Source organism: Aptenodytes patagonicus, chromosome 3, assembly GCF_965638725.1.
Source record: "Aptenodytes patagonicus chromosome 3, bAptPat1.pri.cur, whole genome shotgun sequence".
NCBI classification, from domain to species: Eukaryota; Metazoa; Chordata; class Aves; order Sphenisciformes; family Spheniscidae; genus Aptenodytes; species Aptenodytes patagonicus.
Genome location: NC_134951.1, coordinates 72,914,686 through 73,203,043, shown reverse-complemented (window position 1 = coordinate 73,203,043; position 288,358 = coordinate 72,914,686). Strand labels below are relative to the sequence as shown.

The 288,358-nt window shown below is 42.0% G+C and overlaps 3 protein-coding genes across 8 annotated transcripts; 1 reads left to right on the top strand and 2 right to left on the bottom strand.

Annotated features, from left to right (window-relative positions):
- Positions 1–13,596: 13,596 nt before the first annotated feature.
- On the top strand, positions 13,597–39,579 carry OPRM1 (opioid receptor mu 1). Of its 3 annotated transcripts, none has more exons than XM_076333826.1 (4): positions 13,597–13,946; positions 29,000–29,352; positions 30,287–30,807; positions 37,114–39,579. In XM_076333826.1, the coding sequence occupies exons 1-4, from the start codon at positions 13,597–13,599 to the stop codon at positions 37,150–37,152; spliced, it is 1,263 nt and encodes a 420-aa protein (XP_076189941.1). In that variant the 3' UTR covers positions 37,153–39,579. The 3 variants fall into 3 exon arrangements, with proteins under 3 accessions (XP_076189941.1, XP_076189943.1, XP_076189942.1); XM_076333828.1 differs by lacking the exon at positions 13,597–13,946 and adding an exon at positions 15,228–15,279; XM_076333827.1 differs by lacking the exon at positions 13,597–13,946 and adding an exon at positions 15,957–15,987.
- A 21,814-nt stretch (positions 39,580–61,393) lies between these two features.
- On the bottom strand, positions 61,394–121,583 carry IPCEF1 (interaction protein for cytohesin exchange factors 1). Of its 3 annotated transcripts, none has more exons than XM_076333823.1 (11): positions 121,537–121,583; positions 105,345–105,395; positions 99,258–99,294; positions 98,413–98,582; positions 89,754–89,827; positions 88,056–88,127; positions 85,011–85,072; positions 81,206–81,294; positions 75,424–75,793; positions 66,082–66,272; positions 61,394–62,539 (listed from the first exon to the last, which is right to left on the bottom strand). In XM_076333823.1, the coding sequence occupies exons 2-11, from the start codon at positions 105,366–105,368 to the stop codon at positions 62,339–62,341; spliced, it is 1,290 nt and encodes a 429-aa protein (XP_076189938.1). In that variant the 5' UTR covers positions 105,369–105,395; positions 121,537–121,583; the 3' UTR covers positions 61,394–62,338. The 3 variants fall into 3 exon arrangements, with proteins under 3 accessions (XP_076189938.1, XP_076189939.1, XP_076189940.1); XM_076333824.1 differs by lacking the exon at positions 121,537–121,583 and adding an exon at positions 110,018–110,060; XM_076333825.1 differs by lacking the exons at positions 99,258–99,294; positions 105,345–105,395; positions 121,537–121,583 and adding an exon at positions 99,064–99,221.
- A 34,601-nt stretch (positions 121,584–156,184) lies between these two features.
- Positions 156,185–218,574, bottom strand: CNKSR3 (CNKSR family member 3). Of its 2 annotated transcripts, none has more exons than XM_076333821.1 (13): positions 218,428–218,574; positions 185,644–185,807; positions 178,034–178,236; positions 176,561–176,648; positions 173,697–173,738; positions 171,693–171,812; positions 169,842–169,901; positions 166,986–167,054; positions 166,091–166,237; positions 164,216–164,340; positions 159,852–160,060; positions 159,285–159,374; positions 156,185–157,757 (listed from the first exon to the last, which is right to left on the bottom strand). In XM_076333821.1, the coding sequence occupies exons 1-13, from the start codon at positions 218,477–218,479 to the stop codon at positions 157,459–157,461; spliced, it is 1,668 nt and encodes a 555-aa protein (XP_076189936.1). In that variant the 5' UTR covers positions 218,480–218,574; the 3' UTR covers positions 156,185–157,458. The 2 variants fall into 2 exon arrangements, with proteins under 2 accessions (XP_076189936.1, XP_076189937.1); XM_076333822.1 differs by lacking the exon at positions 218,428–218,574 and adding an exon at positions 183,905–184,047 and having other exon boundaries at positions 185,644–185,715.
- Between the last annotated feature and the right edge of the window lie 69,784 nt (positions 218,575–288,358).

Genomic DNA, 288,358 nt, shown 5'->3' with positions numbered 1-288,358 from the left:
TCCAAAATGAGGTTCAGCCACCCTCACTATTTGCAGGGGTTTCTATGGCTGCATCTGATGTGTACAAGAAGCCAGAGTTTGACATTAGACTCTTTATGGAATTCAAGCTTTTCCAGCATGTCAGTTCCTTTTCTGTTGTTTATATCTTTAGTCTTTAGCCCTGCTTCTGCCTTCTGGTCTACATCTGTTAAGCGCAAGCTTTAAAGTGTAGCGCTCAGTTACAGAAAACAGGCAGTCTTCCAGACCAGTTCTGAAAGAAGCAAGGCACGCTGCCCGCAGCAAGAGCACACACAAATGTTTCAAGGAGTATTTTCAGTATTCATTGCCATAGCAGACAAATCGAGCAGGAAACAACAATTACTGTCATGAGCTGGCAAACAGAGTGCCTTCTTTTACACTAATTGATACTTACTGGGAAGACAAAGGAGAGATTAATTCACCTTACAATATCAGTTACTGTGGAAAGGTTTGAAAAGAAAAGCCCATGGCCTGTAGGTAATTGCTCCCGTTGAGTTTGTTACTGGTGCCTTTTGCAAGAACTGTTGTGAGGACACCGCTTTCATGATTTATTTATTTACATATATATGAGTTATATGAGCTTCTAAAATTATCTCCCATAAATTACTGTAGATATGGTGGTGAAGTGTGCTTCCTCTGCATGTCGAAAAATAGAGAGATAAAGGCTGTGAGGAGGAGCACTGAATTTTTATTTTGGCTCATTCCAGTGGTGTCTCAGCTCTGTCTTACGCTTTCATGAAGGAGCAAGCAGGGTATTTGAAGGGCATATCAACGGCTTTCTCCCTTTATCCCCATTTAATATATTTTATTCAACTTGGCCTGAAAAAAAAAAAGAAAATAATAGCAAAAAAAATTCCTGAAATATAACATTTACTCTTTGTTAAGAAACTTCACATTTCTTAGAAAATATTTTTCTAGGATTTAAGGCCCATAAGCTGAGCCAAAAAATTCATCTCTTCTCTGCTTCTCTTCATAGTAATTTACAGTCTATCTAATTTCATTTTTTATTAGCCCTTTGAAATCTTCCACCAACTTCATACAGTATACATGGTTCCCCAGTGCAACACTCTGAAACACTGTTATTCCTTCAGATTTTCTGAATGGCAGAAGCTTCTTCTAGGAAGTTTATTTTTATGTTTTACATTAACAGCAATCATATTTCTGTTGATATCAAAATAAAAAGCTGGTGGGTGTGAATAAATATATAAAGATCATTTGGTATTACCACTGGCTTCTTATATTAGAAGCTATCTGAGTGCAAAGTATCACTGTAGAGTTTAAAAATCAATAATTATCTGAAAACCACAAGTAGTATCTCCCCACAAAACCCTGGAAAACATGTTCTTAACTTTTGCAGTGATGCTAAGAAAAAGAGATCGTAACTCCTTGATTAAGATTTAAATTTAAAATACTGTCTTTAGGACTTACTCGAATTCAAAAAGACTGCTTTAGAGGCAAGACTCACACATACATAAAACTCTGAAACACCGACTTAACTATCACAGCATTGACCACTGTGTCCTTAGCTGACCAGCTGGTCTAGCTGTCAAATCAAGAACATGGAGTCCAGGGTTCTCTGTTCCCTGTGCACCAAACAAGCAGATTTAGGCACTTCTGAATGAGATTCACCAAACTCTGCCTGCCAAGGATGTCACCCCCTATGTTAGCTGACATGGTATGGCGAGGACAAAGGTGAGTCTGACATCCTGCCCTTCTCGGTGCCCCAGAAATAACAAAAGGTATCGCCCTCCACTTACTTGATCCTTCTCCCAACCCCTGCCAGGAAAAGGACAGTTTTGTCTTTGAATATAAAGCTGAAAGGGATTGATTTTAGACAACAGTTAGTAATTCAGAATGATGACAGGCATGGGTTCAAATCCTTCCTTTACCCTGTCAAAACCTCTGGAAAGCAGTCTGCTGTTCCTGTAGAAGTTGTCTGATCAATAGCAGAAAATTCAAGATTCAGTGGATGAAGAAGAGGAAAGCAAGCACATAAATCTATAATCTAATAATTAGATCATAGAGAAAGACCTTCTTTTCCCCCTAAAAAGAAATTTATCTGTATCACTTAATACAAAATACATAAACAATCTTTGCAGCGGGACCAGAAATCTCCCAAAAGCACATACCCTTACCAAAATAATCCTTGCTCTCCTTTTGTGGAGGCTGAAGTTCATCTAAGCATAAGCAAGAAGTTTCTGAGCAACTTTAAAGGTGTCTATGGATCTCAGATTTCTCCACAATTAAGGAACAACTGACAGGTTCATAATGTTGAACCTCAGAGCCTAAACTATGCTAACATCCCGCTGACCAAGATCCTCTTGATATTTGATATTTTTGTCCATGACAGGATGTTATTTGAGTTCATTTAAGGCAAATTACAACTCCTAAATAAACTGTATTGAAACTAAGGGAGTATCTAAAGGGACTGAAGACAAGAAAGAGTGAACTCACTGACCTAAACAAAGCTCACTAAAGACATTCGGAGGTCCTTCCAGAAGAACACAGAAAATTAAACTTCCATTGAATGCTCATAAAAACCAACATATCCCTTTATGGGAAACATTACCAGGATGACGCATTAGGATGCTGAACACCTAATATTTAAATCTAACTAACCCTTAAAGTATATCTCAGCTGCAAATGAAGGAAAAGAATACATCTCTGATTCAGGCAAGCTGCTGACACTGCACTGTCATCCGTCAGCTTCAGTTGCACACTTTTTTCAGCACTTCCATCTTGTCTCAGTGTATTCACCCCTTGTGAGCAAACAGTAGCAAAAAGGCAATAAAGTACGAACATCATAACACAAAGAAGCAGCAATCCTTTTTCATGCAGCATGATTCGTGCAATACATATAACACCAGGATGTCACTATCAAAAAGGGAAAGAAAATTTGCCAAAGCCTTGCCAGTCATTGGATTTTAAGTTGTCTCCTTGAAATTTAACAAAATATTGCTCTTACAACTTAAGGAGGCAACAGTTCCTGCCATCAAGAAAAACCCAAACAACCTTTGATAACCAGTGGGAACTTGCAGATTTAATTTTAACATGACACACTCAGCTCTTGTGGTTAAGCTGTTTTCACTAGGGGGCTTTTTAAAGTAACTCAGCATATATTTTTTCCTTAAGTTACATAAACTTGCTTGGAATAACAGATACTCTAATCTTGGCCAACACAGGGAGGAGTAATTCCCCAAGTCAAGCCCTTTCTGAGAAGTGAGACATTGAAAATTCTCTATGAAAAGATGTATGAATAACCATGACTGAAGTCACTGCTGCTTACTGCTTGTGCTTTTTGGACTTTCCCCCCTCCTTTTGATAAAAAGAACAACTTCACTGTTGCGTGCCAAAAGACAAGGCTGAGAATCTGACTAAATCTGACTAAAAGAGTTGTCAACAAAGATAAATATGCTTAGTGGTACAGGGACCTGCCCCAGGGGTAAGGTAATCAGCTGTTTAAATCAAATCCTGTCTCCTCCTCTCTCTCCATCTTTCCAGTAGCTAGGTTCCAAACATTTTCAATTTTCCAACCTTAGAAGCTTACAGCTGGCTTTCCTGAGGGCTGAGGATCATGATTTTGCCTTGAGAGCAAGCTGCCATATGTGCTTTACCTAAACTTCAAAAACTTGAGATTCATAACCCAATATCGAGATTGTCATTAGGTAAGACAATTATTCAGACTTGGCATCCTATTTTCTTTCTTTAAGCTGTGAAATTTTAGAAAGGCAGGAAGGTGCAGCTCATATTATACTTTTATTAGCTCGCTACAGTTTTGTTCCCTGCACCACAGCAGCCAGGGGAGACCTGGAGCATACCAGACATGAGTGACTGCATGGCTCTAGGGATGATACAACCATGGGACCCCCTTTGAGGATCAAGAACTGCTAGGAAGAGATGGGATCCACCTGCAGTGGGGCAAAGGCCCACAGGCTGGCCAGCCTGTGAAGGAGAGCTTTGAACTAGGAATGATGCGGAGGGAGCGGATGACCAACAATCGAGTGAGGAAGTGGTGGACTGGGGTGACAAGCAAAGTGAGCAGGATGATGTTGAAACAGGCTGCCCAGGGAAGTGGTGGAGTCCCCATCCCTGGAGGTATTTAAAAGACAAGTAGATGAGGCACTTAGGGACATGGTTTAGTGGGTGGTGGTGTTGGGTCAACGGTTGGACTCGATGATCTTAGAGGTCTTTTCCAACCTCAATGATTCTATGATTCTATGATTCTATGTGAACAGGAGATAATTAACAAAACGGGGCAGAAGGGGGCCCAACCCAAGGGTATGCACACAAACAAGCAAGTGCCTACATGGCAGCCTGGTGGAGGAAATTCTAACACCTCTTCTGGAAAACCCACATGACTGGATGCCTCTCTGAAGTGCCTGTACACTAACGCACGTGGCATGGGGAGGACACTGGAGGAATTAGAGGTCTGTGTGCTGTTGCAGGGTTATGATCTCACTGGGATCACAGGGAAAAGGTGGTATAGCTCACATGACTGGAGAGCTGCAATGGATGGCTACAGGCTCTTTAGGAAGGACAGGCTGGGACAGCAAGGAGGGGAGAGAGCAGCAGGAATGCAGAGCTCTGCCTAGGGATGGATGAGGAGCCAGCAGAGAGCTTATGGTTCAGGATTAGTGGACAAACTAATGTCTTAATTGGGCAGAAGACCTGGTGACAAAGGACAAAGAAAAGACCAAGATACTCAGTGCCTTCTTCCCTCAGTTTTTACAGATAAAACTGCCCTTCAGCAATCCCAGGCCTGAGCCCCATGAGAAAGTCTGAAACAAGGAAGACTTACCCTTGGTGGAGGAGGATCAAGTTAGGGAACATTTAAACAAACTGGACATACACAAGTCCATGGGCCCTGACGGGATGCACCCATGAGTGCTGAGGGAGCTGGCTGGTGTCACTGTGAGGTCATTCTTGATTAGCTTTGAAAGATCGTGGTGATCAAGGGAGATTCCGGAGGACTGGAAGAAAGCAAACATTACTCCTGTCTTCAGGAAGGGCAAGAAGGAGGATCTGGGTCATAACAGGCTGGTCAGTCTCAGCTCAGTCCCTGGGAAGGTGATGGAGCAAATCTTTCTGGAAACCTGGACACCTCAAGGACAAGACGGTGATCAGGAGTAGTCAGCATAGATTGTTACAAAGGGAAAGTCATGCCTGACCAACCTGATAGCCTTCTACAGTGAACTGGCTAGCCTGGTAGATGAGAGGATAGTAGTGGATTTTGTTTATCTTCTCTCTAGCAAGGTTTTCAGCATTGTCTCCCATAACATCCTCACAAACTAATGAAGTACGGACTAGATAAGCAGACAGTGAGGTGGATTGAAAACTGGCTGAATGGCTGGTTTCAAAGGCTTGTGACCAGCAACACAAAGTCCAGCTAGAGACCAGTCAGTCATTAGTAGCATACCCCAGGGGCCAATACTGGGGCCAGTGCTGGTTAACATCTTCATTAATGACCTGGACAATGGGGCAGAGTGCACTCTCAAGAAGTTTGCAGATGATACAAAACTGGGAGGAGTGGCTGATACACTAGAGGGTTGTGCTGCCATTTGGAGGGAGCTCAACAGGCTGGAGAAATGGGCCAGCTGGAATCTCATGAAGTTCAGCAAAGGGAAATGCCAAGTCCTGCCCCTGGGGAGGAATAAGCCCTTTCACCAGTACGGGCTGGGGGCTGGGTGGCTGGAAAGCCAACCTTGGCAGAGAAGGCCCTGGGGGTCCTGGCAAACAGCAAGTTGACCATGAGCCTGCAGTGTATCCTCACAGCAAAGAAGTCCAACAGCCTCCTGGACTGCATTAGGAAAAGCATTGCCAGCAGGTTGAGAGAGGTGATCCTTCCCTTCTGCTCGGCATGAGTGAGGCACATCTGGGTCCAGTTCTGTGCTCCCCAGTACAAGAGAGACATGGACATACTGGAGATAGTCAAGCAAAGGGCCACAAAGATGACTACAGGACTGGAGCATCTGACATATGAGGAACAGCTGAGAGAGCTGGGACTGTTCAGCCTGGAGAAGAGAAGGCTCAGGAGGACCTTTATCAACGTGTACAAGTACCTGATGGGGCAGTGTAAAGAGGATGGAGCCAGCAATGGGCGCAAACTGAAATACAGGAAATTCTATTTAAACATAAGAAAAAACTTCATTACTCTGTGTATGTGGTTGAACACTGGAAGAGGTTGCCAATACAGGTTGTGGAGTCTCCATCCCTGGAGATATTCAAAACCTGATAGGACAGCCCTGAGCAACCTGCTGTAGATGACCCTGCTCTGAGTGGGCTGTTGGACTAGATGATCTCCAGAGGGGCCTCCTCACCTCAGCCATTCTGTGATATCTGTGATCTAGGACACTGGCACCATCCTGAGCATTTGCACAAGTACTGAGAGACAGGTTAGCTTTTTTTCTTTGCAATAGACCCCCATCTTCTCCCTTGTAAGGCAGCTAAAGAACAGAATTGATGAAGACGTGGAGAACCAGGTGAACGTGCACACTATGACTGATGATACATTCAGGTCTGAATCACTGGTGCAACGAGGTTCATGATGTGTGAGAATGACCCTATAAACACACAATGTGGAGATCAAACTGTGCTTGGACAGCTGCTGTTGACCAAGGTATGCATTATCTTTGACATTTTTAATTTTTATATGTAAGAATAATTAGGAATAAAACAATCAATATATTTAAAACTTCCCATTATTTCAAATTAAGAGTATACATATGGGAACATGAATGATGGCAATTATATCAGTAGAGTTACAGTGGACAGAAGATTTCCCCATGGTAGATCAAATGTACCTCTTTCTTACCACTTCTTGTAAGTGCTGCAGAGGAAATGAGAAACGAGAAAGGATTTGAAAGGGAACAGGACATGAGTTTGAAGGATGGAATAAATAATGCAGTCCTAAAAAAGATTCATAAAGGATGCCCAGGAAAAGGTTTCGGAAATGTAAGCAGGTAGAGGCAATGAAATGTCAGGCAACAAGATCCCAGAGTTGGGTTTATGGAAAGAATCATAAACTCACACTTCACACAGGAGCAAATTGAGACTATTTCATTTGAAAATAAGTAGATCTTGTCAGATTTAAAATTCTGTAGCTTTTAACTGTTTCTAAAATTAACCAAAACACACATTTGAAAATTCTCAAAAATGTAATCAACATTTTCCCTCTCCTTTTAATTCTGAAATTAATTTATTTCTCAAAATAAAATCACATGGAGAAATCAAAAAGCTAGGCATCACCATGCCCACTCTGTAGCAATTTCATTAGTGTTCTTCTACTCCAATCAATCAAATTCATCTCTTTATTCTGCAACACTGTATTATTTAATTTCATTAAACAGATAATGGGTGTCAGTTGCTTTGTGTCACATAATGCTCTATTTTCAGTGCTACTAAAATGGCATTAAACTGTGATTTAGAAGTGATATTTGTTACAGGACAATTTATGATTGCTCCTCAGGGTCTTCTGTTTACTTCAAAATGTCTTGTGGAACCTGTGAGGCCCACAACAAGTAGTTTACTAGTGCATTCTGAGGATTTCCTAAAAGTATATGATTTTTTTTAAATCGCCTATTTGAATCTCCTCCCTTCCGCAAAAGCCAATTGTATTGCCACAGACACATTTTTCCCTACATTACCATCTGCAACTGGGCAGAGGAGTCAGTCTCTTTGCAGACAGTATTTCTCCAACAGGTGCATCCTTTGCATATGTCTCATGCTGTCTTTCTGGCATATCAGAGAAATCAGTATTTAGTAGTGAGATTGCCAAAGATGTCTCTTAAGTTATGTGATATGTGTCTGGACACATGCAAGGAGCACAGAGAGACAGCAGCAGGTGGGGGAACCTAAATAATGCTCTGCCCTGGCTACTCCAGGGGCCACCACAGGAGCCATCCGCCCATCAAAGACCCATCTCCCCACACAGGAAGAAGCACCGGGGCACAAGGGCAGGTGGGGGACCCCCAGTAATGCCATCAGAGAAATGAGATCCCTCCCTAGACTGTCCCTGGGCTGTTGCAGGGGAGCCTCAGCCCCATGGGCCAGACATGACACCCAGCACCATGGGTAAGCCAGAAAGGGGAACAGGATGAGGCCGTTGGTGCCGTTTGTGCTTCTGTGAGCGCCAAGTATGTGCCTGTGCTGGTCTGTGTGGCCAGCCGTGTGTATATATCTACGTATGGGTTCTATACAGGTGTTTGTGTGCATGACTATTGGGAATATAAACCCCGCCTTGCTACTGGTTGGACCTGAGGGCACAGAGCTGCAGCAGCCTCCCCTCTGTTGAGCTACTGGATTTGGAAAGCCTAACCAATAACCATGAACTAAACTTGCAAAGACAAAATATTCAAGAGTTAGAAAATGTAAGATTGTATGAACGTAAGTGTTCCCCTTACTATAGTGTTTACTTATATCACATACGAACTTCCTCTAGACCCTTATGTCATTCAGTGCAGTGGTAGTTTTTCAGAACACCTTTCATTCTTCGCATTCAATATGTAGCTCCAACTCAGCAAATGCAAAATCATTAGTTTCTTCAAGGATAGTTCTGTTAATACAGTCCTTAACAAACCCTAATGAACCTGCCTAGTAGCCTTGCCAGATTAGGAAGCGCGAGTCCGTATCCCCAAACCATGATGCCCTTCAGACTTGTTATACAAACACAAAAGCTATCACTCATAACTACATTTATTAAACTTCGAAGATACATTTTATTTTTCACAAGTGCAGAAGAACTCAGAGATCCTGGAACCTAAAGTACTTATTTTCAACTAATGGATTTAGTATTTGCCACCCCGCAGATCACCCTTATCTGCAGAGTCACTGTCACAACTTAGCAAGGAGACACAGGTGACCTGGGTCACTAATACAGAAGTAATGCAAATGACTGAGACTGCTTCTTCAATGTGAAGAAGGAAAAAGCTGAACACAGAAACTTCTACTTTCCACAAAGATAATTGACTGGAGACCAGCCTCGTACATGCGTTATTAATACATTATTATTACCCATATGTTAGAACACAAGGCAAAAATGTTAGTATCAAATTTGTTAAAGCATGCAACTAATTTTAGGGACCCAAACTGTAGCAAGCACGTCACATATTCCTAGCACCCCAGAATTCACAGCAGCCCTCCAGGCCATTTGGCTGTTGGCACTGGTGTCCCTCACTTCCAAAAATCAGTCCTCACATGGCTACTATAGAGCACAAACTAGTCATCTCTAAACATACCGCTTTAAATGATGTGCACACAGATTTTATGCCAGAAATCAGGACAACTCTCATTTCCCCAAGTCAGCACCTGGTTCCCTCACAGCTAAACACCTGTAAAAGCGAAGGAAAAGCTCTGCTGCGTCAGGCCAGTGATCTACCTTGCATCTAGCCTCTCTGACGCTGGCTTGTACTAGACACCTGAACTGACTTGGTTTTGTCTTTGACTCCATTAGCACCTGTCCATCTCCCTTTTAGTAAGGCACACCACAGTCCTACCCAAGTCTCTCAGGTCCTGGATCTTTCCTTCACTACTATGTCCCTCCTACCAACCGCTCCGTACCCTGGCCTCTGCATTTCTTCTTATTAGCTACCACCTCTTCTTCGGCTGGCTAGCTCTTGGGCTCCTGCTGCCAAAATCCACGCAACTATTTTCATTGTCTGTGAAAATTAGGAGCAGAATTTTCAAAAGAACATAGGCCAATGCTAAACATTTTTACAAATCCTGAAGTTATATGAAAAAAGTGTTGAAATCGACGATTCTAGATTATGTGTATTTGTCATCATCTGAATTCTGTAGCCTAAATCTAAGTTCCAGGATTATGTAGCATCATTATATAAAAACCATACTTAAAATCCCTATACGTTGAACAATGGAGGTTTTATTTACTTTAGGGAAGAAAGACAAGTTTTGGATAAACCATTGCACTGAAACTAAGGAGACAGAGACATGCTGATCTCAATTAGTGTGAGTTTGGGTAAATTACTTAACAAAGAAACAAGACATACAGAAATTATCTGAGCTACATGAGATAAAATATCAGCCAGTGTGTCCACAGTCAGCCCTTCTGGCCACTGAAATATTAATATTAATTAACAGACTTGCCTGTAAATTCTTAAATAGCATTTTCCATGCCACACATTTCTTACATTGCATAGTGAGTTGGGCTCTGCCCAAACCCCAGCCAAACCTGAGACCAGGTCATACAGTCTGCTAGTATCGTATATGTGATTTAAAATAGCTGTTACCAAAACATTATCGCTGTATCACCTTGAGGATGTCCTTGAGGGGAGAAAGGAGGATGTGGCTTTGGAGGACTTCAGAACTGGTTGAAGGCTATGATGCAAATGGCTCTGGGATTACTGAGATAGTGCCCTCCTTCCTCTCTTTTGCGTAATTTCTCCTGCTCCTCACTCTGCTCAGATACATGGACGCAGCACAGGCTCTTAGGTAACACACTGCGAGGAGGGGGAACACTTCCACCAGCAAGGCTGAAGGAGAGCACAGCCTGCTTCCAGACCCCTTCTTGCCCTGCTTCTGGAAGAAACAGGTCACACCACCACACGACTAGTATACGGGCCATCTTTACAAAGTGCCAAGCCACAACAACCCATCTCTCAGCTCTGTTTCTTAACTAGACTGTAAGCAAGGCACACGGTTTCCATTTCGTTTAGGAGTCACGGAGAGACTGTGGAAGTGAATGCGCTATCTGAAATTCTGTGTTTGCTGGGGAGAGAGAGAGAGAGAGAGAACTGCATCAGAGTGACCTCACCGACCAGTACTCCTAGGACAGTCTTTGACAAACTATTTTCATCCTAAAATTCTCTGCAACTCTTGAGTATTTCTCAAGTCTTCAGTCCATCCATTGCTAATTACAGCCCCGGAAACTTTCCTATTGCTAGTGCTTTGGCAGAAAAGAGACAAACAAAAATCTGATTTGAGATGGAGGTTGTGATTCTGACCCCAACCTGATGTTGAGGCATCTTTTTAAAATGTACATGCCTCAAAGCTATGTATTTCCCTTTTCTACATGCACTACACTACTACCCACAAGAAGGAATTACTGGTCTGCAACTTCACAAACATCTTTTCAGCAGAATCTTGACTAAACGGTCCTTCATTATCTGAAATTATTTGAAGAAAGGGTCTCACGCATTATTATACTTCAAGTGTCCTTCATCATCTGAAAGCATTATTGTAAAGATTTGTTTCATATTGCTTATGTCCCTGAGAAATAACGTTTGTAATAACTTCGCAGAGAGGTGCATTTAACTATCATTCCCCTACCTTGAAATTTTGCTTAATGAGGCCTATCTTAAACAGGTTCAACTCCCAGGGCTTTTTGCCAGTCCTCTCTGCAGCCCGAGTTTTCATCTGCAACTGCCGAAAGATTGATTTAACTGGGCATAATAATTATTCTGTCTTTAATAATAAAGACTTGTGTATAACACTAGATTTACCTGGGCATCTATTTTTAAGGCTTTTTTAAGACACTCATTTTAATACACCAATGGCCCTTCTGACAGGGAGGATGATACAAACCTGGCTATGACACAAGATACAGAGTGGATCTTCTAGCAGCCTTGATTTTTGTTCCCCATCTTCCCCATCCCTTCCACAGCCAGGCACAGGTGTATTCAAAGGACTAAATACTAATTGTGTCCAGGCTTACATTAAACTCTTCTGATGGCTTTGGTGGAGCAAAGGGCAAGCACAGAGAGAGGCTCCTACACGCTATGCACATACCCAGAGATAAAAGTCTTTGACAATGGCCCAGTTTTAAAGCCTTGTTCCTCCCGCTCTATGACTAAACATGCTATACTTCAGAAGGGGATAAAGAGGCAGTGACTTTGACCATGTGAAATCTCTGAGTTCTTGCTTTCATTTCCCCTTGTCCACAATTTTTTCCAGCAACGATATAACTCCTATTCTAAAGCTCTTTTTCTGAATATGATGCTAAATGGCTCTCTCCTGTCAATAAAGGATGCTGAAAACACTCTCTCTGGACATGAAGTAATACATGCTATCCACAAAAAGTGCCCATTAACAGCTTACTTGATCTTCTTCCTCCATTCCACTATACGCCTGATGAGACTTGAGAGTGCATAGCTTGAAAAAAGGAATACCAATTACCCAGATCTTTGTCCCTCTCAAAGTCCAGTGACACCCCTTTCCCTTTCCCTCTTCTTCCTCCCCACTGCTAATGATCAGAGATACTTTGGAAGAGTGTGTGGTCTACCTCTGCTACTGCTCCCTGCCGCAATCGGTACTGGCTCCCACTGCTTGTGGCACAGAAACACAGGAACTCCTCAGATTAAAACGCCTGGGGTTTTGCATCTTTCCATCAGGGTGCAACTTGCTGCTTCTTTTCCACTTCTGCCATTACCACTCTTGAAATAGCGGGAGGTGCTCTGCACATGGCGAGCAGACACACTAAGCGTGTGTCCATGATGAGGCAGCAGGAGCAGTCACTGCCATTCTGTCTCCTTCCTGCTCACTAGGAGGTATTTTTTCTGCCTTACTAAGGATCCCCTCTGATTTCATTGATGAGACAGTAAAAGAGCTAGGTCCTGGTAATTAATGATCAGCCATCCAGCAGGCAGTCCTGGAGATGCATCTCTGTGCTCATCTGGAACAAGCTGATCACGGAAATGTGCTGATGCAAATAAGCAGTGTGCGAGTCAAGCACCCGGTACAATGCATGTACAGCACAGAGAACGGTTTTGAGGTCTTCTTTATCTGTGTTACCGCATCCGATAACAATCGCACCAATGTCTAGGGGAGAGCATCCTTGGAGCTCTGGAACACAAAGTCCTCTGAAAATCCTGAGGATCCGTGAGATCCGAGTCATTTCCAAAGCGCAATTCTGTTCACAGTCACCCCTCCCAGCGTGGTGCCGTACAGTTCACCACATTTTATTACTAAGCTCAGCTACCTCTTCCCCAAGCTCTATAATCATAGAGTGCATCGTTTTGTCAAGATCGCTGGCTCATTGCGTTAATGGGTCGCGCACTGATCTCCTCCCTGCTCCGGTCCTTAGCCCGGGAAGTCAGTCTCTCCCGGTACTCTCTCTCTGGTGTTTGCCACCGATGCCTGCGGCGCTCGGGAACCGAACGCTTTGAGCAGCCCTTCGCTTTCAAGTGCCACCAGCAGGGAAGGGGAAACCTGCTGGCGCGCCCCCCCCGCTCCCCCCGGCCTTCCAGCGGCGCGACGGGGCGGGCAGGCCCCGCTCTGCCCCAGGTGCGCCCCGGCGGGGGCTCCGCTCACCGCGGGAGGCGGCCGCGCCGGGGGGCTGCGCGTGCCCCGCCGGCCCGGGAGGGAGCGGAGGGGGGAAGCCCCGCCTCCCCGCCGCCTTCTGCCGCTCCTGCCGCCACAGGCCCCTCCTCCCCTGCCCGCCCCGCCCGCCGCACACATGTGCCCGCACCCAGCGGCGGGCCGCGCCGTCGGGGCGGGCGGGCGCCGCCGCCTCCCCGGCACCGCGCACCGCGACAGCAGCGCACCGCACCAGCACCGCGCCGTGCCGCGCCGCGCCGGGCATCCTTCGGGCGCGGAGAGCCGGTGGCCGCGCTGACGCCGCTGCGCGCCATGGCCGTCGCCTACCTGCTGGGCAACGGCTCCGCGCCGCTCCTCGCCGGCGCCCTGGAGGTCCCCTTCGCCGCCAACGCCTCCGCCGCCTGCCGCCCCGCCGCGCCGCCCTGCGCGGCCGCGCCGCCGGGCGCCTGGGGCAACGCCTCGGCGGCGGCGGCGGCGGCGGCGGGCTGGAACCGCTCCGAGCCCTGCGGCGGCGCCAACGGCAGCGCGGGCGGTGGCGGGCCCTGCGCGCCCGCCGGCGGCGGCCCCTCCGTGGTTACGGCCATCGCCATCATGGCCCTCTACTCCGTGGTCTGCGTCGTGGGGCTCTTCGGCAACTTCTTGGTCATGTATGTCATCGTCAGGTGAGTGCCGCCCCGCCCTGCCCTGCCCTGCCCCGCAGCCCCCGGCCGCTGCCGTCGGGGCGGACGCCCGGCCGCGGGGAGCCGGGCTGCGGGCCGGCGTCCCGACGGGGGATGCTGCGGTCCCTCTCCGGCAGGCAGCGCGCAAAGGGCCGCACTGGGAGGTGCGGAGGGGCTCCTGCCCCCGCGGGGAAGGGAAGGAGACTTTTGAGAAAGAGCCGGCGCGGGTGATCGGTGAAGAGAAACTTGCGGTGGGGCCGTGAGGACCGGCCGGGCTGGGCGGTCCGTCAGAAACCGCTGCGGGTCCGGGGATGCTCTACGGGCCCTCCGTGCTGCGGCACCTCTGCGAGCTGCTCTGGCCAACGAGGCCTGAATCCCGCACCTGTCCGCTGAGGAGGGAGGATTGAAAGGGACTTTAGGCACTGCCTGTGAGCGTGTGCGGTACAGGGTCGCACACGGACAGCCGGCACACATCCACGCGTCTTTCCCCCCACCTCTCCCAAACGCACAAGCAAAATGTAAATGGCATTGCGGCTAAACGCTTCTCTCTGCCCGGGTTTATAGATGCTCTGCCTCAAGTCTTGATATATATGTTTATATTCAAATACATTTATATATGTATATATACATACATGCGTATACACGTGTATAAATACGCCAGGATCGCGGCCGCTATCCGTAATCCCGGGTTCCCAGCTGTGCTGCAGCACTTCGCAACTTTCTCGCCCGCAAGCCCACCCGGGCTTTTAGAGGTCACTCACAAGTGTGTCTTTCACGCACGAGAAATCCCGTGCCCGTAAATCGGCGGGAAGTGGGTGAGAGCGAGATTAAACGGGCTCCTTTGCCCGCCTGGGAGCGGGGCCGGCGGCTTCCGTGGGGGAACACTGCCACCTCCCGGGAGCGGCGGGGCGGGACGGGACGGGATGGGAGCGGGGCGGAGCGGTGGGACGCGACAGGACGGGGCTGACCAAGATCCTCTTCCTTCGTGGCTGCTCGCCGTTTCCATATCAAGCATCCGCTGAGCCCTGCAGAGCCCAGCGGGTGCTGCTGCGGGGGGCGCCGCTGGGGCGCGCTCCCTCCCTGCCCGGGCAGCCCCAGCACTTCCAGTTTCCCCGGGTCTAGAAAGCGTTCCTTTTCCCTTCGAACACTGTGTTTTCCAAGGAGTCGGGGTAGCAGCCGTCGGGCATGGGTGCCGTGGCCGCAGGGAGCTGGCAGGCGGGAGGTGAGGCTGGCGCCCAGCATCGCTTGCAGGCCAGTGGCACCGGGCTGGCTTCGTGGTGGGTGCAGCGCTGACAGCGCTCGCTGTAAGAAGCCGGGGGTGAGGATAGCGGTCAAGGTAGGGTGCTGCGGCACGGCGGAGGTTGATTCCTTTGGCGTGTGTTGGGGATGTCACTGCAAAGCCTGTGCAGCTCATAGACCCAGTGGGAACACAAGTAATGGGCATCCATGGCTCAAACTGTAGTAGTTCAGAAGCCCAGTGGTTTTAACTGTACTTTAGAGGCTGCATTTTAAATGCACAGAGCTGGGGAGCTTCTCTTCTGCCCTGTGGTTTTGGCCGGTCTGAGACTCAAGCTATCTATGTGAAGATACAGCTGCAGAAAGGCTTCTGAACAGGAGCATGACTGCGATCGGCTGAGCAGTGTTGAATGCATTCCTCTGGGAGAAAAAGCAGATGCACAATGTAACAGAGCCAGGATTGCTGTCAGCAGAGATATATGCCACAGGTTGTCCCTGGAATTATATATTTATACCGGGCATAACCTGTACTAGGTTCATATTTCTTACATTAATTAATTGAATTACACTTGCACCGCAAAGCCAAATTGAATGAGGCACTTGCATTTAGATTTCTATCTAAAGAGAGCAGCTTTCCCTGAGATTACAGCTTAAAAACAAAAGCCAGAAGCAATAGGAGAAAGCAAAAATATATTTTCATTTTACAGAGGAAAACACAAATAAATTAAATGGCTTCACCAAAACCATCCAGGAATTCTATGACAAAGGCAGGACCGAACCCACGTCTCCTGTGCAAGAACAGCTTTTGGTATGACAGAGTTCCTTCCCAATTAATATCATGCAACTGTTTACCAATTTGGGATGAAAAAGAGTTTACATGTCAATGGTTGAATAGGATCTGTGGTTTAAGCAACATAAAAATGCATTTCCTTTCTGTGCTTCTCTATAGGATTAATATATCTGGACAGCAATAGGGAACTTTTTGATTTATTTCCTGTTGCAAGCTGTACTAACATGACAGTATTCCCAATCATATAATATGCATATGTGAAATAGTGAGCATATGTGCTCACATTCATGTATCCTTGGATCCAGCTACAGATAGGAAGCAAACCTTTCACTGGACTGAATTTGGCATCATATAAAGCTCCCCTTCTTTGTCTACCCTTCACGCTACACCTGCTCAGGAAGAACAAAACATTGAAGTTTGTATTAATTTTGAGAAGAATTGAGGCTACTAGAAATAAGATGTTAAAGTGATATTGGTACCTAGCTTGCCTTGAAAACACTAGGAGTTGGGAGGTAGGTGCTTAGATATTTGAATCTCTGTCCCTACTCACCTTTCAGAGTCCAGCCCCAGTGAAAGCAACAGTGACTTCATATTCAGTGTGCTGCATGCTAATATCTCATGCTCGGCTTCTTTAGAAATTTTTTTTTAATAATTATTACATTATCCTTATAAACATTATTATTCTTACAACTTTTCTGCATGAAGCAGATCCATGGGTTTGCAGCCAGAGCCGTGCAAGTGCTTGCCTGATGTGGAACTGTCACTATCAGTCCACAATGCCACCCTGTTATCCCAGCTAGGGCAAACAGGGGTCAGAAAGCAGACATGTCCAACAAGGAGTTAGAAATGTATTGTCATTATCAGTATGAAAATCAGGCTTTTCATGCAAAGCGGGTCCATGGATTTCCAATTTATATACATGTTACTTTACCATTAATGCATTCTCATCCAACCTCCTCATTCTCCCAGATGGTTCCTGTTCAGCTGAATACTTTCATCCTTGAATTAATATTTATGTGTTATATCTGTAGTGTGTGAGGCTAAACCCCATGTTACTAACACTGAGCTGTTTCCTTTGTCAAGTACAAAAAAACACCTTCTGAGTGACAGCAGTAATAGTCAGGTTTTACTGCCAGTCATTAATTTCCTGTAATCTGAAAAAATCTGTAGATAATTTTTATCATCTATTTTCCTCATGTGCTTTGTATAGGTGTAAATTACTAATATGAACACAGTGTTGTTATGGCTATGTCAACAGCAAATGCTACTTCTAGCTGCTGCAGAGTACAACAAGACAGTGTACAATTAGTACCATGTGGTATTGAATTAATTTACACAGTAATCTATAGGCTTTTCCAGCTTTCTCAAGTCGGTGGGATATTAGTCACGCATTAGAGTGGGAAGAAGAATATGCCCTGTGATTAAGGCAATATGCTAGAAAGCTGTAATAGTTCATAGATGAAAATCTTTAGCATCGCTGGTCTGGAAGAGAGGAACAGCTCTCGGAGGCCCCAGTCCTCCACGATGCCAAGCGCCCTGTAATTCCACCAATAGCCACTAAAGTCACTCAAGTCAAGAGTGATTCCTTAATTGCTTTGCTCTTAATTTTGTTACATGTCATAAACAAAGGGGCCTCAGGTTCTCCATGATCCTTCACAGAAGGAAGGAAATGTCTTGTTCCATTAGAGTAAATGATTATTCCACTTAAAAAAAAAAAAAAAAAACAAACAACAAAACCAGGGAAAGAAGTCCTCTCTGAAACAAAGACATTTCTTTCTACATTTCTCAAAACAGCCTCTTAATAGCGTTTTGAAAAAAAAAGAGCTGTGACTGAAACTGGGAAGACTATGCAGTACTGAAAGCTCTGGTTACTTCAGCTCAGCTCACTCACACTTCAGGAAAACTGTTTTACTAAGTAGAACAGAATTTGGGTGAAATTTCAATGGTAGAAAGAATTGATGTCACCAGAGGAATATTGCCACACATGTGCACAGAAAGGGAAAAGTAAGGGGTTTGGAAAGAGGTCATAACGTATGAAGTGGAGAGATTCTGTTTAGAGAAATAAACTGAAAATGATCACAAACTTCAAAGTGGCTGAGGCAAAGCAAGTTTTTAAAAAAAATGGGTTCTTCTTTGCAAGGTGACATGGAGTTATGGATGCAGTGTGAAAGAAGGCCTACAGCATCTCTTGTAGCAGCATAGATCAGGGAACTTAGAAACCAAGGAATGCATAAAATTCATTCTTTTCTTTCCCGTCCACAGCCGTGTGAACTTCTCTGCATTTGGATGGCATTGCATGTGCAAATGTGTGTCCTGCCTGTTACGCTGTCTGCAAAGAAAAGGTCCACCCCATTGCTAAGAGCTGTTGACTAAAGCCACAGCAGCCTTAACCAGTCATGTCGGTTACGAATTGATACTGCTCACCAGCACAAGTCAGAGAAGATCTGGGGACAGAACTGAGGGAGTCAGGTTGGGCGGGAACAGCACAGAAGCTGAATTAAATGAACAGCATAGTGAGGGGGTGACCCTCAGCATCCTGCATTACAGGAAGGCAGGTGTCCCTGTTTGCACGCCGTTTGTGATAGAAGTTTACCAACCTCTGCTAGCGGGTAAGTGTTTGACTAGCAAGCGGCTCCCCTCCCTCCCGCAAGCTCAAGGGAAGCAGGCAGATGAAACGGCATGTATACCTTTATATTCTCTTTTTTTAAAAATTATATTGATACGAATATGGTCAAAATTTAGCTGAAAATACATTAGCCTGCAACCTGAGGATAACCCCCATCTCCCTGAGGGACCAGGGGCAACTGCGGGATGAATGAGAGCTCTGCAGCCTCACACTTGTCTCCTGACCCTGTGCCACCTTGTGCCTGGCCCCGATCCCAGCGAGCTCTCACCCGCGGGACAGCATGCCTGCCCCAGGAGGGCAGACCCCCCTCCTCTGCTAACGGCTACCACCGGGCACTTCTGGGCAGAAAACATCTCCTCTCGCTCAATTTCTCTTGAAAAAGTTCTTTTGATCTGGCTATATTTTTCCTAGAGTATCATTTTGGTAATGACTCCCACGAAAAATAATGTTAAACGCTTCCTAATTACTTTTTTTTTTAATTTCCTTATAAAAATAAGTCAAATTGTACCAACTTTTCATGGCTTCAGTAAAATTAGAAAATATTGTAAGCACATATTGTTTATATTATGTAATTATTAGCAAGCTAATGACTAATGAGCTAATTAGCTAACATAATCCTGAAGTACTGCTTTATTTCACCTTCCAGTATTTTTTCAAATCATCAGGCATAGCTTTTGCTGAACACTGTTGATAAGCTTTTATAATTTTGCTAGATCAAAAGGTGACGTATTTACAAAAATCTCAAACATAACATGATGTAAGCTCAAATGTCTCAGAATCATAGTCTAGCTTACTAACCTCTCCTCCCACCATAGCCAGCAGCTGGTGTTCAGTCAAAGAGTGGAAGAAATAGGGGCATCACTGTGTGCAAATCCTTCTAACAGTCCGTTAAGCTGCAGAGAGACTTTCTGAGCTGCAGTTTGCATCAGCATTTATTCAGTAGCTTTTTGTGGACATTTCTACCATGCAGCAGTCCCAAAAAAATCAGAATCAAAAATAAGGTTGGAAATAAAAGGTCACAAATGTTACCACTTCTAAACAAAGCTGCTTTGAAACAAATATTCTCTACAGTAAAATTTCAGAATTCTGAAACTTTGTAAAAATTCTAAGTTGGTTATTTTTAAGCTTAGGATGTTGTAGAGATCCTGATTAATGGACATTTTCAAAAAATGATTTATTTTCATTACGATTCCAAGTGAAAACAAGTTTTCAATCCTTGATGATTCTCTTCAAAATACAAATCCACTCATTATAACTAGATTTTTTAAAAACCTGGAAGCAACTATTTTCTGAATTGCTGTGGTTAGGCTGATCTCAAACAAAGTTCTTTTTACAACCATCTGTGCTTTCTTTGGTTTATACGATGAAGGTTGGGTTTATGGTATTATAAGTGGGGATGCTATCATTATCTTTCAAAGTCCCTGCTCTCTTTTGGAAGTTGGCTTTTAATGGTGTTCACTAGCAAGGAGTTCCACAGCTTAGCCCAGCTGTGTTAAGAAGCATTCTCATTCATCCATTTAATGTTAAACACTTCTAATTTTTTTTTATGTTTCCCTTTGAATGTACATGATGAAAAAAGGTAGGGATGACAGACCATAGCTAATCAAATAACTGTGAAAGACATGAAATAGCAATTTTTTCCACCTTCTTAATGAGAAGTGTTCAATTATCAGCTATAAGATCTTGTATCTCAGATCAGGAATAAAACTTCAAAACAAAAATGTTTGTGTAAAACGGAGCATCTCCTCTTCACTGTGTTGCACAGAGCAATCCCAGCTGGGAGAGGTCTCTTTCTTAAGGGGGAACAGGGAGCAGCAGTTAGGGTATCTTCTCCTGTTTTCCCCTTGCACAGTGCTAACCTCCAGCCCTGGGATGTGCTGTCTCTGTTGAAAAATCATCCAAGAAGCCAGTTACCCAAATCCTTCTCATAACGTGATGGTCTCAGCACCTGCCTCAGAGCCCCAGTTTCAGACACAATCTCATCCTTGTCACATGGAGACTAAATCCATGATTCCTGGTACTTTGATCTGCTCTTCTCAAAACACATGATCATGCTCCTTCTTTCTGTCACACCTGCCTCCACCATCGCCTGCTTTCCCCTTTCCCCCGTCACAGGCAAGTCTTCCTCCGTGTTTACTCTCTCTCCAGTCCCTTTGTCTCACCTCTGTCGCCTCTTTCTAGATCACACTCGACAGCTTCACTAGAAGATCCCAATCTCTTGTATGCGAGAGACCATACCTTGTATACTTGGCATTACTTTGATCTGTACAGTCTATGGCATTGCCTCAAGCCTGTGCTACCTCCTCTGACCAGGGGGGATTTACCACTGCTGTTCCCCATCACACCTTTGAGGATCTCACATCTACTAGCCGTAAAACTGTCTTCAAAGGCTTCCCTGCCAGCTTCCCTGCTGAGCAGGGGATGTTCCATGTACAGTCCTCACCTGAGGTGATCAGCCTACAAATCAGGAGGAGGGAACCAACACCTGGAAACCAGAGAAAATAACTGTTAACTTGTCCCCCCTAGAATAATGTCACCACAGTTATCATAGATGTAGTCAGTGCTTTTACTCTGTCACACTAGCCTGAAGGCAGAGGGGAGAAAGTTAAGTTGAAGACACCAACAGTTTTCCTTTCCACGTCTTCCTAGCAAAGCAAAAACTTCAGCAATAAGCACCCGCTGCTGGATAATGGCAATATGTTGGAGTTAGCCTTTTTAGCACCATCGATTTATTTCGGCGAGATGTGTTACACAGTAACTGCGAAAGCAGCAACCTTTGCTGGAGACCCATATATGCCTCAGCACTAGGCAAACAGAGACTCAGCTAAAGGTGGTTTAACAATCAGGCCAGATTAAGTCCTGGAATAAGTGGCAGATAATTTTTCCTCCACTTAACTAGGCTGGAAGGGAGGGAAGTGTACCAGCAGATGACTGTTTGGGCACTGGAGCATACATATTACTGTTATTCGTTTTTTATCATTAAGTAGCTTTTTATGGTGTCTGGGAAGAGAAAAAGAAATGAGGGTAATAGGAGTTGTAAGACATTGCAACATCTTAAATGTTTGTGTGGCAGGTTGATATGAATATATCTATAAAAACCTGTTCTTGGCTGGTTCCCCTCCCCTTTTTGGAAAAAGAGAAGAATGCATCACGTCTGCTTTATTTTGTATGGATTTCTGCCACGATATTTTGCATATACATGTAATTTAAAAAGGCATGAAAATAATAAGAGAGAAATAATAAAATAGTTACCTGTTATGACTACTGTGGAGTTTGTGTGTTCTGTCCGAAGTAATCTCCTTGCTCGTTAATCCTCTCAGTCAGACATCAAGGGAAAGGACCAGCCTTCCTCCCCAAAATAGCTGTTTTTCCCAAAGAAAGAAGCTTGTTTTATTTTCTCTGGGGAGGGACTAAACTCACTGATTCAAATTAAATAACAGAAAGAGGACCTCTGTATGATGCCTTTCAGTAGCAAAAATGCAGGAAGAGCCATAAAGAAAGCAACAAGTGAATTTTAGCCCAAAGCCAAACACAGTATTGTAATTAATTGAAAACAGGATGAGTCAGATGCCCTCCCAACTCTCTTGGTGCCACATCACTCCCAAAAAGACCGGCACCAGGGTCAGAAGAAAGTTGACTCTGCCTAAAAGGCTTTCGTTTAGCTCTCCCTCTCCCAAAGCTGAGGTCTGAGAGAAGTCACTAATTGGTTCTGGGTGCAGGAGAAACGGCCCTGAGCCGATGCTCCTCCACGAGAAACGGTGTGCTCTGCTTACTTCTCCTGCCTGGGTCCTGTAAGCAAATATGGGTGGATCTGCACATGCCTTGACGCTGCCCCGATGCAAGGAAAGGACAAGCTGGGAAGTCAACGATGCTAGCCAGATAACCCGAGGGAAGTAAACTTCGGTGAAATTCTGGCTTAATTTCATTTGTGCTATGGAAGAGAATAAAGTGAAAGAGGAACTTGGCAGTAGGAAAACAAAGTATTAGGGAGAAAAGAGGTAGCAGCTGAAGCAACTACAGTCCAGCAGTTATCTGCCCTATGTTCAGATCCACATTCAGCACATACATTCAAACTCCTTCAGAAAATGGACATCCCCTTGCTGGTGTGTGAGGGAGGGAGGGGAAGGCTGCTCCAGCATAATGTATGTGAAGGCCTTGCTGTGTTCCCGACTAAGTATGCCATATAACGAGGCCTTGCGATTTTAGATCTAATACATTCCCTTACTATGTCATGCCTTGACACCTGAAGTGATGCTTGATATTCATATGTTTTTTCATTTCTCTAATTAAACCTCCATCACCGGTCACAACAGTGACCGTGTAGCACCGTGTTGGGAGTCAGGATGCTAGGGTTTAGCAGGAAGAAACAACCACTGCCTCTGTCTTTCTTAAAGGCAGTGAAATCTTCCTCCCTTCCCCAGTTCAGCTTTTACCCCCAAACTCAGGATCAGTGCAGGAAGTAAGCGAATGTGCTGCAAATTGCACAATTTCATTGTAACTATGTGTGAACATTTTCTGCTATAATGTTGCATCTGCTGGAGGGTTGGGGTTTTTTTCGATTTGCTGTTTGTTTGTTTTCCCTGAGGGCTTATTATTTTTAAATTACATCCTTGTATATGATCTCTTCAGAAGAACATAAATCAAAAGGACAACTAGATTGTTAACCACAGTATGGCACCTGCAATCTGGATGGCCTGACCGCCTAATAACGTGTAAGGGTTGTACACAAATTTGTAGTGCTTGTACCCAGAGCTTGAATTTAACGACTTACGGCATAAGCATTCTAAAGTACCCATGAATATAAAAATCAAAGACTAAGTCTTCAAGCTGATTAAAGCATATGCTCCCAGACAGGTAGGTTAGGCTCATCCAGAATATATATGACTTCAAAACTTTAATAGGTAACAGTCTGCCACAGCACATGTCACAACTATGGCTGAGATACAGTACGAGTCTTTCACTCTATAGAGACCCACTACCATGCAAAGAAAGAAAAAGGACAATAAGATAGGATGGCCATCAGTTAAGTCCATCATTTGAGACCCTTTACCTCAAAGGTACTTTTCAGAATATGGTCTAGCTGAGAGACTTCATTTCAGTGTCAAACACACTAATTGGACTGGCAGACAGAAGAAATATTTGAGGGTTTTTCCAGACCGTTCTGAATATGACATGACCTTTGTCAAAGCTTTAAGGTCTCAACGAAAATTGAAAGTACCTGATATCTCAGGAAAGCATGCAAAAAATCCCTCATTCCTGCTGTTTTTGAGTTGCATATACAAGATGCACCAGAACAGCCATCGAAATAAATGTTCATTTAAATTGGTTCAACTAGGCATACTTCACATGTTTTAATCTTCCCACCCAAGGAGACCTCAACTAATCTAATGTATGCACATAATGATTCCTCATTTGTTTAACAAGTCATTTATGCAAGAAGAACATGAATTTGAAACACTAACCTAATCTCCTTCAGCATCAACAAGAGTTATGTCAGGTTGTCTGTACGCAAGACCTGATCGCTGGCTGTTGTTTCTTTCAGCAGCCAAACTATTTTCATGAACGACTGCTTTCTGCAATGAATCTCCTGTAATTAAGCCAGTTTTTCATATGTTTTGCATTGAACTTAAACACAGATCAGTTGAAGAAGTCTTTGTCTCCAAATTAGCATTCTGTGGACAAAAGCTTGCATGCCTTTGTGTTGCTGAAGGTAGTTATTACCAATCTATCATTGGCCAGCCCATTTCCTAAGTGCAAAAGACTGTTTCTGCTTTTCTCCTCAGTGTTGTTCTTCAGATAGGAGCAGTTTTCAAATTAATTTGTAATGGTATGTATTACTGTATTCATTGGGCTAAACGTGGTCCCCCTCTCTGGCTTCTTTGCACCAGCCTAGTGGTACAAGGATGCCATAAAACTGACCTGGTACAGAAGGGCTGAAGGGTCTGAGGGAGGGTATATTTCAACAATCCACATGGATGCAAACAGCTTGTCCAAGAAGTGGTAGGGACGAGACTCAGGTGGCAGTATACCGACTGTGTCTATTAGGCTTAGATAAAGTGTGATGCGAACTAAAAATTTCTTTTTTTTTTTTAAGAAAAGATATGGTCTTCATGTTATTTGTTTACTTTTGAGCCATGGAGGCTTACAAGAAAAGACTCTTCAAAAATTTTTGGAGGTGATAAGGTGGAGACTAAACCATTGGAGTGGGCAGGCCAGAAGCAGAGCTGTGACATGTGTCTTGCAGAGAGAGAGGCACAAGAGTGCTCACATCTCTCTTGTCGCATGACTGTGAGGTGGAACGGAAGGTGCTCGTGGCTCCTGCTCAAGATGCTGTTACACTTTGTGCAATGGAGCTGGGGGTCTCTCTAGGTTAGTTTGGTGAACCTTTTATTTGGTTTGCAAACTACAAGTGGCCCATGGGCTGCCAGTTGAAGAGGTCGTTTCAAGACTTTCTATTTGTCCTCGAATGCTAAGAACTTAGTGACTATCTGAGCAGGATTCTCATGCTTTCCTCTATTGCTTTTTCTTATTCCAAGCAAATCCCAGTTGAGTGGACCTCTACAACTCAGATCTTCAAACTTCAAGTATATTTTAAAGCTTTGCTGGATTGAAGATAAAGGCAAGGCTGAGTTTTCCCTACAGAATTAGACAGACATAAAGTATATTCTTACTGTTGTAAAGCTCATCTATTGTTTACTACTACCAACAAAAAAATGGTTCATAAATGTAGATATTTTATGATACAAAACCTGCACTGAGGAGATAGAAAAGGCATACTAGTGGGTATCAGTATTATAATGAGCATAATTAATTTGAATATGTATCAAGAGCAGTATCGAGCTAAATATTCACCAAAAAATTGAATCATCATGTTGATCTATTAGTCTTTCATTGCAGAGTTGTAAAAGTAAAAGTAATGTTACCCAAAGCCAACTTCTGTCTTCATTTGCAATCTTGGTCATTGTCATGCAAAATTTAGTATACTTAGTGTTTCAGATGCTGAAATTTCAATGTAATCTAAATACCAGCGTTCAGATTTTCATGAGTTTGCATTTAAGACTCTTTCTTTACACTTCTGTTCATTTTTAGATTCTCTAGTGGCCTTGAATGAAAGTGTGAAAACAGTGTCTGTTAAAAGATTGCATTTATAAACACAATACTTTTGGTATTGTAAGTCATACAGATATCCTGTGACTTTAATTACATATAAAATACAGTCCCTCCGAAGTATAGAAATCTCATCACGGACACATCTATGTCTGGATGATGGAAATGTTTGTGCTGCTTGTTCAAATAGGTAGACTGATACCTTAGCAAAAAATATAATAACAGCTAAAATCAAGGCTTTGAAGAGCTCCATTTTGAGGGACTGTTATTTTTCATGCTGTTAAAATTACTTTTAATCAATTGCTTCAGTATTTATTTGTTCATACCAAAAAAATAATCCTAGGTACACTGATAATCTACTTATTTGGAAAAATACATGTTTAACAAAATGTACCTCTCAGAAATAAGCCCTTTATAAAATCTTGAAATTTTCAGTACAGAGAAACACCCAAATCCCATAGAATTCACTGAAAAGAATATTATGAATTTCAATAGGCTTTTGTTGATTAGGCAATTGTGGAGGTTAATACTTTCTATCACCACAAAAGCTCTGCTTCCTTTCTTTGTAAGAACAGCGTGATTAGAAATATAAAGATTACAGAGTACATCAAGCAAAATCCTTCATTAATAGCCTATAGAGCCCATTAAAAAAAATAAGTCCAAGAACTTTTCAGCTTAAACTGGCAATGAAAGCAAGATAGCAAAACTGAAAAGTGTGTAGCATTTAAGTGGGATAAGGCCCATGCCAGTCCCAGAGAAGAAACTTTATTCCATTTTTTTCAGAGCTTTTCCCTGCCCATCCTCTGGCATGCTAACCTGAGAGTCACCTACATATTGGGTGATGTATTTATTTTTTTGCTGTATCAAACATTCCCTTTGAATCATAAAAATGGCTTTAGTTACTGATAAAAAAAAATTATCATTATCATCTGATGATGTGCTCTCCAGACAGAACTTTGCCAGAATCATGTGTGATGGCAGCAGCACTGAGCAGCATACCTAAGCATGCTTTCTTGTCCAGCCATAAGATGGGGCAAACACCTCAGGGATGAGTAGGGATCAGCAGCCTGGGTGAGGGCACAGGATCCTCATCACCTTTCCTTGTCTGTGCAGAATTGAGAGCCACTGCTCCTCTGCTGCTGTTGCTGCCTGAGCGGATCAGACTGGAGCAAGCTGGATATGTCTGCTCACAACGCAATCAAACCTCCAGGCTACCTCTCTGGACACAACCTTAGCTAGTCCTGGATCTGTTGTCAGACCTGTGGAGAAGACATTCATTTTTGATAAACAACAGGGGACATGGCAAAAAGAGGGCTTAGTACAACATTTTCATTCTGCATAATAGCAAACTCAATATAAAAATGTTGCTATTTTCATTCTGCTCTGCAAGATTCTCCAGTAAATCACCCACAAAATATTTCCTCCTCCCTCCAAACTGTTTTTAGAGCTGCAGCTTATTGTGTACCTCTCCCACACTGCAATCCTGTACATTTTTTTTCAAAATAATTCCCAGCAGAGAGAGGCATGGAGGCTTGCAGCACCTACCTCTTCCTAAGTTAGCGTTACAATCTTGTTGGATAAATGGAGTGCTCCTGTAAGAAAAGTTTTTAGGGTACTTTCAGAATATAGGTTTTTTTTAAAACTTGGAAGTATCATACTTAGATCATACTTTCTCAAGACAGCAGTCAAGAAAGAGCTTGGATCTACTTGAAAATCTTTTTTTAAAAAAACGCTCTAAATTGAAATTAGGCTTGTCAGTGGCTCCTCATGCACAGTGCTGGAAAATAAGAGAACAAAGCCGTTACAAACTTCTTCAGATGTTCATCGTAAAAGCTATCTAGATGCATTCAGCAAGAAGTCTGCATTTCTCTAGACCCTACCAAAAAAGTTCCAAATGCCTGTTCCCTAAACAGCCCTGTCGTTGGGTTTTTTTGCAGCTAATTCATGCTCTGAAGAGATCAAAGTCAGAGAGAAAAAAACCCATGAAATACTGTATTTTACACTTTGTCTTCCCTGGCAGGTTGCCTGAAAGATCTTTTCAAACGGGCTATTCCTCTTGCAAATCACTCTATAAATTGTAAAATATTTGCTAAAACACTGTACTTGTTACTTTGCAGAAATAGAAGGAAGTTTTATCAAAAAAGCAAGCCATCTGACCCCCCAAAAGCCAAGCAGCCACAGTGCCCAGCAACCTCGGCAGCAATCAGGACAGCAGGGCAGCATGACCAGGAACATTACTTAACAGTCATTGTACCACTGCAAAAGTATAGCATCCTCATGAAAAGTGGATCTCAAGTGCTGCTCAGCTGACACAACAGACTTGAAACAGTGAAGGGCTCTTAAAAAATTTGATGAAACTAAGGAGGAATTTGGACTCTACCTTTAGCAATGCAAATACAAATTAAAACATAAAAAGCTCCCCCTGCTCAGCTGTGATTGAAGTATGACATATTAAAAATTCAGGAAGTGGTTTTTGGGTTGTTAGCAGCACAGACTTAGGAAGAAGGGCGTGCAATGGAGGTTGAAGACGCTCCTGCCGAAATAGGCACTGTGGAGCAGAGCGAGCATTCCTACCTCAAGCAACAGGGCTGCAGCATCCACACAGGGTGGTGGTTCTATTGATACGTTCAATGTATATGGTTAATAGCATCTGTCTTCTTGTTTGATTGAAAGAACATCTGTCCAACTTATACTGGACATTGAGATTAGTAAAGCAATGTAGTAACCATCATTACAAATTATTTTAGAATTCTATAATTATAAACAAACAAGAAAGTCTAAAAGCCTGAACTTTTAGACACAGTGGATTTGATAATTATACTAATCTTTTAGGTACTCATTCCCTAAGAAATTATGTCATTACTACTCCATAACCTACAAATGATTTCTCTGTTTCTACAGACCACAGTTCTGATACTCAACATGACATCAGCAGATACAGAAAATCTATCCATTTAGTACAGAGTCTGATATGTACAAATACAATTTTTTTCAGCTTCTCAATTCTTTAGCATCTATAATATTGTTTCTTCTATGCGTATCCTTTCTCTCTCCACAAGTTAAATTAATCTTTTCTTTTCTTTTTTACACCCTTTAGCTAATGCCTCACTGAACTGCAAACATTATTGTAGATAAACCATAGCAAGGTCATTTGGTTAAAAGCAGAAAAGATGATCTTTGACAGTATCTAGCACATTATTTCACAGAATTTTCATATAGATGGTGCACCGGACTCAATTTTGTTTAACATTGTCGTCAGTTGTGGTCATTCACATGCTTTGCTGATTTTTTTTCTAGGTACACGAAAATGAAGACTGCCACCAATATCTATATTTTCAATCTTGCATTGGCAGATGCCCTAGCAACAAGTACTCTGCCATTCCAGAGTGTGAATTACTTGATGGGAACATGGCCATTTGGTACCATCCTTTGTAAAATTGTTATATCCATAGACTACTACAACATGTTCACCAGTATCTTTACACTCTGCACCATGAGTGTGGATCGCTATGTAGCTGTTTGCCATCCAGTTAAGGCCCTTGATTTCCGTACTCCCAGAAATGCCAAAATTGTCAATGTCTGCAATTGGATTCTTTCTTCTGCCATTGGCCTGCCAGTTATGTTCATGGCAACTACTAAATACAGGCATGGTAAGTAAGTCTGGCTTTCATTCCTAAATTGAGTATTTCAATGTTTAAACTCCTTTCTGCCTTGTTTCACTTTATTGTAGAGGTGTTGAATTAACTTCTGACCTCCAACCTGTATAAAGCAGGTGTCAGTGCAAATGGACCCCTTCAACAATTTTGCATCTGGCTGTAGTTGGCTGGACACAGAACTGCACATGATCTGTCGTTTACAACAGGCAGCTCCAGCTCCTTTTGTGGGTCCGTGTGAGTCTCGCTGCCCCACACAGTTACTGCAGTGTTTGGAAAAGCATCTGTGCCTGCCTGCCTTCTGCTGCGGGGTGGTTATGCACTGTCCTACAGCACAGAAGCCTGTGTTTTACCCAGGATATTCCCGCTGAAGTTGGCAGTCATAGATATGTTGCACCTAGTCTGGCAGGATACAGAGCAGAGAGCACATTCTGGATCACTGGTGCTCAAAGACCTCCTATGAAGTGACAGCATCTCAGCATAAATCCAAACCCTCCATAGTGCACAGTTACTAAGTGTCATGTCGTTCTCTTCCCCATTGCTCTGAAATGCCCAAAGTCTCAGCAGATACGGTGGTTAAACCATCTTTCTTTTCATCAGGTTTTATACTGAAAGTGAAAATGATACAAAGTTTAAGCATTTATGACAATTCAACTTTTTTTCGTGTCCAATATATGTGCAATTCCAAGCAATAAAATGCAACAGAGAACACGTTACTTCTTGTTTTTCTAACTCCCACTTCATACCTGTTTTGCAGCACTGTGTCCTATCAATGTTTGTGCCAATGACAGGTCACAGATTGCTTCGTTTTACCTGTTTACTTAGTAAATCTTCATATATTTGCCTATGATATTTAACAAAAAAGGTTTAAAGAAAAGCAGATGAAAAACTGACCCGCTTGTACTTCTCTGCTGTTTTCCTTTTTCTCCAGGCTCTATTGACTGCACACTTACGTTCTCCCACCCTGCGTGGTACTGGGAGAACCTCCTGAAAATCTGTGTGTTCATCTTTGCCTTCATCATGCCAGTCCTGATCATTACCGTATGCTATGGGCTGATGATTTTACGCCTGAAGAGCGTTCGCATGTTATCTGGCTCCAAAGAGAAGGACAGGAACCTGCGGAGAATCACGAGGATGGTTCTTGTAGTGGTGGCGGTGTTTATTGTCTGCTGGACTCCCATCCACATTTATGTCATCATTAAAGCCCTGGTCAACATCCCAGAAACTACTTTCCAGACTGTCTCTTGGCACTTCTGTATTGCTCTAGGGTATACAAATAGCTGCCTTAATCCGGTCCTTTATGCATTTCTAGATGAGAATTTCAAAAGGTGTTTCAGAGAGTTCTGCATCCCCACTTCCTCAACCATTGAGCAGCAAAACTCCACCCGAGTCCGACAAAACACTCGTGACCATGCTTCCACTGCCAACACTGTGGACAGGACTAACCATCAGGTATGACTAGCAGTGGAGATGTCATCTCTGGATCCAGGCCTCCCGCTTGGAGATGACATGTATTCGGAAGTTACAGTTTATACTGATTTGTAGATATTTGAAGGTCTAAAGACTTTCAGGGTTATATTTGAAACTGGTGTATGCATACACAGAGACCCCAGTCCTGCACGGTGCTAGTTGTTCTCTCCGCTAGTTGATGCTCAGAAGCTGAGGGCTTTCAGAGGTACCTTGCATGACGGGGTCCAGTGTGCATGCATATACAAAGCACACAAAACAGGGTTTCATTTGCAGGATGTTTATGACAGGTGGCTCTTTTAGAACCCGTTGGAGATTAATCACAGATTTCTCTATTCATACTCCTTGTCTGCTGATGGAGACAGGAGTGGGACAGAATATAGATCTCCCTTCTTCTCCCATTGCAGCAATGAATAAAATAGAGAATAAACTGTGCTTGTACACTTTTGATTGATGTACAAAGAAGGCCTACCTGGCCTTGTTTGTCCTCGAAGACATGCAAGAATTAGACAAAGGCTTGTCTACATGCAGTTCTTATATCAGATAATTATCTGCGTTGGCTAAGGTGGGCTTTGAGATAGATAGATAGGTAGGTAGGTAGATAGATAGATAGATAGATAGATAGATAGATAGATAGATAGATAAAAATATACACACATGTTAAGGACTATTGTGCCATTTTGCCATTTAAGGTATACTGAGAATATACCTTTTCCATGTAGAAAAAGCCTTTGAGAAGTAGGGATTTCATGGCACAGCAGATACCAAGAGAAATAGATTTTTTTTTTTTTTAATTCAGGCTATTTTTGCTTAGCTTTTCCAAAGAAGCTCTTTTGTTACATGTTCAACATCCATGTTCCTGTGATTAGTCCTGAGAATTTCCAAGCCCCGTCCCTCAGTGAACATCAAGCAAAACATGAAAGCAAATCTTAACATTCTTGAAAGTAACTCAAGCGCATCACAAGCACTAGAAAAAGTTTGAGTCGTCTCTGTAGTTCATTAAAAAGAAGAACAAAAGGCACAAGTCTAGTTCATTCCTTGCCATATCACCTTTCAGCAATATACTTAGCTTGATCCTGCACCAGTTTCTCACTGCTGCCACTTCAGCCGCAAGCTAGCTGCCTCCTTGAGGTGCAGAAGTCAATGGCTTCTTGTGAAAGCAGTTGCATACCTGCCACTCAGCTGCTGCCAGAAAGCCCAAATTAGAACATTACCATCTCCAAACAAACAAAATAGGAATTGCACCAGAAAAGAGGAGGGAGCAGGCTAAAGGGAGAAGGGCTAAAGGGAGAACCTTTATTAAGCATCTGCAGTTGGTGTTGTCGTTCACCAGCATCTGATACATACATGCCAAACTGTGGCCTGTGAAATCAGTTAGCGCCTGCTCAGTCTTACGCACACTTTGGTGGTGGAGCAGAACTGCCAAACTCGGCATAAGCGCATACACATATGTATGTATGTATGTACATACGTGTAGTATTTACTAGGTGTAGCGAAAATTTATTAGGCAGATTCAACTGTTAATAATGCATTTGTAACCCTCAGTGGAGTCAATATTTTGTGCATGTGTTTGACAACAGGATTGTATCTATATCTAGTACAATTCCAACTTTTTACAGTGCAGTGTGTATGCACACATTTTCTATATTTAGTTACATATCTTTATAGTATTTTTAGGAGACCTGTAGCCTTCTAAACTTCTACCCTTAGCAAAGATTAGTATGGTACTGCCCAGAGGCTGAGTGAAATAAAGTCTATTTCCCTGGGCACTGAGCAAACACAATAGATGATCCTTTCCACAAAGAGCTTTCAACCTACAGCAACAAGGGAGAGAGCCAGCTGAGGCAGGGGTGGACCAAGCAAGTGAAGTGAGCTTTATAGTGGCAATAAGGAGGAAGCTAGTCTCATAGTTTGGTTCTTTGTTGGCTGGGTGGGTTTTTTTTTTTCCATTCAGGGAATAGTGATGAAATTAGTTAAGAGATAAAGCACATGTAAAGAGAAGTGAAGAGGAAGATGCTGAAGGGAAAGGGAGGTGAGAGGAAGAGTGCAGAGGAGAAAGGGGAACATCAGGAATGAGGTCCGAGTGAGGCAGTAAGGAAGGAAACTGAAGCAAAGAGCCAATATGCATGGAACAAAAAAGGTGCATGCAGAGCTGTAAGAAATTGTTTGACTACCCAGCTTTGACTACTTTGGTAGCTCTTCCTAGCAACTAGCCATCAGTTTTCCCCAGGGCCAGGGAGAAGACAACACTTGGAAGCTCATGTCCTCATAGATGGGTGGATAGGTCTCTTTGCGTGGTCTGGTATTTGAAAGAACTTGAAGCGGCCATAAATTGGCCCAGTTTCTCTTCCCTCACCTCCACCCCTGCAGTCCTTGCTTTGGCAGCTGCTGCTGCTGCCACTGGCTTATTTCTGCCAGATGTGCTTGCTGGATGCTGACCTGAGCCTTCTCACTGCTGCGCTCCCTGGAGTACAGCACACCAGCTATCGGGTGCAGTCTTTCTCACTCTCCACAATGTCTATAGAATACATTCATGCCAAGCCATGTTCAAACCTGAATATTAAACTTAATTTCTTTTTTTTCTCCAGCAAACATTTCTGTAAGAGACAACATTTTTGTTGTCTGCTACTCTCAGAATGACAGACAAGGTTGTAGGACTAATCTACACTAAAAAGGCTCTCTGGGATAGTACTTACAAGTGTAACATCTAATAGGTTTTTTATTATTACTATTTTTTAAACAGAGAAAGCCCTAGGGTGAATGCAGCTTTTGCTCTCAGAAAAGAAAAAAAGAAAGGAAAAAAAAAAAAAAGAAAAAAACCCCAAACAAACCACTGTTTGCTCAAACAGTGAGCTTTTGTTAATTCTATTGGCAGGGCATTCTTTACACAGGTAAGTGCTTTCTGCACAAGAAAGTCTAGCTAGTATGTCTGTATTGATCTAAGTATACTGACAAGCTCTTTCTTGTATAGACAAGGCCTTGGAGAGCATTTGGTATGAATTCTAATTGCAAGGCTGTATAGTACTCGGCACACTTCACGTCATTTTCAAAGAAACAGGTGTTCTACAAGTTGCTTTTTTGCCAAGTGAGAATTCTTTACTCCTGCTAAAGTTAATGAGAACTGCAAGCACTCGATCGCTCAACAGCTTAGGGCTTCACTTAAAAACAAGCATTCACTGGTGGAAGGAACAACTGTGTTTTCTATCAGTGCAAAAGCAGTAACAGGAAACATCATAAATATTCATATTATTCTGAGTTAAGATACTGGCCTTTGGCCTACTCTATGGCTCTTTGGCATTACCAAAAAGATCTAGATTAAGGGTTTGGTTATTGTTTTATCAGCATTTACAAAAAGTGGAAGAGCAGAACAAGTTCAAAACTCCTCCAGAAATGCAGCTTCTTTCAAATGCGCAGAGTAGCATCCGATCCATAACACTGACGGTGTGAGCATTTATAGAAATTGTACCTGCTCAGTGGAGCAACATAGTTCTGAGGAAGAAAAGACAGTAGCTGATCAGGCATGCAAAACCTGAAAGAGTTGTAAGACCGAGATGTTTCACGTCTGTGGGGGATGTATCCTGTGTTACACTCAACTAACTCCTGTGGCAAAATGCATAGGTTACATTTGTTCCAAAGTGAGCTTAAAGGCTTGGCTCACTTTAATTTTCAGGGAGGCATATGCAATCTTATAAGTGCATTTGCATGAAGAGTTAAAACGAGAGGAGGAGTGATGGAGTCCTGGAAAAATTGCTTGCAAAGCAAAACTGCTTACTTTTTGAACTTTTCTCTGTATGACCCAATATTGGTAGGGAATGGTAATAAAGGACCAAATACCAGCTTTTGCAAATGGCTGAGGTTTTTTGATGTCATTGACATTAACTTGATTCATAACAAAGACCTTGACAAGTATTTTGAAATAGCTTTTACTTCAGATGCACAGAGATTCTCTATATTAATTTATCTCTGAGATTTAAAGAAGTTTGAATATTTTTTAAAATTTAAAATTAATTGATAATTATTTTTTCCTGAAAACTGTGTTTTCCAAATACCTTTTATTTTTGTTAATATCTATCTGTTAATAACAAAAAAATCCTAAATGCTTAGGAAAATGGATTATTAATAATTCTAGAAATCTGAGAAATTTAATTTGTTTCAGTGAGTTAGTTTCTTTGTGACCCATTTAAGTTTTTATAGCAGCCTCACCTGAATGTATCCAAGCAACTAAGTAAATTATGTATAGGCACATTTTCAGGACTATTTAGTCATCCTGTGTAACTATTTTTTGTATTTTTAGCTTCTGGTGCTTTCTCCTTAACCACTGAAGTGTCTAAATGCCTTAATGGAAGCTGCAAAGCCTCCTCATATGCTGAAAATGAGGCCTCAGATATGTTCAGTAACCAGAAGCTCTGGTACTTGTGCTCAGCCCTAAAAGCTTTGCCCTTATTGCTTGGATTGGCAGCCACGTGTAGAAATAAAAAGGATATTGGAGTAAAAAAACCCTATTTTTAAGTTGAAACAAGAAAAAATTGAAAGCTAGTTTCACTTTGATTAAATAAATGAAGAAAGTACTTTCTTACATTTTAATTTTCCCAGTGCTATATGACAGATTGCAAAAAAATATGGGGAATGCTGGTGAGTCCTATGCAGAAACATGACAAAAGCTGGGCAGATTCTGTAACTCCAAACCTTGGCAGATTCACATCTACCTGTATTAATAGAGAATGGCCTTTCTGTGTATTTTTAGAAAATGGACATATCTCCTTTATAAGTAATACTGTATTTCAATAATAATTACAAAGTACCAATTTCTTATAAAGCCCATTTCTGGCAAGATAATGACATCTATGAAAAGCTTGTCTAAATTCAATAGATCCTTAAAACTGGGCTTTCTTTCATAGCTGAGTTGCACTGACATGGGCCCTTTGTGAATCTTCTCGGTAGCAGAGAAAACAGCATGTGTTTGCCAGACTATTTCATGAAAGCAAAGAACAACAAACTATGCTATGAGGACCAGAACTAATTAGATGGCTTCTAAGGTTGCCTGTGTTTGTGGCATTCCTTAAACTCTGAATTAGAATAAACGGAGAACAAAACATTTCAATTTTTTCCTTAATAAATTAGAAAAAGTTCATTGGTAAAAAAATACAAAAGAAATGCTTCTATTTTATCTAATCCGTAAAGATAAGTGAATATGCACTTCAAAATTCATTTCGGGATCTAGACTTCTCCAAAAGACAGGGACATTCACATTTAGGATCAGGTCAGTTTCTGGCCAAAAGGAGCTGAGGAGAAATGCTCGCAATACAGAATAAAGAAAATCCCTAAATATAGTATGTTAAATTGAACAAGCATTTGAGTTATGTTTTCGCCTTGAAGAAATTTATCTCCAAATCAGAAGTCCTAACAGCCTCCACTCTGCTGAACGTGCTTGGAAAGTGACCCAGTTAGAAAATGCACTTTCCTTCTCCCTGCCCCAATATCCTTACCCATGTCCCATTACTTTTAGAGGAGCACGCTCCCTCTCTTGTCTCCATCAGGCTTCATCTGTGACTCTACTTTCCATACCATAAACCCTTTATTCACAGTGTCTCGCACCCTGTTTTCAACAGGTTCTAGTGCTGCAGGACATTTGCTGGGCAGTAAAAAGGGTTGCAGACTTTCAGGATGTGCTGTGCAGTAAGCAGATTTTCTTGATGAAAACATCTGTAGTGCTATCGTGCCTGTATGCAAACAGGACTCAACATGGATACTGTGGACACACAGGGCTGAGAGGTTGTTGGGTTTGTTGATGTAAATCCATCTCACACAGAATTTAAACTAGACTTTAACTGCAAATCCAAAATTTAACCAATGTACTGATGTGAGCACAGAATGTATTATCTAAAATACTAACTCCCCTACAACTGCTACAAAAAGAATACAAGGAGGGAGCGAAATCCCTCCATACTCGTGAAATTCTTAGAGAGTTCCTCTCTAGAAAGAGAACAACTGGCTTGGTATGAAATATATTCTAATTCAAATTTCAGACCTACTAATGTTTCTTTGTCTTTGAGGGTCAGACATGAAACTTTTCTGTGATCATTTCCTCTGCCTTTGTCGCTTCATGGCAAAGGCACAGTCTTGCCTTACCCTCTGGGCTACCTGTTTAGCTTTATCCAGCAGGACAGTAGCTGCAAATGAGAAGTAAATTCCTCTTGAAAAAGAAAACACACATGCAAACACACACACAAACTTGTGGGTGGGAAGAAATCAAGTAATTGTTCATTGTATTTGCAATTTCTTTCCTTTCAGTTGGAACTTCAAGAAGCTGAAACCACTCCACTGCCGTGACAGGGTCTCCTGCTGCATAGCTCTCAAAGCAATTGCACACCAGTGCCACAGTGTGTCTGGGCAGTATGCTATGGGAATGTGTAGGATACACTTTCCCTCAAAAAATACCACAGAGGAAAGTGCCTGCTTTTCCAGTCTGTCCAAAATTGCTTCTGCAGCACTTCTACATTGCGCGTAACAGAAGCATGAAACTTAACAGCAAGCAGAGCCAAGAGATACGGGGGCTTGCCAGGCTCCAGTGTTCAAAACAGGCATGTTTACCAGGAATACATACATTAGTCTAAAACAAAGCTACTGTACCTGTAGCGATCTGACATGCTCTCGACAAGTTACAGTGCTGTTAAACAGCTTGGAAACAACAATTCAAAGGCCAGACAGCTATAGTTTGAAAAATGAAGGTGAGCTTTTAACAATGGGAAATACTGGGAAATGAAGTTGTAATACTGTTGGGTACTTGATTTACTCTTAAAATTTATTTGTAGAGGTGTTTTCTGTGCAGGTTATTTGTGTGCTGAAGTCTCACAAGATCATCTAGAACAACACATTTGCAGTTCAAGAGGTCTTCTCTTACAAGGATTGCATGTTCCACAATTGCAAAGGGAAAATATTTCTTTCAGTGCCCACTTAACAAAAAAACCCAAAACTCCAAGCTTCACCTTCTGCTTCTGTTTCTCACATAAAAAATAGACCTTAAAATCAAGGCCATGAGCTATCATTTCTTCTAAAAGAGATGAGAAAATGAAAGTATTCCATGTTGTTCTTGATTGTCAAACGATCCCCAAAGCAGCATAGACTCTATTAACATAAATTCCTATGTGAATAGAAATCTACCTATAAGCTTGTCAGAGCTAGCACAGGCTGATGATGACTTCTCTTTCAAGTAGTTTCTCAAATTTCAGCTGCCCTGTCAGCATAATTTTGAATTTGTAAGTCATTGACAGTCCCTATGTGAAGTGCTTGGAGCAGGTAATGCATTAGATCTTTTTTTTTTTTTTTTTAAAAAGTTAAAAAAAAAAAGTTACGTTTTGCTAGACATCTATTTTTTCTTAATCAAACCCATAATATGTTTGCTTTTCTAACTAACGTAATACAGTCTGCATCTCCATTTTGTATTAGCTGCTAAAACACATTAAGATTTATGAAAGAAACATTGTACTGAAGTAAATGCCACCTTAGCTGTTTTCTAGTATGAACATTAGAAATATCCATGTAGATAATTTGTGGTGCAATGGTATTTTCTAGCCATTGTTTGTTACTTGCTTTGTAAATAAATCATCAGTAGTTAACCAGGGGAAAATGTACTTTGATGAATTTAAGTGTATTCTAAAACACAACTCTGTGGAATAGGGGGTTTCTTTTCTTTTTATTTCTGCAACCAAAATGTATTTCTTGTTTTCATTGTTAAAATCTATGTGACAATATGCTTTTAATGTGAAATTGTTTGGTTTTGCCATGGACTGCGTAATAAAGGTTGAAGGCCAAATCCTTGCAAGTTGTAAATGAAAGTAATAGTTGAATTTCATCACTGTGTTGCAGCTAAATATGTAGCCCTATATATCAGCAGAATGTGAAACTAGATCTAGCAGAAGTGCCTTAATTTTTTTTTTCCCCTTTCTGTTGAAAATTCCACTGTGCTGTCATAGGGATTTAATTTTGTGTTCGTTTAGCAGGATCTCCTCATAGTCATCATTAAAGTTTAAACCAGAATTGTCACCATTCTAAGAGGTTTTGCACCTAATTTTTTTAAACAGCATAGGATAGGCACTTGGAAGAATTTGTCATATTGTTTTGCACCACACAGCAGTATTATTTAGCTAACAAGAACATAGAATACACCAGAAATGCAAACGGCTTAACATCATACAACATCATTGCTATCTATCATCTGATGGATTCTGAGTAGTCTGCCATGCTCACATACAACAACCTCACAAAACTGAAATACATTGAATGGCTATTTGAAAAGTCTTAACTGATAGATCAGAAATATGTTTAATTAAACTTAAAATCATAGTTTCATGACTAGTCAAAAGTTCACCAGCTTTCACAGAATTTACATAATGAATTGAAACCATTATTTCTTCTGTACTTCAAATGGAATGAAGCTCACAGGCAAAATACTATGACTTGCCAACAGACAGCTTAACATTTTTAAAGATATTTTCGATTTCTACAGTCCAATAATTAATTGAGCAATGTGACTGTAAACATTTTTAACAGTAGTAATGTTGTTGTAGCCTTGATGGTCTAAGGATATGAGGAAGCAAATTTTATTAGTAGAGCATTAGCAAAAATAAGTAAAATGTCTTGTTTTTTTCCAGAAGGCTTGAATATTCATTGGTAGTGCTTTGCAGTAAGTAGCATATTATTACACAACTTCTGTATCTGCATTGTAAACCTTTAATAAAAATGTTTGTGTTTCTTGTATATTTGCAACATACTGTGTTCAAATACACGTTGATTAACATGCTACGCCGTATATTAATAGCTTAGCTTTAAAATGCCATGCAATCAACCGATACCAACACAACTGCCTTGAAGGTTCTCAGATTAATTACCTGACTGCTTTAAAGAATATGTTGTATTTTAATTTTAAAAAGGGGAAATCCCAATAGTTCATTATTTTAAAAAAATATATTAAAAAGCATATGGGCAGCATTCGGTTTTGATCCAAACCACACGCGTCCCTCCTGTGCTGAGAACTCGCTGCAGGGGCTCAGCTCCAGGAGTTCAGCTCCAGGATCCAGCCAGCGCGGGAGCCTGTCTCTGGCAACAGAAAGACAGGGTGAGCAGAGGGAAACTTTTCCTTTCCAGCTTCTGGCAGAGGGAGGCTTCCCAGGCTCTTTCCTATTAAATTAAACAGCCTGGGCACATGCCCAGGCACTGGAATAAGTTTGCCTGTACCGCTAAACCCGGAGGCAGGGTAGAGCCTGGCGCTACTGCCTGGCTCCCTGCTGACCTGCATGCTCCTATACAATTTTGGAGGCTAATAGAATTTACTAGCTTAAATGCAAGCTCTTTTGTCCCAGTGGGTCTCAGTGTCCTGACAATGTTACCGGGCACATTTTCTCTATTGTTGTGGAAGTACTCATAATTTTTAAAAGACTTTGGTGAATTTTTCTTTATGGAGCGTCTGGACAAATTTCTCAATCTATAAATTGATAGAGGTTGTTACCTAAAAAGTCCTCTAGCAAGGAGTCCCATGCTTGAGTTTGCTGAAATATTCTTGTTTTGTTGATTTTAGAAGTTTTGCCAGCTATTTTATTTGGGCATAACTATTTCTTATATCTGGGGGGAAAAAAAGGAAATAATGGCTATTCTGTATGACATTTGAGCAAGATGATATGAATATGGCTATTCAGTAAGGAATAATCGTGACTATTTTTATTCTCTTCTTCATGCCAGTCACTATTTTACAGATTTTATTGTATAACTCCTCAGTTGTTTCTTTCCTCTCATGCTCATTGCCATTTTGAACACTCTTGAGCACTGCATGGATGTTTTCAGGGGGTTACCCACAATGACTCTTAAGATCTTTTGCCTGATTAGTAGCAACTGATTTACTATCCACTGTTACGCATATGTGGTTGGGATTTTTTTTTCTCTGCACACACATATTATTTTGTATGTATCAACTTTGCATGCCATCCATCATTTGACCCCCAGTCACCCAATACCATGAGCTCTTTGTCACATCTGGCCTAGCTTTGACTATTTTAAATAACTGTGTATTTTTATAAACACTGTTACTTCACCGCATGCCCCTCTTACACGAAACCTATGACAAAATGAGACAGCAACTTTCTGGGACATCACTGGAAACCTCCCTTCCACTTACTATTTATTCCTAATGTTTGTTTCTTGCCTTTCATTCAGGTATTAATTCATGAAGGACTTTTTTTTCCTTTATATCTTTAGACTTTCGTTTCTTTAAAACCTTTTGGTGACGTACAGCATCCAACAGGTTTTTCAGAACTGATGCACACTGTATCTCAGCCGGATCACTTTTTTCCACATGCTCATGAGCTCCTCCTATGACCTCTGAAATGCTGAGTCAGTTCTTCTTCATTCTGTCATACTTGCCACCTGTCTATCCATTCTGCTCTTCCACCTACCTGGCTTACTGAAAAATCAGAATTAGCTGTCAGTAGTTCCCCTTTCCTCAGGTTTTTCTTTTTTTAATATGCAGTTCCCAACTGCCATGTATTATTTTAGTTCTAAATTCAGTTTTAAAGTGCATAATACAACACAGTTAGTAGGTCACCAATTTCATACCTGAGTTCTTTTAGAACCTGTGCTGGTTTTGGCTGGGGTAGCGTCAATTTTCTTCATAGTAGCTAGTATGGGGCTGTGTTTTGGATTTGTGCTGAAAACAGTGTTGATAACACGGGGATGTTTTGGTTACTGCTGAGCAGCGCTTACACAGAGTCAAGGTCTTTTCTGCCTCTCACCCCACCCCACCAGCGAGGAGGCTGGGGGTGCACAAGAAGTTGGGAGGGGGCACAGCTGGGACAGCTGACCCCAACTGACCACAGGGATATTCCACACCATATGACATCATGCTCAGCATATAACGCTGGGGGAAGAAGGAGGAAGGGGGGGATGTTCGGAGTGATGGCGTTTGTCTTCCCAAGTAACCGTTACGTGTGATGGAGCCCTGCTTTCCTGGAGATGGCTGAACACCTGCCTGCCGGTGGGAAGCAGTGAATGAATTCCTTGCTTTGCTTTGCTTTGCTTGTGTGCACAGCTTTTGCTTTACCTATTAAACTGTCTTTATCTCAACCCACGAGTTTTCTCACTTTTACCTTTCCAATTCTCTCCCCCATCCCACTGCAGTTGCCGGCTGGGGTTAAACCACGACAGAACCCTTGAGTGAATAACATCTGGCCCTCACTATTTGATCCTATTGGAAAACCTGGTTTACTCTAAGCCACTTCAGCTGACACTTCGTTCAGAGATGCCTCTTCAGGCTTCTCCTCTATGGAGGATGCAACATTGAAACTCTCCTAAGTTCCTCTGTAATGAACTCTCATGTGAAGAATTGACACATCTTTTCATTTTCGACCATGTCTTTTATTTCCTAGTTAGTTACTGGACCCTTGTCAGCCTTCCAGTTTGTCATGCTATGTTTACTCTAGGTCTGAATATTTTTTCATATTACCAACATATAACAGGAGTAGTCAAAGAAGCTAAGTCCATAGCTAACTAACTGACCTATGATCACTGTCAGAGTCACACACTGCATCATTTGGAGAAATATCACAAAAAACAGAGGAGTAACTTACTATATCCAGAGATCCCTTCAAAGCACCTTTTCTGTGATTCTGTGATTGCATAGTACAGCACACAGGACCTCAGTGAATTTTTGGATATAGAAGAAAGGAAATAAATGCTCTATATTAGTGGCCTTGCTTTACGTCCATTCTGCACCCACATTTCTCTGTGAATAAGAGTGAGATTCAGCAAGCCAGCAGCTGCCAAACACACTGCTCTCAGCTGTTCCCAGCCTGTGTAAGCCCCTGGAGAAAAAACGTTGTCTCCAAGGAGCACATCAGCTGACATCAGGAACTAGCCTAATGACACAAGGCAAGAGGATCCCACAGAGAGAAAAAAGATGATGCAAAACCACATCAATTCCCAAGTTCCATTTGTTTCATAGACACCACCTGGTCAGAAAGTAACTGAGCATCCAGACATAGTAAACCATGTGTTGGTGTCAAGATAGGATGGGGAGGTAACATGAGAGAAACCACAGTAGGTTCAGTTCCCAAAGACACATTTGTATGTAGTAGGCAGCCGCAATAGGTCAGCCCCCTGGGCCTGAACTGTGATGCCACTTTGGGCGGCACTGACAATTCAGTTTCTCCAGCCTTCAATCTTTCAGTGATTTTGTTGCTTTGGAAGAGATGAAACCCCACTACGTGAGTTTACATCTTCCCTGATGCACTGTCTACCGCCTGGAGAGGAAGCAGTGATAAATTCTGTTTATGATCCAAGGGAAGCTGCACAGACGCTGCACAGCTCCCCAGCAAGACATAGCTGACCTCTGGGATGTAGAGCCAGCTGCAGCCTCCCGAAATCCCACAGTAAAATGACTCATCAGGTTAAGGGCAGGACATAGTGTTTTCTTTGGATGAGGATCTTTGCAACCATTTCATGCTCCTACTCTCTCTCCTTACCTATCTTTACAGTAAGGATCAGCACAATAACTATACACAAACCTGTATTCAGTTTTTAATGTAGCATCAAATTAATTCCACTGCACCAAATTCACCTTTGGCATTAGTTGAAGAAACAGAAGATATTTTTTCTTTGCTGGACAATTCAGTGAAAGTTTTGGAGTGATTTGTAATGTCAGGCTAAATTCCTAAAAATGCTACATTAGTGAGGAATATAAAAATAGTATGGCTAAAGTTGAAAGACAGACATGTATTGTGTATTACTCCAATTAATCACTTCTAATGCAACAGCCTTTTCTAGAATACACTTAAATTTGCATAAATACACAGATTCACAGATTAATGTGCTGATATTGGTTGCAACAAAACAAAACACCTTGAGCTTGAAGAAAGGTGTTTTAAAGCCTGTAAAATTATTGAACGCTCACAGTATTTTTTGCTTCATAACACTTTTTAGATAACATTTTATTTCAGTGTTCTTTTCATCATAAACCTAGAGGAAAAAAGCGACGCTTCTCTTTACACTCTCATTGATATCTCTGCAAAAAGCCCAGCAACAGGCATCAAATACATTAATAGAAACTATGCATTTAAAAGGAACAATCATTTCTAGAAAGGAATAGGGCCGGAAAGAAAAGCATTACACAACGAACAGAAGATTGCTGCTGTGCTGGGGAAGAAGCAGCAGTAGACCCACTGAGCTTACACCAGACAGGAGGTAATATAGCAACTACAAAGCAGAGGCAGTAATGTTAAAGGGAAAGGGGTGGGGGAGTGGGAAGGGGAAACCTTAGCAAAACAGCCTGTGGAGATAACCACCTACGCGACATTTAAAACTTGCCCTGGGTTTTACTCTAGCATAGGTAATCCTGATTTCACTGAATTTTCCTGCATAATAAATTTACTTATACTGTTCTGTTTGTTTTCTTTTTCTCACTCACTTCTAAATTGTATTTTATTGTTGATGTATGTTTGTTCAGGGCCTGTAAGAGGTTTGCTGAAGTTTTGCCGTGGTTACCTAAAATCTACTGCTACTAGTGACCTGTATTATTACCTTTAAACCAAAACACTCTGAGGATTTCTTCAGATGGTGTTTTGCTCATCCCTTATAGACAAATTCACCAATCCAGAGATTTGAAGGCCAAAACCGAATGCTATAATCTTCTGTTCAAACTTTCTACAAAACCATTCTGCTAGTCTTTTACCAAGTCCAAATGATGCCACAGCATGATGTAACATGTTAGGTTTTTTAAGAGAAGTGGGGAGGGAGGGTATTCTTGATTCAATGAGTTTAAAGTACAGAAATCCTATTATATCCTCATGATACTCCTGCCCAAAACATGTATCTGCTACATATATTTTACACAGGGGAGCTACCTGAATTGGCCATTGCTTCACTTCCTACCTATTGCAATGCCTTTTCTGAGAGTTTAAGGACTCCCTGCTATTAGAAGCCACTTTCTTCGGTATTGGGTTTGTATGAGATGCTTCTTAGAGGAATAACTTTGATCTAATGAATTTATTCTCCCAACTTTCCCTTGAGTAAATTGAAGGTAGAGAGGCAGGCTCCTCCAGGGTAGTTCAGAGCATTTATCACTGGGAACCTGATCTGAACCAAGATGAGGTTCAGACTCATTAGGAAAAAACAGACCATCACAAAATCTTTCTACTTTTCCGAATACATTAAATGAAACACTTTGCACTTCTTAATTTTCTTCCTATAAGGCATGGTTTCCAAATTTCCATCCATTGTGTATCACTCACTGCCAACTAGCCTGCTAATACCAGTCTCTGTGTTGGTGTGGAAATGAGAACAGTACCCAAAGTTTCAGACACATGCATGATATTTCAGCAATGCATTCATATACTAGCCATTGTCCTTCCTGAAAAATATATATTGGGGGGCACGTTCATCCAGCGGTTATAGTCTTCAAGGGCTTTATTCACTTTATCAGCATCATACCAGGAGCTCCTACTCATTTAATTGTTTGCTTTTATCTACAAATGTGTCACAGTTACTTTATTTCAGCAATTTTTTTGTTCCCAGATCCATGATTTTGTATCTGCCTGTATTAAGACATACAAGGTTCAAATGCATCTCCCTTACCAAGCTCAATCATCAAAAGGCAAAATAATAATGAGCAAACATAAGTTTGAACATGAAACTGAAGCAAACTCTTCAATCTCCTAAAAACTAACTTGAGAAAATTAAACAGTGATAAAATAAATAAATGGATTTTTTAAAAACTTTATTAGCTATCCACATTCAAATTTAAAACTTCTAGCTGGTGAAGGGTCTAGAGAACAAGTCTTATGAGGAGCGGCTGAGGGAACTGGGGTTGTTTAGCCTGGAGAAAAGGAGGCTGAGGGGAGACCTCGTCGCTCTCTACAACTACCTGAAAGGAGGTTGTAGCGAGGTGGGTGTCAGCCTCTTTTCCCAAGTAACAAGTGATAGGATGAGAGGAAATGGCCTCAAGTTGCACCAGGGGAGGTTTAGATTGGCTCTTAGGAAAAAATTATTCACTGAAAGGGTTGTCAAGCATCGGAACAGGCTGCCCAGGGAAGTGGTTGAGTCACCATCCCTGGAGGTATTTAAAAGACGTGTAGACATGGTGCTTAGGGACATGGTTTAGTGGGAGACTTGGTAGTAGGTGGTCAATGGCTGATGATCTTAAAGGTCTTTTCCAACCTAAACGATTCTATAATTCTACAATTCTACTTCAGCGCAACCAATAGACAGAAACACAGGTGGTGTGACTGCAAATGTGTAATTCTGCTACTACTTTTCCTATTTTTATACAATTAACATGGAGTTTCTCTGCCACCTCTAACGCATGGCTTTCTTAGGAGATAAGAAAAGCTTTCTTACAATTATCCCATATTCAAATTCCAAATGACAGAGATAATGATGGCAATATAAAAAGGCAACTTAAATGCTCTATCAAATACTTTAAAAAAATTAGTCTTGTGTTGCTCTGTAATGAATTGCATTAAGCCAGAGATCATCAGCACAGAGGGAGGTTATTAGTTATTAGCAACACCAATGGGAGGCCTTCTGTTCAGAGTCCATCTAGTGATGATACTCATCTTGTCCATTACCAAGAATTAAAGTCAATGCATGAAATTCTGATCCATCATATGCATCAGATGCTTAGATTTGATATGATGCTTAGATTTGGTCTGATCCTCTCTTGAAAGAAAAAAAACATCTCTTAAACACTGTATAACAACTTCTGTGTTAGTCAGTGTTGTGATGCCTCCATTCTCTGCTTTTATCTAGTTGCATTATGATGCATGGAAGCAATCTTGATTTGTAAATCTTTCAGAGCAAGAGGATTTGGCTGCCCTCGTCATCAGACCCCTAACACATTTGGGTCCACCAGGTTGTATTTATCCTTCTGACTCAACATGCAGGGAACTGGGAAGAATGCTTTCTCCTGATGCTGCATACTAACTGCATTACAAGAGAAAAATAAAATAGATATTTACAGAAAGAGGCTGTGACAGTAAACAGATGTGCAGAAACACCCAAGCAATGCATCATTTACATGTGAACGGTGCATGCTTTGAGCCCTCCTGTTCCCTGTTCTTTTGTCTTCTGATTCTCTGGAACATCAGATGCAACAAAATATTCCAATGAAGGAATACAAAAAAGTAATTAAATTTGAACAGCCTGTATCATCTCTGCACTATTGACTAAACTAAGCAAACATTCAATAAAAGAGGTTGAATATGTACGTTCACAGACTTGTTAAGCAATAAGAGAGAATTTGGATTATCCTGAACTAAATTGCACCTTACTCACAAATATATTGCTTCTTCCAAAAATCCAAAAGAAAACCCTGGTTGTTACAAATCTTAGGGGGGGGGGGAAGGAGAAGAATATGATCCTCTGCCTGGTAAAAGTTCAGCCAAAATATATGAAAGTACAAGTAGTTTTGCCTTCATTCTATTTGCTAAAATGTAATACATGGAAGCACTAATCAGGAGAAAATTTTAAAAAGTTCAAGAGAAACAGCAGATGGACAAATTAGAAACTGGATACCAGTGAAAGGTAAAGTGTTGATCTTATCACCTGGTTTGGAGATTTCAGTATTGACAATCCCTGTATGGTGCATTTTCCAATCAGTTACCAGCCCTGCCACAAGAGTAATCTATTTGACCCTATATGATGCAGATAAAAGTTTGATACAAAGCAAAAAATTGGAAGGAGGCCTTTCAGTTTGGTTGTAGGAAAAGGCTTTCAAGAGAACTCAGCATAATCTTAAAAACCATAGTTCTGAGAAAATCAAATAACTCAGAAGTAAATCACTGCAAAAATTAGTGAATGGTCTTTAGAAAATCACAGTTAATCTTTTTTCATGTTAATTTACCAAAACACTGACCTTGTCTTGAAACCTTTTTTGGTCAAAAAATCCAGTCAATAATAAGTAGCAAGAAGGACAAAGACACGCCCAAGGGACCATGGCTGCAGGCAACCCATGCTCGGGCAGGGACCCACCTGAGGCCACCAAAGTAGTATTTTGACCACTGCAGCTGACACATTTTAGTTGATTTCCAGAGTTTTTCCTCAGTACCTGAATCCTGATGAAAAGTTTGTGTTAATTGGCAAGAATTAGTCAAGACTGTTTTGCCCATGACACAATCTGCCATCAGCACCCTATTTTTTTCTGTTAATTTGGAGACATGGAAGGGCCTGATGTGGATTTCTAAAGTAACCTCCCATTGTTCAAAATGAGAGTCTGATGTCTGTAGCACAGGTAAGCCTCCTCATGCTGCCTTGACTTTAATAATGATAAAGCCAAAAAGACAGGGAGTTCAGCTGTTGAGCCCCACTCTGCAGGGTTCCAGCTGAGCCCACCCCTCCCTTCGTTAGCTGAGTGAATTGGCATAAGCCAGCTCAGCTGTGTGTTTCTTCTGCAAAGGCATCTGCAATTGCACACAGCTGTATTCTGGCATCAGGAGAGGCAAAGTCACACAAGGAGAATTGGGCTCATGGGGTCTAACTCTGCAGTGGACAGTGTCAACTCCAGGATGCAGCACCTCTTGTCAGAGGGGACACTTAAGCAGGAAGTCTCTCCAACTTTCCTCTTCCCTTACACAGAGCCTCCTGAAAGTATAAAGGGAATTGGCTGATGTAACTGACAAGCCACACTCCATGATATTTGAAAAGTCATGGCAGTCAGGTGAAGTCCCTGGTTACTGGAAAAAGGGAAACATTGCACCCATTTTTAAAAAGGGTAGAAAGGAGGACCCTGGGAACTACCAACCTGTCAGCCTCACCTCTGTGCCTGACAAGATCATGGAACGGATCCTCCTGGAAACTATGCTAAGGCACATGGAGGACAGGGAGGTGATTTGCGACAGCCAGCATGGCTTCACCAAGGGCAAGTCCTGCCTGACTAAACTAGTGGCCTTCTATGATGGAGTGACTACATCAGTGGACATGGGAAGGGCTACAGATGTCGTCTATCTGGACCTCTGTAAGGCCTTTGACACAATCCCCCACAACATCCTTCTCTCTAAACTGGAGAGGTATGGATTTGATGGGTGGACTGTTCAGTGGATGAAGAATTAGTTGGATCGTCACATCCAGAGAGTAGTGGTCAACGGCTCAATGTTGATGAGAGATCAGTGATGAGTGGTGTCCCACAGGGGATATTGGGACCGGTACTGTTTAATATCCTCATCAATGACATAGACAGGAGGATTGAGTGCACCCTCAGCAAGTTTGCAGATGACACGTTGACACGCCTGACAGGGACAGGATGAGGGACCTGGACAAGCTCCAGAAGTGGGCCTGTCTGAACCTCATGTGGTTCAACAAGGCCAAGTGCAAGGTCCTGCACCTGGGTCGGGGCAACCCCTGGTATCAATACAGGCTGGGGGATGAAGGGATTGAGAGCAGCCCTGCCAAGAAGGACTTGGGGGTACTGGTGGATGAAAAGCTGGACATGAGCCAGCAATGTGCGCTCACAGCCCAGAAGGCCAACGGTATCCTGGGCTGCATCAAAAGAAGCGTGGCCAGCAGGTCAAGGGAGGTGATTCTGCCCCTCTACTCTGCTCTGGTGAGACCCCACCTGGAGTACTGCGTCCAGCTCTGGAGCCCTCAGCATAAGAAAGACATGGACCTGTTGGAGCAGGTCCAGAGGAGGGCCATGAAAATGATCAGGGGGATGGAACACATCTCCTGTGAAGACAGGCTGAGAGAGTTGGAGTTGTTCAGCCTGGAGAAGAGAAGGCTCTGGGGAGACCTTATTGCAGCCTATCAGTACTTAGAGGGGGGGGGGCGGACGACGACAGACTTTTTAGCAGGGCCTGTTGTGATAGGACAAGGGGGAATGGCTTTAAACTAAAAGAGGGTAGATTTAGACTAGATAGAGGGAAAAAATTTTTTGCAGTGGGGGTGGTGAAGCACTGGAACAGCTTGCCTAGAGAAGTGGTAGATGCCCCATCCCTGGAAACATTCAAGGTCAGGTTGGCCGGGGCTCTGAGCAACCTGATCTAGTTGAAGATGTCCCTGCTCATTGCAGGGGGTTGGACTAGATGACCTTTAAAGGCCCCTTCTGACCCAAACTATTCTATGATACTATATTGCCAGCAGCAACCTGACATATGATTTGTCAGTCCTCAAGATCTGAAAGATTCACCATGTTACCGTTGATTGTCACAGCCTGTATTGGCAATTCTATGGCATCCTCTATTTAATCAGTGGAGTAGCACTGCTGGATTTACAGCCCTCTGCAGTAGACAATTCTCATCATCAAGCTACAAACAGGACAGAGTGACTGAGTAGGAGTGATTTAATCAAAAGCACATATGTTATCTGTGACTAGAAATTGAACTTTAGTCCTTCAGATCTACATCCAACATTGTACACCTTAAGTTATCTTTTCCACCCATATGCATTTCCTCTGCACAACAAAATCACAGGCAGGAAATTTATTATTAGAGTATACCAGGCTCATTCTTCTGAGGTGAAATCAACACATTATATTATACTGCTACTTCTAACTTGCCTGACCACCCAGCGCGCCATGTCATACATCACTTCTTTTCAGGCAGTGTTACCTGTGCTGCCCAAAGAAACACCCAGCATCACTTAGGGAACAGGGTGGGAGGGCCAAACCCAAAGCATGAAATGTCTGTGGAACATAAATAGCAAAAGGGCTGTACTGTTGTCTCCTTTTGTGGTTCTAAAATATCCAAATATATAATTTTTTTTTTCTTATTTTCCACAGCCAAATTTTTCTACAGGGGAGTTCCTAACGGGAAAGTGGAAGTCCAAGTGTAGCCCTTTCATGGTGACCCCACCTATGAACTACCTCCCAGTGGCTCCGTGTGCTCCAGACTCCTTGAGTGGCTGCTGTGCTTCTCTGCCTCTCTGCCTGCACCAGACCCGACCCAGTCCCACCTTCTAGCTCAGTGCATTTAAGAAAAGATCTGCCAGAAACTCTAAAATTCATTCTGATGATGTGAATGTATCAAATGTAACAGTTTTCAGTATATCCACATCTACAGATGAAGCTTTGTCCTCAGAAAGCAGTCAAAGTCCCTTTATTTAGCTGGAAGCAGCTGAGGTCACCTGAAGACACCACTCTCCAAGGCTGTGCAAGTTTGGTTTCACTTGAGCCAGTATCTGCATTCTTTTTGCCAGTCCCCATGTACATTAAAGAGAACAATTATGCAACCTTTTTTCTTACACAGTCAAACTGTGTCTTCCTCTGTCAGAGCTGATCCAGGATTTCTGCCCTCTGCCTCCATTTTGCCGAGGCACAAAACTGCCCTCTAGAATTGAGATAAAAGTTTAGAGGAACATTTATTGTCTTTGAAGCAGTATTCAGTCTCTGTCTACTTAGAGATAACACTCATGTAATCAAGGACTGATGAGCCTGCAGTAGTGGCTAGAAAGAGACACCAAGTTAGATTTAAGGCTATCACAGACAAAAGTGACAATTAGGGCACAGGTAGAACAGGTCTAGGGTGGGCAGAGACTACGAAGCAAATGTCAGCACATGGCCTAACCCTAGCCCAAACGTTAGTTGTCACCCTAATCTAAGCATGCCACCCAACCCCAAATCAAAATTAAAAGAAAGGCAACAGCCTTTGTTAACCATAAAATATCCTCTGAGCTTTATCTGCTACCTAGAAAATAATCTGTACCTTCAGCTTTCACTATACCAAACTGAATGCAACCCTAGAGACAAGTTTCTGTCTACCCTTGGATCTCCTATCTTAAATCGATCCAATTTGTTCATGAAGGACCTAGTAATAAAGATCCTAAATTATTTCTGTCCTGAACCCTGACAGTCTAAGCCTAAATTCAACCGTGAGCATCCCCTTGGCACACACCAGGGCCACAGCTGGAAACAAAGCAAAGATAGGTGCATGATGCGGTGCTCACTTACCTCTGTGACCTCTCTTACACCCAATATTAACTCATACTTTCTCTGACACAAAAGCTAATCTTAACTTTAGACTAATCTTTATCAGCAAAAGCAATTGGACCAACACTGAAATATGAACAAGAACCCTGGCCAGCCTTGGACACAACTGCAGTCCAAGAGCTTTCACAGGACGAGGCCAATAAACCAGGGACTTCAGTCACTGCTATCCCGCACCCTACTGCAGGTCTTCTCAGGCAGAAATAAAAATGCAGAACTAGACCAGGTGATCTAAGCTGGGCCCGGATTCACAAATCAGCATCATGTCAGAGAACAGCTAGCGTGGGTGCTAACATCTAGAGTAAAGGCCTGGCCATGTCGTCTCTCATTCCTCCGGCCCAGCACCTGGGCCTGCCTGGGGTATGGCCCGACCAGGTTGTCCTGCGATCACTCAGAGCAGCCATGCTCTCAAACCAGCCAACGCCTTCCTGCACCTGGACTTTGTTCCCAGGAGTTACTTCACACTCGGATTTTTGTATGAACAGTGCTGTCACACAAACTCTGCCTTCATCATTCCTCTGGGATTGGGACTGGTTTCCTTCCTTTGTTTAATGAGTGAGGTTCCCACATCCCCTTTTCAAGACATATACACCATTTGTGTCACTGCCTCCAAAGTGCGGAGCTTTGTTTGCTGCCTCAGTCATGAGACTTCTGGCTTCTTCCAACCAGTATCAGCACCATAATTCATCCTTTTTTGTGTGTTAGAAAACACAGTTCAGAAACAGCACATAAGACACAAGTCACCCGAATTGCCTCAACTTGTCATCAGCAAGATGAGCAGAATAAATTATTTCACATGAAACAAATGATGCTCATGATGAAATACCACATCAAGCTGGAAAGGTGATGTGTGTATTTTACAGCAGTATGAAATCCTATGTGGGGCTCCTGCTGGCATTTGTAGAGGGAAATTTTCAAATTACATAGGAAAGGACACCACCGCCAGGGTCATCTTCATTGCTGCTGTAATTTATGAACTTAAGTGCTAGCCAAGGTGAACTGAATTTACTGTTTGTAATAAAAATAAGATTTACAAAAACACACCTTAGAAACATACCTTCTACTCCAGCAACAGGGCCACAAGAGCACAGATAGGCCCATAGATTACCAGGACATGGCTGCCATTGCAAGGGCTGAGGACATTGGAGATGCCTCTGAATTTTCAGCTGTCTTCCTGTGCCACACCGTGATGGTGGCTTTTGGGCTTTACCAGACTTGAGCAGATGTTTCATGAGAGACAGAAATATGTCATGGTCCTTAACACCAGCATGAGAGCATTTTCCACAAAACAACCTCAGACCTCTCAAGCCTCGTCTTTTAGGGTGGCCTGCAAAACAGCTTTAACAAGTTACTGGCTGAGATTCATGGATGTTAAATAACCAGATACTAAAAATCATCCCCTCTAAGACATCAGTTGTATGGCAGGTTGTGGGTGTCCACTGATCTCATGCCCCTCATTTTCCCGCAGGCAGTAATTATCCCTTTCCGCCCCAGATTTATCACCTCTCCTTTCCTAGCACCTGCCTTGGCCCCTCAGGCGTTAACTTGCTTTTCCTCACAGAGCACCTTTATCCTCAGACTGTACTTGGTTTCAGTTTACCGCTTCTGTTTCAGGTCTAGAGAGGGCCGGTGTGCCAGACAGCGTCTCCATTTTTCCACCTGCAGCAAATGCCGTCACCTCACTGTAAAACTTGCTCAGATGTAGACTGAGACGGTTAGGCCTACAGCAGTAACACTATTACTTCCCCTCTTACATATAAAGCTGTAATTTTCTCCCTTGCTTGCCGTCTTGCTAACAGCCAGCAGGCTGTGCTAAGGGATCAGTTTTCTCCATCAGAACAGCCTGCTGAGACCCGTTAGCAAGAAGCTGCGTTTTCCCACCGGCAATACATGAAGAACTTGTGTGTCTGCCCGAGACTGACACGGCTCTGCCCAGAAGTGGAAAGAGGAAAGATACACGTTTCCCCATCGAAGTAACAGAGCAGTTTGTCACCATGCACAGTATCCCATGTACTACCAAGGCTTCTGTCAGACAATTTTAAACATCCCCTGGTGACAACTAGGTCATTTCTTGAGCACAGGAAGATAATACAGGAACTTTCCCCCTGACAGTACGTACTTTCTTCCAGCAATAAGAAACAGCCCATGATAATATTAGAAGAATGATGACTGAGCCTTTCCAAAATGTGAAGTGATGAAATAGGGTCAGATACCAGGAATGGCACCTTTGCCCTCTGTGTTGCCAGTGAACATACTGACCCCAAGCTCACTGGGACTGTCTGGAAGCCCGGGTGAAGCCCAGCGGTTTTTTTAAGCAGGCAAAAGACAAATGTCCAAATCATGATGAGCAACTCATTTCTATTCTTATAAAACTTTGGAACCGGTTATATTTTGTACTACCACAGGAGGGTGTAAATCAAAAGCCAGAGCAAAATAAGAGGCGGTCCAAGCCAGCGAGGCGTGGTTTCATAGCTAGCATAAATGGGTGCACATATGGTGTTCCAGCCCCAACCACTGCCTCTCTTATGCCTGCACCAGCATCCCTGCAGCAAGCATGCCAGGAAGGATCCTAAGGAAAAATAGCATTGGTTTTTGTAGAGTTTGGCTTTCAGGCCCAGAAACAAAACGTTTGGCCATGCATGAGGCATGGAAAGCAAGAGCACAGGCTGAGATCACAGTAAACCCTACATGAAAACTGTTCCCCCTCAGGTTGTCTTCACAGCCATGTGTTGCAGGGGGAAAAAAGGGAAATCATCACTTGGTGAAAGTGAAGCTGTAGCTTTGCGGGAAGCTGAGTCAAGCTAATGCTCTGCTCCTGAAAGAAAGATGTCCCCCTCTCCCCTCCCGCTTATGCAGCTCTTCTTCCTTCTGCTTCTGCAATCCAGCTGCCTCCATTGTGAGGGCTCTGGCAGGCACTGAACTTCTTCATAAACAAGTTTTATTCACCATCGCACTAGATGACTATCCAGCTTGCTTTGTCTGTTCCTTGCTGCCTGACTCCGTTGAGCTGACAGAGGCCCCAAATGATGAGCAGATTAGCCTGAGGCAAGCAGTGGGAGCATGTAGGAGACTGGGGGAGCAGAGGGGGACAGGGACATTCTTCCTTCAGGGCAGCTGAGCCCTTAGACAAGCTCATTTCTTAGGAAACACACCTTCACTGTGCTGCTATCTGGCTGACCTGTCCAGCTAAACCGAAACTTTTTTGACAAAGATCCCAATCCTCTTTTAATTGAAACAGGCTGCTCTGTGAGCTAAAAAAAAAAATCCAACAATGTCCCACACCTGACAGAAGATACCATCCTTCCTTAAGAGTGGCTACAGCAACTAATTAAAGAGAATTAACTAATTTAACAACAGTTTCAAAAATTACATTGCCAACTAGTGGAAGGCATTCTTCAGTCAAACCATTCATTTGACTCTTCCTGATTCCAGATTGTTCAACTTAATAGTAATATTAGTCCCAAGGAGAAATTGCTTGTTTAAAGAACCAGCAAACCCTTATTTCATTATACAGCAATAAACTGAAAAATCCGCAGTGAAAAGTAAAAAAAAAAGGCTGAGGAAAATATTCTCTCATTTCAGTGTTTAATTGACAAGTGCAAACATAAGGCTCTCATTCTGCAAGATGTGTGTATCATTCCATTAAAATCAAGTCACATGTGTGGGCAACAAGCAGTAAAAAGGCAGCGCTGAGTTTGCTGAGTGCAAACATTGTGCTTTGAGTTTGAAACCAGTGAAAAAAAAAAAATACTTAGCAGATAAAATACCGAACTGGGATTCCATATACCTTCATGGTGCTGCAGGCCCTGCCCTACCTAACAGATATCCTTGCAAATACTGCTCTATGCAAGGCTTTCCCTGTCTACACAGAGGGTAATGGAATAGACACCCCCATTCCTCCTTTTGGCCAGTCCTCAGCACTGAAAGCTTTGCACAAGAGCACTGCAATAGAATCATAGAATCATTAAGGTTGGAAAAGACCTCTAAGATCATCGAGTCCAACCGTCGACCCAACACCACCATGCCCACTAAACTATGTCCCTAAGTGCCTCATCTACTCGTCTTTTAAATACCTCCAGGGATGGGGACTCAACCACTTCCCTGGGCAGCCTGTTCCAATGTTTAACCACTCTTTCAGTACAGAAATTTTTCCTCACATCCAAGCTAAACCTCCCCTGGCGCAAGTTGAGGCCATTTCCTCTCATCCTATCACTTGTTTCTTGGGAGAAGAGACCGACACCCACCTCGCTACAACCTCCTTTCAGGTAGTTGTAGAGAGCGATGAGGTCTCCCCTCAGCCTCCTTTTCTCCAGGCTAAACCTGGAGTTCCCAGTTCCCTCAGCCTCTCCTCAGAAGACTTGTTCTCCAGACCCTTCACCAGCTTCGTTGCCCTTCTCTGGACACGCTCCAGCACCTCGACATCCTTCTTGTAGTGAGGGGCCCAAAACTGAACACAGTATTCGAGGTGCGGCCTCACCAGTGCCGAGTACAGGGGCACGATCACTTCCCTACTCCTGCTGGCCACACTATTTCTGATACAGGCCAGGATGCCATTGGCCTTCTTGGCCGCCTGGGCACACTGCCGGCTCATGTTCAGCCAGCTGTCGACCAACACCCCCAGGTCCTTTGCCGACAGGCAGCTTTCCAGCCACTCTTCCCCAAGCCTGTAGCGCTGCATGGGGTTGTTGTGGCCGAAGTGCAGGACCTGGCACTTGGCCTTGCTGAACCTCATCCAGTTGGCCTCGGCCCATCGATCCAGCCTGTCCAGGTCCCTCTGCAGAGCCTTCCTACCCTCGAGCAGATCAACACTCCCACCCAACTTGGTGTCGTCTGCAAACTTACTGAGGGTGCACTCAATCCCTTCATCCAGATCATGGATAAAGATATTGAACAAGACCGGGCCCAGTACTGAGCCCTGGGGAACACCGCTCGTGACCGGCCGCCAACTGGATGTAACTCCATTCACCACAACTCTCTGGGCCCGGCCATCCAGCCAGTTTTTGACCCAGTGCAGAGTACACCTGTCTAAGCCATGAGCCGCCAGCTTCTCTAGGAGAAAGCTGTGGGAGACAGTGTCAAAGGCCTTACTGAAGTCCAGGTAGACCACACCCACAGCCTTTCCCTCATCCACTAGGCGGGTCACCTGGTCATAGAAGGAGATCAGGTTGGTCAAGCAGGACCTGCTTGACCACTGCTAGCAGTGCTCTTGTGCAAAGCTTTTAGTGCTGAGGAGTATGCACATATGGCATTTCACCAGGTTAGTTATTTTGCTAAATGTTCATAAATGAAGTGACTTACCTGAATCTTTGCTAGACTAGTGTTAGTTTCTCTTCACATGAGAGTGGGAGACATGTTTTCATATCCTCTTTTCTTTATTTTTAGGTGGGAGAAGGTAAAACTGCCATAAGCAACTTCAAGAGTCAGAATAATTTGGGTAGGTCCTAAGGCATCTAGGACACAGGGAATGTTAGAGTTCACATGGTTCCTAAGCTATGGTAGGATGAAGTAAGCTATTTGCCCTATAGAAATGCCATACACCTACATCCTCAAAATGGACCTCATGTGGGCCAGATGGGGTACATAAGCCTCAGACACTATGGTAGCTACAATGGTTTCCCAAAGAAATGGATTTTCTGCATTAAAGGCAGAGTCTTCTAAAGTCAATCATTTCAAGGTAATACATCAAGGTTGATGAACTATCAATGAATTACATGCATATTTCATTTTTAACTTTCTGCCAGCTTATAAACCACTTCTTTTGCATTTTTACCAGGAGGAGATAAATTAGAAAAATATTCATTTTTCCAGAGAAGACAGGTCTTGGAACTTCTCCCATAGCAAATTTTAAGGAATGTAGTACTCTACTCAACACCTGACAATCTTTTTTCAGTGTTCAAATGCCTAGCTTTTGGCAAGTTTATCTCCCATTACTCTTCTGCACAGAGACAAGAATTTCAGCCTGATCTTAGCTCAGAGCTTCCTGTTCTGTTTTTCCTTTTTTCACCTCAATTTTTGTTTTCACTTCAATTTTTTGGGGTTGACTGTTGGACTCAGTGACCTTAGAGGTCTTTTCCAACCTTAATGATTCTATGATTCTAAGATTCTAATAATGAAGCCAGTTCTTAAAAATGCAAGAATGTGGCAGCTTGAAGCAGACCAAAATGGGATAAATCTTCAAGCCGTCAAGGAAATGCTGACTGACATCTTAAAATGTCTGCTGCCTCGAAATGCCCCACACAAAACAAGAAATACCACTTGGGCTCTACTACAAGAAAACTACTTTGGTTTCCTATTAACAAAGACATGTGTCTCATAAATGAAGTAGGCCCAGGCCCTCGTTGCAATTGGTCATTTTTGTACCGCCAAACAAGCAAAACAACAAAAAAAGCTCAAACCCCTAACTTCAACCACAGTACATGGAGTTCCTCACATAGAAGTATGCTTACATGGACTCCCTTGCTACTTTAAGAGTTAAAAAAATACAAGTTTTTATATTAAATCTGTAATAGACATGTAAGCTTACAGTCTCACACAATAGACGCAGCATGCCCATAATTTTTCCTAGTTAGAAATAATTTTAAATTCTGAAATTCTACATAGTTTTAAATCAAATACCACCTCTTTTCTTCTCCTCCCTCCTTGGCTGTCCCAAAACAGCCTTTTCTCTCAATATGAAGGGTTCCTCCAAAAAGAAAATTATTTGGAAAAAAAAAAAAGGTTGTAGCACATTATTTATTCCTGTTTATTCCTGTTTCAGGTGAAACCCAGTATTGAGTAAATCATCAGAACCAGATGCAGAAACGATTTACAGTCCCCACATGAAAATTATTCCACCTTAGGAATGGAAATGTGATCCCACATCATTCTGGTAGCTCGTGAGATCTACACCACCAAAACAGAGAGATTCAATTTCCAGAAAAGCCACCAGAGACAGGCTACAGAAACAGCTGAAATTAGATATTGTCAGTAGTTACTCCAAAATCTGCATAGCTGGATTTACTGCACCAATACCAAAAGGCTTTACTGGCAAAGGAATAAGTGTGCATGTGCACACATCCATGCACACACACTTTCTCCTGAAAAAGTACATAAAACCAGTCCCATGAGGCAGATGGTTAAAGATTTTTGGACATTCACTAGGGATGCACAGTTTCTCTGCACTACGAGTCAATAGTGCAGGCCTTCCAAATTCAGACCAACAGATAACGTTTACCCTAAGTACCACTGAGTGGAGCACAGAGTTGTCCAAGTTTCTCCTGCCAAGGTGGCTCCCCGCTATATCCAGTAGTTGTAGCTGTTGGCTTGTGAACACTTCTTTCTCCGACTGAGGCTTTCACGTTGCTGTGCAGCCCCTTGTGATGAATCCAGCACCAGGTCAAAACTGTCACATTAATTAGCAATGCTGGAAAATGAATCCTGTTTTACTACAATTTTCACCTCACATTTCCCACACTTTCTATTTGTTTCAGGTCTAAATAGTATCTAAAGAGAATGGAGATAGACTCCCAGCACTGCACTTGCATAAAAGTTATACATTTGTTTTCTTGAACACATAGAAATTTGTTAAAATAACAACTGCATTAAAGTAACCCCCCGTTCAAGAATTTTCTGTTCTTTTCAAAGAGGATGATACAGCCCATCTTCAGCAGGTTTTCAAAAACTCAGTAGCTCAACAATAAGTATCTACTGACCATCTGAAAGAGAGTAATTTAAAAGCTATTTTAGGCTATCTAATCTCATCAAAACCAATAGTAGAGTTTGGGCAGTTCAAGGACATTTGTCTGTCTCTGTATTTGGGAAACCTGTTTTGTATATGCTTATACAAGCACAGTGTGAAAAGAGCCAACACAGCTTGTGCAGGCCACATAGCGCTTTCCTTTGCATAGTGCAAATCTACTTCAGCAAATGGAGTTGACTAGGACTTTGCTCAGAACTGCAAGGCACTGACTAGTCTGGCTCAGTTTGACAGACCACTTAAGCTGATGCTTGTTTTTAAGATCTAAGTGAAGATGCTTTTGAAGAAAAATGTTGTTTACACGCTTTGTTTCATGAGAAACTGAATGGTCTGCATCTGCAAGAGAAAATCTGAAGTGTACATTCAATTTGACCTCCATTATTTATCAATTATTTAGCGCCAAGTAGCTAAAATTGAGATGGACCAAGCAGATTAATCCCTACACTCCTAACTGTCAGTGTGTGCTCGGTGGTTAATTGACATCATGTCAAATTCAGGGGCTATCCCTCTCCCACCTATGTAGCTACTTTGAAGAATTTCATTCGGGAGCGGGAGACTCACAGATGTCCACTGTCCAGAGGGTCTTCTGGGAATGGTGAAAGATAAAAAAATTTTAAAATGGGCTCAATTTTTAGGAAGTGATTACTCTATACCAAATTGCAACAGGTATTGAGCTTGCTTAATTTCTATCAACTTCTAGTTAGAATTAGTGAAGTGATGAAATCACCGCTTATATGACAATTTCCTGAAAACAACAGCTTTTTAACCAACCTGGGTTCTGTGTCTGCTTCCCCATTTAGTCATTGTCACCCACTTGCAGGTCTCAGCTAACATTTGTTCCCCACCAGTATACTAGCTCCAGTTATTAACTCCTGACCCAGTATCAGCCCTTAACCTCACACTCCTAAACCCTTTTATACCTGAGGCAGTGATGCTATCCCAAGCACAGCCCTGCTTCTGCATTCAACCAGCCCCCATTTCCCCTGACCCTCTCCCATTAAAGCCTGTATCAAAGGAGCCTACACTCTTCCTTCTATTTTCCATTTCTTATAGCTTACCATCTGCTCCTCAGTTCTCACAGTCAGCACAGCCTTAACTGCCATTTTTGGATGCACTGGGACATGATTTCATGTCTATTTTAAAAGGAAAGCTGCTGAATGTTAAAAATGCAATATCAACAGTCAGACTTATCACTACACAGATGGAAAAGATTTCACATGTTCCCACTAACACTATTAATTTTTGTTTTCTCAGTCAAGCTATGATAAAAACATATAACATATAAAGACAGGTGAATATAGCTGCATCTGTATAGTGCATTTTGCTTTAAAAGATAAACCGTGTTGAAAACTAATGACAAAATATCTTTATGAAATAGCCAACAGTGCAGATTGCCACAGTTCCTGTAGTGGCATTAATTTCAGAACGGTGGGCTAATTCTTGCTTTTCAAAAGTCAGCAATCTGCAAAGTTGTACACGTGCAGAAGATGGGAAGGCAAAAAACCCAAACCTTGTACTGAGGAGAATGAAGCCAAAAAGTTATGATCCTGCAGCAAAACCTCTTAACACACTTATTTTTCTTTGCCCAAAGGGAAATCCTGAAACTTTCTAGAAAACTTATTTTCCTGCCCTAAGTTGTACAGATTTTCTTCATCTAAAACTCAAAGCTAGAAAGACAGAAGAAAAAGTTACAGCAGATGTCCCAGGGTAGTCTCAGTTGTAGAGTCATTACTGTGATTCATAATGGAAAAAAAAACCAAAGAGGCATTTCAAGTCAACCTGTAAGCATTCTCATCTGGGTAGGTGTGGTCCATGTGTGCCTATCTACATTAGGAAATTCAGCATATATAAATATATAAATAAAACATATGTACAGTACATAGTCACATTCATATAAGCCATAAAATGACATATATTTACAAAAATATTTGCAGCTATGTTTTACACTTTCAGGTCCGCATCAGGAATTTAATTGTTTAGTTTCTGTCTTGTGAACTTGATCACTTTCCTAAGTAGGAATCTGGGATGAACTTGTACCTTATATATTCACAATTGTCAAAAATAAGAAAGAAGAAAATAATCTTCCAAGGAATTCTGCCAAGTCCATAAGAAAAGTTGAAACTTGTTGAAGCATTAGCTGCCTCACTGAAGAGTAAATTACATGTTAGCAAACATTGAGAGACCTCCTCCTCTTCATGTAGAAAGACCGTACCTTGGTCTAGTCCATAAATAAATTTGAAACTCATAAAACATCAGGCAGAGCACAAACTGGGTGCCTGACAGCTGTCTGTACTATAAACTCATGCATAATTACTATTCTAGTTGTCTCAGTTTAAACTGGTAGAGCGGTGAAAGTGAATGAATGTAGAGATGAAAATGCATACATCAGGCTACCTTACAGGGTAAAAAGGTAGACAGTAGACTACATTCTGTTGGCATTGTTGTAGCTTTCTTTAACAGTAAGTTACATGGTTAAAACAACCCCAAGGATCTCACATTTATACAGTTCATATTATACAGTTCTGTGACTTCCAGGAGTTGGACATATTTAATTTGCTTCTCCCAAGATGGAAAAACATTTCTTTGCTGCTTCATAAAATAGTCTTCTTCGGTATGCAGCCCAGGTTCAGGCATTCTTTTTTAATTTGGGGGATTCGCCCTTGTCACATGAAATAAATTTTGCAAAAGGAATTAAAGCTTTGGAGAAAGGGTTGTTTTCCTTTCGAAGAACACTTGGAAAAAACAAACCTCAAAATGCAGCAGTTTAAAGTGCCTGTACGTGAAGACCTGTGGGGAAAAATCGTGCAATGAACCATCGAACCATGGCCTCAGATAGCACTTTCAGCGATAGGCTGTGGAGTCATCTCTTGCTCCTCGCTATTCTCTGTGGACATGTCCTGGACCTCCTGCTGCTGATAGATATCTTGGACCAGCATGATGTTTGTGTTCCTCCACTCTCTGTACTTCATTGCCGTCAATTTTGGGTCCTCTAGCAACTGGTTAATTGTGGCCAGGTCATGTTCCTTACACTAGGAAGAGAACAAGTGGTTATTTCCCACAGAAACTGTCAAGCTCATTGTCCTTAACAAAAACACACTAGGAACATTAGAGAACCCTGTCATGTCACAAGGAGGTGGCCAATTATCCTTCCTCCTGGCAACTTGTTCCCACTTTTAGAATGTAGATCATCAAAGTTAAGCCCACAGCAGTAATTCATCCCAGTTGAAGGCAAGATTATGATTTCACATAGATTTTTCATTTTATAGGATTCTTAGTGAAACTTTGAGAGAGAATTCATGTGAAAATTAGACATTGTTATGCTGTCTCACAACAAGTTAGTACTTGCATGAAACTAGACACAACAACATTTGTTTCTGTAATTCATACCAATTCCAACTTTCTCAAAAAATACTTATTCCCTGGCCACGTTATAAATGTCTCTTCTCTGGGAGCTAGATAGAAAATAATTTTGGATATAATCCGTGCATTGGCAGTAGAGTTTATGGGTGGCTAGAGCACATGTGGCTGCTAATACATCTACCACCAGCTATTACTAACAAATCTGGTCTCTACTTTTAGACAACAGCAGCTCAGACTGTATATTGCAAGCACACTGGTTCAATCATAAGACATGAACAGTCACTGATATAGGGAGACTGGGACCCTTTATGTCACAGAATCACAGAATGGTTGTGGTTGGAAGGGACCTCTGGAGGTCATCTGGTCCAACCCCCTTTCTCAAGCAGAGCCACCTGCGGCAGGCTGCCCTGGATCCTGTCCAGATGGGTTTTGAATGTCTCCAAGGAGAGAGACTCCACAGACTCTCTGAGCAACCTGTGCCAGTGCTTAGTCACCCTCACAGTAAAAGTGTTTCTTGATGTTCAGAGGGAATCTCCTGTGTTTCAGTTTGTGCCCATTGCTTCTGGTCCTGTCACTGGGCACCGCTGAAAAGAGCCTGGCTCTGTCTTCTTTACACCCTCCTTTCAGGTATTTATATTCATTGATGTCCTCACATTTTCTGACACAATGAACCACTTTGCTCTTCCAGCCCTTATTGCCTATCCATGGAGTGGACAGAGAAGCCCCAGTTAGCAGCTACAATTAAGGGAGGCACCATGCTGCACTAACAAACCTTTACTGCTTTTGCCTACCTCCATCCCCCCAGTCTGTATGTTAAAGCAATGGAATAGTTCTCACCATCTTCTGCTGCCACCAGTTTCATCATGCCTGAGGATGCTCTGTGCTAGTGGCTGCCTTGCAAACACCTTGAAAATGCTCCCACACATTCATGACACTTCCTGATAGTAGCAATAGTACGCTCACACATCCATATCCTACTACTACTCTAATGAGCTATCAACTACTCTGTGATGCCTGAGCCACTTTTGAAACACAAAACTTGTTCAACTGTTGGTTTACACAGGTCCTGTCCTCAAGACCTAGTGCCAGCCCTTGTAAGAGGGCTTCTGGCATCGACGCAGAGACATGCGCAGTTAGCCTAAGAGAAGAAGAGGAGATAGGGAAGCAAGAAGGGAGAGAAGAGTATTTCCAGTGGACAAAATTGGTGGCAAAAAAACATGCTGTGGAATTTTTCTGTAGCACCAAATCTATTTCCCACATTCATTAAGCTTGTGATGCATTTGCACACAGCTTCCCTCTCTTCCAAACTGTCCAAAGCATGTTTTGTTAATGATATGCTGTGGCAACAACATTAATCTCTTGTTAAAGATGTGGAGTCAAAAGTCCAAAATTAAAATTGCACTGAATCTTGCAGAAACACCTATCTCAAACTAATAGGGTTTTAATTAAAGCAGAGTAAATATGGATCAGATGCAAAACTTTTCTGATTTTTAAATTTCCAATAGACCATTTCCAATTATCTCATGTCTCATATGTTAAGAAAATTGACTTAAAAGCACATAATTCCACTGATGCAAAGAATATGGCACTTTCCCACTGCAGTCATTTGCCTTTCAGACAGGCTAACTTAAACACGGCTGCGTATAGAACTCTGTCTGTGTCTGTGAGAAAATGTCTGTACTATGTTTGTCTTGTCAATACTCCAACTTCTTAGTTTGAAGAAAGCAAAAAAAGATCAACACATTTTATACGTTATGAACACTCCAAAAATGATTTTTCCATATTAAATACAAGCATTAGACAAGCCTAAGGTTATAAACACTGCTAATCACAACTTATACAATACTCCCGTGCTAAATCAATGCAAAGTTGTCCTCCTTGCTCATATCTGGCAGTAAGGCTTCTAGGCTTCCATTCAGCTCCATACTAATGAAATTGATTATCCCACAAGATACAACTCCATTTTGTACTAACTGGTTCTTACATTTATTAGGGAGGCTCCTATTGGGGAAAACTTTGCAGTTTGTTTCTGTATTTAGTTTCCTGTCACATGAAATAGGCATACTTTTTAAACTAACTTTCTGTTATATGATGGGCTCACTTTATTGCTGATGCAGGTGAATACTGCTGTAGTCAGTATCATGTCACTGAAGACTCTTTGATACTGAGGAGAGACTTCATCAGGTCTCATACAGAGCCTAGAAGCCTTACAACAGGGAGAATGCCTATATTCCCACTTGTCTTTTCAACTGTATCTTCAGGAAGTTTAACACAGGCCGGCGTGCCAAAGCCAAGCCTCTCGTTGCAACTAATAATCAAATCAATGATTGTGCTGATAGAAGTTTGTCATGCATTTTTCCAGTGTACAATGCTGGAAGCCAAATACACGGACTTGAAACAAAATACTCAATTCCTGCTTCTAATGCATACAAAAAGGAACAAGTGAAGCCCCAGGTTTGCATTTATTCTTTCTTCTCCTTACAATCTAAACGTTACGGTTAAGCTTTCTGTTTCCCTCCGTACCATTCAGAAACAGGCTTTGAAATCACATGACACTTGATGCTGGTGAGTAAACAGCCTCATAAATCCCCATATTCCAGACAGATTTACTGGCCCTTTCATGGAACGTCCCCTGAACCCCTCCACCCCTCCAGTTCATGATATGTTTCCAACATAAAAGCAGGATGCTTTTGTTATTAAAAATATTTTAGTTACAGGAGGTCTTTACAATAGGTTTGGCACATCCTGTACATTCTCCAATAATCACATAAGGAAAACTTTTTTTGGCTCAGGGTCCTTTTCATGTCCTTTATCATCAACGTACTTTGTCTGCTCTTCCTTTTTTAAGGCTCCCCTGTTTAGTACATTCAGTCACGCTTGCAAGTTTTCCAGCTAACCAAGAGAAGCTTGCTTTATTAAATTTTCCAAATGGGCTGGAACTTCTGCAAGAAGGGTCCCTTCTGAACTACTGCCTCTGTTTCCAGTTCAAATTTAACAACAAAAGACAGATCAGTATTCAGAATGAAGTAGAAAACAATTTCAAAAACTTAACCAAATTCTCTGGGGCTTTAAGTAAATATGTAATTAGAGTTTGGCTTGCTTTCTATATATATATATGTAAATATGTAATTAGTGTTCTAGGCTTGCTTCTTTTTTCATCCAAACTGTTTCTTTCTCTCATGCTTTTCCTTGTCTTGTTGTGCAACCTCACCTTTAATGTGCTGTTCAGCATTCGAATTTTGTGGAGTTTCTCATTAATGGAGGGGTTTTTGCTGCGTTTGATAAATGACTTCCTAAGCTCCTTCTTTGTTGACAGCCGACGATCACCAATGGGAGACAGGCTTGCTTGTTCTAATGACTTGTAAAGTCGCTCCATCTCATCATCATCACATTTTTCCTGATCTGCAAAGAATAGGATAAACTGGCTATGAGAATGTGAATGTGGCAGCAGATAGCAGAAATGGTAAGTTCAGCCATCAGAAAGGCACTTAGCGAAGTCAAAAAGTAACAGTATTAGAGTTAAAAACCAAGGGCAATTTTTAGTGTAATTTATAGGGTAATAATGCATATGAGAAAGGCATACTACCAAACTCAAATGTTTTTAAGAATCAGGTCGTGATCTAAACAGATACGAGCATGTATTTCCACTGATAGAGTGCTGCTTTAGTGCTCCAGATATATCACAGACTTTGAACAACTGTCAGTAATGCTACATTTGAATGAAAACAACTTTGATAACATCTACACCCATTGACCTTTTCCCTACATGCTGCACACAGTGAATTACATTTCCACCTGGCAACTCACAGGTCAAATTCTGTTTGGTGTACCAATTCATCACCAGGTCTTGGTAATGATTGAAACCAGAGTTTAAAAAATTGAGCAATGAAATGGAACATAGGAACACTTCAGGGGCCCCAAAAGAAGGTCCCTAGAAAACAGATTAAAGCAGAAACCCTTGGGGCACCTGATGTTTAACTCCTGCTATTCACAGATCGCAGCACAGAATTTGTTTGCGGAGCCTCACAACAAAACCTTGATTATCTCCACCTTAATTATTCTGATGGCTCCAAAGCTGCAGCACCATCTTCCATGACAGAGAGGACATGAAAGGAAAAGCTAGCAAACAGCTGAGAATGAAATAGCATAAAATAAGATAAAAATTGAAACAAAGACTTTTTTTTCAGAACAAACCAACTTAAAAATGAACAGTCAGAAACTAAAAATGTACCAGGCATATATAGGGGCATTTTGGCAGAAGGCCATTGTCAGCAACAGACTGTGCAACTCGCTTCTTGGCCCTCAGTCCACACTGCATGCTTTTCTACTTCAGTGTTTGCTAAAGGAAAATCTTAAAGTTATTGGTGTTTTCAGGGTGCTAATGAGTTCCTCAAGATCCACCGGGATAACACCCATTTTTATTTCACTGGGAATGGTGGTGGTGGTTCTTCTCAACTGCCATCCTCCACGTGCCAGTTGAACTGGCTGGGCATTTTTTTCTTTTAATTAAAAGTTAACCATTGACTTTTCTAAATCATCTTCAGTCAGCAAACATTTTCTGAACAAAAAGACTTCTCCAACGTGTCAGCACACTTAGGAGGCTGCTCCTTATCTTTTCCATGTTTTAAAAAGTACAGCATCCTCCTACACCCCTGTTCTTTCTAAATATTTAGGTTACAATAAAGGTTTATGACATGCTACAAATATTTGCCTTCACTGTGTTGCTGGCCTTTTTTTCACTACTTTGTGATTATAAAAAGCCTGCTGTAACTTGACAAGAACTAAATATAGCTTCCAACAGTGGTACAGTGCTGGGAGAGGAAAAGGAGAACGGTTGTATATTTAACAAGCTGCGGGAAATAGAAAAAAATGCAAGTGTAAGGCATAATACACGGCAGTAGTAGTTCCTGAAAACTGTCGGCTCATGCCATGAGACTCGTAATTATAACTAGCTTCCTGCCTGCTTTCTTGGGATGAAGCAGCTGTTTGTTTCAATAGCCAGCTCCTACACAGGACTGGCTCACCTCTACTGTAGACATCACCCATCAGGACTGAGCACAGTATCACTTCGAGGGATAAATTGACCTTTATCAGATATGCAAGAAAGAGTGTATAAAAAGAAAAAAAAATTGCATGGATCTTGTCCAGGAACTTTAAAATATAGTCAAGCCATGGGTGACATGAGGTCTCTGCTCCAGATATTTTTTGAGGTTAACTCATGATGCTCCTCATTGTCCTAAAAGGGTTACAAAGCAGCAAGCATGAGAAAACACCCTCGCTGAACATCCTTCTTCCATTCTAAGTACTCTGATATCTTCTGGGCGCTTGTGGGTGAAGGTAAGGAGGACAGTAATACTCAGCACAGAAAAAGATGGAGCCAAAGTCAGAAAAGCCCAGCAAAAGGCTCCCAGATGATGCACTTGACCAGCAGTGTGCACTCAGCTCCTGCATTCTTTTAAGATTGCAACCTGAAACTCCTCTCCTTTTTCTTATTCTTCCGCCACTCCCACCCCCTTAAAGGATTGATCAGGGTCAGGTAATTTCAGAGGGAAAGGAATGTGCCAGATTCTTCAGATTGGGTGGATAAAGGGAGTGACAGTGAAGCGGCTAAATGGGATTTCTGGAAACAGTTGGAAAGCAAGGGTGAGTGAAACCTACAGGCGGTGTAGAGCCAGGCGTGAGTTATACAGTACTTTTGTCTCCATCTTTGTTTACATTGATGAGCAGTGAACTTCTCCCACAACAGTTAAAAAAAACAAAACAGTATCTTAATTTCGTGCTTTTGTATAGAAGCAGATACTGTTGCTATCAACAAAGAGTATGTCTGCCAATAAACCTCTATAAATTGAGGCCAGGCTGTCTGATACCTATCCGGACTTTCACCTTCGACGTCCTGAGTTCCCCTGAGCCAAGCTCAGAAAACAAAAGCCCATGTTTTGCAGGCTTGAAGCTGCCACTGAACACACTAGATTGATGCTGTAAATCTGAAAGGGGGAGAGGTAATGGAGGAAGGGGAGAGGCATTATTTCTAGCAATCAATTAACAAGACCAATAAAATGATCTGCGATAAGAAAACATATTTCTCCTCACTCAAACAATGGCGCATTACGGTATTTCACAAGCCTCTTAATGTCATGAAAGTAAATGAAGAAAGCAATACCTATAGTTTGCTTTCTTGTTTTCCCCACAAAACATCCAATTAAGGTTGGATAATAGAGATAAAGCAACCCGACTCAAGCCTTAAGCACAGACTGGACTTTTTCTCCAGATTCAGATATTCACAGCACATTTTCCCAGAACGTAGTGTTGCTTAATTCCCTTGCACCTGGAGTCAGAGCACTGACCTGCAGATGAGCAAGTCTCTAACAGAAGCAGAGGCATTCACCAGTTCCATATTTAGGCTTCAGTGACTTGGATCCCTCCTATGAAACCCGGGCTGTCTAGACCATACTACTGAATTGTTACAAAATATTTGCTTTGCATCACAAAGTAAAAATTTATGCTAAAAGCACATAGTACTCAAGCTCAGGCACTGGTGTAAAAATGAACAGACTGTCTGTGTCAGCCTCCCAAAGATAAATGTACCACCTCAACTCTGAGCTTTGTTAACCTCAGGAGGTTTATAACGATGGTTATATTCCACTGGTAAAAATTTTTAATAACATGGACAAGTTGGGCCCCACTAGCACTCCTCTGAAGTGAGTCTTTCCAGCCGAGCCACACAGCTAACATCAGGCACATTCAAAATCACTTCAAAATATAATATTGCAAGTTATCTCTTCCACCAGTACTCTTCAAGCTAAGCACTTTCTGTCTCAGGCATGCAAGTTAGGAAACTGAAATGCTACTACAGTACTTCTTTATCTCGTCCTATTTGAAAGATAAAATACATTCATTTTTCTCTCAGGACCTACCGAAGGATTAGTGGTAAGGAACAAATGGCAACAGTGGAAGGATATTACATATTGTGTGCATTTATGAGCGTGTACATACAGACAGGGGAACATGTGCCTTGTGCACTTTTCCCTTCCCTTGGCAGTATTAACTATAAGCAATTCTGTTGAGTGATGCCACTGGAAGGATCAGTCTTCCTGGACTCCTGCACCATGCCCTTCACGCACAAGCCTCGCAAGCCCGCTAAAGCTTCATAGCACTTCTGGAAAAATCCTGTAGTATTGTATAGCTCTTTTAACTTTGTCAGACTCCACAGTGGGGAAAGGGGAAAAGAACCAGTGCTGACCTGAGGAAAAGAGAAGTCCTGCCCTGAGATATTTTAACATTCAAGAGAAAGAGACCTTCTAGGTTGGGTAGAGGAAAATAAAGTAATATTTCAGGCAAGTCAGAACTTCTGACAAATTCTGTTTCAGGAGAAGTAAAACACAATTTTGTGGCTTGATGCCACTTATCTGGAATTTCCCTCTAACTAACAGGAGATATCATAGACAAGGGCAAGCTGCCAGAGGTTCAACACGCCAGCTCTTCACCTCCTCAATTTTCAGCTTCCACCGTCCTGTCGGCCAGCTTGCCACAGGTGGGAGACATTAAGGTATTGAGACTCCCTACCTTGCAGCAGCAATACGGGAGCCTGCCTGAAATCTCAATTTTAATGCTCTTTAAGCCTACAAAACTGAAATTATCCAGAACTTTTCAAAAAGCAGCTGTGAAAAATCAAGCTGATTTTTTCCCAGTGGTAAAGGTATAGAAATTGGCAATGTTTGGCAGAAAGAGCATTTTGCATTGAAAACCACCTCCAACAGAGCATATCTTACTAACTCTAAGCTGAAATGTAAATACTTGTTCTCCCGTTCTCACAGCTCTCCAACTGTGTATTAATCCCAGAAAAAAATTTGCTTCTTCCTCCTGTCTTTGCTATTCTTACGAGCTTCTTGTGGCTGTGCCAACACCCCTAGTTCTGATTCTGCCAAAACCTTTGATTCCAATGGGACAACATATAGACCCAGGCTGGGGAGAGGAGAGGAAAAAAAATCACAAACCGCTTTTGCCCTTACCTACCTACCTACACACACCACCCCACACCCATCCACTCTCCATAGTGGTAGTAGACTTTTCAATGGGAATATGATGACACCTTGAGGAAATCACATTTTCCGCAGAACTACAGAACAGAAAAGACAGGAAATATTTGAATTAGGAGGGCATAGCTTAGGCAAACTCCTCACTGGAAAATGCAGAACTAAAGGTAGGAAACAGTGGGAGAAAATAACAGGAAAAGTATGTTACCACCAACAGTTAGATGCTCCTGCCTATAACAGTATGGTGGACTCAGCAGCGAGGGATGCCATTTTAACAAACTGTGACTGAACTGGAAACACCACAAATAAGTATCTCTTTTTCAGAGAGTTCAGAAAACTGTAACACCATAGCTTTCACAGTGATTTCTAAAGCCTTTTTGATGAGTAGCAAAATAATCATTCAAACACAGTTGTTTCTCTACACAGTTGTTCTCACCATAGGCATACTTCTTGGCTAGTCTCAGCCACAATCTAGCCATTTTCTGTAACTTTTGCAGAAGGAACAAAGGGGCCAGAGCACACCAGAGGATCTGTTCTGGCTATTACTGGCACAGGCAGACTACAGAGGGGAAGAGGATGTCTGTTCTGAGAAAAGAAGGAATTGACTGCATCCAACTCCTATTTAACCAACTCCTTCCCACAAAACCAATCCAGATAAAATTCACGTGGTGTGTGAAAAGCCTTCCAGGTTTTTCAAAATATCAGCACACACCAGATCTTCTAGCAGCTACTGTGAGCTAAGGTAAAATAAACAAACTAGAAGTGGTACCATAAGAATTCCTTGCCAAGACACATTAACTTCACATGATCATAAAACCCTCAGAAAATGCAGGGAAGAAGGATGTTATTGCTATAGTAGAAGATCCCTAAATAAATACAAACACACATTCCTGTGTTCTTATAGTAACCTCTCAGTTTCTGCAGCTTCTTTTTGTTATCATAGTTTTTGATGATGACAGTGGTGGGTCATAGTCAGATACTTTTTGTTCCAGCGGTTGCCAGAAGAAATACAAAGGATGGAGTCTGGCTGCAGAGTGTGTCTAGCCATCGCAGGCAGGGCAAGGCCAGCTTCTGGATATAGAGCACGTAGTCAGATAGTTGTTTATATTCTCAAGAATTTCTTGTTTACTTTTCAGTGTCTTTGTGTCACAGGCAGCTTTGAATCCTTTGTCACTGTGCTTGTAGCAAGCTGCAACATGGAAGTATTACCTATTCCCACAACGTAAATGGAAACCTAATGCTGATCTCCTTTCAAAAGAGAAAACTGTTAAACTCTCCTTTTTTGTACCTTTGTATTACCCTCTGCTATGTAACCTCTCCCCAGTAATCGGCACTGAGAATTAAGGCTGAGAATGGACATAACACCACTAAGAGTGCCTAGAAAGGTGGTTAAAAATATCATGTGGTACAGCTCCTTGCACCAGACACTTACAGTTGCTTAGCAGATTTCATTAAATAATTTTCATTGAAAAAAAAATCCATGATCATTTAGTTGAATCTGTAGTTTCTCTTAGAGATTCATCCATTTATCTCTGAGAAACTTTTCCTTCATTGTTTAACTCGTCGCTGAAGTTTCTTCAGTGTTTTCGTATTTTCATTATAAGCTCTTCCCACAAAGCCACAGTTACTCTTTCTTCCTTCTAGGCACCAACTTTTCTCACATTGGCCTTTGTTTCTGACTTTTGCAACAAAAGTGCTTGAAAGTTTCAGTTCTTGAAAACTTTCACCTCAGCTCTAGGCTGCCATCAGCTACAACCTTACAAACCCTACATTCCATCATGGGGTTTTACTAAGCAGAATATAGTCACAAAACAGAGTGTGTGACAGGTTTTTTCTACCCTCACAAGGAGAAGGAGAGGGCATGGACACGCATGAAGGCTCTGTGGAGAGTGGGTTCAAAGACCACATAGCTGTTCTGATAACAGCAGGGCTGGCTTTACACACATGGGACATGCACTTTCAGGACAGATGCCGATGCAAGACAGACCTATCTCCTCCTGGATGCAGTATCATTACTCTGAAACATGACGAGCTGTCAGAAATGCAGTATTCAGAAGTGTTGTAAAGCAAATAATATGTACTGCACTGAGGTATGCATTCTTGTTTCGCATTAGATAACAAGGGTGTTCTCACTAGTTGTTGTAAATCATGAAGTTTTGCAGCTAGCTTTTACCCTGCAATTTGAATTCGTCTCACAGTATTTGTGCAAATCCTTATCAACTAGCTGGAGGGGGAAATTCTTGGGGGATAAGCCACAGAACCAGAATTGCATCCTTTTTGATAACTTTCATTTGGAACTGAATTGCTATTTTACATTAATCCTTTTATCCACCTCATTCTCAAACTGAAGTAGCTTAACTAATCTCCTTGCAAATTATTTCATTTATTTTTTCAGCGGCCATTGCAAGGGCAGGGGATGACAGAACCACACGGACCAACACTCTCCATCCCATCCCCATACTATGCAGACTGATAAAGGAAAGAAAAATGCATGTATGGTGTACATCTTACTTGCTCAACAACGGGTTATGATGCAGACAGTAACTAGTGAGGTTATACAGCTTCCATAGTGACCGACTCATTGAAATGATCTATTTCTGGAATTCCATCAGAGATCACCAGTGTGGTTAGACTGGAAGTGTTCTGCAATCAGGGTCAGCCATCACCTAAGCGGTGAGCAATGGAGGAATTCATTTCCCCAGGAATATTTTTGTGAAAATTAAACCACCTTGCAAATGGCAGGAATATACCAAAATGTGCCTTGATTTACATTTTAATCCCATTTTTATTGGTAAGTATTACTGAGTCTATCAAACTGTGCTTTAAATGATTATGAATGTGTCATGCTAATTCTATGACCATCCATAAAAGTACTTGTCACCCTTACATTACAATGGAAAGCATTAACCTACGCATTATTGCGGGATTACTGACAATACTAGAGTAACATATTCTAAGCAAAACTTTAGATTTCTGAAGAGCAATCACTGAATCTTGCTCCAAGGGATCTATAAGACACCATGTCGTATATGGCCTACACTCCAACAATCCACCTGAATGTACCTAATAATGTTTTCCAAAGGCACTACTTGGTCAAATTTAACCCAGGTCAACTTACAAAAGGCAGTGCATTTACTACATCTTTGTGACATTTTAATTAGGGACCCCATTTCTGCCAGCCCCAGCATTTCACTACTTGCAGTGCCAGAGCTTATGGGAATTAGATTCCATGGGAACTCTCCCAAAACATCCACTCTTTTCCACCACATAGAAATACTACCTGCGCTCGCTTTTGGTTTTAATTCGTACTGATCTTCATTGCTATAGAAGTCTCTAGCAGAGCAGCCTAGAAGATGGATAATGAAGCTGAGTGCAAAACACTCTGAAATTAATTTTCACTTTTGTTAAAATCTGTACTTCGCTCAATTTCCCTTTTTTTTGTGTAAAAATCAGAAAAACATATGACAAACTAAAGGGATGCTAACTGCTGATATCTGTAAAACAACCGGGAGACAGACGATGTAACTAATGTGCCTTATACTATCAGTTATGTGATTCAGCTCTCAGTGCCAGTTCACCTACAGAGAAACACCCTAAGTTCCCAATGAGTCCAGTGCTGTTTCTTTCCATTTTTGCATTACCTTCAGCCTAAGCTTTTGGATGCACCTTTGTTTTGCATTGTATTGAGACAACACTGCTCTTTCAGCAAAGTACTCGCTTCAAATCTTTACAAGGATTTTGAATCATGGGTAGAGCCGATGCACAAGAACATCATTCCTTCCTTATGTATTACCTCTCTAGGCAGTGTGCTGAGTATCTTCTCATTTCAGCACATTGTGTGCAAGAAACGCCTCTTATGCTTCAACTGCTTTTAATGCAGAAAGAAGCAGCTTTGCTCAAAAGGCAAGACACATTGCCTCACTATAGTAGGAGAGTTATTAACAGTAACAATGACCAAATTCTGAAACTGTGCCACCTTTTTAATTCAGCAGCACATTTCAGTAGGAGGATACCTTTACAGATACCCATTTGCTTAAATAAAATCCAGTCTTAATGGATTTTCTGATTCAGGTTTGCAGTTACTTCCCCTCGATTACAGTGAAGCTCAATGAAACAAATAGGGCCCATGTTCACCACTTCCTACATATGCCATTTTGCTTAGGGTGTTAGTTCTGTGACACACTTTCTTAACATTTTGATTCAATCCTAACTAATAAAAGACAGCTGTACTGAAATAAAGAAAGCTAATAAAAATATGTCTATGTTAGGATTTTACACAGAGGCTATGATCTTAACGTACAGGTAAAATTTGAGAAAAGCTGTAAAGATACTTACCAATTAGATAGTAGGTTATATACTTAATGCACAATGAACCAAATGTTTGTTATAAATGTTGTGCCACTGGAAAACTCTTCAGTGAAGAACATAAAGGAAGGAAGGGGAAAGGAAGTTGAGGAAACCCCCTGAACTCCCACATTGTCTGGCTCTGCAGACAAAGATCTCCTCTCTCATTAGCTCACCTTTGGCTAGTGATCTTTGTCCTGATGCATCTGGCACAGCTAGACAATGTGTATCCGGAGGTAAAAAAGAGTTTTGGGATCCACCACTGGGTTTGGAAAGCCAGACCTCCTGGCTTCCTGCCGCTTCTCCACAGTCTACTTCTGGCGGCTCATCAGAGTGGATCTGTACGCAGAAAGTTAAAGGCTGATCACCCTCTTCTGTGGCAGAGCTGTTAACTAGGTCAAGCCAGGACTGCCTCTCAGAATAAACCACTTTGGACATCAAGGAAGAAGACGACTCTTGGGAGTTGAAAGTGCTTTCAGGTGAGGAGAGAGAACAAGATGCTTCACTTGACACAGTCGAGGTGAAAGAAGACTTCTGCTGATCCTGCTTTCCAGAAACAAGTGAGAGAGGGAAAGAAAAAAGAAAAATTATTTCCAAGTTATTCCTGTTCCTAGGTTCTACACATTATAGATATGCAGCTGAAATGCTAACTGACCAAAAATTGATGTAATCTGATTAATTATCCATCCAAACAAGCCTGAGGTATGGCAGCCAATCTCCCATAGAGCAGTAACTTCAGAAACTAAGCCACAAGGAAGCCAGAGGTAAAACAGATAAAAGCCTGACAATGCCTAGAAACAAAAGACCAAGGAAAAATACTGTGTTGAATGTAGCCTTCCATGCTAGGTCTCACACTCATGTTCACTCTTTACTTTGTCTTCATTTTATTGGTCTAATCAAGAGTGCAGAAGAGAAACTCTGGATTAGCCATTGAACATGAAGTTGTCTTGAAGCATGCAATAAATCTACCAATGCCATAACCACAGGTAGACAGAAATGGGCCCAAGCACTAAAGTACCTTGACCTTCTCAGCACACAAAGCCATTTTACCTGGTCCATTCAAGGGACTAATCATTCACCAAGGCAAGAAGGCTGACAGGTAATATGATGGCAAGTTAATGGTGGAAAGAAAAAACAGACAGCCATGGGGCAGAGGGCAGGAAAAGGGGAATGGTACAAGATTTGTACTGCTTGTTCACCTGCTAAGATTCATCCTTTAGCACATGAATCTGGAAAGGGACCTAAACTTCACTAGAAACACATCAGAAATCATTAAGACATCCTAGGGCCCTCCATACTGTACTTGTCACCCTGCCTCAACAAGAGCGCATATAACCAGAGAGGTCTCAGAGACCTCTAACAGTCATCATTAGGAGCTAGAAGTTGAATGAAAGAGGGTATGATAGATGCACAATTCCATGTAAAGAAAGGTTGAGAGAAAGAACAAAGTTTTGAAAAGTATTTAGCTTCCCAGACAAGCAAATAGATGCCTAGGTCTTTGTCTAGAGTAGGCATTTACATTGCTTGAGTTGTACTATGATCTGGTCACCAAAAGCAACTCACACAAGAAGAACTAGCACTAGTCGTCTTCTTAGCCACCAAACACATTGAAAAGATGAGCACACAAATATACATACAAATACCCAGAAGAGGATTAATTGACTAATAAATAAAGTAGTGGAAGACAAGGGGAGACAAAGCCTTATAGTGAAGCTTTTAGCAGAAACTATCAGAAATTGTGATGAGATCATCATAATACGAAAGCCAGATTTCTTGTATCTGCTACTGCAGAAATTTACTCCTTCTGCAAATCATCTGCTACTGACCAATGCCAGAATCAGAATACCAGACTTGATGGACCACAATTCTGGCAAGTTTATGTTCTCAATACATGTGTAGAATAGATCTGTGTAAGGATTGAAACAGATGATAACTAAACTGGAAATACTGAAAATTACTGAGAAGGTGTTGCTAGGGAAACCCAGACAGGCAGCAAACACAATAAAGGGACTAGCCTGGAATACTTATTAATAATCTGGTAAAATAGAAATAAGATGTATTCATATAAACCAAACCAAGAGTGACAATTTTCTGGATTATGATATATAAAATTCTGCAATTCAGTGTTGCTGTAATGTATACTACTTCCTTTTTACATTAAAAAAAGCAAAGTAGATTTGCCTTCCTGTGCTTCTGATCTAGCTGTATCATGCAGCTACTAACCAATTCAGAAGATGAGAAGGACCAATATCAGATTGTGGGTCACCATTTGTTTGTAGCACTTTCTTCACTTTTGTAAATTTTCAAAGCCATTCCTCCAAGACGGTCCCAAACACTGTGGGACGAGACTTAATTTATATTCCTATTACAAGAAGTACAACATTGTGTTTCAGGTGCATTTTTGTTTTTGAAAAGGAAACCTTCACAAATGCACCCTAAGCAAAGGACAAGGAGATGCTGTCATAAACTACATGTATGAGTGATAAAAACACCCTTGGGAACACAGGTGACCTGAAGCATTTCATCTAAGAGCTCCTATTGCAAAGGCAAATCGTTGAAGCATTTGTACAGCCAAGCAGAACAACCGAACAGTAAAAGCTCTTGCTGATATGATGTGGATGGTTTAATTTCAATTTTTCAGAGACAGGAAAGGAAGATGTTAGATCTCACCTCTATTTTTCTGGCATTTGTCCATGCAAAAGAAAATGCATTGAAATGAAAACTGTGCCTCATTGAGTAGAATATATTTTTGTTTTCATTTTCATTGTGTGTTAAATAAAAAAATGTGGGTGAGAATAAGGATGACTGCCAGAATGTGTTTCTCTTTCTCTACATATGTGTTGTGTTTTTTTTTTTTTTCTTTGGCATGACAAATGTTTACCTAACTTACTCAAGTGGTTCCTTTGGTTTTGCAATCATCCATATAATAATAAATCTCCATTTAGGGACATTTTAAAAAGCAGGTGTTTGAGCCAGCAGATCATAAGGATTCAGCTGGAAATCAATGAGTCTCTAGGCATTTTTTAGAGAAACATTATCACCACGAAACACCTCAACTGCTCTTTTGGGACTGCTGCAATCTATTGTCTCAACATAGCTGCTGGTTTTTGAACTGTACATCCATTCACATGTGGAGGAGTTAATGCAGACGGTAGTTTAACTTTTGTCCTACAGATGTTAAAATGTACTTGTCCCTCACTTGCTTTTTTCTTTCACAGTACCCAAAAGCACACATAAACATAGAAAGCTCATGTTCACTGTTTCATGCACATGTTCAAGTTTCAAAATGGTTTGAGTCAGCAGAGAACAGAACAGCAAGTGAAAACTTTGTGCTAGAAGTACAGCAAAATGTTTGCTGCCCTAACACATAACAGAGCTTGCACTTGGGTGGCTATTAGTTTCCAGACTAATAGTTTTCAGTCTAGAGTTGATCTCAAGAAGTTTGGAGACCTTTCTGCCTAAGACAACATTGGTTTGATTTTCCAACATGTCCATAGTTCTTAATTCCTATTTTGCAAAATCGCTTTGGCACTCAGGAGGAAGCAGTGCAACTTTAAAAAAAAGATAAAAATAATAAAAAGAAATTAACCCCAGACAATGCCTGTGGTATTCTTGATGCTGGGCTGGGTTTCCATGATGAGTGTCTCTTCCAGTAGCAATCTGAAAAGATTCAAGCAGGCCTTCCAAAAATGGTGTACCCACAGAGTATCAACCCAAATCCATCACATGTTTGGGACCTCATAGCTTCGTTCAAAAACTCCGCAGTGAATGAACAGGCAGCAAGCAATGTTTAACCAGCCTTCCCTGGGACAACCAAGAGCTCCACTCCTAGAATTGACTTCCCAGTGAAAACTGTGCTTTCCCAATCCTTCCAGTGGTTTTCTTGCTCCAGTACTTGTCCAGAAGGGGGAGGGGCATTAAATTGGGTATTTAAAAGTCAACTGACTTGCAGTCAAACACAGCTCCGTTGGTACCTAGCTGCTCCCTACCCACCACACGAGCAATCTGAGCATAGGGCAGACACAGGGAAGCTGGAGCTTATTTCAGTAGCCACTTCTGGGATGAAAAGATGACAACTTTGCTCAGGAGATACTAACCTTTTTCCATGGGGGAAGGGATTTTAAGCTGGGGATGAGGAGAAGGAAAATCAGCTGAGAGAGGTAGAGGCTGAAGGGAAGATAGCCTTTAAGGGAAAGGCTGAGGAAGCAGGACCACTCAGCACATGCACCGTTGCCTGCCTCCCACACGTCCCCTGCTAAAACGTGGAGGCCAGCACTCAAGAAGAGCATATGGGAAGGAGACAACCGGAGATGGTCTCTGCAGCGACAGACTGACAAGCAGCAGGAAGCCAGAAAAACAGAAAACTAAAAACCAGCACCTGTTTAAAACTCATCATCTGGAAAAATGCAGGCATTCATTCAGAGGTGAGCAGACGGAGCAGACATCTACAGCCTCTTAAAGGCAAGCCACTGAGGTATAAAATTCAAGACGCTTCATTATCAGCCCTCGGCCCAGAATAACTCTTGGACACGTATTGCCAAGGTTCCTATTTTCTCCGATATTTATAGCCACTCAGCCACATTTAACTTCCAGTTAATACAGGCAATAAAGAATCATGTTTTACACAGCAGTGAACACCGTGCACCCCCTGCGTGCCAGGTGGATTGCTTTACAGTGATTAACGTTACACAACTGTTTCAGGAGAGGAAGACTGACTTATCTGACTGAAACAGAAGGGGGCAAGTGGGTGACAGTGTGACATACACTCCCAGCTTTATGCGAGCTAACGAAAGACTGCCAGACAGGCAACCCTGTGCATGACATCTCCTTTTATTATTGACTGTGACCACAGAAGCTTCTCCAGCTCATCTATATTTTTCAAATTTTTTCCTGCTTTGCTGCCTCTGCGCCCACCCCAGCTACTGGATGTCATTTCAGCGTGCCATACGGGAACCTGTACCACACCCATGATGCAGCAGACGCTTCCCTTCCATGAGATGCAATGAGATGATTTATATATTACTAAGTATATTACTGCATACCCCTCGATGTTAACTTTCAGCTGGGGAAGGGAAAGGCTTGAACTCAGGATTCCTTATTTCAGCTGCATTACCCTCCCAAACCAGATTACTCATTTCTAAACACAGAATTAAGTAAACCTCGTATCTTAAAGCACATGTAAGGGGATATGAGATCACCGGGAAAAGCAACAATATAGAAACAAGATTAATAGGGCGATAAGTGGCTAATAATTAGGCGAGTCAATTTGATTAGACACATGAGGGTGCATAGTGCTTATTCTAATTTATGAAATGAAGTGAGGCGGGGAGGAATATTCTGGATGAATACAGCAAGAGAGAAAAATAGTATAGATTTTGGGAGGATGCTTATTTTCTTTTTTTATAGTCTATTTTTCAGAGGTAGAGGAAAAGAACCGATTTTACTGCTGTAAGAAGAGGCCTCTTTCCCTTCACTTCTCTTCACTGCCACAAAAGCAGCTTCAAATTCAGCGGTCTTAAGAACAGCTCACTCAAATAAATAAATACAAATCTGTTGGATGATGCCACCGGGGTCACAAAAAGAAAGAAGATTTGAGACTGGTTAAAAAAAAAAATAATAGTATGAAAAACTAGGTTAAGCAGTGTGTTAAAAACCTTGTAAAGAATAGACAGAGCTTGTGTACGAGGTAGAGTGACACTTTCCTTTCTCCAGCAAGATAAATATACCTCCATCTGAGGGAGCTGCTCTTTGCAGCGCGAGGCTCCCAGCAGCGCGGGCTGCAATAACTGCGTTTTCTGCCACGGGGCAGGGGCAGTCAGTGCATCCTCATTTCACAGGTACACAGGGTGAACATTTCCAGTCGCTGTTTTAGGTTATTCCTCAAAGGTCCACCACCTCAAGAAAGTTTTGTTCCAACTGGCTAGCAACTAGAAACAAGCTAATTACTGTAACACTTACCGAGGGAGGAGGTGGCGGTTGGACTGTGTAGGGGGGAGGTGGTGTGTCTGTTATTTCTGGATCATCATGTTCACTTTCACTGTAGCATTCTGAGGCAGACATGGAAAATGAGCAAAAACAAGGTGTTAGACCAACACTCATTTATTCCTCACAGTGCTGTGGTAACCAAAGATCACCAAGTCGGATGTTCTGGGCTGAGGACCACGCTGTAACAAGTCAGTGTCTCCCTACAGTGCAAATTAACCCACTTGTGGTAACGCTACACTACTTCATGGCAACCTTTTTTCTTTCTTTTTTTCCTAAGTCAAAAAATTGCTAATTTGCTATGGCAGGAAACACTAGGTGGCACTGCTCTAGATAGCTTCACAAATAGGTTTGGGGTGGGGATTTTTCCTCCCTTTGCAACCTTTAAAAGGAAGGCTCCCTCATTCGTGGTATAAGTTAGGGAGACCTGTTGCAAGTAGTAGACGCTGTCCCTTAATCTCTGTAACCAGTAATTTTTCCTGGAGCTAGCAACAGGCATTGCTGTTTTGGCTGCAATTTTGGAGAAGACAGATTGCTCGCATGGTGCTTTGGAATCCATAGAGCAGCCTCATGAGAGTCTTCTGTCACCACACGGTAACTCACATAGGCACGCCATGCAGCATGGCAGTACATGTGCAGAGCTAATGCTAAAAGTAAACACAGCACTCTAGGACTATACACGCCACTCATCTTTCTTTTAAATAAAAAGCAAGCTGATAGAGCCTCAGTACCTCTTGACATGTGGCAAAGAGGCAGTCATGTCATTTCTTTCAACTGCCTATGTAGCAGGTAAAAGCATTTTTTCAGATGCTTTTTAAAAGTGGATTAGATGAAGTGATAATCATTGATAAAATGAGACACACAAAAGGGGAGGCAGTAAGTTGCTGGTTCCTATTCTCAGGGCCTGGCTGTAACCACTGGGCAAGATCACTTCCCTCTGCTAAATCTCCCAGCACGCATCAGCCTTTCACATCCAACCTTTATGGGAGGCAAGTGCTTGCATCCTGCCCTGCATCATGTGTGAAGGGTGACAGCGCTCACCGCCACCCAGCTGAGCTGAGGACATGAAAGGTTGCAAAGACATAGTCAGAGCTTAATGAGGACAACATGAGTGTCACAAGAGCAGAGGCTGCCCCTGTGGTCTCCACGGAGCTGGCACTCTGCACTCCCTCTCCCTCCGCCGGCTGCACGCAGCAGCTTGGGCTGGCCAAGAGCAGCTGGGTTTCTCCAGTGGAAGCAACCCCCCAGCTCTCTCCCCAAGCCGGCGAGGGCTGTTTATGTTCTGGGAGTACTTTGTAAGAGCTGGACTTCATGGGTTCACACCACTAGAAAGCAGTCTGTTAGCACGGTCTCTGGGAAATCACCTTATTTAAAAGGTTATCTCATCTTTTAACTAAATTAATACCCGCACACTTTCTTTTTGTGCAGGTCATTTGGGGAGGTTAATAAGCACAGTGTTAGGGGAACAAAGTTTTAAGAGAGAAGAATTTTATACATGAGAGAGAGGTTTCCAAGATGTTAACAAAATGAAACTTAAAGAGATTCATTACTTTTTCTCCCCATACTGTTTGCAGAACTATAGGGGTTTTTTAATAGCATAGATGCTATTCTGTTTACTGGAAATATGTGCTGGCACATCTTAGCATAAAGGACTGAGACTGGCTGCAATAAGGCCTATATCAAATTCTAAGGCTCTGTTAATGCCTTCTTGAATAACTCTTAGTAAAGAGCTTATTGTTTCTACAGCTCCCCTTTTAGGCACACAGAAGAACTGAAAAAGAATCAACAGCTGTTTCTGATACTCTAAATAGGCAAATTGGGTTTGGGGGATGTTAAAATGCATAGGAAGTAGATGAATACACAAGAACTGCCACAACAAGAGCCAAGACCCTCCTGAAAAGTTATGGGGTGTGATACAGAGGGGAGAACCAGGTCAGCAGGAACAGAAGTGACTGTGGGTAATGACAGCATTTTTCTGAAACATAGCAGTGCCTCTGCAAGGGCACGTCCACCCAGGCATGTCAGTGGGGTGCTGAACCCACGCTCAAGGCAGCTGCTGGAGCACCTGTGACAAAACACATGTGGAAAGATGAGGTGGTGTTTGACACCAGAATCAGAGTGCCTTTTTCTGAAGGGGAAATGGGCCACCAGATTTAAAAGCTGAAGAAGTCTTGGCTATGTTATGTTTATTGCAGGGTAATTAGATAACCTGCTGCAGAGGTTATTGAGTGGATTATTTTGTATCTTTCTGTCTTTTTTTTTTAATTAAATTAGTGGGCTTACTCATTTTGAACTGTTTTATAATTCTCAACGCAGCCAACACAACCAATACTGCATTTTTTGAGGCTTTAAAAAAAAATATTTTTCATGTATAGAATTATGAGCATCTTCATCTTCATCATCAAACTCCTCCTTTGTGAAAACATGGACAACATGTTTGGACACTTTCTCCCCAAGTACAATTACCATGCAGTTCTTGCTACACAGCCTAATACTCAATATAGCCCTTTATCCTAATTATCTCAGACTGTTTTGATACAAAATTGGGTTCAAAGAGGACACAGGCATTTTGGAGGAATTTGGGGGTATGGGAATTAATGTTTCCTGATAAGAAATAAAAAGAGGAACCATGAACTGAAAACAAAGAAATTGATGAGACATGCTGAATCTCCAGAAATCGGTGGTATCTATGTTTACCAGCCCCAAAGCTGCTTTTAATGGCAGAGTATAAACGGAGCCAGAGTATAAACAGAGCCAGATCAGACTAATCAATAATGGCATTACATGTCCAAAGCCTGGACATAAACCACAACCTTATTCTGGGAAACAGCAGGAGGGATGCAGAGAGGAACATTTTAGTGCTTAGACAAAATGGTTGCATCACCTAAGTGTTCATACTACTACAAATGCCAGTTTCTTCTTCATAATGCCAGCTCCTTCACAACCTGAGCCGTTCTAAAAAAGGCACTGGGTACCAATACTCTAAAAATGGGGAGTCAGAAACCCAGAAGAAGATACATATTCCTCAGGTCAGAGTTCATCCCCGGTTTGCTAACATAACACTACCCACAGCGCTTCTCGTTCTAAACCAGCTCCCATCACGCGTGTCCTCACCAGCAGCTTTTCCAAGTGCTCTGACAGGTGCCTTGCTTTGTCCTCTACCCAGATTTGTGATTCGAGTGCAAGTATCCTCCCACCAAAAAGCTGTGTTACGTCAGTGTGCAAATTAAACAATAAATAAATTGTTAAGGAACTTTTAAAATTACTCATTCCATAATGAACTCTTGGGCTTGGCTCTGAAGGAAATTGTAGGCTTCAGTACACCACTACCACCCCCACCCCCCTAACATTACTGTTGTTGAAACCCCCAGAAATGGAGGAGACAGTAGGGACAGGTCTACATTGCACAAGATGTTCCCAAGCTAGCGAGCTCCCGGGCCGTAGCACAAATCCTGTAATACACTTTACCAACTCAAAACCCGGAGTAGCACAGCTGTTTCTCTTCACACTTGGTAGGCATAGCAAGCCAGCAAACTGCCAGAAAGTAGTTACACACCTCTCACAAGGTCACTGAGTGTCTCTCAGTGGCACTGTTTCTCACCATTGTTTCTTTTTCTGTGATTAGTCTGTGCTGTGTCAGTGTGGTTTCTCTGAGCTCAGTTGATAGACAGACCCAAGTTGACAATTTAAAAGAAAGAAAAGAGCTGACAAAAATTTGGCCAAGCAAAAACTGTGAAGAACATGATGTAGTTACACACTGAAACGACCGTTAGGAGCATACCTTCCTCATTCTTCCCGTTGGGTGCCTGAGGGTCTACAGCCATCCCCAGCTTGCTTAGCCACCTGTGTTTGAAACAGGGGGAATATAGAGTTAGGGATACTTGCATGCTGTTCGGATAGAGTTTTGCCCCTTTCAGGTGTGTTCTACGTTACTACATCTTTTTTCATTAACCTGAAGACTAAATGTCAAAGTTTCCTTCTATTTCTTAGAGCACCCTCTAGAAAGGCACCAGTCACCTGAATACTAATATTCCCCATGGTGAGCAGGACTAGTTGCCTAGGACATCTTTCCCTGATCCTGAAAAAAGCACTGCTGATGCCCAAGGAGTTGCATTCGTGGAAGCTAAAGGAAAAGTATGTGTGCTATAACACAGTGTCAGTGGCTTAGTCCTGCTGTCGAGGTGTCATCTTTCACCTGAGATGAAGCAAAAGGCACAGGAGCCATAGAAGATGATGCCAGCTGCCCTGGGTCAAAGCTACTGTAGCACAGTCTACGAATCTAAGACATTTAAAACTAGATTTTCTGACCATTATATACTGCTTTCTTTAACCCCTGATGTACTTTTGGTTTTAGTAAGTCTCACTTCCTGTGTTGCTTTAAGATACTAACAGGGTTTTTTCATTTCTCTTCCAGGTGGCTGCATTTTTCTAGTGCTAGAAACAATCCCTGGATATACTTTTTGTATATTGTGTTTGCCTGTAGGTCATTCAGATCTATTAAGGTTTTAAGAAACTAACAACTAAAAAAGCTCAAGCCTTTCAGATTGAAACTCAAGGCCTAAATAGGGAATGTATGAAGGGCAGGAATTAAGATTCATAACTCTGAAAAAACATTGCGTCTGATCTTGATTCTACTGAAGCAATGGGAAAGTTGCTAGTAAGATCAGTGTCAAAGTGACTGGATTTTTAAACTGCAGTATGAACAATAGAACCACATAACAATTCAAGAAAACAAAGTGTCATTTCTGTGAGTGGATTATTGACTTTATTCTAACAGCTAATCATAACAGAATGATTTTTTAAATTAAAAAAATCTAAACAAAAGAAAAGGTTTGCTAAAAAATACAGGACTTCATTAACCACAAGGTCAGACAGATCACTAGTAACATTGTGCAACAGGACAGGTAAATGCATGCAGCTAGCCAGCACACGTTTACTTCTCATGTGTGCGTGACAATGGCAAATACATGCTAAATTAATGAAGAAAATTACTGTATTAATAAATCCACTGTTGATTTCATAGATATATATGCATGAAGAGTTATGAAAGGTCATGATCCATCAAGCATTTATGCACACCGGTAACTCGACACACGCCAATGCCCCAGTGAGTTCAGTGGAACCACTCGCATGCATATGTATTTGTGGAACTGGAGCCAAGAGAACAGATGTCTTTTAGTCTGTTTTGACATATGCGTGAGTATGCGTGTACTTTATGTATTAAATGCATGTATTTTATACTTTGCCAAGGAAAACATCATCAGTTACAACAGTGAGGAATTAGTATTAGTGCAGTATAATGCAAGCTGCTTTAATGCTAGGCTACTGAGCTTTAAGCCAAAATGAAATTTACTCAAGAAGTGGAGTTTGAAGAAAATCATTCTGGGGGCATAAGAACTGGGACACCTGCATGGGCTTCATAGTCTCACTCACATGAGACTAAACATTTCAAAAGTGTCATTAAGACACTGAGAATTTCCAGCTGGGCTCCAAACTGGCTGCTAGCACTCACTAATGTCCTCCATTAGTTCTAATTTTCCTTTTCCTTCTCCCTACATCCTTCCCTCTCTTCTTTCTCAACCAGGGTTACTCTCTCTACAGAAATATTCCTGTCCAGCAGTCCCTCATTCTAAGCCATCCTCAGCTCATCTGCCTCAAGAACTTCTCATTCCGTTCAGGAGCTCCGGTAGGAAACACGGCGATACAGAAACAGATGGTTGTCTCCCCACCAGTATGCTCTGCGCTGCTCCAAGCTGCAAAGGGCAACATGTTCTTTCCATCTATATTTACTTGTACGCATCTATAGAGTACAGATTTATGAATATATATGTACATGCACTACTGCAGTATTGTACATTTCTGTATCTACAGCCCTTTCGGAAGGTCACACACGTTCTCTCAACCTCTATCCTTTTCTGTTGTGGTAAATATGTAATGAGGTCTCCCATTTATAGAGGAAAAGAGCAGTCAATGCCATATGAAGAATCTCAAAAGGTCACCAGCAGAGCCATAATTAAAATCCTGACCTGACTATCATAGGAGCTCTCTTCCCATTTAAATTATACCGCTTTGTAATCCGGCATTTGGCCATTTAATGCAATAGCATTATGAACAGACTGCAATCTGAAGTAAAAAAGACAAAGAAGATACTAGATGTATCTAAATCAGCCAAAACTGGATCAATAGCAAGTAATATCTATTTCTGATAGCTCAGTGGTTTCTAAATGGCAGTTTCATATCCATATTTACTTCTTGCATTAAAAACTGCATGAATGAATTATTGTTCTTATGGACATTTGTGGAAAGAAAATTTCTGATCTGTCATGAGGATCATTTAACTGCAACATAGTTTGGCGGTGAAGTAAATGCTTACTTACATTAAAGAAACAGCCCTTTCTATCCCTTTAACCCTCCTTGTTAACTGACATGCTGCTCTGAAAGCAGACAATATTATATTCTAGTCCTAGATCACTTCTGGGACAAAACTATATTAAGCTTTTCCCTCTCTTTCCTTTCTTCCCTCACTTCTCCCAAGGTGATGAACTTGCTATCAAATCTTTGCACCTCTCTAATGGAAAGGAATTTATACCAGCAAATGTCGGGAAGATTAGTATCAAAATCAGGCTAATAATGTGATTCTGATTTCAACTATCATTAGTGAACAAATCGCAATATTTTCCTTCTATACAATGACTAGAAAACAAAACAGACTCAGTAATTCCCTGAATAACTTTGTCAACAATTGCTTGACAGTGAGAGAATTAACTTTCAAAGGATGTCCTCAGGCATGAGACAGGATGAAACACGGCCAATCGCTCCTACTTACGTGTTCATTTCCAGAACATTTTCTGCCGCAAAATAAAACGTCTTGATCTGTGGGTGGCTGATCTTAATAGCACTTTAAGAAAAGAAAAATAGAAGATATGTGAAGAAAACTAGTTTACATAAGAAAAGAAAAAAATAGCTGAATTAATTATTTAAAATATTTATTCACTCCACTCTATTAATCCAGATCAGCTTATCCATCCATATAGCTCTTTCCTTAAAACTCTAGTCTATTTTTAGCTCATTTCCTAGGCCACACATTATTCAGAGGGTACAAACTACAGGAACTAAAAAGGAAGGAATGAAGAATAAAACAAAGACCTTCATTATGCCTTTACATAAGTCAGTTGCGTGCCCACATCTCAAATACTGTGTGCAGCTTTGCTTCCCCAGCTCAGAAAAGCATAGTAAACCTGGAAAAGGTTCAGAGAAAGCGCCAGGGGTGACCCAAGGTATGGAACAGCTTCCGTGAGTGATTAATCAGGCTAAGACCCCACAGCATGGGAAACTGATAGTTGAGAGAAGGGAGGTATAGTACAATAAAATCACAGGCGGCATGCAGCGGGTGAATAGGGATTGACTCTTCACTGTCTTTTCCAAGACAAGTTTTAGGAGGCACCGAAAAGGCAACTAGGCAACAGGTTTGAAACAAAGAAAATGGAGGTAGTCCCTTGACATGCCCATAGTTAACCTGTTGATCTCAGCCCCAGACTATGCTTTAGTTGAATAGCCATCAGTAAGATTTTTCAGAAGGTTTTTTTTTCCTAAAACATAGTCTCCAACCCTGAGACTGTGTGGCTTCCCTCTTTTGTTCCTCATTAGATGAGTGACTCTGTCCTGTGGAAGCACACACTATTTGACTGGACCCCAGCAGCCCCAGTCAATCCTGACAGTTCTCCTAACTTACCCCATCCCCAATAAGTGATGAGCATGTGTTTTCCTCCCAGTCACTGACAGCCAACAGCTGCAGAAGTGAAGGGCAACATTTTCTCGTGGTCTTGTACTATGTGACTCAACCTTCCCTCTGAGAAAACAAAATGAAGCTCCCCATATTCAAAATAGCTGTCCCCTTTCTTTGGAGGAGTCAAGCCCACAGTTAGTCTCAAAAACACCTACAGCTAATGTCAGCATGAGACCCGAACAGAAGAACGAAGGCTCTCTCTTGAGGGACAGAATAGAAACCACGCTGATCTTCATAACTTTGAACAGCAGCAACACCCCTCCAAACCTTTGAAATGTACTCAGAAGCAGCTGGAAGTCAGTGCTGCATATGGAGTTTGGAGAGAATATTTTGAAATTTGTACCCTGCTAAACAAAGTTGCACCACAGCAGCCTAAAGATTAGTCCCAACTCGGAGGGAAGCAGCATTACTTGCACCACTGTTGACCTCCCCACCTAAGAGAAGGTATCTAAGATAGAATACAACTTACTCATAATCAGTGAAAGAGAAGGAAAAAAAAGAAAAAGCATTTGGCATACTGATCTACTTTTTTATTTGTAGTTTTAACAGAGCGCATCTGGCAGAGAATTTTCAAAAATGTTTTTGCAATATGGTTTTCTTTCAGTAGCTCAATTAATAACTCATTATTTGTACAACACAGAAGAGCTCCCCACAGCTCCATTGTCAGGCACTACTGAGATTCAATTCCTTGCAACATTGTGAAAATCATGCAAAACTGAGGGCAAGAGATAAACTTACTGCTTTTTTTTGCATTCAGTGGCTCGGTCCACACTGAAGTCTGGAAGTCTGATGAATCCTTCTGCTTTTTCAGCCTGCAGTAAAAAAAAAAAAAATTAAAATCACCACATCAACCAATTGGTAAACTACTAGACTCCAATGCTCAACGATATTTAACACACAAGTGCTTGGTTTTGACAGCTTTTTGTAGTGTGAAAATATATGCTCATCACCATGGGGACAGATTAACACCCAATGTTTTGGCTGGTATTTGGGAACAAGAAATATTGCTGTACCAGCTACTCTTTGTGCAAGTCCTGGATGCTAGAAAGCCACCACTCCTGTCTGTGCAAGTGGCAGAGTGTGAGCATGGGATTTGTTGTACACTTCCAAATAGCAAAGCACCTGAAAGAGGAAGGATCCTCAAGTCCTACAATAGTGCTGAGGAAGATTCCCCCCTTCCTCCTCACCTCGAAGCATTTGTATCAGAGCATCCTTATCTAAGATTCATGAGTAAGTCATAAGTCTAGTCCGGAGTCTGAAATTGTCAAGGGCAAAATTTAGGTTTGGATCAAACCAGGGCTAAAAACAGGGGCAAGGTGGAGGAACCCGATTCCTTTGCAGCCATCAGTGATCACACAACTTCTTTTGACAAAGAGACCCGCCACGCTTTGTGCATAGACCCCAGAAAATGAAACTACTGAACCTCAGCTCTAAAACAGAAGCCTCTCAAAAGAGACAGATGACACAAGAGAGAATGAATAAGGGTTATATCATCCATCCAGGTCTGGATGTTACATACAGTCTCAAAGGAGCATTTGTTACGTTATACAGCATGCACGCGTGTTACACAGATGCGTAACAGCACCACATATAATGATCTATGTACATTTGGAAAATACACGTCTACAGCGACGGGGATTCAAAAGTGACCCAAAATGATCCTAAGTAGAGACCGAGGAGCGTCTCCCCTGGGTAACTGTAACATGGACCATTTCGTAGGGTCACCTATATACACCTGTACGTGAGCAAGGCAGAGGCAATACAGGCTGCTCCCACGCCAGGAGGTGAAACAGTGCAAGGGGGTGGTCCCCCGCAGCTGAGCTGTTGTTAAACGCTGCAAACCAGCCTCAGATGGCTTTGGCCACCCAGCTATCACTCCCCCTGAGAAATTTTCAGGCATGGTACAGGAGGTAGCAAAAGCCAGGCAGACATTTACAGTACACTGTTTATATGCAGTCACCCCTTTCTGGACAGGAGAGGGTTTACTGAGCATTGGCATCTCCTTTCCGAGTCAGCTGGACTCTGTGTCAGAGAGTGGCTCCAGCAAAACTGAAGTTACCAGTTAGCCTCAAATCCCAGTTCTTGCTGCCTGCAGCTGAAACGTCTTCCTTTACTACATCTATATACATTCACCCGATCAGCTGCAATAGGACTAGGACTCTTCCTAAAAGGAGCAATAATGTAGACAAAAGTCTGTAGCACATAATGTCAGGAAAAACTGTACTTTCCAAAATACAGAAAGCGTTCATTCCTGAATCACTTTTTTTGCTGCTCCCAGCCCTTATCCCTGGGCACATTAAAATTCTGAAAATGTACACCAAGTTAAAGCAGGTAAAATATACACAATTACAAAGACAGAGGATAAATGAAGATGACTGACAGCATCTCAAGTCACATTATGCATGAATATGAAGATACTATAAAAAGATGTTCATCGAGACAAGTCTTTGAGCTTTAATGCTTAGAAGTATGAATCTCTGAGAACTGAAATATGGATACAGAATGGATTTTTCAGTGAGTGGCTTCCCCACACCTCTGCATATCTCTTCTTTGGTATACAATAAATCATGGCATAACCATCATTCCTGCAGTTTAAATGGATTAAATATTCATATGAGAGGTTTATATTTTGCATCTTCCCCAATAAATGGTTTTGCCTGCTCCAGGACAAAAAAAAAAAAAAAAAAAATCTTGATTTTGCAACGTGACTTCATTTGTACAGAAATGTGCTTATTTGCAGCTGTGGGTTCTTAACTTTCTCTGATTATATTTGTACGTGTCAAACTTGTTTAGAGCCTGGCTTGGGGAGCTTTTGTTTCCATTCCACAAGTTGGAATTTAGTGAGACTAATCTCATTGAGAAAAAATAACAATTAACTAAAGAAAAAAGTAACAAGACTTTTTAAAAGGTGGTTTGTTTTTTTAATGTATATTTCAATCAGTTAGACCTTGAGCTAGTATTTTCATCCCAGATCCGTAGTACACTAAGTATATTAGGGATGAGCAAATGAGAAGGGGTGAGTAAAGGAGGAGCTCTATTCATGGGCTGCATTGCACTAAAGATAGAGGATGTACTATCCTGCGGTTCTGTACCAAAAAGAGTGGTCACTTACTAGAACGAGTGCAGCAAGAACACTGAAATTCCTGTTCGTTTCCCAAGACCAGTCTAAGAACACCAGAGACCAACTTCAAAAAACCAGTTCATGGGGTATCAAAGCCATAATTACACACATTGCTGGATGAGAAACATATGCAATGCCAGTTATTTCTCTGCAGCATCCATCGATAAGCCCGGTTTAAAAAAAAAAATAAAGACCCTGTAAAAAGGAATATACCCAGCTACCTTCTCACTCACACACCAATAAATCCATGGCCTGAGCTAGGTAAACCATCATGTGGGTGAGTGGATGACTAGGGTTTGGGGAGGCGGGGGTTGGCCTTACATGTTATGACTGCAATCACAGCTCAGCCAGTTTCATCTATTGGTGCAGTAGTCATTGGTCTAGACTGCATCCCATAAATTGCTTAGGGTGCTGCACAGACACTCATGAGGAGATTAAGTCCACGCAACGCCATTAGATAAGTCACTGTCTCTGCTGTCAATTCAGTTTTACTTTATACAAATATTTGATCATTCAGATTTTGTATTGGGCTACTGAATTATCAGGATCCTGTGAGCCAGTGTGGGGACACTCACCTGGGGTGCTTCCACCCATGTGGGGATGGAACTTGGACTTGAACCACTGACATATCCAATGAGTATCTAAATTAGAGGAATACTCTCTAAATTGCTAATGGAAATAGGTCTGTAGGCTTTGATTTCAGTAATTTACATTTACCAGTTTTACAACAGAGAAATCTCCAGAGTTCTTATGCAGTATTTGGCATGTTCCAGTTGGTGAAAGATTGTGTTCAATGTAGTCAGGCTTTATATGAATTCTGTCAGTGATTTCACATTTGCTCATTTATGTATGAGTGAAAGGAAGGAGGATAATGCTGTGAATTTTAGGAACCACATGTCTTTTTTTTTTTTTAATGCACTATTGGTACACATCTCAGATGTGCCATCTATGTAACAGAAAACAGGGCTTTGATGGGTATGTAGTTCCATAATTATCAGAAAAAAGGAAGGAAAAAAGGAAAACAAAACATAACAGTAAAACCTTATAAGCATTATTACAGTCAGCAAATAGAATTCCAAATAACCACTAGGAACAAAACATGTGGAAGTCATCTTTTCAGTCATTCGTGGGATAAAAATGACATTTTAAAACATTAGAGTGTATAGAAGTCCTAAATGTTTTCTTTTCTCTGAAATGTTATCTTTAATGTGACTTTAAGCATGCTATTATTTAACTCACACATTTCACTCAAACGTCCTTCAGATTTTATTGCAATGCTGTAAAATAACCCTAGAAAACTCAGATCAAAAGAACCTTGACCTGTTTCCTATTTAATCAGGATGTTTAAAAGAATAAGCTGTTATCTCTCGTGGTTTTTATGCAGGTTAGCCTAACAGATAAATCTGCACTTTTTGCTATGCCCAATTGTAGGAAAATCATTTCAATAATAACAGTCTCTGCAAATGCTTGGGGCAAAAAAGAAAGTAACCACTTTTTCACAGAAAAAGCTTTTCACTCAAAAAAAATTCAAACATTTATGAAACGTAATGCATGAATCCAATGAAAGAGTCTAATGTCCTTTTTAGCTTGCCTCAATACGTTGTCTAAATTTTGTGGCTTTAGGAGATTTAGTAAATCATTTAATAGACCTTTTTCAATATTTAAAGTGAATGTAATGATGCAGAAAGATTTTAAGAAATAGTGCTGTAAATTGAAAATATCTAGTTATTGTGGAACAGCTCCAGTCTGCCATTCAGGGTACTCCTGATGGCTTCATCACAGTGTTTCAGCGCAGTCCCCAGAAGACCCAGGAGCAGTTCAAGTCCTCAAGCCTTTTTAGCCTTTTTTCTCTCTGCCAAGTATACCAGTGAGGCAACGTACAGGACTGTGAAAAATTTGTGTAACATATTGGACCAGAGGTCCCCAAAGCCCTGGGCACAGTCAACCAACATCAATGACTTCTTATCATTCATGTAAGCAGCAACTATAACTCAAAGGTGAAAGGTTTCTGTTTTAAAAGACTGCAATTACACAGCTCCTGACAAAGCTATTGGATTGAGGACCAATTTAAATGCAGTGAACGGGGAAAAAAAACCCAAAGATAAATAGTGACAGTAGATCACAGCCTAAAACCCTTTGATTTTATATTTATATTTCTTTTCAGCTGAATCCCCATGACAACCATCATTAACACATCCTGCAAAACCGTATTTCAACTCTACTTGGAAAACCAGCCGAGCTATCCTAAAGGCCCACAAGACAGAGGCGTTTAGTCCTCTGTCCCTTTCCAGCCAACACTATCCAACATAGTCGCAACAAGCCCAAGGAGCCAGGAGCTTGGAATTATATGTGACGATCTTCTCCCTCTACCCCTCTTCGTATGCAGGAGTAGTGATTCCCTCCAGGATTTCAGTATGGGAACTAAAACTGCTAAAGGGACAGACAGGATGACACACTGTCCTCTTTAAACACTTCTCTTCAAGGCAGCTGCCTGCAGAGAGCAGTACTCGAAAGAGGGAACTAAACGCTAACGAAAAGCAGTTGTCCAAGGAATCTGGTGTTCTTGAATGCACCCAGAAAGTCTGACGGCTCACATTCATTTTCTGACATTTTCTGTGTTTCCATGGCAAAACCAACCCTTCTGTGTTTCTTCCTAGTCCAAACAGCTTCCCCTCCCCAGGATGGGGGTGCATCCATGCTGCAAACAAAAGTTTACCTGCCTCATGTAGTATCCATGTTTTATAGAAAGAGCAAGCGTACGTGGGAAGAGGTTTCAGGGCAGTCTACCCAAGTCTGCTGAGACCACTGGGGCCCTAACTTCACCACTCCCAGTACCTCAGCTAGCTGGTCAAAAGCTAATTTGGATTTGCCTGTGTGGTCTGGTTTGCTTTCAGTGAAGGAGAAGCTTGACTCTCGGGGTGTCTGATCAGCTGTTGCTGACCCTTCTCGACATTTTATTATTTTTTCTTTTGAGCTGTGGCTTTCACAATGTATTTTACATTGAATTGAAGGAGCTACTGTCTGCAAATGTCACCACAAGTGTCCTATATCTCCTCCCCCAATCTGCCTCATGTGCAAGAACCAGAGGGGCTTGAAGGCAAATTAAATCAGAGCGACAGAAACATCCAGAGCTTTGGAGGCGCCTGAAGACAGACTTCACCAAGAACACGATGTCAGCTGAGGTTACCTACCCAAATCCGGGACAACGCACATTCCCGTACAAATCCCACCCACTCCCGATTTTCTCCATCTCCATTAGAAAAAAAAGGTTAGGTCCAGCACCCTGTTGCTATGCTACAGTTGCCAGTGTCTGGTTGACTGTGGTTTCCACACAGCTGCGAACAAAACACGCTCATTTCTCACAGGAATGAAACTGGTTGGGCAGAGCTACAGGCAGCCAGCGTGCCCCGGTTGCTTCGACCTCAGCCCCGCTCCTCCACCACCACCCATCTTTCACTTTAGCCCCGAAGAGGGCCTGTCACAGGAAGCCTCGGGCACATGAGGAGCAGGACTCCTCCTCTTTCAACACAACTATGAACTTAAGATCGTCATCTTGGATGGCCCGTTGGGACCAAGGATTGACTCCACTGAAGGCACTGGAAGTGCAGACAGTATTAAAGCCAAGCCAGGTACAGCAGTAAAAAGAAATATCAAGCAAGCCAGTGAATATGTCGCTGCTACTTCTGCTTTATCAATCTAGAGGTGAAAATATCTGTGAAAACACAACGGGTCTGATTCATCTCAGATATGACTCTGAGCATGGCTCTGGTCTCATCAATTTAAATAAGCAGATCTTAGCAAAGGACACCTCCTCTCCTTCCCACACCCCCTAGTTACTGCCATTCTGCAAACGTTGCCTGAATCTACAATCATGCAGAGGTTGCAGTTTAAGTTGTCCAAAGAAACCTCAGGTTTTTAATGCAAAATAGTGTGCAAAAGTCAGCAGAAATTGAAAGCAAAGAGGTGCTACCAGCTAGCATGTTTACAAGAACTGTGATAGGTGAGAAGTCAGGGCTGACATAAGCCCACAGTATTTTGAAGCCATATGAGCTCTTTAGAATATGTGAAATAAACTGGAATGAGGCTGCCACCTGTTCTTCAGCCTTGTTCATTTTGGGTCATCAGTGACAGCAGGAGAGCAGGCATGAACCAAAAGGATGAATTCACCCAAATGGCAAGTGCTGTCTAGTAGCACTGGGATCAGCACGACCATGGCTTCTCTGGATCACAAGAGGGGAATTTAGCCAGGCCACAACAAGTAAAGGAACTGGACGACTTTCCTCCTCTCCCCCACCACCCTTCTCCGCCCGGAATGCAAAATTTGCCTAGTCTTGCCTCATTTTATTGCCTCCCAACTTCATGTCAGCCAGCCAGCTCGCCTTTCTTAACACTGCTTGGCCAGAAGTATAACTCCAAGCAGTGATTTAGAATAGTCAATGCTAATAAGGGTTTGCAGGGTATTAATGCAACTGATGAGTATACCTGCCAGGCCATATCTTTCAAGCAGAAATATTGCAAGCATTGGAAAAACAAAACCTTTTTTTTTTTTCTTTTCTTTTCTTTCTTTCTTTGTCTCTCATGCATGTATTTGACTTGGTCTTGAAAAGAAGCTAAATCAGACTGCCACAACACCACAAAAAACAACAGCCCAAGACCAGCAGAGTTGTTTTCACTTTTCCCCCAAAAAAGAATAGCTAATACCATCTTTAAATGCCATTTAAGAAAGGTCAAAGTTTTTATTCTGTTAAAAAAACCCCAACATTGTACCCACAACTGAAGGGAGAATGTGAAATACTCTTTACATGAGTAAAGTTTTGTTTAGGATTTTTTTTTTTTTTTTAATGGTTTAAGCTATTTTATTTGTAACTTGAATGAAACAGCAAGATTTTTAATGGGGATTACTGCAACAGAAATAAACAAGTGGAAACAATCCAGATTGCATTTAAATTCTTAAAATGGTCTAAGAATTAATAAGGGTTTCTTTAATCTTTCATCCTTTGCTGGGCCTGGGAGATGTTGATTTCCAGAGCCGGCCATTTGCATTTAGGAAACCTGATGCCCGTCCACAATTCCACACTGAAGCTGCTCAGTTTCAACCTATGTTGTGGCTGGCGTCCCCTAATCCTCTGCACACCCCAATTCTGGGCTCTGTCAGTCCATCATTTGAATGTGATAGGAGCTTTTTTAGAGGTAGCAGTGCAAGAGAGCAAAGTGAAGAGAATAATTATGTCTGAATCTTCCTAGGATGGGCAAGACACCATCTCTGCCCAATCAAGCCGAGCTGTAGCAAACAGCCTGGAGTAAAGTCAGCTGTTCCCTAGGACTCACTGCTGCTTTGCACTCAGCCACAACCTTTCATTAAAAGGGTTACTCTGGATTTCTCACTATGTCTTCCTGCCCACCCACCCTTTTTCATTTTTTAATTCCTAGTTCTTCAGTTGATTACAGGAATTCAGGGCCTGCTGTTCTTCGTCTCAAACTCACACTGTAAATGGAGTAGGCTATTTGGGCTGGATCAGCAGGAAGAGAAATGCTGTCTATACGGGCTGTCCTGAGGACAGCTCATCCTCTGAACAGAAAGCTGGACCTTGAATTCAAAGCACTGTGTCCTCCTGCAGATTTGACTTTTAGCATTGATTCATCAGAGCAGGAAGTTAAAATTCGACAGAACATGAGAACCTTTAATTACAATGCTCTGGATGAGACATCAGCAAGACGAGGAGTAAAAACATCACCAACTGACAGTGGTCATACCTGCAACCCTACCAGTGCAAACTGGGGAAAAAAGAAAGAAAAAAAAGGAGGGGAAAAAAAACCCAAACCAAAAAGCAAACAAATAAACTGATTAATCTCGGCGTGGAAGGGGATGGAGAGAGGAGCAAGAGAGAGACTTCTGAAAATTAAACTAATTAGAAGTGAAGAAGCATTCCTGTTTTGAGTCTTGATAGTGAGTGTCTGCAAACTGCCTAACCCAGGAAAACCTTTCCCAAATTCAAATGCCACCAATGCCTGCAAAGAGCAGCTCTTTAAAGGGCAGAACGGACAGCAAGTTAACATTTCACAAGTACTTACTGAACTAGAAAACACATAGTTTTCTGCATGTTTCACATTTGCATAGACACTTCCCAGATTATAAGAAATGCCAGGGCTGAGAAATAAACCCAGTCTTTTGTACGTCTCCAGGGTGCATTTAAATTGTGAGCCCAGCTCCCTTTCTCTCTGTGCCAGCAGATGCTGCTTGCCCGCCACCCAGAGCTGGATGGACGCTGTACTCACCAGCTGACTGCTGTACCAATACAGCGATGACTCCTTCAGCACACACCAGAACTTTTTCCATTTGTTGCCAATGAAAGCTCCTTTTTCCTTCTTTTTGTAGAGCCATCCTTGGCAATCAGCTTGCCCCAGCTCTTTACACGATATCCTCCGTCGGCTCATTATAAAGAACCCTGTGCCATTAAAAATACAGTGTTCTGCTTATTTAAAAGTGCATTACCAGGAAAGATGTTGCTGCCAATTAAAGATATCAACCTTACTTAGTAACCTCAGCGAGTCGTCCAAGCATATCTTAAAATAGCCTTAGAAGTCGTTCAGTTTTATGATGGCTATGAGAGTAACACACATTCATTTGAAAGGCATTCTGATGTGCAGAAACAAAATAGTAAGCTACAGATAATACAGACACTAATTAATGCTAAGATAACCATACATGAGTTTTTGTAAATTAAAACTACATCCTTTGATCCTTTTAAGAGAAGCATGCATATATTTCCCTTCACACAGCTGCACTGAAAAGAATACATCTATTTAAGTCAGCTAGAGAAAACTATTATGCCAAGTACATGAAAAACGCTAGTGTGTGTGTGTATGGGTATGCGCATGCAGCTCATTCTACCTCACTGATTTCCAGCTTTGATTCAATTAACATACCACAAGGATTTAGTCCAAAGGAACAGCCCGTTGTCATTTTTCTCAGAATCGGTGCAAAAATCAGTGGAGTTAAAAAGCAGCCTTCCACCAGCTGAGTAGCAGTATAAAATCCTCACCCTCCCAAGAATAAGACATACTAAGAAAATAACAAAAGAAGAACCCAGAAGAGAAAAGAGAAAACAATCTCTCATTACCTTGACTTTTCTTTTTTGTCTTCTGACGCAAGGGAACCTGCAAGAAATGCAGGAAGGAAAGAAAAGAGGAAATTTCAGATTGTGTTGCAACATTTGTGTAGAAAGGGGAGGGGGAAGCTAGAGAAGGACGTGGTGGTGATGCTGGTGGTATATGCAGGGTGGAAACGCATAACCCACTCACTGCTGAAGGGACGTTAGTAGCTGAAGCATAAAGCGTGTTAATTAAAATTGATGTATATCTAGTTAAGCAAGAGCAAACGTAACTCTATTATACATGTGTCTATCTACTAGCGCTTCCTGTTTCACACCCACGGGCAGCTTCCACTTTGCTATGTGTTTGCCTGAATTGTATTCTGTGTTCAGAAGTTAAAAAATAGAAGTTAGAACTCCAGCATTTTAATGCTTCGTTACGCTCCACGAGGGAGATTTACAAACGTGGGGAGATTAAAAATACATGCCAGGTGTTTGATTGTCCTTTAGTTCATTCTAAGCAATCCTGAAAAAAAGAAAAAATATTGGATTTTCCACTCCTCTCTTTTTTTTATTTAGTGCAGAGAATGTATTTCCCCCTATGTAAGAGTTTCATAATATTTTTCTTAAAACAAACACACACACACACAAACCTGGCAGATTATTCAAACCATAAAACATAAATATGCCAGAAGTTTGCCATGACATATATGAGAGTTTTAGTCACTGCAAAAATAACACAATTGATTTATATTTACTCATTTGCAGTCTATATATTTCATCCCACACAAACACATAGAAAATGAAACTAAAACAGAAGACCACGGACCAAGAAAGAGGTCATTAGAAAGGTAAAGTCTGGTTTTTGGAGTAAATTCTCCCCAGACAGGCTGGTTGGTTGTGCGATTGTGGACAAAGCACTTGACTTCTCTTTGCCTCAACCTTTCCATCTCGAGCATGGGAACAAAAGCATTCACCTTTTTCTATTTTTAGGAAGGTTTTGAAGCCTCCAGATGACAAATGCTGAATAAGGTGACGTATGATTTAATATGCTTGGCCACAACGTTGCTATGCAAAGCCGGTAGCTACCTGATCCGCTGCAGAGCTACGCTGTGAACATCCCTAATGCAGCCCCTATGCCTAGCCAGCCGGCTTTTCAGGAAAACAAAACCCCATTTCATATCATTCTTGAAGGATTTGATGGCTTTTTCTCACAGGCGAATTAAAGGGGAGTAAAGCTACACCATCTGGAAACAGTAATAGAAGAGACCACTGCCACGAGTATTTACAAGTGCTAGAACTTTCTCTAACCAGTGATCTTTGTAGCATGTATCACAGAGTGCAGAACCGCATACTGCAGTTGTGCACTTATCTGGTGCCTATTTGAGATGACCTGAACAACTCATTTGTGGGAGGCTTCACCAGGAATGAATAATCCCAGACTCCTGCTTAATCATCACGTATTATTTTTTCCTTTTTTTTTCTTTCCTTTTTTTTTCTTTTAAATTCTACCACTGCCTCTCTCTCTCTCAGAATATTCTCCATGACAACAGACAAAGAAAAGCAATGAGAAAACACAGCGGCTCTATTGGAGGCTCCGCTATTTCCCCATCCTATATGGGCCACCTTTTGTGTCTTCATTCCAAAGAAAGCAACGCCCTATTTAGGACACGTGGAAACAATATATGGCCTCAGTGAATCAATGGGTCATGCAGTCACACTAATTACTTTCCTTTAGAGCTACCCAAAGTGATATTAAGAAAAACAAATAGGAATCAGCTCTCCTTGCACAAAAACTATGTAGTGGGGCAACGTCACATCTTTGCCATGATACTACAGTGGGGTCATTTCATCTTTAACCAACATAAAGTTGTACAACAAGAGCAGCAATACTGAGACAGGATGTGGCTCTCCGTAAACAACCGAGGAAGAAGTAGATCTTTCCACTAACCTTACTGATGGCCTAACACAAAATAACATGGTCTATGGCTCATCTGTCAAGAAAGGGTTAATATCCATATTATGTAAATCATCTGTTAGGGTCCACTTTATATACAGACTAAGGAAAACACTGATTACCTAGTAAGAGTTCGGGGTAGCAAAAAGAACTTACAAATGTGCATTTATTATTCAGCAGCAATGATGGTATCCTGCTGCAAGTTGACAGGGGTGATGGATCCCCATCTCTTCATATTTTGTGGGAGGAGTTGGGAAATTAACGGGGGAAGGAAGGGCAGTTTCCCCAGCCACCACTGCGTCTAGTTTGCCTGGATAAAATCAATGATAAATCTGTAATAAAATCATTGCTGAGTGAGATTTCCTGAATTAAGATACATTTCTGGTTTTCTTTCCCAGTATTCCTGAAAGCTGAAGTAAATTTTCAACAGATTGATCCTAAATCTGGAATTCAGCAACTTTTAAATGTTTTTAGTGCTGTTCAGAAGCCCAGCATCATCTTATAAAAAACATCTGTTCTGTTCTGCACAAGAGAAACCTCTAATCCCAGCAATGAAATCCAGTGTTATTCACAAAATTGCCTTCCCAAATTTTGTTGATTTATGAACAAACAAAAGCAACCTCTTTCTCTAAAGCACCAGTGTTTGGAGTCAGACAGATATTTTATGAAATAAACAAACAGTTTTCAGTAAAACTGAAAAAAAATACCTTAAACCAATAGAAAACCTATATTTAAATGAATCTACCACAAAATTCATAAAATGCCTCACCAGCAGGATTTGGATTCAGTTTTCCATGAGAATACAACACATTAGCAAGTCTCCAGTGGCAAACCTTTCCTCAAGAAGTAAATTAAAGTTTCCGCCTCTGAAAACTGGCTTATGAGAGTCAACAATCTTTCATTTCAGTGAACCTGGGTGAACATTGATTAAGAGATGATACTTTCAAGTTTCACTCCTAGTAGGAGACATTAACACCAGTGCAGAACAAAGAGAAAACTGTGGACGGCAGAGTTATTGCCAGTAAAACCAATGGTACCGACCAGGGGCGTAACAGCAGCTTCAGATGTGAATGTACTGTAACTACCAGACATAGTCACTGGAACAACCTGAAACTGAACCAAACGTCATGATTTTACTATGCTTCTGGCAATGGTGGATGTTTCTCTGTAAATCTCAATTTCCTGATGGCAAATTATTTATTTCATTATCACAGGTTCAACTGAAAAACAAGCCAAAGAAATCAGATCTATTTCTAGCTCTTCTTGTTACCAGGGAAAATCTGAGAGCAATAATCCTCAGAAAGCTCTGAAATAAATGCAAAACGTTACAGTTAACTTGCAGCTTTAGGAGGGTCATCATTTTTGTGCAAGGCTGGCAATACAGGGTAGCTTTTAATCTTTTTTGGTAGGTTTTGGTTTACTCATCAGTTTACTGAGACCTGAGGACTGAACAGGATGGGCTAGTGATCCTGCAGGACAATGCAGGCTTCAAGCTTGCTATCCATTACTCCTCCACTTGGCAAATACACCCATGAGCCAGTTGCAAAGGGAGCTGTACAACTGAGCGTTGTTCACAGCCACTTCTGTGCCAGGCAGGCTCCACCGATGACCAAAAACATACGAGAAGTGACAACTTCGGTGAGAGACTTCTGTCAGTTTAGAGATCCTATTTTTCCACAGAATCACAGTATGGTTGAGGTTGGGAGGAACTTCTGGAGGTCATTTAGTCCAACCCTCCCACTCAAGCAAGGCCACCTACAGCCAGTTGTCCAGGACCATGTCCAGACAGCTTTTGAGTATCTCCAAGGATGGAGACCCCACAGCCTCTCTGGACAACCTGTGACAGTGCTCAGTCACCCTCACAATACAAAAGTGTTTCCTGACATTCAGAGGGAACCTCCTGTGTTTCAGTTTGTGCCCATTGCTTCTGGTCCTGTCACTGGGCACCGCTGAAAAAAACCTGGCTCCACCATCTTTGCACCCTGCCTTCAGGTATTTACATGCATTAATAAGATCCCCCTGAGCCTGTTCTCCAAGCTAAACAGTCCCAGCCCACTCAGTCTTTCCTCATATATTAGATGCTCCAGTCCCTTAATCATCCTTGTGGCCCTTCATTGGACTCTCTCCAGTATGTGCCTGTCTCTCTTGTACTGGGGAGCCCAGAACTGGACACAGTGCTCCAGGTGTGGCCTCACCAGCACTGAGTAAAGGGGAAGGATCACCTCTCTTGACCTGCTGGCAATACTTTGTCTAATGCAGCCAAGGATACTATTTGCCTTCGTTGCAGCAAGGGCACGTTGCTGGCTCATGTTCAACTTGATGTCCACCAAGACTCCCAGGTCCTTTTCTGCAAAGCTGCTTTCCAGCTGGGTGGCCCCCAGCATATACTGGTTTCCTCTAGCAGTATCATTTGTGCTCACATGGAATAACAGTAGGGGGTGGAAGTCAGAAGGCTGGACAGGCTTTGGCAGTCCCTCCACAACATCCTGGATCCTGGCCCCTGCCAGGCAGAAAACCTCTCTAGATGGTCGGTCAGGCCTACAGATGGGTGCCTCTGTCACCCACAGCAGGGAATCACCCATTGTGATGACTCACCATTTCTTCCTGGTAGCCTTGCATGGTTTACAGTTAGGTGAACCAGGTCCTTTGCGAGTAGGCACATCTGGCTTCTCTTCAGTTTTGAGGGCAGTCAACCTATTTTGCAGTTACAAGTTCTTAGGTGGGGCAGGAGCCTTCCTCTTGGTACTAGAAGTCATCAACTTCCATCCTTCCCCTTCTCCAGAGGTTTTGCTTACTTTGATAGTGGGGGTAGACACTGCTTGCTTCTCCATTGCAGGTGGGGACTGAGGTTCTTCAAGCTGTTGTGTCTCAGAGCCTGTCTATCTCCCTTTCATTTTCTCTGATGCTGCACAGCCTTTTCACTTCCTCCCCTATCTCCTCCACTTGCCAGCACAGCTCCTCCAAGACAGCGCACCTCCTGCAGGGCTAAGGGCCATCTCTCCTGGCCTCAGAGAGAGGTCCCAGGCACTTCCTGCAGTCTGAGACTTGGAAGGCTGCATCTGCCATCTGAAGCTCAGTCTGTGTGGAAGTCTTTGCCCTAGCAGAGACAGCTGCTCCCATGTCTATTGGGGAAACTGCCCTGTTACCACCATGTCTAAGACTGTTACAGCAGCACAATTTCAACTGAGGCCCCTTTACTTCACTCCTTCTTCACACCCCACTGCACAAACTGCTGGGTCTGTTGGCTGTGCTCTGGGCCTGGCTCTTAGATAGGTCCCTCCTGAGCACCAGTTAAAGGATGCTTGACCCTCCCTAATCAGAGGGAGCTGCATCAAAGGCTCCAGGCACCCTGGGTCGGGGGCAGCTGATCACAATCATTAGAAGCTGCTAGAGCTTCCTTGGGCCCACACCCCTGTGGCTCCCCTTATCTTGTCCTTGCCTGACAGCAAGGATTGGCAAATATATAGCATGGGGGCTACATGTTTCCAGCCTCCATTCCAAATAGGTGGCCTTGAGCAATTGTCTCTGGGAACCAAACTCGGGTGGGCAGCATCCCTCTGGGGAGCTGCCAGGAACAGTCGAGGATCGTCACCCCAGGGGGTGCTTCTGCCTAGAGACTGAGGGGCTTGCAGCCTGCAAACTCCCCAAGAGAAAAAAATGGGGTGAAACAGGTGTATGAGGCTGTTTCAAGGGAAAGAAAAAAAATTGTTCTACAAGTAAAAGCAGGGGCATTGGGCTAATACTGAAGACCAGACTTCATATCTCATGAAGTTCGACCCACAATGCGTGAGTCTGAGAAGGCACCAAAGGCAGCTATGATCAACAGTTCATCTAAGCTTCTCAAGGGTTAGACAGACATGTGGCTAAGAAAATCCTTTGCTAAGTTCATGTATCCTAAGTTACTGCTTTCTCATCTATTGAGGGGTAGGACTTGGAAGTGAGGGCACCCCTGGCATCAGGCCCATACAGATGACTTCATTTCATCCTTAAAGCAGAACTGGGACAGCCTGTGGCAGTCTCACCACTTGGTCTGGCCCATAAGCAAGATCTTGTTTGGATATTGATGTTGTCCACAGTCTTCTATGATTACAAGCACACAACCCCAACATATGACCTCTTCAGCTGATCAGTAGCTCTGGCATAACTTCAATTATACTTACGAGAGTGTTGCCATCAGCTTCCATGAATGGTTTCAAAGCTTAGCGGGAAAGCTGTAAAAAGAGAAAGTTTTGTTTACTTAAGTTCTGTATCATATTTTCATATAACTTAAGTCTTGGCAGTGGAGTAAAAAAATCTGTTAATACACTTTGACCTGCCATTACCCTCCACACTCCACCCACCCCCTCAAAAAAAAAAAGACATTTTCCAAAGATTATGCTATGTTATGTGAACTAATTTTACTGATTTAGAAGTCAACCAGTGATAAGGAACACTAACTCAAAGCCATCCAAGCTTTTCTATGAAATAAACAGAATAAAGCTCATGGATGTGGTTGGAGGGTTGCTTTTTGTTTGTTTGGGTTGGGTTTTGGGGTTGGGTGGGGTTTTTTGTTTGGGTTTTTTTGGTTTGGGTTTTGGGGGTTTTTTTTAGGAAATGCATCGAGAATAAGTAAATAAAATGGGGGGGTGGTGGTGTTCATTTTGGGTTTTACTTCAAAGAAATCTATAGGAATTTGATTTCTGCTTCAGCTGAGTAATTACCTAATTAGAATTCCCAGAAAACACTGGGAATCTGCCGGCTCTCCTGAACAGGATGAGATCTCATACTGGACTACCCCTTTTACAATGAATTGCAATTTTCCATTCTGGAGAGCAAAATCTGTGCAGTTCAACAGTAGACACTAGGGTTTATTTTCCAAAGACACACAAAGTTAGTAAGTTATCCATTTAGGTGATGGTTCAGGTGATTTCATTTGGTATACACAACCAATAGTCAACTCCCTACGTGATTTTCCTTTGGCTGGTAAGATGGACAGATGACAAAAGAATCAGTGCAGTGTACAAGATGAAGGAACTTTTTAGTACCAACTTTTTAGTGCCAGCAAATTTCCTATAAAACTCACCCCTCTGCATATGAAAGAATCATTGAGTGAAATGGGAGGGGATACAAGACTGTTAAAGTGAGCAAGAAAGGATTTCCAGAAATAGAGCCACACTTCAGAAGAATTTCTAATAAGAAATTTTTCCTGTTACTAAAACCAGTAATTTAAGATATGCACCATTCCTCATACATAATATTTGTTTTAGTTTGAAAATAAAATCTTAAAACAGAAAATAAAAACCCACCTACTGGCTTCCAGCAATTTCAAACCAAAAATAGAAAGGCAAACAAATACATATTTTTCTGGCTCCCAACTGTTTCTATTCAAAAATAGAAAGAAGCACTTTCTATAAGTGGCTCAAATTGAAGTAATATCACGATGAGGAGAGATGTTATGGCAAATAATTTCAAGGATGTTTAGAAATCATAGCTAGTATAAACAAGCAGAGGAAACACCTTTAGTTGTACAAGCAAATTAACATCAAGCCTCAAATACCGAGCCAGAAAGCAAGAGAATAACAGACCAAATTATAGTAATTATTGTGACATGTGGCCTTTTTCCTATCATTTCTTCATTTCATGTGTGCTTTGGGTTTGGGGAGGGTGGGTTGTAATTATACAAACTGCACAGATTTGAATCAGTCACGGTACCAGGAGCAAGAGGACAAGTGTTAGTTAACTGGCAAGGAAACATTTCCGCCTGCGTGCTTTGTGCCAAAGGAGTTGAATGGATTTCAGCAGAACCTTCTCAGTGACTTTAACTCAAACTTTTGTTGTTTCCAGAAACTGGATAAGCAATCTTTGAGCCAGCATCCAATTTTCAAAAGCAGCACTGACTTCTGTCTCATTCTAGTTAAGAGTATAATTTATTATTCCCTGTGTAAAGAAAGTTATAAAAAAAAAAAAATCACACATTCACTGCAGAAATAACTCTCATACACATAACCTGAGTTTATTTCTCCTAAGTAAACCCAACCTGAGTGAGATTAGTTGCACTGTGAAATAGCACTAGGATTTTTACGTCCGCTCAAGTGTACTCAACTGTTGCAAAACCAACATTTCAGAAGGGTGTAACCTCTTTATCTCTGCACTACAGTAAAGTAAGTGTTTCCTTTCCATTTTCTGCAGGTGCACTGTGGGAAAGCCATCTATCCTTTCTAAACAGACAGGTGAATTTGGAGAAGGAGCTGGATAAATATGGCCACTCAAGTAGAGCTGGTCTTCCAGCTGAACCTTACTGTATGGTCCAGCATGAATCTGCAGGGGCTGTCTCTGGGAACCATAGCCCCCCACCCCCCAATATTCCCCTCCCACAGGCTGCAGTTAGCATCCCCTGCTGAGCTGTGCCCCTCGCGTGCCCTCTGTGGGATGGTAGGTGGTCACACCACGGCAGCCCAGAAGCATGCCCAGGGCTGGTGGTTTTGCTGGCAGAAGAGCTTCCCAGCCCATGAAAGCTACACCTGAGCTTGGGAGCTTGGCAAGCCAGCGAGAGGTCAGTAGGAGACAACACCTGAGTTCATACCACCAGGAGGGTGTCCCGATTCCTAACTGGGACAGCTGCAGCAGGAGAAGACGTGGCCCAGACCATCTCATTTCATAGCACTCAGGGTGCTATATTACAGACTGGAGACACCCGTGTCAATCCTTGTCCTGACTTAGGTGGACACTGAATTTGAAGCGGAGTCTCACCCCCAAAGGTGTACCCTAAGCACCAAGGTGAGGATGTGGGATTCCAGCCCTTTTCCTAAGCCTCTCCATTTGCAACAAGATAAGATCTAGGAGTAGAAGGAGAGGGAAGCCCTCCAGCCTACAGATTAAGGCACCCACACGGAAAACATGCACCAGGATTGCAGTCTGCTGCGATGGATGTTCAATTCACTAAAATTGTAAAGTGGAACAAACTGAAGAGAGAAAATAAAACAAGGCACAGTGAAACCTCTCCCACTTCAGATGGCTTTATAAAGGAGAAAACAAACTTGAATCTCTCACTTCCTGGAGGATAAAATGTAATGGATCTACTGGATAAAAGCAAAGGGGATGGATTTACATTATCAGTTTGTAAACCATACCTATGTTTCTTTGGCTTTTCTTAGAGGTGCCCGAAACAACTCATTTAATTTCAGTTTGATTGAATACAATATGTCAAAAGTGGTTTCTGCTAAAAGATTCCTAATTCAAGTTTTTGAGGGTTTTTTATTTTGATTCAACAACTGAACTACAATATCATTTTGCATAGCTTTATTAGTCCCACTTCACTCCCGCTTTTTCAAGAAGAGTAATAAACAAGTAGGTACATGAGTAATAGCTGATGCAACAAATGTGGAAACATAGCAAGTGACTTATCAGAAATATCTTGCAATTATTTCCATTTGACTACATCACCTCTTCCGAAATAAGTAGAAATATCTGTTAAAGATCAAAGGCAATGTTAAGGGTGGAAAAAAGGGAAAACAACACTGAGGTTCCAATGATTCTAATCGCAAAAAGCAATCTTAATTCATTAGTAATATTCCTCTTGTGGAAGTCAAAATCCACAAGGCCTGACGCTGTCTCTTACCAGTTACAAGCTACAGTGAGCATGTCGATCTGCAATGATATTGATATAAGCCTGCCAAACATGCCTTCCAGGCATCCCTCAGATGACATCCAGAGTGGGCATATGCCTTCCTGCTTCTGAGCAAAATATTTGAGATATGTAACATGACTCAAACTATTTGTGTTGCAGAAGCACTCAAAATGTGCATAGCTCAGTTCCTGTTCAGATGGCATTGACACAGACTACTCAAAAAAAAATTCCGCTTTACCAAGCACCAAGTCAGGGCTATAAGACAACCTGTAAAATAAGCTTTTTGCCTTCTTTCTATTTACGTTTCTCACACTGGTCAGCAGCTTTAACCTCTCTGCTTGCTTTCTGTTTATTTGGCTGCCTGCAACAATCAGCACTTCAATGGGCAATGAATTGACAGGCGATATGAAACTAGGGATAGTGCTACAAAAATCTCCCTAAAAAAAAAAATCAATGATTACTTAATCACATATCTCACTTACCAGGCATTAGGAATAGCATTGCCCCAAATCATAGCAGCGCTTGAAGCGCTGTCCTGTGTCAAGGAGACAGCCTTATATAATAGTCCTAAATTATCACATTACCTCTAACTGGGGTTCTTGCAACAATGCAGGTGAAAAATAATCACAGTGACTGTAAGCTCATCATTGTCCTTTGGGTTACTAGAGATCAATTTAATCTGGCAGAAACTTACCATTAACTACTAATTAATCAGATCTAGTCAGTTACTTAACTGGTTAATTAGCTATCTCAATCAACTATCTTACTTGTACAAGGAGTTTCTTGATCTGCAGATTTTCTCTCATTTACTGGCTCACCAGAAAAGTCAGATATTAAGCTGGTGCTGTGCCACAGGGCAATGACAAGCAGACATTAAGCCACTTTTCACAAAAGCTCATGGACCATCCCACCCCGGTTAAGTTATGTCCCACCCGCTTTGGTCCCCATGCCTTTATGTTTCCAATTGCAGATGAAACTACAGATTCACCATTAGCATTGGAAACAACCAGTCTATTAAAGCATAATCATAAGTCATAATTTTCAGAGTATACCTTCAGCTTTGACCACAATGGATAAATTTAAGCTTGTTAAATAAAAATTACCCTTTGAAAAGCCAAAAGGGTTCTTATCACAGGCCTAGCAGCAAGAAACTGCGTTTGTCCCATTATAATACCATTGTTTATAACCTTATTTTCAAATGCATTTGAAGTTATTCAAGCCCCTCACCTGCAAGCAATTCAAAAAGACAACTTCTGACTCCGTTTGGGAGAGGGCCAAGAAAAACTGGAACCAAGTTCACTGTTCCCATTGTGGAGACAGAAAGGGTCTGGAGACATTGCCCTGCTTGGATCACGGCCAGGTCCTGTCAGTCCAGCGAGGAAGCCCAAGAGCAACAGGTTGCAGGCGTTGACAGCTCTGAGCAAGCAGTTGCAGGAGCCCACGCTCACCGCCTTCAGGAGGAGAGGGGCTGCAAAGAAAGAAGAGGTTCAGCAGAAGAGAGGTGCTCCAGCTGCCTCTGTGGCCTCACAGGCAAAAATAAGAAATCAAAATGGCATGCTTAGTGAAGTGTGTCTGCCCCAAACGTGAGTTTGCATGCAAACTCCTTATAGTGTCGAGTTGATTCCTAGTGCTGTTATGTTTGAAGGCCAAGGAAGAGTTTGCAGAAACATTAAGTGCAATACTGCGATTACTACTGCCTCCTAGCTGGCTTTTTTGCTGTGGCAGGCAATAAAAGCAGGCAAAGTTAAGCTGGCTGCAGAAACAGATGAAGAGTTAGTGCAGTTAAGAGGTAAGGAAACACTCCAGGTCTAAAGAAGCACTTCCCTGGTGTTCTGTTCTCTTCCAAAGAAGCACAGAAGATGCTTTGCTTCTTTGCTGGAAGATGAAACACAGAGGCAGAAAAAAAAAAGCCCAAAGCCTATAGCCCCTCCTGAGACAACAATCTAAGGGGTTTCCCTTGAAGCAAGTCCCTTGCAAAAGATAGAGATGAGGGGAGAGGGAGCATCGTTCCCTCCTCTATTTTTTCAGATCAGCCGTTCAGCAAACACAGTTTTGAGGGAACACTGCAAGGTCCAGCACCTAAAGAGAGAACGAGGAGGATGTTTCCCCCCCAGCACAAAGGTACAGAACCGCTGCACTAATCATAAACGTGGATCATCACAATTGCAGGAACCTGAGACATCCTCACTGGAAGGCAGTTCTGACAAACATCTGCTCTCCAGGCATTGCAGAAGGTTTTATGCATCCAATGGAAGGTAAAAATTGAAAAAATTAATCACAGCAATAAGCTGCTGCAAAACATTTTGTGAATTCAGAGGACGAGGTTCAGAGGAAAAAAGAAAGAGAAAAGGTATTGTCATAAAAATTAACCAGATTTCCTAAAATAAGACTAATAAAAAATATTTCTGCCAGATAGAGCTGACATGGGGAGGCTGCCTGGCACACCTCAGCTTCTAACTCTGCCCTACGCCATTTCAAGAACAAACTGACTTTGGGGCCCTTTGCCCAGCACAACACAGCGGCATTTTCCTTTTGGAGAATTTTTACTATTTCCCCTATGTTGGCCATTGGGATGAAAACCCACCTTAGATGCATGAGTTCCCTGGGCAAGGACTGGCCTCCCTGCAGCACTGCCGGGCTGCCCGGAGAGGCTTAGCCCCCACCTACACATTGCCAGAGGCATCTCGTGGGCAGCGATAATTTGGTTTAAGGCAGTGAAGCCAAGGTTAGAGCAGAAGCTGACCAGTCCTTCCTATGTTTAACAGCTGCTCTCCAGAGCACTGTGGATGGAGTTTTCTCTTATGTCCAAAAACACAGAGTTAGCTGAGCAATATTTCCCGAGCTGCCACCATGACGAGAGATTAACAAGGAAATTCAGTCCCATTACAACTGCCACAGCTGCAATGTAATACATCAGGATAACAGGAGCACACTTTTGGCTCCCGCATTTGAGAACAAAAGGCCAAAAATAATTGCTACTGTTTGCACTCTCTGAAGCTTAGATGCGAATCCTCTCCTCCTTTCTTCCACCCAGGCAATGTTTATGATATCGACAGCTCTATACAAAAGGCTAGCATTCACACTTCCAAAGAAATGTCAAGAGAAGAGCTTTTAAAGAGTAAAGCAAACTCGTTGTGCTAGTGATTATGAAGATGAAATAAGGAAGAAGTAGCTGGGGGACTTGCTGCTTCTTCCATCAAAGAGTTGCACTCCATGTTCACAAAGTTCATAAGAAACAGAACTCTTGAGAGTCCTGTTTGATTCTTCATTAAAAGATCAGGAACATTGAAGAGTTTATCTTCCTTCCACCCTTCACAGTACACAAAGTACCTGCACTGTTGTTGTGGTTTAACCTCAGTTGACAACTGAGTACCACACAGCTGCTCACCCACTCCTCTCCCCCCCAGTCCCCCGGAGGGATGGGGGAGAGAAATGGAAGAGTAGAAGTGAGAAAAACTCGTGGGTTGAGATAAAAACAGTTTAATAATTGAAATAAAATAATAATAACAGTAATAATAATAATAATAATAATAATAATAATAATAATAATACACAAAGCAAGTGATGCACAGTACAATTGCTCACCACCCGCTGACCGATGCCCAGCCAGTCCCCGAGCAGCGGCCCCCCCGGCCAGCTTTCCCCAGTTTATGTACTGAGCATGACGTCACATGGTATGGAATGTCCCTTGGGCCAGTTTGGGTCAGCTGTCCTGGCTGTGCCCCCTCCCAGCTTCTTGTGCACCTCCAGCCTTCTCAGTCGGTAGAGCATGGGAAGCTGAAAAGTCCTTGGCTAGTGTAAGCACTACCTAGCAACAACTAAAACATCGGTGTGTTATCAACATTGTTCTCATCCTAAATCCAAAACACAGCACTGTACCAGCTACTAGGAAGGAAATTAACTCTATCCCTGCCAAAACCAGGACAACTGTACTCAAACATCACCTCTGCAACAGAGCAATCTCAGTGGGGTGAGGTATAGCAATGGCAAACTGCCCTGGCAGGTTGCACCAGAGGAGGGTGAAACCACTCCTGTGCTACAATGAAGCCTGGTCAGCCATAGAGATTTACATATAGTCTTCTTTTCCCCATGGGTGAAAGGCATTTCCCCAGGAACAAGAGAATGGAGAAAACTGGATTGCTCACATCAGAGCTTTTCTGGAAAAAATGAACCGGCACCCATTCCTCAAATAAACATCCAGGTCCAGGTGCTAGTACATAACATGGAGTTTCTCCTGCCAAGGTCCAGGACAGGCAAGCCAGCAAGCTGGGCAGCCGATTGGGAGCCCAGTGCTGTTCTCAGTACATCTGAGTTAGACCAGATATGGACTGCTGAGAGGCAAAAATTTACCTCTAGGATAAAAGTTCGAAGATATGATGAGAAAGTGCTCTTAGAAACACTTTGTCCTGGAAATCCAGTTTGATCAGCAGCAGCTTTGCTGCTTCTAGACTATTTCAACAATAGATTTGGTTTTCTTTTAATCACATTAACTCTCATTATCTGTTCAAATTGCTACCAGCCATCTTTAACTTATGTTTGCAATGAGCAAGAGAAGAAAGCCTGCTACACCACACAAAAAGAGCATAGTAAGAAATATCTGCTAGAACATAGCCTCCCACCAGCGTGAAAAGGGACTCTTGTCCAAGATGGGTAGCATCACAAGCTGGTTGGCCCTGGGAGCTGAAATAAAACTTAGAAAAAACTATTACTGAAAAAAAAAACCCCAAACAACTATTACTGAAAAAACTATTGCTGCAAAAAATTGCTGCAATACTTTTCTGCAGCGATCAGTGCCTCTAGGCATTCAGGATTTACTATGATTCTTGCTTCTTAAACACTATAGCCTTTGCCAGAACAACTGTACACAGAAATAAATCATTAAAGACCACTATTTGCTACTCCTGCAAATGCAGCTCTGAATACATCAGACACTTGCTTCTTAAATCTTACAGAAATGAACACTTGTCCTTACTCCTTTTCTCTGGGGTTGCCCTCATTGTAGTAAAATCTGAAAGGAAAGCAGTAAACATTTTTCTAAAGAAGAAGGTAATATGGTGAAACTATTTACAGAAAACTAAAAACTGAACTTGTTCTTTCATGGGAACAATTTCCAGGTTTTCTCAGAAGATCTGTATTTTTTTTATGTCATGAGCCATATTTCACCAAACTTTTTCCCTTAAATTCCACCATATTATGGTTCTCCCAACACTTTATACAAAGTCTCTGTCTCTCTCCTTTTTCTTCTAAGAAGAGATTCTCTCTCTTCTCTGTTTTTCTTCTAGACCAGTCCCCAGCTGTTTATATCCTTTTACATTTAGACGAGTGTATTCCAATATGGAGTACCTCCATTTTTTAACTTAATTCTTATACAAATATCTTTCAAGTTTTACATAAGAAAAGTAAACAGACAAAATAACTTTTAGACTTTCCAGTGATAAAAAATATTAATAAAGACAAAATAAAATTAGTATTATCAACTATTTAATAGTGTGCAGCTCACAGTAATTGCAGCCTCAATAGTTACTTTTACTTTTACGATTTTCTTTAAATAAATTATTTTTAATGGTTACTTCAGTTTTCCCTTTCCCGCCATGTGCCATTTTGGCAACAAAAAAAATTAGCAACAAAACCCCCATGGGTAGTAGAAATAATTAACGAGCAGTAAATGCTTGGAGAAAAGCAACCCCACGCTTGGTATTTCCCATTGCAGCAGAGCTATAATTTATACCAGTTGAAGAGTCTGAGGCTAACATAAGGATTTGAAACACCCATAATTTAAATTGTCTCAGTTTAAATCAACTCACTCGAAAACACAACTTTCAACACACGCTTTTTCTGACACAGGGAAGGAATGGTGTATTTGTCTTCCTATCTGATCTCTCAGGCTTTACTCAAGTAAGTGCCATGATGCATCCTGTTTCTGTTGCCAGCCAGGTAGCCTCTCATGCCTTCTGACCAGATATTATAATTCAGCACATCTGTTTTTCAAGCATTGTCAAGCACAACAAGGTTGCAATACTCCTGTCTTGTTAAAGTCATGGAAAAGATTGGAAAGATTGAAAGATCATCGAAAAATTTGGATACAACTCCTCTAGGCACATCACTGGCAGAACACAACTGAATTACTGCCTCATGATGGGTGATGGTGCTTTACAGACACGCGGGCATGACCAGAAACACCTCAGTGAGCACAGAGAGCTCTGAGGGGAACATCTGAATGCAAAAGTCCTACTCAATACCAGTAAGCACTTTGTCTTCCTGGGCAAGAGCTGTTACTGTCCATTCCACCCTCATTTTTTCAGTGATGAAGAAATATCTTGAAGAAAGTCTAAATGTGAACAAGATAAGCATCACACTTCAATGACTTTAACACGCCAATATGACAATCTTGAATCCCATCAACTAATGTGATTTTTATTCACTAAGAAGTTAACACCACAATCATGACCGCAGATTTCTCATCTTCAAGCTGTCATTAGTTCTGCTTTGTACTTCTCTTCCACAGAGAATCTCAGAGAAAATGATGTTTTCATTTAAAAAAAAAAAAAAAATAAAATTGCTCTCCACCCTTTAGGGAGATTTTAAAACAGAAAATAAAATAAACCCAGAGATTTTAAAACAGAAAATATAACAAGCTTTGTTAAAAAACATACAACTTCAAAGGAAAAATCTTGCCTTCTTATCATGAAAAAAATGAAGGGAATTGTTTTTATCTAAAAACACAAACTAGATAAACAGTCTAACAACAAAATGACTAGACAAAAATAATTTTTTTCAGTTGTATCATCTCACATTATTTCCTTTCTTTTATTCATCTTTCCTTTTGCTGAAACCTATAGTCCAACATAGGATGACAAAAACATTAATTGGTATCAAGCCACAATATCATGTCTAAAGTTCATTATGTCCTGATTTTAAAATATTTATTTTTCAAATTCTATTACAGTCTTTAAATTTCAATTTTACAACTTAAATACAGTTGAGCAATAATATAAAATGCTCCCAAATTCCTAAGAAGGTTGGCACAAGAAACCCACTTCTCATGAAGTGGACAGACTTTTGACCATCAGTCTGTGATTTGTTGAGATCAATGAGGAAGAAAAAAAATCCAAGCTACTCCAAACAAGAAAATCAAACTACTCTGGAGGACTCCTTCTCAAAATGTCTGTGTTTGTTGTTGGGGTTTTTTTTCAAATGTCTGCCACTCCAGAGTTTAAGACCCAATTCTTAGCAGAAGAAAGTGAGCTGACCACAAATATTAGGATAAAAGAATGTTGAAATGTTGAATTCAAGGTAACCAAAGCTGAAACTCCACAGGGCTTTGTAAGTCAGGTCAGAAGGTCGAACAGCTGTTCACATTGGACGTCAGTCAAGTTTTCAGCACATTTCATAATACGTCACATGTGCAACCAATATGTTCTTACTGTGTCACTTCATTAAAAGTGAAAGAAGGGGGAAGCAGCAGTGGAGAAAAGATACAAGCTTTAACTGAGCACCCAATGTCCTTGCGCATCTGCAGGCAGCAATATAGGGCCCAAACATAATATAATGTGATATAGTATAAAGCAATATTATGGGCCAAAAGTAAGAGCAAAATAGTTAAGCATGCTGACCAGCTGTCTCTAAAGCTGTCCAAAGGTTTCCATCAGGAGACAAACAGGCTAGAATGCAACTACCATCTGAAAGTAGGTCTCATCAGAAATTATCAAAGTGGAGGAACTGGAGAAAGCCCTACAGACTCTGCAATTAACCAAAACAAGACAAAGATGTCTCCTCTGTGGTTGCAGGAACCCAAGAGTGGGGTTAAGTTGCTGTGATTCACTGTGTTTCTAGGACTGTATCTCCACAACGCATCTTTACTGGAAACACAGTTTATGCCAGGCACAGACAACACATCCAGAAGACAGAAAACTACTGGAGGATCTTGCTTGCCCATGCAATGGCATGTACTGTGTGGCACTTTAGAGTACAGCTTCAATCTTCATCTCAGCAGGAGGAAGAGTGCTTTAAGTGCACTGGTAGTGCACTTGGGTCCAACCCACAAGACTCCAGATAGAGACACAAGACAAAAATCATACCTGAAAAGAACCCGTCCAGTGCACTAAATTGCTAGTACATAATAATAATAATTTCAGTTTCCCCATTCCACCCCCCCTTCCCTCCCCTCCCAATTCCCTATTTTGCTCTTAACTGAAGAGATGTTCAACCACAAATCTGGGAAGTGCTGCCTCCTGCTTACTACAAACATCTTCACACTGTTGCTTTCTGAGAAAATTTGACTATTTGACATCATCTACGTTCTCCTTCCACTTTGTGAGATCCGCACAAATCATTTAAAGACTGCACCAGGGAGCTACAGAAAGCTCAGATACACAAGCAAGTTACTATGTGTCAGCCGAGACATACTAACTGCAAAAGAGATTTAAGCTAAACTGAATTGCCTAGCAGCTGCATTTGCTTTAGATTAAGAGAAAATAAGCACAATTAATATGACTCAGCTGGTACAGTATTTTGATGGTGCTTGTTCCCAGAAGCTGTTCCTGGAAGAAGCTTATAGACTTGGATGCACCAAAGAATAAGAGCACGAGTTCTCCTGAGACCTTGCAAGAAGGAACAAGGATAATGAAGCAGCTACACAATGTAACAAAGCAGGGAACTATGTAAAATTATTTACAGCATTACCACCCAAAATATTGTTGAAGAAACTTTTCTGAAGTATTAGCAATAGGGATTGCAGTATGTTTATTTCCATTATAATGGACCATGTGTCAGGTACTGTAGGAACATGGAAGAAAAGAGAAAGTAACTCTGCTCCTGGCAGCTTCCAGTTTAAGACAGGATATAAGAGGAGCATGCAGACAGGAATCAGAGGCCAAGAAAACAGTGAGACAAGAGTCATCAGGATCATATGTTGGGTCTCAGCATGCCTGAGGACAGACATTGCTAAGGGTTGTGTTAGTGCCATAGCAAGTGGCTTTGAAAAATAGTAAGGTACGATGTTTCCAAATGTTTGTAAAACTAAGAGGGATCCCAGGGAATTCAAAATGAGAGTTAAGGCTCAGTATGTTTGATGCTGCCCAGAAGTGTAAACAGATAGGCTGGGAGATTCAACAAAGAAGCAGAGCAAGAAAATTATCCTTGCAGTTGGTTTCTGAATTGATACGAGGTGGTGAAATTGCTTTTGTCAAGGCCAGAGAATAGCAGATTTCAGTAAATGTGACATGAGGTAATGACAACTTGGATGACAGTTTATTTCTGTGTATGGAGAGTGAAGACATTTGAAAGTGTGTGCAAAATTTAAACATAGCTTGGAAATGAGGACACAGAGAATTGAAGAAGGCACTTGGACCATAATTTCATTGTCAGTAATGAGCAAGGATGATTTAGGAGAGGCAGAAGTTGATCAGGCTGGATCCGACTAAAGGCTGAGCCATGACATATCAGAGACACAGGCCAAACTCTACCTTTGGTAAAAAAACAAAAACAAAAACAAAACCACAACTCTGTTATAGGAGTATATCTGCCCTTCATAGGGGGAGAAGCCACGCTGATGTTTGTGAATAAAAGTACTCGGGCACAAGGTGCAGAGGAAAAATGGGTCAGAGGACAGGATTTTTTAGTAGCCCATAGACAGTACTTTGGAGTATACCAGGACCTTCTGAAAAGCAATTTGTGTCTCAGAAAACACGTGGAGAACCATTGGCAGACAGAATCACAGACGGTAAGGTTTTAAGAAGAGATTTTCAGATAAAATCAAAAGGTAAGTGCCAGGATAAAATTATGGCAGGAACAGAGACTTTTGTTGGTTGATTGTATTTAATAGAAGAAATAAAAACATACTAGCTGAGAAAAGGGAGAAAGACTAGAGGAGGTTCTGGGGAAAAGCAAGGTAAGGAAGTCAAAGGCAAATGAGCTCTGCCCAGATGAGGAAGCCATATCTGCAGAAAAAGAAGCAGTTGAAGAAGTAGTAGGTGAGGCAAGGCCATGTGACTTTGCTTCCAAGGGGGGGGCGGGAATCATCCATCAGCAAAATCTGTTTGGAGAGGAAAGAGGCAAGAACATGGGGACAACTGAAAGTGTATGCACAGAGAAAGCGTGACTCAGCTAAGCCAGAGGCAGGTGATAGACAGAGCTAAAGAAGGACAGACACACTCATTGTGGCAGAAGAATTCAGTCTATTCATGGGACCTACGCCAGACATGCCCCATAGCAAAAGCAAAGGAGGCAGACACTGGAGGGCAGCCATACGCTGAACGTAAAAAGTGCACATACGCACTTTGATGAACTGTGCCTTTAACTGCATGTATTGCTTTTCAGAAAAATCCTTAAAAAATAGAAATGTGGCTCTGGTTCAGCTGAGAAGGAAATTGAGATGCAGAAAGAGGTAATAGGTATAGTTTCACATGCAACATTACCTCAGTGCCCATCTCCCCGTTCAGTGATTGTATAACCACACTCAGCGTGATTTCATTAGCAATAAGTGATGCATCAAGCAGGACACTTTCTCCAAGCCCATAAATAGTTCTAGGTGTGTTAGCAGGTGGTTGAGTGATCCCTTGAAGACAGTTCCTCACACAAAATAGTGAAACTATTCAACTTGTCAATTATCGACACAGCCCTCTCTCTGGGTTACTGCTCCTACCTCAGGATCCAACAGCAACTGAGAATCTGCTGGAACCTCCACATGACAAGCTGATTAGCAGCAGGTTGCACATCCATACCATTTAATCAAGTGAATGCACAGTACTCTTTGTCTGTACAGTGTCCTACTGTTGCATCTTTATCCAAACCAGTCTTCATCCTATTCACCCACAATCGAGTCGCTGTTAGTTTAGCTAGATCATGTAGGAATGTGGAAGGGATGGATTTGTGGGGGGGCAAGGGGAAACATCAGGAATTAACAAGGACAAAACAGAGAGCATCTTAACAACTGTGGAAGCTTTTCAGCCCATGTCAGCTCGATGCCTTCCCCAGCCACCTCACATCGACCGCACAGACACTGGTGGAGAGCACGCCATGCTGAGCATGCAGCACCTGGCTGCTGCACCCACTCAGGGAAACGCACTCCAAGAAGTGAGATGCAAATGCTGCTTCCTGGCCACTGGTCAGCCCCGCAAGAAATCAGGTCTCCCGCCATGCATGGGGCCAAGTTGCAAGCAGCTTGCACAAAAAGTTCATGTGAACATTAGCAGCCTGGCATTAACAGCTCTTGCCATTTATAGAGTGAAAGAGAGCTTTCCGTCACCCTGTTTCTTCCTGGCTCTGGTACAGATGCTGTTGTGAAGCTTACTTTTGCAGACAGTATACATTTTAATGTGCCCTTTCACCTTTCCCATCTTCGAAACCAGTATGACTTTCCAATAGAAAGCAGGTGTTGGAACGCAGTGTGCAACGACCCACTCTCTGCTTCAAGGAGCAGACCGCTCTCTCAGGGGCAGCGGTGAGGCAGCACGCTGGGCAAAGTCAAAGCGATGCAGCATTTGAAAGCAGAGAGCTTCAGCATCCCTGACCCGAGGGGCACGCAGCCTCCTCCATGCCGCAGGGCTGATCAAACCATGTGCGACTGTGTCACCAGAGTCAACGCCAGAAGAGGGGCATGGTGGGAGTCTCTCCTTCCCGGAGAGGCACTTTTCGCCTCTAGAAAGCGTAAAAAATTCACCATGGGGGAAGGTACAGAAAGGCCATTTCATGAGAAGTTACCAAGCAATTTCTCCCTTCTTTATGAATTGTCACAAACCAGTAAATGTTGGCATAACTGGCAGACAGGAAAAACCTGCTGAACTGAACCGCAGCGCCTGAGCAGGGATAATAAACCTTCCAAGAACTCAAATTTATATAATTGAGCCCAGCAAAGAAAGATATTCCCTTACACCCCAAAAAGGACTTGTTGGACGCAAGTAGGTAAGTGAATGGTTAAACAAGCTGTTAATCTCAGCTTTCGCCAGAGACACATTCTGTTGAAGAAAACTCTAGTCTGGAGATGCAGTCAGGGTTTTGGGGTTTCTGTTTCAGTGCAAAGGACAGGAGATTTTAATTCCAGCTGTCCTTTTGTTCACAGTATGGGTAAGCCCATTCACATAGTACTTTTGCTGTGTCTTTACTCACACAATTTCACATCTATAAGAAAAACATTAAAATTAATGTATTCTAAAATTCTTTTCACATTAAAAACAGAAATCAATCTGCTGAGTGCTGTCACCAGTCATTAGACATTACAGTCTACCCCCATAGTGCAACTTAAATAATCTTTACATGATACTAGATTTGCACATTTTTCTCTAGGAACGTAAAATCAATAAAGGAATTGCTTCCATTTCCATATTACACACTTGTCTTCACAAATATCCGATTTACATGAAACAGTCATGACTAGACTGTCACCGAGTCCTTTGATGGATCTTAAAACATAACTGAGTTAAACTTGTCCAAAATAGGAATCATTGCCATACCTGCTGTAACTTGTCCTCACTCTACAAACTCCATTATTTCTAATTATTTCATTATTTTTAAGTAATCCATTTGCATTTTTTAACCAAAAGGGCAGGAGGGGGAAGCATAAGATCTTTTGCGCAGCCCTTATAAAAAGCAGCAATTACTTGCCAGCGTGAACTTCCTTTATTGTACCAAGAAAGCATTGTTTCTCATCAGCTAAAACCATATTTAAAAAAAAAAAAAAATTAGATGTCATTAGACAGAAACAGCTAACGTTTGTCACTTAAGAGGAAAGAAATAAACCACAACCTTACCAGCAAGGAATTCTGACAAACAGCCACACTTGTCCCATCAACTCCCACACCTCGCAAAGCAGAGAGGAAACTTACAGAAATTGGCTGCAACGCTGAAATTGCCCAAGAGGAAACTGGTGTCTCTTTTACAAGTCATGACTATGCAAACCACAAGCCAGGCATCAAAGCAAGTGCTAAAAGCCATGCCTGCCAGATCTATTAATACTAGAACCGAGCTAGGTAGAAATGGGGTAGGGGACGAGACTACAAAAATTAGAAATATTCCCAGATAGCTAGTTTTTTTAATTTTTTGTTTCACAAATGGAAATTAGTTTAAAAACTATGTTATCAAATATTTCTGAGAGGAGGCTCAGAGTGCATTGTGGGAGACAGGAGAAAGCCTATTGTAGGTGCCCCGTAACAAATCGCACTATCCAAGCCTCAGCGCAGTCCCTGTTTCTAACCCGTTCCCCAGAGTGCCCTTTCAGCCTCAGTCTCCTGGGGGCCCTCCAGGATCCAACCCTGCACCCTGAGGTGCGGGAGAGCTCAGGGCAGCCCGAGCCCAGCCACACCGAGGCTGGGGAGCCCTCGGGACAAAAGGAAGGATGGGGCATGAAGCGCTACCGGTTTGGTTTTTCTGGGTCACCTGCAAGGTGTGTCCCAGGAAACACCATCTAAGCAGGGATGTGGCTGACAGCAAGGTCTGCAGAAGAGCACATGGGTCTAATAATTTCAAATCAACAGTCTTTATTTCCCATTTTTCATTTTTTACTACCTGATGCAATGGCAAGCCAAAATTAATAGCCCTACTCAAAATATGAGACAGCTGTTACTATAAATTACATTTTCACTAGGCTTGGGGAACAAAGAAAAGTAAAAATCAGGGCCTTGTAGTTTTGGGTACTTTTTTGGCTTGTGTAGTCAACGTTTCAACCACAGGTGTACGGACTTCAAGAATGAATACACATCTAACTATAGCACAAATATCTAAATTTTTATTGCTCTCTCCACACAACTACACTTATTTCACGTATCACATTAGCCTAGAAAAGACAGAGCACACACTCAGATGTCATCCTTCTTCAAAGTGATAGGCATTGATAAAAATAAGGTAGATCATTGCATGCTTTGAAGTGAGTTTTTGCTTTTTGACTCACTGGAATATTACAGACCGGTTTCTTCAAAGCAGGAGGGAGGGATGCTGCTACCTAGGGATTCTCCTGTGTTTCCTCACATCTCTCTCTGCTGCGGCATGGAAATTCCAGGGCCCAAAGGCAGGTAAAGGAGACATCCAGAGACCTGAATGCTTTACTATTCATGACACTGAAATTACAGTGCCACCTGTAGGACACCCAGAAGAAATTTAATTTGGGCCTTGCTGATGCCACGAATGCCAGTTGTTATAATTATAAGGCTTTCTAGTAGTCTTGGCCGAAGCATAAGGACATAGAAAACGGATGACTCATGTCAGTCTATGGGGAGTAACTTGAAAGTCTTGTTCACACTGAGCAACATACATTGTTTTAAGTACCTCACGTGCACCCAGAAGAAGATATTTTGCTACAAAGATTAATCTTTTGTGGGAGGGGGATGTGCCAGTACAATGCACTCATAGCCCATCCACCTTAGAGCTGGTGCCACCGTAGGCAGGGGAGAAGTGCCACATCCTCAACTGCTTCCAACCAAGATAGAGATCACCCTCAAACAGACAAATTTGAGGAAAGTTTCCATTATGGCTACACACCCTTTTTTTTTTTTTTAAATTTAGTTTGCTTTTTAGCTATTGACTATGTAACTCAATGCATCACATTCGGTGACTGGTATTTGTATTGCATGCATATGGTACTTTGTATCAGTGTTGGAAAGCACTCGTATATCCTTCAGAATATACTAATAAACTTATTTTATGTTGTTTTCTCTTCCCGCCCCCCCGCCCTTTACCAATGGAGTCATTTTCCACTTTTCCAATCCATAGCTAAGGTGATGTCTGTAAAGACTTCTTCCCAATGTATCATTTGAAGACAGACAGTAAGACAAAGGTAAGTATATGCACCTTTGTTGTTAAATTTCCATTAATAACATTTGAAGTGGAAAATACTGAACTAATTAACTAATTAATAGCTCTGCTGTTGCAAATAAACTTAAAAAAGGAGGTGTATGACATGTTCAAAGGCAGCTTCTGCTTAGTGTTCAGCTGTGGTCAAAAACAGAACAAGATGTTCAGACAAATGAGGAAAGGAATGGTGAATAATATAATGGGTTTAAGAATGCTTTTGTTTAACTCAATGGCAGTTTTATGTGGAATATTATGTAAAATAACCATCACCAAAAAACAATAGAAAGAATTCTGTAAGACTAAACAGCAAAGAGTTAAAAGAATGATCAAGAATTGCCAGGGGAAAAAAAAGCTCCTGTAGGAAGATGGATTTTAATACAAACAATGCTTTGTAATGTGGAATAACTGATAAGGGATTCAACATAAATATTTAAAGTTATTATTTATATAGGGATAATACAACAATTTCTCAGACATATAAAACACAAAAGGGAAGGAACAAACAATTAAAGGTGATAAAATGGACAGAAGGAAGTGGGTTTGAGCACAGTATTTGGAACTCACTGCTGTGAGTGAACTGAGTCTGGAAGTTGGTGCAGAATTGAAAATATTACTCTGTGAAGCAGAGCAAATAGTGATTCACTGCGTGCAGAGAGCAAAAAATAAGGTAATTTCCAGGAAAATTAGGTTGAAATATACACAGCAAATTTCACAGCATAAGAAAATTATTCTCTCAGTTTTACTAGCTTCTTATGGCCACTCTCACACAAAGAGACCTTCACCAACTTTTGAGGCAGGTGTTACACATCACAGGAATAAAAATTTCAGCAGGATGAGTGATGCAAAGAGTTAAAAAATGATGCATAAAATTGTGCAAATACATGCTGTAGAAATCACTAGGCTTCCATCCAGGTAGGTGCGGGAGGCTGGAGCAGAAGAGAGATTTCTGAAGGGACTTCCAAGTCCTTGACAGCTTGGCAACATGGCTACAGGACACAAGAAAATTTAGGGGGGGGGGAGTAACCACAAAAATTTAGGAATTGCCAATTTCCATTTATCTGGCAAGCTCCCCGTGGGGAAGCAGAGGATTGTGGAAGCAGAATAACCAAAATCATATGTACCAGGAACATGAGGGCAGCTCACAGATATGAGAAGAGTAAGGCTTGGTGAAAGCAGGCAGGTTAAACTACTTTTCCATTGTGTTCCTACAGCAGATTTCAAATCCATTGGATCTGGGCATTACACGAGGGAAAACACATCTGTCTGGTTGAAAATTGAAGACATAGCGTCTGTATTTTCTCCTTGAGCCGAGCAGCAGTTGTCACAGGAATCAGGAAAAAAGTGGCCCAGTTTGCAGCTTATTTGCAATGGAATCCCATTAGACACTATCTTTTTTATTCAAAAATGCTCTGTGAGTATTTGTTTCTTACCAGACAGGAAAGTAAGGTATCATTTGAGCCTTCCTTTGCCTATTCAGCCAACTAAGTAACCAAGGAATGTACCAAAACGTATGGGAAAGCCACTGAGCAGATTACATATCACTTACAAACTAACCCTATTGGTTGCATGACTTCTGCCACAGGCTGCGGAGACCACAAGTGGGATGAGATGAGTCTCTGTCAACCAGTGTGATTCATATTTGCCATACCCATCTGTTACATGCAAACCAGTTGCTGCTGGCACTTAACATTTATGATTGAAAGCTAGCAACTCCCACTACCATAAAGTTTTCCTTCTAAGCAATAAAGATGTTCCAGCTTCCTCTGTGACGTTTCTTTGCTATTTTAACTTGTTTCACATAATGAAGTGGACTTGAAACTGAGAGCACTAACCAGCCCTTGAACACTCCAGTGTTGAGAGAACGGTTGAGTTTTGTACACATCACTTCAGTTTTGTATTTCTCCCTCCCTTAGATCAAGTCAACCTTGTAGAAGCATTATTTGCAAAATGAAAGGAGAGGAAGTCAGCTATGTTTTTACCTCTACCACTTGGCTGAATCCCAGTGTGAGACTTTGAGAATAAAATGCTGATGGACGACATGGGACTGGCAGCCTTTGAGCAGGGAACAAGCACTTGAAGGCTCCAGCCCCGACTCGCTTGACTTTGAACCGACCACTTCCACAGCTTTACCTCCACACTTTTAAAGGAGGTGCACAGTAATTACCTACATGGAGGAATGTTATGAAAATTTGCTAATTAATACCTCTAAAGCGTTTGGAGTTCCTCAGATTAAATGTTTCACGGGAGGGCAGTATATTAGCTATCTTTATAATGACAGCATTATCAGAAAAGAAAAACAGAACATCTTTAAAGTGACCAGAAAAGTGCTTAAATGCCTTGAAAACAAACAGTTGCCAAAGTTAAACATTAGACACTGGTTTTATTGCAGCACTATACTAATCAAGGAGTTTAACATATGTACAGAATCCTAAATCCCAGTCTTTGCTTCAAAGTGATGTCTTGCACAACCTTATGCCACTGCTTTCCTTTCATCTCTGATAAAAAGCCTTCAGCAGTTCCGGTCATATTAATGCTACTGCTGCTTGTTTTGGCTGTATACCTTCAAAATGCATTGACCTGCCAGAAAGCCTGCAACAGCTTCCCATTGTAAATATTCACATGGACAATTTCATCAATAACCCTGTGACAGAAACTGGGTGTTCCAGATACACTGGGAGTGTGGTGGGCTTGCAAGAAGGCCAGCAGCATCCTGGACTATATTGATGGGAGCATAGCCAGGAAATCTAGGGGCATAATTATCCCTCTTTGCTTGGTTTGAACCACATCTAAATACTGTATCCAGTCTGGGACTCCCCCAGTATAGGAAAGATGGTGACAAACTGGAACAAGCTCAGCAGGGGACACCAAGATGGTTGGAGCTGGAGCATTGGTCCTGCGAGAAGCTGGGGGACTGGGACATTTCCAGCTTAGAGAATGGACAGCTTCAGGGGCCATCTAACAGCAGCCCTCTACCACCTATGAGGGGGGTCAGCAAGGTGATGGAGATGGGCTCTTCCCAGTGGGGCATGGCAGAAGGGTGAGACACAACAGGCAGAAATAGAAACAGGAGAGCTTCAGACTGAATATAAAGAAAACCTCTTTACCCATGAGGACGGTGGGACCGGTCACCCAGAGAGGTTGTGCAGTCTCCATCCTTGGAGGTTTTCAAGACTGGACAGGATAAAGCCCTGAGCGAGCTGGTCTGAGCTCACAGCTGAGCTTGTTGTAAGCAGGAGTTTGGACTGAGAGCTCCTGAGCTCCCCTCCAACCTGGGTGGTGCAATGAGCCTGTCATTCCCTGTTAGATCCAAACCTACCTCTGACCAGCAGATCATCCACAAACCTGTAGCGAAGATATTAAAGAGTCTTCCCAGAAGTAGAAAGATGCATATATTTTCAAAAAGCAGGACATGTATGAATACAAACACAAGTTTAGGAGGACCTGTGTACTTGAGCACACTTGTAAAAATCTATGCTAAAATCCAACCACAAAATACCACTGTTAGGGATACGGTAATAAACTGAGACTATACACCTTCAAAAATACGCTCCTTTAGAAGTTTTCTTTTCTCACTAGGCCAACACATCCGGCTCCTTCATACATTTCAGTTGTTCTGCCAAGTCATCCAAACTTAAAGTTTTTAAAGCATGTTTTTCACAGACAGAAAAAGGAATAAGACCTTTATACAACTATTTCATATTTAAAAAAATATTCGAGAAAAGAAGGTAGTTGCTGGATGTAACACTTGAGAAGAAAAAAATAGTTAAATAGGAAAAATAAACCAACAATACACACACTTTTTGCATTCTCGCTCAACTGTTTCTATTCCAAACACAGGGTCATTTTGCAAAAGCAAAAGTTAAAAAGGAAAAAAACTAGTATATTTCTTGAAAATGGAAATATTTTAAAGTGTTTGAAAGTCTTCTGAAAAAAATTTTTTTTCACATATCAAATTTATTCTTTCAAATAACTCTAGAGTTGTGCTTTAGGCTTCCTAAGGCTAGCCTATTTAATTACTTACAAAGAACCCAAAAGAAGGATGTCCCATTCCAGCTGTAAGATAAATAGATAAAAAGCCAATGCAGCCATTGACTTGTGTCATCAAATTCAACACTTCATCAACAATTCATCAATAAACTTTAATGACTTTGTATGTAAGTCACCGAGAGTGCATTGAATTCAATCATACTTTAGGGTCACATGAGCTGCATTTAAATTCAAATACTGTCACGATACAGCCATCTGAAACGCAGAGCCTAATCACCACCTTCAAAAATCTTTAACTTGCAAAAGGTCAATTTTTGAAACATTGGTAAGAAAAGACTGACATACCGTGGTCTTTTTGTTTGCATATCTATTTATCAAGTAATGGCTTTTCAAATGATACTATCATTAGGTGTATACACATCGTCTATATTCATGTGGATTAACTGAATTTCCCAAATCAAGTTCCATCCAGGCTTGTTTCCTTTGTGTGTGTTCTTGGGCTGAGGGAAGCTGACTGCTGAGCTCTCACACCTCCAAGGAGCAAAGGGGGTGATGCAGCAATGCCGACACGTTCACCAGGAAGAGCACCAGCATCAGCTGCGTGTTTGTCATTTCTCATCAGTATTTTCTGCTGAGGTTGCAAAGCATCCGCAATTGCTACTTCCTCTTTCTTTCTCTTCCTCCCCCACAGCATTTGTCCCTGGCACAGCAACAAACATACCAGGATGAGGAGGGTGAAGGATGCTTTCCAGTCACTCTTTCTGCCGAGCTATGATTTTTACCCTTCCGCCGCTCCCCCAGCTTATTTGCATTTTTCATCATCAAGTCAGCCATAAGGTGAGAGAAGGGAATAAAAGCATTTTGTGATACATCTTAGTAAACATTTGAGTCATTGTGGTCTAGTGGTTAAAATATCTCTCTCTATTTTGAATAGGCTCCTATGCTAGTACCTAAGCACTAGGCTTCAAGAAATGTAATTGAGACTCGTTCCTTTTTTACCAAGGCATTTTTCTTCGAGGCTCACATGTGCCTCAACAGAGCACTTCACCTTGGTAAAGACTTAAGTCTGGAGATCTCTGAACACCTTAAAAGGAAGACAGCTCACTTAAGCCCATTGTATAGATGAGGCACGTGAAAAATGTTAGGACTAGATTGTACCCTCACTAAAGAAACAAAACCCTAAGAAATTGTGTGACACCTCTACCAACACTTTCACATTGTTAATGACAGCAATTCTGTGCAAAAGCACTGAAAACTTCCTGTGCAGGCACACTGAGGATACCCCAATCATTTCCGCTTTGTCATAAGGGAGCAATTGCTTAACCAGCTCTCAGAAAAGCCTTCCAAATATTCCTTGATTAAAAAGACAATGTTATCTATGGTATTGTCAACTCTAACTTTCAAGCTCATCACCAACTAGCAGAAATTTGTTTTCCTTTTATACCGGAACTGACCAGTCTTTGGGCAAGCTCCTCTGAAAGCAGCAAGATTCAAGCCATTGGAAACAAAGCAGACGAAGAGCCCTTCTGCTGCTCTCCGCCCCCGCAGCCAGTGTGACTCAGTGGCGTTGCCACACACCGTCCTTCGACACTTCAAGCAGGGCTCAGAGCTCCTCCACCCCCCCGCTACTCTTACAGAGTTGTTCCACCTCTATAAGCAGCTGCTGAGACTCAAACAACTCATCATGCAAGGGTTTGGGCATAACAGCACTTCAAAAAAAAAAAAAAAAAAAACCACTTCAAGCTCACATATGGTATTTTTAGTTCCAACAGCTCCTGTTATATAGAAATTCCTTGTCTATTCAAAAAAAGAGATGAAGGGGAACAAAAGTGAATGGTTATGGAAAGAGTGAAAAAGGGGAAGTGGGAAGGCAAGACAGAAGATGTGATTAGACAAGCCAATGGTACAGATTCCTGCTTTGCCACACACCTTTTCTCCAAGAGCCTGCACCAGTTCTTTGCTGAAGAGTTCAAAGGACCTTTGAAACTTAGAAGAGCACCATATCTTTTGAGGAGTTCTCCACAGCCCCCCGGGCAGTTTCTGCTTGCTAAGACACCCACCCACCTGGCTTCCAATTTCAGCTCTCTAAGGAGCTCTACGTGTTTTCCCCAGTGTCATCACTTGAAAGTAGTTCCCTTCCTGTGGTACAGCCTGCTACAACAGTTGTAACCACAGCTGTAACGTCCCCGGTGCTCCCCACAGCCAGAAACTACCAAGGTATCCTATGGGCGTTCTTGCTTGTCTTACTCCTTGGCAAAGCACTCCTCCACCTGCCCCGCACCCCACCAGCCACCTCCCTGCTACCACTGAGCTTTGGCCCAAATGCCCAGGGCAACGTCGCTCCCAAGGCTGACACAGAGACAGTATGAGCAAGGCACTTCCCACAGCTGGATACTACAGCAAGATTCTGCAGGTGAGGTTACAGGTGGTGCACAAGTCTGAGAGGCCCTGCGCAAGTCTTCACAGCACCAGCAGGATCTCCAGAATTAAAGCAAGCTTCCTTGGCTGTTACAAGGCAATGCAACGTTGTTCAAGAGCATACTTGTGCAGATTTCATCCCTGACACTTTCTAGAGTCCTTGGCCCAAGGCTATCTTGTGGTTTAACCCGGCAGGCAGCTAAACGCCACACAGCCGTTTGCTCACTCCCCCTGCCCCAGTGGGATGGGGGAGAGAATCAGGAAAAAAAAAAAAGTAAAATTCATGGGTTGAGATAAAGACAGTTTAATAGGACAGAAAAGGAAGGGAAAATAATAATAATAACAATAATAATAATAATGATAAAAGAATATACAAAGCAAGTGATGCACAATGCAATTGCTCACCACCCACCAATGGATGCCCAGCCAGTTCCCGAGCAGCGGTCACTGCCCCCCAGCCAACTCCCCCCAGTTTACGTACTGAGCATGACGTCACATGGTATGGAATGTCCCTTGGGCCAGTTTGGGTCAGCTGTCCTGGCTGTGCCCCCTCCCAGCTTCTGGCTGGCAGGGCATAAGAAGCTGGAAAGTCCTTGACTAGTGTAAGCACTGCTTAGCAACAACTAAAACATCTAAAACATCGGTGTGTTATCAACATCATTCTCATCCTAAATCCAAAACACAGCACTGTACCAGCTACTAGGAAGGAAATTATCCCAGCCAAAACCAGGACAGGCTACTATATAAAAAGAAGTATGGATAATATGGGTGTCCCAAGGGGATGCAGAGGTGAAGCACCTGTATCTTTGATAACAAGCTGAAGAAAATTGATCTCATGGATTATTTTTTCTGAATTACTTACATGTCAGGTTTGAAAAGGAAATAAATTTGGAATTTTTATTTAATGCTCTGAACTGGATCAGAGTAAAGGTAATCCCAGACCCTGTCTCTGACAATGGCCAACAGCAGATACCAAAATAGAGAGCACAGGAATAGAGACAATGTAAAGAGAGGCCTCCATGGGGACTTCTGCCATTCCACAGTCTGGGCACATCCTGAAGGAAGATTTGCACAGCTTCGTTGTATGCAACAGCTCTCAACAGCCTCTCCTTCCAGAAACTTTTCTCCTTGCTTTTTGAACTCATTTATACATTCAGCAAGACAAAATCCACACCAACTCCCAGAATTTAATTGTGTGGTGTGTGAAAAAGTACTTCCTTTTTCCTTAAATTTACTGTCAGGTTTGTTGTGGTTTTTTGTTTGGTTGGGGCTTTTTGGTTTTGGTTGGTTTTGGGTTTTGTTTTTTTTTTTTAATAAATGGTGCATATTAGTTTTCCTATTAAAAAATGAGTATTCACTGCCGCCCTGTAACCACCTCTGTGCCAGTCACAACTGGCAGACCTTTATCACATTACCTCTCAATCCTCTTTTTCAAGCTGAGGAGCCCCAATGTACCGAAACCCTAGTTCCCCTTTTCCGTACCTTTTTTCTGACCTTCACTTCCCATCTTTTAATTAGCTGTTAACCCACAAAAGACCTGTAGCTGTCTAGCTGTCACAAGCCTTTGGCAATAGTCCTGCCAAAAGATTTCTGGAAATCCAAGTCCACTGCACCGATATGTACCTGGGCAAGTAGTGCAGCAGGCCAACAACGATGAATTTGTAGAGCAAAATAAGTGATGCCAAGGATCTGACACGCACGCAAGTATTGCAAATGAGTAGCCATAGTCTAGTCTCATGGACTGATTAAGCAGTGCACTTCTGGAGCACATCTGGTTTAATTTTATACTCATTTCGTATAACGTGAGATCAGTCTACTGTGTGAACCACAGCAAGGTAAGTGGGGATAATCAGGAGATTTGCTTCAGAAGTGTACTCCTGATCTGAATTAACCCACCTATGGCACTACATCCTCTATCAACCAGATGCACCTTTGGGTCAGGTTTGCTCATTAATCCAAATAACTCTGGGTTTGTGAAAAATGTCATCTTTACCCCAAAAAACTCAAAGTTAGGATTACTCTCACTTGGTACTTGTGAATCCATCTGGTTATTAATTTGCCACTTTCTATTCCTTTGGTACCCTGTAATTAATTCAGCTAATAAGTTACATACCACTGTATATAATTTAGCATTTCCTTTTCCCAGTTGCTTTAGAATTCTGCATCAATACTGCCAGTTGCCAAAGGCTAATGATCTATCAGCCTTTTTTGCTTACTTCTTTTAAAAAGATATCCTTGTAGTATTTCAGTTTGAGACAGTTCCTCAGATTTCATTCACACAAAAAGGCTCTCCTCTAGAAACATTTAGTACAAGGACTCATTTAACACTGTTTCTTATGGTCTTGTCATCTTTTCCCACTTCTTTTACAACTCAAACAGTATCAAAACCTTCTCTGGTTTCTGTTTTTGATGATCTGAAAGGATTTTGGTGTGTCCCCCATTTTTTATGACTTTAGCAATCAAACCAAGACAACTAACAACTATTTACCAGAACTTATGGTCTTTTCCATTTTACTCTATTGGATGTGACTTCCATTTTTTGACAAACATCTTTTTATTTCTGATAGACTCTTGTAATTCGCTGTTTACACATACTAATTTTATTATTGGTACTTTTTAAATCTTCCTTGACAGGTGGTAAACATTTACTCTTAGTTTCTAGTGATGGCACATTTAAACAGCCTTGATGCCATTTCAAACAGTCCTTTTATAGCTGCTCCTCTTATTTTTCTCTCAACACACGTTTTCATATCATTTAGGTCCGCTCTTTAAAGTTACCTTATTTTGTTTCTTAACTACCAGCCTGATGCTGAATTTTAAATCACTGTGGTTCTTACTGAAAAGTGGTTCTTACGTCTTATACCAGGCTGCTGTGCATTGCTCAGGCTTACCTGAAAATTCATATCTTATGGGTTGCCTTGTTAATCCTTTCAGGAAGGAGTCATTTATGGTATTGACAGTAATGGAGCTACACTTGCTTAACCTAATGAAGATGAGAGATGCAGTGCTTTCTTTGGCATTCCCCCTAACCACCTTCTTTTCTGTTACTGACATCTGGAATTCAAATTTTATCCAGGATGTTTTCTTTCTTCTCAATAAGTGCTTCCTGCTAAACAATCTTTATAACTGAGAGCTTTTGTCCACACTCAGAAGGAAAATCCCTATAGATTAAGTGCTGATGTTTGCTTTCTCAGAAATCCTGAGCTGGAAGATCAACAACAACAACAACAACAACAACAACAACAACAACAACTTCTTCACCCCAAAGCAGGGCTTGGGGCACTGCTCCCCCTGCAGCTCCAGCACGGCCGCAGGGAGCCAGGGAGGCCACAGCAGGGTGCTGCTGCTGCCGTGCTCTGGGGCTGGCGACACCCGGCAGGAGAGGGCAAGGGCTGGGCTCTGCTGGGAAGCAGGACCATGCCCCAGCCACATGCAGAACAGCTGCTCGGCTCTTCTGCTGTGCAAGCTACTTGTTTAATACATACTATATATACGTGCACACATTAAGCATACGTTTGTACAGCAGTGTATTTACAAAAGCCTTTCTATCCCATCCCTTAGGCTGCCTGCCAGAAACACTCAAGTGAAGCAGTTCAAGATTTCTCTATAGCCTAAACCCACATAAAAAATTTGAACCAGTGTATGACCCAGCCTCCACCAGCCATAGCGTGTTTAACTTAACTACTCACTGGACCATGGAAGATTTATATCAGCAGCACACTCCCTGACCCAGCCACTGTGTTACAGCTGGATGAAGTGCTGGTTTAGAGACCAGAACGTGACAGCTGGTGGAGTGACCTCCTCCAGCAGAAAGGGAAGCAGGCACCTACACGTGCATGCAGGGCTCGCCCTTTGGAGAGCTCAGGTTTCAGTGGGAGGCTCCTTTGGACTTCTTATGCTCCGAGATGAGATAAAGACAGTGTAAGAAGACACCTAGTTTCTGTGCACAACTCCATCAGCTCTATCTAACCAAAGCGTGGTAGAAGCTGGTTATGCTGGAACAGCATTCAGTTGTGTAAAATGTTAGAGATTCCAGTTATATAAGGTAATCAAGAAAGCACTAGTTATAACCAATTTTTAATCCCATGAATGGCAGTCAGATTAAATATTTAAGTATCCTTTCCCAATCCTGCCCTATCACATACACGGAAATCCAAAAGGAACATTACATACAGCTAAAAAGCTCTTGGGAAATATGTAGGAAGATATTTTGAAAGAAGTGCCACATGTAAATCTGACTCTACCAAAATCTGTAGAAGATAACAGCTTTGTTCCAATGATTACAACCCCGCAGAGACTTTCCCTCCTGCAGCTGTCTACTCATCCTTCTGCTGCAAAAGGTGACAACAGCGCGCATATTTTGTCCCCAAAGAGACCACACTCTATATGCGCACAATGGAGCAGGCAGTGGAAACATTGCAAACCACAAACCTTGAGCCTCTCTTTACACAATTTTTCCGCACCACAGCTCAAACTGTTTCCTTCCCCCTTCTCCAGTAAGAAGAACTGTGCACATTCTAATCCAGGAGAATTAAACAGAAATAAGATCTAGACCCTGACCACTTCTGTTACCACAAAAAGAAAGTGGAATCACTCCAAACAGATCAAAGTGCTCACTAAAAATCTTAACAGAAAATTAAAACTCATTCTGGACAGAGAAATATCCAACCGGATGTTTTTCTTCAATGCTAATTTGCAGACTTAAGTTTTTAGTGTTGTTCTTAAATATGATCCTGACGAATTCTCTGCAGGCACAGGAACCCCATCAAGCAGAGGTCATTTCAAGGACTAAATAACCAGTAGGGACCACTACCATGTACTACTGAATGATCCACAGCCACTGAATAGTTAAGAGATTGCCAGCAGGGAAGATAGTCCAGCTGTAGAAGAGCACTAGTTTACAATTCAAGGGCTTTCCATTCCCACACTTGTTTTGCAGTGCTGAGCAAACTTGGCTTACCTCCGTCTCGGTTCCCCAAACCACCCAAGGAAAGTGACAGCTGTTCTCTCTCACAGATGGAAGTAGTGTGAAGCGCAGTCATAAATCCACTAAATGCTAGAGGGAACTTCAGCTCCTCAGCTGTGGGGACTGAAGTCCTCAGGTACCACCCAAAACAAGTATTTGTTATTAGACACCAATCGAGATCAATCTACCTCATTAATAGCAGCAGTTAACCTTTCAACTAGAGGAACTAAAAAGATGCAAAGACTACTAATTGCTGACCAAACTCTCACGATTTTAAGTTAATAAAGCTGATGACAGTGCCACAGCTACAGTGACACAGAAGTCAGCTCTCGGTGCGAGAACAGGAGGTACCCACTCACAGAAACACCTCTGGTCCAGCTGCTACCAGCACTCCAGTTCCCAGGAGCTGCCACATAACATCATTAACACCAACGCATTCTTGACAGTCATTTTCCTTAGGGTTATATGCAGCATCCACTTATGATCTCTGACAGCAGAGCCTAAGGATAGAACTAAACTTTCTAAGCCTACTGATTCTTCTTCTAGAGCAAGAAAGTTCCCTACGCCAAGCCTCCAGCTTCCAGGCACTTACAGAATAAACTCATATTTCCTTTCCAGAGAAGGCAGGTGACTGAGCTGAACCTGTGTGCTCAATTCTAGTTTCACAACACACTGTGTCAAGAAAATGCTTGCTTCCCCCCCATTTAAAAGTTTCAGACATTGCTAGATAATAAGGGAGTTCCCCCAACTTACATATGCTTTCCCTTCTCTTCCTCTTCCCTTACATCCTCCAAGCTGGCGAAGCAGAGGACATGGACAAAACCCCAAGAAGTCTGCATGAAGAGCAGCGATCCTTGCTACATTCTCACCAGTCGTGCTACAGACCTCCCAAAACCGACTGGGAGATGAGGTGAGCGCAGGACTTTCTCTACCACATGGGGATGCTCCACATCAGAGACAATTACACCTCTGCTCAGCGATTCCCTTCAGAGAGACGGAAGGGAAAGACAACTCCAGACAAACATACACAGCTGCTTTGCTTTCTCTCTTCAGATGTAGTGACATCCCCTTCTCCTACTCTTCAGTTCAAAGGATTGTATTTGGCCTGTTGTCCTTCCTCCAGCTCCAGGAACACCTGGATCTGAAAAGCAACCAGGCAGCTACTTTGTCCAAGCCTCCAGCAGCCCAGCTACAGCTGAGTTTGGGTTACAAGTGTGACAACTGAGCAGGGAGAGAAGCTCTGGGAGTTTGCTCTGGCATAGGCTGAGGGTGGGAGGACTAGAAGAGGACTGACGTACCAATGCCTGTATAAGGCCTTGCGACAGCTAGTAGTTGTCTCGGTGGTTTTACAAGTATCAGTTGTATTTACTCTAGCTGAAGGGTTGCCGTCTGTAATAGAAATTCAGGTTTCCTATGTCTGCTTCCCAATTCAACATTCATGAAACAGCCAACGCCCTTGGTCAGGATCAAGGCCTCATCATGTTAGATACTAGGTAGATAAAGAAGATGACATCATTCCATCCGAAAGAGCTGGCAAAGATAAAGAGGGAGTAAGATGATAGCAATGTTCCTGGAAAGGGGAAAAACAAATCCAACCATGCCTCCTCTTGGCCTCTGTCAAAATAATGACTATGTGTAAAGCCCTGATTGTATGCATACACGTAAATAAAAATCAAGACAAACTCAGTCGGGAAGTTGTTTAGCTGAAGTCTGCAAGCTCCTGCCTGTAATAATCTTCCTGCCTTCTGATTAGAGCCAAGAAAAGGGTTTAGCATTTTTTGTCTTCTCTGATCTAATACTATTTGTAAATGCATTTTTCCTCCCTCCTATCTTTCCAGTTGGTTTTATTTATGTAGACATGCCAGTGTGGTAAATTTCAGACCTATAATTTGTGGCTTCCTGACTTGGGGATTGTTCTGAAGTAGTTCTCATGTGGCTGTTCCTCCAGCTAAACATTTGCACACGTATACACTGCGCATAGCTTTTACTTATGTGCATGGGCAAGGGCTCTGCATGCTTCACATAATTTTTCAGAGTCTACATGTGTTTCCAATCATGACAACACATTGAAAATATGTGCCTACAAAACACATTTTAAATGTATTTATACAAAACAGTATATGCTTACCCTTGAGGTGTTTCCTATATATAGAAAAGCTGAAGATTAGACTTCCTGTTCTCATTCTTTCCCTTCAAGTTCTTCTCTTGTTGTTCATTGTATCCAGGTTTCCATTACGACTCAGCTATACATTATTTTTCACTGGCATGGAATCAATTCAAATGTGAATTCTGATAATATACATGTACATGATAAAGCATGAGACTATCCCCTAAAGAGACATCTGGATTTCACATTTCAGTTCAACAACAATGATGGTGCAGGAATGAGCATCATTCTCCTGCTCAGTGTCTACTGAGAGACCACAGCATACAAGTCTTCAATGTATCAAAAAGGATTATAGTTATAAATAACTATCAACATTCATTGCCATCATATAGAACATATACATGCTTTAAATATCTTTTCTTCGGAAAAAAAAATCTAATAAATTCAATCTTGTGTACCAGTGTGCTTTTAAACAGTCATTTAGCCCTTTTTCTTTGGTTGTTTTAGCTCATGGATGAGACCAAACAAGTCATTCTAAGTTTTCTTCCTGATAGCAAACCTGAAGGTATTTCTTTGTAAGAAGTTTCACATCCAAACCTTGCAATAAACTACATACACTATCAAATGTCAGTCACCCTGTTGACCCCAAACAAGAAATATAAAAAGTCATGGCTAGTTCTTAATTGCCTCACAGTTTTGAGAGTATTCACTCTTATAAGACTTTGAAATAAGAGATTTAAACATTACTTTCTCTACCGTGACCTTCTTTTTCCTGCTGCTGAGACGCAAGACAGCAGGCAGGCTGCAGCAGCCCTGAGACCCATGCCCACAACTTGCAAGTTACCAGTTAAGAGTTACTCACCTCTGGGGTAGCCTTCCCCTGTCTATGAAATACAAAATACATATGACCTCAGCCTGAAGACGCTAGCACATTAAAATAGATAAGATTTAACAAAATGACCCTGGGTATTCCATAGCCTTTGGACTAATCTTATAAACTCAGACAGTCATCTAGAAGTCAACAGTGCTACCTAAATGTATCCACACACTGATAAATGCTTACAGGACCAGGGCCTAAATTAAGTAGATTCTACAGACCTCGCTATTATCTGGATTTACAGAAGACAATCTATTTGACTTATGTTCCTTTTTTATCATCATGATCTTGAATGGATTTTTATTTGTGTGCATGACTGGACAGTCTGTGCTTTTTATGAATACCCATATTCATATCCACAGAGGACAAAAAAAACATCTTTCTCGCACTGCAAAAGTTCGTCAGGGAACAGAAACCCACACACCTTATCCAGGCAGTCAAACGCCACGAATAACAAACAGGAAACCACGGAAGCAAAGAGTTTCCAAAGGACTTGTACACCAGGCTGTTATACACGAGCTGCTTGTCACACCAGTAGACAAGTCAATTTGTACAATTCAGAATCTTTTCGCAATCTATTTGAGATAAAACAAAAGAGAGGGCTGAGCAGACCAGAAAATCCAGCCAGCGCTAGTCACCACTGACAACTCCTCAGTAGCCCAGCTGGCTGAATAGTTACTGTAGTGCTCTCCTGCAGCAGTCTCATACAGATAAAAGCCTGACTGCCCAACCAGTCAGACTGCAAGCACCATCTGCTCACACAGTGATATTTGAAAAAATGTTAAATAATACAGCAACAAAACATTGTCAGAAATCCCAGATGAGGGCTAGCCTTTTGCATGGATCCTTTTGAAATAAATCTATAGAAAGTGATATGAGAATACACTGTATAAATAATACACATTTTGGTAGTCACTGTCTGCACACTCACACAGAAGTTCCCATCTTGGCCAAAACCAGCAGGGACTGATGTAAGGTCTGCCAGGGTTACCAACACAAGATGCTACAGTTTGCAGAAAAGCACCAGATCTCTCTAGCTGTACCTCTAATGTCCTCGTATGCTCTGTGAAGAGGCCAGGGTGAGGAGGCTCCAGCAGGTGAGCACCAGAGAGTATTACGTCCAAGAGAAAAACCTTTCCCAGACAGACCTTCTAACCAGCGCCACAGGCACAAATGCTTCAGGGCACCAATGCTGGGAAGTCACTTGGTGCCAATCTCGGAGGAGCGAGGAGGCATGAGGTTCAGTGGTGGTACCACTGCGCCTGCTTTCACCTCACACGATGACAGTGCTGTGTAGATAGACTTTGCAGACATCAAACATGCTTTGGTGCAGGGTATCCTCCTCTTTGCTCTAATCTATAATTCTCTTCAGGGATCTTCAGCAACACCCACTGCTCCCAGCACAACAAGATAATCAGACAGACACCCCAGCTCCTCCAGCCATGGTCCAGTCCCTACCACGGCAAAGAAGAGGCACCATTCCTCCTCCACCTCCACCGTCATGAGCGGGACCTGGCACTGCTGCAGCCCTTTCCTGCAGTGGGAGGAGTCCAGTGGAAAAACACAGACACTGGGAGGACAACCAGCTCACTCAGGAGCTTTCTTACAGCCCGTTGGTCCCAAAACAAACTCTGGACTACACCCTCTCACCCATCAACTATCTCTTCCTAAAGAAATGCTGGGCCCAGGACCTTCTGGTAGGATCATTGGGAAGAGGAAGGTACAGACGAGGAGCTGTTTTGGGCAGTGAGGAGGCAGAAGGGCACATGGCGGCATGTTTGGGAGAGAAAGGCTTGAGCATGTCCTCAGTGCGCAAGTCTTCCCGACGAGTGTCCCTGTGCTGGCTGTGTGACCCTCCCAGTTGTGCTTCAAACCCCTAGTGCCATTCAGATATCAAAGAGGCAGAGACTGAAGGTAACAATAAATAACCCACAGTCTCAAGCCAGAAGTCATTTGGGGTGAGGGTTTTGTTCCCTGAAACATTTACCATGTTTGAGTCTTGTTTTAAGCTTGGAATGGAAATTCAGACCACTGTTTTATCCAAATTTTATCCAAATCTGGAAATTCACAGGAAAAATAATACAGGAATTTCAAGTCAAATTCTCTACTAATAAAACTGAGCACAACTTTAATCTAGTTTCTCCCATTCTGGTAAACCCACAATTTGACATCGTCTCTGGTATTACAAATTTAATCCAGAATAAGCCACTTTTTCTATTCATTCTGATGAGGATTTCTGGAGAGAATAAATGGATCTTTAAGACAAAAAGAATTGAAATAAAACATTTTTTTAAAAAGGTTAAGTGGCGCCTGATAGTCTACAATCTGTCAAGTTAAGCAAACAAGGGGGGGGGGGGGGAATCCTACCTTGTAAATAAGGCAATTACAAATCTAGTTTCTACAATCTGGAACAAAGCCAGGATGTAAGTGTGAAGGATTGAGAGGAAAATCTGTTGCAAATTCCTTCAAGTGAAAGTCCCCATTTAAAAGGAAGAGAATACCAGTTTTAGAAAGGTCATGAAGTCAGAGCAGTTTTTTCAAAGCACAACTCTAAATGTCAATTTGACCTCTTTTTAAAGGCAGAGAGACACAGCTGCACTTGGAGTGTAACCCTTACACTAGAAAGAATAGCAATGATTAACAAGATGTTTTGCACTGAACTTTGTGTAGACAGCCATAAAAAAATTTTAAATACCTACTCAGTAGGCATCACAACCTCAATGACTGTAAAAATTTATTGTTGTATATTCTCAGTTTAAAGAAAAAAAAAACGAGAGCGAGAGAAATATACCTCTCATACAGGCATAAAGTTGCAAGTTACACACAAGCTGCATCATTAAAGCTTTCACTTGAGCTTGGTTTTACCCCCTTTCAGGTAAGGGGACTTGCTGTGGGGACAGGGGAATGTGGCAACTGGCAGACCGATGTACCCTGACTACAGTTTATAAGTCTAAGCTATTTGGGAAGGGTTGCAGCAAAGGTGAAAGTGACTCTGAAAGACATAGCTGACAAGTCCTGCAATTCCATCTCTGATAAATACTATGAGATGAGTAGTTCAAATTCAGACAGGATTCAAAAATACGTGGGTATGTATATGTATACCCACAGATACACACATGCATAAATGCACTCATATAAAGCTCAGGCAAATTCCACTGAAACTAGGAAGCTGGACTGGAAGATTCACTTTACATTAAACCTTTGCATTTTATTCATAAATTAAATAGACCGTGAGTGTTGTGACTAGCTGGCAGATGGTAAATTGAGGCACTACATGGTGTTTACCATGAGGTAAACTGTTGCTTCTCCTGATTTTTAGTTGGAGGTTAATTGAACTCTGGCACACTCCACTATAAACATGTCCTGGCACTAAAAACAAAAAGACAAGGCATAATTTCATTAATGTATTGCCATAGCCCATCAAACATTCATCACTTACATTGCCCAGATATACTGTCAAAGGTGATAAACACACATATCAATAAGTCGTCTGATATTCTGCTCCATTCCCCATCACACAGGAATGATGATCCTGCTTTCCAAGGGAAGCAAAAGCATAAGGTGCAACCACATTCAAGAACGTGAAAGATCTGGCTCTAACTCTCCTAAGCCTTCCTGAACGTGTACAGCATAACACAATACCTTGATCCAGGCCCTCCATTTCTATTCACCTTACACATAATTGTATGAACACGCAAGAGTGACTATGAAGTAGATATAAAGTGACCTAGCAACATTTGACACGCATCTCCTACGTAACACCAGAAGGCCTCACAGCAAATGCTCCAGCCACTTACTGTTACTCCCAGTCAGGATGCTGGCAGATCACCCAAAAAACAGACTTTGCAAGAAAGAAGGGTCCTGGCAGAAAAGTGATGGTAAAGCTTAGAACAAAACTACTATAGTACCATAGGACATGTAGGTAGCCTCAAACAGCAACCAGCTGGCAAAGCTGCCGCATTTCGGGTAGTACATACCCAAGCATCCCCAACCTACTCAGAGTTCTACTGTGGATCAAGCAGAGATGAAGAGAAACAAATATCTCATTTGTAGCTTTCTGCATATGTTGAAAAACAGAGGTTATTCGTTACTGAGTTTTAGCTTATCAGATTGTTATTCTCTTGCGTTGCTACTTTGCTATGTATATTATCCTCCCCCCCAAAAAAAAATTAAAACACAACACCCTTAATCACAGGTTGTTTCCACTAATAAATTACCTATTTAATATGTTTATATAGGCTCTTTTCCACAGTACGAGTCATGTTGAAATTGCCCTAATTTAAGTATTTCCATTTATTTGCATGCCTAAACAGTATTTATCAGTAACATGGCACTTTATATCTTCAAAGCACTTTAATTGCATATAAATGGATTATCTGAAAACTTGCCCAAGAACATATCTTGGAATCTGATGCACAGACTCAGCTATTGCTTCCTAAAATAAACTACTGCCTTTACATGTGCATTGAATTGCAGTGAGCATAATAGTGACAGGCCTGAAGAAGCATATGTGTTACTTACAGAAAGAATGAAGAGTCCATAGAAGAGATAAAGACGGCAGACCAGACAGCATTCAGTGATGACATGGAAAAGCAGACGGCTCGGTCCTTTGAGTGGTAGAAAAGACACAGTCTATCCCACTTCCCGCCATGCTTTTTGCTGAAGAGAGCCATCGTACTCATGTGCAAATGAAGTCCCACATCTCTAAAATTGCTTGCAAGAGACTTTCACTTCCTCCTCTTTGGAGCTTTCTACAGACTTGCATGCCAAAAATATTCAGGGCATCTGGTGCTGCTTTCTGGAGACTGGCCACTAATGACTTACACTGAGAAATTAATTTCCCACACAGTGCAATGCCATCACTGTGTCTCCCCACAAAGCTCTTACCCCTGGGCCACCCATTGGTTGCAAGAAGATGAGGGTGGTTACTTTTTTGCTTCACAGCTTGTTTTAACAAGGAACTTATATACAGAAACAAGCTACTTCCATAAGCACTGAGCTACCCTGCCTGTCTGTAAGTTATTTTCCTTTTTAAAAAATCAAGGATTACAACAGGAATGGGGAGGAAAAAAAAAATGGTCTTTCAACTCCATCATATCAAAGGAAGTGATATAAAAGAGTAGATTTCGTAGATTTGTTGTTTTGGTTTTCAAAGACTTAACTATATTTTAGAGCTATCAGTCTGCTCTCCCTTGAAGACTCAAAAGTGTAGAGCCATCGCTAATACTTTCCTTTAGTTAAGGGGGAAAAAACCACGTAGTTCCTCAAATTAAATGAAGATATTTTTCCTATGTTCTGCAGGTGCCTCGACTGAAGGAATGACAATGGTAATTGCAGAAGATGATGATTTTATTCTAGACAACTGCAAATTTGCAGAAGTATTGATTTCCACTATACTGATTGTCATTTTTCCACTGAACTGAATCTTCTTATGCATTCACTCAATTGCCTCAGGCTCCTTTAAACCTCAAAAGTTCACTACAGTTATAGTTATTTGAAGTGCATATGGTGGCTTTTATCCAGAACAACCTGAAAGCACTTGATGAACTCTACCAGGATACAATTATATAGGGCCTACTCACATCTCTGCAGATTCATAAGGTTGGAAAGAGACATCAAGAGATCATTAAGTCTGTCCCTCCCAGCAGGATCAATTATACTTGGGCTACTCCTGACATGGGCTGCCTAACCTGTTCTTAAAGACATCAAATAATGGAGGCTCCACAGTTTCCTTCAGCACCTTAATCCAGTGCTTAACTCTCCTTGACTTTAGATTTTTCTACCAACTTCACGCTCCATGCTGTAATTTAAGCCTACTGTCTCTTGTCCTATAAAAATCTGTCCTATAAATTTCTTACATAAATCTTTATCATGACTGTTCTTATGACACCAATTCAGTCACCTCTTCTTAAGACTATGCAACGTCATTTTATTTAATATTTCCTCAAAGGCCAATGTTTTCTAAGCAAAGAGCCCTAAGGGGGCTGTTGCCCCCTTATTAGAAATACCTGCTGTGGTGAGTACTTCAGGTTATGTGACTGGCACTGCCAGCCCTAAAATGACAGTCACCAAAAGGAATGGAAGTGCCCCCCTAAGCACAGTCAATGAGAGACTCTTGAAGAACCTGCCTAAAACAAGACCCCAAATCCTTTTTTCTGTTCGGTGTTGGTTAGAAATACAAGCAATTTACCATCTTTTCCCAGGCAGATTATTATTCATACTGACATAGTCAGACGTTGGTATAGACTCAAAAGAAGATGTGAATGCCTGCTTGTTGTGTCCCTCTTCAGCTTTGGGAAAAAAAGGAAAAGAAAAAAATCAAGCCAACAAGACGACCTCTGAGCAAAGCTCCTCTGCGTTGCTTTTTCCATTCCAAACCAAGGTTTTTGCTGCTGCTTTTTAGGCCTTTTGAACTGTATTATTACTATTTAGTATGAAAGTGCCTAGAGGCCAATTAAATCACCAACCCAGCATGCTCAGGAAGTTACAACTGTAAGATATGGCTTGCTACAAAAAAAACACTTACGATCTAAATAGGTAAGACAGACTGTAATAAAGGGATAGAGCATAAAAAACAGTTAACTTGTTTGCCAAAGTCAATGTAAACAAAATATGACACAGAAAAGTAGGTACATCCTATATATGGAAAACTAAAGATGATGTAGCTGCAGGGAGTGTGGGGGAGGGTGTCTGCAAAACTACTGCTCCCCCCCAACCCTATCACCTGTGTGTCCCACTTCTCAGCTGGGAATTTTTCCAGCATTAAACAGCCCTTCACTACCATTGAGCTTTGGTAGGTAAACATGTAAATTAAGTATTATGTTTACAACATAGGCAGCACAAAGGTAGGTCGAGTTACCGTTTTCTGGCTGGAGAGGCTCCAAATCTCACAGTTCACCTCCTGATTTCGAGAGGGGAGCAGGAGACACAGAAGCCACCCAGTCTGAAGGACCCCCAGCCCTAGCACAACTCCCGTGTCCTCCCCATGAAGCACTGCTTGAAATATAAACTACAGTGAGCCAATCATGCCTGAAAAGTGTATAAAGCATTATTACTTTAAAATAAAAACACTTTATAACCTAGTTGTAATATATATTGCCTCTTCAATCCTCTGAATATAGTTTTAACTTACCACAAATCTAGAGATCTCTCAGGAAAATTGTAAAGTTTGCACATATGAACCAAGAGGGCTTCCCCCCCCACAGAGACTCCTTCCCGTCTTCCTTTTCTTCCCCCCCCCGCCCCAAATACAGGAAGAGAGATCACCAGCTGCCTGCTGAAGAAAACAAGCACCGAATAGTGTGCATCACTCAGATGGCTTGGATGATTCAGCTTTTCCACATGAACTTTATTGAAGTTGCACACAAATGCTGCTTTGTGCAATTCTGAATCAAATGCATAATAACAGCCCAAGTACATATCAACACAATTTATATCTGAAGAACAATTTTTCATCGAAAATGCAACAGCGTATCTGTTACCTTACAACAGCTCCAGTTCTCAAACCTGCCTGTGCTTATATACTGCAGCATTCTCCAGCCTTTAAAAATCCATTTCGTATTGTTCTCAAAAGCTGCACCAAACAGGGCAGTGAAAAGAGGATCTAGTGACGAGCTCATCATTTTGAAAGCCGCCTGATGTGATGTGCATTGGTTTTAGAGTGGGAGGGCTGGGAAGGAACAGAAAAGCCAGATGTTGCAAGCAGTCTGTTCTCCCAGATACAACAGCACAATAAGCAGCAGACTGATCATAAGTGTCCCACAGTTACCTGCAGCTACATTTTGAAAGTTCAAGATATTCTCATTGTCTAGAAACTTGTAGGAGAATAATATTAAAAGTTTCCAGACAGTAGGCTGAGAGCAAAAAAACACACAAATGCAAATGCAAAATGCATACACATTTACTTGGTATATTTTTGTTTTAGCATCACTCAAAGATGAAAACACAGTGCCTGTTTTCACTTCTTTAATTTCCTTGGCCTTTTTCATTTGTTCAAATGTTCATTTGAATCCTTTTCATCAACAAGATCCTATTTTCATTTCACCCCTGCAGCCATAAATCAGGAACGGCTCTAATAAACCAAACAGATTCGACACAAAAAGTAAAAAGAAGAATCAGACCTAGCGCTGCCTTGGACAGAACCTATTGCCAGACAAGTCCTGTTTACTTAGCAGGAGAAATGCTTATTTATCCTAGAGAACAAAAGCAGCAGAAGCACGTCGAACACAACACTGCCTTCTGCAGGCGCACAGGCGTGACAATGCAGAAACTGCCCAAGCTGCTCAGCAAGGGCAGCCAAACTGGAGCCATCTAGAGGAGCACACAACTGTTGCCCAAGTGCACGTGCAGCAGCACCCATGCCACCACAGGCCACCTCGCTTAAGCAAAGGGAGAAGGTGGCAACATATTGAATGGACTGGTCACCACTGGAAGTCACTCAAGACCTAGAGAAAAATAACGGAAGTGTTGGTTGGCCTGGTGCTTTGATCAACAGAAGGAAGCCTATGGGGTCACCTAGTGTGCCCCTTTCCATTAGCGCACCACATGGGATTTTGTCTTAGGGGTGCAAGGTAGGCGAGAGTATCGGAAAGCAACCAGAGAACCATGCTTTGGCAGCATCTCTTCTTCCACTAATGGCTTTTGTTTGTTGTTGGGTTTTTTTACAACTGACTTTCACTTCATTTTAAGATGTAGACATGTATGTCCAACCCGAAGAGCTTGCATCAAATTAGTCAGGCTGGTGCAACTCTCACCTTGCAGCTCCTGCCCTGTGTTAACACTGCCAGACTCACCCACCTTTGCCAAGGTGTCTCCTATCACACCCAGCTACGTGAGCAGCAAGCACTGTGTGAGACCAGAGGGTGCCCGAAATCTTCTGCATTTTGAAAACATGTCAAATACTTCATTGGAAACTAGACAAAAAAAAAAAAAAATCTACATTTGCAGGAGTGAGCTGTGGGAGATGCCATGTGCTTCAGTCACCAGGGGTGGTTCAGGTTTTCTAAACTTCAAATTTCTGGTAATGTTTTTTTCATTCCCTGCCATTTCTTGATAGCAACAGGAGTACTTCTCATCACGGCCTCCCATCACACTCCCCCTCTTTGGTCAACCACTGGGAAAATGAGTCATGATACTGAAACGTGGGCCTCTTCCACGTCCTGCTAGAGGCCTCATTCCCCACACACAGACCATATCCATCCCAAGCACAACAGCAAACTCCAGTCAGTAGCAAGTCAAATGCATTTCTTGTGGCCAGGCTCACACACGCGCGAGCACGCCCGGGTGCCTGCCTCAGTGCCTCGCTTCGCAGTCTCTCCCAGACAACCCCAGCTTACTTTCCCACTTCGCTTTCATAGAGGCCTTTCTGCGCAGCACTAGGTGAATCACACCGCACAGCCGATGTGGACCAGGTGTATGACCCAGCATACCACACCAGCCTCTCCCCTCTCTCCCAGCTAACGGAGTCTCACCTGGCTCCCCGCTCACAAAAAAGCCGCACTGGGGAAGGAAGGAAATCCCCTGCTTGACCGCAGGGCAGGAGGAAGCTGTCACTGTGGATGCTGCTAGTAAAAATCCAACCCATTCCTGAAAAAAAAGCCACAGAGCAGCCCCTGCATAACAGCAGGAGTGGGGGCTGCGGAGCTCACCAGTGGCCTGCCACTTCAAGGGTTAATGCCCAGTCACATCGGCAGCATCCCAGGCAAGCCTTCCAACTGGGAAACAATTAGTTGCACTCCATCCTAAATTCCTAAATGTTTGTACTTCCTGTCTTTATTACTTCTAAAAAATACCTGAACAATTACTCATCTCTTCTGCAACCAAAAACTTTCTAAATTTGTATTTGAGAGCCGAACGAGAGGCCCCATCACTCAGCTCCTGAGCAGGAGGAGAGGGAGAGAGGAACTGCTGTTTTAGCTGATGGGCTCCTCCTCGTCCCTCCATCCTGCCAAGCAAATGCAGACAGCAGGAGAGGGGCAGGCAGGAAAGGGCAGGCGGCCTGTGCTGTAGGTCCGCACCCATCTCTCCAACAGGACCTGCGAATCCACAGTTACAAAACTCAGGGCTAGGAGAAAAAGCAGACCTTTCTTCCTCTCCAGCGATAAGCAGCCAACATGTGTGGAGCTAAAGGACCAAGGACTGCTTGGGGTGGTCTAAGCAGCTTCAAAGCAGTCTAAGCCGCCAGCTTACTAAGCAGAGAAGAATTCTTATGCGAATAAAGAGCTTGGAAATACTGTCTTGCCAGCAGCGCTATTTTTACTGGAAAGCTCTGGCCAAAGCTATCTCAGACAACAAAACAAACTAGATTATGCTATAAATATTAAAAACTTTGTAGCTGTTTGTTTGTGCAATGAATTCCTGGAAAGTCCAGTGGCCTTAATGCAGGGAGGAGAAGGTCAGAGAGGAAGAAGGAAGTAAGGAAAGGGACATAATTCATTTTGGAGATCGGTGATTTTGTTCTCATCCTACTCAGTAATAGCAACTTATACCAACTTCCCACCACAAACAGATGGTCAAGAGCTGTGCCAGAAGGTATTAAGACTTCTGCGCGTTCAGTGGGACGTTCAATGGGCTTGGGGAAGACAGTCTCAGCTACAGCTGCATTATGCTTAAGAAAACCTTTGTTCAAGCTCTGTGGAGAGAAATTTAACCACCATAGTTGCTCTACAAGAACCTACAATACCTGAACTACTGCCCTCGCTTCCTACTACCATGTAATAAAACCAAATAAATAACCCAAGATTTATCATTTCACCAGGGTGAAAATCCTTAGTTTCATTATTATTCATTATCATTCATTAAGTTATTATTCATAAGGTAGAAAAAGAAGGGTTTCTTTTTGTTTTGGTTTTGTTGTCGGTTGTTTTTTTGCAGTTTACAGATAGAACTTTATGGCCAATTTATGACTACTTGGCATTATTAACATTTTCACTGGAAATATGCGAGGATTCCATTAGAAGCATTTGCACTGGAAACAGCTAACGGAGGATGGAAGAGGGAAACATGTTAATAAGTAGCACTGAGAAGCATGCAATTACTTGGAAAAGCAATTAAATACACGTATCAGTTTAGACTGTGCCATTTTCTATGGCTCTCAGTAAATATTTCCCAAACAAAAAAGCCTCTATGCGAAGGTCACAAGGGTCTGAGGCTCATTACCTGCAAAGGCACTCCCAGAGGACATCAAAATGCACAGCAGCCGAGCGCCGGCTGCAAGCACAGCCCACTGCTTCATCAGTATCTCATTGGGTTTGCTCCACAGGTACGTTCCAACAGTTCCTACTCCAGCCCATCCATACTGAAGGAGGGCTACACTTACAGGAAACAAACAAACAAAAAAACCCGAGCAACTAACCCACTTCGCTGAAAGTGGCATTGTAAATTGGACTTGGTTGTCCTCTGATTCTTTGGCTGCTGCCTTGCTGCCGAACTGCCACCGTGCGTGGTGAACATTCATCCTCACCAGAGCCCAAGGAACAAACAGAAATTGCAATCACAAACTGACTCCGAGGATTCTCCCTGCAAGTCAGCACTGTCCAGCATTTGTTTTATGGTTAATTCCTCCATCTCCATACCCAGTTCACAAATCACGTAATCACTTAAGAAAAGATATCTTTGCCCTCTCCCAAAAAAATATATTAGGTTAACTCCATAACCACTTAAGGAGGAAAGTCAGTGGCTTACACCATCCTGAACAACTGAGGTGGCCACACAGGGAGGTTTAAAAAGAAATGTTTATATCTATTCTATGTCATGCTAAAACAAACACATTTCTCCCACTGGCAGGAACTGGAGGACACCCAAAGGTCTGTTTTTTTTCCTTCACCAAGTATGTAATCCTCATTTTTCTTCCTACTGGCAAAGTATGTGCAACAGACAACTCCTGCCTGTTTCATATTTAGCATGCATAAAAAAAATCCCAGCTCTAAGTGATATTGGCCCAGCAACATTGTTTTTAAATTTGACTTTCCACTTCTGGACTGAGTCCAGAGTAACCCAAACTAACTGAGCTTCTGGACCACTGCGTGAGGCCCCGTGGGAATGACACAATCTCACAGCAGTTACCGACCATCACAAAAGAAGGCAAAACTGATGCTTACGCACTTGCCAGAGAGCTGGGTTCGCATTGTGCGGGCAACAGGATGAAGAGGGGTTGCTATTTTAAACTGATGCAGCAGCAGCGTAGGCAGTAGAATTTGGTGAAGTTATATATTGACAGCAGCTCTTGACTGCTTTTGTCATGCATCTTACAGCTCAAGTGCTGTGCGTGGAACTATATATAACTACTTTGAGTGACTGCCCTTGTTTCATATTCCAGCACCACACAAATGTAGCAGTAGAAACAAATGGGCATGTAGCACTTGTGTGGGTTGTTTTCTCTGCGGAGTTACTGCTGTACTGCTGAAAGAGTGTTCAGCACAACACAGACCCATAGATTCAGCTCAGCCCGGCCCCTCTTTCTTCATTCTCCAAATGGAGTCTTTTTGGAGTGCTCTTTCTACATTTTAGTTTAAGTCGATGGCTTTCTCGAGAGCTCTTGTCCATTATAAAACCTTACAGCCTGCAAAATGACAAAAGCATTTCTGTGATGGCCACAAAGAGCGCGTGCTCCATAAGCACAGCATGTGCAAAGGAAAACTCAGACTAAAGAGAAGAAAGAAGCCACAGTTGTACAGCAGGACAAAGTCAGTTTACTCCAAAGGACCCAACACTTCTTTCCAATTGGGCATGAGCATTTCTAACTCACAGTCTGAGATGGTGCACTAGGACCTACGGTGGAAACTGGGGGAAGAACTTAGGTAAGTGCAGAAACCACAGCACAAGTCAGCACCCACCCTCCTCCAAGATACCAATCCTGCTGGCAAAGGCAGTTCTGAGAATGCATACACACAAGAGTCTTGCTGCCCAGATCACACGTAAGAGACTCCAGAAATTGACTGATAAATGCAGAAAAGCTCCTGAGGAAGTAAAACCTACAGAAAAGGTTTGAGCTGAATTTATCATCAAGGTCCAAGTTAAAGCCTGATGAGGGGTTTAACTTGGTCTATTCAGGATGTGGCTGCAGGTATAGAGCAGTTTGTGAAGACTGCCTGTTGGCAGCGTAATAAAAACAGGACATAAGATTTGGGCAATTTTTTTTTCTTTTAAAAAGAAAATTCTTTATCCTATCCAACTATAAAGTTAGTCATCTCCATCTGTTTCCTGGTTTGGCTAAGTTTTAGGGGGTTTTTTCCCTCTCTCTGTTCAATGAGCACCCAGCTTATAAAGTATGTTGTTTTTAAAATGAAGCCCTGCTTAGGAGGAAGAAAAGGTTATCAGTTCAATGATTAATATAAAATGAGTATAATACTCACAGTACTCTGTCTACCTCTGTTGGTCATCCAGAATTCAAACGCTGATTAATTTCATTATCCGTAATATTAGAGGAAATGCATTGCTTGAAAAATTGCCCTGAACTCTGTCTCTACAACCCATTAGTATTCATTTTTGTATCTCATCTCCTCTTGCACATTACCACCTAGAATAGTACTTTCTCGCAATGGTTATGTAAGGGAACACCCAAGGTATTGGCTTGCAAATACTCTACAGACTAAAACAGAAGCCTGCTCAGTATTTCTGAAGTGCACATTCTTGAAACCTCACTATACATATACGCAAAAGTACCAAACATTCTTTTTCATTTTTGTGGGTTTCACAATCTTTTCCAATTAACTGTGTTGTTTTGCCACTGTGACAGAGTATTCAGAGCATTGTGGAGTACTGTAGGATATCTGGACACATATGTTGTACTCATTAGGGAAGTCAACCTAGGCATAGTTTTTGTTATAACAGATACATGTACCTTAAATACCAAGAGATGAGCCAAGTTTCTGCGTGATAGCAGTTTCTAACTTGTTACCTACATTTTTCTCAGGTTAAGCCAGAAAGATATTGCCTGTGATTTATTCCTAGATCTGTGGGTCTTTTTTTACCCCCAAACTAGAGAGCACCCTCTATATTCACTATACACAGTAAGAAGTTAAGCGATTAACATCTTTCAAATTTAACCTCTTGGACAAAGAAAGTGCACTAGTCTTTAGGACTTCAGACTTTTCAGATGTTTCCCCTCGCTTTTCAACTAATATGGTACAAAGAGGAAAAGCAGAAGAGGTGGGTAGGAGAAATTATTCCACAAACACAGGACAGATTTCACCCTCTCCGAATGAGATTAAAATACAAAAGGAACGATCTGAAAAAATTGAATTTTTAACACTTCTCCATACACTAGAACTTCTAACAGGAGCTGTTACTGTAAAGAAGAAAAATAACCACACTCGGGAATATTGTGACATGCACTGCTATGGGTCTTTCCTGCATTTTAAACCATTCTCCCAAACCAACAGCAGCATTTCTCCCAAATGGTAACAATAGCGGTAAATGATCTGTGCCATGTTGCTATTTGCTAAACATCAGGTGGTTAATATTGCACGTTGTGCACAGACAGAGAAAGCTGGGGGGTTTAATCTCTATTATTTGCTAGGGAAGAGAGGTCATGTAGGGAAGCAAACCATCTAAAGTCCAAGTGCTTTTCATAGAACAGTGTAAAAGCTGCTCTTAAAGATCTGTTTTCTACCAATTCTTTGCAACTTCACTTTATTTCTCTTCCTGCGCCGGTACTTGTATTTTCCCTCTCATTTGGTGTTCATGCAATGAGGGACTTCAATGTTTCTTTGAGACAAAATGTAGGACTTCATTAGCTGCCGCTACACATCTGCAGCAGCTTATTCAACCGATTGCATTATCATCCAGTGGCAACAGCACACTTGTTCTCCGCACACCACCAAGCCCCTCTCCAGATCAGAGCCCGACTCCCGCATCTACTCCATCAGTTCTCTTGGAAAGACCTTTCTAGTATTATTAATGCTTTGTTACAAATATAAAGGAAAGGAAATAAGAGCTACATGCTTCCTTCTCTGGTAAAGAAATAATTTGGACATTATTTGTGCATACCTGAGCCAAGAAACACCCTTGCTTCGTGGTCACCTCTCAGAGCCACGTACAACCACTCGACACAGCAAGAGGTTCCACAGGGTGAAGGAGAGAAGCTTTGGTGTGACATACACATAGGCAAAGCAGCTGCCGGAACGTCCTTGAAGATATAAGTGAGGCTCCTTCTGCTAGCGTTGGCCATACTGGTTAAGAATAATCTTGATAAGAGAAAGGCTATGGAGCAGTGGTTCTCCCTCAAAATACCTGGGCTGCAGGTGGCTATGGACTTGCAGCCCTCCCCAAGTTCTTTAGACCTCCTCCCTGCTCCATGCAGAAAGAGAGGGGACTGTTACTTCCCATTGAACTTGACGTAATTTATGAACATGTGTCTCCCATAGATACTCGCTTCTTTTCCTTCCTTTCTCTCAGGAAAAGGGACAAAGTGGGTCAATTAAAACTCATTTTCACTTTCAACCAAGTTTTCTAGAGTGAATGATGAATGCATAACCATAAAGCCCAACAACAGTTGATAAAAATTTATATTAGAGGAGAATCTTGCAGCCAATACCTTAACAGCTACCCCTCTATAGCAAGATCAGATCAGGTCTTTAAAAAGATGCAGACATTTGGAAGAAGGTCAAGTTACATATGTTAGAGAGCTATACAGGCAAAGGAAAAAAGGGTCTGATGTTTAATTCGCCTTATCAAGTGCTTGAAATTACAGCTATCTATTTTAATGTTCTTTTCAGTTTTCTTGATGCATTTGCTTTTCGGTAATCAATGTCACCAGCACAGGAAGCAAAAAGCTCTAGTTTATAGATATTAGAAAGAGGAGAGTCTGCTCCCATAAGTCTTTCAACTGCGCTTATCTCCTCACGTTTCAAAACACAGATATATGGCCACATTTTAGGTCACTGTGTTAAACTGCTTGGTCCCATAAGTGAAGTCACTGCATTAAAAAGTTGTAAGAGGTAGAGGGGCAGGGGAAGAGCACATGCATCCAATATCTACAATTCATACTACAACCCAAAATAGCCTATCTATTACTGTTGAGAACAGCTATTGGAGCTTTTCCATCTGATAATCAAAGAGAGGAAAAAAAAACCACCCTCTGCTGAGGCCAGTAGAATGACAGCTTCCCAGAGAAAGACTCCTACATACCATACATTACATAAACAGGTTTGCAGCATAGTGCGCAGTAAGCAGTACTTGCAGACAAGAGTATCAAGAAGTCAAGGTAACCTACCTGAGCACACGGTAAGTTCACAGTAGTAAGGATGTGGCTTTTGCAACAAAAACAGGTATATTGTGTTCTGCTATATTTATGCTGCATACATACACTCCAATGGCCAAAAGTCCATCAATAATCATAGAATCATTTAGGTTGGAAAAGACCTCTAAGATCATCAAGTCCAACCATTGACCTAGCACTGCCAAGTCCACCACTAAACCATGTCCCCAAGCACCACATCTACATGTCTTTTAAATACCTCCAGGGACGGTGACTCAACCACTTCCCTGGGCAGCCTGTTCCAATGCTTGACAACCCTTTCAGTGAAGAAATTTTTCCTCATGTCCAATCTAAACCTCCCTGGCACAACTTGAGGCTGTTTCCTCTCGTCCTATCACTTGTTTCTTGGGAGAAGAGACCGACACCCACCTCACTACAACCTCCTTTCAGGTAGTTGTAGAGAGCGATGAGGTCTCCCCTCAGCCTCCTTTTCTCCAGGCTAAACAACCCCAGTTCCCTCAGCCGCTCCTCAGAAGACTTGTTCTCCAGACCCCTCACCAGCCTCGTTGCCCTTCTCTGGACACGCTCCAGCACCTCAACGTCCTTCTTGTAGTGAGGGGCCCAAAACTGAACACAGTATTTGAGGTGCGGCCTCACCAGGGCCGAGTACAGGGGCACGATCACTTCCCTACTCCTGCTGGCCACACCATTTCTGATACAAGGCAGGGTGCTGTTGGCCACCTTGGCCACCTGGGCACACTGCCGGCTCATGTTCAGCCGGCTGTCGACCAACACCCCCAGGTCCTTTTCCGACAGGCAGCTTTCCAGCCACTCTTCCCCAAGCCTGTAGCGCTGCATGGGGTTGTTGTGGCCGAAGTGCAGGACCCGGCACTTGGCCTTGTTGAACCTCATCCAGCTGGCCTCGGCCCATCGATCCAGCCTGTCCAGATCCCTCTGTAGGGCCTTCCTACTCTCGAGCAGATCAACACTCCCGCCCAACTTGGTGTCGTCTGCAAATGATGGATAAACCTCAAGGGGGGCAAAAAAAAACCCCCAACATTATTTGCCTTTTTGATTGAGAAACCATGCATGAATGTGTTTCCAATGATCTTGGCTAATTTACAGTGGAAACTCAGCTGCATTAGACAAAGTATTGCCAGTAGGTTGATAGAGGTGGTGGTGGGGATTAGCTTGTATTTAGGCAAGAAGGCAGATTTTGGAAGTTTCGTTCTGCCTAAATGCTTACAAATTCCTCTTTCCTCATAGCTGCAGTGATTTAAAGCTACCTGTTAATTTAGGGAAAGCTTATTTCACTACTCTTAAATCAAACTTCAAGAGAACCTAACCGAACAAAGGAAGCAAACTTTTCAGTGTCTTAAAAGTGTGCCCAGGTGCAACCCAAAGAAACCGAGTACATCCATAGTTTCTTCCACATCCATACACATGATGCTTCCCCATTCATTTTTAAACCACAGAAAACAGGACATTAAAGATGAGCAAGAGTTCCATTTTAAAGTCTTGTTTAGACAACATCTCTGACTTTAATCTAGTTCAGTAACTGTGATTTAATTTAAAACAGTTCAGTCAGTTTGGGGCTGGACTATACTACACCACAGTGCCTACGACATGGCAGTTTCAGCCCTCTTCTCAGAGGCAGGACCAAACTGGTCTAGAGTTCAACTGCACTGCAGCTGTGTTTGGCCATGTCTCTAGTACAGACTGCCATATTGGGGAGTGGAGAAGAGTGGCACAAGACAGATATATTATAATCTGCTTTGATCAGAATGGTCCAAACCAGCCCCCACCTAAGTCACCAGTGAGTCAAACATAGTTAATTGAGAACTGAATTTAACACCCTGTCTCTGCAGGGCTGTAGCACAACTTCATAAGCTTGTTGCAGCAGAACGGTCACATCTTCACACCCAGAATTGTGGTATGTTTAACACTTGTGTTATCACATACGATTCCTGCCCAGTCCAAAGTGCAAACTAGCATTTAACCTCCCTCTTTCCCCACCAATTATTAAATATAAGTTGTTCTTTTCAGAAAGACCAAAGGAATAAAGGCTATTGGCAATGTATTATCTACGAAAATAGTTAGTCTTATAATTAGCAGGGAATACAAAAGACTTTCTTTTTCCTTTCATTTGACTAATCTGTGCCCAGTACCACAGACAGGAAGGTACAAACTGTATCTGTTTAAGTGTAAAAAATATATACAACTATATTTAACATTTAAATTACTTTAAACACAACTGTTTGCATACTAACAATCTTATGTACATTCAGTTTTAAACAATACCTCTTTAATATCCTCTTCTTTTGTTAAACAAGTTTTATTTTCCTCCCAAAATACCCAATGCTACTTTAAAATTCTGGAGGGGAAAAAATTTGAGCTATATAGAAAATAGCAAGATGTTTTACAATTGTAATGTATCATAGCATATATCTTTCATAAAAACAACGCATCATTCAAAAAGTGAACCACTGTAAAAGTTCTCGTAAGTCCAACAGGACTGTCTTTAAAAGCTTACTTTGGTTAACAGCAAATCATTCTTAAACAATTAAGGAAAGAAATATATATTCTTTTACCACCTCTACAGATGCATTTCCTTGTCATGTTGTAGCAATCCATATCTGTTTATGGATGAGCACTGCAGTTGTTCAGCACTCTTTATTTGTACTGTGATTTCAATAAAATGCATTATATATCAGGTCGGATTGATTTATAATTAAATTAGTCCAACTTCCTAAGATCTCCGAATAAGAGAACTCTCTTCCTAAGATCTCTGGATATCAGAGAAAGAACGGCAACACTACTACTTCTTCCTTACAAGGTTGATCTCATGCAGTACATGCAACAGCATCACTAAGTTGCACAAAACTTCTGTTTCCCTGCTTATCTTTCCTGGTCAGGAGAGTAACACAACTTTTTCTGAGCTCTACATACTCTGACACCCAGCCAGTCACACCAGACTCTAAGCATTCGGACAACTGAAGTGCCACTGGACTTTACAGTAATGCAATGGTTTCCTCCGAGTCATTATGCATATTTCAGGTCACGTGTGGCCTCTATATCACTGAAATTTTACTCATTTGCAGGGGAATAAATGCCTTCAGCTTTTGGCCAGGAAGAGGAACTTGATCTTTATCTTTCTTCCCTCTTTGCACTATGAAACCCTCTGATTCATCAAAAATCACAAACAAAAAGGCAAAAATGTTAAGATTCTTCAGGCAAAGAACACTGCATTAGTCACTATGCATCAGTTAAGCTGAAAAGTAGAGAAGTCTGACCGATGAGCAAAGGCACTTGGTAACAGTCCTGTGAACAATAGTCAATGAGTCAACAATTTCAGTCTCGTGATCCAACTGACCAGCAGCGAGGGCTCTACGGAGGAAGATTTTGAGGATGACGTAACAGAGGATTTTTTAGCACCTTCCTCTTGAAAGGGAATTGTTGCACTGTTGTGGAGGTCTGTATTCATAAAACACCTGCTGCCTCGAATATAATCCGTTCCCCTCACTAACTGCTTGTCAGACACTGGCCTTGAGAGGGGGTGTTGTGTAGAGGGGCTTTCTTCAATGATTGGGGGTATCCTTTCATTACTGAAGTACCTGCAGAGGACATCTTCACCTGTACAAACAGGAGAAAGAAAACCAGTTATTGCTGACTTCAGAACTCCCCATTAACATTTTCTATTTTTATAAAAAGATTCCTGTTACGTTTCAAGTTACCTAGATTTTGGTTACCTTTCATAACACACCTGGACATAAGCAACTGTCAATAGATTTATGGCTTTTTGCATCTTTAATTTTTTTTAAAAAACACGAAAAACAACAAAATAAATTCACACACAGACAGGATACCATTTCACTGTTGAATTCCAGATTCACACACACACATACCCCAAAACTGCTAGTACAGACTACCTTCAGGCAAATCACTATCATGAGCAAGACCTAACAAACCTTCTCTTAACGTCTCATTTAAGATGCCAATAGACCAGAGCTGAATCCATTTTTGTCTGAATGTAGCTCATGACTAACTTAAAAGCTATAAATATTACTCTGTACAACAGAAATTCATTTTGCAGATAAAGATATAAGCACTTCCCTGGTTTTGAGCATTGATTTGTCATGCTTTCTCTGTTTTTACTCTTCCCGAGACACCTGACTATGCTGCTGCCTATTGAGCTAGGCAGACCTTTGTTCTGACCCAATACAGCTTACACACAAGCCTGCAGCACTTAAGTACATTTCAAGTGCTAAAAAAAGCCAACACAAAACCAAAAGCAAAACCAAACAAAAAACCATACACACAAAAAACAGCCCTGCCACCTGGTGATCGTTCTGTTAGACTTGTTACTTAGCTTGTTTCTAATATCCCTCCAGGTTGATGCTTCTTGTTACCAGCTTCTATTTTTGCATTAAAATAATAGAATTGAGCTTCTATTTTTCTTAGAATTATACATTAGCTTTCATAACTGATTTAAAGAATGAACTAGTCATCCTTTCTTATTTCCTACTCTAACAGGACTCATAGCCTTTCAGGTGCAAGGAGTGGGGAGGGATAGAAGGGCAGTAGGGGAAGGAAAAAAGCTACCCCAACCTAACACCCACCGTTATGAGCTTCTGTCTCTCTCTCATTCTGTGACATCTGCAGAATATGTTGTTTTCTAACAGCAGTTGCCGCAAAAAGCAACTCCTAAAAGGCCCTACATTTTACTTCTGAGAACAAGCTTGCTTCTACAACAGCCTCCACAGTGAGCTAAACAAACAGAAAGACCTATCAAAAAAGCAGTTTTATAATCAATACTAAATGCAGAAGAAAGGGAAAGGGGTGTGTATAAGAGCAAAGTGGGAAACCTATGCTATAGAGACAAGTATAGATCTGCCCTAGTCATTCTAGCCTACTTTTAACACTCACAAGAATTCTAAGACGGGACAACAAAAGTTTGAGCCCCAGCACTGAATAGCCTCACAAATTTCACAACTACCATCTGGCATTCCTGCTAAAACCAACAGTTGTCATCTTGGATCAGTTCAGCCATATGCAAACACTAATCTCTCCATTCCTAATTTAAACACTTCCATCCAGTTCACCCCAAAGAAATTTTGGAGAGGAAAGAAAGAGAAAGAGGGACAAGACCTAAAACCTTGCCTTTTCTCCCTGGTGCTCGTGGCCTAGAGAAGGGTTCTGCAGCTGCTATCCAGCTCCCATCAGCAGGCATTGACAAAGGACGAGGTTTTCCTAAAGGCAACATAGAAGGTTATGAGGAATTACATTAAGTTTAGGAAACCAATTTTTACGTTGATACTTTTCACTATTAAGCAAAGGGAGAGATACAGCAATAAGGAGTTAAAATTGCAGAAAAGAATACTTCAAGATACTTCCACTAGTGAAATATAAGAAAGCAATGTGCTGAGATTGAACAGCCACACTCTTGCTCGTTTACAGCAGCAGTGGACGTAATGACCAAAAGTTATAACCAAAACACACATGGAAATGGCCAACTGTAGCAGCAGAGCCCAGCTGAATGACATTCATTAAAGAAATAACAGCATTTAAGTGAAATTATTTCAGATGTGGAATTTCATTCACATTCACAATTTACACAGACTGCCCTTAATATCCATCAAGCCTAACAAGCAGTTTTCTAACACAAGTTATCCCAAACTGACCAAAGCGTTTATCATAACAGCAATAATGAAAGAGGAATGAACTCACCATAGGACTGTGTTTTTTCCCTCATCTTGGCTGGTAGGATATTTGCATCCATGGGATACCCAGGCAACTGATCCGAATCAGCAATAGTAAACCTTCGCCTTCGACTCTCCTGATCCAGAAAAGAATTGGGAGACTCAGCGCCCTTGGACCCAGGTAGTGGCTGACTGGGTTTGTTGCCTCCTCCATATACAAAACTCCCCTTTCCATCTCTGAAAGGACATTTCACTTCAGTTAGTAGCTTAAAAGAGTTTCACGCTACAGACATGAGTAGGTCTGAAAGATACTTCTAGCACCCAACCATGCTCCTGACAACAGGCATTGTGCTGCAAACAAGCTGGAAAAAAAAAAACAAGTCAGATGATAAAAGACTTTATTATAAACATATTTGCCAAGGAGAAAAGAAAGCTACCCCCCTCATGCTAATTCACTTTTAATGAGCCAGTAATTTAACACACAGAAGTTTAGTGGTACAACCCCTGAAAAAGCTTTTGAGAAATGAGACCTTTCTGCCCTGAGGGTATCAAAGCTCCCAATTCACTGCCTGTTCAGTACACAGCTGTGACAGAGGAGCGCATACATAGATTTATCCATCTCTGTGTAATGGCAACACCTATCACCTCCATCTGAGGAATTATGCTTTTCAGTCATTGTAAGAGCCCAATAACTGCCACTGAATATTCATTACCTTCTCTCTCCATCCAAAAGGGAGACCCCCTTGAGAGTTTCAGTAATAAATTCATAGTGTATATACATATGATTTTGAGCAATTTCTGCAGGAACTCCCTTCCCAGAGCAATCCCTCATTCCAAAGGCCAGGATCAGCCATTTTTAGAACCAGTCCTTGTGAGTACTTTTGGAAGAAGTACTTTTTGCCCGGGTGGAGGACCTCCTGCAGCAGGTGGCTGAGCTGCAGGAGGCGGTGAGAAGACTGCGTAACATCAGGGAGATAGAGAAGGAGCTAGATAGCTGGTTCCAAGCAGTCTGCAGCAGACCCGCAGCCCACGACCAAACAGCCAAAAACTCCCCCACTGGCACATGCAGAAGGGAGCGGGGGGGCCAATAATGCAGAAGAATGGACGGTTGCAAAGGCAAGGACCAGCAGGAGAAAGAGACTTCCCCCGAAGCCTGAGGCACCGTTGCAGAACTGCTTCACCACTCTGCAGACTGAAGAGGAAAGTCCTGTCACACCAGGAGAAAGGAGAAACATAACCCCCATTTTTAAAAAGGGAAAAAAGGAAGACCCAGGGAACTACAGGCCAGTCAGTCTCACCTCTGTGCCTGGGAATATCATGGAACAGATCCTCCTGGAAACTATGCTAAGGCACATGGAGGACAGGGAGGTGATTTGAGACAGCCAGCATGGCTTCACCAAGGGCAAGTCCTGCCTGACTAACCTAGTGGCCTTCTATGATGGAGTGACTACACCAGTGGACATGGGAAGGGCTACAGATGTCATCTACCTGGACCTCTGTAAGGCCTTTGACACAATCCCCCACAACATCCTTCACTCTAAGCTGGAGAGGTATGGATTTGATGGGTGGACTGTTCAGTGGATGAGGAATTAGTTGGATGGTCACATCCAGAGAGTAGTGGTCAACAGCTCAATGTTGATGAGAGATCAGTGATGAGCGGTGTCCCACAGGGGATATTGGGACCAGTACTGTTTAATATCTTCATCAATGACATAGACAGTGGGATCAAGTACACCCTCAGCAAGTTTGCAGATGACACCAAGCTGAGTGGTGCGGTTGACACGCCTGACAGGGACAGGATGAGGGACCTGGACAAGCTCCAGAAGTGGGCCCGTGTGAACCTCATGAGGTTTAACAAGGCCAAGTGCAAGGTCCTGCACCTGGGTCGGGGCAACCCCTGGTATCAATACAGGCTGGGGGATGAAGGGATTGAGAGCAGCCCTGCCAAGAAGGACTTGGGGGTACTGGTGGATGAAAGGCTGGACATGAGCCAGCAATGTGCGCTCGCAGCCCAGAAGGCCAACCGTATCCTGGGCTGCATCAAAAGCAGCGTGGCCAGCAGGTCGAGGGAGGTGATTCTGCCCCTCTCCTCTGCTCTGGCGAGACCCCACCTGGAGTGCTGCGTGGAGTAGCGGGTCCAGAGGAGGGCCACGAAAATGATCAGGGGGATGGAACACCTCTCCTATGAAGAAAGGCTGAGAGAGTTGGGGTTGTTCAGCCTAGAGAAGGCTCTGGGGAGACCTTATTGCAGCCTCTCAGTACTTAAAAGGGGGCTTATAAAAAAGATGGTGGTAAACTTTTTAGCAGGGCCTGCTGCAACAGGACAAGGGGGAATGGCTTTAAACTAAAGGGGGGTAGATTTAGACTAGATAGGAGGAAGAAATTTTTTACGCTGAGGGTGGTGAAGCACTGGCACAGGTTGCCCAGAGAGGTGGTGGATGCCCCATCCCTGGAAACACTCAAGGTCAGGTTGACCGGGGCTCTGAGCAACCTGATTTAGTTGAAGATGTCCCTGCCCACAGCAGGGGGGCTGGACTAGATGACCTTTAGAGGTCCCTTCCAACCCAAACTATTCTATGATTCTAAGAAAAGCTACCCTCCAAATTAAGATTTGCCTGGGTTTTTTTCCCCCCTTCCCAGTACATGCTACAATCTTATTGCCTGAAGCAACCATCAGCCAAGTCAGGCATAAAAATACACAGCTGACTGTCTAAGCACAAACATACCCCAGTATTCACAACAGCCCTCTGGCCAGCACATACCACTTTTTCGAGCTCTCCATCAAGAACAATGCTAGAGCTCAGCGAATGGGAGGGAGCTATTTATGGAGGTTCAGGGACTGAGAATTGCACAGAAGTGTTACACCACAACCAGAAGTGTTACGCTGCAACCGGAGAGCTCTCCTACAACACCACCATGTGGAGACTGTACCATGGGGAGGGAAACCAGCCAATGCTCTCTGCCTCCCCAGTGTGGACCAGAGAAGATCCGTGCCAGGAAGGGAAGAGAACAGGATGATGAGGGGAAAAAAAAGAAACGCCCAGACAAATGCACCACAGTTTCAAGAGAAGAACAAGACATGCAGACGTGAAAATAAATAGCCAAACAGAAGGTGAAAGAACTGCCCTTTCTCCTCTTCCTGGCTGCCACAGCTTCTCACATTTCCTTTCTTTAAAAGTCAAAGTCAAGAAGCCTTCCCCTTTCCACACATCATCCAGGACAAGTTTTACAGCTCACATTGCTACTTCATTCCTCGTCAACAGGGATTCAGGTCTAAAGGCATCTGAAGCTACATATATTTTTGTGACTCTTTAGGAAGGATAAACAAATTGAGCACATGCGCATAATTCACCAATGTGCTTGAAATGTAACTATTTAAAGGAAAGACCAAGGCATTCTAAACTCAGCTGCTAAATCTATATGCTTGTTTTTATGTGAGGAGACTTGATTATTTTTTTTTTTTTAAAAAGAACTGAGCACGCATAAACATGAAAAACAGGGAGAAAGCAGGTCAAGGTGGGTCCAATTTCAGTAAAGAGACCCTACCTTGAAGAAACCCTCTCCCCGGCCCCAGTACTGCCCCAAAGACTGCAGTAATACAACCTCTGTCTCTGTATCACGCCTTACATGACAGGAGGCAAGCTCTCCTCCCATGAGCCCTGCAGCAAAAGGTCAGAGTTTCTGTGCCAGGCTATCTACATATAACCTAAAGTGTCAGGGCAGGCCAGGAAGCATGCCTTGCCTGAAAAATCTTTTGTCCATCACCTTCCCAGGTCAGCTGGCAGGGTTCTGGCATGAGTCAATATGGACTTGAGAACAAACAAAAGCTAGCCATACCATACACCCACCCCACCCGCCTTTTGTGTACACAGGTCTGCATTTTTATAGCGTACACCACAGGATAAAAAAATAAAGTTGAATGAATTGACTCTCCCTTGCCCTCAGTGGGAACATTCCTGTTTTATACAACTTGCAAGTTTAACAATTTAAAACAAATTCTTTTCTATCCTAACTTCCACAACAGTTACTTAACTTACTAAAAAAAGTGAAAAAAGTTACAGACAAAAAATGACTTGTCATGTCTATGTGCAGTCGGATTTAACAAAATCAAAAACATAACCCCACAACAAAACCAGGGATGACATCCATTCATGTTTTGGGAACAACTCTGATCTATGTGGCACACAATCTTCTAATAATAAAACCTACTACGAACCCGGTAGTTTATGCATTTAAGCATAAGCAATCCTATACATTTAAGCAACTAAAAGAAAGTCTGCGAGATCTGCAGTTTCCTCAAGCTGATCTACACAGAGCTCTAACAGCAAGCCAGCTCAGAAACAAGTGTAATAAAAGAGTTTTTTGTTCAGCAGTGCATGTTTATTTGCATACCGAGGAGAATATGGAACAGCTGGTGGAGGTGGTATGTACAGATCCAAAATGGCTGGCTTCTCTTTTTTCAGCGAGGTATCCATGGTGCTTTCTGGTGACTGGGTTGAAGTTGGTGGAGGACTGGTCTGAAATGTTAGACAGCTATCAAACATCTGAGCATTGATTTATCATTCACAAAAAGATAATTCAATAATCAATAGTATCATTTCATCCCCTAGTGAACTACTATTTCTATGCTTAAACACTTTACATTTTCCTCCACCCCCAGTTTTGGCTAGCTTTGCAGTCCCTCCTACAGAAATCCTATCTCAGGTATTGCATTGCTCAAGAATATTTTGCTCTTTCCAGTTCTATTTTTCCTGCAAATTCCATAGACAGAAAAAGCAACAGACTCAAACCCCCTTATTCTATTTTTAGATCCATTAAAAGAATGCAATTTGTTAGATACAGATATGATCTGCAACACTTACAAAGCCAGCTCACACTACCCTTATTCCATACAGTCCAATGCCTGGGGCGTGGGAAGGAATATGGTAAAGTTCACTACAAATTGCATCAAGGGATATAACTAGGGTAAGGGAAGCAAAGGAAAAATACATTTGGTATTGCTCATCTGAGCAAGTTTGCCTTTTTGCTCTTTGTGGGTCACTTCTATGTCCCTAGCATCTTGCCAGGCTCCTGTCTGCCTCTAGGAGAGTAAAGGCTTGAAGGACCCTTTCACCTTTGTCAGGCAAGAGGACTGCACTCTCCCCTTTTTGTCAAGGGCCTGCCCAGGCTTTCACTCTGGCCACTCAGTTAATGGCACCCCTGCACAAGCATCTGCCTTTTGCCGGTTGGTATGTTGGAGCCCAGAACTGTCAACAGGCTTCTCCAATCAGTCATTCCCCCAAGGAAATGCTGCTTGGCACAGCCTATATCCCAGCCCACCTCAGCTCTTCACACCAGTCCTTGCTTTGGGTAACCCTGGAAAACTCACAGGGTGGTGGTTTTTTTTCCTTTGGCTCTGATTAAATGGCACGATGCCACAAAAACAAGACACAGACAGTGGTGAAGGGAAGGATGAGAAAGGAGTCAAGTGCGCATCTTCTACCCAGTTTGAGAGAAATCTGTCTGCATCAAGACTTGCGATAGCCACCGGTAGTTCACAGGGTGCTAAATTATCCTCACAGCTGTAAGGAGATCTGTGTCAGAACAGGACTAGGAATGGGAACTCTACCTGTTTTTCTTTATTTCAGGTAATCAGTTTAGATTCAGTTAGGTTATTTCCTCCTGCAAGCATTAAGCCCTAAGCTTCCTAATACAACAAGCCATTCCTCAACATGGTTATTTAAGAGTTAGCAACATCACTTTCTCTGTCTGCTCATTACCCATTCTGTGAATTGCCCAACAACCAAATCTTATTTAAACAAGTAGTTTAAATACCTTCTTGAAAAAACACTCACTCTTTCCCACCCTTCACCAGACTAAAAAGACGACAAATATATGGAATAATCTAAGTTATTTCAGCAAAAACGTACTACTCCGCTAAATAGAGGAAGCATTTATTACTCCGTGCTGATGAATTCCATACATATCAGCGGTTTCAGCAGTTTTGCCTCAGATAAGTTCTCCCAGTGGCACACAGACTGATTAAAATGTTCAACACACCTAGTCCCTTTGTGTATCAAGAGCGCGCTATCTGGGTTTAAAAAAAAAAGAAAAAAAGGCAAGAACATTTTCCCTTTTATCTAGGAACCAGAGGACAGCATTTCACCTAACCTTCCTTGACCTATACTTAACCATAAGTACCTGGGAGCATTTCTGGTACTTCTCTTTTTCAAGTTGCAACCAAGGCATTCCCATCCCAACATTACAGTTGAGCTGGCAGCCTCTCACCTGCACCAAGGGTGGTTTCCAGCGCAGATTCTTTAGTGGAGCAGGAGTGAAATAGAAAGAGCCGGTAGGACGTTTCTTAAGCAGCAGCCTAACTCCAGCAGGATTCTCTCGCAATTTTGCCACCAGATTTTTTAGTTGCCATCCAACCTGGAAGAGAATAAAGACATCTTTTATTTAGTATTGCTTTTCTGAAAGTGAACAAATAAGAAAAACCCAAATCCCCCATGTCAAGCTGTCTGTTTTAACATGAACCTCAAGAGAGAAGAGATCCAAAAAAAGCCAGAATGAAGAAAAAAATTGGAGAGCTCCTTTTTTTGAAGTTTATTCTTTGTTTCAAAGAAAGATCTCTACTTAAGCTGTAAACACAACACTGAGATATCAAGCAATGTTCTTTCTACCTCAGCCCCAGTCCTAGAAGGATGCATGGATGTGCTCAAATTGAGTAACACAGGGATTCACAGTGAACTATTTTTGTCAATGTTTCTTTCTGACATTGAAAGACATTGCTTACCTGTGCTAAGCCCAAATGTAATCATTTTATCTAAGTTCCCAGATGCAAATGATTTGACAAATACTTGGGTGGGTTTTTTTTAAAGCTGTTTTTATCTGCATTTCAGTAGATTGTAACAATGCATTTTAAAACAGGCCATAAATACAACATGAAGTATTTTAATGTGATGCATACAGCATTTAAACATGAAATATTGCATATTTATTTTATCAAAATATCGCAAAGAATAAAATTTGTCTTGAAAAACAAAATGTTAAAAAGCCTCAAAGATTTCAATAGGAAAACACCAGAACCGCCTCCTGACTCCATTCATTCAGAACCTGTGGGGAACAAGCTTTGCAGAGCAAGCATAAAGGAAGGTTGCTCAGGCTGTTTGTTACTAACCACAGTTTGCCGATTAACCTGGATCACTTCATCACCAGCATGAATCTTCTGAGATCGATCAGCAGGGGACTACAAAGAGGAAAACAAGAGGCATGTGCTTCAGCAGGTTTTCTTCCCTCCCATAACAACCCCCACCAAGCTAAGTCAAAGGCTGTATCTAATGAAGAGCATTGCTGAAAATTTTTGCACAGCTAGATCACACATTACATCTGTTGATGACTTGAGAAATGCAAACAAATTCAACTTATGATTTATTTTTTATACCGGGGAACTACAGGGAAAGGGAAAAGGCATAGCCTACATATGTCAGAGGCCAAATTGTACTTAAGTCATGGGACAGTCTCCACTGTCATTTTGCCTCCAGTTTGTACTGTAGTTTCAGACAGCAGTGGCAGAGGACTGAAGAGAAGACTTCTGTCCTAACACAGCAACTACCTTAAATTTAGCTTTCAGATAAATGCACACTGATTTTAAAAAAAATACTCTAAGATTTTGGATGTACAGAACAGAGGACCAAAAACCCTTCAACGCACAAAATAGATCCATTGCACTTTTCCCTTTTTGTTTCCTAATATAAATAAGAGCTACCAACTTCAACGTGAAATTACCTGCCTGCATCATCAAGGTCAACAGATAAAAATATATGCTTGTACACATGAAGTGTGCGTAGACAGGCATTTTTCGAATACCTATCTAATATTAATACACCTTAAAATACAATTTTCTTGGAACAAAAACCAAGCTCTGGGGAACAATTAGCGAGGAACAGCTAAATGTGTCAATATTTATTTAGATTTATCTATGGCTGGTGCCATGCACCAGCTATCGCTGCAGTTATTAAAAACAGTCTCGCTGCTATAACACACCAACTCTGACCAGCCTTGACAACACCCAAAGTGCACAGGCATACTACCTTGGTATATTGCACCCCAGTCACGGGACAACTTCTCCTCCCATTCCCCCCACCCCATGAGTAACCACCTGGCAGCAGGCCAGCTCTTCCTAGTGACTCCAGAACTAAGCACTTGGATTAAGGATTCCCTTCCCCTCATCATCACACCTTCAGAGCTCAAGTAACTTTTCTATTTGGAGGAATTGTAGGAGTAAACAGTGCAAGAACGGAAAAAAACATGGGGGAATTTGTGGGAGGCTCCAGCTATCATGAGTAACCCCATTTCTTCATTGTCTTCTCACTTCCTCTGAGAGGAAATGCCTCCGTGGAAGGCTGCATATATATGAGTCAACCAAGATCATGAAAAAATGCTGGGCCAAAGTCAAGTTTGTGAAAAACAAAGCTCATTTCAAGCTGTCCTTTGGGCGATCAACAGCCCGTCTCAGGGAGGGTGGGGGACCCTTGCACAGAGGACTCCTACAACAAGTGCCAGCTAGCACAGCAGACACTGCGATCACATTGTGAGAACGGAGGAAAGAGCAAAGTTTAGATCTAGGCCAACATGATGCAGGAAGTCACAAGTCGGACGGCACAACTCAGGAATCCTCTTGGCTGACTGGTATCAAATGCATGGACTTCCCCAGTCCTTCCAATGTACATTACTGTTAATTTTGGGGTGCAATTCCACTGCGTTCCAACACACTGGCTTCTGGGGATAGCTACTAAAATACCATTCCAAACCTAGCAAGACAATGGAGCAAAGACCCAGCCTGGGTCATCTAAATGATCCCATGCCACCAGAAAGACATTAATTGTTTGCAGGTCTCTCAGTCACTTGTCAAGTTTTGTTGCTCCAAAGGAAAGAGCTTCCCCAAAGGAAGAACCAGTGTTCATAAAAAAGCAGATGTTTAGGTCAACACTTAAAGCTATAGAAGCAATACAGCCCCACTCCTGGCCTCCAAAATGAGATCTATATGCACAGGCAGCTTGTCAGCAGTCAACATTACATTCTTTCACATTTATCGATGCTGAAATTGCTGTCAAAGTGGACTTGGTCTCTGTTGCAGATCCTATACAGAGTTATGCCAGGGCAATAGCATAAAAGCTATAAAAGCTTTCAGTTTAAACTCTGAACTGCAAGCACAGATTTCCACCCACTCCTCCCTGGCCCCTGGACTTGGCAGCGGTACAACTAGAACCACTGGTTCTTTCCTATTCACAAAAAAAAAAAAGGCATCGCTGCAAAAGGCAAGTTCCTCTGCTCTTTTTTTCTTTCAGCCACTGCTCCTGTAGAGCGGCATGTCTGACAACACCACAGCATCACCTGCCAGCCTCAGCTGCTGGCCAGAGGTCCACTGCAATGACTGCCCAGAAGCCTTTAATAAAGTCTCAGCTACAGAGAACTCGCAGTGTGAGAATAAAACAAGCAACCATCTGCAGCAAAAAATACAGTTGCCTATCACGCCAACTGTTTCCTTCCAGAAGACCGCTCTTAAAGTCTTACTTTTTTGTAGTCTTTTTACTCTGCAAGATAATTTTGTCACTGCACAGCTCATTGATTTCATTACTCATTATTGAATTTAGCACACTAACACCTAAATATTCCCATTAGGTGAGATTGCCTTTGCCAGGGGAGAGCAAATACATTCAAGACTTTGTTAAGCAAGATACCATAAGCGCTCAGAACAGCAGATACAGTAACTTATTAAAGCAATTATTTTAATGCCAAGTGTTTGAACTAACTCATGTACTTGCAGAAACTGGTTTAATTAGACTAACAGTGAAACATGCAGACACAAAATATTTACAAATTGTGGATAAACAAATGATGCATCACACAGTATTTAAAGCAGTAATATCATGAAAGTACCATGTAAAACAGGAAAAAGTAGTAAAAAAGTCAAACTAACTCAATCAAAGCTACTGTCAGATAGCCTGAGTTAATCTACATTTACTTCACTTACATTTTCTGTAGTTCCAGTAATTACATGTAATCCATCATAAGTTGATTTGATGTACATTCCCTAAGTGTAAGTAGAAAATGAAAAACAAGTTTAAAGGCAAAAAACCCGCATAACTTATCTGATAAAACAACTGTTGGCAACAGACTCAAAACATTATTAAAAACACCTAACAATTCACACATTTTCCCTAGAACAGTGTGTGGTCTAATATTACACCATTCTAAACCTCTTCACAGATCACTTTTACTGTAATTAATTATAATATTTATAATGACTTAAAAAACCTAATATATGGAACGCAATTTAGAAACACTGTCTGGTTTGTAGTACCAAACACTGCTGGTTTTGCTGCCTTGTCGGTCTTCAGCCTTGAACAAAACTTTATTTCCTTACTGCCCTGTCTGCACTAGAGAATTACAGGTTTTACTAGATGGCAACCAGCTCTCTCCATACAAAGCACACTTACACAGGTGGGCTACAAATATTGCCTACATGTTCTTTTACAATTTCTCTTGGCAAATCAATATACAGACTGCCTTGTAACCACAGTGCTGACATAAGCAATAAAAGCTCTGACAGAACTAAGTATTTGCGGCTGTATATGTTAATGCTGAGTGCAAATGCAAGGACAAACACAGATGAAGCGGGTGTTGACCATATGAACACCAAATTAAAAATCACCAACAGGCTATTAACTAATAATTGCATATATTTCCCCACAAGAGGTGACCAGTACATTGGTTTCATCATTTATGAGCAAATACATCTCCACTTTTCCTACCTACGTCTGTTGTTAGAAGCACTCCAATTAAGCTGTACAGAACTGGATGTTACTCAGGAGTCGTAGGCAGCTTGTCTGCCTGAAGTTAATACACTTGCTTAGAAGTACAATGAGAAGTACAAGATTTTTCTGCCCCTTCCTCTCCAGCCAATTCCCTTCCCTGTTTGCCTGCTGGTATCCAATTGTGTGCACCTACCTCCTCATTTCTTACTTAGTCCAAGCTAGTGCATTAACAAGCTAGCTGACTCTGCTTCGTTGTAGCTTGTGCATTAACAAAGAGGTCCCCATAAATTCAAGAATGCATGACTGATTCAGTCAAATCCAGTGGCCTAGGTAAAACTACATAGCACAGTAAGACTGTAAAGCTTCCTCTAACAATGTTCATCTCTTCTGCCTTCAGGACCGGGGGGGAGAATACAAATGCACTTAAGAATCTAAAATCCCTCCAACTCATTCTAAGATGTCTGTTCCCCAGCCAGAAAATTCACCAAGATTTCAAACTCAGTTTCTCATAACCAGCACTCAGCTAAGCAGCTTCCACTGAACGAACTAGATTCAGTAACATTACATGGCCACTGAACATTTAAAAGGATTTCTCATATTCCTGCTAACAGCAAACCTCAAAAATCCTCACATTCTTCACAATCTTGCTATAAACACACGTAAAAATATGTCTTTCAAAAACAGAAACACCATTTCTCCTTGTCACTTTGATAAATGCCCCCCATCCCACCCCCCAAAAAACAGCTAGTTAAAGTAACCTGCAAAAATAAAATGACTGATTTCACAAGCATCTGTAAATTGCCCAATATCCTGGTTAAGACACAAATCTGCAATACTTCACCACCAAGAACTGTATTTGGGATCAAACCTATTAACATGCATACCCATCTCTGGCAGCCGCTCCAGCGCACCACCTGACAATTAACTTTCAGATTTCTTCCCCATGCCTCTTTCTGTTCCCCATAGGATATTAATGGGTTTGAAATATCTTGCTATACACACACATGCAGTGGCTCACAAGACTACCAACACTGGGGACATCAGGACACTCCAGAATCGGTTCTTACCAGGCCTTCCCCAGGTTTAATGTTAGTTAAATGAACCTCCTCCAGACACGCACACTGGCTCATCAATGGATCTGTAGTTGATCGGATGGCTTTATCGCAAATGCCATTTAAAGTCTTGGCCTGCAATGAGAACATACAAAAGAGTTACAAAATTTCTCTCCTGGCTTCTTCCTATTTCAGTTTTCAAAAATGGAAAGGAAATGAGTTCTAAAACTTGGTCCACTAATAATGCGTAGTTAAGAATCACCGAAATAGAAGATTCATTTGTACAGATCTATTCGACAGCATGTTTATCTTGTTACTGTAACCTAGTACAAACAACCGGTTTCCATTAGTGCCATATCACCGCTAACAGATGCCAACATATCCTCTGTTTAAAAAAATAAACGCGCAATACACAGCAAAAAAATTGGGTTTGGGGTTTGTTTCCTTTAACCAAAATATAACCCATTAAAATATTGAAACACTTTGATGATTCCTTGTCGGCACAATTGAGAGTTTTTCATATTGTTCTTTATTTCTGCTATGAGAATAAAATTGGCCACGTGTCAGAAGAAGTGAGGTGCTGGCCACTGATTTACCTGCACAAAGCTTTACAGTATAAGGTAAGACAGCTAGCACTTAAGCATTTCAGCACAACTTCTCTCCACTGCGCCTCTGAGCTGACCTCTTCTAGAATGCTTACGCAGCCAAGGTTCATATTTCCTTTTGACCAAAACATAACTGATCCTAAGCCAACATTATAACTAAAGGCAAATTCTGACCTTGCGTGTGTGTCAGTAAAGTCAGAGACAGAACAGCTTTGTCTTGTAGAACTTTTAACTAGCAGAATGGCTAATTAATCAGAAAGAAAAAAAAAATCATAGTCCAAAAATCTGTGCCATCCCTACACTCACAAATTTCATTAATGCCCCACAGCGTGTTTTGGGTCTTGACGTTAATTGAAGCAATGCTGAAATTCAAAATAGGTTACAAAAGCTTAAAGGAGAGGGGAGGGAGGATTAGTACACAGTACAGTAGTTAGTTATACACCATTTGGGAACCAGCAAGGTAAGCCACCTTTCGCAAGGGGTTGGAATCCTTCAGTCAAAGTAGACATATTTATTACAGGACGAGAGGAGCTGTCTCATAGGAAGACATTGGTTTGGATTACAATGGTCCCTGGAAACAATAGTTCCAACGTTTTTTGTTTTGTTTTACCTCAGATTTATAGAGCAGCAATAAAATAAATCAAAACAATGCTTAAGTGTGAATGCAAGGAACTGCTCAAACAAGGGAACTCCAAACAACAATACCTACTTCCAAAGTGGGTGCGCACAAATGGGAAAAAAAAGATGCAAAAAACTCCTTTTTACGTGGTCTCATTATTTATGGACAAAATTATTTTTAGTTATTGTGCTACTAAATTCCTAAGTATCTATGAGCTAGCGGAAGGCCTTATCAAAGAGCACAGCCTGGTTCATGTCAAAAGCAGGAAGCGATGATTAACTGTTACAAAATATAAAAAGCATTCCATTACACTCCGCGTTTGGTCACAAGGCTGCTTCAAACAACCCTGAAAACTCAAGCTCAAGTACAATCAGAACTTCAGTTCTGTGGCAGGGCAGTTCTTTTACATGAAGAACCTTAATAAGGCATAGCGTCTGCTTATTAAGGCACTAAATGCACATCACAGGCATAATTGGTTTATATAGCCTACGATCATTCTACAGTACTACCCTCCCTTGAAAATATGTGGTCTAAGTTCTCTTGAAAAAATAGCCGTGCAATGAAACTTTAAGGAACACTTGAGTCCGTGCTATTACACACACTACCCATCTGTTCGAATTCCATTGATTTCCTCTACAGTAGAGAGTATTCACAAAATGGCCCATAACAATGTTTACTTGCATGATATGCTTGTATGTGTGGGATTGGAAAGCTGTTGTCAGTACAGTCAGGCTAGAAGCCACTGAAATAAATGTGAATGCAGGCATCTGAGTTTCAACAGAAACGTGTACTTACTACAGTCTGAACTTTATCTTCCATGTCAGCCACGGTGCAGTCCTAAAAACAAAACAAGAACAAAAGCCCTACATTAACCAATAAACATGTAAACACATCATCTCTGAAAACTCTGCAAAACTGCCACCTTAACCTTGAACTGAAATAGAGTTATTCATGCTGCAGGGATTAATCAGATTAGTTTCACCCAGTAGGGCTCAAATGTACTGTTAAACAACTATTTTCTGGCCCTGGTAGAAAGCAATAATAAACCTTGAAAACTAAGAGAACATGGGATTCAATTACAGCAGCAGACTCTTCCAGAAAAGCAGAACCCTGCACAATAAAACTAGACTCTCAGAAGGCCGGGCACACGAGCTTGCCTTACACCGATAAACCCCGACTCAGGCGCTCCTCTGTCCCAGGCATCAAAATGGATCTAAAACATACTGTTAAAAATAGCATAAAAAGTGATTTTTAAAAATATGCTATCAATGATATTCCTGAGGGCCAGAGGACTGTACACAAAGCGTTATTTACACAGCCCTGGTACAAAAGTCTTTGAACTGAAACAAATTCATGTAACAGGCTACAGAAGTCGTCATTGTTTTCTGCAAGAACAACTGAACTAGGGAATAGTATTAGATTCTCAGATTAAAAAGTTAAAACAGCAAGTAATTAACGAAACAAGATTTACAGTATCTATAAGGAGAAAAACCCCAAGCATTTAAACAAGCTTAAATTCCAAGATATTTGCCATTGACATCTCAACCTGGATAATTACCACACAATGCCCAAAAGATGCATCCAGGAGCTGCGAATTGAAGCCATCCTGTATTTGTGATCATCCTCAACACTTATTCTGTTCCCTCCTAGCTCTATTCTGTGCTTTTAAAGACAGAAGTCCAAAAAAGCATATAGTCCTCCAGATACAGACACACCAGGGATATATGCTCTGCTATGTTCTCTTTTATGTTTTCATAAAAACACTTCAACACCCTGTTCACTGTTGTGATGACCACCAAGGACTGAGGTCACACTTTTTACAGCCTGTCACCAAAAGCTTCAAGACCTTTCCTGAACAATATTACCAAATTTAGACTCCATTGTTGTGCATCAGCATCATTTCTCTCTGCTAAATATATCTGCATGAATCAATAGTGAATGTCACCATCATGCAGCCCAGTTGCTCAGTATTGCAAAGTCCTTCTGTTCCTCTTCATTTTTATTTACTAATTATTATTTTACCCTTAAAGTTTGCCACAAAACTTTAAAGAAACAGTAGAATAAACTCTGTTCCTTGTATCTGTATAGCTGTCATTAAAGTGAACTGGAATCTTAATGCATTCCAGTCTTGCCTTATTATTCACCCATTTTTACACATCATTTATGATTATACAATATAGGTTGCACAAGAGCCGCACTGCTTTCTTCTCCACTGAGAACTGACCTATTCATTCCTATACTCTATTTCCTAATAAGAAAGACTTCTGACATCTAAAAACTCATCTAAAGTTTTTTCAACTGTATCTCTCTCCCACATCAGTGGACTCCTTCAGATCATTCTAACGTATCTGCAGCATCCCAGTACAAAATAGTGTTGATTCACCAACCCCATTCTTTATTATACCTCATATCAAATTGGCAGAGAAGTACTCTGATGCTTTTTAAAAGGCTAGGGTTGTATTCGCCAACTTCCATTGCCCTGCTATCAAAGGCTGATTTAACTGACAGATTAGACACCATTTTTAGTAGTTTTATTAATACAGTTCAGCAATCTCATATCTCAGTTCCTGTAGCACTCTTGGGTGAACACCATCTGCTGCTAGAAACACTTACTGTTCTAATTCACAATCTGCAAATCTGTAGCTGTAAATCACTGACTTTCTGCAATCGCACACACAGCGCCCAAACAAGAAGGGCATTCAGCAGCAAGCCAAAATTTGTGTGCCTTTGAACTTATAATATCCAGACACTATCCTTTCACAACAATCCAACTGAATAACTAAGTATCATCATAGCTTGACAACTCACAGGACGTTTCTGTCCTTTGACATCATCCCCCCAAAACGGGGAGAGAATCACCCATGTCACAGGACAGTTCTTCAGAGTTCAAACAATATATGGCCATGGACTAATGGCTATGAGCAAGTTGGGCAGGGGCTGAAGCCTGTACACAGTGCTTCACAGCCAAAGCTGTGGCACACTGTCAGAATGGTTCAGAAGACAGGCAGTACTATTCAGAGCACGAAATTCTCATTTGCCGAGATTGCCACAGTTGCTACGTGTCCTTTTAGCTATTACCAATATGAGTGCTCATCACGTAACTGAAAATTGGAAAGTTTTGAATCAAAACACTGTGGTCTCACACTACTGGCAGAGGAACCCTGGCTAGCGGGGTTTGTATCATAAAGGTGGCAGCTCCTTCCATTACACGCAGCATTTCTCATCTGATGGCTAAAACACTCTGTATGGGACAAGACTAAGAAGTCTGCAAGCACAGATATAACAACTAGAGTCATAGTTTTGTTTAGAATTAGCACTGATACCTTTTTCAACACATTGTTTGGAACTTCAAATGCAGAGTAATATTTCAAAAACTAACCCTATTTCCATTAAAGCTCAAGAAAACATGAGTAGCCTTTAAACTGTGGTTGCTTAAGACACAGCCAGCAATAGTAAAATTAGAAATTAAGTGAACAAATAACAACCTCAGAAAAAATGGACAACTGAAACTGACCTTCGTGGACCTTCAAAGTTTCAAGTAAGCTCTCATTTCCACATCTGCCTTCCAATTAGCACTCTGCACACAGCGAGCACATTACCTCCCCAAACACCCTCTTCCTTCCCTTTTGGAAAGCAAAGAGGAAAAGAAATCAGCTGACCTTCTGAACAGTAGTAGTGAGATCCAAGCAGAGCTGAATGATTCTGTTCTTCATTGATGAAAAGTCAGCAATGCCTGTAAATGGGGTCCTGCAACAAGAGAAAATTCCCCTTAGATTGAAGGGACCAATCTTCTCCCATCCTACCTTATCAGCAAGGAACAGCACGGCAAAGCAAGAGCTGTAACTGACATCCACGCACATGTGAGGACACAGTTTTACAACATAAATATTCCTGACTGCGTAGTCCCGCTCTGTCCTTCCACCAAAATTAATGAATGTCTAGCCCTGTGGTAAGCAAGTTCAGAGAGCAAAACCAGAAGAAATGGTCAATTTTCCAAACTACAGTTCTCTCAGCTGCATGCTCAAGTCAGATCACGCTAACTGTGTTGTAAAAATCACACTCTTGGGTTTGCCAGTGAACAGATTTCTAAGTTCCAAGTCTTTGATTACTAAACTCAGACTGGAGAGAAAAAAAAAATTTCTCTAAAAGAAGAAAAATGGATTTTCACATTTTACACTCAGAGGTGCAGTGAGGCTCAATCTTAGAAAAGGATCATTACGGGTAGGGCAGCCTTAGAGCCTATAGAGTCTCACCTCAGATATTCCAGACAGCTGAAAGGCCTAGAAGGGGTGTTCAGAAGCAACCCCAGCAGGTTTGGAAATGGACAAGCCAGCCATCTTGCTGACAGTGAGTTGCAGAAGAAATTTAGGAAGAGCTCCCAGCAACAGCGTGAGGAGAGGACCAGGTGAGAGGCACAAGCTGTTAACATCACTGCCTGGACATGGAACCGACTCCTTCCTGGAGAGTGGGGACACTAAGGGATGAGAGCTCTCCGTGCTGCCGGTCCCCATGCAGCTCTCCTCCTAACCTTCCTTCTCAGGAAAGCTGGCAAGGGGCTTGAGAATTTACATTCATCTATTATCATGGACAGCATCCCTGCCAGCATCTGACCAGCTCTGTTGCCTGTTTGCTTCCGCTGCAGCTGTCACAAAACAACTCTGGCTCTTGCCAGGAAAAAAAAAGGAAAAGAAAAAAAAACAACAACAAAAAAAAAACCAGGCAAACAGTTTTTCCCGCTGCTCAGTTTTCAAATCGCAGAGCTAAGGCCATAATTTCAGCAGAACATTAAAAATTCTTTTAGAAAGGGAACTGCCAGCGACAAGTAATTTAGAAGGTGGGAAGGGGAGAGAAGGAAGTCACATGTATGAGAAACTAACCTGAACAGGAAGACTCCTACTTTTTTAAATACTAGTTTGGATGCAATGTTAACAGTTTCACTGGTTTTAGCAAGAGTGGAAGCGCAAGAGTAGATACCCTAGATTAAATTTGTCCACTAGAGGCCTTCTGGCAACACCAAAAAAGGGGTGAGTGAGATCAAGAAGATCTTTACACCCAAGCATCTAGAAATTGCCATACAAGGAGAAGCAATTAATTACAGCAGTAAATTAAAATATAAAGATTTTTATTCTTACCTGTCCAACCATGCAAGCAAGGCTTTAGCAGCACCAATAAGCTCTACCACAGAAGTAAGGAATTCATTGGGGGGCTTGCGAGAGGTATTTCCATCATAATTTGAACTTTTCCTACGGCTGCTGATGTAATTTTGCAGATTGTTGGATGACGCTCGCAGCTTGAGAACGAGGTTCTTCATATTGTCTGTTTCAAGGCCATAGTTCTGCAAGGAATATAATTAAGCTTGATAAATCTCCCTATTGTGGTATAATAAATAGGAGGACTCAAGTTACAAACTCATATGGGATGAAACGTCTAAGGATTTGCCCAATTTTTTTCTGGTTTTTGGCAAAAATGCTTTCTAAGATACTTTCTACACTACAGCCACTAAAGAATACTTTTGTGGGTGCCAAACCCCCTCAGTTTCTGACAACGAGATTTGAGGACACTTTTCAATGAGAATGAAGTCCCAATACCCTATCAGATGTCATGTATCTTTAAAATGTAGTTGGAGTAACAGGACTGTGTTGTTTTTGTTAAAGGAAAGCAAATGCTATTTTTTCTTAAAATGTTTTCTATACTGCGGTACATAAATGCTGAAGTAACATTTCATTCACAACTAAAGATACATTTAATCTGGCAAGAGAAAAACATCAACAGGAAGCAAGTGTAATTTCACAGTCAAAAGCTGGAATAAACATTTGGATCACAGGTTTTCGGCAACTGTGCTCCTTGATTACAGCAGTGCAATTTTTTGCAAGTTTGAAGACTGCATTGACACTATACATAGTAATTAAAACCATTCTTAGACATTGTATTTTTCATTCAACAGCATCTTTATAAAAAAATTTTGAAACCTAAAAAAAATAATAATCTGTAAGTCCTGTCTGTAACTTCAACTTTATAAACTCAAATACAACCAAACCATGAGATTAAACGCAATTGTTTTAAGCAACACATCATCTCATTCCAAACACATCAGAAACGCTCTACTATATCTGTTCTGAAGGCTACTCAATTTTCTAATCAAGATTTTCTTCTTTTTGCTGTCAGTGTGCAAATGTGTGACTTTTGTAGCAATGTGTTGCAGAGTATCTTTGCTTTTGAGCTATCTCACCTTGCAACACCTGTGGGCACCTTCTGAAAGTTAAGTCCCAGGCAATAGTTAGCTCTTTTAGAGTGAAAATTCCTACTTTTCTTAAAAAAAAAAGAAAAACACACACACCCCACACACAAAACAACCCCACCCAAAAATACAAAAAGACCCTGCCTTTCTCTACTCTTCTGCTGCTGCAGATTCTTGCTACCAACCTCCAAGTTCCATAGTTTAATCAGCTGTATTATCTACTCTTTCTCCTTTCCCCCTCAAAAAACTAAAGCAACTAAAGAAAGTCTTAATTCCATTCAATTCCAAGTTTCCAGGGGTTCCCAATGCCTCTATTCAGGATCACAGCATCACCCAGGCTGGAGGGGAGCTCAGGAGCTCTCAGTCCAACCTCCTGCCCATAGCAGGCTCAGCTGTGAGCTCAGACCAGCTTGTTCAGGGCCTTATCCAGGTCTTGAAAACCTCGAAGGACAGAGACCGCACAACCTTTCTGGGCAACCTGATCCACCGTCTGACTGTCCTCAGGGTGAGAAAGTGTTTCCTTAAACCCAGCCTGAACCTCTCATTTCAACTTCTGCCCAAAGTCTCTCATCCTCCCGCCATGCACCACCATGAGCAGTCCAGCTCTGTCATCCTGCCAACCTTGTTCCCCACCACGGTAGGTGCTGGGGATCTGCTGTTAGGCATCCCTGAAGCCATCTCTTCCCCAGGCTGAAGAAGTCCCAGTCCCTCAGCCTCTCCTCACAGGCAAGTACTCCAGCCCTGACCAACCTGGTAGCCCTCCACTGAGCTTGCTCTGGTTTGTCCACATCTTTCCTGTACTTGGGCGGGGGGGGGGGCATACATAGACTAATGAGTGCCAAGTAAAGGGCAATAATCACTTCCCTCCCTCTCCTGGCCATGCTCCCATTAATGCAGCCCAGGATGCTGCTGACTTCTTTGCTGCCAGGGCACACTGCTGGCTTATGGCTCCATTCCCTCCACAGTCAAGCATCCATAGTCTAAAATATTCCAGCCTGTTTTAAGTAATTTACAAAAGATTAAATGGAACCTTTGCCCCAAAGAAACCCAGCAGCGTAAGGAGAGGTTTCAGCTACCTTTAAAATACCTACCACGTCCTATGGATAAGATCCCAGTGGGTGTAAGTTACACAAGTGCCTCCCTCCTTCCCCTGAGGGCTCTTGGCAAGGAAGTGCCCTTAAAGTGCAGCCAGGAGCAGGGGTTGAGAGGATATATCCAATTAAGAAAATGCCACTGTTGCAACAGTAAAGGATATCCTTAAATTTTCCAGGATCACAGAGAGGGAAAGATTTGGATTACTAAACAATGTTAAAGTACTTGCACACTCATGTGTGAACTCACCACCTTTTAATTTTAACCAAAAAAAACCCGAAAGCATCATTCAGATGCATTTCTTGCAGTTAGTTCTCTCCTCCTCACAAGACATTGCATATTAGTCTATTTTTGGAGGAATACTTTTTCACCAACAGGTCTGGATGTGGGGTAAGTTCCTGCGACCACCAGAATTTGGAAGTAGCCATGTGCCAGAAATCTCCCCCTTTAACAGGGGAATTAGAGGATGCTGCCCCCCCCTCCTTCCATAAAGGAACAGAAAATACAAAAGATTGGGTTTTTTTGTACAGTGGTATAACCACCTAATCACTCTGGTCAGAATTTGATAGTCTTCATATGTTTAAGTATCTCCAGGTCTGTCTTTCTGTCATTCAGGTGCAGAAATTGTGCCCACCACCTGTGGGTGTCTGCAATTAGAGATGGTCCCAGCACTTAAGATGACACATGTGATATACCAGGTCAGATTTTGGCTTTGGCCCTAAAACATTCACATACTCCTTACCACACCTCTTTCACCTTATTGATACCGCGGGTCAGTCTGGTGTGACTTTTCCAGTTCAGCTAGTTTTTAAGTAATTCTTTCAACTAGTTCTCAGTTTTGAGGTGGACTTCAGCAACACAGGTGTTGCCTCTGGAGATATAGGAGCTCCAGCTTATGACTGCAACTGGTCTCCCCAACAGCCTATCAAGAGCACATCACAGCCAAGTTCTCCAGTCACTGCACAAAGCTTTCCTACAGCTTCCCCCAGAGAGTCTACGGAGTACACCTGAGATATTTAAACTAGCAGTTTGTGCTCTAGGAAAAGTCCTGGCTAAGCACTATACCTATCCAGCACAACAAGGAGCACGCAGCTCTTCAGGGGACCAAGTTCTCCAACGACATATCAGCCCTGAGGGATAAACTTCCCCGAAACAAAGGGTCATCACAACCCAAACCACCTTTGCTCCAGAGGCAAGCCAGTCTCCTCACTTGTTTGCTCTAATACACAGAAAACATTATGCTCCTTCACCAGATATAGCAATGTTTCCATGGAAGCTGACACTATCTTGACTACCTCACACATAACCACCCATTTCTGCTATTTTTCTGCTCCTTCACTTGCAGTGTCCAGTCTGTTGGGAGCACTGGTTTGAGGAACTAAAGCATTAAAAAAAAAAAATATTCTTTTTTACTGTAGTGTGCTCTCAGCTGGTTTAGCTCCCTGAAGTAGCTCACCTCATGGTCAGGTGAGCGCAAGCACAAAAGATCACTAATCAGGGGACAGGAGGGGGTGGAGGCAGCAGCTGATTTGGATTAATTTAACTTGTCATGGAGCTGCTGTAGCCCCAATTCAGGACAGATAGGAATGTTGATAGCATGGCAGCACACCAAACACACAGTTGAAGTGCAAAGCTTAGCAGGCTTTTTTGAAATATTTCTACAGGACCGAGGCTACAATATTTAACAGATTATTATTTAAGCAACCAAAAGATTTTAGATGTTGCTCATGAACCAAAAAATACATTACATTTTCCTATCGCTCCTGATTTAAAACATTGCTTTCACCAAAACACAGGCTGAAGCCAGCAGTCAAGAGCACCCTATGTCAAACATTCCCAGGTTGTTACTCATTAACCTGGGAAGCCACACACAGGGCTGGAGTGAGAGACAGCGCACACACGTGCATGAGAGCACACTCTTTTCAAACTCCATTACATTTAATGAGAAAAAGTATACTGACCAAATAATTGCTCAAGGTCAGGCAGCCAAATTAAAAAAAAAAGTGTGGCTAACCAAAGTCAAAAGAGCACCGCAGCTGTGTCAGAGCTGACCTGGACTGATCCAGAGCTCTGCTACTGCCCAGGGGCAGCATCACCTTCCCCTTCACAGCCATGTTCACGTGCCACAGTGTGATGAGCTGGATCTGCTGACTGACCCAACTGAAAACCAGCTCTGGGAAAAAAAAAATTAAGAAAAACAGACTGAATGCCTGCTCAAAAGCAAATCCAACTCACTGCCTGCCTATATAAACACTAGAGCTAACACAAGGTACTGTCACAGTCACCCATTCTTGCTCTCTCCCTTTTAAGAAAAATGTATCCTAAAGACCCCTTTGGAGTCCCAAATTTCCTAATAAACACCATAAAATTTAAGTTGAGACCTCTAGAAAACTGAACTCTTATGAGGTGGTGCATAGATGTGGTGCTTTTGACAAGGATTAGCCACAAAGGATGTCTTCATGTATGCATGTTCTATTTTATGTTATGATGTCATATTTTGTTGCACTGCAAATATGCTGGCAGAACATCACTACCAGTGAAACTATCAAAGGCACAACACTAAAAACTATGTTCTTTTTGTTTTGTGGTTTTGGGGGGTTTTTTTTTTAGATTGCTTAAAACTAGTATCTCTTCATTCTAACCTCAAGAAAAATCAGCTGTTTTTTTACTTCCAAACCTCCCCATCGTACAGTGTAGGTAAAGATTCAGAAATCTAAACCAAAGAACACATTAAAAGTGAAAATATTTGCATACAGTTTCCTGTCAATGCTTGCATTGTTTTATATTTATTAAGCCCAAACAGGCAAGTCTACTCATCAGGGAATGAGTTTTCACCACCACTCGAGATGCTTTTTGCCCCAATTATTTGGCTGAGAAAGCTTATTTTCTGGATCCCTGCCCCTGCTTTTGTGGCTTTGCATGAGTTTAAAAAGCATATTTATGTATGTTTGTTCCCCCCTCCCCCAAATACTTCAGTCAACTAAGAAATGTATTCCTCCCATCCCTTTTCTCCCCCAAGCAAGTATTGTCGTCAACTAAAAGACAGAGGCACTCAAGTTGATGTTTTTTTCCCCTTCTGGGGAATTCAGTTTCTTTGATATGTCCTCTAAATTCCTTAAATAAGTCTTCAACACCTGTTCAGAAAAGTCTAATGACCAGCTCAAGAGCAAAAGAAATGTGTGCTCACAGGAAACCTTCACTTTTTATCCCTGTCCACACTCCTTCCTGCTGCCTCTTCAGCTGCAGCTTTGTTGCACATGCGGCCACTGCTATGCGGAGATGAGGGAACACTGCCTCGTCACCAAAGCAGCAGAGAAAGTTGTATTCATTTCTCTTTCAGCTATACTGGTTCTAGAGTTCGCTTACTGCAGCAGCAAACACCATAACTTGCAGACATATTTTCAGCTTGGCAGTGTAGCTGCCAAAGAGGGCTCTAGCCCTATAAGATCTGGGGGAAAAAAAAAAACCCAACACCAAACCCACCACCAAAAAAACCCTCCCACAAAAAAACCTTACAATCCACCAACAAAAAGAAGAGTCAGAAAAATAAAAACTTGGCTGTCACTAGAACTTAACACACACCATCCCTTCAGGAACAAAATCAACGGTGATTTTATACAACAATCCCAAAAACTCAAGGGAAGGGGCATCAAGAAGGTGACAAAGGGCATACCTAAAACACGGGAATTCTTCCTCCACCTCTTAAAAGGGAACAAGGACATTTCAGCTGCAATATGTGAACTCTGTTTAATGCATTAACTTGAGTTGCATTTCACAAAGGATTTCCAGAAACAAGTCTGAGGTCAAAACTTTTGTCTACAAAGGAAATTAGAAGGAAATTGTAGGAGATAAAACACAGCTTTAGGTTCTGGCAGTCATCCAGCTTTGTTCATTTTATTCTAATATTTTAAAAAGTAAGAAGAAAAAAGTGCCTTTGGGGGCTGCCACATCCATTACTTCAGTCAGGTCTCTATACAGCACACAGTACATTTACGAACTCACCAGATCCCTTCACTTGCCCGACACATTATCCCTTCCCACAACATGAACTGCATTTCAGGCTAATTATGTTCTTCTATTAGATTTTTCAAGTTAAATGTTAAAAATTTTTGATAGATCAAATACTGAAGAGGAAATAAAACATTTTTCAAATATAAGAGCAACTTTTAGGGAAACATTTCAGATTGTATGAAGTTATTTCACTAAATACACTTCTTCCAGTACAGGCTATCCAATTTGTTCCTGGTTATGGAGTACGAATGATCCCTGTAACACCTCTCTTCCGCAAATAAAGCACGTATCACACAGGCAATTAAAGACTCTCCATTTTAAGAAGAGTATGCTCAGTGCTGCAAGTCTTGCCTAATGAAGGGAAGGCAGGCCAGCACTGGCTGAGGAATCATTGGGCAGCCTTTCCCACCCTTCTCCCTGATGTAATCATATACACCTCTGGCGCTCATTCGCTGCGTTACATCAAACGCGTCTTCAAGACTGTGTCCAAACTACAGGTTTTAAATAAAGCCTGCACTAGCAAAACAATCCGAAATATATTTATTCTTTTCAGAGTGTGTTTGTTTTAAAAGTATCTGCGCAGTTATATATCAGCAGTAAGACAGAGGAATAGCTTAAGTTCCGAATCCAATAAGTGTTGAACTCAACTGTAACTGAGTTAGCAAAACATCCCTCATTTCAAGAGTCATAGAATAGTTTGGGTTGGAAGGGACCTCTAAAGGTCATCTAGTCCAACCCCCCTGCCGTGGGCAGGGACATCTTCAACTAGATCAGGTTGCTCAGAGCCCCGTCCAACCTGACCTTGAAGGTTTCCAGGGATGGGGCATCCACCACCTCTCTGGGCAACCTGTGCCAGTGTTTCACCACCCTCAGCGTAAAAAATTTTCCTTCTATCTAGTCTCAATCTACCCTCTTTTAGTTTAAAACCATTCCCCCTTGTCCTGTTGCAACAGGCCCTGCTAAAAAGTTAACATTTTCTTCACTTTGTATGTAGACTCCAGAATTGCCCTAAACCCATTTCAACTGATGTGAGGAACCATTACCAGCTGTCATTTCAACAGTATGTCTTCTATCTTCTATGACAAATTCACTCTACTCAATAGCAATTTTACTGACTGTTCACTAACAGGAGCCACAAGCTCTAACAATGCTACTCAGACAATTTCTTTCTTTAGAAGTGCAACCAAATGAATTAGCGTTGCCTCTTATCAGGAAAAAGTTAAAGAGCTATTAACACAAAGCTTGTGAGAATTAAACAAATTCTTACTGTTTTCTTTTACCGTGATGTGTAACAGAAAGCAAGAGACACAGGTATTCTGATTTTATCAGACTCGCCTTAGTTATTCACCCAAAAGAGCACTTTAAGAAAATCTTTGCATGTCTGTTCACCACTTAACTAACCAGTGCACACAGGAGATCCACGGCCTCTAGAACCAGTTCCTGGTGTCCAATCCGTGAGATACCCAAGTCTTCAAGGTCCTGGTGAGAAATCTGTAACAGCTGTTCACCATTTATCTTCTCCCGTTCAAATTTATGGACATACTGCTGCAGGCAATCATCGAGGCCTACCAAAACACAAAAGAGAGAGAAGGGGATGTGATCACAAATGTCCGTCTTCTCTTCCCCTTCCCCCCAATTAAAAAAAAAAAACCACACACACACAACAAAAACAAACCCTGCAAAAGGCACAAATTGCAAGTTCATACAATATGCGATGCCAAATTATGAAAGAAACTTGCAGAGCAACTGAAGTTGTACCACAGGGACACAGAAACAGAGCACACAGGTTATGTTGATCTTTGGGTCACCTAAGTCAATGCACGACCCACCTGCTCCTTGTGGATCAAGCTCAGCAGGTAAGAATGTCCCTTTGGTGTCTGCATAGGCAAAGCTATCAAGGTAACCCAAAACCCTGAAGGGCAACCAAAGCAACAAAAAAAAATAACCGACCAAAAAAAAAAAAAAAAGATAAATACAAGGCAAGGCAAGAACAAAGATCTTGCCCAAAGCCTAGTTAAACAAGGAAACAAAAGCACGAAAACCCACAGTTCCCCATCCACTTTTAATACAAAAGGGCTGAATGAATGATGAGAGGAAAATGGAACAATCAAAGGCAAAGCAATCAAAATGATGTTTGGCTCAAGTCTCATTATTCCCTTGATTTATGAGACGCTGCAGCTTCCTGAATCAGCCATTCTTTCCCCTTGCTAAGGATTAACGGCACACACCAATAAGAAATCTATTTCGCTTTTGTATCTATGAAGTATTTTTAAAACAGTTTAGAGTATCTTGTCCCAGCAATATCCCCAAAATCCTCACTTTAAATTGTGATTCTGATCACAATGATCCTGTTCTCTACAGTATCTTTTCCCCAGTGATTACAGAAAGGATTTCTGGTTTTCATTTTGTTTTATTTAACTAAGCTTCATATGTTAACCCTGTTTTCTTGTGTATTCTGCTCATTTCCTCTGTTCTTCAAGATCCTGTGAGCAGCAACAATCTGGGGAAAAAATTTGGATGGATGTGTTATTTTAAAGGTGATGCAGTGCTCTTGATGCCCTGTTCCACTTCAGTGTATTAGCTAGAGCAAAAGGAACAGATCCAATTAGATCTGTTTTGCAGAAAAACACCGTGTTCACTGAAAACAGTTGACATGAGCAAAAATTCAGATTACGCTTTCGACATCTACTTTGTAGCATCCACAACAGCTACATTGTTTGACTATTCAGTTTTAAAAAAATTGAACCTTTAGCTGTATAAAGGATGTTTATCCATTACACTGGCTCAAAAGGAAGCCATTGAGATGGACAGGATGTCGAATGCTGCAGATGAGAAACACAAACAGCATCCTGAACTACAAGGAAATAAGAGCCAGAAAACCAGCACTCAGCTCCACTCACGGAGCCGCAGTAGCAGCCTGGAAAACAAGCACTCCCAGCACACTCTACTGCCAGGAAACCATTTGAGACAAATCACAAGGGGGGTTCCAGGAGTCACATGAAACATATTCATTTCATAACAGCAGCACCAGCAGTCACTGCTGCCTTGCAGTGTCTGGTCACAGCAGATCTGTAGATTACGGACTCTCAAAGGCACAGGCTTACTTAACACCTATCACTTGCCTTTATAGTGCTCGCTCAGAAATTAATAAGGACAGACACGCTGGCACTTAACAGTCACCCCTTTACATGACTCGGGCAAGCTTAATTATTGCAGTACATCAAAATCTGGCTGAACAAGCTTGACTCCTCCACGTGCAGAGCTACTAATGTGCAGAGCTTGATTTTTAAGCATAATTATGAATGGGAAAACCTGCATGCAAGATGAGCAGAGTCTCCCAGGGCTACAGTTGTTCGGGGTGCACTCCTGTTTCCTCCCATCTGTCTTGGCAAGGCCGCATAAATTTTGGAAATTGAGCCCAGCGTTCTCTTTCCCACAGGCACCAAATTCTCCCTTAGGCTATACAAACTCTTTTCCCAGGAAAAATAATAAAAAGATCTGGCCTTCATTGTTTAACAATTTATTTTTTCAAAACAAATTCTCAACCGAGGCTGACATACAGTGCACATATTTGGCATTCCCAATTTTTAGTACTGTCTTGCAGACCACTGTTTCCCATCATTTGCCATTGTATGCCCATAGTTTCCATTACAAATTACACAAACACCTAAAATAAAACACTTTATTCAGCACAGAATGAAGTTTTTAGTTTTTTAAATTTTTTGGATGCGGTGTTGCTTTTGCCTACTATCTTTTCTGTGTGTTGACTCAACTTTCTAGATCCTCACTCTATGCTAAAACATGAGACTTACAAATGTATATATCCCCCCCAGGAAATACAACTACAGCTTTCAGCTTGCCTGTGCCTTTTTTTTTTTCTTTTTAATTCATGCTTGCCTGTTCTTGAAGGTCTATTACAACTTGAACAGCTACCTCTAAAATATTTTTAAATGAGTCCTTAAAAACAATACTTCTACAGTCACACCATAAGATTATATTTTATAAAATATTACAAAATCACACAAATATTAATTCAAAACAGTCACAGAGGCACAGCCGCTCAGCTAGAAATGTATTTAAAATTAAGTGACCAAAACTATGCAAAGCAGGAAGCGAAGACAGACCCACACACTCATGGCAAGCGTTCACTAATGGTTTAAGATGAGCTTACTAACATTAGTGTTGTTATTATTTTTACTAAGAAACATATGGAAAAGTCTTAAACATTTTAATTGAGATTGCAACCACATTTATAGCCTATTGTTTAGTTTTCCATCGTATGAATGAAATGTTTAAACATCATATGCAAACCAAAAAATTCCTATTTCTCCAAGGGGAAAAAGAAAAGGGAGGAAAAAAGGACTCATAAATCAGTTCAATAAAATAAACTAAATAATATTTAAGTAAAGTTTAAAAAGTCAGCTTTCAAATGCCTCTGGTAATCTAAACGAACTGCTCTTTTTTTCCTTCTTCCAAACATCTCAGTTCTTTCCATGTATTTTCTCTGTGAACTTCAGAGCCTCACATAGACTTGGTATTGCCCATTAGCAAATTCCAGATATTTTTGAGAAACTTAGATGAATTACAAACTATAAAAAAGCAGTCTACATTACTTAGAAATATGCTTTCTTACATGCCAGGTCATTTTCAACAGTTTGATATTAGCAGGTTCAAGCAAGAAAATAGTTTTCTCTATTTCCGAAAAAAATACAATTAAGACTCCGACATTGGAAAAGAGATCTATATTTATCTCCTTTACCCACTGAAAAGCCCTTCTGAAGTCTACTCTATTCATTTTATGCTCAAAGTGTGTTTAAAAAGCATTTGTCTCAATTGCATGTGAGAAATCTTTATATTATTCCTTGCACATACATCAAAACCATGCACGAAAGATAACATCCTTCCTACTTGCGTAACTGTTAGAGAATGAGAGAAGATGGAAATAGAAATAGCAATTGCAGAACATTACCCAAGTTTTACAACAATAGTAGCACCGATATTTTGGGGAGGGAGGGAGGGAGGGAGACTAGTCTAGTTAGTGTTATTCATATCATGAAAACCCTTCTGAGGAACTGCAGTGTAACTTGAACAAAACTCCCTCACAAATTTTGGCAGGTGTAGAGATGTGCAATAGATCTTAAGAACTGTCTAGACTTTTCTGTCTAAAATAACCTTCCACTACCACGCAAAGCACCCCAGAAGACATTCAATACCTTGCATTCATGCAAAAATATTACGACAGGGCTTACATTACAGATTTGCACTGATACCAATCTCAATCTGTTTCCAAGATTAAGAAAGTTATTTTGAGTAAGAATCGAGGGGAAAAAACCAACTTTGAGAGGGTTAAGGGGGAGGCTTGGGTCTAAGCCATAACTATCAGTTTACTATTCAGAGAAAATTAACATTTCTACTGTTGATAGATGTCAGCCATTCAGCAATGGCGTATCTGACTGCCAAAGTACTAGAGACGTGTTTTACAACTAGAGTTGTTAAGTAGGTTCATGCTTTTTGCTCAACTTCTGTGCTGGACATTACCAAATAATTTACCTACCATAAAGCAATAAGAACAGTTAACTAATGTATTACAACCACAGATCCAAAACCAGCTGACTCACCACCTCTTCTTTCCTCCTACCATCCCATTCTTCCTCACTCTCTTCTCTTGTGAGACCACAGAGTCTATCTACTCCAACATGGGGTGGATGGGGGGGAGCAAGGAAGGGAAGAGGAGATAGACAGGACAAGGAACTGAGGAAGGAATGGGGAGGGGGAACTGGAAGGTGATGGGGATCATTTTCCATTAGTTCAGGAAGTTGAACAGATTCTCAGGATAGCTCATAAAATGCCAAAGCTGACACGAGGAAGCAGGAGGAGAACAAGTCACTTGAACAAAAGAAGAACTCATAATTACAAGACCTTCTCCTTCACATGGCACCACCACGGGCATCATTGCTCACTGTCTCAAGGAAATACAGCCTTATTATTATGAACATGTACTCATCTCTTCTCTGTCGGGTGATTAACAAACTGGCAGCAGCTGGTGTCTCAGGGTAGCACCAAGGTTCAGCTACAACCCTCAGCCCATCAAAGGGCTCCCTTGGACAGCTGGCTAGGTGGGACTGCCTGAGTCTTTTTTGCCCCATCACCTTAAGAAACACACATTCAGATGTTGTAAGAATCTGACCTTCCCACCTAAGAAAGTCACTCATATTCTGGTCTCCCCTTCAGGGTCTATTCAGTTGCCACTTTTAGTAGTCTCCAAAGACTCCTTGCACACACCAACTTCAATCCATCCTCCCAAGCTTTGAAAGATCATCAATTCTAGGAGAATCTTTGACATACCCCATGGTGCGTGCCATTATACTATCATTTATATTCCACATCATTTTATAACTGTTATCATGATAGCCTCCTCCCTTCATTTCCTCCATCTATTTCCAGGACTGGAAGAAATTAATAAAAGAAAAAGCAGAAGGGAATCAAGGCAGCAAATGAACACTAGAAAGAGAAAAGAGCTACTTCGTAAGCAGGTGAACCAGCACCTGAGAAGGCAAATGAAAATAAGGAAAAAGGATCTGCAAGACAGCTGTGAAAAGCTGAAGCAGCTCAGTAGGACAGGTACAGGGTGAAAAAGGAACAAATTGAAAAGTTCAAGGAGAAAGAAAACACACACATGGTTTTCTTTAATATAGAATGCAGTTGTTACACTGTAACGCCATGGATGTCATTCTCCTCCTGCAATATTACAGACAAACAGAGCCAGGAACGACTTTAACAAAGGAATCCAAGGTCCTTTAAAAGGATGATAAAAAATAATCTAGAACAGTCAGTGGAAACTTAATTCAGTAATAATTTGAGCCTAGGTAAGAACTGACTTTCTAGAACCCACATGCCTGATGGTTTCTTAGCTATCATGATTGGTTCAGCATTTATCTTTCTGTAAGTTTTCAGAACAAAAGTTTAGTTATCAGTTGGTGTGAGCCACTTATAGGGGCCAGAAACGAGCTCAAAGACCTTAGTTTACCAAGAAAAAATAAAAGCCTTCAAGAGATCTTTGAATTACTGTCGCCTAGTGTACAAAGGTAAAAAAACTTCCTTGTTCAATTTTTTAATCCAAGTCATTCCACAATCACTCATAACACTGCCACCATCTGAAGTATCAATCACTTTAAAAACAAACAAAAACCAAACAGAATTGAAGAGCAAGAGCTGCTTATTATCAGCATCACAACATGTCTCCTGCATAAACCAGCTTGTTTATAAAATAAGTTCTTCTCATGTAGTCAATTGTAAGCAACTCTTCCACATTTCTGTTTAATCATCCGCATCCTAACCAAGCAGGCACGGCCTGTTGCCTCACCAGGCATTAGGTCTAGAGCTTTGCTGAGGACAAGCATTGCCTAGAACAGCCAGAATGGTACAGAAGTTTCTTGCCTGTCCCCCCTTTATACAGGGATGGAACCAGACAAATTGCTGGCCTCTGCCTGCCAGCAGAGATGCAAAGGGCAGCTCTCATGAAGGTCACAGCAGGACAGAGGGAAAGGGCAAGCCTTCAACTTTGATAATGAGTGCTTTACTGTCCCCTCTGTAATCCCTTCTGACTGACAGTTGTACAGAAAGCCTTTTGCAACATGTTCCTATTTTCAGTATTTCCAACTAACATATTTAGACTGGAAAAACAGACTACATACACATGCATTCACACTACCTCAAAATAAATCCATTCGTTCTATTCAAATCCATCCATAAATCCCTTAGCTTCTTTTGAATGCAAAACTGAAAGCTTTGCCTTGTAATAAAGAACTGGTGGGTAAATTTAGTTTGTAAGCCATCCTGACCAGACGGGCTATGGAGACTGTGTTTAACCTTTAGTCGCTCCATACAGATGCCATCTGAGATTGACAGGCTTTCCGCTGTGCTATACTTTTTACCAGTCCTCCTTACAAAGCCATTGATTAAGACCATTCCAGCAGTACCCATTATCATGCTCCAGACTGTAAATTTGAGGACAACTATAAGCTTCAACACTTCACAGGGTAAATCATGAAGTACATTAAGGAAGAGTCAAAATAGCTTTTGTCCACACTCTTGCTGAACCCTTCCAAGAACTCCAGCAGGTTTGCAAAGCAAGACCTCTCTCTACAAAAGCCAGAAAAACCCACTCAGATTTCCCTCACAAAATATTTTCAGGAAACTAAGCAGACGTGGAGCAAGAGCAGAGTCTTTACAGTAGGAAAGATTGTAGGGAGAACACCACAATAAAGGCCTATAATTAGAATCATAGAATAGTTTGGGTTGGAAGGGACCTCTAAAGGTCATCTAGTCCAACCCCCCTGCCATGGGCAGGGACATCTTCAACTACATCAGGTTGCTCAGAGCAACTAAATAAAAATAAAGCCAGAAGTGGCACAGAAAAACAGAAAGAGCACTGATTATACATAATCTCTTCCAATACAGGAGTTCAGGAGAGCCAATGAAGCTAGCATGTAACAGGTCCAAACAATCAATAAAAGAGTGATTCTTCACACAGCACTGTGCAATAAATGTTAAACATCCATACGGGTTCAGGGGAAGGTGAAAAGGTTCAGGAAAGAAAATGCCACAGAAGTCATGTCTGACTCTGAAAGACTCAAACAGAAATGGTTGAACACTTGAGGAAGCCTACAGAAGGAAATACACAACATGTCACCTTTCCTACAATCCTCCTTAACATATCCCTTTTTGGCAAAGATTCAGGATGGGACACGGAGCTAGACAGCACAGGACACAGGATTTCCACAGCTGTGCCATACATAGCACCAAAATGTAGATGGCAGCTTCCTTTTAATTACTTTTATCTTAAGAGTTAAGGAAATTGTTCTCTCTTCACTAGTGAAAGCTACTATTGGTGTTAGTATTTACTGTAATAGTGACACAATATTTTCTCAAAAATGCAAAAACTCTACGTAGAGAAATAGAAGGCCAGGTGGAGGGGATGGAGGAAAAGGCTAAACACTAATACTGAATTTTTATATCAATTTAAGCTAAAGATACAACCAAAGCTTTTACAGACTGGTAAAAAAAACACAGCAAAAATAGACCCTGGTAATATTAGGAAATAGTTCACAGTGAATCACACAGCTGCTCTTGTGGGTTGTAATCCAGCTTGAGATATTAACAGCAAGTGGGAAATTACAAGAGTGAATCAGTTTAGAAATTGTACCTTCAGTTGACAATGCAACTTGCAACAGGACTGCAAAAATATATTTGACATGAGTGAATGGTAGCATACAATAAACTGAGATAAAAGCAATTCTATAATAAATGAAAAGTTAATGGTATTTAATTCCAAAAGCATTTCAGCTACAACTCAAAGTTGAGTTTTCCTTCTTTTCAATAGCTCTTTTTCAGAGAACTCATGAAAAAATTGGGGTGGGGGAAGAGAAATCTATTTCTACTATTTTCCACAAAGGGTTTCTTATTATGACATAGCTTTACGGCTTTAAATTAAGAGGCAAAATTAAAATGTAATGCTATAGAAAGTGAATTGTGCTGGCATGCCATGTTTCTAAAAAAAAGAAAAAAAAACAGGACACAGCATAATGACATACAGGTTTAACCAGAAAAATCTCTCTTCATAAAAGAGATACAAGCATGAAGACATAGGCCAATCATACTTTACTACACTGAAAAATAGATCATTATGCCACAACCAGAGAGAGACATAAATTAAAACCTTTTTTAATTTGACAGGGCATTCCCTCTAGACATGAAAAAGTAGAGTATACCAGGAAACAAAAAAAAAAGCAAAACCAAACACCTACTGTATTACGTTCCCACCGATTTGAAGGCAGGTGGGTCAGAATACACATGCAGTCATGTTTTTCACCAGCAGAGCTGGACTGGACATCTGTGCACAGCTGTGGGCCCCTGCTGCATATGCTAGGCCATAACCTAGTGGGGCTTTACTGCCATCATGCTTGCTAATGGCAAGCATCTCTCACTTCCCTCAGAGAACACGATTGACTCCAGCTCTGAACATTAGGCCATTAAGTATCATTTGGCTTCTAGAGTTGAAATTTTGACTCACCTGGAAGGAAGAGGGAAAAGATGAGAGACACCCTTGTCCAGGACCACAGCCCCAGGCAGCCAGACTCCGCAGTGCCACCCCAAATACTCATCTTAGGAAAATGGGTTTCCAAGAAGGAAGAATAGGAACCACAAACAAAGGCTCATATTCAAGACCTCAAACACCTGGCAGCATGATATCTTGCTGGCAGCATTTCAGCTGTAACTCTTTGCTAATCCCAGCCACCACCAGAACAGGACTGCTGACCAGAGAAAGATGAAGGATGGAAAAAAAGAAGAAAACTGATGCACATTATTTTTTCCTGCCAACTTTGGTGTATATTCTCTGTCTGCATCAATGAGTAAGTTCCATGTGATGAAGTAGCTTCACACAATACAACACTCATGCTTTGGTTTTCTCTTTTAAGAATCGACTACATCGCTTACTGACCAGCTATGCTTAGCGAAAGCAACCTTTCCATGCTTTAACACATTTTGTTTGGCAAACTAAATAAATGAGATGGAAGCAGAGCATATCCATATGTTCTCTGCAGGTAGATCTGGCACTCTAAGTTTAAACAGAACATGCGATGAAAGCCAACATTCAGCAAATGCATGCAAAACACATTAAAATGGAGAACACACCTGCCCTGGGCAGACAAGCCCAAATAGCTTCCTAGCCAATACCACAAGATGTCTTCAGGGACACTGCTGACAACATCCTCCCTGACTTCACAGTAAAAACGATAACCTACTTGTGGCAAGATGCAACTCGCATTCATCCCCTGGGTATACTGCAGCATGAGCACGGCAACACAAACCAAATAAAACAGCAGTATGTTGTAGCTATAACGAGGCACTTTTATTTAATCAACATTTATTGCTCAAATAGCACCTAAGAACTGCTACAAACTCCAAACTGAAACAAGAAAACACCTCTTTGCCCAATATACTAATATGTATAGTGTTACAAATAGGCAAAGTGCCTATCTGTACAGTATATATAGTGCCTACAAATAGGCAAAGGTGTGCCTATTTGTCTGTTGGTTGCATTTAAAATAGCTGTAATTAAATGGGTTTAGAATGGCTCTCCACTGACAGAGAAGCACTTCCAGCAAATATGATCCAGATCTTGTTATTCTTTTTCACCCTAAGTTCTTACCATTATATCTAGCAATCAACTTATCCCCCCCAGAAAGGTTATTTTAAACCCACAGAGCTTGGCACTGCATACCATAGTAGACTACTGCAATGGCAGAAAAAATAATGTTTAATTATTACTAAAAAAAATTGTTCTTGAACTAATTCAAACTCTTTTGACAGCCATCGCGTCCAGTGAACGTACCATAGTGTTTGTCACAACCTAATAAAATCATTTTGCTGGTGAAGACATGACTGACAGTGTCAGCAAATATGGAGCTTTTAGCATGGTGAAAGAATAATCACTCAATGTGACTTTAAAGTCACACATGCATGCATTAGGGGAGGCAAGAAAGAGGACTAAATGGCTGCGGTGAGAGATAGACGCAACAGATTTAAAAGGTCTAAAACCACTGCCAGCTCCTTCCTACACCCTAGAAAATTCTCTTCTGTCTTTTTTTGCTGCTTCCAACTGATGTCCATGACTAATCAAAAGGCATTGCTTAAACAGGGCATCAACAGAAGTTACTTACTTTATTACACCAGCATAGAGTGGCTTCATTAATTCCACTCAAGCAATGAGTGTAGAACTGTTCCACATACATCAGGACAAATTAATGCGTCCTACAGGCTATTAGTGACATAAGGCATCGTTCTCACATACTGTGTCAAAACTGACAATGAAACTTTCAAAGGTTAAATGTGGGGACTCTGTTCCAACCTGGGCTTGAAAATCTCACTCCTCTTGGCTGCTCAGAAGTTGTTTCCCAATGCACATGGGCTCAAAGAACCACTAAGTCTTTCTCCAACAGGAAAAAAAAGTGGTAAAATCAAAAGTAAAAAGTGGAGAAAACCAGATGATTCCAGTATTCCTTTTTCTCACCCCCACTAAGGCTTTTCCTTCATACTAAGTACACTTTAAGACATGCTGACCAATACATTTTAAATTATACTCAAACAGGAACTTGCAACTTCTGTAGTCAAGCTAGGTCTGTTTTTCTCTCTCACTGAAAAATTGATTGTTTGTTCCGTTGATGCAAATAACAGCTTTGCCTAGGCACAGTAGGGTTTTGGCAGGAACGAAAGCAGAGTGGTATCTGGCCACTGAAAGCTGCAGTTGAGAAGAATCTACAGACAAGACCTTTGTCTCTCCCTCCATACAGTGGTAGGTTTTGCAGGCAATCAATCCACTTCACCACGTGCCCTCTCCTTTACAGAGCAAAGGGGATGACTACCTCAGAAACAAACCACCCATGGGTATACCACAGCATTTGTCTCTTCTGCAGCTAGTTGGCAAGAAGAACTGAGGTAGGAGACCAATTGCCATTTCATTTTCAGGCTGGTCCAACACCCTGACTCACCCTCTCAGTAAGGAGGCCATACGCAGAAGGACAACATGACCTCAGAACATTCACTTCATTGGATCCCAGATGGCACAGAGAGATGCATAGTTGGTTACTGCCAACTCACTTTTATCCAAAACTAAGGTAAAGCTCCCCCACACCACCAGAGACTGATTTGTCCCAGCCACTTAACTTCAACATCTTGACAGCAGAAGGCAAGCTGTACGGATGCCTGTGCCTCAACGACTGCAGTAGGACCTTTATAAGCCCAACATCAGCAGCAGCTTCAGCAAGTACAATGGGCTGTAAATTGGAAAGATACGTAGGAAGACACAACCTGGTCTGCCATCTTTGCTGTGGAATTACTGCAGTGGACGAGGGCAGAGAGTTGCAGGGGGATGGGTGATAAACAACAGAAAGTGGCACAACTATGGCCTGCAGAGCTCATCCATCAGAGACCTGACTTGTACCTCGTGAGACACCGCCCCCCCATGCTGCTCCTCACTGGACTGGCTGTGGACCCTACTTAGAGAGGTGTATTTCCTCACACCCATTAACAGCTCCAAAGAGAAGCCCAAAAGAAATCTCATTTCTGCTGCTAACAGATACAGATGTTTTCACTAAATCAATACAACCAGAGAGAAACACATTTCCCAGAATTTTCCAACTTACACAACCATGCTGAATCTGTTGGGTGGTTTCTTTTTTATACCACTATTCTAACACACACTTTTTACAGGAGAACTGCTACTCAAAACAAGCCTTTAAAACACTTCACCATTTCGCTTACAGAAGTATAATAGCACTGAACCTAAAATAGTTTCAGTGCTAGCTGTGGAGTCATCCACAAGATTAAGGGAACCAGATTTTTTTTTTTTTTTTTTAAATGGAAACAATTTAATTTCATTTTATTGTTCTAGTTAAATACATATTGCAGCTCAATCCATAGCAGGAATGTGTAATCATTTAAGTCCCCAGAGGCAAAAACTCTGGAAGCTGTGGAAACTACAGAATTAGGACAGTCTGTAAGTCATGTTGTATGGCTGAAGACCACCTCTCTAGTCTCATTCTTCCCATCATCCATCCCACTCCTCTCTCTAACATCCCTCATCCCCTTCTTTCTCACCTGCACCATACTACCACCCCCTTGCCAGAAAACCTTCCAGGTCCTATCCATAGCAAAAGTGGTGACAGAGAGCCAAACTAGAGGTGATGAGGGGCCCCTTCGGGTGATCTGGTTGTGTCTGAGCATCTTCTGAGAGGCATGCCAGTGCACCAGAGAAACGCTGCAAATAGCAGGCTGGACAAGCTCTGTGTTGTGGACCAACATACACCATCCCTGAGACACTACTGCACAGCCTGGCAGCAAATGATACCATGGAAGGCACAGGTTTTGGGAAGTATACTGTGTAGGTGCCATATAGGAGGAAGCAGAAAGATGTCACAGGACTGTATTTGGCACCATGGACTTAATGAATATAAGGCGGCACTTTAAATGACTGAAGGGATGTTGGACAAGAAGTAGTGAACGCCACAAAACAGAGGACAGCAAGGAATATGGTGCAGTGTGGGATGGAGGGTTGCACAGCTAGCACATTAATACATGGTCCTATAAGGTATAGCTGACAATTCTATTTGCCCCTCGTAAGTATTTGGGGGGGGGGCAAGGGGGGGAAAGATGGGACATAGACGGAGAAGGTCTCTGTACTGTCAGTACTTGACATAACAACAATGAAGTCCCTCCTGCATGACACTGCTCTCGCTATATCCCCAGATACAAAATATTCAAGACACACCAAGTGCATTTACTGCCTAAGTGTTCAAAACTGGCTATGCTGTGTCCCATCAGTGTCCCAGGTTGCTGGTCAGACTGGTCTTCTGAGACCCAGATGTTATTACCATCAGTCATTTTGTATGATATTGCTTAAAGTGAAACAACATTTCACCTCTTACCTAGGGGTATGCCCTTTGGCAGGTTTCACCCCATCCCTTATCTCCTTGCTCCAGTTTTCCAGGAAGCAGACATATGAAGTTAAACTTACCAAGAGGCAGCTCCCTATTCACTGTACTTTTCTAGCTCACCTAACTTCATTATTACTATACTTTAAAGTAATTCACAACCAAATTTAAAAACAATTTGCACAACAGCACCAGACATAGGAGCACTCCTGGACAATTTAATAAGCCATTCCCCTTAAAGTCTTGTAATTTCAATTGTAATGTTAATGCATTCACAGTAACACGCAGTTTACATGAGCACCATCACAAGATGAAACTTCAAGGTGTCAAAAATTCAAAGCTGTCTGAACAAGGAAATGTTTCTGCTTCACAGAGAGTTAACCTCAGTAAAATACAGCCACCTGTACTTCCACCTATATTATGTTTTGCCTACTGACACTTCAAAGCAATGCTGCTTCAGTTCGTTATTCTCATGCATTTAACAATTCTCTGTCTACCTGGCATCACTGATTTCTTATATATAGTCAATTTTTCCTCATACTGAGTTTTTTTTCTATGCCACTATCCGTTTTTTTTTTTTTTTTAAAGAACAATGTTACTTTCAAAGCTTGTTTTAGCAAAATACCTTTTTCTTTGTATTTTAACTTTTTCCATTAGGGTTGGCTTTCATACCAAATAAATTAATCAATTATCAATTAAAAAAAAATCCCATGCTTGTCTCAGTTAAGCACAAATTCAACAGCTGAAAGGACAGGAATTGGTAGAGAAAGGCAACCATTACAAGACGCAAAAACAGGCAGATACCTCCTAAAAACTGACAAGCCACCCATAGAGAAAATGTCTGTTAACCCAGTGGCTGATCCACCTTGTAAGGACTGTATTTCTCCCTCATCCCAAATACTACTACTCCCAATTTCAGTTATATCAAACTTCACATCAGCCACGCCTACAGCTGTACAGTAACCAAGGGGGAGCATTCTCTAAATTGGATCTTAAATAAGGCTTGGTTACCATTTGTGAAAGTGATAAACTAACCATTTAACAGCCCTACTTCTAAGAGTATTAAGTGGACAATCTCCCCTTAAGGCTTTGAGTTCTGTATTTGCAAAACAGATGCACGAAGGGATGAAAATCCCATAAATGGTTTGCATTCTTAATGTCTGACACAATTTAGTCCTTGGGGAGCGCACTACATGTTTTTGTGTGTGTATGCGGGAGATTGCATGCAATCTTTTACAATGAGGCCCTGATCCTGAACCTCTAACATTACTTTAAGCACCAAAAATAACCTACAGTTCTGCTGTTGTATTAAGAGCAGTGATCAAGATGTCACCCATTAACTTCTGCATCACTATGATAGGTTTGTGTTCCTGCTTCCCAGCAAATCCAGTTGCTCTTCCTCACTCTTCCTGGTTGCTCTTTTTATAAATAAATAAACAAACCCCACAGATAGTACTTGTACACTTATGTTGATGATTCAGAGCATATTGCAGTTTCCTGAATGCAGACCCTGCTTTAGCTACCCCAAGTACATAATCACAAGGATATGGCTATTTAGTTGGGCACTAACAACAGGAGATACCTGTTAACAATAAAATCATACAGACAGAACTCTTCAGTGTAAGAGTCCTGGGTCCCTAGCCTAGGTTATGACCCTAAAAGTCCCTAGCCTGGGTTATGAAGACATGCGAGAGAAACTGCAAGAGCAGGGGAGGGATGACTGCACTTACTCTTAACACAGTAGTTAATCACAAAGAATTAACTCGATCCAGAAGTCTCTGAAACAAGTGAAAAAACAGGCTAGAAACAAACGGATGCAAATACTGTCCTAAAAACAGTGGGTGCAATCATTTTTGCACCTGTTTTTTAAATACAATATGCTCCCCTCTCCAATTTCTATTTCTAGGGTCACCTAGACATTCATTTCTTATTTTTCTTCTACTTACTGCTCCTCTGTTTACCTTTCAAATAGCATTGTTTTAAAAAAAAAAAAAATCAAGCATCCTGTTGGTGCTCAGAGGTTTTATGCTGTCCACTACCAGCTATTACAAACTTCAGTGTTTTTTGCAAATCAGTACAAAGAGTAGAAATAATGAGAAGTAGTAAATGCAAGGTTTCATGTGAAACTGTGTGCCTTATGTAGCTCCGTGACTAACATTATACTTGAAGAGAAGCATGGGGTAAAAAGAAGAACGAAGTTATATTTCACGAGCACTGTAAAATTCTCGAAGCTTTGCTGGTCCTTGAAATACAGATTTGGAAGAAGCCTAGCCACTTTATTCTAACAAATACTTATCTTGTCTTCAACATAACTTTCTAGAGAAAAACTGAAATATGATATGCTCTCCTCTTCTCCTGATCTTTCAAAGGAGTTATAGTTACCTTAATCACAGAATGGACTTACTAGAGCCATTAATTCAAAACATGTAAAAAGTTACAAAACTCCTTTAAAAATTTACAATTTTTTTTTCTCTCCTCCCTCTCCCTTCCCATCTTTAAAAGCTGCATCATTTTTGTAAAAGTGCCATCTGATGGGTATAAAGACTGTATGAAACTGTGTCTTGGTTTCAGCTGGGATAGAGTTAATTTTCTTCCTAGTAACTGGTACAGTGCTGTGTTTTGGATTTAGGATGAGAATAATGTTAGTAACACACCGATGTTTTAGTTGTTGCTGAGCAGTGCTTACACTTGTCAAGGACTTTTCAGCTTCCCATGCTCTACTGACTGAGAAGGCTGGAGGTGCACAAGAAGCTGGGAGGGGGCACAGCCAGGACAGCTGCCCCAAACTGGCCCAAGGGACATTCCATACCATGTGACGTCATGCTCAGTACATAAACTGGGGGAAAGCTGGCCGGGGGGCCGCTGCTCGGGGACTGGCTGGGCATCGGTCAGCAGGTGGTGAGCAACTGCGTTGTGCATCACTTGCTATGTATATTCTTTTATTATTATTATTACTTTATTTCAATTATTAAACTGTTTTTATCTCAACCCACGAGTTTTCTTACTTTTACTCTTCCAATTCTCTCCCCCGTACCACCAAGGGGGGGGAAGAGTGAGTGAGCGGCTGCATGGTGCTCAGTTGCTGGCTGAGGTTAAACCATGACAAACTGAAAGGCATGGAAACTTAGAAGCAGCAGTTTGCCCACTGATAAAGAGATATTACATTCAATCCAGAAATATCAGAAGTTTTATTCAAATACAGTTATTTGTTTGTTTTGACCAACTTAAAGCTGCCTCAGCAGCCTCTCTCCTGGATTCATACTTTATCTCAAGTATTACAGAGCCTTATTTCCAAGCTACCTAAAGAGATCAAATCAAAGCTGACACCCTCTTCCTAGCGGGGAAACTGGCTGGGCCTGGGCAGCTTTGGGACAGAGGGGACAGGCCAGACCCCCACGCAGCCGCACTCTCCATGCCAAAAACTCCAGCGAGGGAAGCCTTTAGAAAAGACTGCATAGCAAAACTCCCTGGCAAAGCAACAACCCAACTTAACAAACAAACCAACCCATTCCACTCAGAGACAAAAATCAAAACTTCAATCCACTTTATCCAGAGCTGGACTTCCATCAGCTCATACATCCCATCACCAAGCCTCTGCCCATCTGGTTTACTGTTGCTAACAACTTCTTCACAACAGCATGGATAAATACTCTTCCAAAGGAATAATGGAAGCAAGTGTGAGTACAGAATTCAATCACATGCAATATTAATATTGATAACAGTAGTGACACACTGACTAGAGGCAACAAAAGCACTGTCCCCTTTGAAGCATACTTCCTAAGGTGGCTGCCTCCACGGCTTGTCAACTTTAATAGGTTAGGCCCCTTACATGGGGAAAATAGGTCAACATCTTTGCAGCAAGAGTAATTTTTATACTCCTTATCAAGTAAAAAGAAAAAAAGCCTTTGCTGGCCCTAAAAATAAATACTATCCTTCAACAGGTCAAGCACAAAGTCATTTAATTTTCTAAAAGCAGTAACAGTACACTCTACATTACTTGTTTGTGTCTCTAGCACACTGAAGCCTGTGAGCCTGATAACTTTATGTAGTTAATACAGTGTAACAACCCCCCGCCCTAGGGCCTTCATCTCAAACATGCAATTAAGAGCTTGCCTTTTAAAAGTTTCAAGGTTTTGTGGTTGAAGCAGTAGTTCATTAGTCACAAGAGCTCCTTTTCTTGAACTCTGGTAATTAACGCTCTGATGCCTGTTCCCACAATGGAAACAAGAGGGAACATTGCAAAACTGCCTGCCTCTTGGCTCCCAAGAAGAAATGGGGTGATCCCTTTAATTTGGTTTGGCTGCCTTCTCACACCACCATGTGGAACTGTTTTGGCTGATTGCAGCAAGGTCCATTACTCACATCTGCCTCTCCTTTGTGTATGCACCCTTGCAAACACTGTGATTACTGTTACACCCATGAGCTAGCTAGTCAGGGAGCAGTTTGCTGTAAGGCAACAGCTGATGTAGTTGCCAGATAGCCAGCCTTTTAGATGACAACCTCCTACACTGTTACGAAACATTTATGACCAGCACCTTACAATCTCACAGTCACCAGGGAGGTGTAAGTACAGGCACGTGAGAATCACCAGCCATCAGCACCTGCTAATCACATTAATACATCATAGCAAGCTGAATGACATTAACTGAAAAATGCTGATGGTGCATACCTCTTCCCATCATAGACAGATCTCCAGGAGTCACTACTGGATTCTCCTAGGAGACACTGTCATTACTGTGTTATTCCCCCCATAATCCAAGAGGAAGCAGTCAACGACCTGCTACGCCACCTGGACGCTCACAAGTCTATGGGGCCAGATGGGATCCACCCGAGGGTGCTGAGAGAGCTGGTGGAGGAGCTTGCCAAGCCACTCTCCATCATTTATCAGCAGTCCTGGTTAACGGGGGAGGTCCCGGATGACTGGAGGCTTGCCAATGTGACGCCCATCTACAAGAAGGGCCGGAAGGAGGATCCAGGGAACTACAGGCCTGTCAGCCTGATCTTGATGCCGGGGAAGGTTATGGAGCTGTTCATCTTGAGGGCGCTCACAAGGCATGTGCGGGACAACCAGGGGATCAGGCCCAGCCAGCACGGGTTCATGAGAGGCAGGTCCTGCTTGACCAACCTGATCTCCTTCTATGACCAGGTGACCCGCCTAGTGGATGAGGGAAAGGCTGTGGATGTGGTCTACCTGGACTTCAGCAAGGCCTTTGACACTGTCTCCCACAGCATTCTCCTAGAGAAGCTGACGGCTCACGGCTTAGACAGGTGGACTCTGCGCTGGGTAAAAAGCTGGCTGGATGGCCGGGCCCAGAGAGTTGTGGTGAATGGAGTTACATCCAGCTGGTGGCCGGTCACAAGCGGTGTTCCCCAGGGCTCAGTTTTGGGGCCGGTCTTGTTCAATATCTTTAGGAAGGCTCTGCAGAGGGACCTGGACAGGCTGGATCGATGGGCCGAGGCCAACTGGATGAGGTTCAACAAGGCCAAGCGCCGGGTCCTGCACTTGGGTCACAACAACCCCATGCAGCGCTACAGGCTTGGGGAAGAGTGGCTGGAAAGCTGCCCAGCAGAAAAGGACCTGGGGGTGCTGGTCGACAGCCGGCTGAACATGAGCCGGCAGTGTGCCCAGGCGGCCAAGAAGGCCAATGGCATCCTGGCCTGTATCAGAAATAGTGTGGCCAGCAGGAGTAGGGAAGTGGTCGTGCCCCTGTACTCGTCACTGGTAAGGCCACATCTCGAATACTGTGTTCAGTTTTGGGCCCCTCACTACAAGAAGGACGTCGAGGTGCTGGAGCGTGTCCAGAGAAGGGCAACGAGGCTGGTGAAGGGTCTGGAGAACAAGTCTTATGAGGAGCGGCTGAGGGAACTGGGGTTGTTTAGCCTGGAGAAAAGGAGGCTGAGGGGAGACCTCATCGCTCTCTACAACTACCTGAAAGGAGGTTGTAGCGAGGCGGGTGTCGGTCTCTTCTCCCAAGTAACTAGCAATAGGACGAGAGGAAATGGCCTCAAGTTGCGCCAGGGGAGGTTTAGATTGGACGTGAGGAAAAATTTCTGTACTGAAAGAGTGGTTCAACATTGGAACAGGCTGCCCAGGGAAGTGGTTGAGTCCCCATCCCTGGAGGTATTTAAAAGACGTGTAGATGAGGCGCTTAGGGACATGGTTTAGTGGGCATGGTGGTGTTGGGTCGACGGTTGGACTCGATGATCTTAGAGGTCTTTTCCAACCTTAATGATTCTATGATTCTACTTGGATGCAAACATTACTTCATGTTAAAAATCCCCACAACATTTACATCAGGAGTTCTAGTTTCTTAAAAGTTATTGTTTGCATTATTTTATATAGCACATCGGAGTCCCTTCCATAAGCCAGGACACACAAGGACCCTCAAGACCAAAGAACAAAAATTCCAACCCCTGTCCAAGGGGAGCTTGAAACACAGAAAGGAACATAAGACAAGGAATGACACTCCACCCCATTGGACAGGAAACCATTTCACTGCGCTAGCCATTGCCCTTCACCTGCAAAGGTCTGGGAAGGTTGATGCCATCACAGCTGACAGCTTTGAGGAGAACTTCACAGCAATGTGAAAAGGATGAGAAAGCTTAAAGGTGTTCAGGTAAAGTAGTTGTTGAGTTCCCAACAACAGGTGAGGGAAGATGTGCAGAGCAAGGCTAGGAGAAGTCCTGGCCACAAAGATCTCTGAGAGGGAAAGCAGCCAGTGTATATTTGAAGCAATAAAGGCAGCAGCAGAGAGGATGGAAGAAAAGACTGGTAGGGTTAGCACACCTAGCTAGACAAAAAAAACACCCAAACAAAACTTTGCAGCAGGAAAACACACTGATAACTTTGTCCCAGTGACAGTACAGACCTGCCTTGAGGCACTCAATACCATAGGCATTTTAAAGCATATCGCTGAAGCATCTCAGCTTCCTTTGAACAGACTATGTCAAAAAACAAGGTTTATCACTGAGCAGTCAATGACCAAATCTCTCAGCTTCCCCATATTTTTATAATTGCTTTAAACAATTAGCTGCCTGACACATTTTCATTATTCCACATCATCTTACAGCCCTAGTTAGATGTGCAGTGATGATGCTACTTCCTAAAGTAGCAGAGACCTCATCAGAGTTCAGGTGCAACATCCCAACCGTAAGAAAGCCAAAGGCATCTAAGATCAACAGTGGCAAAGCTGACCGAGGGCTCTGTCTGAATCATACACAAGTTCAAAATACCACTAACCTGACCAGGAGAAGAAGAGTGGGGAAGAGTGGCTAGAAAGCTGCCCAGCGGAAAAGAACCTGGGTTGTTGGTCGACAGCCGGCTGAACATGAGCCGGCAGTGTGCCCAGGCGGCCAAGAAGGCCAACAGCACCCTGGCCTGTATCAGAAATGGTGTGGCCAGCAGGAGTAGCGAAGTGATCGTGCCCCTGTACTCGGCACTGGTGAGGCCGCACCTCGAATACTGTGTTCAGTTTTGGGCCCCTCACTACAAGAAGGACATTGAGGTGCTGGAGCGTGTCCAGAGAAGGGCAACAAAGCTGGTGAAGGGTCTAGAGAACAAGTCTTCTGAGGAGCAGCTGAGGGAACTGGGGTTGTTTAGCCTGGAGAAAAGGAGGCTGAGGGGAGACCTCATCGCTCTCTACAACTACCTGAAAGGAGGTTGTAGCGAGGCGGGTGTCGGTCTCTTCTCCCAAGTAACTAGTGATAGGACGAGAGGAAATGGCCTCAACTTGTGCCCGGGGAGGTTTAGATTGGACATGAGGAAAAATTTCTGTACTGGAAGAGTGGTTCAACATTGGAACAGGCTGCCCAGGGAAGTGGTGGAGTCCCCATCCCTGGAGGTATTTAAAAGACGAGTAGATGAGGCACTTAGGGACATGGTTTAGTGGGTGGTGGTGTTGGGTCGACGGTTGGATTCGATGATCTTAGAGGTCTTTTCCAACCTCAATGATTCTATGATTCTATGAGGAGCCCTACCTCCTTCCTAGATGTAAAGTGGAGCAGAGGAGGGCAGGAAAGAGCCCTATATCTATTCACAGCCACTCCATCTGACAACTTCATACAGTACTTTTTGTGATTATGAAGAGGCAAAAGTGTGAGCTGATATTCCACCCTCTTAGTAGGGTAGTGACAAGATATTTCTGACCCTCTGCTGAAGCTCCAAACAAGTCTTCCTGATACTTTTAAGGCACAGCAAAGCACCCATCAGATATTTGTAGGAAAGTCAGTCAATTCGATTGATGGCTACTTCCTTCTCACTGCATTTCAGCTAAACTGAGTTTTATTTGGTTTGTTTTGGTTTTTTGGCTTTTTTTTTTTTTTGAAAGATCTGTTACAGAGTAGAACTTTAGTGGTGCAGCTTCCAGAGGGTGCATAATTCCTAGATGCCAGAAGCATCTCTAGGGAGGGCCCTTGCATATATGGCTAACAAAGCTGCTAGGGGGATGCTGCAGGCAGAATGAAAATAGTTTAAATCTTAATAGAAAACTAGCTTTCAAGAGTTTACAGATATTTGAGAACACGCAATGACAGGGAGAAATATTAAAGAGCAAGATATATTTCAGTAAAGCCACAAGAGATAATTAACTAAGTTTCCAACTATCATTTCAACATACTCTTAACCCTTGGAAAATTGAGGATGATACTGGACAATAAAGTTACATGCATTATGCTCAATTATACATGGGTTAGAAACCACACAGTCCATTCAGTATTCTGCAGCAACCAAGCCCTGTTAATCTGAGCAAAACCTGTAAACGTACATAGAAACTGACAATCTGGGAAACGAGTACTTCTGTGAATGACGGCTCAACGAAAGTCTCCAGGCATGCCTATCACGGGACTGACTCTATTGGGAGCTGAAATTCCTCTCCAAGTATACGGCCCTGAGAAGCCGGTACTAATCTTACAACGCTAAAAGCTGACATACAGTGTTGCTAGTGTACTGTGGCCACATCCCAGTGTACAACTGTCAATTGCCCTGTTTCAACAGACAATTTTATACATCAGAGATGCTCACTAGCTTGGAACCTAGGCACCGTGATGTGGTCTAAGACGACAAAATATTAAACAGCTTCCCAAAATATTCAAGACTAGCTACTTCACCAAAGGTTTGGGTCCAGCAGCATCAATGGAAAACATAATTTTCCAACTAGTTTCCCATCATGGCTAGCACCGTAAGATAGGAGGGTTTCTGCTGTAAAAAGAATCCAAAGTAGCCCCAGAAGGCTGCTCCAAGTGTTTCTAATTATACCACAAAGATCTAAAAAGTGTCAGCTACCCCTGATTCAATTACAGTTGTTAGATGCTGCCTTTTCATGCAATAACACGTGGTGCTGCTCATCTTTCTACGTAGCTTTACAAAGTAGCCCACCGATTAAAGACACTGCACCAGAGCTAAACAAAGCAGAAAGGACAGAAGAGGTCAGTTATTATCACATTTGCATCTGTTATTACTCTCACATGCAATATTTTAAGAACTCTGTGTTAAAATATACCAAATTTTTCATCAGATGCTGAATAGCACGAGATAATTACAGCTCTCCCACATACAGATCACACTGATTACATTCAACAACTCTTTTGTACATCAGATGCCTATTGACTAGTAGTATTCCAACAACCCTAAATGCAGCCATGCTCTATTTTCTTAAGCCAGCATACACATAATTTTTAAATGAGCATGCCCCCTCATTTGTTATGATTTCCTGCACCCCAGCAGTTCTCAGGTGACCGACGGAGAAAGGAGGATCCAGTAACTACAACACTGAACCAGGGCCTGCAAGTTTTCTTCCTCTGCTGCAGACATCATGGGATGGACCCGGTTGGAAACTGACATGCTTGAACTCCCAGGATACTCAGCGGAGACCTACTCAGTACCTGATGGAGCCCAGAGCATGATTCAACTCGCCCTGAAACAGACACTGAGCACAAGATCTGCTGAGCCACTCTCTAGGCTCCAGTGACTGTAACAGGAGTATAGACATCTAAATTAATCATGTCTTAATCCTGACTTGAATGCCACCCACTGTATGACCAGAGGCAAATCACTTTCTTTCACCATATGCTCCACAATGCAGAGCCATAAATGGACACTTGAAGTAGCCCAAATGGACATTTCAGGAGTTTATAAGCAATGTAACTGCATTAGGGGATGAAAATAGCCAAGACAATCATGCTAATGCTGTTTCTACTACATAGATAACCTACTTCAGGTTAGTTGGACCTGCACTGCGTAAGGTAGGCATACCCCAAATTCCTCATAACGTTAACTCCCTACCTTTAAAATGAAAATAACAGCAAATTCCTACTGAGAGGGGTGCTGAAAGAATAAAATAAAGACTGCGAAGCACTAGGGACACTGAGATAATGATACTTTAAGGTTAAATCAAGATAAGAATTGCATAAGGCACCAAAAGAACACTTCATCAGCCCCCAGACACTTTGTTTCTCAAGGCGCTACTCTAGTCATCTTCCCTTGATACTTTTAAAATCTGAATAAAAGTACCACAACTAGCCAGAATCCTACCAGCCAGCATCTGGTAGGATATACAGTACATATACACTAATAAAGTAGTAAGCAGCGAAACATTTAAGAAGCATGAAACTATCCTAAGAGCGACCATAAATAGATTCTCCTCTACTAAGCCCCCAGTGTCAGCGAGTACCTGCTATGGAAGCACAGCATCCATCTCAGTCCAGTTTAATGCTCCAGCTTCAGCACTGCTGCATCAAACCCACAGCTATCCTCCCAAATAAGCAATTAATTTCATTCTCAGTCAAATGCCAATATTACGTGTTCCTCCAAGATTACCGTTAAATCCTAATCATAACTGAGGGCAAACTGCGTTCTTAACTTTTTTTTTAATGCAGTGATGTCTAACACATGTTATTGTGAGACACAACCAAAACCAGCAAGAAATAAACATGTTATTGGCAGGTTTGTTTTCCAAGTTCTTGTTTCAATCACATATGGATTTATTTATTTAGTGTTATTGTCTGAAATAGTGAAGTATGTATAGTTAGAGAAAAGATGAAGGATTGTTTTTAAATACAAGGAAATAACTATGATGCTTTTATGTTTACACAGGGGTTATATTTCACAAGAGGTATAATATTGCATCCTCTGGTGAGTACAGCCTAAGTCCAAATACTACATGGAATACTACAAATTTTAAAGGAAAAAAAAATACAAGCACACAGAATTTATAGCATATTTATCTTTTGTCTCCTCTTTCTTCCAAAGTTTCCATTACAGCTTGCATTAGGAATGCCAATAATTACTAAGTTTTATGTTTTGCCATAATCCTTTTAAAATTCAGTTTGTTGAAGCTAACAATACAAACAGCAAGAATCCTGCACCTTGCGAAGGATGGACGAGTGAAGCAGTGAATACACATCACCACTAGAACTATTCAGGGTGGAAAAGAAAAGCAAAAAAAACCCCACTCATGTCAGAGTAGGTATCCGCTTTTCACTAGGTTCGCACTTTTCCTCTACAATACTCTCCAGACACAGCTCCATCCCCTGGTCCCTGCACATATTTTTCAGTCCACATTCTTCAGGCATGTCTGAACTTGTTCTTATAGCCCTTCTTCCTCAGGGGAAGTCCTACATAGGAGGGAGGAAAAAAAAAAAGCCTTCATCCCTTATTGTTCCCTTTCTCCCTCCCCACCCCCATAGCGAAGCACACATCTTCTCAGCAGTGTAGTGCTAAGATACCTGCTCAGGTACAGTGTTCTGCCTCCTGCCACAGTGGGATAGCAGCCAACTCAAAATTGAATTTTCAAGGCACTGAAGTTATATTGCTGTCCCGATGAAACAGACTGGTAGATTTTCATTCTTCTATTTACATATCCACCTGTCACCAGAGGGTTGCCTTTTGGCCATCACAGCAAGGATACAGCTCTTTCATAATGCTAGTTCAGGAGGAGGAAAAAGTACTGCCAAGACCTGCAGCTCAGAACAAAGCATCTTTGGAACCGGCAATAGCAGTAATATCACAACAGAAGGCAGAAATCCTCTCTTATTAGATAAGGGTCTTTTACAAGCTACAAAAGCTAGAAAGCCCAACAGAAGCCCTTAACCAGTCTGCGTCACCGGCCCGCTAGACTCATAATACATCCAAAGGAGGCAATACCTTGAGCCCTTCCCTTCTGTTCTGCCTAGGAAAGCATCTGTACCAGACAAGATACCTTTTATTTAATGACAAAATGGGCATATTGCAGAGCTTTTCATAAAGTACTCACCCAGCAAACTTCATTCCAGTAATACAAGACTCTGTGAGATAAGGAAAGATATTAATGATAAAAGAATGGCAACCTAAGCAACATTCATTTTGCACACACAAGACAGAGACGTCAGGATCATTAGCCTAGAAGTGTGTACCAACACTTGCTTTAGCAGAAGCCTTAGCCCTTGATGAGCACCAATTAAGTTTTAAACGGAGTTCTTTCCTTTGATCAAGGAGCAAGATAAGATCACATTTATGCCACAGAGCTTTGATTGCAACAGCACACCAGATGCTTTGCTTACCTACCCCTAACTACTAGCATAAGAAACAGTCCAAAAAACTAAAGAGATTTTGTCATTACAGTGACAAAGAACTGTCTTCATGTAAAGGGGTATCAGAGAAGCACGTACAAGAAACTACATGAACTGAGCACTGATGCAATATTATAACATAATTTGGCCAGATACTGAATGCATGTCTGTAGACCAAAGCTACAGAGGTCAGTGATTTGATCTCACCAAATCAAACACAGATGCTTGGTTTTGTCCAGCATGTGTGACATTTGATAAAAATTAGCTACGTTTCACAATATCATTAAACATTCATTACCTATTAAAATAGATACTTAAGCCAGTGAAACAGATCAGGCTGATTCAGTGTACCTCCCACAGATCCTCCAAGCTGTGAAATGTTATTGCTCATACTCTGAAAAGATGGGGGCAGGCATATGGAAATCCGCAGGCAATTTCCTTGTGCAAAGAAAGCGTGGCGTAGGGATCTGAATGATAGCCTCAGACTCCAAAGTCATCTATCTCACTCTGGTAATGAGAGCCCAAGAGACAAAAGGACTGTATACCCTTCCTAACATCAGACAGAGATCCACAGTCAAACAGCATTTTTATTTGAATTTCCTATCTCTTACTGCAGCCCTGTGGACAAACACACTAAAATCTGTGAGCAATCCCGTGACCACAAGAGGCTGGGCCCTGAAGAACTACCGTAAATACATGAGAGGTTGCTATAGAGGCCCCAGCTCCATTAACTCCTGTCCACCCTTCCTCTCCTCTCCCCAGGTTAGCCTTGAAAACATCAGTACCTCACTACCTCCTCCTTTTGACAGGACTTACATGTTTGAGGTATGTGGAAGATAGAGCAAGGAGACACTGCGGAAACACCGTCCCTCTAGGGAGGGGAGACCTCACCATGCAACGTTGTTAGGAAAATGCAAGGTACAAATTAAGACCAATATCATCGCTTTTATGGAAAAAATGCAATGGTAATCAACTTTTTCCACTTAATTCGCAGAGGCACTGTTTGGACTTACTCATTAACATACCTTCTGTGTGAAGCTTCCCTATAAGTGAAAATCTTGTCCTAAGATGATGCAGCAAACTGAAAACTGAGCAGTCTTGCCACCTCTTCTGCAACCCCTAACTGTCGCTAGTCATCATCTGTTTGACGTGCCTGGAAGGAGCTCATCTGTTAGACCATGACTTAAACCAGGCAATCCAGAAGTTTAGATTTAAGAAATCAAAAGGAAAGAACAAACACCACCCAAAAAAACCCACATACTTTTGAATACTTGCTGACAGGCTGTATGCACGCATCACTCATAACTGCAATTCATCTAGTAGCATGTGTTGGATAACAGCCTTTTGTCAGGGTCTTTTACTTAAGAAAATCACGACCAATTTTAACATGCATTTTATCCAGTGCCCTGTACTTTATCTTCCCTTAGCTCTTGCAATGTGCTAGACAGTGTACAGAGGGAGGCATGATCCTTGGTCAAAATGATTTACAGGCTGAAAACATGGGGTCCCAGGCAGAACTGAAAGGAATGAACATGTAACAAGAGTTATGAAAATCTGACATGCACACAACATTTCATCAAAAATGAGGCTTTTCATACAGAAATCTCCAAAAACAGATACAAACGACTTCCTGTCACTCAAGGAAAAGCTTTAAAGAAAGAAGGAAAAAAGCAACCAACCCACTGGCCAATCCCTGCACCTTCTACTGAGCTGTTAGAAGACATTTCTCTTAATAAGTATACCGCCTTACATCTCTAGTTGGTTTACACTGAGCAAGCATCTTTGCTCTTAACACTACTACCCATGTTCAGGTACTACCTAAATATACCCTTGTATACCTAAAATTCATTGTCAGAGTTTCACTACATTCCTCTACAAAGGTTACAATCAACTTTCCACTAATGCCCATTGTGATTTTAGCATTTAAAATGTTGCTCTTCCAGATGTTATGCTGACAGCATTCAACTTTTAGACTTTCTGATGTTTGGTTAAAATAGTTTGAACAGCAACTTAACAGCAAATAAACAGAGCTGACTGTGAACATGAAGAGATCGGGGGGAAAAAAAAAAAATTAAAAAAAAATCACAGAACCCACAAGCAGCTCAAGAAAGTGCAACACAGCAAAAAAATGAAAACACGATCTAAACACATGAACACAGAGGCCGACTTTGGTTTATTTTTTTCATAGACATTCACTAATCTTAGCAACAATGAATGAATAATTTTAAGACTGCAGTAGTATGAACTCGTTGTGCAACTTTTTACTTTGTTTCAACCCACAAATAAATATAAATAGATTTAGTATATTCACCTTTTGCTAGTAAAACATTATGGGCCAGCTATATTCAGAATTTCAGCTGAGATCTGCAAAGAGTGGTTATTCAGTGTCATTTTCTGATCTATTTAACAAATACTCTATACAAGTATTTTTAAAGTAACCAAGTAAAGAGAGGAAAGATTCTTCTGCAGCCCCAGTTACGAGCAGCTCTCTGCTCTTCTTCACTGAAAGCAAAATACTTTGTCTTAAAAAATAACCAGGGGTTTCTTAGTGTTAGATTTTCCCAAATAATTTGAACACAACAGCATTCACTTGAGAGTACCTAAAAAGAAAAGGAAGACTAAAAAGTAACTCCAGCACTATGCATTACCCATAATTGTTTCTAAAATCCAGCTATGGTTTGCAGCTCCCGGCACACACAGTTAACATGACTGACCTTGTTGAAATCTCCCTGGGTAAGCAAGATAGCCCTAAAAAAAGAACACCAGGCCCTCACGATTAATTGCTAACTATTAATAAATTAGCGTATTTCTCCCTCTTCTCCCAGGCATGCCTATAAATAAATATAGCTGCCCGAAAGCTTTACCAGGAATGGAAATCAGGGTATTTCATGGTATAACAGGCACAGGAATAAGTGATACCCATGAACTACTGAGGAAGGGAATAACCGAACCTGGAGTACAATGAAGAGACCAGAGCAGACGCATGATCCCCAGCTAGCTAAGTCTACAGCTACAGCGACAAAGGCCAAATTGTAACGGAGCCTCACAACAACAGAGGCTTCTAACCACAAGCGCGTCAAACTGTCTTTACCGTGTAAAATTTGGCTTGAAGTCACAACTCACATAAGTATGTGAGGCCTGGGGGCAGGGGGAAGAGACAGATCAGGCTACAGCAAACAAAGAGGAGGCACAGTGATGTTCTCTAATAGGACAGTGACATTTCTCACACAGGAGGCTCTATCCTATACACAGCTTTCCTTCCTCTCGCATCTTTTGAGGAATGACCTTAGCTGTGGGGTTTTCAGTAGCCAGGGGCTTCTAGGACCAGAGAACATTTCTCCACATGATCAGATCACTCTCTTTCCTCCAAGTTGTTGCTACGCCAGTAAAATTATGCCACTTTTGTGCTGCAGACTTCTCCATGTGCATAGCCCTATGGAACTAAATGGGTTCTTGCTGGTTTCTGGACCCAGGGTAGCCCAGAAAACTGCAAGCCTACAATCAAATACCAGCAGTGCTACAACTTCCATGGCCGTACACCTGTCCCACAATAACCTCAGTAACTCCAGGAATCCCTCTCTTGAGGAGCTCTGGGGGAATTCAGTCTCACGGGCACAGGAGGGAGTGCTGTGAGATACAGGTGAGGACTTTGAGCCCGTAAGCAGCTTTGCCTGCATAACAGCCAGACCACAGATCAACCGCAACACCATCCAGATGTTAGTTTATACCCCAACAAGGATCAACTCAAAAAAACCCAACCAAACAAAAAAAAAAACCCACAAACAAACATCTTCTCAGTATAGTCAGGAAAACAGTGCAGGCTATATCACTCAAAGAGCGTAAACTCCATGTCAACCCAGCCACAAGTCAAATCAACACAGCATCCTAGCCAAAGAAGTACCTTTTCATTGCTGAATATGGACCCTAAATACTATTTGAATTTGTGTCACGCTGTAAGAGAAACCTATAACTACACCATTACTTCTTCCAGACAGAAATTGAGGAGGTGCTTATAAAAATATCAGATAGTTTTCAAACATTGATGTGTAGCTAAAAAGTTATCACATCCTTGGTCAAAGCTTGAGAAACGCTTCACCTGCACAGAAAATGGCTAGTGAGTATAAGCGCAACTCTTCCTCAGCAGCTTCCGTTTAACTAGACCAACTCTTATTAGCTTCATAGCCTGCTACTGTCAGTACAGCGCACTCTGCCAGAAAAAACACCCTTGTTCGCAAAAAATAGCAGCATTCTAGTCTGAATTAGCAAGAGAAGACAAGCAACTGCATTTTGTATCAGCTGTTGTTGGTAACAATGAACAGAGCACTTTTTATTTAAAACCTGATTACAAAAGTCTAAAAATATTCATGTTCGGCTACTAATTCTTGATAGGTTCTATTTTACATTCTAGATAAATGCTATTTACAGTATTTACCTAGGAGTGAACAGCTCAAAAATCACAGAACAAAACTCTTCAGGGTAAGAGTTACCACAAAAGTTAGTTCAAAAGCCACTTAGAAAAAAAGGCAGTTCACCAAGAGTGAATAAGCTAACTGTCCAGCAGTGGTCATACAGCTTACTTTTGGACTTTGCTTTTTGGGGGTTGTTTCATGGAACAGGGGCAAGTTTCCATGCTTCTTTTGGTTTGGTAAAGTTATTAAAAAAAAAAATCAATTTATAGGTGTTTGATTGTAAAAAGATTTGGAAGGAAAAAAAAGGTTCCTGGAGAAATATTCTCAGTTTTACATTGAAAATTAAAATGGACTAAGTCAGACCACTTATTTCCACTACTCTCTACATTTTTCCGAGATATTTTTATTGTTGTACCATAAGCATGCATCATTATCTGCAAAACTGATCTCCCCACTGAGACCTGGCATCTCCCACCACAGTTATTTATGTCATTCTTCTAGAATACATCTCCATGGCACCACAGCACTAACTACAGGCAGCGGATATCACCAGCCAAATACTTTCTCCCAGAGCTTGACCAGTTCAGTGAAGATCATGGTATCACCCTTCCTAGATGGCACGTGTAAGAAAACAAATGGCATAAGCTCCCCTCCAGTCATTTGTTTTATAAAACTAACTTTAAGAATTAAATATAATATTCATAAGGTAACATACAGAATATTGGTCTTCGGTCAAACATAAAATCCAGTGGTTGTGAACTACACAGTAGCTAACCATTTCAGATTAAAAATAAACTATGAAACATCGTGCTAATAAGGCTGTTAGCTAGCTACTAAAGTGTCAATTTTAATGTGCAGAGATGAAAGCGTAACCATAAAGACAAATTTTCCACATCTTATTTCTTTATTACAGTCTTGTCATGCAGGGAGTGACATAAAATGACGCTGTGCACCAAAGAGGTCGAAAGCTTACCTAGAAACTGAAAAACAACAGCAGAAACAAAAGTCACCAGCAGTCTTTAATTTATTCCTTTGCATTTCAAAGGACACGTGTTTGCATTAGTCAGAAGATCCACCTCCCAACTACAGCCAGCCCTCAAATTATTCTGCATAACACTAATTGAGGGTCCAGGTAAAGAGTTACCTGTTCAAGGAACCTGCGAGTAAAATAAATTATGCGAGAAAGCAAGCCAAGCATGCTTAAGTATAATAAAGCCTTTTAAAATGATTAGCAGGTTTACTCTTTAATCTGGCAAGGTAACAAACTTTCAGCGCCCAAGAGAAAAGACACAATGAAGTAAAAGCATTATATAAATATTCCACATGCCAAAGCAAAAGGCTTATTTCATTGGAACAATGCACTCCTGTTTAAACCAACACCAATCAGAAAAAGGAGATCTTTCCGTGGAAGTTATTTCTATGTTGACGCGTAACTTCACAGCGCGTTTGTGTGGAATCCTCTTCTCACAGCGGCTGCTTGGCCGGTCCCTCGCTGGCACCGGCCCCTTCGTGCACATGTTCACGCTCAGGAGGGCTGGGAGTATCCATCTCGCGCTGCGTGAAAACATGAGCCCGCTTCCCAAATTTGCCTCAGTCTTGAGCCGAACCCCTGCCAAGTGCTGACCACAGGCACGCAGTCTAATCAGCGTTATGGTCCCGAGACAGAGGAGTAATGGCTGCTTAAGTAAATGCCGCTTCTGGTCCAGGGAAGCTTTCACCTCTGAAAGCTTTCCTCATTTCACACCAGCTTCCACTCCAGCAAAGCCTGTGAACCCAACGCTGCAGGAGTCCCCCCCCGGCAGGAACGGGGCACTTCGCGGGTACGGCCCACGACCCAGCGCCCGCTTCGTCCCCACCTTCCCTCTCCCACCAAAGAGCTTCCCGGAGCTGGACGCAGGGGCAGGCTTCCCAAACGCCCCCTTCACCCGCCAGTCCCGCGGAGGCTTCCCGCGGCTATGTCGGCACCGTGAACAAACCCCGAAGCGGAGCAGGAAGTTTTGAGAGGCGGGAGAGGGAGAGAAACAAGCATACGCACCAGAGGTGAGGGGTGGGAGGGATGGACGGACGGACAGACAGACGAAGGGGCCGCTATTCCACTCTCCGAGCGGGAGCCCAGCGTTTTAATCCCATCATCGTTAAGCAGGATTAAGAGTTCTTGCTTACTTGGGCTAGTTTATAAAGTTTTTGTTTAACTTACAAAATTGAAGTTTTTTCGACCACCGAGCGGCTTTTGCTTGAAAAGCTGGAAGTTAACTTATTGTATCTGCCTGAAGGAGAATGGTTACCATCTCTATGCAAGCAGACTGGCCAGCACGACCGCAGAAGAAGGGGACCGAGCCCCGGGGAGCCGCCACTGCACATACATGTACCCCGAGCCAGCCACCCTCACGCAGCCCGCTGCAAAGCTCACCTCCCCCCTTCCCCACCTCCGAAAAAAAAAAGCCCCTAAAACCCACAACGCGCAGTACGCACCAGTGCACTAACAGGTAAGGAGACAAGTCAGGAGGGAGCGGTACGCCGCCAACTCCCAAGCACCACGCCGGGGGAGTCCCGGGGCTCAGCCGGCGGGGCGGCCACGGAGCCGGGGCCGGGGCTGGCACCGCCGCGGCGCTGACAAAGGCGCCCGGCGGCGGCCCCTCTCGCCCCGCCGGCCATGCGGCCGCCCCACCGGGAGCCCGACTCTCAGCCCGACACCGCAAAGCCCCCGCGGCACGAACCGGGCCGGGCCGGCGCCCTCTTACCCTTAGTCCAGTCCACCACTTGCTTCGGGCTCCACCTGGTCACCGGCTCCATGGCGGGCTCAACCCCGCCAGCACCAGCCCCCGCGGGAGACCGCAGCCGCGCTCCTTCGGACGCGGACTCGCCCCCTCTCAGGCTCCCATCCCGGCAGTGCCGCTCCGGGCCGCCCCCTCCTCGGCCTGGCTCCTCCCGCCGGCCGCGGGGCTGGGCCCGCCCCGCTGCCGCTCCGCCCCCAGGTGCTGTCCCCCGGCGGGCCGGGCCGAGGCGCGGCCGTTACGGCCGGTTCCGCCCCTGTGTTTGGGGAGGTGCCGAAGAGGAACTTCCTGGGATCCCCGCGGCTTCTCCCGGGAAGGGGAAGGGGAGAAGAAGGCGTCTGGGAACAGAGCTTTTGAACTCTTGTTACCTTTCAGACTCTGCCTGCCCCCCCCCCCCCCCCCCGACTGATAGCCCGTAAAGTAAGAAAGTCCCAAAAACATGAAATAAGCTGACGCTTCGCCTAACACTTCAGATTTCATTACTGGCTGTATACCACGTACAGCTTTGGCTATGTTGGGTATAAATCTGCGCGGAAAGGACGCTTTGAAGCAGCGCTGAGAGCATGCTGCAAGACCCTGCAAGTGTGTCGTGTCTGAAAGCCACCGCTCTTGGGATCATGTGGTGACACAAATCTCACTTTTCTTTAAAGCAAGGTGCAGGTTTAGCTCTCCTAGGTGTGAAGACCAGCCTGGAAAATTTAGAGAAGCTAGACAGAGCAGCTGAACAGAAACAGTAATTATTACTAGAAACAGGAATTGCTACTAATCATATCACCCCTACTGTCATATTAACGTTGCTTAATTTGTACTCAGTGATTAATGCGACGTTTTTTTTAACCGCACATATTTTGGAGGCTCCAGATTTCCATGTACACAAGGGGGGGGGAGGCCCACCGCCAAGGCGGCTGTGTCTGGTGATGCCGCGGTGAGGAAAGGGAAGGAGCGGCGGACGTAGGGGACGTTTCGCCTTGCCGCAGTTTGCACGGGGGTGGCCTGGCAGGCAGAAAGGTGGCGATTCGGTAGCCGCCCGGCATCCTGCCCCGGAAGTGGCAGCCTGCCCACGGGGTGGAGCGGCAGCCGGGCTCTTCACCCCGCTTCGGTGGCAGCCCGGTGTGAGTCACGGCCCTGTGGCAATTTTAGCAGCAACTGCAGACTGCCTTCAACCGCGCTTTTCCCAATATTGGCATTTGGGGTTTTTATTTCTGAATCCTGCACTTAAAAGAGTCCTTGGGTGTGGAGGCCGTTTCACCATAATAGCTTACTTCTGTTTTGCTGCTCTCGCTTGGGAGCTACATTAAGCCATCCCGCGTGCCTCAGGCTCGCTTTCCTCGGAGGAAATGTGTCGCGGTGTCCTGGCCACCTCCTGAAGCCCATATAAGCCCCTAGTGAGCCTCAGCCTCTACTCAGAGGTTTAAGCACTGACCTCCAAAACTGTGTGCCCAGCATACTGAACTCCACCGTTCCTTGCTACCGAACGTGTAACTCAACCTACAACCACTTTTCCAGCGGCAAGGAGACATGGAGAAACCGGGTAATTTTATCGCATGCATCACTTGGGGGATATGGCTCAGCAACAAATTCCAGCCTGAAGCCCTTTTGTAACACGCACGAAGGTCTCGCTACTCCTCTTCCTCGGTGAGAAAGAGCAGAGTGAAGACTGCTGTGACAGTAAGACTGTGAAATTTTAACTTGGCAATATTAGAGAGCGGGTAAGCATCTGGGATTTCAGACTGTCTGGTATCCCACTGTTTAAATCAGCTCCCATCTCTATCCATCTGTTATCCCTAGTCATGTACTTGAAATGTAGGCTCCTTGGGACAGGGGCTGTCAGTTCCGCGCGGGGCTGTGCGGCGCCCAGCTGTGCAGTGCCCAGCTTTCCCACCGCAACACAAACAGCTGCCTCCCTGCAGGCGGGCGAGAGCAGGCACTGCTGCAGACCCCTGCCACGGGTCAAGAAGCTACACTTCACACGTTCTAGTTTTGGGAGGTATTAGTAAAATAAAATGGTCTTTTTGCATGTGTACCGAAAAACTAGTAATTTGTTCATTCTTTTTGTTACGTGGTGGTTGAAGGTGTATTTTTAGTTCTTGATTATAAAGTAAATTCATTATAGCTAATTTATTTGCTTTTTAGTTTGTGAAATATTAAGCCTGTCAGTTAACCTCTCTGCCTATTTGAAAGATTAAAATGCAGTTCACCACAGCTTTAATATTGGTGCAACAACCAGAAGTTTCTCAATTCCCCATTAAATCGTGTGTCATTCACGCTTAAAGAGCAACAAAACAGCAGCTCTCCCCCCTCGCAGAGGCCTGAGTAAACAGATGGGCCTTGCTATGTGCCCTGCTAATGGTTTCACAAGGGTTAATGTAACAGTGCTTCTGTCTTAACTACACAGAAGCTTCCCAAGGTTGCAGGCAGGAAAGCAAATGTCTCTCGCTGTTGGTGTTTGGAGCATTCATCTGCTGTCATCCTTCTCTGTCACGCGTCTTGGGCCAGTCCCTGTGTCTGGTTTGGATAAGATGAGCACCATATTTTGTGAGTAAGGCATGCAGATCTGGTCACTTGCTAGCAGGTTGCCAATCTGATAAATCCATTATTCATCAATAGTATTTTTTGTAATTTGCAAAATGGCCTTTTTTTTTTTTTTTTTTTTAAGCAGGACGATATTGCAGTGACTCTGCTTTTTTATTACATTACGTCCCCCAACACCAGCTGCTTTACAGCCTGCTCTGGACAAATGAACTGGGGCTGACAGGGGAAGGCAGCATGTCTCCAGTTTCTTAAAGGGATTCATAGCCCAGTTGCTTATCTGTGCTACTCTTTCCAAGCCCAGATTGCAACTGTTCGAGTTGATTTTTCTCATGATTGCATCATCTCAATCTCATCTTTATTTGAGATGAGATTAACTAGGAGTTAATTGGCATGATGCAATTAGAGGTTCTGTTTGTAGAATAACGTATTTTTGTTCAAAAAATACTCATTGCCAAAGGAAATTAAAAAAACAAAACACCTCTGTGATTTCCAGTAGTGCCAAATCAAAAAAAAACCACTGCCCCTTTGCATGTCTTCAGATGCTCTGTGGGTTAGTTTATGAGTTTTGTGCCAGTATGGAGTACTAGCAAAGACGTGAGTTCCCTTCCTCTGCTTGCGGCCTTGTGTGGAGTTCGTTGCTGTGGCAAGGACCAGACTACCAGCTCTCCAGAAGTGCACATTTTTTCATTTGTTATAATTTTCCAGCGATAAAAGTGATTTGATTGGAGAAGGAGATTCAGACCAATTGTTTGCTGATTCCCCGCTTGCTTGCTTGCTTGCTTTTTATTTCCCCTTGCAGACCAGGTTTTCAAAGGGACATCAGGTTAGTTTGCATGGGTAGTCTGGCAATGCACAGCTCAGTGTGGACCAGGATCATGGTTCCACAGTCATGGACGCAGTACCGTGCATTCTCCTATCACCCCGCAGCAAAGACTTACAAAACAGTCATAAACCCACACCCACACCCCTGTCAAGCTGGCGGAGGAAGCTACGCAGTGTTTGTCACCTTCAGGTTTCTATCCTGGCAGCTGGTCAGCAGAAGGAAGGCAGGAAAAAAGATGTGTATTTGAATCATTGGAGAGGTTTAGCATCATTTCAGCAGCTACGCTGGCTCTAGTCTGGCTTAACACTGGATTTACCATTTTATCTAAACACAGTCTGATTGACCCTGCCTCTTAGGCCATAGTTTTCAATACCAAATCTGTGTGCTCCCGGGTCACCAGCTTGGATCTGAGTCATGTGTGGTAGGTAGATGATCACATTTCTGACAAAGTAGTCAAAGTGTACGAGGATTGTATTCAAATTTTAAGCTGGGGGGGGACAGACGATGTCAGGGGGACAGACAATGGTTGATCTAGCACAAAACCCTGCTGGTACAGAGAGAACGCAGCAAAATTCATTGAACAGTTGAGAGTTTAGTGAGTTTGGACCAGGTTATCACTTTACATCACGTGGCTGTACATGCAGCTGCTCGTGTCCCCTGACTGCTGCATCGCAGTCTGCCGGTTACCAGACTTACTACCAGCTACCAGAGCTACGCAGCAGTTCGCTTCGGGTAGCGCAGGTTTGCACAGACAGCAGCAGCTCTGCACAGCTGCAGAGCTCCCTGCCTGTGGGGATGCAGGCTTGAGTCTTAAGCCCCTTTCTCAAAGAGAGGTAACGGCTGTTACTCATCTCTAGAGGGGTGAATAAAGAAGCGTTTAGCCAAAGGTCACATACCAAGTTTAAAAAGTGTGTTTTCTGTTCAGAGCCACAAAAAGTTATTTTTCTTACTGATTCAAAATTTTTTAGAGGGGTCAGCGTATTGCAATTTGTATCTTTGAGTGGAAGGGTTGTCTGTGACTGCTACTGTCACTACAAGAAAATTAGGATTTACACACGACTTTCCAAGCATTACCTTACTCACACACACGGTCCACAGAAGTCAGTAGGACTTTTTGCACAGTACCAAGAGAATTTTACCCTACCTAACCAGAATTTAGAGCTTCGCGGTAAGGTCAGTGAGTATTTAAAGTTCATTTGGAAATTGCAACAGGTAAGTTAACTGAGTCAGAGTGAGTCAGGTTCAGAACTGGGTTTGGTTCTATAAGCATGTAATTAAAAAAATTCACACTAATGGGAAACTGTTGTTGCACAAGAATCAACATCCTACTTCTCGCCTCGATACTGGAATTGTTAGTGATGGTTCTCTTCTATGCATGACAGTGTGGGAGATCTTGGCATAGCCTGTTGAGAGAAATAGGTCTGCCTACTCCTTTTTTGAGTACAATGTATTCAAAGAGAGTCTTTTTCAGCTGGATGGGGTAAGGAGGATAGCCTGGGGGTCTTCCTGGCTTGATCACTTTGGAAAAACAATGTCCTGGCCATGCCTTCCCTGTGCCCTAGAGAGAACCGACTGACCAAGGTGCACTGTCATTTGATGTAATACTCTCATGAATTCAGAATGATTTTGATAAAACAATTAAATTTTCAGTAAAACAAACATAGTCATTTCAGATTGGACCAACTATATAAAAAGTCTTGCCTTAAATGAAATACTGGTTGCTGAGAAAAGGAAACATCAGAAAGTTATGAATTCTGGCCCCAGTGTTTGCACCAGTTCTGTTGGTGACCTGGACCAAATCATTTAATCTCTGTATTTCCATCTCCTCACCACTCAAAGGTTTATAATCTTGCATTGGTGAGAAATACCCTATTTTTCTTTATCCAGTATGTTCTTTCCTTTCTCAATAACTGAAATATCTACAGAAATAAAAATAAATTGCTAACTCCAGTTAATGGAAAGATTTCTAAGCCCTGAAATGTTTCTACGGACAAAGGAGTAAGAAATGAATAGTTAGATGAAGACACAGAGGCGGAGTGGTTCTAATGATTTTGCTAAATTCATTGGATTTTATGTGTATCTACAGTTGGCCATAGTACAGCACGTATTGTATAAAGAGGGTTATGGTTATGGCTGGTTTATCAGCAGAGTTAAATTAGGAAGACCTACATGTATCAATGACTCTATCAGACTTCTTGTAGATTGTTTTTTTCCATTACAAGGTTCCTGCACTATTGGATCCTGTACTTTGATTGTCCCTGTTTTCTTCCATTCAGGTTTAAAACAACCTACACAAAGTTCCTAGTTACATGAAAGTTGCCACTGCCTGCTGCTATAGGTGTATATGTCTACATGTAAACATACGTGTGTATATATGTATACTGATGATACTGTGCTAAACTGAGCTAAGCAGTAAGTAGAAAGGTCTTCTCCTGAAGTTTTTACTCAAAGAAAAATTCTCTAAACTTTATTGATTATTTTTTTTTTACTCGAGAGTGCAGAAATAGGCCTTAAATTGCCATATATTTACATTTTTTATCCACTAGGCGATATTATTATGTAAGTCTCAAAATCATTCCTCCACAGAAATCATTTCCTCCACTGCAACCTTGTGCTGAGGTACCATGTTTTAGAAGAGGATCACAAACCTATTTTGCAAAATATAAATTTATTATAAATATATTTTATAGTTAGTAGAAATCAGATTGTAAATTTATTTTGGCTTACCTCGGGTCCCTTTACCTGGCTAGGAAGCTATCTGAATCTCAGCTAAAGAAAGCATGGAAGTGATTTGTGTAAAATTACCAAACTCACCAATATCAATGCCTAAAGAGAAACTTAAAGCCAAATGGCAACATTTCTGTATACAGAAATAGGGAGACGATTTTACCTGGTCCTCATTTCCCTGCCCAAATGGCACAGAAGAAGAAAGATTTGTCTTGAACGCACCCCATCAGTCAGTTTGATCAGATACAGAAGAATTATGTTCCCAAACGGAAATCAACTGCTGGGAGTTTAACACTAGCAAAAAGAAGCTTATGCTGGTAGAGCGGGGAAAGCACTTTGCAAAATCAGCAGGAGCAGCACCTGCCCCATCTGCTGCGGATGTTTGTCCAGCAGTCATTTATCAAAGGCACACAGAAGGGGACTCGGACCCAATCCTGCCTGACGCCTGGAGGGGCGGAGAGGTTGAGATGTGGCGCGGTGCTGTACCCCCGGCAGGTGAAGCAGACACGGCACAGCCGAGCCCCCGGTGCAAGAGCAGAGGAGGAGGCAGAGGTACCGTGTGGCTCCCTTCAAGCACCATGCTGCTCCGGGCTGAGGAAGCGTGGGGAGCGAGGCTGCGGCAGCAGGCGGTGCGGAGGATAAGGGTCGCCGGAGCAGACGGGATGTCCCCACCACCCCTGAAGCCACACGCAGATGGTGGAAACCTCCTCCTCCTGCTGAAGGGGCACATGTGGGCCAAAGCAGGGAAGACCATCTCTCCCTGTCCCACGTTTGTCTGGAAACTTGTTCAAAATAAGGTCTAAGAGATATGAATTTACTGATGGAAAACCAGAGCTATTCCTGCATGGAGTATGCTGATAGTCCTTTGTATATTGTATTTAAAGACCCTGATTCAAGAAGCCTGTGTTCTGCCTAAATCACTCTAACTCCTCCTCCCCTTCTTACTTAAGTCTTTAGACATCAGGAAACAACAGCCCAAGGGATTTAAAGCCAGGCTGAACCTGGGTCTCTGTGCACATGCAAGCAGCAGAATAGTGAGCTAGAAACAGGCTTTTTCAAAAGCTATATGGCCATAAAAAGAAGACAGAATTTCTTGCTCTCTTTTGCAGCTTTCCTCTTGCTTCTTCTTTTTAAAGGATGTTAGATATGCAAGTATTTTAATTCAGCCATTTTTCTTAATAGCCTAAATTTATCTGAGGACTCTGAAATGTAAGAAAGGTGCATTGACTCTGCCTGCTAGAGCTTTACTTACAAATAGAAGTTAGTTTTTGGAAGGGGAAAAGAGTAATAGGAAATAAACAAATTATTTGAATATTTGCTTATCTTTAAAAATAATGCCTAAAGTCTGAGCAGAAGGTTTGGTTTGTTGGGTTTTTTTTCTTTTTTGCACTAGTTGTCATGTATTTAAGCATCTTAAGTAGAATTGGCAATAGTATCACAACTGGTTACTGCAGCCAAGAAAATCAACCTAATCGGGAATCAAAGACCCCATTAACTTTAGCAACAGTTTCTCTAGAAAGCTGGAAAGCAAGCTAGTTGTAGTATCTTCTATAGCACTCTCAAACCTTCAGATTTTAAAACATACTGCAAACATTAATGAGCAGTCTCACAAAATACCTGTGGTCTTGTGGTTAAGACAGCCCAACTCTGTTTCAAAAGAAAGAGGTTCAAAGCCTTGCTCTGTCACAGCCAGCTCATGCAAGACTGAGAAAGACTCTGATCCTGAAGTGCTTTAAGTTTAGGCATGAGAGTAATTGTGTTAAATTCAGTGGGAAGAATGTGCTTAAATGTTTTCAGATTTAGGGGATTTAAGGGTACCTTTGGGTTCCAAGTCCAAACAACCTTCCTGCAGCTGCTAACAGCCTCACCTCTGCCTGTCCATTGGAGCACCTGAGGAGCTTCCAAAAATAATTCCACGTACTCCCCTGCAGAGGGAGGATCTGTGGCAGAGGGTCTGCTGGAAGGAGCAGAGCAGGGGTAGGAGGGAGGGCAATAATATCTTAAAGTACCACTGTTTAACTACTGCTGCAGCTGCCTTGGCACACGTCTGCCCAGGCCCTCAGTCCAGGCTTGGCCGAGCTCTACAGAGCCATGACTATCTCTTGACCGAGGCCTTTTCTGGGTTCACGTGCTAACTTTGTTCACTTCCCTGTGGCACGTGGGGATCCTGAATTAATAGGCATATTCAGAGTAGGTCTGATCAAACCAGTTGGGTGAAAACGCTGGGGCTCCATCCACCAGCTGGGCGAGCCGCAGCCTCACCCAGGCTGTGGGGCATCTCAGTTCAGCTCCCCCATCTGGCAGATTTCGGTTTGCTTCCCAGGGCCGTTTCTAGCTATAGGTTTCACTGTCCCAGTCTAGCCCTAGCAGTGTTTCTTAGTGGACTGGCTCAGCTATTTCTTTCAAAGCTTTTTAGATTTCGTGGCTTATACCCTTTATGTAGGCAGCTCTCCTCACGTGTTGCCTATGTAATCTGAGGAGAAAGCAAATGCCTCGGCTCTGTGGCACTTGCCCTTGCGGCAAGTGCTGTTGGTACTGGCAAAGTACCACCGTTATAAAAAACTGCTTGAAAATGAAATGATAAATCAACAGTTTGCTTTGTATATTACAGCTTTTTTATCATCATTGCTGAGAAGTTTATACCTGTCATTCCTTCATTGAGGAGCAGCATTATAATATTTCCTGTACATTCATCACAAGCTTTTTCCTTTAATAAATTACTACATTATATTTAACACTTCCTTAGACTGTATATTACTCTTGCTTCTGCAGAGTTTACTCATTGGTTGTGTTGAGCCTGGGATGCAAAGTGATGCCCTGGGGAGAGGAGCTTGGAGGAATGGAGAGGAAAAAGGGGTCATTTAATCCTCTGAAAGTACAACTTTGCAGAGACCAAAGAGTAGGTCTGTCATTTGAATCAGTGACTGCTCCAAGAGCAATATAAGTCATAAACAAATGTTGGTACCACAAGTGTTGGAAGACCTTATAAATCATATGAGAAAGGGTAAAGCAATTGTCTGAAGTACAATAGTCCTTCCTGAAACACACTGATCTTCAAAAATAGGTTTACAGCCTCCCTTCTGGACAATAATTTTCATAGCAGAAGTCTGGCAAAAATCTTTGGAAACAACATTTAGTAAGTATTCTTTGTCTCCGCTGCAAGGATAATTATGTTTCCTTTCCCCTGCTTTCAGGACTTTTTCCCCAAAATTTGATAATATAATTAGAAAGTGCACTGACAGGCAAGGAGTTCACCAGACTGGAATTGCAAATTTCTGCAAGAATTAAGTCTGCAGTGGCCTTTTAGTGTAAAAGAGCACTTTGGTCACCTCTTCCTCAGCAGCAGCGTCCTAAACATGAAACTGTAAGACTTGAGAAAGTTACAAAGAAAGATCGCAGGGCATATAAAGACTTGAACATAACAAAAAAAAAGCATGGAAACAGCTTTAAGACAGCAGATTCAGTGGACAGAAATTAGGCTAACACATCAAATATACATTGTTTATTGTTGATGCCTGAGGCCACAAAATTATTTGGAGTCTTTGGCTTTCTGTGTGTACAAGATGACGGCAGAAGCCAGACAATGGACTGATGTTTGTTCTTTCAAACCCAGCCACCAGATGAGTGGGGTGGTTGTTTTTAAATATTTAGTGTTTTGTTGGAAGGCTGGCAACTCTCACATGCTCCTTGAAAGAGAAACGGCACCACAAGGATCCGTCGCGAGTTCAAAATCCTCATTCAGCCCCCAATTATCCATCCCTCCCACACAGACAGAGCTGTATTTGCAACTTATTAGTTTGGGGCCTACTTTTTTTATTGTGGTTTTGGTTTAGTTTATGGCACTATATATTTTCGGCATTTGTTCTTTGATTTTAAAGTGATTTTCATGGTCATGGGAGGACACAGGGACCAAAAGCTCAACAGAGCAAGGCACAAAAGGTATGGTGTGCCGAGCAAGTCGGCAGCAGCGGTCTTCAGATCAGGGTCATGGCAAAACCCGTTTTCCCTACTCAGCTTTGCCAAAGCACCGCAGCCCTGCTATATATGGACAAATTATTTGTCAGGACCTCTGCTTGTGTTTTCCCAAAATGACTTACCTTTTTGAGAAAACAGAGGTGAATTGGCCCGGCCCCTGGGAGACGCTCGTTTTAATATCAAGTCCTGTGTAAGCATCTGAATAGCAGTATTCAAAACAAGTCGAAGAGAAAGATTGATCTCACTCAAGGTCAGCTTTGCCTAGCGGCTCCCCTCCCTTTCTGTAGTCACGGGGAGAGATCACCACAGGGCAAATGTATTCAGTTGGGAAGGGGGTGGGATCAATTCCTTCTCCACTGATTTACATGCAAAGCTTCCATCAACAAGCAAGATTTGATCAACAATCAGCAAGATTTGATCACTTAAGTCCTTCCAGTGATCTTGAAATACCTCTCTTTAATTTACAGCTGATTTGGGACAATTTCTGATGGTTTCAAGGAGGCCTAAGGAGGTTTTTCTCAAATTTGTTCAAGAAGAAAGAGAAACTGGGGTTTCTCTAAGCTCTTGCGTTGTTTATTTTGCCCCCAACAGCTGCAAATGGAAAGGGTGAGCAGATTTCTCAAAGCTGAGCACCTTCAGTTCCCACGGGACCAAATCGGAGGTAATGTTAACCATGATCGAAAATGGTGCTACAGGATTTTAACGCCAGAAGCGGAAAGGTTGTACTTCCAGGCAGGACTCCCAGCAGATTTCTGGGGTGAATTCTGGCTCTGGAGGCCAGGAGCAGCTTCTCCATTCACTGACCCTTAGCGTGGTCAGGATTTGCCCTATAAAAGCCTAATCAACGCTAAAGGGAATGAGATTCTTCATTTACTGCCTACAGCAGGTTTATATGAAGCCTACCTCCTCCGGATCCCTGGCAATTTCTTCTGCGGTGTTTGTGTCAAAACACAAACCTCTTCTGAACACGTATACTGCACATGAAAGCAATCAACAGAAAACTTTTCCTGAAGAAGTAAGGGGGAGTCAGGCAGCACTGTGCACCTTTTGTTTATGTTCTGAAAGGAGCCAAATTCAATGGAAAAATAAAATATATATCTCAAAGGCTTCATGACTCCCTTTTCATTCAGTGTTACTGTACTGGAAAATTCTTTTTACATAGTAATATTTTACTATCTTTAGACAAAATTCTAGCTTTATTGTGATCAGTTGCTGGGGTTTTATTGCACTACTGTATGTTTGGTAAATCAATCTGTAGTTAAGTCTGCTGGTATATGTTTGAACAAAATAGCTTTAGAAATGGACTACTTGCCTGGTGAGTAGTATTCTTTTCCTTTGTGTGTAATTATCTACTAACAGGCAAGGTTTCACAGTACTGTATATTTGACTATTATCACTATGTCCTCTGTTTACTGTCAGTTGAATCATGGATTTTTCCCACTGGTTTTCTTCTTTGAAGACCTATGCTTTAAAAAAAAAAAGCAACTAAATGTGACCCAGAGCAATGCAGGTTTGCCACTTTTGCTGAAGCTGCTGATTCCACAAGGTCTTTCAGCATTTGTAAATTGAGGGGCATGTGCAATGGGGCCATTTTTTAAATAGTACCACTAGTCATATGTTTAAAGTTACACTTGCATTTAAGTACTTTGTGGAATCAAAACTTAATGCTGTGGGCTAAGCTGAGATGACTCATTTAAGGGAAAAAATCATAGAATCATAGAATCATTTAGGTTGGAAAAGACCTCTAAGATCATCGAGTCCAACCATTGACCTAGCACTGCCAAGTCCACCACTAAACCATGTCCCTAAGCACCACGTCTACACGTCTTTTCAATACCTCCAGGGATGGTGACACAACCACTTCCCTGGGCAGCCTGTTCCAATGTTTCACCACTCTTTCAGTACAGAAATTTTTCCTCATGTCCAATCTAAACCTCCCCTGGCGCAACTTGGGGCCATTTCCTCTCGTCCTATCGCTTGTTACTTGGGAGAAGAGACCGACACCCACCTCCCTACAACCTCCTTTCAGGTAGTTGTAGAGAGCGATGAGGTCTCCCCTCAGCCTCCTTTTCTCCAGGCTAAACAACCCCAGTTCCCTCAGCCGCTCCTCAGAAGACTTGTTCTCCAGACCCTTCACCAGCTTCATTGCCCTTCTCTGGACACACTCCTGCACCTCAATGTCCTTCTTGTAGTGAGGGGCCCAAAACTGAACACAGTATTCGAGGTGCGGCCTCACCAGTGCCGAGTACAGGGGCACGATCACTTCCCTACTCCTGCTGGCCACACCATTTCTGATACAAGCCAGGATGCTGTTGGCCACCTTGGCCACCTGGGCACACTGCCAGCTCATGTTCAGCTGGCTGTCGACCAACACCCCCAGGTCCTTTTCCACCGGGCAGCTTTCCAGCCACTCTTCCCCAAGCCTGTAGCGCTGCATGGGGTTGTTGTGACCCAAGTGTAGGACCCGACACTTGGCCTTGTTGAATCTCATACAATTGGCCTCAGCCCATCAATCCAGCCTGTCCAGATCCCTCTGCAGATCCTTCCTACCCTCAAGCAGATCAACACGCCCACCCAACTTGCTGTTGTCTGCAAACTTACTGAGGGTGCACTCGATCCCCTCATCCAGATCATTGATAAAGATATTAAACAGAACTGGCCCCAGTACTGAGCCCTGGGGAACACCACTTGTGACTGGCCACCAAAATCATACATGTGAAAAAATATTTCCACTTCCTGGTAAGTCATCGAATAGTTGCTTTTATTAAAATTCCAAAGATAAGCTTCTTTTAGTTGACTATACCATTTTAAGTCAGGAAGCACAAACGTCAGTAATATCATTAATATGTGGTTTAAGAGGATTCAACCCCATAAGCAGCAATAAAAAATAGTTGATGTAAATAAGGGATACTTTGTTAGCTTCTTAAGGAGAATCTCCTTAATGCAAAACATAGTTGATCAATGCATTTAGCTAACTTTATGTGAAGAAACAATTCTGAAAATGTAGGTTCATGGTTTCAAGTAATGCAGAAGGCCAAGCAGAAACTACTGGTGCCAGATAGTTTGCCCCTAAGTCCGTAAATTCTGTGAACATAGTGTAGTGTTGGGTGTTAAGTGTTAAACATCCTGAAACCTTCATCAGCAGTTTGTCCATCAGCAGGCAAATTTTCCAGATGGTCTTTGGATGATCAGTTATGTTGCTCCTAATTGCAAGTTCCTCATCTATGTGTCTCCTTCCCTGCTGCTTCAATGTGAAGAAAGGCAAGGTCTTTAACCATTAAGCAGCTGGCACAACTTGTGTAAACAATTCTTAGCACTGCATTTGAGAATGTTTACAAAAGTGGTAAGGCTCAAGTCGGCGTTTTACTTTTAGTATTCGTTTTTCTACACAAAATATCTCAGAAATAAAAACAGGTAGGGCATTCTCAGCTCTTTCTGATTCCATATGTTTTTTCCATTAATGTAATGCCATTTACAACAGGTAGCTCTTCCAAACATTGTAGCTGCAGGAACAAAAAGTGCAGATGAACAACAATGACAACAACAAAAAAAAACCCAAAATCAAAACCAAGAAAAAAGTTCTGTGTTTAAGTGATACTGTCTTCCTTTGCCAAGTAAAACAGAGTCTCTAATGGCTGCAGTTTGGGGCTATTTTTCACAAATCTCTGTAAAAAAAAATGTACAGAAATGCATTCATGGAGATAGTGAGATTTTGCATTTCATTTATCCATTTGTTTTATGGCAGCAGAATGATAGGATTTTATTTCCTTTTTTGCCATCATGAGTTCTTTGCTTTTTTTACCTTTTAAAATCATGCTTCAGAAGATTTGCTTATCAATGAAGGAATGATGTCTTTAGCGTACTTGGAACCTTTGAATGACTTCTTGTTGACATATTTAACTGTTCAATCCAATAGAAATAAGATCAGGCTTCAGATGAATCTTCTCCTGGATACATACTTCACTACATTCAATTTTCTCATAGTCTCTTGAAACATGCAGTGTTCTTGTGCTCATACAGACAGCGTTGAGATATCACATGCATGGTTTATGGCAACTTCTGTGTAGACTCTTCCGGGTATACAGACCCCTGTTAAAATACTAAGCAACTGCTATTTCTAAAGACCAGTGGTCTCATTTGAATCTTTTTAAATGAACTAAGCCACGTTTGGTGCTAATCTCAGAAATCCCATGTTGGTCTTGTTCTTTGACAAATCTGCTGAAATTTAGTCAAATTTGTAAGTACTGACTGTGACATTTGCTGTCATAATTTGTGACATTGTGTACATCTCCATTTTTCAAATGCTGAAGTAAGGGCACTTCCTAGTAGTCTCTGTTGACAGAGAAAAATGTTTGGTACAGGAAATCAGTAAACGATCTCTCACTGACTTCAATACAAATAAAGTTAGACTCAGCATTCTGCACTTCAAAAGGTAGTTATAAATAAATAACCAAGTTATTAAGAGTTGATCATCTGAACTAAATGGAGCCTCTGAATCTTTTGGGAAACATCCCTCTTCAGTTATCATTGGTTAATTATCAGCCACCCTTTACAGATTATCCACCTGTTTATCTTCCCCATTTAATTTCTTAGTCTTCTGATACCTGGCTAGTAGCTGATATTAAAAGCTTCCAAATCTATGCAAGTGATGTATTGCTTTTGTGGTTTTAACCGTGCTACAGAGTTTGCTTAAAACAGGAGGTGGCAATAATTACCTCAGTCGTCTTGGTGGCTTCAGCAGTGACTTGGTAGATCTTTTTAGGAGGTTTATATAAGTGACAGCATCTCTAACCAGACAGTTCTTGTGCAGTCCTGATACATTCAGCTCATCCAGAAGTCTGCAAAAGGATTGATCTGTTTTTATTTGTCCAAAAGTCTGGCTATTTACACACTTGTGGGAAGGAAAAAGAGAGAACTTGAGGCAGAAAAAGTGTTCCAATGAGTCAATCAGGGCAAGCAATATATGTTCGATCTGTACTCAGCTTTGAGGAGACAGGTGAACTTATTTTAATTTTTAAAATATTTTCTCCATACATGTTAATAACCCTTTAAACTTGACTTATTCCTCTTCCTTCAATATGACTCACAATTCCTTAAGCACTTTACTTTTGAAACCTGCAGCTTGGAAAGATTTTAACAGCATAACAGTTCCTGATTTTTGTGGGCTGGTGTTACATTTATTACTCAGAGCTATGTGCCAGTGGTGTGCTTGGGCTGATACAGACAATAGTCTAAGGTTAACCTGTGCCTCAAGGAGCTCGTCTTCTAACCAGACCGAGATAACCACCAAACTGCAAGCACCTGCCTAGCATTGCGGTGGAGAAATTATGTTTTCCTGAGGGTGGAGATGTGCAAAGAAGGCAGGATTGTTCAGTTTTAGTTAGCAGTACACTGGAGCTGGTACTGGCCTTGCAACATTCGTGTGTTTTAGAGAAGGAACTGAAGGCTCGAGGGGGCGGCGCTCGCTGTAGGAGGGTATTCTGACTGCCAGGGACAGCGTGGTAGAGGGATGGAGAAACTCTAGGGAAAGGGGCTGGCAAGCCCAACACAACCAAGAGTAGAAAGGCAAAGAGCATAAATAAAACCACAGATACTGCAGAGGCAAGTAATAATACCTATAGGGTACCCAGGCAGTTAGCCTGTGTCGTGGTTTAATCTCAGTCGGCAACTAAGCACCACGCAGCCGCTTGCTCATTCCCCCCCGGTGGGATGGGGGAGAGAATCGGAAGGGTAAAAGTGAGAAAACTCATGGGTTGAGATAAAGACAGTTTAATAGGTTAAGCAAAAGCCGCGCATGCAAGCAAAGCAAAACAAGGAATTCATTCGCTGCTTCCCATGGGCAGGCAGGTGTTCAGCCATCTCCAGGAAAGCAGGGCTCCACCACGCGTAACGGTTACTTGGGAAGACAAACGCCATCACTCCAAACGTGCCCCCCTTCCTTCTTCTTCCCCCAGCTTTATATACTGAGCATGACATCACATGGTATGGAATATCCCTTTGGCCAGTTTGGGTCAGCTGTCCTGGCTGTGCCCCCTCCCAGCTTCTTGTGCACCTCCAGCCTTCTCAGTCGGTAGAGCATGGGAAGCTGAAAAGTCCTTGGCTAGTGTAAGCATTACCTAGCAACAACTAAAACATCGGTGTGTTATCAACATTGTTCTCACCCTAAATCCAAAACACTGTACCAGCTACTAGAAAGGAAATTAACTCTATCCCTGCCGAAACCAGGACAGCCTGCAAGGCCTACTTTTTGGCAACTTAAACTTTCATGTCTCCCAATAGCCGCCCTTTGTCCCCCAAATCCCAAGGAATGAGATAAGGTAAAAGTTAGTCCCCAGAAAGACCCCACTCATGTATATAAGACTCATGTATATAAGGAGTGAGCGATATAGCCATATGAATTACATCCCATATTTCTGGAAATGTGTGGGAAAAATCATTCTACAGAGAAAGAAAGGAGAAGAATCAAAAGGAGAATTTGCTTTTTGATAAAGCAGATAATACAAATTAGATATTTGTCATGATCTTTGGCCATTTGTCTATATTCAGTTCTTTCTCAAAGGTCATTTTGTCATATTGGGCTCAGCAATCCTGTGAAGTATAATTGACTGCCATTTGAGGTAAGACAGAATGTGATCCAAGTTTAAACAGAAAGATAATGGCTTTTATCCATTTTTTGCTCCCAAAATGCTTCAGCAGTGTTGTCATAGATCAAAATCTGTGTTGCCAAATAAATACATGGAATTCCTCATACTAGTGGAAACTGAACAGCCAAATTTTCATGCAACAAGTTGAGATGGACATCTGTATCACATGTATATTAGCGGAGAAGAAAGAAGACTCATGCATATCACAATGTCACATGTATTTTAGCGGAGAAGAGGACTCTTGTTCATCTGTTTTATCATGATGTTACAAACATGAAGAGCATCTGCTGAAAACAATCCTTTTAGCAGAACAGCAACTTTATTTCTGTTACTAAAAGATATTTCAAAAGCATTATTGCAAAAGGCACTTTGAGGTCTCACTGACATTAACGAAAGTCTCATTTCAAAAGGAAAGGAAAAAATATAATGTTGACCTTATCAGGCAATGCTAAGCAGAAGGAATATTTTCCTTTCACTGAATTATGTCACAATACTGTATTTTGATTTGTCCTTGCATAGACTTTCATCCGAGGAGCTCAAGGAAGTTAACAAATAACTGAGTCTCAGAGAGTAGAGAAAGTGGTAAACATTGACTGATTTGCGCAGAGTCATTCAAAAATCAATAGCAGAGAAAGGCCTAGAGCTCACATCTTCTGGCTGCAGCAACAGCCACGCTGCTGACTCAGTAGCACACTTAAGATCATGCCTGGCTTAAGCATGCAGGTTCATTTTGAGCACCTGAGCACTACTCAGGTGCTCAAAGCAGAGAACATACCTAAGCACATTTCTGAATCGTGCTCTAACCTTGTTTGCTAGGGAGCTTGGTGAAGCTTGCACCGCATCTGACTTCTGTACCCATTCAGTCGGCAAACAAAAAAGCTTCAGGCTCTGGCTTGCCTCATCCAAACACAGCCATCACTGCAAAAGAACGAAGAAGATAAATCATCTTTATTTCACAGGAGTGGCCACCATCCACTGGTGAATGTAGGTAAGATGGTTTAATTAGGATGTTGAAATGCATCTCAGCCCTAGCTCAAGCCTTATGTATTTGTGTGCACGGGAACAGCCCAGGCACAAGCACTCAAGCTGTGGGGCAACTCAGCAGCAGAGAAGATAAGCTCCAGTAGAAAGGTGCAGTGGACAGCTGAGGGGGGGACACGGGGGGGAAACAGATTGATTCAGTGCAAGGCATCTGTCAGACCCTCAAGTGAACGCTGGCAACTTGGAAACTAGTGATAGTGTCAATCCCAGAAGTGCCCAGCACAAGGTGCTCTATAGGTTTCATACAATTAAAAAAATCAATAAAAGATGGAATAAATAGTGTCCTAGATTTCTAGCATCCTATACAACTGTCTTGTTTTAAACTTCAGTCTAAAGCTTCTACTTTTGTTCTGTTTTTATCAAAATAATATTTCAACAGTGATGTATACAACACAGTTCGTTTAAATCAGAGAGACTAGTTGGCAGTGGGAGCTGTGAAGATCAGTTTCTTATGGCTCTGTATGACATGTGATTTATTTCCTTCTGTAACAAAGTGCGGTGTCTGATCAGAGCGTTTCCGAATTGCCATCGTCTGTCTCCCATGTGGCATTTTCTAGTGGCTGGTATTACGGTTGAGCTCATTTACAGAAACTACCCTCAACAGGAGCACAAATTTTCCTCTACTGCACGAAATAATTTCAATGAGCCTTTGCACCTTGATGAGAAGTTTATAACATAGAGCTGCATTTTCGAAAGTTCTTAGTTGTCTTGGTCAATATTTTATTTTCAAACATCTGCCAAAAATCACTTTGTTTTTTTAAACAATATCTGTAGTAAATTCAAGCAACTCTCTGCTGCTATGACCTTACAACACTACACTATAATAGTAATAAAACACACCTTAAAAAAATTTCTCTGTGTTCTGTTAAGCACTGCCTATTCACAAGAACAAGCTAATTTTGTGAAGACAAAGCGGGGCTTTGCGTGTCATAGAAGACTTATTTTAAAACTTACTTGGTTACACGGATCAGTTTGCACCCTTTTCCATCAACAAATAATTGAAAAATATCATCAGCCAATTTGCCCCAGATTTGTAAGCCCTAGGGAACTAGATTTCAAGAGAAAAAAAGAGATAATGGAAGTAAGTAATATTACAGATGACACTAAGCCAGGTCCATTTCCACTCTGCTTCCAGATCTGCAAGTTGAGGAGAAAGTAAAGGGATCCTTTATTTAATAATTAGTTAAGTCCTAGGGAAGGGAGTAAACTAAAATCCTGGTTATGGATGAATTTATTTGGACATTTTCTCTAAAGTTACTAACAAACAGGAGTAAGCATCGCAGGAAAAGGCTCATTTGTGTGATGTAGATAGAAGACACAGGAAAGCTGCCAAGTGCTCAAGAACGTACCCTCTCATGTCTGTCAATCATCATAGCTACAGTCATGTTATTGCTACTACTCCTGTACTAACAAACAGTGTTGGCAATACATTCTATTATGCCTTGAAAAGGCAGTTATTATGGTTAGCTGGAAAAGCCCTGCCTGCACCCTACAGCAAGAAAGTCAGAACATACCCCAACACACTGTGTAAAGCATCAAGACACAGAGACAGAAGACAAGGGAAATGCATCCATCTTTGAACTAACCTGAAGACAGCGATAACAAAATATGTACTAACCTTGGGGTCTGCTATGTTCATATGAAGGGCACATCGACCAGGCTGGCGTGAAGAATTAGGAGAAGAGTCGTTCTCTTTTCACAACAGCTGGAAAGGGAAAGCCAAGCTGACATGGTAGCTTAGTGAATTAAAGCTTTAGCCCATTAGACCCCGGTGGCACAGCCAGGTCAGCACTGTTTTTATTGTCAAGTCAAATCATGCCCACATAACTTCTGTTTCTTGGAAGGAAGAAATATTTACATTTATTTATCTTTGCACTAAGAGGCAAAAATTCCCATGAAAGCCACAAATGACTTGCTAACTGAGTTTAGCAGCAAGAATGCCTAACCATGAAGCCAAATGTGTTGCACAAATATGTTTATTCCTCCAGGTCCATCCTGATTCCATTTTGCATTATTCCCTGAGGTAGACAAAACTCTAAAGCTTGAAAGTAAAATTAGGGTCAGAGTAGTATACAGTCATTCTCATATGGATCCAAGTTTCACAGCATGGAAATCCCAGCTGGTTTTAGAGCAAGCTGGAAATATTATGAGAACAGATTCTTTTCTGACTGTTGGGCATGTTTGTTTTATCTCCCCGGGGAGAATGTGGGTTTCCTAAGACACACTCTACATTTAGACTCTCTACCAGGAAACCCTAGAGAGGATATTCTAAATCATAGCTTTCTACACGCTCTATTTGACAGCTGGCTCTTGGAAACTTGCAGTGTCTCTGCTGCTCTCCTGGCTGAAGCCAACAGGATTTCTACAAAGGATTTAATGGATTTCACACTGGGGGCTAACATAGATGTTACTAATATCATTATGATGGAGAAATCTTTTCCTAACCATTCTCCTTTGTTTCTCTTTAACAAACAGAAAAAAACCCAAACCTCCTAGCTCATTTCAGGAAGAAAGAGCATAATGGCATTGTTACAGGTTTGTGTATACCTGACCAGACCAGGTGTAGAGATGAAAGGCTTTAGATAGATACCATTATTTCCCTCAGTGATTTTGCATCCTTTCTTTATGTTCTTTACTAAATACAATAAAACTTGGCAATATTTTAGCTTGACACCTTCCCTTCAGCAGTTCTAAAGAAACAAAACCTTTTTTCCTGTTTTTACAGGGACTTTGAGTAAATCAAACACAAAATTCTAATTAATTTAGAAGTGGTCTGACATGTCATCTCAGCTTTCAGCATGTTGAGGGAGAAGACTTGATGTTCACTGGAAACCTCAACAAACTCTGCCCTGTAGTCTATTTTGTCATGTGATTTGATCTCTGAAAACTCACATTTTTAGGCAGCGTATTTACCTACTCTTCTTCATAAGACGTGTATATCAAGAGGCCCTGCCTTTCCTCTAGGATCGTGCGATTCTTTGAACTACTTACGAGAAAACAGGAGCATGACCTACTGCATCTGCTGAAGAATATTCAAATGGTAACTACATACATCAATATAATCATCAAGCAACATCACCTATTTTGAAGGTAAGCCAAGCTCAGTCACAGCTGGAGATGAGAGATTGGAAAGGTAAAAGTTGGAGGTAAGAATGAAGATTTCAGGGCACAAATTTGCTTCACCTGAGCTCATTCCCCCCCTTGCACAAGCTGAAGGTTGGCATCTGGAGTGGGGCTGTCACTCTGGACATCTTTGGTGTTCTTCTGAAACACCTGGACCTCCCCAGCATGACCTGCCGCAGCTGAGCATCCTGTGGAGCCGCAGGAGCTCTCCTGCGGATCACCACACAGTATGTGCATCCCCAGTGAGATGTAGGCTGGGGTTTCACCTGACAGCTGTTGCCGTGAGATGATCTGTATTTCTTCTTGTGGGAAAGAAAGGTCTGTGGGTCCTATTTATGGCAGAAATCTCATTTATTTGAGCACAGATGAAAAGCTGAATGAAGCTAAGCTGTGTTTAGGAACATTAATATAACATGAAAATCAATCAATGAAAACATACAGGAGTCAACTTTATTTAGGCTAGTTTGAAGTTAGTGAATAGATCAAAGCAGTTAAAACAAAAATAATGACTTGCAAAGACTAATGATAGAGCATAAGAACCTGTACAAAAACAAACAAAACACCTGCCTGAACTTGAGAGTGGCAAGGCAATTATCCACAATGAAACATATTTCCTGAAACATGTTTACATGAATATTGCCTGGGGGTTGGGAGCACAAAGTAATTAGCTGAAAAATGACTAGAAGGGTGAGGTCAGATGATCTGTTTGTCTAGTCAGCATTTTAGGGCCAATGCAATGGAAGCAGAGAAAAGGAAAGGAGGGCACTGCAGGTAAAAAAAAAGGAGCAAAGGACACATTTGTTTATTTGCCAGAGATGATAATAATACCCCATAATGCTACAGTGCTTAAATTATTCGAGCTGATCAAGGATCTCTCGCTGTAATGCCTTTCCAACAGAAAATGCAGTTCCCATAAAGCTGTTGCTTTCCAGAGGAAAATGGTATTTAAATATAATTTTCTGGGAAAAATAGTATTTTGAGTTGTTGAATTGACTCAAGATGTTTCATTTTAAGTCAGTTAGCTAAGTTGTTTTTCCGTCCTATGGCCAATTGCCTCATATGAGCTCTAGACCAAGCACTTTCCTGTCTTAGGGTTGGGCATTGTCATTATACAACCTCTCCAGTGATGCAAAACAGCATCACCTGACTATATAACATGGTGCATCATAGGATTCACTTGGACAGAGTTTGTAATGAGAGGTATTACTTAACCAGAAAGCTTGGCCCTTAAAATAGGGTGAATATTGACTACCATGAGGCAAACACAAGGTTCAGCTACACCAGACAGTGTTGGTTATGTACTGTACTAAGTGTTTATGGGCTGGAGTATCCCAGGAATTGTGATCAGAGAACCTGCAACACTCAGAAAAAAGCCACCTAAAGTTTCTGAGATTCAAACGCAGGCTGTCACATATGACAGTAACGCTCACAAAACAGTCTGCCCTTTCACGGCTGGGATGAAGCTTATCCCTTGCAAGTTGTTCTAGTAATCAACTTTACGCAAGAAAGTGTTATCCTAAAAAGGCACATAGAGGCAGCTAACTACTTGCTAGTGGCCCTGATAAAAGCGTTGATGGCATTTTAATGAGCATCAGTTGCAGCCTTTTGCACCCCAGGAAACTGCCACACCATGTTGTGGGCAATGCGGGATTCCCAAAGCGCTGCTGTACGCACCTGGTCTCCCGGAGTGTCAAAAGCTTGCAAACACTGGAGCAATTTCAGACAATGTCATAACAGGGGAAATAACACACTCAGAGTGTGTGATATAGATGGTATTTCCAGTCTTCCAGGTACTGCCTTTAAGGCCCAACTGTACGATCTTTACTGACACCGAATGAGACTTTCCTTTGCATATTGTGCCCTGTCTACAACTAGTCTCGTCTTTATTACAGGAACACATTCATTATTCTTGTATTCTTTACTATACAGTACCTCTGCTCTTACCTTGAAGCACGTGTTTGGCAAACCATCACAATTTGACAGGAAGTCTTCTTTTATCCATTGGCGACCACGCTGTCAGCATTTGTTCCAGCAACCACCCTGGAAACAGGACCCTTTCCCCCCTATTTTTGCTACTTCCAAATGCAATCGCAGTCTGCTTGGAAACGCAGTGACTCTGGGTGCAAGAGCTAATCTCAGTGAAAACGTTTACTTTCTGGCTGCATTTTCTCTCTGAATAGATGGCAACGCTGAGGCTTAGCTGGGAGGAATGAAACTTAGCAAAGTCCTACTTCAGGAAACAAGCCTGTGCTTAAATCCCACTGACTTAAACTTTAATCCTCCATACTACCCTTGAAGCGAAACTTTTCCTGAGCAGGGGTTTGATACTTTAACCAACTTACATTGTTGAACTGGGTTAATAGGCTGCATGGAGTCCACGCAGATGACTGTAGGCTGTGAGTTTAACAGCCTCTCACCATAATGGAGATCTTCTTAGGAGCTGATCTCCTTCATCACTATTCGTGGGTATTTGCCCCCATTATCATAATGCCATGTGTAGGCAGAGTGCACAGTTAAAGAAAAATAAACAAATGAAATTGCCAACCGCTGGCAAATGCCCAAAGCCATGCCACCATCTGCCCACCCCACCCACTGATAAAATAAATTCCTGGCATTTTGCCTAGACTCACAAATGTTAAATTAAATAAGTATTCCTGGTTGTGCACACTGAAAGTCAGAAAATCTGGACCCTAATGGAAAAAAAGAGGAAATGAGTCAACATCCCAGGGACTTTCCACTAAGAACCTTCTGTTGCCAGCACCTGGAAATTCAAATCTGGGAAGTAAGACTAAAATCATCCCAGGAAATATTGCTGGCTAGCCCAGGTCATATGAAAAGAGGAGAGCCCCGTGTCCCTGAGACGGGCCCCGAAAAAGGTTGAAACACCTTCCCTGAGTTCCTGGAGGAAATCAGTTAGATGCAGGAGCACTCGGTAGTTTATGTCAGTAAGAGCACCTGGGGATTAAGGCAGGTGAAAGGCCCGCTGTAGGAATTTGTGATGGACAAGGTCATCCACTTCTCCTTTCACGTTTGGGGTAGATTCTATCCACAGACAGAGCACAAATACCAAGTCCATGTCAACCTGCAAGGGCAACAGCTGTGTCAAAGGGGAGACGGGACCTGTAACTCCAGTGTGACAGCCCGCAGGGACAATGGTCGCAGCCCTTTCCAGCAAGGCTTACATCCCCACCCAGGTCAAGGCAAACCCCATTAGTGCAATGTCCTGCAGTGTCGGCTCTGGCTCCTTCAAGAGCAGAAAGCTGTGAATGACCTTGTGCGTTGCTTTTCCTTCCAGGCAGACTTTCCACAAGCAGGGACAGGGATCGTTCAGAGCCCACAAAGGCACAAGCAGTCCCCGTTTCTGCATCGCATTCTTCTTTTGATAGCCAAGCATCAAACATGACTAGATCCCCAGAATCATTTTCCTATCCATCTTTCACCCCATCTCTGCTGATTTACACCACTGCAAGTAAAAGGAAAATCAGACCTCACATTTCTATTCCATGTATGATAATCATCATCTAAAGAGAAAATGTATTTGATACATAAAGTGCTCAGCTATCAGCTTTAATTTTATAATAAGAAGAGCCGCTTTTAATTGTTACCAGGAATGTTTGTCAAAGGGGAAGGAACCAAAAATAGCTCTGGATGCAAAAAAAAAGAAAAAAAAAAAGCACCATAGCTGCTATTCCAACAGCACATGTATGTCTGTTAACCTTAAGGGTTTGCCAATAGTAAGGGTACGTGTTTTAACTCGCTATAAAATGAATGTGCCTATGGGCCAGATTTGTATCTTAGTTATAACTATGTAAAGCAGAAATAAACTTCTTTGAAGTTGCTAGACTTATTTTGGATTTATAGTACTCTGAGATCAAAATCGGAACTGCATTTTAAATTGAGATGAGCAGAACAATGAAAGAGGCAAAAGATGCAGATGGCAATGAATACAACAAGATCTCTAATATAAAGCTCATTTTTTCTGTGCACAGTGTAATGAAGCAGGGGAACGTTGCTGGCTAGATGGTTTGTGTTACTATGTAATGAAGTTAGTATATAAATTATTGCATGCAGACACACACGCTCTCACACGCTATTTCTTTGGCTTGTATTTTCATGAGTTTCTTTGCCTTCTTTGTTCTGGGAAGCAAGTAATAAAACAAAATACAAAAGTGAATAATATGTATCCAAATACATACATATTAAATATTTTTGCATATGATGCCTAATGATTTTTTTTTAACCTGTTTTCCTTATTATGTGCTGCCTAGAATAAAGAAGACAAAGAAATACATGTCTTTCACTTCTACTGAAAAAAAAAATGTATATTTCCAAAGCCTCTCTGTTCTAGGAAGAACCCAAAGAAATATGTAATGTTCTGGTATATGTAAGGGAATGCCTTCAGCCAGCATTTCATAGTATTTTAGAACATCATAGTATATCATAGAATAACATGGTGTATGCCTTCTCCTCTTCCCCATAAGAAAAAATAATGAATGAATAACAGAAAAATACTGATGATCGGTGAAGCATCCCATGTAATACACTGACTTTGTTAATCTTCTGTGATAAATATAGAAGCAAAGACAAACACATAAGCAAAGGCCATAATTAATGATGGCTGAAGTGGATTTAAAAGTTCTTTTCTGTAATAATAATACATTTATGTACTTAAAAGCACCCAAATGCGAATTGTTTTTCAACAAAATGCACCTCTTAAACTGAAATTACCACTTCTGGTTGTTTTGCTTTTTTAGAAGGAGTTAGCTGAGATGCTGAGTAAGAATATTTCTAATTGATTTAATGGGACCTGAATATATGCAGACCCTCCAAAAGTCAGGCTTACTCTGCTAAGGAAGTATGGACCAGAAAAGCATATTTTCCTCCTGATAAATGTGCCTGACTCCTAGACAAGTTACTTTTCACTCAGCTTCCCAAAGCAGCAGCCTGGCATACAGAATGAATGACACCACAATTGCAGTGATGTCCCAAACCTAGTGCATATGAAGGATCCTTTTCTGCATGTTACTTTGTGAATTCCCAGTGCAAATTTGGGTGGCTTTTAAAAAAAAAAAAATCTATTGAGGATATACAAAACCACCCCAGCAACAGGGGTGGGGTTTTTTTGCTCAAACAGCTGCTGTACCCTTACGTTCTGCCAGGAAACTGCTGTTGGTGGGGACACTCACTAGTTTGGAGAAACCTGACCACAAAATGTGTATTGTTTTGAAAAGTTCGCATTTCTGCTGTTCACATGCAACTGGCCGTGGCACACACTGTTCATTAGGAAACATCTGTCTATGGGTTTTCACAGTTGCAAGCATTTTAAAGCACAATAATGATTCTGAGAGTAGATAACTTTGAAAGAGTTATATGCAGGCAGGTTTTAAAAACTAAATAAAAGTCACACGGAAAATTCATGTCACTGATGAAATGTCGACATGCTGATGTACAGGAAGACGGGAACATCCAGTCCAGTAATTGCTGTGTAGTGGTTCTTTGTTTTTGAAGGCCAGAAAGGTACTTCAAATTCTGTGCAGCAGAGAGGTTCCTTTTCTGTTTTACAGAAAAAAATAAGAAATAATAAGCTCTTAGAAAAGGCAAATAATTTGCGGCAAGATGTTTTTTCTAAGCATTGGCCTAGACAATTTTGATCCAGAAAGGATATAGAAAGAATGGTAATTACACAGTTCAATTCTTGTTCCATCAGTTGTACAGCATTTACACATTCTGTGTGAATTTGAGTCATTGAAAGCTCACTTTTGGGTAACAGTGTTTTAGCTGCATTACAGTGGTTAAACATCTGAGTTCCCAAGACTATTTGAAGAGAGAACACCTATCCCAGGTTCTGACACAAGGAAACTAGTTTTGGGACAAATGTTTCTTGGGCTCTAGACATGGGGATGCTAAACCCCATAAAAGTGAATGGAAAAGGTATTCTTCTGTTTCAGTGTGTGACACACACAGCGGAGCAAAAATTCAGCTTCAGCTATCATCCGGTAGTCAGACATTGACATTAGACAACCGACCAGCAGAGTCCCCAGTTTTTAACTGCACACTGGGTGTGTGAGACTTGCAACACGACCACCTACTCCTCAGCCCACAACCCCATTAAGGGAAGCCAAGTTCAGTTCTAAAAAGTGCTAAACATTCATTTCAGAAGCTCAGATTGTCTCTGGAGTCAGTGGTGGTCCAAGGCATATAAAACTTCACAGGACTGAAGTGTACACGGAGCTTCCTCCAGCCTGATAAGTAGAAGTTCTGCATCTTATATTACTATGATGAACGATACTTCCACCTGGAAGAAGTCATCATAGAAGAGCTGCATAATATTTAATAGGAATAATATCTCTATTATAAAAAAAATACTTTATGCACCAAGGAAATCCAGCACAATCCACCTGTGTGTCTTATGTTGGACAGATGCAATGGACCTACATGCTAATTAAATATGGCAGATAAAGAAAATATTTAATTCTTCATCCTCAAAGTTTACATTTCTGTAGTATCTGCTATCACAGTAAGGAATATCAAAGCATAGGTCATTTAGCAAAGATAATTTGATGATGCAGTATTATTTCTGCAAGGAGGATCAGCTAATCTGTTTACAGTAGGAGTGATACAGCTGCACAGCAGCAACTACACAGGACAGGCACAAGCACGGTCAGAGGAGGGACCGTACCCCTCTGGAGCTATCTGATACAGAGATGTCTGACTGTGTAGAGTGAGAATATAAAATTTATTGTTGTAATGGCCCATTTCACCATACTTACAGATTAACTGTGTATGTAGTAATAATAATCACCATGGTATGAACACCAAAACAGAGTGATGGACAATTGGGACAGTAAAAAAACCAGGATGTTGGGGTGCCATGAGTGCATCTCTCTCACAGTCTAGGCATAATCTTGATCACTTAGAAAAGCTTTGAATCTCAGAAGCAAATTGTCAAAGTGCAAGAATCTTGTTAAAGTACTTCAGTATTGATACTCGGAAGGGAGAGAGCAAGAATTCTTCAACACCCAGAACAACCACACTGGCAAATCAATCACTGCCAAGCTTTTGCCTCCTGCCACCCCTTTCCCGAGTATAACATAGCAGGAGAGCTGTGAGAACCTCAGGAAGGCGACAGGGCAAGTTGCGGGATACATGTGGTTTTCAAAAATATCCATCAATGTTGTAACGTCTGCCCTGCTGACAGGCGGTTCTTACAGTAGCTGCTAAATGCTGAATATCTGCTTCCATGTTTTACTGATGCTGTCACAGCCACGCATAGGATTCAGTCCTATTCTTTACGCTAGTGTTGTCAAGGATTTTACCCCCAAAGAGGCTGTAGAGTTGCATCCAAATTTTAAGAACTCAAATAAGCTGGAGTAGCAACATACTTACCTGAAAGCTCATCAGCCTGAGATATTGCAGTTTGAATTCTTTCCCTATCACGTCAGAGTGCTTGCAGGCAAGCTCCCCAATGAAGCACTGAGTAAGTGTTGCACATCCAGAGGGGCTGCAATCTCTAAGCCGTATAACACTGCCATGGAGGAGGACCTCTGCTACAGACACACTGACAGTCTACGCATAGCCAGAAGTTTCCACAACTAGATTTGATTGTTCTTTCTCTCCTGGATGCTGAGGGATTTCTTAACATATCAGATTTTCGTGAAATACAAGTACCAGATGACAATAAAATACAGATCGGGTAGATGCAATATTTAGACGGATGCTAAAACGTCTTACTGTGCATTGGAAGACCATAGCAAGTACTGGCATTCTTTCTCGTTGAGTAGAAAGGACACATAATTAATACCATTTAAGGGGAATATATCTTTTCATCTCCAAAGAGTTCCAAAACAAACAAAACACAATTAAAATTAGTTGCCCTGAGGTTGTACGGCAGCATCAGCACATACCAAACAAAGAAGAGAAAAGGTGGGAAGGAACATAAGACACTATTATAGTTTTTTCTCCTTAAAACTGTTTATTTGGGTCCTTACATATAAACCAAACTGGATTTTAAACCTGAATCTTACCTGGAAGATTCCCGGTCATTACATATTTCTCAGAATACTAAAAGGCCAAGTCGACCATAGTGGAGGAAATATAGAGCAAATACATTATAGCCTAAAATTTAACCCCCAAAAGTTTAGCTAGATTAAAAAATTGTTCTTACACCTAGGGAGCTTCATCAATGTACACCTCTGAGGTAGTCATACAGTAGTACATACCGGTGTTTGCTCAGTGCAGCTGACCTCTTCATAAACTCTGGAAAACTTTGACACCTGTTTGGTCCTGAGTGAATTCAGTTCAGTGAGGACAATACAATATCCTGCCCCCCTCAAATACACACATCTTACTTCCCTGGTATTTGTAAGAATTCATGGGAAAAGAAGACTCTCGGGTATACAATGAAATAGAGTAAGACAAGATCATAAAGAGAACTTTATAATAAGATTGTTTTAAAGATAATCCACCATCTGGTTTTAAGTTTACAGCACTGCAACTCAGGCAAAATGCATTTTTGTTATTTTTACATGGAATAGCTCAAACTGGTAAGCATCCAAAATTCAGCAGGAATTTATTTGTTGTAGGTAGAATGTATAGCCAACGAGTGAGGGTAATTATTTCCACCTATAATATACTTGTCATTCATTAACTCAAAAGAGGATATAAACCATTTTTGAAATAAAAATCAAAGTATAACCTTAGTTTGTACTCTTTACTATAAACATATGGCAATGCAATAACCTATTGAACAACAGAAAGTAAAAATAATGAAATCTAATTCTGCTTTTATACATTTTCCCAACCTTGTTGACTATATTCTTATTCAGTGTCTCTGCTATCAGCTGTGATATTGCTCCAAGCCAAAATCTCCTCCTGTCCTTTTGCTGGGATTTAATGTTTAGAAATATATGTTCTTAATCCTTAAGGATTTGTAAAACAAGCTGTCATTTTAATCCACTGTGATGCAACTTGCCTAGTGTCTGAAGAAACTTCACCCATTTCTTTCTAGGTGAAAACAAAATGTGGTGACTGTCACATGGGAATGGAATCACTGCTTACTTCTGCTGCAAGAAAATTCAGGCGTGGATGAACCAACCATCGCTTGCTCTATTTCCCTATATACAGCAAAAAGGACAGTGCCAGTCCAAGCAGGTTTGTCGGTAGCCAAACCCTGAACACAGACGTCTTTTTAAGACTTTTCCAGCAATTGTAAGGATCAAGCAATAGTTAGAATTGTGCATCCTTGCACAGATAAGCACCGGCTTTCACCAGAAGATCAACAGAGGACGCAGAAACAGAAGCCCAGTGTCTCAACGCCCCCACTCACACGGGGACACTGCACTGACACATCACCCATTGTATATCTGTTGCGACTTCTCTGAAGCATTCTCATACAATTCCTACTGAAAAAAAAAGTTATGTTTTTTTCCAAGATTAAATTGATTTTTATATACCTCCTCCTTACACTAATCTGTTTTGTTAGTGAAATTAATTTGATTGAGAAGCTGCCACATTCTATATATTTGTGGCACAGGGAGCTGGATGCTGTTCTCAGCTCTGTCACTCGACTTTGAGCGACTCACATAGTCTCTGTCCCAGTTCTTGCAGACATCAAATGATGACAATAACACTTACCTGTCTGACAAGAAGGTTGTGAAATGCTTTTCATTAATGTTTGTAAGAAGGTTTTAGAATTTCATACAGAAGCTCTACAGGCCAATTTTCCAGGTCAATATTATTACAGCATCATTCTCCTTTGCAGAACCTGTCTAATCAGTAGACAGGCAAAAACCACCTTCCAGATGTTTACAGTCACGTTGGAGGGGTAAGAGAGGATGATACAAACAGCGAGGTTTTTGCCCTTGCCCTTTCAAATTATGATGCTACAACATTGCTTCTTGTCTCATTCACTGAGGGGAGAGCCTGCCTATGGAAGCAAACGAAGCAATGAGAAACAGTAAATTCCTCCCTTGGCTCTATGTGTGAGAACAGTTGAGTGTCTTCTCATTATGCGCTGATAACTGTTCACGCCAAGGACTCAGGAATAGTCCTGGAAAATTTAGATTTAAAAAGTAACAATCATCAACTGTGCTATGCACTTCTTTTCCCACTTTCAAACACTGGGTGAATTATATATCCCTTCATGGAAGGAGCAGAGAGGCTCTAGTTATTCCCAGTACAACTTTCCTGTGTTGCTACTCGAGTTCATTGCACAACAAAGGTTCTCCATGTTGAGAAGGTCACATGTTCTTCACGTGCTTGATCCATGGCCAAGCCGAGTCTTCAGGTTCAGTGACTGCAGAGGACTATAACCCTTTTGAAGCAATGAGTCGCTTCCAGATAAAAAAAGGGAGCAGCTTAACTTGGGAGTGCCGTGCTGGAGCGCAAGTTCACTGCGCACCCTGCACAGTTTGCTGTCCCACTCCCTGTGTGGGAACAGGGAACAGGCGAGAAAAAATGTGTCCATTCCCAGCCTGGCAGCCAAGGCCTGTTTCCTCAGCCTACCCAAAATCCTCAGCTGAATGTAATTACTAGGATTTGTCTCTTTCTATATTAATTAATTTTTCTTGTCTTTTAACCCTGCAAGTGTCACAGGACTATTAGAAGGATGAGCTGGGAAAATGCTATTATGGACTTGTTCTTAAATGCAATTTCCATCTGTCTCTCTCTTTTTTTTAAAGGGATTTATAAACCATATCATCTGTCAATGATAATGGGCCAGTGGAAAAAGCCAGGAACTGAGATTTGGATGATCGTGGTTTTTCTCATCAGAACTGCCAACCATGGGCTGTATCTGACTCAGCAGTGCCCTTCAGCTCCTTGCATTTCTGTTTGGTTTGGCTATTCAGACGGCAAGTCTGTTGGAGATATTGTAAGTATGAACACCATTGAACACAATAGGGTCTTCACTAGCATCTTCAGGAAATATTCTAGAATATGTAGCAATTCTTTCGATAGCAGTTCCCAAATCCCACCTAAAGAAACAGACAGAAGACCCTCTATTGGGTGTGAGGGTATATCACTTCAATTAGGATAATCTGAGTGAATGTGCTTTTTGCTTTCCTTTTCCGGGGGTCCAGCAAGGAAGAAAAGAGATTTATTAGACAGCTGGAGGTTTGGAATAAAAGAAAATCCTTTTCTTCCTTATAGAAATATAATATCAAGAATAGCACCCTTGAATCTTGTCTTCCATCTTCTGTCACTCAAAGAGGTATCTGGAGCCACTGCCACCAGATGGGAAGTAAATTGGAGCCTCCCACAACTGACCCAATATTATGAAAATATGAGGAGGCTACCTCAGCTCGTTCATATTCTGACCCTCTAAGCTGCATTAATTAAGAAAATCAGAGTCAATAAAATTGACTAGATTCTCAAAGATGAAGAAACAATAAACTGGCAATTCCACTGCACTCAATTCCCTTCTCATCTGTCAGAGAAAGGACAGCATGCCACTAGTGCCTATAACTAACACGACTACTTCTGCAAGTGCAGGCTTCACGGACTGTGCAAATAGAAACAAAGAACCTGCAATAGCCAAGACAAAAACGAGTCATACGATGAATCAGATTGGTGGCTGTGGGAATGGATTTCAGGGCTTTTATGAAGGTATGTGACCTGGCAGGAGCCCAGGTGGGGTGAGGGAGGAACTGAGATAGAGAAGATTTGATTGAAGAAGGCATCAGTGACACATCTAGTATTATATATGAAAGTGGGAGAGGTGGGAAATAGATTTTGAGAGTCATCGTCACAAAGGTGGCAGCTAAATGTATGGGAATAACTAAAGTAATCTCACTTATTCATTTATCTACCCACACACGTACACACCCTTGCTGACTTCCTAATTGACATTGTGGCCAGAGAAGAAACACTGAATTCAAAGAGAGGCTATTTGTATTTTATTTCTGATCCAGCTGGACCCAAGAGATGCCAGGAATCTTGTGAGAAAAGCTCCTTTCAAAAAGAAATTGAGCTGTATTTCAGGCAGTGTGAATTATGGTTCTCTGAAACATCCAGTCATTTGAAAAATACTTTTTTGCTTACTAAGGCAGCATGCTAACTTAGCATGACAATGTGCTACACTATCAGGTAGAGAATTTTTTAATAATTCCAGTACTGTGATGTTTTAAAATACCCAAAAAAGTGAGTTATTCCATGAAGAGAAAACTGCTGAATCATTTTTCTCCTTTTGAATTTGCATTTTTCCCCAGGCATCTTTTTACAGCTTACCCTTTCCATCAACACTTAACTTCCCCCACCTCAAAAAGACCCCTGTTTCCACGCTGTGCTGTCTCACTAATAACTGTGGAGGGGCAGGAGGTACCATGGCTGGCTCTGAGCTGTCTCTGTGCTGGCTGGCCAGCTGCTACCCACATCAACATTAGTCAATGGACACCCTTATGCTGCAGCCTTTTCCTCAGCGGGGACACCCCTCTGCGTCTTATTCCACTCTCCAGGCACTGATTTTCCTTAAATGTGCAGGAGCTTCATATCTCTAAGGTCTTTCTGCCTTTTTCAAAGTAGCTGAAATGGTTCAAAAGTTTTAGAAGGGCATTGACAAATACAGCAAAAAAAGAAAAAAGGTAATAGTTGTATTGAATTTGGAAGTCTTGAGTTTAAATTTCCCACCTGGTTCATGTCCTTAGTTTAAAAAATATATTAACATGTAGTTCTTAAGAAAAACAAAATTCAGTTACATCACTTTTTTACTGAAATGTACTTCCTGCTCTTCAGGTGTCCCAAACAGCTATACCATGACACAATGCCTATGCCATGCCTTCAGGACACATAGCCAAGCAGTAGTGCTGTTTGATTTCAATGTTAGTTGTCGTGGTTTAACCCCAGCCAGCAACTAAGCACCACGCAGCCGCTCGCTCACTCCCCTGCAGTGGTATGGGGGAGGGAATCGGAAGAGTAAAAGTGAGAAAACTTGTGGGTTGAGGTAAAGACAGTTTAATAGGTAAAGCAAAAGCCGCGCACGCAAACAAAGCAAAACAAGGAATTCATTCACTGCTTTCCATTGGCAGGCAGGTGTTCAGCCGTCTCCAGGAAAGCAGGGCTCCATCACGCGTAACGGTTACTTGGGAAGACAGATGCCATCACTCCAAATGTGCCCCCCTTCCTCCTTCTTCCCCCAGCGTTATATGCTGAGCATGACGTCATATGGTATGGAATATCCCTGTGGTCAGTTGGGGTCAGCTGTCCCAGCTGTGCCCCCTCCCAACTTCTTGTGCACCCCCAGCCTCCTCCCTGTGGGGTGGGGTGAGAGGCAGAAAAGACCTTGACTCTGTGTAAGCACTGCTCAGCAGTAACTAAAACATCCCTGTGTTATCAGCACTGTTTTCAGCACCAATCCAAAACACAGCCCCATACTAGCTACTATGAAGAAAATTAACTCTGTCCCTGCCAAAACCAGCACATTAGTTTAACTGATATAGTCTAATTTTTTTCTGTGAGGTAGGTATGCGCATTAAATAAAAAAAAGGGCCATAGTGTAGTGGGTGCCGTCACTGGTTCTTCTCGCCTAATAATTTGCATTTGTCAGTCTCTAGTGTGATCTGCTTTAGATGAGGTCAAGTCCTCTTCTGCTCTGCTAATGCCAGATGTGCAGTGATGTGTGTAAGCAAGAGCGTACTCATTCCCTGTCCATCACTGACGACTGATTTGGGATCCAAAAGGGTCAGCTCGAGCATTTCATTCTCTCAAGGGTTGATAAAGGTAACTGAATAAAATGTTGGGCTTTATTTTCATACCTTCTCAAGCACTATATTTTATTTAAAAGATTTCCATACTTAGCACTAGAGGATAACTGGAAGCATCTGATACAGTGTCGTTATTGCCACTGGAGCAGGGAATGGCTGTTAGGCTACGAATAACAGAGACGGCTGTCTAGCTGGCACGGGGCTGGGAGCGCACCAGGTTTTCATCTCTCTTGAACACTTCTAGTACCTTGTGCTAGGTTATTTTGTTTGTTCCTTTCTTACATAGTGAATGTAGCACTACTCCAGCACCAGGGGGTTTCCCAGGAGCTGGGTGTCCAGGACCCATCCCATTGCCCCAGCCCAGAGCAAGCATCTGGGGGCACCAGGGCAGCCCCAACCCTGGGCATCAGGCACCTCCCGGGGGACAGGCTGAGACTGGATGGGACAGCAGGTTCTGTGAGCAATTTGGTAGAATTCAACTGCAATATTGGTAACTATCCCAAATGGCTTCAGGTATGAACTGTTTTCTATATTATTATTTTGGATATTACACCTTGCAAATAGTGGATGAAGATGCACAGAAATACATTTTTCTGCTTTTACAAGTTCACCATATTTGTCCATTTACAAATGCAATTTCCTGTAGCATTCACTGCATAAAACCTCCAGCTTCTCACCACAGAGTCAGTTTTCCTAAGAGGTTTCTTCACAAGAAGTTCTCCATGCTTGATTAGCCGGAGTCCTTACCAAGCTTACAACACCCAGTTTGTTGCCATTATTCTCTCCAGAAGATTCCCCCAAATTTGCTCCTTTTGAAGGAATAGAGGATCTAATTAAAAACAAGCTTTGCCAAATTATTCAGCTGGGCATTTTGACCCACAATAGTCACTATGTATTCGCATCTATCTTAAGCTATCAAAATGTAGAGGGAATTACACATAGAAAAAAAAAGTCTAAAATATTTCTGCCTTGCTAATCTCTCCTATTGAGTATAGAACCAGAAAAAGTAAATTACTTCATTAATTGTTCCTGACTTACAGGGTTAACATAGCCTGTGTCAATATATTCTGATCCAAAGATACTATCCTTGTTCTCAGATGTCCTGCAGCTGCTTTCATTAAAAATCTCAATATTTATGCTCTGGGAGGTGGCGAAGTGAAGTCTTGCTTAAGAGCAGCAATGTAAACAGCATTATACCTCCCTTCAGCAGGAACTATTCGCACACCTGTCTTTTTTGGAAGAGTTTCAGTTTGCTATTTTTATTTCCCTATGCTTGTGAACTCAGTAGGTTAAGGACTCTTTTTTTTTTCCTTTTTGATACATGTGCCAGCTACAGCTTTCCTCTAATCCTTACTTGATCTGAGGGTGGGCATATCTAATCACAGGAGTGTTTGAGGACCTCCGGGTTTAGTGAATATTTTGCATGCCCAACCTACTTCCACTGTACTAGCTGCTGTTATCTTAGGCATAACTATTACCTCAGACTTGCCAAGTATTAGGGATGTGACATGACACATATTTTCCCACAATGTCTTGCTCTTCCCCACAGAACTTAATATCTCACTCAACCGTGGGAAATATTTCTTTGTGCACTGGCATATGGAGGACAGCAGTGAATATCATAAAATCAGCAATTCTCGTTGCCTGGAGTCTTCACATTTCACTATAGCACAAGTACGTCTGACTCACTGCAGTTTGCACTGTCCCTCTAGGATTTGCAGGTGTCCGTACGTGCTCCCCAATATGTCTTCGTAGGTGAAGGTACAGCACAAACTGTGGGGTGAGGCTGGCGGTCCATTCCACCATGTATGGCACTTATGTCCATGGTAAACCAGGGAATCACAAATTACAATAAATTTTATTAAAAAATGCTTTCAGCAATCGAGTTTCTTCTGGCAGTACAGTTAAGTCCTACCGTCAGCTCAAAGCAAGGCTCTCCTGCTGGGGCACGGCTTGGAGCCGCTCAATGGCTGAAAGCACTCTGAGTCTTCTCAGGCTTTTGGCCTGTCACTAATGTTGGTGCAGTTCAAGTACGGGCAGGGACAGGGACAGTGCTAGTGCAATTGCTAGTGCAATTTTGTAATATATTTTCGAGCTCCCATAAAGACAGCAGGGCACAAACATGCTTTGCCATTAACATTGAACCCTAGAAACAAAACATTTATAGAACAAACAGTTCTGTAGCACATGGCCAGATCCCACCTATGCCATGTCTGTTGACAGAAAGAATGGGGCATGCCAGTTTCCTGGAAGTGGAAATATTTCCTCTGTGGTGTGAGAGATGCTTGAAGACCAGGAGAGCCTCCGTGCCTTAGAGCTGGAGCTGTAGGAAGGTGATTTCATTAGGGCCTCCCAGAGACAGCCCAACCGCTCTCCCTTCCCTGCAAATGCTTTCCTCCATCTTTGTTAGTTACCTAATCTTACGGGAAAGGATTATTGCAGTTAATATGCAGTAATCTCATTAATCTAAATTTAAGAACACTACAGGATCAGCAATAGGTTTAATATATTGCAATGTTTGTAGTATGTCCTGAATTCTTCCCATCCTGGTCAAAATCCATACATTAGTGAGTGACGTAAGCGGGGCTTTGGAGATCATCTGTATGACAGATGCACAGGCCAGGCACAAACTGAAGATGCAAAATCTTACTGCAGGGGACTGTTTTCTAACTGGGTTGGATCAATATCTAAAACGCTCCAAATTCTGTCACTGAAAATGTCGTAGCGAAGCATAACCAGACTTAGATCATTACAACATGGATATACTTACAACATACAATTCTGTTACTTCACAGGCATGAAAGAAGAACTGTTTTCAAGTGGTGACCTGCCCATCTAGACAACATATTGGCAATATTTTAAGTCAAGCACTGGAAACCATCTGAATTTGGTCTATGTTACTGCTTTCAGTGCTACCACCACTGGAATATTAGATGGCATTATGGTGGGGAGCTTCCAGGGGGGAAAAAAGCTGTTGCTGGCATAATCCTTAGTCTAGGAGTAAACTTAATTTGCTAGAAAAATGCTATTTCTCATAACCCTTGTGAGACAATGAACAGCAGCTCTTATATGCCAGTTCTGACATACCATTATGGAAAGACCAGTAAACCTAACCAGTTTTCTGGCAACTTTCTCACACAGAATAACTACTTCCTGAAGATTTATCTTCTGATTACTAGCGTACCTTATAAATAATAATGAATAATTAAAATTGGTTTACCTCTGAAGTGCCAAGGAAAAATCTATATATATAAGTATTTGCTTTAAATTATATTCCCGCAAACCAAAGTTCACTGTATTTTTTTCTGTACAGAGAAAGGAAATAAATAAATAAAAACAAACCAAAAATTGAGATGTCACTGAGATGGTTGTCCCAGTGGTATCTGATAGAAGGAGAATTTGAAACTGGCAAATGGAAAAGTTTCATCAGAAACATCTGCTCAGATTAACAGTTAGGTCTACTATTGCATACATAAAGTTTTGTTTACATTTTATTTCAGAAATGGTTTTTAAAATGATTGACAGAGAAGTTTCCTGACACAAGGAGGGAAGGAAACCTTTTAAAAACTGTTACTGTCTGCCATGTAAATTAGTATTAAAAGATTAAGTATATTTAACTATCAGGCCATAACCATAACAACTTTAATCCACTGCAGTCTGTAAAGGACATTTGTAAAGAATGGGAGAATGGCATCTTCCTCCAATTACCAATAATGGTTTCAAAGCATCAATAAATTCTGAAAAAAAAATTCTGTACTGCACTGATTTGGGACTGCACATTATAGTAATATGAGAAATATTTAATATATAAATAATATCTAATGCATAAATACATACAGACACGTGAACATACATGCACATTCACATGCACACACACTGAGTACCCCTCATCACTAATAACTGGGAAGACTATTTGAAAAGAGCTTGATTCACTACTGCATGTCTCCCGTCTTATGCCACATGAGGTTCTTTTGTCTAAGCATGGGACCCCCATGTTAGAGTGGAATTCCATAGAAGTGACTCGTCCAAAGTGCTTAAATCACAACAGCTTTGCTACAAGTTTGTAGATAATGTTTGGGCAATCAGGAAGCCTAAATGATTGTGCAGTTGCTCAGAAACAGGGAAACAAAAAATGGAGATCAGGATATCTCACCTCTTAAAGAAATGTATTCCTTATTTTACTTTTAGATGTGTTTAAAATATGGAAAGTCTGTTAACTTACCTGAATCTTAAATACATGCTGAGCATAATACATAAGCTGTATGCTGACCTGCACAGGGAAGCTGTCCTGACATGAAACGTGCACATCACAAGATACTGAGGAAAGGAGTCTTCTTTCTCTGTCAGAAAGATAAACTGAATTTTGATCATTTGAAGGTAAAATGTTAGTTGATAGCATTTAAAAAATCCCTGTTCTACTTTTTTTTTTTTTTTTTTTTGGGGGGGGGGGGCGGTCCTTTAAGAATCAGCCTTTCCTGATCACCAGATAGAGTAGCTTTCAATTCTGTGTTCAGTTTCTAGAAAAGCTGTTTCTTAGAAACTATAATATCAATAATGTTTTGATTTGTTTTTTCTGTCATTATTTTCTTATTTTTTTGAAATCAACACGAAAATAAAGTCCGTACATAAAAAGTATGTTTTTTCCATGTCACATAAGAATTATTGTCTTACCAGACAAATTACATCGCCTCATAAATGATTTAAAATGCCAGCAGATTCCTGAGCAACAGGAAAAAAAAGTAGTATTAGAAGGTATTTCTTTAGAACCAGAGGGCAACCAAGAGCTAATACACAACGGTGTTACCTTAGGGTACAAATTTTAGTTACATTTTAGTAGGAAAGCAAGCTGTAAGAAATAGATTAAAACATCATATTCCAACACCTACAAACTTCAGTTCGAAGAAGCTAATTACTTAAAGCCTTGCTTCAGAAACTGAAGCTGAAGTAAGTCCATGGTCCTGCAACGCCCTCCATTCCCCCATGCCCAAACACTGCTCTGAGGTTCCAATCAGGCACAGCAACCTTGGCATAGTCTACAAGTCAATGTATGCAACCTCTCTGGCAGCCAAAAATTATTATTCCGATGTTTTTTTCTTCTTAAACTTACCTGTTCTCAGAGTGTTACCATGTCCCCAGTGGGTCTTAATTGCCATTGGGGCTCAAGGAGATTCTGAGCATCCCCTAATACCTCAATAAAGTAGAGGATTTCAGACTTTCAAAGGACTAGGGATGGAAGTATGACAAAAAAATCATGATTCAAGCATTCCCAGTGTCACAACTTGAGGAGGGTGGTGACTGTGAATGTCACAAAACCCAACTTTTTTAATAGTATGCATACAGAATTAACAACTGTATAAGGAACACAAAAATGCCTGAGATGATACTTAAATAAAAGTTTTCATATACTCTGTGCCCAAAACTGAACAATGAAAAAAAAATTATAAAAAGGAAGTAAATAAAATGCATTTATTAACTACTGGAATATAAAAAGAATATTTATTTTCACAACCTGGCATTAACGCTTGAAAAACGAAAGTGTAAGCAATGAAAATGCAGCAAGAACAATAAAAAATAAAAAGAATGAAAAGGCAAATGTTGAAAAAAATGAACCTTTTAATAACTGAAGTACGGTTTTTAATATGGGTGGAGCATTCCCCCCACAAATTTATGAGCCAAATATCCAAGGAAACTATGTAGGAGTAGGACAAAGAAAACAGATCCTTAATAACTTATTATTTCTTTAACATGCAGCAATCATCTGTTAAACATAAAACTAGTCTCGGGACCTCAAATGTAGTATCACCAGTAATATGCTATATGCCTATAGTGTTTCTTTCTCAGTGACCTGAAGTATCTTGGTTTAGCTGTTGGCTCTCAGTTTCTACTTCCTTCACACATGATGTTCGGTTATCACACCGAATAAACAGGGCAGAAAATACAAGCCTTACTGTTTCCTTTTATAAATTCAGAAATATTTCTAAAGTTTGGTCCTCCAGATTTCTGTCCCAAAGCTTCACAGGACTAGGTAGGCATTGCAAGAGGAACTTAATGAACCTTCCTTTTCTTCAGCTCAGGCCTGTTTATTTTAAGCCACAGCCTCTGACCTACTTGCTTCGCAATGTGTGGAAGTTGCCATCATCAAAGCAGTTTCAGCAATACCTGCATGAGTTTCCGACCTAATTTCTTCATGTGGAGGAAATGGTATGTTTCCTTTAGTAACTGCATTTTTTGTACTACAATTAGTTTTATTTGTGCAGTGATTAGGGATAGCACTGTATCTTCCCAATCAAAGAGGAGATGTTTCTTTTCAGTTCATGTGCTTACCACCAGTGATGGGCAAAAGTGTGACAGTCAAATACCTGGAATTAGAGGCTAGGCCCATCACTAATGTGAATGTCTTTTAGAGAAACCTTAAATACAGAAGACTGATTTTTATCCTGTAAACACCCGTGAGTAATTCCATGCTCCTTGGTGACTATGATTCGGTACCGCTCTTCCCTCTGTGGTCCCACACTGTGTCGGTGCTGTGTGAGTGGAAATGCCGCTCACTGTGGATTTCCCAGGCACAGCTGTCGCAGCAGACTTGCAGACACCTTTCACAGATCTAAAGGACTGTACAAAGCCAGAGTTCATCTGGCTCCATGGCATTTAAATGGAAGGAGACTCAGTTTCAAGAGTGTTTGTTGTTTACATGGTGTTTTTTACACTAAGATATGCTTTTCCACCTACTCTTAAGAGTAAGAAAGAGAAGCATCTGCTTTTCCCTACCATAGCTGGGTTGAATAAGAAAAATGTGTACTGTTTTGCATACATTGTGTAGGTCTCATTTTGTTTGCCATGTCTTATTCTTGCTGAGCACCAGAAGCTAAAATGCAATGAAACTGTTACTAGGAAGTAAGAAAGGAAGGAAGGGGCAATGTGAGAGCCCCTGAAGAAAAGAGGTCTACTCCAGGCTTGCTCCTCTTGGGCAGACAGCGCTGGTTCTTCTTCACACCAAGAGCTGAGGTCAAGGTGGATTTTACACATTAAAGATGCTGGGTTGGCAAGGAGGAGAGATGAGCTGCCACTAATACTGAGCAGAGAGGAGCTTTGGGCAGTCAGGCAGCGTAGCAGGTAGCAGGCTTCTCTACCAAGCTGGGGCAGAGCCAGGCCTACAAGCAGGTCAAGCTAAGCTATGGCTCTTTGCTGTTTAGGGCACTTCTTTGGATGCTCCTTTGGCAAATAAACATGACTTTGTTTTGGAGAAGTTGTTTTCTGAGTCACTTTAATTAACTGCTGTCACAACAGAGATAAAGGGTGTGTATATGCCAAATCCAGTTAGGCCTGTCGAGTTAACCTGGTAAACAAGCAAGTTGAATCCTTGAGATGTAATCTGAAAGTGGGAGCATGCATGATTCCCCCAAGAGGGACAAGGTGGCCAGATTCATCTGTCTCCCAAAGGGTGCATTAATGAGAGACAAAAATAGGTCACCTTTCCAGATGACCACAACTGCACTAGGGAAAAGAGGAGAGACCTCTCACTGTATCCTTTGGGTAGGAGAAGAAAAAAATGTTTCCTCTTCCTAAAGGGTGGGAAGTTGAAGAGAAGACTATGTCTCCTCCTACCAGCTAGAAAAGGAAGGCATGAAGAGGTGTTTTTATTCATCTGTCACTAGGTGGCTAAAATGGCAATCCATTGTGATTACATCATGGATTATTGTCCTAAAAGAGAAGCTTTTGCAGGTGTCAGTGACACAGGGAGGGTAAAGAGGAATCAGCATGCTGCGAACCAACACACTATGCAATGGGCAGGGTGAGGTGGCACAAGAAGGCAGGAAGGCTCTGGCTGGCTCCACTGCTGCCACCTTTTAGAATTTGCTGGGTTTGCCTTGCAATAAAAATAATTGTCTTGCAAAGATGAAGTCAAGACTGACTACTCCAGAGAGCTGACCACAGTTGTATGTACTACCACAGGGACAAGTTATGGGTTTTTCTCTCTTCATCTTACCCTGATACCTTCCTCTGTCCCATTAGTGACACATACTCGTCACTCCCCACAACCTGAGAACTCTGTACAGGGTGGTTGGACCATCAGAGCCATTTGAAGTATATGCAGATTATTTCTTCCAAACAGTGGTACAAGAAGTGCCAAGACCTTTGCCATCTCCATGGAGACCAGTGACATGCGTGAATGCTTGACATCTCTCCCAAGGAAGTTGATGCCCCTGCTTCAACATTTTCATTTATGGAAAGGAGGCTGGTGGTTTTCAGCCAGCTCTGTGCCTCCTCAATTCTGTGAGGGCCTCACTGCTCAATCCCATGGAAAAGTTAGTCCCCTTGTCTGGGACAGAAACTGCATGAAGCTTTTCAGTTGCATAGGCAAAATTGAATTTTGCCACCCCAGGTGGGAGGGATGAAAGCTACTTTTATGAGAAAAGAAGAGGGGTGGGGAAATGAAGAGGGGTATTGTCCTGGTTTCGGCAGGGATAGAGTTAATTTCCTTTCTAGTAGCTGGTACAGTGCTGTGTTTTGGATTTAGGATGGGAACAAAGTTGATAACCCACCGATGTTTTAGTTGTTGCTAGGTAATGCTTACACTAGCCAAGGACTTTTTAGTTTCCCATGCTCTACCGACTGAGAAGGCTGGAGGTGCACAAGAAGCTGCGAGGGGGCACAGCCAGGCCAGCTGACCCAAACTGGCCAAGGGACATTCCATACCATGTGACGTCATGCTCAGTACATAAACTGGGGAAAGCTGGCCGGGGGGGCCGCTGCTCGGGGACTGGCTGGGCATCGGTCGGCGGGTGGTGAGCAATTGTACTGGGCTTCACTTGCTTTGTGTATTATTATTATAATTTTATTTCAATTATTAAACTGTTTTTATCTCAACCCACGAGTTTTTCTCACTTGTGCTCTTCCAATTCTCTCCCCCATCCCACCGAGGGTGGGGGGGAGTGAGCGAGCGGCTGCGTGGTGCTTAGTTGCCGACTGAGGTTAAACCACGACAGACATAAAAAGCAGGGAAACTAGAGGGAAACCAGGAAAAGAAAACAAGGAGAGACCCTCAGAAAGCCAGGATTGCTGCTCCTGCTGTCACAGAAGTTTTGGAGGGGCTGTAGGGGGCTTAGGCCTTTTGGCATTATTGCTACCCTAGACCCCCTGATCTTTTGCCCGGACAGTGGCAGTGCCAGCCTGGCTTTCAGGGCTCTGTGCCAGACACAGTCCACCAGCGGTCTGCAAATGCAGCTGCCTCATTTGCCTTTGTCTCAAACCAGTCTGATCCCCTTTTACCCCAGCACCTGCCAGCATGTTCCTTGCTGCTGATTTTTCTTTTTTTTTAAGGAAAATGTGATTCTCCCATAATAACTAGATTTTAGAAGCTGGGGCTTTTAGAAGAAGCTGATAGCATGACATTTACAACAAAGCCTAGTGTGCTGGCCATTTCACTTAGACCTTAGACTTAATCCTATGCAGGTAGCTCCTAGTGGGCCCAACAAGAGATTTTCTTTGATCCGGCTTTTGGGAAGGGTTAAAACTCTTTGTTTGCAAAATGACATTAATTATAAATGTTGATTACTGCTGCTAATTGTCACTGAACTGCCATATGTAACTACATACAAACAGCAGTCTCTAATTGTCCAACCCCATGCTTCTGCAAATTTGCATTGTTTTCCTAACTGAGCTTTGCCTTTATTTAGCTGAAACTTGTTGTGACTGGAACTGTTACTCCGTGGTTGTACGGAAGCCAAAATATGGAGGCTTGATTCCAGCTGGGAACTATAATTGATATTATTATCTACAATGCAAATAATTATAACTCGGTGTACTTCCTCTTCAGTAGGTTTTTCTTGGCAGGATGATTTGGTCCTTACTGTTGAATTATTCATTTTTTCCCCACTTAAAATATATGTCCCATTTCTTTATTCTACTAACATGGCTGGCTATTCAAGAGCTTAGCCAAATAAGGCCCAGTTCATGTACATTTTGAACCTGTATAAAGCTCCTTTCCTCATCATCAGGACCTGCATAATATCAAAAAATGCCTTTCTGTCAAATTTTGTAAACAGATAGCAAGTGAGGTATTAACAAATCAGTTAATTATATGAAGATTGCAGATTGGGTATAATTTGCCAGTGAACCTGCTGTAATCTGGATGCAAACAAACTGCAAGCGAAGTACAAACAAGTAATAAACCTACTTGCTAGATATAAACAAACGAGGTGAACAGACTACAAATTAGGCAAAAAAGAGAAGCACACACTGGTTACAGGCTGAGTACCAGCAGTAAGATGATGTGCTCGCCTACAGGTTCGCCAAAGCATTTGCCTCAGCATTTCTCCACCACCACCAGCAGAGTTCAGAAACTGGGTTGCAGACTGCTCCTTCAGGGTGAGCTTCATTCTTCCCAGTACAGAGAGACAGCATTTATACAGAGACGGGCTCTCAGTCTTTGGGAAGGGAAATGTTCCCAGGAAAAATGGCAATTGACAGTGCTACAAAGGTTTCTTCTCTATGCTACACTGGCTTCATCAAAACCAGTAAAATTTGCTGAAAACTAACCAGGCTTTCTATTAACTGACACTATCTTCTCAGGTAGTGTCATTGGCTAGTAGCTGGTCTCTCCACAGGGGCGGAGGTGACCTCAATATAGTATTGTAAATGCCTGTAAAATGGACTTTCTGCTTCCAGGGGCTGAGTTTTATCTGTAGGAATCTGTCTGAATGCATTACTGAGGCGCATTTGCCTGCAATTTTATTTCCAGTGAAATAGAGATTAACTTCTATAATTTTCTTAGATTGCCTATGGGCAGACTGGGGAAGAAGAAGAAGGGCTCCTGTTCCACTGCAGGAGGGATATTTTGCTGGCTTTCTTCGTTTCCAGTTGCTAAATCATATAGCTAAACTACATTTATATAATAGCACATACTATATTACATTATATTACGATATATTACACTCATATATTTACAGCTAAAATGTATCTCTAACTCTTTATAGGGAAGCCACCACTCTTCAAGCCATAGGGATGTTACATGATTGAAAATGAATTGGGCTTGCACACTAATGAAAGTAGGAAACACTCAGGCAGACAGCGTCCTGCAGTCCTGCAGCTGAGAGAGCGTGTGGAGAGCAGTTCAGCAGATGTCCCTACCATCAACCCACAGCAGAGGCTGAGGGAAAATTTGACAGGGTATCCTTGGTCCTCTCCTGACTGCAAGCCCCTCACATTCCAGAGAGCCTGGTCCCAATTCTCCTGTCTGACAGACTCTGTCATCAGTTTCTCGTGTCCCAGAGTGCCCAAGAGATCAAATATCCCCATTGATCTTTCTTCAGAATCTCCCAGTATTTCCCAAGCTGAATATCCAGCCTCCCATGCCTTTTTCTCCATGTTCCTCCCATACACAACTTCGCCATCCCCAAAACTCTTTGCTCCTCCTACCTCCCTTCGCCAACCCACCCAATAAGCTCACTATGGAACCCATACATCCTATTTCATGCCCCCATTCTCCTTGCTGCCCTAATGCCCTCCCACTTTTCAGCTCCCCAACTTCTGCTTCAGTCCTGCTTTTTTCCTGACCTGCTGTTCTCGATCCTGCCTCAAAGCACCTCCCATCCGCAACCCCTTCTCCCCCCACAACCTGGGGCATCCCTATTTCTCTCAATCCCTAGGTCCTCTGCCCTGTTGTAAGGCTCCCATTTGGAGCATCTGCATCTGCTATACGTGGATGAGATGTTCATCCTCAACCTGTTATATTACCCCTAGGCATCAGCACTTGCTTCTTACCTCCCGTCTACCTGAAAACAGCCTGGTACTCCCAAACCTCTTCCCCTGGATCAAGGGGGAAGAAGGCCAAGAAAAAAATAAATAAATAGCAGGCAAGGATTCAAACATTATTTATCCCAATGGGACATAAAGGATAGAAAAGAAAGATCTGTCTGAGAAAAAACAGTTATATGGTAGCCACAGGCATGTGGATATAGTGGCTCACTTCATCACGTATAGTCTGCATGTTGAAGCAAAATAGGGCCCCCTGAGGTGTATGCTTCAGGGAAAGAAAACAGTTGAGGAAAATAGCTTCTGGTTATATACTGGTATGTACTAGCTTCTAGTATGCTGGCAAGTCAGAAGCTACACTCAGCTTTGTTTGGGCAATACCAGCTCTGAAAGGAGCAGTGTCCAGGCAAGGGTTTGCTTCTGCATTTCTTTTCTTGTTACACTAAGACATCCCTGCCCTCGAAAGCCTTCTACTGTGATGGTCAACAGGAGATAAATGCAAGGCAAGAGAGGGAAGGGCTCTGGGGGCTTCCTTCTGCCATTCCAGTCAGTAGGGCAGTGCCTTCCTTAAACCCTTTTGCTTTCACAGGAGAGCCCAAAGAAGTAATGTTCAGGTTACCCTTTTGTGGCTGACCTTAAGGCTTCCATTTGCAGGTTTCCCTCTTTTCTTGGACAGAACAGTTTTCCTCATTCCTTTTTCTTCATTAACTGACCTGCCCTGCTAAGTGCTGGACGTTTATGGGCAATGAGAGTTGAGGTCCCTGACAGCAGCACACCCAGAATGTCTTCCTGAGAGCTTTGCTAAGACAAAGATTTTGCTGACATTACTGAGCTGGTGGTAAACATCTCCTATGCATACTGCAAATTTCTTGTCAAGCTAGAGCTTTTACACTCGTAACTACAAAGAAAGGGAGGCAATTAGCTTTGCAGAGTGCTTTTAGTGTCACATGCTAAGCCAAACATATACACACCCAGTTAGGTTTTAAGTCTTATTGGATCATTAAGCCCAGCTATTAGAGCATCTAATATCACTGGTTATGCAACAGAAAGGAATTGTTATTGTTGTTAGAGTATTTCTCCTGCAAAGGCACTGGCTGGATCTCTTCAACTGCGGCCATGTGAGTGCTGATCAGGCCTGCAGCAGTGGCAGAAAGCAATAGGTGAGCATTTCAGCAGTCTGCAGGCAAGACCAAGGTTCAGAAGGTCTTCATGGGAAGCATCGAAAAAGTGAATAAATGCACATCCTCAATTTCCACATCTAAATTCTGTCACATGAAATCCCATAGCTCTCCCACGGATCCACCATGATTGCTGCCAATCTTTAGTTAATTAATCTTTTAAAATTAATCTTTTGAAATTAATCATTTCAATGATTAATGAGGTGATGATGTTACTGAAAAATGCCAAGGTACCTGGAACCGACAGGATGTTTTAAAGCAGATTTTTAAACTTTACTAGAGCTTATTGGACAGGAAGAAACAGTCCAAAGACAAAGCAACTTAGAGAAACCAACACATATATCCATTGGGAATGTTATGCTCCATCCCAGTCTCATTTCATCTTACTCCTGAATAAATGTTTTGAGAATGGGGAAAAGGCATTAAAAGTTTAAGGGTGGTTTGAGATACCACAACACTAACAGACACAGGGACTGAACAGTGCTCTTGAATGCAAGTGCCATGCTTCCCTCATAACAACCTCACTCAATCTGTGTTTGAGCACCATTAGACCATGAAGATTTCATACCCTTCATGCCGACAGCAATATCTGCATTAACAACCTGAGAACACGTCATCCCAGTTGTACATAGACACTAAATAAAAATGCACAGGGGAAGCCCTTCAAGCAAATTGAAAAATAGGTTGGGGTGAGAACAGCCTAACCCCCAGGAATGAGAGCCAGGAGTGAGAATCACTTTCTCTTACAAAGGTTTTAGCTGGAAAGGCAGAAGCAGAGAGCATTCTTCCTCTAGTAATCATTTCAGCTCTAGTCTTTCAACCTTGACTGCAGAAGAAAGGGCAATGAGAGAAAAATCAAGCCAATCTATTTCTCCATTGGTAAATGACTTACTCATTAATGTTATAGTGGAAATATTTGAGATTGTTTACAAAGCTCTAGCACTACAGATTAGAGTTTTAAAAAAAACAGGTTCCATTTTCTAAAAGAAGCACAGTTCTGTGGCATTTGGCCAACATTTTCAAGATTAGGTGCCTGATGGTAAGCACTTAATACCAGGGGCCTGGTTTTCAGAGTTGCTGATTGTCACACAAATCTCACTTATGTCTGTAGTTTGCTGTGCCTCTTGCCATTCCCGGAAATCAGACTGCTTATCTGTATACATCACCATTGAATGCGGGTCTTTGTCCCAAGGCACGTGATTCTGAAGGGGTTTTTCTCATGACTTCACACCTGAAAAATCCAAGGATGGGAACCAGGTGTACCTTTCTCCTCCATGGGTATGTTCATTCCCTGTCCTTGCTAGTTTGCTCCCCAAGGTTATTGAAAATGGACCTGCAGTTGCGGTTCGTGAAATGTAAAGAAGGTGCCACAAACCTACCAAGGGCTCCAGCCATCCAAAACACATACCGTGTGACTGCTTGAATATTCAGAGCTGCCTTGCAAAAGCCAACAGTAATACAATATAATTAACAATGGAAGATACTAGCTGCGACTCTCAGAATTTGAGAGTAGCTGGGCCCCAGAGCTCCTGAACTCTATAAGCCATTTAAATGAGCACAGAAACATTTCCTTTACAGCTACTTTGTACAGAAGAACTCCAGGTGTTCAGTGTATGCATGCAACAACTGTGATCTCCTGTATCCGTAGCATCATCTCTGTCGTAGACTACATTTGTGCAACTGCTCACAAAGTCTTCATTCTGTTCAAAGGTTTTCCTTTATGACTGAATTCTGTTTTTCTTGAGTGTTCATAATATATATTTATGATAACATATATCTCTTTTTGTATCTTTTCAGCCCCTTGACCTATTGCATTTTGTTCATCATAATATCGATAATCAGCATTACTTCGGGTTGTTTTCCTCCTCCCTTTCATATGCTCTTCACAGCCTATCTTACCAGAGTGGCTCAAGGGAGCCAGTGTCTCCCAGGGAACACAGCCAGGCCATGCAGACAAGTGGTTTAGGGGAATCACCCTGCATGAACTCTTAAATTGACTGCAGCTAGTAGTTTCATATTGTAATGATGATTAACACGTGGCTTCTTGTCTCTCAAAACAAGCACAGCAATGCCTGCAGGCAGTACAATCTACTAGCACCCACTTTCACTCTATTCTCATACAGAAAAGCAGGGCTTGGATGCTCAGAAACATCTGTTGCAAAATACTCTTGGGACTTCATGACACAGAAGATGTCACTAAGTTAATATGAATTAAAATGACAGAGACTTAGAAAACATACATAAAGTATATTTCTCAGTCAAATAAATATTTCCTTAACTAAGCAGTTAACAAATAAGATGATCTTCATGAGACAGCTATCCCATAAAAACTTCCCCCTCCTTGGGATTCCGATCTTTTTCAACACTGAATACACACGAGATAATAGAATAGAATAGAATAGAATAGAATAGAATAGAATAGAATAGAATAGAATAGAATAGAATAGACTATTTCAGTTGGAAGGGACCTACAACGATCATCTAGTCCAACTGAGATGATATTAAGACTTCTCTAACTGGCTAGAACTTGAGTGGAGCACTGTGTCTTATTTATGTACATGTGAATTTTTTTGTAAAGAAACAGATCCGGTCGAGGAAAGTTCAGTGCTGTTACAGTGGCGTAAGAGACTAGCTCAAAATTAATAAACACTTTGAAAAGATAAAATGATGCAAGTACAAAGCACTCTGTAAACATCTTTTAATCCTCAGATGTTCCTGTGCCAGTTTCCCCTCCCCGCTTTATAAAACAGGCTGTCCAAGGCCACACAACAAGTCAATAGCTGAGCCACGATAGACTTCTAATGCTTGAATTCCAGTTCTCAAACCCCAATGTTTCTCTCCTTTTTTATACTTCACCTCTCTTTCCACACTGTGACTACTCCTCAAATCCCTCCTTTTACTGAAGAATATGAAAGAAAAGGTTATTGAAGCCTTTTAACACCTGTGATTTGCAAGTCCAGTCCTGGGTCACCAAGGGGCTTTGCAGAACCCAGAGCTTTACAGTTTTGCAGTCTCCATGGTTCAAAGTAACTTTGATCCCAGCAGACGTCAGATGTTAGTTTCTATTGCCATATCCTGTACTGGCATCTGAATTCATACAAATTCTCTACCCTTAGCAACAATTTTATTTCGTCCGTAGACTTGCTGGGAGACAAGCAATGGTAGGAAGAACAGACTCCCAAAAACACAAGTAAGCAGTAAAACTAATAAAACTGCCAGAGGGGCAACTACAGCATTTCCCAGGTTGGAGAGATGTCTAGGTTCACAGTCGTGCTGTTATCTTCAAAGACGAAGAGACTTGATTGTTTGTGTTCCTTCATCATAGCAACAGCTTCCTTTCCTCCCAGCCCAGCAATGGCATCTCCCATCCTCCCTGTCTGTAAAACACATCCCTGCCTCTAGCATTCTGCTGGTGAAGAATTCTGCTTTCCTTATTGATTGCCAGCCAAGACTGCTCAGATGCAAGTGAGGGTGATTCAAGCTTTTGGATAAACAGTCTTAGGTTCCTGCATACCTGAAACTGAGCCAGATTCCTGCAGTAGCATTGCTCACTAGAGCTAGCTACCATCTCTAGATCCAAAACAGCATTTGAACTAAGCTCTCTTGAAAGAATGTCAGTGTTGAGATACCCCATTAGTCCAAATAGTGGTGAACAATCTCCAACTTTGAGTCTTTGGTAACAAATAATAAGGCTGCACACTTCTTGTCTGTATTTATAATATAGCCTTTTTGTTTAATATACTTTGTCCTACTCTGTGTATCAGTGGCACATATTTTGATAAATGAAAAGCATTAACATGCTGCTTTTTGATGAAGTACCTGGTTGTTTTACTAAAACATCTCTTTAGTTTCAGTTTAGCCTGTATAACAGAGACCTTTAATTCTAACCACAGAAGCACAGAAATAAAGAGGGTGATTGCTTTCATTACACTTGGAGGGGATCACAAGCTCTATCATGTCCCTAGCATATTTGCTGCATTTCCTTCCTCCACTGTTCTTTTCCCTTCTTTCCTCAAAGTCACTATCTAAAGTACACTTATTGCACATCTCAGATAGCCAGGGGGAAATCTGTTTGCATTCCTTCTACAGTCCCAAGCTAGAAAAAACTTTTCCACATGTGCCTATCCTGTAGGCATGAGTAGGACATATTTCTAGAAGAAACTCTTTTACAGGGCAGAGAACCCGCCATGCTTGGTATGATCGTTGTTCAACAAGCACAACACGAGCAAACTGCGCAGGGCCTGGGAACACATCGTGGCAAACACAGGAGGCTGGAAGCAGGCATTCAGCCAGAGCTGGGCTTGTCCAAAGCTTTCTGAAAGACTTACAAGTGAAAGGCAATGCAAGGCAAGGCCAAGTATGCTGACAGGAGCTTCTTAGACGGTGTTTGCATTATACAATTAGGGATTTTGGTTTATGTTTCAAAACAGGCTGTTCAGAGCTGAGAGTTTCAAAGGCCATCAGGGCTGGCTGTCAAAAGTCAGTAAAATGAAGACTCAGTGTTATCATCAGAGGTAAAGATCTTCTGCCATTCTCCTGAAGATTTTGTAACCTCAGGTTAAAAATTTGCCACCTTTGTGGCACTGTACTGTGGCAGTTGACTGAGTGGGCTATGAGAACGGTGTCTATGAGTCTGCTCAACTCCCAACAGATTGTGAGGTTTTTCAAAAAAACCTTTTTGTGCTTCTTTTCCCCGTTTCCATTTGCCTGTGAGTAAAGTACTTGAGGATTAGTAACTACAGAATACATTTATCTGAAGCAGGAGAGTGAGGTTTTCAAAGATACTGTGGTAATCCTCCCGACGGGTGCACAAACCAGACTTACACGCATGTATCTATCTCATATGGAAAACATATGCACCTACATCACTGCTGTAGCTTTATCAGCTCCTGGAGCTAAATCAAAAGCAAGTCTTCTGGACAGCATGAGATTCAAATTTTTTTTAAAAGTAGTGTATTTATTCTCAAATGACATTGTTCATTATATATAGGAGATAATTTATTTCAAATGAAAAACTCTGCAAGACTGGCATGAGAGGGGAGTCACTTCCAGTGTTAATGTTGAAGGAGCACTGACAACCAGAAGCCCATTTAATAAAAATTGGAAACTTCACACAGTTAGATATCTTCTTCTCTTTTGCTGTTGAATGATCGACACAAACAAGGGAAGTGACTCACTATCACTGAAACTAAACTGAGGATTCATACATGTATTAATACTTTATTCAGCTATGAGAAGTGTTTAGCTATAAATTATTCAGGAAATGTTGTTTCCTGACAAAGAAATTGGCCTTTTGCACTCATAATGTTCTAACAATCTTAACAGATACCACCTGTATGCAGAAGAAGGAATTGAGATCCATTGCTGAAAATTTCATTTGTTGCTATCAAGCTACTGAAGAAGGTTGTTCAAAATTATAGTGCTGAAGGTAAAAGAAAATGTCATAAAATCCCAGCAGGTTTGGTGCCTGGGCTGTGCATAAGTACAATTCTTCAAAAAGATCATATCCAAACCTTGTAAAACACAGAGATGTTAAACATTTTCTCAGGTGACTGTGAGGACTTAAAAAATGTCATCAGCAAATCTTCAGCATTCCTTGTAGCAGGTATGTCTCAGGCTGTGTCAAAATAATTCAAACTCTTCTTAAAATAATACAGGACATCATAACATCTAAATTTTATTTCAACTTTAACATAGCCTTTTACTGCACTTGCTAAAAGGCCAGCTTTGCATTGAAGTCAGCAGAAATGCAAGATGTCATGAGCATATTCAGCAGTGCAGCATAGGCACCTGAGCTGTGTGAGAGGCACTGGTAGCCAAAACAAGCGCAAGAGACACAGTTGGCAAAGGACCACAAGTACTCAGGTGTCCAGGGCCCTGCCTGCCCTAGACAAACCACATCAATGTTCTACCAGCCCATCTGAAGGCCACCTTGGGCCCATGCATGAAAGACCTTCCATCAGTTGTTGGGGAAGCAGGATTCACTGCTATTCAACATGGGGTTTTAAAGGGGTAGAAAGTGATTAACATTAGAAAGTGATTAATCTTAGCATAAGCGTACTCAGACACCGGCTGGATGCAGCCATCTGCATGCAGGCTGGCAACAGCTGCTCCCACAGCCTGGTCTGTCAGAGCATGCAGAGGAGCTTGCGCAAATCAGGAGCATACACTGAAGTGCTTCTTTCTTTTGCTATTTCTCCAGGGGGAGAAAGAAACGTATTGGACCTTGAAAGAGAAGTAGGGATGCCAAATATCTCACACTTTCAGCCTCTCAGCCTGCGTGGGCCTTTAAAAACAAAAAAAAAGAAAAAGCAGGAGTACGTTATACAACAGCTTGAGCTGTAACAGAGGAAGGAATGAATTTGAGATCCCATGGGTAACTCCTGGAAAGACTTCTGTTGGCTCACGTCCATCTCCCAAACAACTCAGATTACTGACCATGAGCTAGAAGACTTTTTTTTTTGTTGTTCTTCTGTCAAATTTATTCTTTAAGTCACAATCCTGGAAATCACATATATCAGGATGTAATAAGGACTCTGGATACTTTTTCAGGATCTCAGTCATTGCCCCCTCTCTCTGAGGAAATCACAACATCTGACTTTGTTTTTGGTTTCTAAGTGTATTAATTTAAATAAATCATTGAACACAGAGTCTTGTAGCCCTAACTTCATATCCATCCAAGTACCTCAACAAGCTCCATGGACTTTGGTCTCGATGGTGTATTTATCTAATATGGGTGAGAGTGAGTTTTATTCTTTGTCTCCAATAAGAGCCATCCGATTCTTCAACAGTATGTCAAAAAACTCACACTCTAGATATGTTCTTTGCCCTCACACATTTAACTAACACAGTAATATTATCCATGTAAATAAGTTATGTTTTCAAGTACATGGTATAAATATTCCAATGAGAACAGGTTAATAAGTTTTCCAAATAACCTTCTCCCTTTTGCTGAGGCTACAAAACCTTCTTGTGTTTTTAGGGATTTAGAAAAAAAAGGTCATCTTCTCCTCCATTCCCTTGCCTCTCTGCAGATAAAGGCTACTGGCATATACTTGTACATCGGGTGCATGTTTGCTATGAGAAGAAGTGTTGAAGAAGTTCCTTACTTTCCTCTCAAGGAAGGTGTGGAAGCCCAGCACAGACACCCAAAGCAACTGTGCAATCTCCACGCAGGAGGTGTCCAAGACTTGGCCAGAAGTAGCTTCAGCTGACATGGTGTAGTAGCACGATCTAGTCTTTGCATGAGAGGTTGAACTAGGGAGTATCATAGATCCCTTCCAAGTCTGCAAGATTTGGTGGTTTTGCAGTATTAATTTCACTTATCCCTGAGGTATGCCCTTTACAGCTATGACAGGTGCCCATCACAATGAAAGCCTCGTGCAACAATAATGCTTTAAGATGGGGAAAAACTCATTCTTACAGTCTAAAGACAGCAAGATAAGACATGACATTGAATGAACTCCTCCCTTCTTTCCAACTTCTGCTTTTAAAATAGATTTGTTTCCCTGAAGGAGAAGAAGAAAAACCTGGAAGTAAGCCGTAGCCAAATTCTTCCTAGCCTCCTTCTGTCCTAACTTCCCAAGCAACTTTCTGAGAGGACAAATGGTGAAATGCTTTCTCACTTGGCAAGTTCTTCTCATCATTTTCCCTAAGCAGTGCTCCTGCATGTACATGCAATGCCTCTTCCTCTCCTTTCAGGTGGAGATCCCAAATATTCTGGATTATTATGTGACATGTATAATGTAATGTAGCAAATCATGATTCTGACAAGTGAGCAGGAGTCCTCTTGCCTTCAAATGTTTCTTTGTCCTTGTTCAGAAGAGACGTGGCTGAGGAGACCCCACATGGTGAGCACCCCCAGGCACTGTGAGGAGACTGGTCTGCTCTCAAACAAGAAGGATCATCTGTTTTAAACAGCATTTATGTTTGTTAATTCTCCTCTGCAATCCTTTTTTTAAATCAAGCTATTTTCAAAAGGCTTCTTTTACTTTCTTTGACCATCATGTTAAACAAAGTTCTTCACATGAACAAACTGTCTTACAGAGACAATGTTTTTCAAATGGGTAAACCCAAATTAAGCATTTAATTCATAGTGAGACATTGAAGGAAATCACCCTGTTTTCTGAAGAGCTCACAGGAGCTTAACCCATATAGGACAAAAGAAATTCACGGAACAGAGCTTTTCATTTAAGTGCTCCATTTTCAGAATTTGGGCTTTAAGTTTGGGCTTGTATTTTTCCTTAAATTAAAAGAAATCTGAAATGCCAAGAGATGTTGCACACTGGCTAATGGAAAGTAGTGGTCCAGAACAATTTGTCCTGCTGTACCATACTACGACACATTTTAGTAATCTCGTGGTTTTTCTTTGTTAAAAGCTATCTATAATTAGATCTAAAATACCAATATTAATCCACAAAGCTCTTTGCAGGTATTTAAAAAATACCACAAATCATTATCCTGTATTAGTATGAGCCCAATTTTGCTGCCCATAGTAGAAGTTCTGGGTTGTGTAAAAAGCTGCTGCCCCCACAAACGCTACCCATGCAGCTGACCTAGTGGGGAGTTGCAGTGGTTAGAAATGATGAGCCCTGCATGTGCTCCAGCCACTGCATTGTCTCACCACCTGACAGTCAGGTAATTTAAGCCTCCTGTTTTATTCCTCTTTTTCTACAGATGAATCCTTACCTCTAGATTCATCCATCAGGGAGAAGCTTCACTGATTGCAATGCAACTCTGAAAAGGGGGGTTTCACTCACCTCCAACTTTTAGACTGAGTTCTCTGCTAAGATCAAAGGTATCTGGCTGATGCAAATCCATTTCCTTGAGGAATACAATTTCATTTGGCCAAACGGCATTTAAAAGTGTTGGGGGACCTTGAAGGGGCAGCAGCCTAATTCAGCAAAGTGCCTAAGCACAGCTGCAGGAGCTGCATCAGGTTTGGGGAGCACGTGCCACGATGCGTACCCCACCACCTGCTTGGCGGCTGCAGGCCGGTGGCAGAGCTAGCAGGTGGGATTTGCATGGTAACACAGCTGCTCCCATTTTCCAGTAAGTGAACTCAGAGCCATACTCAGAAGTGACTTAAAGTTCGACTCCAGCCCTTTCCGACACGGCCATCAGCAGATATGGAAACACCTTCCCTCCTGACGAGCCTCTGGAGGTGGCAGCCCCCAGCAGAGGGGAGAGCAGGCAGCAAGAGGCAGCAAGCTTCTGAGCAAGCTTCTTGGCTCTCACCAGAGTCCATCAGCAATGATGCGAACTGTTGGCATTACTGAAACAGGGCTTGTGCCAAACATAAGGGTCTCAATTGCTGAACTATATCAAAAGAGTGAAACAGGGGCCCTAAGGAACTAAGTGCTAAAAATCAACATAAGCAACCAATTTATTCTTTTTTGAGGAGATGAAAAGAAAACACCATGGCTTATTAATTTTAGAGGTGGATCCAAACTCAAACCTCACATCACAGGAACGGATCTCAATAAGGACATGCTGTCCAGCCACACAGCCGTAGCATTTAATAAATCCATATGCACAAACATCTCTGGTTGTTACTTCAGGCTGGGATCTGCCATTGCAGTTAAGATAGCACCTCTAACTCTTTCCTATCTGGAAATTACTTTGGATTAAAAATATTTGAAAAGTTAAAAATGCAATCAGCAGAGTAATAATAGAAAAGCATAAGCAAAGGGGAAGGAATAAAAATAATAGTTCTCCTTCTCTGATACGAAGGAAGGTATCCAAAAGTATTTTTTCTCATTGAAGAAAGGGGAAGGAGATTAGCAGTAAAGAAGGATGCTGGCAGTGAATTTAGAACAGACCAGTGCCACAGCACGTTGCTGTCCTCTTCATCCTCCTCCCTCTCCCTGACTCGACAAGGGCAGCTGCTAATCCTTCCATTTTTAGCACAATGCAAACCTTTCTCTGTTCGCTAATCCATCACCACATCAGCAGCATCAGCTGATGTGTGGCCCCTTTCTCCTACAACTGCAAACCCCAGTAGCCTCTGCCAGCATGCCTGATCCTGCATACATCTCCTGCCCAAAATCCACAGTGTTATGAAAGGTTTGTGGGATGAACAAAATACTACCCCTTGAATGGTGCCTCAGGAGAACTTAGGCAGCCTGAGTTTTAGTTTGTTTTCTTTAAAAGGCAGTTTAGTCGAATAGAGCTCAGATTTACAGGACAAAGGGGGAGAAAAAACCTTACTAACAGTCATTAATCTCACTGTAGTGGTGGAAAGAAATTCCATTTGTGTTCCTAGGGAGGGTCTTTGCTTTATGATCCAGCAAAGGCTGGATGCTACAAGGCCGTTTGAACTTGTGCCAAATTCAATAGAGACCCAGAGCAGTGGAAAACAAAGTCATTTAATTCTACAATTAACTAAACTTCTACTATAAATTGTAGAGATATACCTTACAATTAAATCCACAATTTTGGCACTTAGACTCCATATGAATTTGAGTCCACCTAAATTTGTTATAATCAGTGGTAACATGCAAAGCAGGAAAAGGTGTACAGTCTAGCAAAAATAGTCTTTCTTTGGTCTTCATTCATCTTAAGGTTCTTTTGCATGATTTTGGTAATGTAGAGGGCTGAATACTGATATAAATTATGCAAAGAAGGATGCCTTAATGAAACTGAAGAAGGTACACTTAACACAAGCTGCATGCAACAGTATAATATAAAAAGGGCAGATCCTCTACTAAATTAAAAAAAAACCCAACAAGAAACAAACAACCCTCTGCACCTGGTGTAAGGAGATTTATATACAAGGCCTCACATCCATTTCTGTGATCCTGAGAAATTCTGGGACACCTTGAATTAGCTGTTATATAATACATGGTGTAAAGTACAGTGCATAATTCACTTGCACAACAGTTTAAAAGCATTTGAATCTTGAAATCCTGTGTGATATCAATAACATGTAAGAGGCATTTAACCTTTACAAGGAAGGAAATGTACATTTAAAATTAAATTTACTTTTATCGAGGAATAACAGCCTTTGTCCTACATCCAGAATATGGATTGTTCCTACCTCACCCACCACGTTTTCCCCAGAGGAGAAGGTGAGCTGCTCTCCGGGCAGAAAATGTCTCCTCTTGCACTTGCAAAGAGCTTGCTCAGAAGCAGCAGGATTAATGCTGCTGCTGCACATGTGCAAGGACATGGGCTGTAGGCGCATCCTTGCACGTGCACAAGGTAGTGCAAAGCAATTGGAAGCTGCTTCTGCATCTTCTGCAACCCCTAAGGGAGATGGTCTCAAAACTGGGATTCAACCTTTGCTACTGATGGGCATGCATCAACTGGGGAGGATTACTCAGCCTCAGGGACAGCACACTGCATATTTCTGCAAGTTGCCTTGCACCATGGTGTGTACCAAAGTGGTTTTATTATTATTAAAAAAACCAAACAAACAAACAAAAAAACCCCCAACAAAACAAGAACGTGGGCGAAAGTGCCTGAGAGTTGAATTATATCAGCTCTGGGGTGGGACACAGTAGTGAGGAACAAAACAATCTCAGGAGGCAACTTAGTAATGGAATTGGCTTCTCTATTAGGTCAGAGTTGCTACAGATCTCACCCATCCATGAAGCAGAGTCAGATTTGCCTCTTTAGTTCAGCTTTATCCAGTAAGCCAAAGGAAAGAGCAGTACAGAGGATGCAGACATAAAAAAAAAAAATCCTGGCTCTTGCTTTGGAAGAAACAGGAAACAAAGTTACATTATCTGAGGAACTTCCCACAGCATGACTTTTTGCAAAGCAGTCAGATTCAGCTATCAGCAATACAGAGCACTACTCCCAGTACCTTAGATCAAAAATACTTTTATCACAATTTCACCTTCACAGTCCTGCTTGCTGTGCTAGCAACTGAAAAGTAAGAAATAGCTCATTGAGAAAGCTCCATAAAAGGCCATAACAATAATGTAGAGGGTGATATAGTACAGCAGGTGTTTGCAAATGTGGAATTATATCTACAAGCATGGTATTACCCACTGAGGAGTTTGTACAGTAGACTTTGCCCCGATACCCTCAGGCTATGTAGAAACTGTACACTGTGGGACTTTACCTCCTTGTCACCGCAGACCGTTTATATGACGTGAAAATACCGTGCTGGCCCCACAGCCTGCAGAGTGAGGGGGTTTCCCCATGGAGGAGGAGGAGGGAGGGTATCCACCAGGCCTTGCCCTGTCACTGCAGGGAGAGGTGTCCAGCACATGCACCCGGACTCAGGAGCTCAGGAGCAGGCACAGAGGCTCACAGGCTGAGGATCAGATTAAAATCTGAATGTTTCTTAAAAGCCTGTTCAGATAATCTTGCACAGAGCCTGGTACTCATGGGCAGAAGGGAGGGAACTCCTCAGTGACCCCGTGAGAGGACATCCATCCCTGGCACAGGAAAGTGACCTCGGTACTATATTTGCTATGCAGGGAAAGTGAAGGCAGCCTTGGACAGAGATACACACTAAATACAAAATGGCTTTCTCAAGTCTTCTTTGAAAAAAGAGTTTTATTGGTCGTCTTTAAAAAGAAAAAAAAAAATTAAAATCAGTTTTTTTTTGCTTCTGTGGCACATCCACCCAGTAACATGAGAAGCTTTGCCCACTGGTGTAGGGCTGCACCTACCTGGCCACTCTGCATCTGAAAAGCCTCCTTTGCTACTGGCAAATGCACAGCAATGGAGGCATTTCCCCAAAAAATAAAGGCAAAGAAAGTCTGCCTCTTCTAGCCAACAAGGAGATGAAATATCCATGGGTTTAGGACCTACAATTGAACAGCATTTTTTAAAGCAACCAGAAGTATTTAACATATGAGCTTCATTTAAGTAAGAAACAAAAGCAAGATTAAAAGTGAAATTAAATTCAGTGACACAAAAGAACTGAGGCTGGGCTGTGATACAAAAATATAAACAATGTGATTCTTAACAATACACTGTTTCATGTTTCCTTTCCGGAAACATCTTTACTTTCTTTTTTAAAATCAGTACTGGTAGGAACATATTGTCTCGGTAAATAACATTTGTTACTTTTCTCTTTCCCCCACTCCCTTCCCACCCAGATATATGCTTATAAAGTGAAAGTGATTACAACAAATTCAGTGTCCAGACACTTGAGATGTTGCAGTGAACACAGACCACCCACTGCCTTCATCTGCTTTGTTTTTCTAGTCCTGAATTTTTGCAGATTTTCCACTGCCCTTGATAATGAAGAACATAAGCTTTTTCTTTTTTTAAATTTTTAAATACAAAAAGGCAACATGCAGGGGCAGGTCAAGGAGAATTTGTTAGACGCCAGAAAATCCAAGACATCACGCCACACGTTGCCCTTCCCCTCAATTGGTGTGCCATCGGTCAGAGCACCCTCCTTTCTTTTCCACTCACATTGTAGCTTAAAGATCCAAACTGGTTTCCCTCTTAGTTTGCCCTTACAAGACTGCTAGACACTGACCACCGTAGTTTGCCTTTCTCATAGGGAGGTTACCTCTATTAAAAGTAAACTACAAAGGTAAAACAGAAGTGAAATTAGCCCAGAAACACAGCAGCTTTGTCATGGTTCCACGGGTCAAAGCCTTTATAGAGCTTTCTCCCCAGGGACCACAAATTCTCTAAAATTTCCTGATTTGGCACAACAGCTTGCATAGCATAGTTTCGCTTGGGTGCTACCACACAGAGCTATGTTCTTGGAGGGGCAGGCAAATGCGACCATACTGCTGACAGGAACAACAGAAAAAGAGACAGTTTAAACAATATTTTGCTGTTGGGAAAAAAAAATCTAGCTAGACTGCTTCTGAGTCTCCGCAGAGTTAACATACTAGTTTTGCTGTTCGCTTCCAAAGGTCACCTTCTTCCCGCTGAGGAGCCTTCTGCCACATATCTGTCCAGTCTAGGTATTTTTGCCAGACAGTTTTTGTCAGATTAGGTTAATTATTAACCCAAATCACAAAAACAACCCCACCACAAAATCCTTTTATTTTAATTGCAAACTGGGTACATTACTGACAAACGCTGAACAAGCTTAATCTACCATAAACAGTAGTCATGTGTTACATTTACATAGCTTTTGTCAGCAGTACTTCAGAAAAACACACACAAATAGGGATCACTTCATCCTTCACTAAACTTAATCAATTTGGAATTGTTAAATGTTATATGGTGATGGTCTGTAAAACAAAGGGCAGAGCACAACTTCAGTGAAGTACAGAAACCAGGAAAAAAAATATTTTAAGAAGGTCAGGCATAAACACAAACTGAAATATGTCCAGAACCACAGAATAAGCCCCTTATAAACAGGGCCATGTAAGTTTTACTGACTGCAAATGGTCAGGGCCTTTGATTTTCTGCTTCACTGCAGAGGCTCCACCGGCACATCTTATTTTACCAGTAGATAAACTTCTACCTCAGGGTAAAACCCAGTCCCATAGCTAAAACCTGACAGCTTGAATGCTAGATATCCAGCCTGTAAATACATTTGTTTAGCCCTATTTGAACTGTGTGGAGATCTTTACATGATAATCTGTTTGTAAAAGATACTATGAATTTCAATCTTAAACCAGTTGCTTGATTTTCGTCCCTTGACATTACTGTATTGCCTACTGCAATTCTGAAGCTTCCACTGGAAAAGGGTTGATTTCTCATGGGGAAATGCAAGCTAAACATCTGAGAAAGAAAAAAAAACCCACCAGAAAACAACCAACACAGAGAATACATCCTCAGTACAAAATTACAGAAGCAGGCATTCTGAATATTGCATTATTGGGACCACTTGTTACAGCAACTAGGTTTAAGAATCAGAGCTGGATGAGCAATTTTTACTTCTGTACTAACACTGGGTTTGGGTTTTTTTGGGAGTTTGGGGGGTTTTGGTGTTATGTTTGTTTGCTTTTTTCCAATAAAAAGTTTCTCATTATTCTTCCTGTTGTGTTCCCCAAAAGTTTAATGTAGACAGCATTTTGCTTAGCCGTTGTCAACAGCAGCAGGTAGAGATGAACCTGGTGGCAGGTTTCAGTGAAACACCAGCAGTCAGGACATGCTCTCAGGATGTGTGTGCACGCACTGAAGCTCACTCCAGTCACACGGGGCCTGTTCTCGAGGCAACAGGGGCTGCCTCAAGTGTCTAATACAGTAGGCATTAGGAAAATAGCTAAAAACCCCTTGAGGATAGACACCAAACCATAATTTAACAACACAAGGTATATATATATACCATATATACCATAGGTATTTCTCCTGCAGCTCCTCACAGTGCCATGCATGTAGTTGTGTTGCACAGCCACACCAAGTGATCAGAGGCAGAATTAAACGTATAAAAGTGTCAGGCTGTGTCTCCTGGGACAAAAGGAGAAAGCTGTTAGCCCTGCCTCAGCACTCCTGCTTCCCCCTTCCCTCCCCCTTGATCCAAAAACTAGACCAAAAAGGAAGAAATATTTTCAGGGTCCAGCTTGAGCTTCTGCCACTGGGGCCTGATGAGTCTCTCCCTGGTCAGCCCCTAATCACACTTGTTATTCACGTTCATGTCAGGGACATGTTGCAATGTCTGGAGCGCGATCCTTCAGCAGAGACGGCAAACTGGAGCTGCTGTGGGAATTTAGCAGCTGCCCAGAGGACAGATAACAACAGGATGTCATTTATCCTCGGTGGCAGGGTTGGAGGTCTTGCCGAAGCAGTTACAGGCCAAAATTAGTTACCAGGCAATGGCTGCTTAGTGATTCACGCTAAATTAGTTGTGGTCTCAGCCAAAGTGACAGTGGAGAAGTGTTCAAGTGGCACTAAGGTACTAATTAGCACTGCCACTGGATGGCTCCACGCAGGTCGCAGCCAGGTCTGGATCACATGGTGAATTACCCCATCCCGCTAATGACGCCAGTGTTAATGAAGTGAAAGTTTGCTCCCATGAAAAGGTTAAGTCAGAAATTACTGCCTTATCTAATGCAAATACAACACGGAATTAGAAGGGCTCTGCCCCCTCCATTAGCGTCAGCCAGTGTGTGCTCAGACAGGGGAAGCAGGAGCCATCCCAGAAACTGGACCCTCTGCTCCCTGGGCCCCTATCGCAATCACTCTTGAAACGAGTCCTTCCTGGTGTGTGTCTTACATCCCAAAAAGGCATGATTTTTATCCTAGAGTATGGGAGTAAGCAGATAACAGGCAGCATGTGGGAGTAGCAGTAACTGCACAGCAGAGGTATAAAATTTGGTGCCACTGTCAAAACACACGCACACACTGAGCTTTCTCGCTTGCTTACTGCAGTGTGGCTGAGTGGGGACGAGAGCAAGGTTGGGTCTGGTTTTCACTGCGTTAGAAGGGCTCCAGGGAAATTTTCTCTTTTGACAACAGTACAATTTCCTTAAAAACAAATTAAGTGCTGCTTGTGTTGGATGTATATAAATACATTCTAGGAAAAAAACCCCACACCACTGCTTCCATTCTACATTAAGCTTAATCACAATATCATTTATAGGTCTTCCAAAATTTAGGCTTATTTCATTTCCAAAGAAACCCAGTTCCCCGCCCACCCCCAATCATTTCAAAACACTAAAGCTCATGGGTGCCCAAGGGGACCCACAGTAGCAATGTGGATGTTCTTGTTTGATGGCCTGGGGAGGAGACAGAAAAGAGAAGAGAAACTCTTGAGGACGTCCCAGTGTTTGGAGAAAGTGCAAATCTGGAGTAGCTGGGCAGGTAACCAGAGCAGATGAAGTCCAAGTCTAGATTATGCAGTGGGGAGTGGCAGCTGTGGCAATGAATAGTGATGGCAGGCAACATGCAAACGAATCCTGGCCAGAAGGCGGCTGTACACTACACCCTGCTCGGGAGGCCCCCATCCCTTTCATTTCAGCAGAAGCCTTGACTTTCTTCAGAATTTTTTATTCATTAAACTTCTTAAGATTTTACTTGGCAGAGGGAAAAAGGGTCTGCAACATTTCCCAGTAGGGTAACTTTAAGCCAGCCAGTGAAATTTGATATGTGTCCTTAATCTTCAAGACTTCTGTTGACATCACAAGCCGGGAAAGTGGAGCCAACGATCAGGGGAGCTGAAGTTTGGATTATGTGAAGTACACTTTTATTGTTTTTCTTTCTAAGCTATTATTGCTTTTAGTGCAAAACTAAAGCATTAAAAGAATTTTAAGGGGATGGGGAGTTGCATCTCTAAATAATGACAGCAGTGTGTAATGGTCTGGATTTCACATCAGCCAGGAAGCCAGAAGTACAGAGCAGGACCAGGAAGAGTGCAAGACACATGTAAAAGATGTACCTGAGCCAAATGAGAGGGATGAGATCTTGCAAGGGTTAAGACAGTCTAAGCTAAGCCATTCCTTCTCCATGACTGTAGAGGAGCAGGGGAATCCACCAGACGGGGGAGAATGGCCCTGTTTGCCTGCAGAAGTGCTCGTACAATATGACATTATTGCCCATAGTGGCACCAGCTCCAGTAGTGCAGCAGGCTGGACGGTCACAACCTCACCTTCCTGCACGTTCTGGAGAGCCCCAGGTCCCCCAGCTCTATGCAAGAAGGAGGGGCACCGGAGGTGGCCTCCCTGCCCTGGCCCAGGCCCTGGCTGCAGTCCCACAGCCATCACCCCAGGCTGCAGCTCTGGGGACTAGCCTCTTCCTAAGCTAGGGCTCTGAGACTCCAGTTACTGAGCTGAGGCAGGGGGTCCCCAAGTCCATCATTTTTTGGGATTTATCCTAGTTGGATGAACCCCTTAAAAATCTGAGGAGCCTGCTGTGCACTGCAAGCAAGCAACAGAGCACCAGGAGTCCAATCCTGCTCTTACTGACATCAAATGAGTGCTTTACTGTTGACTGCAATGGGGCCAGGATGGCGCTCTCACAGACGCACAGAGGAAACAAGACAAAAAAAGGCAAACCCTGCAATCCTAAATAAAACAGCAGATGTCAGATCATACGTTTCCAAACAAAAGACACTGAAATCAAGGGTTTGAAATGTTAATTGCCAATTTTAGGTGCGGCTCTTTCCAACAGCCCACTTTGACACATCAGCTTCCAGTGAGGTTATAGATCTCTGAATCCTTTTAAATAGGTTAGGACAAGTTGGCACCTTCACATTGCTTGTTCTCAAAGAGGTTAGATAAGACACTTCTAACTTAGGGAGTGGGGGGGGGGAAGGAAGAACTTAACAGCAGGAATTGCTGCTTTCCATATTTTCACATTGTTTACCACTAACCTTAAACACACAGAAGTTATGTTTCCTGGAAGCTGTTAGAGCAAAAACATGATACCGTAGCCTGAAACACACCTTCTGCTCACAGACCAAGCACATTCTGCTTGTTCACAGAAACAGATGTCCTCACTGCCTTGCCAGGCTTGAGGGAGACATGCACAAAGCCTGAAAATCAGTAAATGCCAGAGAAAACCAAAGCTAAGTTTTATAGGCCTGGTTCCAATTTATTGACATGCTACTTAATGCCTCCCTCTGAAGAGCTCATCAAATATTTTAAAGAGAGCACAAATTCCTTTCATTACTTTCACAGAATAAAACCTATTTATCCTATCAGACTGGGAGAGGGCAGGCCTGTGCCATTAAACATTTATACTCTGCAAAATGTCCCGTTCTTCCTACATTTGTCACTTATGCAGTCAAGTGAATGACCCCAGACAGCACTGTATGCAAACTTCAACCAAGGGGTAAAACAACTGTATCTAATCTCAGGTAACTGCAGACTTTTCTGACCACTCAAATAAAACTCTGGGCAGAAGCCTATTATGATTGTCCTCAGTGCTGGCAGGACAGAGAAATGTAAAAAGCAAACAAAACTCCCCGAAGCCAGTATCACCTACTGAGAAAAGGTTTCTCCTATTACAGAAGTGACTAAACTCACTTTTTCTCACTGTTAAGCCTGAAGATGACTATTCACCTTTTTACGCAATCATACAGGGTCAAATGGAAGTAGCAGAGGCTGAAAAGCAGGAACTAATGTTAGCACTGTATATTTTTATGACCTCTGGTGTGTTTACAGAATACAGAAGCTATTGTCTGGAAGACTTTCACATCTCTCTGTGCTGAGGGGGAGGGAGCTGGGGAAGAAGATTATGAACAGTGCTCTGCTGGTGCATGAAAACCAGAGCCAGTGTCCCAGCAATGGTGGATTGCTGACCCCCATCCCAACACTTCACCCCAAGCCAATGTAAAAGCAGACAAGAACTGTAAAATACACACCAGCATGTGACAATGAATGGGAAAGCAACCTTACTTTTACAAAAAAAACCAACAAAATAAGTCTTAGCCTTCTGCTGAAATTTTGTACATAGCTTTGGAGCCCACACAATTCCATCATTTCATATTCTGGACAACTCCTGGTAAATACAAGAGAAAACAATACATACAATAGTGTTTCTGTTGCAGCAACCCAGCTTTATACTTGCCCTTTCTTTCTCATACAGAAAATGTTCCTATAGAGGACCCTTTCCTTTTCCTTGGCCGTAGAGGTTCCTCATCACTTAATTTGCCATCAGCCACATCCAGTGCTAACTGAATGAGGAAATGTTGCTTTTACAAGCTTTTGCACCACAGGTGTTGTAATTGGATGCTCACCCTGGTGCAGTCTATTTTGATGGAAAATTATTCTTAGGTCATGGAGAGGCCCCATAAACATGGAAGGGACAGATTTATACTTGCCTGTAGGTTCTATATTATTCTAGCCATCTAAGAGATAGGTATATAGCTTAAGCAAACTATCTTCCTCCTCCTACACACAGTGATCTCAAGGCACTTCAATGACTGCCTTCTTTTCTGTCTTAGCTACTTGGACTGGAAACTTCTGAAAGCAGGGATTTTTTTTTTTTTTTTTCTGGCAGGGTGTTTGCCCAGCAGATTTCCCAGCTGCCCTCCAGCTGAACATGATACCTCCAGATAACATCACTACATTATGACTGTTGTTGCTGCTATGCAAAAAAACCCATCTTTTTTCCACATGCTGCAGTACTCATGGTCAAAACCATGAACCGAATCATTTCAGAACCCAGAAAATCTCCTGACCACCAACTCAAAACCACCTTTCCACTAGGGTTTTTCCTACTTTTTCTACTGTGCACTGCAAGCAGATAATACTGGCTTAAGGATCTCAAAACTAGAAATAAACTAATAGAAAAGAGAAACATATTAACCTTCATTGTACGAATTAGTAGAGCGATCAAAGCATCAAAAGGAAAAGGACAAGAGTCAAATCCACTGCTGATCTATCTTGTGGGAAAATGTCACTGATCAGTCATGTCCCTCCAACTTCAGAACAGTTACTGCCTGCTGGTACCGTGCGTCCACAGTCTCTAACAGCAGAGGGTCCCAGATGCAGACCCCCGAGGGGCTCTCCGTGACTGCACACCAGTGGCAGCCAGCATTCCCACCCTCCCACAGAACAAGGGGAGGCTGTTTTGGGTCATCTCTTTCCTCTGGCACCTTCAGCTTTCTGTTTTCCAGAAAATCCTGCTGAAGACAAACCTTCTTCTATCCCTAGTTCCTCTCCATTTTGTAAACACCCTCCCCAGTTCTATACAAATTATGTACGCTCTAGAATATTATTTGCCTGCTCAGAATCTGCTCAATAGATAGGCGCATGTGGACATGAGTTCTTAGACTAGAAACAGCAGGCTACTGGTGACCATGAACAAGTTGCACTGATAAAACTCTGTCAAAGAAACTGTTACAGCCTTTGGCTCCTCTACCAAGGCACCATTTCACATGTTGATAAAAGAAAAAAAAGTCTCACTGTAACCTGTGCTGCTTCCCTTCTATTTTATCCCTTTTAATAGATGCTAAGAAGTATCCATTGCTTGGAAAAAAAAACCAACACAGGTAAGCTTTTTGCACTCCATAGCAGGCCAATTTCCTGCAAACCCCTGACTTCTAACTAATGTCTCAAACTCTGCAAAGGCCATAATTCATTCTGTGAATATCAGAGCACTCTTAATTTTTTTGTATTCAAATGAGCAACTTTCCTTTGCATAGTTTCGGACCATACCAGTACTGAAAAAAAAGAACATTAAGGAGAAAAAAAGCAGATACTAGGTTTGGAAAAGTCTGGCTGAGAAGGGGAATTCAGAGATTTTTTCCCAAACTCAAGTATTCCCAGGAGCCACCTTTGTAACATGGTCTCTGTGCTCTCAACAGGTTAGCAGGCTGGTTGGAGGGGAGGGAAGATGTAAACACCTTACGAATGCTCAGACACTCTTGCAGGACACTCACAGTGTGCTCAGAAAAGAACTGTCACCCCAGCTCACATTGTTCATATCATTAATCTTTTTCGCATGTCTTCTTCCAGTCAATTGGTCACTGCCTTCACACACCATCACATGTACATATCCCACTCCATATGCCCCATATGACTGGAGTTATTACTCCGGTTGCTCCCTGGTAAAGCTAGCTCAGAAGAGGGGGCCAGAACACATTCAGGCTGTGCTGCTAGCTCGCCAAGCTCTTTAACAGTTCACATAGCAAAGGCTGCTCTAGGAAAGATTCTGGATGCAAGGGTCTGAGCATATAAACAACCATCAGCCAGAGTTACCAATATTAATGCAAGAATACCACAACTCTCCACAGCTGGATCTTTAGCTCAGACCATAAGCCAGCAGTTTGGCCATCCTGGGATCTAACTCATCTACATGCTCTGTTTTTAGCAGCATCCTGGCTTGCCAGATCTGCGGTTGTATCATTTTTGGAAAAGGCTGCTTGTTATGGGAGTAGAAACTGACAAAGCGATCTGAGACCTAAAGAGCAGCCAGATCAACAAAATCAGTTCACATTTCATTGTCATTTAAAGTCTAGTAAATCCAGCCCTAAGAACAAGGGAAGTCTGGATGAAATCCAGTAGATTCTTTGGCCCAACTAAATAGTGCTGTACTGGAAGCTGAGACAGGGAGAAAAGGCTTTAAACGATGCTTGCATCCTCTCTGTCCTTGGGCTGACCTGGCACAGCTGTAGGACTTGGACATGCTTGACCAGCTCAAAGGCCTGTTTTCAAAGAGAGCATCGGAGCGCTCCTATCATGACACTCTGCACAATCCGTCCATACGCAGCCTTGTGACTGCGTATAGACCTCCAGCCCTTCTTGCATGCCACTGGGGCTCAACAGGTTAGTGCACCTGCATACAAAGTAAAGCTCTGAGCAGCCTCCCTTCTGAGTGGGAATGCCAAAGTTCCTCCTTACAGCCTTCTGCCTGGCACGTCTCCCACCTTTGCAAGGTTTTCTCTCTTACCTTACGCAGTTCCTTCTTACTCTTACGCAGGGAAGAATATTGAAAGGAGCAGGAAAACACACCTGATCAACACGTGGCTCAGGGGCTGGTGCCATCAGCGGAATTTTGGCTTTTTTGATCATGGGGAGGTTTACACGGCACTGGGCCTGCTGGCGACAGATGGAGTTCAGCTGTCTCACAGGGGGAAAAGGATCA

Excerpts from the sequence above, each read along its gene's own strand:
- OPRM1 (XM_076333826.1), top strand. The coding sequence starts at position 13,597 with ATGGCCGTCGCCTACCTGCTGGGCAACGGCTCCGCGCCGCTCCTCGCC. Across the intron at positions 29,353-30,286 it reads AACTACTAAATACAGGCATG|GCTCTATTGACTGCACACTT; the intron begins GTAAGTAAGTCT and ends CTTTTTCTCCAG. Across the intron at positions 30,808-37,113 it reads TGGACAGGACTAACCATCAG|TTGGAACTTCAAGAAGCTGA; the intron begins GTATGACTAGCA and ends CTTTCCTTTCAG.
- IPCEF1 (XM_076333823.1), bottom strand. The coding sequence starts at position 105,368 with ATGGAAGCTGATGGCAACACTCTC. Across the intron at positions 98,583-99,257 it reads GACAAAAAAGAAAAGTCAAG|GGTTCTTTATAATGAGCCGA; the intron begins GTAATGAGAGAT and ends TTAATGGCACAG. Across the intron at positions 75,794-81,205 it reads AACCGCCACCTCCTCCCTCG|CAGGATCAGCAGAAGTCTTC; the intron begins GTAAGTGTTACA and ends GTTTCTGGAAAG.
- CNKSR3 (XM_076333821.1), bottom strand. The coding sequence starts at position 218,479 with ATGGAGCCGGTGACCAGGTGGAGCCCGAAGCAAGTGGTGGACTGGACT. Across the intron at positions 178,237-185,643 it reads TGGATCTCCTGTGTGCACTG|AACTATGGCCTTGAAACAGA; the intron begins GTTAGTTAAGTG and ends TATTCCTTGCAG. Across the intron at positions 167,055-169,841 it reads TTACTGGAACTACAGAAAAT|TCCCCTGCTGATCGATCTCA; the intron begins GTAAGTGAAGTA and ends TCCTCTTTGTAG.